The following is a 269,618-nucleotide window of genomic DNA, read 5'->3' on the forward strand; positions in this document are numbered from 1 at the left end:
GAAACCCCACAGCCCCAGCCCGCGCAGGGCCCTCGGGGGGCCTTCCTCGTCCCCTGCCTGCAAGTCCCAGAAGCGTGGGAGCCCAGACTCCTCCCCGGTGGGCAGCCTCCTCCGGGGGCGCGGCGCCCAGGGGAAGGGAGTTGACACACAGCTTCAACGGCCCCATTTTGAATTTAGAAACTGCGGGGACGTGTGAGCAAGTAGGCAGCTGGGGAGAAGAGAAGGCTCAGGCTCGGGCTTGCTCATCCAAACAAACCGACTCCGGGGCGCCGAGTGAGGCGCAGACAATAACTGGGACTCCCGATACTGAGGGCTCCCCGTCCTGTGTCGCCCCTGGAGCACGGGCTTCTCCAACTTGAGTGTGCTGAACCCACCTGGGGGGGCTTGCCACCACGCGGGGTCCCGGGCCCCCAACTCTCCCCAGACTCGAAAGCAATAGGGCTCGTGCAACCCCACCCCCAAGTGATTCTGCTGCCGGTGGTCTCTGAACCATAGTTTGGGACCACTTCCTTGGGTCTCCTCCCACCAGCGTGGATCTGGAAGTTCTAATTTCCCTGTCTTTCCCAAGGCCCCTCAGACCCAGGTCATCGGGCTCCAGAGGGTCTCTGAAGGCTGGTGCAGGCTGCTGGAATGTTCCCACCCAGAGCCCGGAGTGGGTCCCCCCGAGGGGTCACGAGATCTTCCCTGAGAAGCCCCAGACCCCAGGCTGGGCCTCGAACTCCTGGGAAGGGCTGGAAGTAAGGGCCCAGGACAGCCTGGGGAGGAGCTCTGCAGCAGATTCCAGACGCATGTGTCCCAGGAGAAGGGAGACGGCGCTGGAGACGAGGGGGTATTGGCTGTTCCCCGTCCCCAGGGCTGACTCCCCTGGGGCTGGGGTGACGGTCACAGCCAGCAGAGCCGGGAGGGCCTGGAGATCAGCCAGCACTTTCACAGACGGGACCTAGGAGTTTCCATCTCGCTGCAAAGCAGCGAGCTCTGGGCTCCCACTCAGGGACCCGTGAACCCCAGCTCTGCTAAGTCCCTGAGACCTTGAGAAGCACTTCCTGTCTCCTGCACTCACTTTCCCCATCTACAGCGAAGAGGGTGGGTGAAACCAGGTAAAGCAACAACCGATGGACAGTGGCTGCCTCAAGCACCATATGGAAAGACACTGGGGTGGGGGTGTAGGCTAGTGGGGGGCCGTGCCTGGTCCTAGCTCACTTAACCCCACAACAACACCAGGATAGGGATTCGTATTACCTCCACTGCGGAGAAAGGTGAGCGGCCTCGTGCCAGGATTCACAGCGTCTGCTCGGGGCCCAGCACGGCAGGGACAGAAGAGCCTCACACATCTCAGTCTTTGCTGCCACGTCTCCGGTCTGTGGTTCTGTCACTTGTAAAACAAGCTCACACGGAGGGGAAGGGAACAGAACAAGGGCACAGAACACGTCGGGGAAGTTTGGAGCCCAGGCCTGGCACCAGGTGTTCCCGCCCTGGTTCCCCGCACCACTTCGCGCCTCCCCGGACTGGCCTGTGTTTGGGTCCAAAGCTGCTTACCCTTCTTTGAAAAATCCTTCGCCTATTCCCACCTCCGGGCCTTGGCACATGCTGATCCCTTCCTCGGCAACGCCGTTCCTTCTGCAGAGTGCATCTCGGGTATCAGCTTCTCCGCGAAGCTTTTTCAGTTTCTCCTCCAAGCAGCCCGAGCCTGCCCTTCCTCTGCAGCCCCAAGCCGGGGCCTGAATCCCATCCTGACTCTGGTATCCCACCGCGGGCCCCAGTTTCCTGCCCCGGCCGGTGCCGCCCAGATCCTGGTACACAACAGGTGCTCGATAAGAGACAGAGGCACGAAGTGGCTCATTTGGCATCTCATTTATTCTATCGAGTTTTGTTTTTTTTTTTTTCCTGAAATCAAAAAAGCGAATTCTAGGCCTGTCTCTGAATACGGATTTAAAGTCATCTTAGGGGCGCCTGGGTGGCGCAGTCGGTTAAGCGTCCGACTTCAGCCAGGTCACGATCTCGCGGTCCCGGAGTTCGAGCCCCGCGTCGGGCTCTGGGCTGATGGCTCAGAACCTGGAGCCTGTTTCCGATTCTGTGTCTCCCTCTCTCTCTGCCCCTCCCCCGTTCATGCTCTGTCTCTCTCTGTCCCAAAAATAAATAAACGTTGAAAAAAAAATTTTTTTTTTAAATAAAATAAAAAAAAAATAATAAAGTCATATTAGTCGCAGGAGCCTGATCTTTTCTCTCCCAGAGCCTGGCCCGCTGACCGGCTGCCTTTGTCAACCACGTCGGGTTTTTGGTCCACGCTGGCTGAAGAATTTAAATTTCTTTTTTTTAATGTTTATTTATTACTGAGAGACAGAGAGAGACAGAGCATGAGCAGGGGAGGGGCATAGAGAGAGAGGGAGACACAGAATCAGAAACAGGCTCCAGGCTCCGAGCTGTCAGCAGAGAGCCCGACGCGGGGCTCGAACTCACAAACTGCAAGATGGCGACCTGAGCTGAAGTCGGACACTCAACCGACTGAGCCACCCAGGCGCCCCCACACTGGCTGAAGAATTTGCAAGTCAGTGCAGCCTGACTGACCTTCCTGAACCTTCTGCGACCCCACACCTGCTGGGGAGTAGAGGCAGGTGGCGATCACGACAAACGCTCCTTTGCCTTCCAGGAACTGCCAGGCTAACAACCAGGCTGGCCATGCACAAACAAGTCGACACCCGTGCGCCCACCGCTCCCGAGGCAGAGGGGACCCCGGGCTTAAGGGAGAAAGCTTCAGGAGCCTTCTCCACTTTCTTGTCCCTGGCGCCTTCTCACTTCTCCTTGGTTAGAACAGTCCTCTTCTCTGCAGGGCCCTGCTGGGGAGAGTGGACAGAGGGAATGAGGCGGGGGACAGCAAAGGTGGGGGTTTCAGCACAGGAAGGAGAGGCAGGGAGCCCTGTGTGGAGGCTCACGGCAGCCTCAGCCCGTCTGGCTGTGCAGGAAAGCCATCCCAGGCCAGATGATTGTCCTGGGGCTCGGCTGGGATGGCCCCGCCTCTGGGAAACTGCTCTGACCCCCAACCGCATGAGGGGTCCCTCCTTTGTGCTCCCGCACCCCCTGTCATAGAGCTGATTGCGCACTTCTGTGACTGTGGATCGCGTGTCTCCCCCCAGGAGAATGGGTGCTCCGGGAGGGAGGAGACTTGTCAGATGCTGAGCAACCTGCAAGGGCCCCGCGGAGTTAGCATGGGCACATCAGTGAGCGAGGAATGAATGAATGGAGTTGACCCTGGGGATGGGCTCTGGAGAGCGCGTGGGGCTCTGTTGGGAATACCTGGGCATCCTTGCTCTTTGCACGCGGCATTTGACAACCACAACTGCTGTGTTTTCTCCTCCCTCCTACTTCATCTTCTAAGCCCTGATGCAACACCACACCTACACACGCTCACACATCTAGGCACACACCTCCGCACAAACCACAGACACACAGACACACGCAGACTTACCCGCAGACTCTAGACAAACAACCCGCACAATAGTACAATGATCCCCATACACTACGCACCGTGATGTACCCATGCGCTCCCGAGCGGACCACACCAACGTTCGTACACGTCTGGACACACAGTCCCGCAAGTGACCCGCAGGTACACACATGCGGACGTAAGTTCACGGACAAGCAGACAGACCCACCCACCGCCTTAAGGACAAACTCTGAGTGATTTGTTCATCTTCTTTTCCATCTAGGGATTCGCTTCCTTGCCTTTCCTTTCCCTTAGATCTTGCTTTACAAACAGCAACGCACTCTCCTTTGTTCACCTACCTGCCAACCCCTGTTGAAGACTTCCTCTCTGCTAAGTCATCCGTATGAAGATGAACGGAACTCCGACCTGCCCTCGGGAGGCCCCCAGTCTAGTGGAGGAAACAGACGCAGAAAATGGCGACCGTAAGGCCGGTGTGACCATTGGATTCCAGAACTATTTCTTGAGTACTTCCTGGGGGTTGGACTGTGCCGGGCTTTGAGATTAGAGAGATAAGTAAGGTCTAGACTCCCCGGCCTCAAGAAGGCTCCAGACTGGAGGAGCGGGGGAGGGGGCGGGGGGGGCAATTTAATTTAATATCATTTAATATAATTTAATTTAATATAATTTAAAAACAATTATAACTGTTATAATATAATATAATGGAACTCCAGAAAAGGGAGTGAGTGATTAATTCTGTTGGGAGTTAATCATGGAGGGCTTCAGAGCCACTCTCTCTGAAGACTCGCGCCTGGAACAGGTTGGCATTTAATGCAGAACTTAGGCAGAGACCTGAGAGAGGTGGGCCACCAGTGCTGAGGGTCTGGATCGAGTATCTGCGGTGGGGGTGGGATGAGGGCAGGGGAGAGGTCCCCGATAGAAGGTGAGTCTTGAGCAGACACTCAGCGGGCAGAGAGCGATCTCTCCGTTTTACCGCTCAGGGAGGCGAACGTGGCTGGCTCCGACCTCTGTTGGGCTCTCCTGTTAGGGCCCGCCGCAAACCCCGTGGCCCATTCTCTCCAAATGAAACAGGGCTGCTTGCTCGGAGCTGAACACATGAAAAGCTCAGAGCGGGTGGGAGGCATTATTATTGGTCATGCTGATTATTCTCCAAAGTCCAGCTTGTCAGATGATCAGCATCTCAGTAGGCCCCAGTCTGGGGCGATCTGGGCCTTTGAGGCTGAGCGGCTCCCAGGCCCCCTGCCCAGCAGCTGGTTGGGGGCTATGGGTCAGCTGAATCCCTGAGCCTGAGCACGTCCCCCCCCCCCTCCCCGCCGGGGCCGCCTCATTGTCCCCCTGCTGGTTCTTAACAGGACGCGTCTATCCCACAATAGCGGCGCTCATCCAGCCCACCGACCGCCCACCACCAATTAGTTTTCATCAGGCAATTAGCGCTTCCCTGCTCCTCCTGGGTTTCTCCTTCCCTCAATCCGGGTGCTGGAAGGGCTGAGTCATTTTCTTGAAGGGAATGCCGCCTGAGGAAGCGGCCTGCTCCCCTCCCCCCCCCCCCCACCGCTGTGTGATCTCAGGCCAGCTGCCTCACCTCTCTGAGACTCAGTTTCCTCGCCTATGACAGAAACGAGGGTGTTAACCCAAATGGATTATAACCCCAAGGGGCTGGCTCACGTGTGGACAAGTCCTTGGGCCTCAGTTTCCCCCTTGTGAAATGTGGGGAACGGGTGAAGTCAGAGGTCAGAACCCAGCGGTGATGGAAGGACCAATTTGGCCAGCCATTGCTTTAGACCAACATCTTACTTTCAACATAATTGCAATTCGGCAGACAGTCTCTCCTTTGCTGTCCTGCCCTGTGGCTCCCTCACAGGGTATTCAGTAAACCAGAAAGAAAGAGAGAAAGAGAGAAAGAGAGAAAGAGAGAAAGAAAGAAAGAAAGAAAGAAAGAAAGAAAGAAAGAAAGAGAGAAAGAGAGAAAGAAAGAAAGAGAGAAAGAAAGAAAGAAAGAAAGAAAGAGGGAAAGAGAGAAAGAAGAAAGAAAGAAAGAAAGAAAGAAAGAAAGAAAGAGGGAGGGAGGAAGGAAGAAATTGCAACTTGAGGGTGCACCCCAGTTTGTCCGGGTCCTACTATTTCCTACTGTCTCACCCCAGCTACCTCCCATGGCTCCTGAGGGCCCCTGAGTTTGAGACCCCTGGATGAGCAAGTCTCAGAGTTTCCGCAGAGTTCTTCTCTAAGTTTCTGTGCTCATGGGTTACGGGACGGGCCAGCAACAGGCAGCTGGTCTGGCACAAGAGGCCACACGGCCCAGGATGCCAGCCCAGCACAGGACGGCTCACCCATAGGCCTCCCTTCCCTGATCCAGAGCCCCCTTCTCTCCCTCGGACCTTTGTCACAGCCTCCTCCTGCCCTCCAGCCCCGGCCGCCCCAGAAAGGAGGCTGGGCACGGTTAGCAAGTGGTCAGCAGAGGTTTGCTTCGGAAACCAACAACGAAGATGTGCGCGATGCATTGCCGGCTCCCACCGCGACTCATTTAAAGTGGAAGAGGGGAGACGTGGACGCCATGAAGTCCCCTGCCTCGGAATAATGATCCCTCCCTCCCCCTGCTTCGTAAGACTTTACCATTGACAAAGCACTCGGACATCCTTGTCACCAATCTCCTGCAGAGAGGAGGATCTGTGATGTGTCATCCCCGCCCTGCACTTCGGCCCAGAAAAGCACGATGCTCGCTAGCGACCTCGATGCCCGGAGCCCCCACCTCCCTGGAGACACTGCCCCTGTCGCCTGCCCCGCCCGCTGCCCCCCTCTGCTGGGGTGGCTGCCTGTCTCTTTCCCTTGTCGCTCAAATAGGAATATAAATCCATCTGTTTGCCTCTCTGCGTCTTTGTCTTTTTGTGCTTCCCTCACTCTTACCTCATTTATTTATTTCTGTCTTTCTTTCTGCAGGCCCCCACTCTTTTGTGTCGCTGATCCCTGCCTCTCTAGGTCTCTGGCCCTCTCTGCCTCTCTCTCTGTTTCCTTCCCCTTTTCCTTCTCCTGAGCTGTCTCTGTCCGCCTTTCTCTCCATAATTAGCCTCACTTCTAGCTTTTACTCTTAGGTCCCACGGGTGGTGGGGGTGGGCAGCAGGACACGGAGGGAAACATCTTTCCAGCATGCAGAAAATGGGCCAATTAAAGCCACAAGGCTGCTCAGGCAGCCGAACAAGGAGGAAGCAGAAATAGCCCCAGGCGGGTTTAGCTGGAAAGATAAATAGAGAAACAGGGAGAAAGGGCAAAATGAACGCACAGTCCAAAGTCACGGTCCTTCTTGGCCAATGACGTGAGGAGGTGGCTCCTTCCCGCCCAGGCCTGAGGGTTGGATTCTGGCTGCTGCTTGGAGGGGTGTCCTAGCCTCACCCTCTACCCCTGCTGGACCGGAGGCAGCCGCAAAGCCTGCCAGACCTCCCAGGGCCTCCGCCCAAGTGCACCTGCCCCTCCTCACACCTTCTGGCTGGACCCTGATGCTGGCTGTCCCTCCTCACCACATGGCCTCCCCCAGACTGTGGGGACACAGGGAGCTGGGAGTCGGAGGGGGAGGCACCCGCCCACCCCCATCTAAGGCCGTCTATCTCCTGCCCCTAGAGCCCCAGGAATCTGAGGACTGCTCCACATTGGGCACCCCGGGGCTAGGGATGGGATGGCCACAGAACAGCGAGCCCCGAAAACGGTCTCTCTTCCTGGGAGCTCACGGTCCAGGGGGGGAGTCAGCTAAATAACATGGGTGGTCATGTGGGAGGGGCCCTGAACACAGCCTGGGACGTGGGGAAAGGGTCCCTAAGGAATCGATATCTGTCCCTAACCTGCTGGGTCTGCAGAGGACCCGCACAGATTAGGACAGTGGGGGCTGAAGGCTGTTGCAAGCCGAGGAAAATGTAGGAGCCATTCAAGGAAATGAAAGCAGCCTCATGAAGCCTAGGAAGAGTGGAGGGAGTAAAGATGTGTGTGTGTGTGTGTGTGTGTGTGTGTGTGTGCGCGTGTGTGCGCGCGCGCGCACGCGCGGGGAGCTTGTAGTCCAAGACAAGGAGCTTGGAACTTAGGCTCAGGACCGAGGGAGCCATGGAGAGCTATAGGCAAGGGAGGGGGCCATGATATGCTCCTTTATGGAGATTCTGCTGCCTACGGGGGAGGGGCCAGACAAAGCTGCAGGTGAAGCGAGCCCCTCAGACCATCAGGAAAAAGGCAATAGGCCCTAAAGAGGCCGTGTAAGTGGTAAAAACAAAACAAAACAAAACAAAACAAAACAAAACAAAAAAATCTTGCAAGGCGAATCAGTTACCCAATCTGTTGTTTCTCAGCCGGCCTCCAAGGCAGGGGCTGTGATCTGTCCCAAGCCCCTTCCTTAACCTCCCCACTCACTCCCCCTCCTCTTCCCACTGCCTTCCCCCCAGACTGCTGGATTCCCTGGACCTGCCTGGGTTTATCCCACCCCTGGGCCCTTGCTCTGTTGATTTCTTCCTTCTAGAATACTCTCCCCTCTTACTCACGTATCGAAATCCCGCCCATCCATCAAATGTCCCCTCCTCCATGCAGCCTCTCTCTCTCCTCCCTCCAGGTGCTCAGGAAACGTTATCTGGGCCTCTTTTTGGCACGGGCCACTTAGTGCCTTCTGTATCTTTTTGGGGTGTGTGTGTGTGTGTGTGTGTGTGTGTGCCTGTCCTAGTACTCCCTATCAATTCAGAGCATCTTCAGGGCTAAAATCTGGGTCTGATTCAACAGTCCTCAGAATAGGGCATGACTCACAAAGAGGTCTCCACGAAGGTTTGGGGAAGGAAGGAAGAAAGGGAGGAAGGAAGGAGGGAGGGAAGGAAGGAAAGAAGGAAGGAAGGGTAGATAATTGAGTGGGCAGATGGAATGAATGACCAAATTAAAAACTAAGGAAGAGGAAGAGAGAGAGAGGGAGAGCGAGAGGGAGAGCGAGAATGATAAGTTGTAAGGGCCGTGATACCAGCATTTGGTGATATCACTCAAATTCTGCCCATGTATTCATTCACTGACTTGGCACTCACTGAGCACCTGCCATGTGCCAAACATCGCGGAAGGCCCTAGGGATCCAGCTGTGAGCAAAAGACACGGCACCTGTCCTCACAGAGCTTATAGTCTAGTGAAGGAGACAGACAAACTGAGCCATGCCAAGATACTATGGCAGGACAAGCATTATGATAGAGAACACGTGGGACCCTGTGGGAAGCTATCTGAGCAAAGAGGGGCAGCGTGCATCATTCACTCATTCGGGAGTGTCAGGGAGGGCTTCCTGGAAGAAGTGGCCTTTAAGCTACAAAAGGGAAAGACTGATGAGCCGCGGGTAGGGAGGGTGAGCAAGCCAGGCAGAGGGAACAGCATGTGCAAAGTGCTAGGCGGGAGAGGGCACAGGGCAGATTTTGTTTGGGTAACCAGAGCAGTTGAAACAATAGGAACACCGTGCTGGGGTCAGCATGTGAGCAAAGAAGGATGATGGAAACCAGGCCTGTCAGGGTTTGTGGGCTCGGGCTTTATTCTAAGAGCACGGGGTCGGGGTGGAATCCCTCGAAAGGTTCAAGCAGGGAGAAATCTGACCGGGAATACAAGACTATTCACTGCGTGACGTCTTTCAAAATTCCTTCTGCTAATGCGGAAAGATGATTTTCCTCTGATGTTTTCCCCTAAATAGTGTCGTTGCCAACTCTATAAATCATCTGGGAAATTAAAAAGCAAGAGACCTTGAACTGCTTCTCTTGACAATGAAAAACCGAGGAAATGAAAAGAGAACTAACCTCAGACTCCCAAATTTCAGTTTCTTACTGACCACGTTGACAGTGTTCTATTTGTTTTACTGCTTCAAGTGGGTAAAAAGGTTAAAAGTTTCAGGCTTAAAAGTCCCAAAGTGTAAAAGTTCAGACATCCAAACGCATGCCTGGTAAAAGAATTCTAAGCTTTACTGAAGAAGAAGAAGAGCCAGAAAGCCAAGGCTTAATTCTTTTTGGTTAACCGGTACGTCTTCTGGCTTGGTTACATCTCAGAAATCGTTCTCAAGTGTTCACGACGGCTAGGATTAAGCTATCTGAGTTCACACGCTCACCAAAGTGACTGCCTCAAACAGCTTGGGTAAATGCAATTTTAAAAGTACTATTGGATTTTCTGATGGGGCTGCAAAAGTAAACAGAAAACAGAAATTGCTACTTGAAGATCCTAAACGCCTGTCAGGATGAAAGCTGAGCTGATCCGTTCTGCAATGGGCATACCTCGTGGATTCGCCTGGACAGTGTGGTAAATAAGAACCAGGGGCGTGGAGAGGGGGTGCCTCCTTCCGGCGGCCGTGAGTAAGGAAGGCTGCGTTCAGAAGGTGGTTTTCAGACCTGAAGAATGAATGAGGTCCAACATTAGAAGAACCAAAAAACAAAAAGGGAGGCATCCTCCTATGCAGGAGGCGTATCAGAGGCAGGAAAATACTCAAGGGAGATAAAAACAGACAAGCAGGTTGGAATCCCCACAATGTCACGTGGATGCCCCTGGGGTGCTCCCCACTGCTCCCTGGGTGCTCTGTGCCTCCTGCCTGTGTCTCGCCTCTTCCTTCTTGAAGTCGGGGCAGAGGTGGTCCCAAGGCTGTTCCAGACCTGCCTCCTTGGTCTCCTGGCCCAGCTGTTCTCCCCCACCTCCTGTCCAGACTGCCCTCTGGCTGCTGATGCCCAGGCCTTTGGAGACATGAAGTCAGCTTCAGGATCATACATTTTTTAATAAATCCAGCCACGTAAGGACATGATGTCTCTAAATAAACACTCAAAGCCCCCCTTCTTCTCCCCAAAGGATATGGAGCCAGGGCCTGGGTCAAAGATTCTGGGTGAGTGGGGTGGGTCCTGAATTGGGGGGAAGGGCAGTCTGCCGGACTGGGTCCCCTCCCTCCAGAGTCACGCCCCCAGGCCCCAGGAACCTGCCCCCAGGCCCTGAGAACCAGCCGCAGCTATTCAGGACCTAGGTTGCTCTGCTGGTCTCAGCCCAATTGCTACCTCGAATAGGTCCAGGGTCAATCCCTGGGCATTAAGGAATTGGCTTCTGTTTTCTTTTTTATTTTGACTCTCCAATTTGTACTTTTTATTGTGAGACATATGATACGCATATAAAATAATGCATATAGCATATGCACAGTTTAAAGAATAAAATGTTTACTTATTTAAAAATAAACTGGGGCGCCTGGGTGGCTCAGTCAGTTAAGCGTTCGACTTCGGCTCCAGTCAGGTCGTGATCTCGTGGTTCGTGAGTTTGAGCCCCGCATCGGGCTCTGCGCTGACAGCTCGGAGCCTGGAGCCTGCTTCGGATTCTGTGTCTCCCTCTCTCTCTGCCCCTCCCCTGCTCATGCTCTGTCTCTCTGTCTCTCTCAAAAATAAACATTAAAAAGTAACAATAAATAAACATAAAAATAAGCAAGTTAAGTCCTGATATTCAGTTTCAGTCCCAAGAAGCCACCTTTTGCCAGAGGCTTCCAAGCCCCCTCCCCGTGTGCCCTGCCCCGTGCACCCAACGGTCCTCCCCACCCTCCCACCCAAGTTAACCACTGGGCTGAATGCTGTGCTGAAGCCGACCCACCCAAGACCAGGAAGATGCTCGCGGTAGGAAAACGTTAGGTTTCTTAAGCTTGTAGCCACACGGGAGCACACGGCTGGGGAAACTCAGGGGCGCCTCTGTAAGGGGGATCTGAAAAAGCCCCCCAGGGTCTGGGCTTGTGCTGGATGAACGCAAGGGGGATTAGAGAAGCGAGCCCAGGTCTGGACAGAGTGCTGCCCGAAGGCTGGGCACCTAATCGCTCCGACCTAGGCGACCAGAGGGTGACAGCAGGGATGGCATTGTCACCGCGAGGAGCCGCAGGCAGGCAGAAAGGCAGTGAGGAGGGAGTCGTATCGCACGAGGGTCCAGTGCAGCCTGGCGCCGGTCTCATCTGAGCACGTTTTAGAAACACCGTCTATTCGTCGGCAGCCCACTGTCATCGCTCAGTGCTGTCTCTCAGCCTCTATGACAACTGAGGGGCTGGGACCCACAGGGGCTCAACAGCGAGGCTCTGACCCACCTTGCTCTGGCTCTCAGCATTTACTGTGTGACTTCTAACAACCTGCTCCTGTGAGCCTCAGTTTCCCCACCTGTAAAGTGGGACTAATCGTCACCAGCCTCAGCGATCTGTGGTGACGTGAGCAGATTGAAGTGGTGAGCGGGGAGGTGGAGCTCAGTGAACAGAGGCCCTTGTTCCCGTCTGGGGGAGGGGGCTGGAGTCACAGGTCAGCCAGTGGCCACACAGTCCCTGGATGCAGGAGCCGGAGGGGGCCGGAGGCTTCTGGGAAGGCCCAGGGCCAATGTCATCTTCCATCCAGGCCGCTCCTGAATGCGCTAGGTCCCAGCCCCGCCCCAGCGGCAAGGGGGGCCCCCATAGAGTGGGGCACCCGGCAGGGGGTGGGCGGCCTAGAGGGAGGTAAAAGGCTGGAAGGAAGGAAATGCTGGAAGAAGAAAGTAATGAAGGGGAGGAGGGGGGAAGGGAGAGGACAGAAAGACTCTGGTGAAAAGGAGCAAATGACAGAGCAAGGGAGAGGGGAAGGGAGGCCTGGAGGAGAAGTAGAGGCAGGGAGGCCGAGAGGGAGGCCAACAGAGGAAAATGTTCAGTGTGGGACAGAGGAGGGAATCCCCCAGTGAGGACCACAGGCTACTCCTGCTCCTGTCCAGACCTGGGGCGGGGGAGGGGGGGCACTCCGTGGGGGTGAGGGTGGGGCAGGCTGCCCCTGTCCAGGACTGGCGCAGGGGTGGGGTGGGCAGGCTGGCCTTGCCAGCTGCTTTTAACCACCTCCCTCCACCCCCCACCTGCTGCCACAGTGGGATCCCACCAACCCGCCGCTCTGTCCACTGGGAACAATGGGGAGCTGTTGGGAGCTGTGTCACCAGCTGCCTCCCCAAAAGGAAGCGACAGCAATGTCTCCCTGCCCTGGGCCTCAGGGCCCACTTCCAGCCCGGTGGAAAGCAACGGGGGAGGGACCCATCCCTCTGTGATGGCTCCTCCCCTGTGTCTCTCCTCCTCCCTCTACTTCCTCCAGGCCACTCTTCACAGAGGTTCCCCTACATCTGGCTGTGATTTGCTCCTCATGGTCCGGGGCAGGCTGGGGGAAAGGGCAGGGTACGGAACACGAGGGCGTCAGGACATGTGGGTGTCAGTCTCCCCTGAGTCACTGTGACAGAGATGGCCAGCTGTCTGCTCTCCCCTTCTTCCTGATGAATGGCAGCCCAAACTCCGGGCTGCGTACATAGCTGCCCCGAGTAAAGACTACAGGTGCAGCCTTCTCTGCTGTACGAGGTGTGGCCACAAGACTAAGTTCTGGCAGATGCAATATACTTGCAACACCCGGGGCACGTCCTTTCTGGGAAGGGCAGGTTCTTGTTCAACCCTTCTATTTTTCTGCTCCGGAATGTAGATAGGATGGCTGCACCTGGGGCAGCCATCTGGGGTCACGAGGTGAAGTCACATGTTGGGGATGGGAGAGCAAATTAGGAGCAGCCTAGGTCCCTGGTGGTCATGGAGCTGCTGTGCCAGCCTAGAACGCTTCCCTCTCCTTGTTTACTGGAGAGAGAAATGAACTTTTTGAAGCTACTGATTGGGGGGTTTTCTTGTTGGTTATAGAGGTATATAATCATAATTGGTAGAGTCTGTAACTTACGGTAGGACCTCAAGCAAGCCATTTTCTGCCACTGGGCCTCAGTTGATCCACTGGGACAAAAAGTTTTGAACTTGTAGAGTATCTCCAAGGACGTTTCTTATTCTGTCGTTTTAAAAAAAATGTTTAAAAATGTTTAAAAAATGTTATTTGTGTTTGAGAGAAAGAGAGAGAGAGACAGAAGAGAACGTGAGCAGGGGAGGGGCAGAGAGAGAGGGAGACAAAGAACTTGAAGCAGGTTCCAGGTTCTGAGCCATCAGCACAGAACCCGATGCAGGGCTCGAACCCATGAACCGTGAGATCATGACCTGGGCAGAAGTCGGATGCCCAACCTACTGAGCCACCCAGGTGCCCCACTTGCTCTGTCTTTTAAGGTCAGAATCCAGGGCAGAGGTCCAATGCTAAGGTTAAAGTCCCTCTTAGTGAACTGACTTCATAGCCTAACAACAGACTGAAAAGCAGAAACGTTTCCAAGAGCTGAAGGGCCATCAAGACTGGGAGAAGCTTATAAGTAAGTGTCTCACGGGGGCCCACAAGGTCCTACCCGATCAGGACCCTGCCTGTCTTTCCTACCTCATTTTCTGAGACCCTCTGTCTTGCTGCCTACACTCCAGTCACACTGGCCTCCTTTTCAGGGTACCAAGCTTCTGCCCACCTCAGGACCTTTGCCCTGGCTGTTCTCTCTGCCTAGAATGCTCTCCCCTTCAGATCTTTATTCGGGCCTCGGCTCACTGCTATCTCCTCAGAAGGGCCCACCCCAACTCTCCTATCTAACATCACCACCTTCCACTCCCTATCAAAATAAAGCTCGATGTTCTTTACAGCACTTACCGAGAGCTAACGTTTCTTCCTTATCATTTGCTTCTTTTTTTTTTTCTGACTTCTCTAGTGAAACATAAATTCCATGAGAACAGGCGCCTAGCACGTTAACTGCCGGATCATCAGGATTCAGAATAGCACCTGGTGCATAGTAAGTGCTCAATAATAAACACTTGACGAATAAATACAGAATTGGCAAGGCCATTGACATTTATTGAGCACCTGCTCTGTGCCAGGCACTGTGCTGCATGCTTTATGTGGGTCATCTCATTCACTCGTTCTTAACACGCTCACGTGTTTCAGATCTGGAACTGAGATTCTAAGATCACAGGTGACTCAAACTCCGATCCCAGAGCTCTGAGTCGTGGGGGGGGGGGGGGGGGGCTGGGATTTGAGCCCAGGTGCGCTGGATCAAGTCCGGTGGGTTTTTGTTATTCTGGTCAGACCTGGCCGCAGGCTCTCAGGAGATAATAGGTATCCTCGGATGTCCTTAATGCCTCCCAGGCAGCCACTTCACCAGCTTTGATTTCCATCGACTTTCCCATTATCTTCCCAGGAGGATGTGCTTGGAGGCTGTGGAATCACAGAGGCGCTGGGTGGCGTGAACAGAGATGCTTCTTCCCACTCTGAAATGTGAGGACTGTTTCCTTCAGGGGAGGAAAGAAAATGGTATGATTTCCAAGTACATCCTCTGCCAGGCCTGCTCCAGGAACTCCGCTCCTGCCTGCACGCCTCACACGATCTTCACGCCAACCCTGGCGGGGAGGCAGCTCACAGTTGGTCTCCTCGCCCCCAGGCCTCTGTTTTCTCATCTGGAAAATGGGGATAATGACGATACCATCCTTGAACAGGGTGATTGAGAGGTCAGTGGGATGACCAGGGCATTTGCTTTTAAGGCTTAAATCAAGGACATTTCCTTCAGCTAAATAGAAACACTCTGGCCTCCATCCTGTGGGCGACCCCATACCTCTGACTACAGCCTCCTGGTGTCATAACATATCAATAGCTCATGAATTTGAACATCCCCTCCATCCTGAGTTCTCTCCCTTCCTGGCCATGTGATTTTAAACAAATCCCTTCACCGGGCTGAGCCTCGGTTTCCTTGTATGTCAGCCGAAATTCTAAAACTTCTTTAGCGAAGAAAAGTCATGTTCCAGTCCCTTTAAAACAGGTCTCCGGGTGATGCGCCCAAGTTTGGAGGTGCCTACAGCTGCGGGAGACGATGGTGGGGAATATGACGGTTCTCCAAGGAATTTGGAAGGCAGGGGAAAGAGCCGCACAGGAAACATCACGTCACTGGCAAAGGTGCCAAGGAAATGTCAGAACAAAATGTGCTGGCTGAGGTTTGGAGATGAAAAATCCATTCCTGGCTGCCCTGAAGCAAATCCCCTCCACTTCCCAGCATCCATCTCAGACAGAGGAATTAGTCACTTGTCAGTTCTCTTCAGCACCGTGGACAGCGCCCCCAGAGTTCCCCCTTCCAGGTTCCCACCCAGGCCCCCGTGTACCACGCACTGTGACTGGCACCACCGCGAAAGGAAGGGACGGCCTTGCTCCCCCTTATCCCTGAGAACTTACCGTCTGGTTCAAGGGAGAAGAGTTACACGCAAGGAAAACTCCCTCACATGGTGCTGGGTGTTCACTTGGGCTGCGGAAGGACCCTCCCAGCCAACGTTGGACTCGATTTCCATTCATGCGTTTGGCTGCTATGGAAGCAGCTGCTGTGTGCCTGGTTCTGCACCAGACATCGTGGAGGGAAAATACAGATGAATGAAGACCGTGCTGGCCTTGAAAAGCGTGGGGTTAGAAGACGAGAAACCAACAATGATAAGACAGATCAGCAAAATGGCTCCCACTAATCGGGTGCCTACTGTGTGCCAAGCACGGCCCCAGGGGCTTCACACATGATGATGTAAACAAGCTCGCTACTGAGTGTAGTCCCGCTTGACAGGTGGCAACCAGGTCAGGTGACTTGCCCAAGGTCACATGGTGATGAAGAGCAGAGCTAGGATTTGAGCAGGTGGTCAGGCTCCAGAGTCCATGATGTAAGCCGCTACCCCAGTCTATGATGTGGTATGTGGAGGCAAGCGGATAAACCCAGAGGGGGCAACGGAAGATTCCCAGAGGAGGTGAGACCTGGGCTGTATTTTCCCAGGTGAGGACGCGGGGAAAGAGAAGACAGAACAACTAGCGTGAAGCCAGAGAAACACAGCACATTGGTTCCTTGTGGCTACAGCAAAGGGGGCGGGGACAGGGGAGTGGTAGAAGGAGAGGCTACGGGGTCCCCAGAGGAGGGCTCTTGAGAAAGGTACTAAGCTAGGGCGTTGGGCTTTCTCCTGAAAAGAGAAAGCAAAGGGTTTCAAGCCTTGAGAGGTATTCACATTTGTCTTCTGGGAAGTGGCTGACAGTGCTTTGAGGGGTGGACTGGGCAGGACCGTTGGTAAGTGGGATGTCTAGCCAGGGGGCGGCTGAAGAATACCGGGCGAAGGAGGGCAAGGGGAGGCTGGGAGGAGGCAATGGAGTGGAGCGTGTGACCACAAGAGCCCTCGAGAAGGACATGACCTTGTGGGTAAGACCACAGGCCCTGGCTGCACGCCCCAGGGTGCATTCCAAGACCAGGAGCGAGGGAGCCACTGTCGACTTCAAAGCTCACACACTTTGCTCATAAGCCCCTCTTGCTCGAGACCTAGTTGCTTTTACTTCACATACAACTTTGACAGGGTGGAGGGTCTGATTCCCAAGCGCACAGCGGATTAGAGGTGGGAAGTTTTACAGGACGGGGAACTGTGAAGAGATGGGCACACTGATACCAATGAGGGATACTGGCTGACGTTAAGAGACCAAAACTTTTTTTTAAAGCATAACAAAGTGGTCTCAGTAAATTTTAAAAGCATCACTACAACGTATCTTAAAGGATACTCCAAGAAAGCAGGGAAATAGTTCATATTTTTTTAAAAAAATATCACCACCCAAAGGCTAAAATATAATTTGAAAGCTTGAGTAATTAAAAGAGCAAACCCTCAGGGGTGCCTGGGTGGCTCAGTCAGTTAAGCGATCGACTCTAGCTCAGGTCATGATCTCACGGTCTGTGAGTTTGAGCCCCGTGTCAGGCTCTATGCTGACTGCTCCGAGGCTGGAGCCTGCTTCGGATTCTGTGTCTCCCTCTCTCTCTGCCCCTCCCCCACTCACACTCTGTCTCTCAAAAATATGAATAAATGTTTTAAAAACATTTTTTTTTAAAGAGAGCAAACCCTCAGCTCTATGGGTTGACTAGTCGTCCCTAGGATCCAGGGGACCAAGACTTTTTGTGCCTTGCCTTTTCGGAGCACGTTTCAGAACCCTGTCCGACCCATCAGCTCGCCTGACCCTCACACCCACTCCAGGAGGAAAATAGGTAGAGGGGACACCCTTATATCACAGGTGAAGAAACTCATGCTCCTCTGTTCAGAACCTGTCCAACCAGTTCTTTATCCTCAGCTTCAGGCCCGGAGCCCAGGTCTGCTGATCGGCAGCTGAAACGGCCAGTCCTCCCAGTCCGCCTCCCGGTTCATCCCTCCCTTCCGGGACAGGCCACACCCACCCACAGGTGCTCAAAACCTGCTGCTGCTCATTGGCTGGTGAGATGGCACAGACGTCATTTGCATACCCATCAGCCAATCAACACCCAGTCCTCCTGCAGACACTCCAGGTTTCTAGTCTCCCTGGGACTGAGTTCTGACAACCTGGACAATTAACTAACTGCCTTCTAGGGGACATTTACCGAGGCCAGGTTGCTCCACGAGCTTTGCCTGAGTTCTCCCAAAATATGGGCACAATTGGCTGAGGTGGGAACTGTTTTTATTCCCATTCCTCCGATTAAAGGACTTCCGAAGTTTAACTTCCTCGCCTTCCGTGAGGGTGATCTGGCTACGGTATCTGTCACCCTACAGATCACCAGGGTTGACCCGGCCAATCTGGATGGCTAGGCAGTGTCCCCTTCCTCCCTCACTGCTCCACGTGCTTCCCTCCCCCCTCCCCCCACCCCAGGCTGCCCTCAGTTAAGACGACCTGACCAGAAAGAGGATCGTTTTTTTGGTCAAGGGTATACAACTAACTGCGCTCCCTTGCTGGAATATCCAGCTCTCAAGGTCCATTTGTAGAAGAACGTAGAGTAGTCATGTTTCCAAGACTTCAGACACGTCCAGATGATGCACTGCGTGTGGCAGTCTCTGGGAAGGGAAGAAGGAAGGGAGGAAGGAAGGGATGGCGGGAGGGAGGGAGGGAGGGAGGAAGGAAGGAAACTTCCAAAGTTTAAGGATTTGGCCAAGGTTACGCAGATAAGTGGTAGAGAAGAAATTTGAATCCAAGAGTGTCTGACTCCAAATACTGGGCTCTTAACAGCCCTGGTGTGTTCCAACAGGGGTACAAGGGGGCCCACAGGACTTTAGCCTGAGAAGGTAGTTTCTTCAGCCCCCTTTCCCCACTGCTCGCACATCCACTCGTACTTTCTGGCTAAGAGGAGCCCTGCTCTCCCCCCCCCCCCCCCCCCCCCCGCCTTGTGTCTGCTCCATCAGGGGAGGGGACTGGCAAGGAACTTCCAGCCAGGGAGGGCAGGTGGGCAGGCCCTTAGACTTGGGAGGTCACCTGTAGAGTTTTCTGGGGAGCCCTGAGCTGAGGACCCAAGGTAGGACTGGGCCAAGGTCTTGAGCACCAAGGTGCTGGGTGACCTGGGCCACTGTGTGATTAATGAGCTCCGAAGGCTCTTCCCGACCTGTTTTCTTCGAGGAGGCTGACCTTCCGGGGGCTGGAGATGCACATGCCAGCTGGACACAGATGAGGGAAGACACAAGACCGGCCTCTCAGAGCCCCCCTCGCCTGCATAAGGTGAAGCACCCCAGCTGGGGCCCAGGCATATCCACGGCCCCCTTTAATCCGGCCGCTCCCGGGAAGAGGGTTGGAAGACCACCAACAGCCTCAGGTTGAGTCCCCCTCTCGCTTAGTCATCGCACAGGGGACAGCTGAGGTCATCAATGCATCGACTACGGGTCAGAGAAGCCTTCCTGCGGGGGAGGGGGAGAGGGTGGGGGAGGGGTGGCAATGGGCTGCTTAGCTGGCTGGCTGAATGGGCAGACAGGCCTGGAGAGTATGCCAAGAGAAGGGAGAACAAATGCAGAGGCAGAGGTGGGACCGCGTTGACCTTACAGGTGGAGGAGACCACCCACTGAGATAGGGCACACAGGTGGCTCAGAGTCCGTGACAGAAATAGCACTAGAACCTGGGTTTCTTGGCTTCCAGCCCAGCGTTCACCTCAGTCTGAGCCCCAGCCTGCATTTCTATCCTTTTGTCTTGGGTGTCAGTGGACTGGGGCGGGGTTGGGGTCGCCTCGGCCATGTCCGCTGGCCAGGGCCAAGGACGACCGCCAGCAACTTCCCTCCTGCCTCCCAACAAAAGCCCAGAAACCCTGACCACTCAGCAGGCCCAACACCTCCAGGTCCTTAGAGACCAGCCTCAATTCTGCATCTAGTCCTTTGGCTCCATCTGGTGGTAAGTTTATGAAATGACCGTAGGTAGCCCTGAAGAGGAGGGAAAGTGGAAGAAAACGCGGAGGAGGACGGGGAGGACAGTGAGAGGGGGTGGAAGAGGAAGAAGAAATAACTGCCTTCTAGCTTATATGGGTCACCATATGCTTTGGTAAGAGACAGGCTAAATCTCAGTCCTACCCATTAGCAGCTGTGCGCAGCTCCTCCCTGTGCCCCCCGTTTACTCATCTGTGAAATGGGCATACGTAACCCTGACTTTATAGTTACTTTTTTTTTTAAGTACTTTTTTTAAGCAATCTCTACATCCAACATGGGGTTCGAACTCACGACCCCAAGATCAAGAGTCGCGTGTTCTGACTGAGCTGGCCAGGCGCCCCTATAGTGTTAACGTTTGGTGGGGTACTGACTGAGGGGCTTGAGGGGGCCTTCAACGGTGCTGGTTACACAGTTGTAAATAGACACTGAGCGGTACGCGTAAGGCTTGTGCACTTTGTATGTTTTATCGTATGTTCAGTAAAGAGGAAACAATAATAATACCGACCTTACAGGGCTTTTGTGTAAGGAAGGGACTTAGCTCAGAGCCTGGCACGCAGTAAGGATGCCATGAGGGCGACCATTGTCCCTGCCGCCACCAGTTTCTTTCACATATAGCTTCACTTCCAGCTTTACAATTCTGTGAGTTGACCTACATTTTCCAGCCGAGGAATTGAACTTGGTGAGGAGTGCTCCGGATTGTCTCCTTCTGCGCGCTAGCCTTTTTCTCCCTGGCCTTGCCCTCCAGCCAGCATGGGCTGAGCAGGCCCGGGCCATCAGAGCTGTCGGGGCCATTCCAGGAGCCACTGTGCCCAGCAAAGCCCCGGGTCATGGTGTTGGCCGCGGGTTCCCGGGAAACCCGGGTCTTTTGGACCACGAGGCACCAGAAGTTCCCCTGTCAGGCAGAGCGAGGGGGAAAGGGCCAGGCGGCCCACCGCAGGAGGGTGACGAGGGCCGCGTGGGAGTGTGGGGTAGGCGAGGGACCCAGGGCAGGTCTGGGTCTCCATCCAGGTTCTGCTGGGTGACCAGAGACAAATGGTTTCTCATCCATGGGCATCAGATTCCTCATCTGCAAAATGGGGGTGAGGGTATGTGTCCTTCCTGCTGCTCGGGGTTGCCATGACAACTGAGGGCCGTTGTGGGGGTGAAGATACTGAGGTCCTCCCGCTGACCTTGCTGGGCCAGAAGAGATGAGGAGACTGAGGCTTAAGTGTTGCAGACCCTACCCAGCTCCCACCGAGACCTCAGCCCCAAGGTGAGCCGTGGCTCAAACACAGCCCAGGAAAGAAACAGGAACGAAGGTCTGGAAGCCAGCCCAGAAAACTGCTACAGATTAAATGGGAAGATGGGTGTGGCCGAAGGGATGGGAGGGCAGGGCATCCTAGAACACAGGACAACCCTTTGGTTAACTCAGATCAGCTCACACAGCCCGGGCCTCCAAAGCTGTGGCTGACCCCGCGGCCCCTCCTCCCAGCCATAGTGACGCCAGAGCTCGCGGAGGAAAATGGGGTTCATGGTCTCGGGTGGGTCTGGGGTGGCCCGTCTGGGATCCCGGGTGGCCCCGGTCCGCCATCTAGCGGCCACAGTGAAAACTGCCAGGAGAAGGCACCCGCTGGGGTCCTGCCTTCCCCTTCACTGGGGTGTGGGTGAGTCCCTGCTTGAAGAGGGGCAAGGACCTCACGGCTGAACCCGGAAACCCTCTGGTCCGGAGGTGGGGGGCAGCATCTCTGAGCCCCCTGCAAAGTGCCTGTTGCTAGGCCCCAGTGCTACGGAGTGAACCCAACAGAGGTCTCCTGGGGTCAGGGTCCCGGCATCTCTGAGACCATGAGGTCACGCGGGCTTGGGACAAAACATTCTAACGAAATTTCCTCGGGGCAACATAGAGCCCATGGCACTGGCAGGATCGTCCCCCATAAACTCAGATGTGCAGGCAATGACCCATTTCAAGCTTCCTTCCAAGTTTTCTTCTGAGTTCCGCCTCCTCCTGGTCTTACCCCTCGCCTAGGATCCCACAGAACAGAGGTTTCTGCAGCCCCAAGGATGGGACAAGGGCCTCTGGGGTCATCAAGGCCCGAGACCACCTGGTCCGTGGAGGCAGGAGTCTCCGCCCAGTTTGGAAGCTCTAGCTTGGGGTGTCCCTTGGTATTTCATGACGTTATTCCCCCTCGGAGGCCTTGGCAATCCTTTGGGTGCCCCACAGTACAGGGACTGGCTTCCAGCTACCCTCTGGTCCCGCTGCCTCTGACCCCTTAGCAGTCTGGGGCAACTTCTTCTGTGTCGCTTTTGTCACTAGCTACCCGTTCCAGTTTGTATTCTTGTGTTGCTAACGAACCCCAGACTGTCTGCATGAGACGTTTCATTACGACCATGGTTCTCTGGGTTAGAAATCCGCACAAGGCACAGCCTGTCTTTGCTCCCTCGTGCCCAGGGCCTCGGCTGGGAGGCCTGGAGGCTGGGGGCGACCCACAGCAGAGGTGGGGGTCATCGGAGACAGCTCCTTCACTCACGGATCCGGTGGCCGACACTGGCTACGGGCTGTGGGTGCTGGAGGGTCCTCTCCACAAGGTGTCTCTGCGTGTGTTAGTTTGGGCTTCACCACAGCGTGGTGGCTGCATTCCAAGAGCGTCTGGAGAGAATGCGGCAGGGTCCCCCAAGTCACGCGGCCTCTTCTCCCACACTGCCCCGGGATGAGGCGGTCGCAAAGTTCCGCGCAGGTCACAGGGAGGGGCACGGGCGCCACCCCTCGACGGCGGCGGTGTCCGGGTCATGTTGCAAGAAGAACACGTGCACAGGAGGGACTGCAGCCGCCTTTGGGAAGTCTGTCTGCCCCACCCGAGCGGACGCTTGCAGAGAACAACAGGGAGGCTGCTTGCTGCAACCCTGAACTCCCAGGAGCGAGGCAGCCGGCGGGGGGGGGCTGGGCTGTCTGCTGGGCCTGTGGGAGGGGACACCCCACAGTCAGAGATGGAAGGTCGAGCTCCGAGTGGAAAGCTTTACCGCAAGCAGGGAAGCCCTTCCAGAGCAGAGTCCGGGGCCTGGGAATGAGCTTCCAGGGAGGGGACGTGGAGCAGGTTGGTTAAAAGCCGAAAGCCAGAACTGCTTCTGTCCCGGAGCAGGAGGGTACAGTCACTGAGTGGGGCTGGTTGGCCGGCCGTGCCTGGGCCGGTCACTCGTGCAAGTGCGAGGCTGGCTGAAGGCAGTTCTGTGTGGGTGCCCACCTGGGGTTAGGGGACCCAGGAGCCGCAGCGGGGCGTGTGACGTACAAACGTGAGCACCAAGTTGGAATTGTGGCCCTCGGTCAGCTCTGCCCCAGGGCCGCCAGGCCATCCGGGCTTTGTCGGGACGCAGATGACTATCCTGGTGAATGACAGCACTCAAAGTCCAGGCGCTGCTGGGGGGGGGGGGGGGGTCGGCACAAGGACACAGGGGCAGACACCCCTGGCCTGACCCGGGTCTGCACCATCTGTGTGACCTTGGATGACACCTCCAAGCCCCACTTTCTCACCTCCAAAATGGGGATAATTATAGCTCGTGGGGCATAGCCTACGTCCAGGCAAGGTCCCAGTCGGTCAGGCAAAACCTGAGTACAGACACGACGACCCTCGAAAGCCCCTTAATTGTCCCCACCCCCCCCAAAACATGTATGTATACACATGGCTTGGGATGTCCAACCATGAGGAGTGATTCTAATGCAAACCGAGCCTGGGGAACCGATGAGCTAGAACGGAGAAGGGCCTCTAACATGGGGACGTCGGGGTCTCGTGCTCTCGCGGACACTAAGCTAGATGGCATGCGTGAAGGCTCTCAGCACAGTTCCTGGCGCACACAGGTGCTCAGTAAACTTGACCTGGCTTGGAGGCTTCATCTCGCTCTCTCGGACCCACGTTACAGCTTCGTTTTCAGCCAGGACAGCTGGCCCGGTGGTTAAGATATCCAAACACGTCCACGCCAGTTGGTAAACAATTGCTGTCCTATTCCCCCCGCGTGCACCCCCACTCTCCTAGCTTCCCTGGGACCCCCCACATCTCCCCATGATCCGTAACCTTGAGGGGTGACCCTGGCCCCGTGGGTCCCTCAGGCACCAGGCTGAGGTCGGTTCCAAATAGTTGGTGCCGTGAGCTTCTAGGGTTAAATATTTCAGGGAACGCCCCGCCTCCGGGCCCGCTGCTCCTCGAAAAGTCGCGAGAAGGAGAAGGCACCTGCTTCCTGCTCTTCTCACGCATGTCCTGCGGGGTCCCGCAGATCCCTCACCTGCCTTGCCCTCGGGGCCGGGTTCGAGAACCAGTTATGTCCTCCTGGTGGAGGTGGGCAGGACGATGAGCTGACGCCAGCGGGAGCACAGAGCTGCGCATCGCCACGGCCCTTCAGGAGCAGCGGTCTCTGAAGCGACCCGCCTCCTCCCTCGCCTGCCCTGCAGCTACGTGGAGACCCAGGCCCAGTGCCCAGACCGCGGGTCCCAGGGCCTCTCTTCCAGCACTTTCTTAACTCCACCCCCCCCCCCCCCACCACCACCCTTGAAATGCCTGCTAGTGCAAGAATGAACAAGTTTACCTGGCAGGCCTGGCCACCAGCCCGGAGTAGCTGACACAAGTGTGACATTTCTTTGAAGTCCTGGGTTTTGACTCAAAATGATAGACAGATTCTGCACTCTGCTCCACGGTGCTTCCGGTTTTGTTTAATCTAAAAATAGTGCTTTAAATCACTTCCACTGAAGAAAATCAACTCTCCAGGAAGGTGCCAGGCTCATCCTGTGGCTTTGTAGACACCCCAGGCTCCTGGCCATGGACCTCAGGGCACCCGGGGCTAGAAATTTGAGAATGTTGGCCCCCAGCCCTCAGGTGGACTGGATCTCTGAGCCTTTCACCTCTGACCGGTGCCTGGGCATCCTGCTTGAGCCACCTCCAATTTCAGTCGCTCTGAAACTGTAGCTAACCCTGACCAGTGCCCCAGGGCCATCAGAAGAGGTGGCCTCTTTCTGCTGCGGGCAGGATGGAGTGAAGGCAGCTTGGCCGGGGCAAAGGGATGCCCAGACATCAACGGCACCCTGATGGTATCGTTCGCTCTCCAAGAGCCAGCGGCGCCCGGCCCTCCCCGGGGAGGTGCCCACAAATCCCTCTTGTTAGCACTTGCAACAGAAAGAGTCCTAATTAATCAAACTTCCATAGAAAGGGGACCACTCGGGGGACCTGCTCCTTCTCCTCAAACACTTGGAGGCCGTTCTGGGGAGGAGGAAGCCCTCACCAGATCCAAGACGCAGGTACAGGAGACGGAATGAGGCAGATTAAGGATGGGAGAAAGAAGCACTTTGAGTCGGAACCTTCTGGAAACAGCAGGGCCTGCTTCATCAGATAGTGAGCTCCCCGTCACTGTGGGCATGCAACCATGAGCCGAGGACCTCCTGGTAGGGAAAGGGTAGAGGGATGGGGAGGGACGAGCTCTTTGTCCGTAAAGCGGCTTCCCTTCCTGAATCTCGGATTCCACGACACTCTAAGCCCTGTCCGGGGACGTCCCCTTCTTGCTCCAGTGACGAGCCCCGCCCAAAGTCACCATTCCTCTCTTGGCTGGAAGCACGATGGGGTACGCAGGCAGGTGCGTGGACCCTGTGAGACCTCTTCTCAGCAGGAAGGGGGTGGTGGTGGCTACCGTAATGGGTCAGAATTCCAGAAAATAGGAAAGCTCAAAGACCCTTGTGGGCAGCTCTCCAACTGCTGCTGAGGTTCATGCCCCTTGCGTGCAGGCATCGCTGGAGGGGCAGTGCATACGACCTTGGCAATGCTGAGTTCAGCGTGAAGAATTTCTCCGTGGCTACCCCACCAGCCCACCACAGGGCTCACGGGCTGTAGCGGTGTTACTTCGGGTTGCCAGCAGAGGGCGGTAGAGCGCTCCCAGAAGAGGCGCCTGTTCCTGGTGAGCCCAGAGACCACCCAGCTCCTCAGGCTGCAGAAGTCTTGGAAATTGCAACTCTCCAGGCTGCAACTTAAGAGAAAGATTCCTTTCCGTATTTACATGGCTTTAACTTTAGTCAAAGCAATACATCACCTTTGTTTTCAATGTCCAGGGCTTCTTTCGGACTTGTAACAAAATCCAGCAGTCTCCCCTCCCGCTCGCCTCACCCGATGCCCCCTGCACGCAACCACGTGCAACCGCGCTCCGTGAGTTTGTTCCTTGTGTCGTTTAATCTCTGTATCTCTAAATAGCCTGCTTACAGTTCTAGTGCTTGATTTCTTCATTGCAGCCATCATCTTTGACTGCCACTGATGGAAGATGAAGATTTATCTTTGCATCATCTACCCCAAGCCGCCCTTTCATACACACACACGCATACTCTCCCTCTCTCTCCTCTCTCCCGGTGTAATTATCTCACTATTTTTTTTATTATTATTAAACCAAGATTCTTCATATTTATAGATTTCTGTCATCTCCGGACAGAGGGCGCGCCTTATTTGTCACCATGATTTTCTACCCAATGTTGCTCCTGACCGAGATATTCATCGGAGAGCAAAAGAGTGGCAATGGACTTCGATCCATGGAAATCAGTAGCCTTACCACATTCTCCATCATTCGGAGGCTGGGAGCCTAACTGGAAAGTGGCATGGCCTCGGAAGACTCAGTTGTACTCTAGAGACAACACCCTGGAAGGTTGAGGCTCCGTTTTAGGATTAAGAATATGTTCTCGCACAGCGTATGCTATTCCACCTGATAACACCCTGCAGGATTTCTGTTTCTGAACCCCACGACTTTGAACTCTGCTGATCTGGCGATCTCTGTTCCGGAGCACAGCAACGGGCCCCTTAGTTAGTTGATGAGACCGGAAACTCCGGGTTCCTCCTGCCATGGAACCGACTGGCCCAAGAGGAGGGTTACTCTACCGCCTGGTGTGGTTGATCCCGGTTATCACATCAGGCCTCTGTTCTACAATGGATGGACTGTGTCTGAAACCCAGAGGCCTTTCCGGGTCCACCTCATAGCCCTTCCACATCCAATAATAAAAGCTAGTGTAGAGCGATCGCAAGCAATCAAGGCAGGAGCACTGAAAACTCAGACTGTTGCAGGGGCGCCTGGGTGGCTCAGTCGGCTGAGCGTCCGACTTCAGCTCGGGTCATGATTTCACCGTGTGTGAATTTCAGCCCCGAGTCAGGCTCTGAGCTGTCAGCGCAGATTCTGTGTCTGCCTCTCCCTCTGCCCCTCCCCTGCTCACACTCTGTCTCTCTCTCTCTCAAAAATAAATAAACAGAAACTTTTTTTTTTTAAATCAGACTCTTACAGAATGAAGAGCTGGACCTCCACAACCATCTAAAGAATATGGAATGTGGCATGGGCGGTAGAAGGGATCTATAAAGATCAGCTCTGCCCCGGTGACCAGTAAGGGAAGCAAGGACTATTGCAATCACGTGTCTCTTCTCCTCGCTTATTACCTGCGTGTGTGTGTTTATATTTGCACATATTGCTAATTTCCTTTTCACCATCCCCTCCTTTCCCCTTAGGGTTTCATTACAGGATTGCTGATGAGGGTTGGTTTTACAATTCGGTCTCTAGGTCACAGGAGAGGCAGGAGAGAGTGTGATTCAGCTTGCGGAGTAATTAATATCACCCACAGATGAACACTAGGATTGCCACCCCGGGGGCTGGAAACAACGAATGTTAGGATGCCGTCTCCCCTTCTGAGACAGCTCCACGCGCACTCTTCTGTGCCCTGCTCTGTGAGGCTGGGCTCAATCTGAACATTTCTCTTCTCACTTGCCAGCTGGCTGGCTGCCATTTGAGGGCGACTAGCAGAAGAAGGGCAGAGGCAGGAGAAGGGGAGAAGGAACTCGCACCCCTTCCTTCTTGCTCGCATCCCTTCCCATCGGTGTAACCCCAGCAATGGCCGTTGACCCTCCAGCTGGCTCTGGAGGACATTGGTTCCTGTTTCCAGCCTCCTTCAGCAGTCCCAGCGCTAGCCTCCCTGCATCCCCTTGGAGGTGCCAGCAACAGCTGAGAAGTGCCCCTTGCTTAAGGATCGGAGTCTCACCTACATGAGACTCTCCTCTGAGATCTTGAGGTACAACTAGAAGCCCACAGCACCTTCACCCCAGAAGTCTAAGTGACAGCCGTGCGGAACCGCTCCTGGGAGACGCTGGGACGGGCCAGGCAGAGCCCTCCAGAGAGGTCAGGGTCCCAGCCCCACGAAACACCTCCTCCAAAAACACTCTTCCCCTCCTCCCCTAGCCCTGGGGCACTAGATGCTTCCCAAAGCTACTATCTCTGTTTCCTCTGCATCCCCTCCTTTTAGTGTTCCGGTACCTGATTAAACAATTCTCTCTGCATTCCTCTTTCTGCGGGGAAACCGGTGTGCTTTCCGCTTTCATAACTGGGTCCCCACTGATAACAGCCACAGCAAGGAAATACGGCCCATCCGATTTCTAGTACTTGGAAAGGAAGAAAGATTGTGCTCGAGTCCTTACAAAAAAATTTTTTTGATTACCAAATAGTTTGTGATACGTGCTCAAGTGGGTAGCATCTAGATGAAAAGAACGACAAAATGTTAGTGAGGAGCATAAAACCTGAACCAATGGAGACATATACTGTTATAGGAAGAAGGTACCAATATGATAAGAGTATCAAGCAATAACTGTCCATAGAAATCTACAAATGTAATCGAATTCCATTCAGTATCCCTCAAGGGTTTTTTTTTTGTTTTTTTTTTTTTTTTTTGGAAGCATAACCAAATATGTCTAAAGTTCATCTGGAGGGATGAATCATCAATGATCACTAAGGTTTTGAAAACAAGGGGAATCTGCGTGACAGTTATTAAGATATATTACGGGGCACCTGGGTGGCTCAGTCGGTTAAGTGTCCGACTTTAGCTCAGGTCATGATCTTGCCGTTTGTGAGTTCAAGCCCCGCAGCAGGCTCTGTGCTGACAGCTCAGAGCCTGGAGCCTGCTTCGGATTCTGTCTCTCTCTCTGCCCCTCCTCTGTTTGTGCTCAGTCTCTTTCTCTCTCTCTCTCTCTCTCAAAAATAAATAAATGTTAAAAAAAAATTTAAACACATTACAAAAATACAGCTATTAAAATAGTGTGAACTTGGGGCGCCTGGGTGGCGCCGTTGGTTAAGCGTCCGACTTCAGCCAGGTCACGATCTCGCGGTCCGTGAGTTCGAGCCCCGCGTGGGGCTCTGGGCTGATGGCTCGGAGCCTGGAGCCTGTTTCCGATTCTGTGTCTCCCTCTCTCTCTGCCCCTCCCCCGTTCATGCTCTGTCTCTCTCTGTCCCAAAAATAAATAAACGTTGAAAAAAAAAAATTTAAAATAGTGTGAACTGGACCCATGTCCAGTAATAGTGAAATAGCTTTAATTGAATTACACCTTCCTTCAGACAGTAATTATACATGCTGAACAAAATATAAAATCACAACTATGTTGAAGTACTGAAGAGTGAGCAAACGTCAGAAATTAGAGCTACTGAGCATCAAAAGAAGGGAAGCATGTTTAAAAATCATGTTTGTTTTGGGGCACCCGGGTGGCTCAGTCAGTTGAGTGTCTGACTCTTGATTTCGGCTCAGGTCATGACCTCAGGGTTGTCAGTTCGAGCCCCATGTCGAGTTCCACGCGAAGTATAGAGCCTGCTTAGGATTCTCTCTCCCTCTCTCTCTCTCCCCTCCTCTGCTCATTCACTCTCTTTCTATAAATAAATAAATAAATAAATAAATAAATAAATAAATATCGTGTTTGTTTTTCACCGGAGAGCACTCTACGGTCTATGCAGTCTGGGTTGGCTAAAACTGAAGCAGAAAAGTCGTCTCACTGGCTGAAGGAGTCATATGAGAGAATTCAGGGCAGCAAAGGCAAATAGAATATGATGGTGAATCCCAGAAAGGACGAAACCATAAAAGGAGGAACCAACAAACTGGGTATAAACTCTACAAAATCCTGGGCTGACCCCAAAGATTCCAGGGGTCCTGGTGAAAGGCAAGCGTGAGCAGGAAGTCTGACAGAAGTAATGGAAGATTTCAGCTGCTGCCCTTTGGCGAGGAAACAGTTTGAGTTTCAGTTCAGCCAAGTTAACCCATTGCTGGAGCAAATATCAACGCTCTTCATGGAAAGACAATAGCCTCGACACTCTCTCAACACCTCAATCACAATGTCTGGGACACAATAAAAACATTACAAGACATGTGTGAAGAAACAGGACAATACGACCCAGGGTTCCGGGAAAAATAATGAATAGAAACCAACATGTGTATGACCAAGATGTTAGCATCAGCACAAGGAATTTGAAGCAGATATAAAAAAAAAAATCCTGAACGACTTCAAGGAAAAATGCTCATAATGAATAAGCAGAAAACTACAGCAGAGAAATAGAGACTTCAGAGACGAATGAGTCAGAAGTCCTGAAATTGAAAAGTACAATATAGGAAATGAAAAATTCACACCACGACAGATTGGAGCTGGCAGATGGGTCAGCAAATGTGAGCCTGATAAACAGAAATTATTCCGTCCGAAGGGGAAAGAGTAGAAAATAAACAACGCGGGGCCTTAGAAATCTGTGGGACATTATCGAGTGGCCTAACATGTGAGTAATTAAAGTCTCAGAAAGAAAGGAAATGGATCCCGGAGAGCAGAAAAAGTATTTGGACCAACTACTGGCTAAAAATGCCCCCAAATGAGATGAAAAACATAATTTACATACCCAGTAAGCTCACTGAATCCCAAGGAAAGTAAAAACAGAAGGAAGTCATACTCAGGCCCATCGAAGAGCAAGAGGAAATCTTGAAAGCAGCTAGTGAAAACCAAGGAAGAAAAGACATATTACACACAGAGGTTTACATAGGAACAACGGATGACGTATCGTCAGAGACAATGGAAGCCAGAACACAATGGACTGACGTCTTTAACGCACCAAGAGGAAAAAAGGAATCCAGAAAAAAAATACCCTTCAAAAGAGACACTGCAAATAAGTGAAAGCCGAGAGGACGCATCGCCAGCAGACCTGCTCTATAAGAAATACTCAAAGAAGTTCTTCAGGCTTCAGGGAAATTATAGCTGAAGGAAAGTCAGATTTACAGGAAGGAAGTCTAAAAATGGTAAACATGGAAGTAGTTACTGAAAAAAATGTCATTCTCTTAATTTAATTTAAACATAATCGGGGGCGCCTGGGTGGCGCAGTCGGTTAAGCGTCCGACTTCAGCCAGGTCACGATCTCGCGGTCCGGGAGTTCGAGCCCCGCGTCGGGCTCTGGGCGGATGGCTCGGAGCCTGGAGCCTGTTTCCGATTCTGTGTCTCCCTCTCTCTCTGCCCCTCCCCCGTTCATGCTCTGTCTCTCTCTGTCCCAAAAATAAAAATAAATGTTGAAAAAAAAAATTTAAACATAATTGAATATATAATATGTATATTGAATATATATAATATAATTGAAGTAAAAACATCACAATACTGTATTACGGAGTTTATAACGTATGTAGTTGTAATGTATATGAAAAATGTAACACAAATAAACAAGAGATTGTTACAAAGGTCTTACCTTCGACATGAAGTGATAAAATATCTCTGCTAAATTCTGGATACATACTGAAATCCCTAGAACAAATACTACAAGATAACACAAAAAGGTTTAGCTGAAAGGCCAATAGAGAAAAGGTTGTTTTGTAAATGTTTGGTTAATTCAAAACAACACAGGAAAAAAGGGACAGAGGAACAAAAGATTCATGGGACATATGGAAAATAAATAGGAAAATTGATAGGCCTACATTCAACAATATCAGTAATTATGTTAAATGCAAATGAAGTAAACATTCCAGTTAAAAAGCAGAGCTCATCAGACTGGCTAAAAGAGCGAGAATCTTTATGATTTTCCTTTTTTAGTTTCAATGTTTATGTTTTAGACACAGAGATAGAGCACGAGCTGGGGAGGGGCAGAGACAGAGAGAGACACAGAATCCGAAGCAGGCTCCAGGCTCTGAGCTGTCAGCACAGAGCCTGATGCGGGGGCTCAAACTCATGAGCTGTGAGATCATGACCTGAGCTGAAGTCGGATGCTCAACTGACTGAGCCACCTAGGCACCCCTCTTTACCATTTTTCTCTTGATTTTCTTTTCCCTAGCTTACTTTATTGAAAGAAGACAGTATATAATACATATAACAAAAAATACGAGGTCATCAACTTTTCTTTATCAGGTTTCTGGTGAATGGTAGGCTATTAGTGGTTACATTTTGGGGGAATCAGAAGTTCGATGCAGACTTTCGCCTGCATGGGAGTTAGTGCCTCTAACCCTCCTCATTGTTCAAGGGTCAACTGTACTTTGATCTCATTTCTATTTATAGAGGACCACACCAAACAACTGCTATACATATTCTTTGCCAGTTCATATAGAGCACTCGCCAAGATACAGCATATGGTAGCCCATAAAATAAGCCTCAAAAATTTTCACTCTTATGAAGTCTGTTCTCTGTGGCCAACGGAATTAAGTTGGATGTTAACAATAAGGTAGCTAGAAAATCCTCAAATAATTAGAAGTTGAACAACCTGTCTTTAAGCGACTCATTGGTCAAAGAAGTAATCGGAGAAGCAATTAGAAAATATTTAGGGCTGAATAATAATGAAAATACTACATCTACAAATGTGTGGAACGCAGCTAAAGCAGTACTTAGAAATGTATGCCATTAACTGCTTATATTAGACAGTAACAATTCAAATTCAGTGGTGAAGAAACTAGGAAAAGATGACCGACTAAACTCTGTGTAAACTATAGCCTTCGGGTAATAATACATTATCGATATTGGCTCATTAACTGTAACTGATGTATCATAGTAATGGGACATGGGATAATAGGAGACTGAGTGAGAGGCATGGGATCTCTGTACTATCTTTCCAATTTTTCTATAAAGCTAAACCTTCAAAAGTAAAATCTATTAAAAGGAAAAAATTCGCAGCAGGTATAATGCAGCCACACATAAAGGTGATGATGCGTCATGACCAAGTAAGGTTCTTTCCGGGAATGTGAATTTATTTTAACGTTCCAAGATCAATCAGTATGATTCCCCTGCTTCCAGGTTATTGTGTTAACAGAACTTGACAGAATTCAATATCCATTCATGATTTGTAAACATTTCAACAAATTAGCAGTAGATGGGAACTTCTTCCACCTGATAAAGGAGAGAAAGATAGATAGATAGATAGATAGATAGATGATAGATAGATAGATAGCCTTTAGTTAATATTATACTGATGAATGACCAGATGTTTTTCCTCCAAAATCAGCAATCAGACAATATCTACTCTTGTTACTTCTACCCAACATTGTACAGAGAGATCGAGCTAGTACAATAAGGAAAGAAGAGAAGGAATACATAAAGATTGAAAGGGAGGAAGAAAAGTGTCAGAGTTTGTATGGGATTGAAATGATCAGTTTTGAGCGTGGGATGAGAATCTGGCTTGGCCCAAGGAGAGGGACTCTGGTGAGGGACAGAGATACTGTCACCCATTTTGGTGGTTGCCTGGGTCTGGTGTTCTATTTTATAAACTAAAGGAGTTGAAAACGCAAGGCCAGTGTTCCTCCACGGGAGATCTGCTGTGCTCCAAGGAGGCACAGGAAGCTAAGGTGATGAGCTGTAGGCAGAGCGAAAACTCTTGGCTTAGGTGGTTAAGAGACCAAATCATGCTAGAGGAGGGTCCTGTGAGAACCACAGACTAGTTTCTTTCTCAAGACACACGTTATATTTTGGACCTAGATGGAGTGGGGGAGGAAAGAGCTAAGCACAAAACACCCAAAGAACAGGGGAGACAGGTATCTTTCAGGTTCTTAACCAAAACCCGAGACGGTCCCAGCTGAAGAATAGGGATGAACCAGATATGGGCTGAATACTATTAAAATAGCAAAGCATCCAATGCATAGCTTTACACAGATTGAGATGATCGGCCTCTCCCCCTGTTTTCCAACAGAAAAAAAGAAATCTTTGCTACTGAAAGACATAATTTATATAGTCTCTACAGTCCTTTTATACCCAAATGTCTGGTGGTGACAATTTAAAAAGTGGTAGACACGCAAAGAGGAAGGAGAAGGTCACCAAAAAATAGGAGACGCATTGATGATCCAGATGCTGGAGGTAGCATCCAGTACATAAAAAGAATCATAATTAATACATGAAAATAAATGGAGAGATGGGGCACCTGGGTGGCTCAGTCAGTTAAGCACCCAACTCTTGATTTCGGCTCAGGTCACGATCTCACAGTATCGTGGGTTCGAGCCCCGTGTCAGGCTCCAAGCTGACAGTGCAGAGCCTGTTTGGGATTCTCTCTCTCCCTCTCTCTTTGCCCTTCCCTCAAAAATAAATAAATAGGCTTAAAAAAAAATAATTAGAGAGAAAGATGCACTAAACGAACCAAAGATAGTGAATTCTAGTAAAATATTAAATATTTTTAAAAATCTAATGACCACTGTAGAATTGAAAAAAAAAATCAGAATTGAAAACCCTGAATGGATATAATAGCAGACTGGACACAGTATGTGACTGGATCAGTGAATTCAAATGAACGCAATAGAAAATACCCACACCAAAGTATGCAGAAAAAAATATATAGGGCTAAAAGGTACAGAGCAGAGCAGAAAGAAGGATAAATGTGTGAAGCACATTCAAAAGTTCTAACACACATACAACTGGAGTGCTAGAAAGAAGACAGAAGAATAAGGCACAACCAGTATCGGAGAAATAATGCTTGAGAGTTTTCCAAACACTTCAGATTCAGTTATATTCAGTTATATAAAGCCCAGCAAACTCCAAGCAGGATAAATATAAAGTAAACCGCACGAAGGCTTATCATAAACAGCTGAAAACCAAAGACCAACCGTAAAAGCAGTCAGAGGTGAAAGGAAGCATTACCTTGAAAGAAGTAACAGAGAAACTGACGAACTGATTTTTACGAGAATCTACGGAAGCTGGAGGACAACAGAATAGCATCTGAACATTTAAGGAGCTGAGAGAAAAAGTTGCCAACTTAGAATTCTATACCTGCCAAAAATGTCCTTTAAAATTAGACGCGTGGGGTCGGGCTCTGGGCTGATGGCTCGGAGCCTGGAGCCTGTTTCCGAGTCTGTGTCTCCCTCTCTCTCTGCCCCTCCCCCGTTCATGCTCTGTCTCTCTCTGTCCCAAAAATAAATAAACGTTGAAAAAAAATTTTATAAAAAAAAAAAAAATTAGACGCGTGGGACTCCTGGCGGTTCAGTCGGTTGAGCCTCCGACTTCCGCTCAGGTCAAGATCTCACGGTTCCTGAGTTTGAGCCCAGCATCGGGCTGGCGAGCCCGCTTCAGAGCCTCTGTCCCCCTCTCTGCCTCACCCCCACCCTCTCTCTTTCTCAAAAATAAACAAACATTAAAATAAAATAAAATAAAATTAGAGGCGAAATAAACATTTTCATCCGAGCAAAACCAGAACGGTGACCAGCAAACCCGTATCAAAAGAAATCCTTCAGCGTGAAAGACAATAGTCCCAGAGGGAAGGACAGAACTACAGGAAGGAATGAATAGTACCAAAAAAAAAAAAAAAATGTAGGTAAGTATCAATATTCATTACTTAAACCAGCACTAATGATACCGTATAATGTATCCTGAGCTTAGAGCAGACGTATGAACACAAATACACGACTACACTGGCACAAAGGACCAGAAGAGGTGAAATTGGAAGTGTTGAAGGTCCTTGGTTGGAAGTTCTTGCCTTGTCCAAGAAGTAAAAGTATGATCTTAAGGTAGACTTAAGGGCTGTGACTGAGCTCCACTAAAAAGAAAAAAACTAGATCTCTCACCAACATGCAGGACAAGAAGGAAGTATGAAACCGAACCATGTTGGTAATTAGATTAATTATAAATGGATAAATAGTCCCCATTAAAATTTTAAATTGTCACTCCCAGTTTAAAAGCTTCAAATCTTTAAAACAAAAATAATAGGCTTTTTAGAAAGGAATGGAAAAATTCAAAATCAAAGTTATAGATTTTAACATACTTCTCAGTAAATGACAAGTAAGCAAACACTAAGTAGCAAAGTAGGGACTATTTATTTAATTTAAACAATATGATTAACCAGCTTGACCTAGCTAGCAAATGTATAGAACATCTATCCATTAACTTCAGAGTGAACATTCTTTTTAAATGCTTGTGGAAGGGGCGCCTGGGTGGCTCAGTCGGTTGAGCGTCTGACTTCAGCTGAAGTCATGATCTCACGGTCCGTGAGTTCGAGCCCCACGTCGGGCTCTGTGCTGACAGCTCGGAGCCTGGAGCCCGTTTCAGATTCTGTGTCTCCCTCTCTCTGCCCCTCCCCTGTTCATGCTCTGTCTCTCTCTGTCTCAAAAATAAATAAACGTTGAAAAAAAATTTAAATGCTTGTGGAACATTTACCAAAACTGACTATATGACGGGCCATAAGGCAAATAACCAAAATTTTTCAAAAGGCTAAAATTATACAGACTATGCTCTCTACTGGGGTGAAATTCGATTAAAAAATCTATACAAAAAGATAACTGGAAAATCTCCAAGTGTTTGGAAATTAAGCAACACATTGCTAAATAGTCCGTAGGTCAGAGAAGTAATCACAATAACAATTAGAAAATATTTTGAACTAAAGGCTAATGAAAGCCTCTGAGAAGCATCTAAAAGTAGTGATTACAGAGATTTATAGCTTTAAGTGCAATTATTAGAGAAAAAGACACATGGAAAATCAACTTTTCTGGTTTTTTTGTTTGTTTGTTTATTTAATTTTGAGAGACAGAGAGAACACAAGCAAGGGAGGGGCAAAGAGAGGGGGACAAAGGATCAGAAACGGGCTCCGTGTTGAGAGAAGAGAGTCCCACGCGGGGCTCGAACTCACAAACCGTGAGTTCATGACCTGAGCTGATTGGAGGCTTAACCGACTGCCCTGAAAATCAACTTTTCTAAAGTTCTATCTCAGCAAATGACACCTAAAGAGAGTAGAAGAAAAGAATAAAGATGAAAGAAGAAATCAAATGATAGAAAAAATAGACAATAAAGTCAACATAGATAAAACGTAGGCTTTTAAATAAGTAAATAAAAGCCAGCAACCCCTAGCGACACAGATCAGGAAAAATGAAAGAGAGAGGGAGAGGGAGAGAGGGAAGAGAGAAGAGAGAAAGAAAGCATAGATTATATCGCTGAGAAAAGAAATTATCACTACAGATTCTACAAATATTAAAAAAGATATGGTGACCTCAAGCACCATTTATGTATGCCGATAAATTTGACAATTTAGATCAAATGGGCAAATTCCTTGAAAACATAACTTAGCATGCAAGAAAAAGGAGAAATACTACAGTCTGATATTCATTTAAAAAATTGAATCTTTAATTTGAAATCCTCCCTCCAGGAAACCTCCAGGGCCAGATGGCTTCACTGATGAATTCCTTCAAATATTTAAGGAAGAAACAATGCCAACCATATACAATTTCTTTCAGAAACAGAGACAGAGAAAACACCTCCGAACCTGTTTCATAAAGCTAACATAACTCTGATAACCAATTATGACATTTTTATTATTATATATTGTAAGAAAGGAAAGGAAAACTATACGCCAATATCTCTCATACATATAAATGTAAAAATCTCAAGTAAAATAGTGAAGAAAATCTAGTGACGTATAAAAAGGGGAAATAAATCATGACCAAGCGGTTTAGTCCAAGACTGCAAGGTTACTGTAACATTCTTTCAATGCAATTCACCGTATTAATAAAGACGAAAACTTATATAATCGTCTCAATAGATATGGAATTATTCTTTGACAAAATTCAACATTTGTTCATAATAAACTACCAGAAAACCGAAAATAGAAAGGAACTCCCTTAATATAATAAATAGTACCCACGGGGCGCCTGGGTGGCTCAGTTGGTTAGGCGGCCGACTTCGGCTCGGGTCATGATCTCGTGGTCCGTGAGTTCGAGCCCCACGTCGGGCTCTGGGCTGACAGCTCAGAACCTGGAGCCTGTTTCGGATTCTGTGTCTCCCCCTCTCTCTGACCCTCCCCCGTTCATGCTCTGTCTCTCTCTGTCCCAAAAATAAATAAACGTTGAAAAAAAAAATTAAAAATCCTGTTACAGGGGCTCCTGGGTGGCTTGGTCAGTTGAGCCTTTGACTCTTGACTTCAGCTCAGGTCATGATCCCGGGGTCGTGGGATCGAGCCCCCCCCCCCCCCCCCCCCCCCGCGTGGGGCTCTGTGCTGAGCATGAAGCCTGCTTGAGATTCTCTCTCCCCCTCTGCCCCTCCCCCCTGCTCACGCTTTCTCTCTGTCTCTCTCCCCCCAAAACATAAACATAAAATATTGAAAAATCCTGCCACAGACCAGAAGTTACACGGACTTGTGAAGATGTTCCCGCTAAATGAAATGGTCGTTTGACTCTTGGCTTCTCAGGGAAGGTACCCTTTCTTCCAGAAGCCTTCCATCTGTTACATTGTGATCACAGATTTGAGACACTGTCTCCTTTCACCGGAGGCGGGTTTTGCGGGTTCTGTTTTTTCTACTTGTGTGAGGCTGATCCTCAAGGAAATCTCTTCAGCTCGCCTTAACGTGGCAGGCACCCATGAATCTTGGGAGGGACTGTCCCGTTATCACCCAGTTATTATTTCAGGTAATATTTAGAATAAAGTCAAAAGTTTCCCCTTCTGTCGTCTGCCTCTCTCAAAAATGTCCCATTGAGATTTTTTTTTAATGGGCTTTATTATTTTGAAAATCCTTTTATGTATTTATTTTTATTTTTTATTTTGGGGGGGAGGGGCAGAGAGAGAGGGCAAGAGAGAGACCATCTTAAGCAGGCTCCACACTGAGATCCTGACGGGGGGCTAGATCTCACAATCCCGAGATCACGAGCTGAAATCAAGAGTCAGACAGTCAAACCCCGCTGAGCCCCCCCCCCCCAGGCACCCCATACTTTTTAAAAAATACTTTTGGGGCACCTGGGTGGCTCACTGGGTTAAGCGGCCGACTTTGGCTCAGGTCATGATCTCACGGTCCGTGAGTTTGAGCCCCGCGTCGGGCTCTGTGCTGACTGCTCAGAGCCTGGAGCCTGATTCAGATTCTGTGTCTCCCTCTCTCTGACCCTCCCCCGTTCATGCTCTGTCTCTCTCTGTCTCAAAAATAAATAAACATTAAAAAAAATTAAAAATAAATAAAAATAAATAAAAATAAAAATACTTTTAAATTTGCAGAAAAATTGCAAAGGTATTACAGAGAGAGTTCCCCGTATACCCCTCACCAAGTTTCCCACATTATCAACATTAGTATGATACATTGGTTACAGTTAATGGACCAATGTTGATACACTGTTATTAACTGAAGTCAGTAGTTTATTCAGATTCCCTTAGTTTTCACCTAAAGATGTTTCCGCTGTGGGATCCCGTCCAGGATGTGACCGGAATGTTCAGTCATCATGCCTCCTTGGCTCCTTTTGGCTTTGCCAGTGTCTCTGACTTTCCTTCTTTTTGATGACCTCAACTTTGAGGTCAGGTATTTCGTACAATGCCCTTCTATGGTGGTTTACCTGATGTTTCTCTCGTGGCTGGATGGGGGTCATGGGTCTGGGGGAGAAAGCCATTGGGAGTTTGATGGGATGCCATTACATTTATAGGACGATTCGAGGAGAATTGACATTTCCACACACCGAGGGTTCCTTCAGGGATGGGATACATTTCTCCATCACGCTCAAGTTTTCTTTTATGATCCTCAGTGAAGTTTTATAGTTTGTTTCTTGTGGACCTAACATATTTCTTGTTAGGTTTATTTCAAGGTATTTTATAGCTTTTGTGGCTATTGTGAGTAGGAGCTTTTCAATTACATTTGTTTCTCAATTGTCCTTGCTGGTTTATTGGAAAGCCATTGGTTTTTGTAAATTTATATTCTGACTAGCTACCCTCTTAAATTCACACGTAGTTTATGATCGTTCCGATTGAGTCTCATCATTTTTTGATAGATAAGAATATCTTATGCAAATAATTATGTTGCCTCTTTCTTTTAAACACGTATGCCTCTTAGTTAATTTTCTTATCACATTCGTCAGAAGCTTCAAAGCAATGGCGACTAGGATTGGAGACAGCAGGCATCTTTGTGATTTTACTGACGCCAGCCTTTCACCTGGTTTTATGAGGTTTCCTGTGGGTTTCTGATAATCTCTTAACATTTCGGAAATGTTCTATTCCTATTTTAGTAGGAGTTAATATTAGGAATGAAAATTGAACTTTATCAATGCCTTTCTTTTGGTATGTGAGAATTAGCACCTTTTTTTTTTTAACATTATCTTCTTAGTACAATAATTAATAATTATTGCTCTGTTTTGTTTCCCTTCATGGCGCCAATTTGCAATTTGCTTCCTGGTCCGGGCACCCTCAAGGGAACTTCTCTGCCAGCCTCCGTCCTCTGCGGCTGGGATGAATCTCACCTAAGACTCCTAACCCCCCTGGCCACCTCAGAACAGTGGCAAACAGTGACCCACCTACACAATCGCTAACAAAGCCCACATCTACTGCTGATGGTGAGGGCCCAATGGGAGCGGGGGCGGGGGGATGCAGGAGAAAGAAGAAACCCAGTCTGCCCACCCAGAACCTCAGGAAAGGCACAGGGATAGCAGGGACCAGGTCTCTCAGAAGGTTGAGGTAAAGCCTGTGGCTGAAAATACAGGAATCTTTTTTTAAAACCCATGCGAGAAGCAGTGAGACTTCCAGATAGCCCATCCCAACCCCACCCCTGGCCATCAAGGAGTTGTCCCTATCTTGTACCTGCAGACCACTAGAGATATCTTTGCTAGAGAACACAGAGAATCTTCTGACCTGATTTCACCAGGTGTTGAAGAGGGTGAGAAAGGGTTGAATTAAAACTAGATGCTGGGGCACCTGGGTGGCTCCGTTGGTTAAGCATCCGACCCTTGATTTTGGCTCAGGTCACGATCTCACGAGCCCCAAGTTGGGCTCTGTGCTGACAGTCCAGAGGCTGCTTGGGAGTCTCTCCCTTTCTCTCTCTCTGCCCTCCCTTGTTTGTGAGTGCGTTCTCTCTCTCTCTCTCTCTCTCTCTCTCTCTCTCTCCCTCTCTCTCTCAATAAACAAGCAAAAAACAGATGCTTAAGCAGAAGTCAGAAATCTGCAGTTTCCTCCCCACTGAAGTCCAAAATTAGAGGTCCTTCTGACCTGGCATCAGTTTGAAGTCACTCAGGACTAGACTCAGTACCCCAACCCCCTCGCCACCCCCCACATACACAGAGGATAGAGTGGGGGATCACTGATTGTCAAAGAAGGAAAACCCTGCACCACACAGAGGAATCAGCCCACTGTAGCCTCCAGTGAGCCCTGTCTACAAATCCCACCCACTCGGGCACACAGAGCCCATTTAGTGCCCCACTCTCAAAAAGGAAAAGGCAGCCAAGGATCACTGGACATTGGAAGAAAACCCCAACGTGAGAAAGAACCCAATACATAGTGGGGGAAAGAACTTGAAGGGGGCAAATCAAACAGAGGATGGTGGGGGTGGGGAGCAATATTCCTAGAGAAGAGAAAACGTTGCATCTGTTAAAAATAAAGGAAGTTCTGGGGCGCCTGGGTGGCTCAGTCGGTTAAGCGGCCGACTTCGGCTCAGGTCATGATCTCGCGGTCCGTGAGTTTGAGCCCAGTGTCAGGCTCTGTGCTGACAGCTCAGAGACTGGAGCCTGTTCAGATTCTGTGTCTCCCTCTCTCTGACCCTCTCCCGTTCATGCTGTCTCTCTCTGTCTCAGAAATAAATAAATGTTAAAAAAAATTTTTAAAAAATAAAAAAATAAAGGAAGTTCTAAGAAACAGAGAGCAAGAAGCCTTGTTTCTTGATAAAGATTGAAAATATGGGAATTGAAAAAAAATTTTAAGCGTCTCTATGTTGAAAGATAAGGTCACGGAAATCTCCCAGAAAGTACAATAAAAAGGCAGAAATCTTGGGATATTGATGGAATGAAATGTTACTCAACACTAAAAACTAACAAACTTTTGCTGGTTCAAGCAACAACACGAATGAGTATTGTAAAAAAAAAAAAAAAAAATACAGCAAGGGGCGCCTGAGTGGCTCAGTCAGTGAAGCCTCTCACTTCAGCTCAGGTTATGATCTCAGGGTTCGTGAGTTCGAGCCCCACATCGTGCTCTTTGCTGACAGCTCAGAGCCTGGAGCCTGCTTCGGATTCTGTTTCCCTCTCTTTCTGCCCCTCCCCCACTTGTGCTCTGTCTTTCTCCCTCAAAAATAAAGAAACACTAAAAAAAAGTTTAATAAAAAAATACAACAAAATAGAAACCAAAAGCCAAAATCGCAAGAATATGTGACAGAAGCCATAGGCATCCCACGGAGCCTATAGTATTCACTGTCTGAGTTTTCAGAATGTTTGCTGAGCACTGCTATGGAAAAAAATGTCTCCAGGGAAAAAACAAACGCTCTCGTATATAATCTAACAGGTTTGAGGATATTGAAAATTATAATGAAAGCCATTCTACTATGTTGGAGGGTATATAAAATCTCAGCTATAAAAAAAATAAGTAAATGAAAAAAGATGAGTCTATTATGAACTCTAGGAAAAACAAAAAGCTGTAAAATAAAGGAAATTTAATTATAGTGTGTCTTTGGCTCAGCAGTTCACAATATCCGTGTGGTCATTATAATGAAAACACTGAGTAGGGACACAATCCAACATTGAGATCTGACCACATTGAGCCTATGGTGGTGGTAAATTGGGGCAGGGGATGGACATCAGGGAAAAGAAAGTGTAAATGAATTTAAGAGTCTCATCTACCATGTCAGAAAAATCAACAGATAACATCTAAAACTGATTAATCAAAAGCTAGCAATATAAGCATACAATTTAGGAATGCAGAGGCAAATACTAGCTGTACCAAAATAAATTCCAGATGGATCAAATATTTAAACAAAATATTAAAAGTAAATTAGAAGAAAATTGAGGACAATGTTTTTACAATTTCCTGAAGGAGGTCTTTCTAACCAGGCCCACAAAGCCATAAATAAAGGGAAAACAGAAAACATTTGAATTTCCATATAGGAAAAGACATCATAAATAAGCTTACCAAAACCTTCTGAAGTGAGGAAATAAATTGCATTGTATATTTCAAAGGCTTTCGCTATCCTTAATACGTAAACTACATTTATAAATCAATAAAAAGACGCAAGGTTCCCAATTTAAAAGGCACAAAGGATACGATCAAGCACTTCACAAACGAAGTACAAAAGATTCATAAGCACGGGAAAATATGCTCATCTTGCTAACAAAATCATGTCACTTACAACAGCAAAGAGCTATGTCACTTGCACATCAGACTATTGAAGATGAAGCACATTGGTGATGTTCAGTTTGCAAACACCTAGTCTAGTGATTCCCATGTTTCTTAACTTCATGGACTAGTAGACATTCCAGAAACCTGAGGCAACCAATTACTGTTTGATAACTTTTTGTTTTGCCAAGTAAGTTCACTGGGGGGGAAGAAACCCGCCCCCCTAAACTGCCTGCATTGTTTACACGTGCTGTTACCAACAGTTGGTAAGGGAAAGAACATTTAAACACCAGAATAATAGAGAACCCATAATCTCAAGTAGAAGATTCTTTAAGATGCACAGGTCTGGCTGTATGAAATAATCCTCACTGCTTCATGGTTTGTATCTTCTCCACAACCGGGGAGAAGTTCCTCTCTGACAGAGGTGTCTCCATGCATGGGCATGTGAAAACTGGTCCTTCATATTACAGATTGTGAGACTGAGGCTCTGAACAGATGTAGGACCCGACTCTAGTCCCCCCAGATGCCGAACCGCAGGAGGAGGACCAGAACCCACATCTCCTGGCTCCCGGCCCAGAGCTGTCTTCACGACGGGACCTGTGACCTGGCAACGTGGTTGCACTTTCCTAGAATCAAGCATATTTCCCTATGGTGGACACTTTGGAACTCATCAAACCTGAGCTCTGACCTGGGGATAAACCATCTTCGCAAGAGGCCCTAGCTCACCGGGAGCTCTCTATGTGCAATGGCAGCCCCTTTGTTGTGGGAGTGGCTCCATTTCTTCCCTCCCCACTTCCCCCCCCCCCCCCTCCCCACCAGCCGAAATCTGTCTCTATGTGGTTCCACCCAGCAGTCCTGAATCTGCTCCCGCATCTGCATGGGGTCTTGCTCGCTTAGGAATGTGTAGCATTCAGGAGCCTTATCCCAGAGTTTGCAGGGACTGGAAAACAGCCTCTGTGATACCTCAGTCTCCATCCCGCCCACCACCCCCTTCTTATCCCTAATGAACAAAAAGAAAAAGACAACACTAGGGACATATTTCAACATTTCAATGATGATTGCTGCCAACACTCCCAACCCAATTTAGAGATGAGGAGACGGAGACTCAGAGACTGAGAGAAAGACCTCTGTAGAAGCCACCTGTGCCAACACAGCACACAGTGAAGTCCCCCCGAGATGCAGGGGGTCACCCGGGTCCTCAGATCAATGTTTCCACCTTCTCTGCCTTCACCAGTCTGCCAAGGCCCTGCGCGTTATACACAACAGAAAACTGTTTCTTATAGCTCTTGAGGCTGGAAGTCCAAGATCAAGGTGCTGGCAGACTCAGGGTCTGGTGGGAACCCACTTCCTGGCTCAAAGAGGGCTGTCTTCTTTCTGTCTCCTCACAGGGCAGAAGGCACAAGGGATCTCTCTGGAACCTCGCGTGTAAGGGCGCCGATCCCGTTCATGGGGCCCCACCCTCAGGATCTAAGCTCCTCCCAAAGGCCCCACCTCCTGATGTCATCACATTGAGGATCAGGTTTCAACATATGAATTCGGGAGCCGGGCACAGACATCTGGTCTACTGCACTGGAGAGGGAGTTTTGGTGTTTTCAGCTTCTCCGGCGGCGGGCGCCGCGGGGGTCACACCCTGCCTCTCCCCAAGGTCAGAAGGTGGGAAGTTCCCCGGTCACCGGAAGGGAGGTCAGACGCTGGGCAGCCAGAAAAAAAAAGACAAGTGTGCACGTCAGTCTCATCTCTAATGTGGGGATAATTAAGCGAGATGGTTTCTGAACGTGCCGACCTACTCACCCGGCACTCGAGGTGATTGGGGAAACATGAATCAATTCCCCCATCCCCCAAGCTTGCAGCTTGCCGGTGATTTCTGCTACATTTCAAATAAGCCCAAACTGGGGGAAAGTGTGGCCCAGATCCCTGCACATCTGCCCCTCATCGCCTTCCCTTGCCCCCCCCCCCCGCCCCCGCCGAGGCCCACTCTGGGCACAGTGACCTTCTGCCACCTCAGCCGGGTCCTGTTTCGGGGCCCCTGCACCGGCAACTCTTGGTGGGTCTGTTTCCTGCCGTGCCTCGATGGGAGGAACTAACGGGGGCTACTCCGAGGGGGTTAGGTAGGGGCTGGTGGTCTGTGCTTCCTGGGGAGCTGGCAGGAGACAGGCAAGCTGTATGTCAGTTGAGCAAAAAATAGCAATGATGATCTGACCCAGGGCATCAGGCCTTAGCCACCATCGGCAGCTGGGCGAGGAATCCCTCGGTCTCAAGCCAGTCCCTCCTTCCTTCCAAGAGAGGGATCCCTCAGCTGTTGGGCAAGTGAACAAGACAAGACCAGAAGGGGACCGTGCCTGGCTTAACACAAGGCCCAGAGAATCCGGGTTCCTTCAGAAACTCTTCCAAATGTGGACTCATTTTAAATATTTATTTCTTGCCGTTAACAAGGGGGGACGGTCATCTTTAATAAAAGACAGATGAAACAAAGCTGAGTCCGCAGGATTAGAAGTGAGAAAGAGGGAATGGGGAGGAAGCAACTGCCAAAGCTGTTGGGAACGGGGGCGGGATTTGGCTCTGAGCTTCCTGGCAGCCTATGCAAAAAGGGAAACCTGATCAGTTATGGAGCTCTTCTTATTAGCAAGGGACATGCTTGCCAGTTCCCCGGGCGCAATGCTGTTGATTTTCTGTTCTTGTTTTTTCCAGGCACTAAATCTCGAATGAAATTTCTCACTTGAGGGTTTAGGAGGGATCATCGGTTGATGGCATGAACAACACCCTTGTTTTATAGCAAATGTGGAAGTGAATGACTAGTGAGCCAGGAGGCATTTAGCTTGTATCATCGGATGCATATTTTGCTGTATCATTATTATTAGTGGGTAAGAAAGGCCTCAGATTAGCTTTTCTTTCCAGAGAGCTGAGCTTGGGTCACTTAGAGCCCTTATTGTCCTCACAGGGACCTGGAGGGGGCTCAGATCGTTAGTACATTTTTTGCGGGGGGAGGTCTTAAAGTCCCCGACCTCACGTTACAAAATTCTAGTCTCCTCGTTTTCTGTGATATGCCCAAGAGAGAAACTTGGGAAATATTTTACCTTAGATTGAAAAGCTGCATTATGGGGGCGCCTGGGTGGCTCAGTCGGTTAAGCGGCCGACTTCGGCTCAGGTCACGATCTCGCGGTCCGTGAGTTCGAGCCCCGCGTCGGGCTCTGTGCTGACAGCTCAGAGCCTGGAGCCTGTTTCGGATTCTGTGTCTCCCTCTCTCTGACCCTCCCCCGTTCATGCTCTGTCTCTCTCTGTCTCAGAAAAATAAACGTTAAAAAAAAAAAAGAAAGAAAGAAAGATGCATGACGGAGAAGGACAGTGAACCAGAAGTGTCCAAGAGCGGAAGATATTGAGCAAGGGAGTCAGGCAGACCTGGGTTGGAATGTTGTGCCACCTCTAACTAGCTGTGTGGCCTCAGGTAAATTTCTTAACCTCTCTGAGCAGGGTTTCTTCTCTGTAAAAATGGTGATGATGATTTCTGCCTCGGATTGAGTCAAAATGGTAATGTCCCAGGGGCGCCTGGGTGGCGCAGTCGGTTAAGCGTCCGACTTCAGCCAGGTCACGATCTCGTGGTCCGTGAGTTCGAGCCCCACGTCGGGCTCTGGGCTGATGGCTCAGAGCCTGGAGCCTGGAGCCTGTTTCCGATTCTGTGTCTCCCTCTCTCTCTGCCTCTCCCCCGTTCATGCTCTGTCTCTCTCTGTCCCAAAAATAAATAAAAGTTAAAAAAAAATGGTAATGTCCCCCAAAAGTGTGTGCAGCCTGTTGCGTTCATTTCCATCCCCTTTCCCCCCTCCCCTGCTAGTTTCAGGGAATTCAAGCGGAGCGCCCCCCCCCCACCCCCCGCCCCTACCTCCACTCACAGAGCTGAAGTGAGCTTATCTTCCGTGGCGATTACCTTCAGGCCCTCAAGTCACTTGCTGCCCACACTAACCCGGACCACCTGTGCCGGCCCCTGGTGGCCACGGGCTCCCTTTGGACATGGTTCCAGCCACCCTCCCAGCTTGGTTTCAGATTCCTCCCTGTGCCTTGGTCTTGATTATCGGCTATGCGGCCGCTTCCCGAGGGCAGAACGTGAGACCCCCCCCCCCGAACTCTTCACATCACGCAGGAGGACACTGGAGCCCGCACAGTCCCCCGCTCCAAGTCACACAGCGTGAGCTATGCCTCAGACCCGGGTCTCTGTCCCGTGGAGCATCTCTCTGCTCTCCGAGGGTGACAGCTGAGGTGCCAGCTCCCCAGCCCGCGGTGCCTGAGGACCCGGCCCCGCTCCGCAGGTGCAGCCCCCAGGACCCCGGCGTTCCTCGCCAAGGGAAGCCGGACTGGGCCAAACGGGTGGGGAGATTCAAACAGAAAACCAGCACCGCAAGGAAAAATTCCCTCTTTGCCTCACTTACCAGTTCATTCATTCTCTTAAAAGACCGCTCTTTGGCTCTTCGGAGGCTGTGACCACAGTCTCTTTATCCGCTTGGCTTTCTGGCCTCATCCCTAGTTCCTCCGCCCACCCGCTCTCTCCTCCAGGCGCAGCTGACCACACGTCAGACACCCCGGGCACTGCAACACCTCTAGGTCTCTGCTCGAGCTCTTGGCCTTCCTGAAATGCCATCTTACCACTGCTGAAAATTCCAGCCTCCGCAAGGCCCCCCCTCTGACATCACTTCCTCGGTGTGCCATGATCCTTGAAGGCAGCGAATGTTCCTTCCTCAGCGCCCTTCTCCTGCCTAGCCGCTTGGCCCCCAGCATAAAGCTTAGGGAAGCTGGGCGTGCATTCATTACTGAATTATTTCGAGTTAGCTGTGAGTGCCTCCGTGGAGGCCAGATGGAGACGTCCTTGAAGGATCCCGTTTGACTCATCTTGGTACTTCCCTGTACCCCACGCTCTGCCTGGTGTGGACCAGATGGACACTCCAGGAACTTTTATCGTTGTATTGGATGCCATATAATTATGGCATTAGCTACTGTTACTGTGACCAGCCTGGCGATGGGCCCCTTTATTTTTTTATTTTTTAACGTTTATTTATTTTTGAGACAGAGAGAGACAGAGCATGAACGGGAGAGGGCCAGAGAGAGAGGGAGACACAGAATCGGAAGCAGGCTCCAGGCTCTGAGCTGTCAGCCCAGAGCCCGACGCGGGGCTCGAACTCACGGACCGCGAGATCGTGACCTGAGCCGAAGTCGGCCGCTTAACCGACTGAGCCACCCAGGCGCCCCGCGGCGATGGGCCCCTTTAAATACAACTCTCATGGCCCCTCACGCAGAGCTGGCAGGACACGTGGGTTATTTAGTGTGCCTCACTTCGCAGATGAGAAAACTGAGGCTCAGAGAAGGAAAGTCACTTACTCAAGATCACACAGCTAGAAACAGACACTGGCTCCGAAGAAGCTGCGTTTTTGATGTCAAAGTTAAGGGGAAAAGATGATGTGGTACATAAAGTTTTTCGCCCTTCACCCCCCCCCCCCCAACATCCAGACTCCAAGAGCCATCAGCACGTCCTGGGACCTGACCATGGACGCCCATCTCCCGGCCAGGCTCCCCACCAGCAGCGAGGTCGACAAGGAACTTCATTCCCTTGGGAGGACGAATCCCTAGGGTAGTACCCACCAGAGGCTGCCTGTGCCAGCTCTTGTCGGCTCAGATGGACTTTTGAGGGGGGAGGGATGAGGCGCCCCTCAGTGGGCAGCGCCCCACCTAGGCACCTTGGTGGGATCGAATCCCTCCAGGCAACTTCTGAGTGAGGGTTATGGCTCGCGTTTTAAAGCCAGCGCAGCACAGCCTCCCCTGGCAGGAGACCTTGCAGTTCAGCCTCAAGCCTCGCAGACAATGCCAAGAGAAAGGGGTTATTTTGGGAATGGTTGCCCTGGTTACGCCATCCCGCGGAGTCCTCTGCCCCATCACAACCCCTCCGGGTCTTCTGGGCGCTGAAGGAAGCCTTTCAGACTTTTAAACACTTTGCCTTTACGAAAATTCCGCCCCATTTTTTCTTGGCTACTTTGTGACACTGAATCCCATTCACAGACGGAGAAACTGAGGAACCGAGCAAGTGAGCGAGGCGTAAACGTCCTTTCCAGGTGGGCCAGGGACCAGCCTGTCCGATTCTCAGAATCTCCAACCCTGTGACAAATTTCGATTTGAACAACACGTGCGATTCCCGACCGAAAAACCGCAGCCCACCATAAACAGTTAACATTCCAAGCGAACCCCCAAATCCCTTACCCTCAGCTTGTAGCTGGTCTCCTGTGTTTTACGACTTTAGTTTGGATCTCCAAACTGCTGGGCATTCAAAGGGTTAAAAGGGACCAGGAGGGGGCCTGCTGCGCGCGGCGGGGCCTCGAATGGGTTAAAAATATAAACGCATTAATTCCCCCTGACTATTTGGATCAAAACGGGCAGCCAAGGGGCCAGGAGAGCTAGTGAGCACCCCCCCCCCCACCCCCGCCACTGAATGCCTTTTTAAAATTCTAGAACTTTTAATTCCGACCAAAAAAAAAAAAAAAGTGTCCCAGTTCGAAAGTTCTCTTCACCTTTTCTTTTTTCATTTCATTTCTTTTTTTTTTTTTTTTTTTTTCTCGATTTCTCCGCGGGCTGGGTTATAAAACTCGCCCTCTCCTTTTGGGTTCGAGGAGCTGGGTTCCCCCCTCCGAGCAGCCCGCGGGGCGGGGGCCGAAGGGGCCCCGGGAGTTTTTCTCCGGGGCCGGGTTGGGACGCGGCTGGTGAGTCCCGGCTCCGGCCCCTGAATTGGGGGGTCCGCGTCTGCCCCAAACGCCGCTTTCTTCCGTTTTCCATGTCATTTCCTGTACTAATAAGATGGTGGTCAAAGCAGGGGAGGAGAGCAGCAGCGAGTCGCCGCCGCCGCCGCGCCGAGGCTGGCGCTGAAACTTTGCCTCGCCGGGGACCAGCGCGCCCGCAGCGCGGCCGCTCCCGCCGCGGGGGCCGCCAGCCGGGGCCGCGCCGCCTCCGCCGAGCCGCCCGCCGGGCCGCCCGCGCCGCCCGGGCCCCGCGGCTGCCGCAGCATTCCCGGGAAGGTGAGTCAGCCCCGGTAGCCAATGTGGCCATTGAAAATGGCTTCGGAAAGCGCTCGGCAGTTTGCCAGCGAGCGCGGGGGCCGCCGGTGCAGGGGCTGCGAGCGGCTGCGGGGGGCGCGGGCGGCCGGGGGCCCGCGCGGGAGGAGCGGGGGGCCCGGGCGGCGCGGGCGCGGGCCGGAGGGGGGGGCGGCTCGTCCCGGCCCCGAGGTGGGTTAACCCTCGGCAGGTAGCTGCCGCCGCCGCCGCCGCCGCCGCCGCCGCTGCTGCGGGATTCGGGGGCCGCCCCTCCGCCTCCTTCCTCCCCGCTCGCTCCTCGCTCGCTCGCCTTGTTACAATGTAGCCTTTTCTCTGCGCCGACGTTCCGCCCGCTGACGGACGTGGCCGCCGACCAATGGGAGCGGCCGCCCGGGCCGAGCGTTCGGAATGAGAACGCGGTGACACGGGCGGGGCGGGGCGCGGAATGCTTGGAGGGCTCGGTGCGGCCGCTGGCCTAGTTCTCGGGGGCACTTTCGGCTCGGCGCCTGGGGCAGATGTGGGGGGCTCGGGCCCTTGGGGAGGCGGTGGGGCCTCTTCCAAAGCAGCCCGCGACTTCCCGCTAAATGTGGCCGAGCCGGAGGCCGTTTCTTTAATACGTTTGAAATCTTGGTTGCGGTGTAGACTCTTCGGGAAATCTCTCTGGAGTGTAGCCTCCTCCATCCCCCCCCCACTCGCAGTCCCCAAGGTGCTCGCACACGCGGAAACTGCAGAAACTTAGCGGCCGATGACCTTTCTCCGGTCAAGGCCAGCACGCCCTAGGCGAGTCGCTGCAAGGGGAATGCACATTTCTTGAACGCTGGGCGACGCCGGTTGAAAAGTTGCTTCTGTCTTGAACTGGGTTGGGCAATAGAGGCTTGACCCCCGGGATGGGCCGGGACTGAGGAGAGAAAAATGTTAAATCTCTCTTCTTAGACGTTTGCTTCATGTGGAGAAAGGCCGTGGTATATAATTTAGAGTGGCTGAAAGGAAGCACGCCCAGCCCTTTGTGCGCGGGGACAGGAGGCAATAATGAGAGATTGCTCTTGATGGCTGGAAACCCTATGAACTTAGGGGTTTTTGTCTGGGCTGGGGCGAACGAATTTTCCGTGGAGCTTGATGCCTGTGGCACTCAAGCTTCCTTTGTCCACAGTACCCCTTGAGAGGCACTGGGAGTGTGGGGTGCGTGGCCAGGAAGCTGGCCAAGCGGGGCATGGTCTTCACCCACCAGCTCTCCGGGAGGTGCCCGCAGGGTGCTGTGTGGGCACAAGTCTGAACACCTTCTGGGAAGAGCCCGAGGCGGCTGCTTGAGTTTAATGACAAGGGGTTTCTCTGTTGGAGTCCTTCCCCCTCCGCCGCGTAACTGCGTGACTTTGAATTTGGCACAGTTACCTTTGGCCTCTCTGAACCCTGCTTGTCCATCCCTAAAATGGGGCCAACAGAGCCTGTCGGGCAAGGCAGTTGTGAGATTAAAGCCGATAGGGATAAGATGCCTCGTCTACGCCCCGCTCCTGATTTCAGAAGCGTTGTTCTCTCTCGGGGATTACTGCTAAACCGTGCTATCCCGGGGAATATCGGCATGACCTGGCAGGCCCCACCCAGAACCACGCAGTTCCAAACTGACAGGGCCTCCAAGGAGCCGCTGGGGCAGGGTCTCGTTCTCTTCTCTAATGACATTCTCAAGGATGAGGGGCTCCCCTCTCTTGTCCCAGGAGCCCTTGATCCACCATCACAACCGTCCCTCATATACTCTACCGGCACGAGTTATGGTTCTGTCTTCTAGGTCCCTTGGATTGATGCGTTTCATGAATTTATTCTCCTTGGGGTCAAGTAAGACTTCTATCACCTGAATCTTTCCTCGCCCGGACGGGGATGGGGAGGCAAGGTTTTCCCGGTTCTAGGTCACTGGCGAAGACCCCTGGACTACGAGTCCGGAGTCGTACTTGTTTATTCAGCTGCCTCCTTGGCCTGTCTTCTTGGCTATGTCACAGTCATGACCAACACATGGTATGCAAGGCTGTCCCTTAATCTGCTCCCTAAGCCTCCCCGAGGGCTCTGATCTTGGCCAGAGCTGCCACCTTCTTGCCAGTCCTTAAGGCAGAAACGTTGGTGTCTCGGTTCCCTCATCCCAGTCCGCATCCTTCCCCAGGTCTAGAGAACTTGAGCCTGTAGAGTGTATCCATCCACCTCTCTCCATCTCTCCTCCTCTCCAGCATCCTAGTCTCTCCCCAGGACAACGTTCAGAGCCTCCTAAGTGCCCACCTGCAACCTTCCTCCCATGCCAGGCTCCACGGTGCAGTCTGTCAGATCTGTTCCAAAAAAGATCACGTCAGGCCTCCCATTTCTCGCTTAAAACAGTGAAAAGCCTTGTCGGTGCTTCTGGGATAAAGAACCAAATTGTCACCACCACCTGAAAGCCCTGGAATGATCTGGCCTCTGCCCTCTCCTTGGCCCCCATCTCCTACCCTCTCCTGGATCTCGCCGCGCTCCGTGTGTTGTTTTCTCCTGCGCGTGCTTGGCCCTCCTCCGGAATACGAACGGTTGAGATCTAAGGAATGAGTTAAGGCTGGCAAAGGGCAAGATGGGGTGGGAGGGTGTCTGGTGGTCCTCAAAACAGTCCCCTACAGTTCCCAGTTCACCCGGGCACATGGTAGGACAGAGTCTAGTCCCCCTAGACTGGCCAGTGAGTTGTGAACTTAAAGTGACGCAGGTCGCATTGGGCCAAAGCATTGAGTGCCTGGCACAGGCCCGTCCAGAGTGCCCTTTTCCTGTGGCAACTAGCAGTAGGTGGGATGGTGGCTGCTTTTGCTTTTGCTTGTGTCACTATGTGGGATGGAGCCCCAAGACCTTTGTTGTCTTAAACCACTGAGATTTGGGGGGGGGGATGTTTGTTCCTACAGCATAACCTGGCCTGACCTGACGGATACAGGGACTAGAGGAGCACTCCAGGCAGAGATGAGTAGACACACGCAGACTCGGGGAGGCTCATCCTTAGCAGCCAGGGCGACCCTGTTGACAAACAAATCTGAGGCCATCAATCCCTGTCTGAAAACCCCTTCAGGGACTCCCACTGCTGTTAGGAGAAAGATAGAAATCCTTTAGCTGCCCTCCAGACCCTATGGGGACACCATTTTGCATCCCTCCATTTGCTGTGTTCCACCTGACATGACGCTTGCCTCATATTGTCCCCTCTGCCCTGTCCCCTCCGTCCCCTCATATTGTGCATTGCACTCCCCCTGCTTAGGCTTCCTCATCCTTCAGCTTCCGCATCACCTCTTCAGGGAAGCCCTCCCTGATTAGGTCGAATCCCCCATTACAACCTCTCATGGCCCCGTGTACCTCCCCTTTGCTGCATTGCCGGGTAGCAATTTTTACATTTGTGGGTGTGGTTATTGATTGTGGTCTCCCCCTTTCGTCAGACCACCGGGAGCTCTGGGGGGGGCGGTGCCTGGGTTGGCTTGTGTGTGTGTGTGTGTGTGTGTGTGTGTGTGTGTGTGCACGCATGTGTGTGTGTGTGTGTGTGTGTGTGCACGCGCCTCTGTATTTCCAGTGTCTGCCCGCAAGAGCTGCTCGATAGATACCTTCTGAAGGATCCCCGAGCACTGACTGCAGGCTCACTATATGCTGGAGGTGAAGGACAGGATGAGTGAACGCTGTCTCCCGGGCGTAAGGGCAGGTGGGTGCAGCCGGAAGGAGGTGTCAGCCATGACCGGCCTGTAGAGTACAGAAACTAAGCTCCCCGTACTTACAGGCGTCCATGCCGCAGAAGGGCTGTTTCTGGGATGTTTGAGAGGCGATTCCAGGAGGGCAGGAGGGGGAGATGTTTGCAAACCCTTGCTGATCTGCTGAGCGAGAGAGTGTATGATTCAGCGAAGGGGCCACAGAGTAGGGAGAACCGGGGATGACGGAGATACTGACGATGAAGGCAGCAAATGTTTTTTGAGGGCTCATGGCGTGCCAGGTATGGTCCTAAGCACGTCGCTCTGCGGAAAACAACTCCACAGGGTGCGTGCTGTTATTTCCATTTCACAGATGGGTAAATTGAGGCCCCAAAAGGTGAAGTAAAGGATCCAGGGTGACACGGTAGCATGGCCTGGATTGGGACCCTGGCATTCTGATGCCGCCTCCCTAGGGATGCCCTCTTAGAATGAAGGCAGAGAACCCCAGACCCCCCCCCCCCCGAGGAGAAGCCCCTTTAGAAACGTCACACAGGGTTAGAAAACCCTCACTGGGGGGTAAGTTTCCAGGAGGAAACACCCACCTAATATTGGGGTTTGTGCAAGCGGGTTTCTGGCTCAGAGCTGCTTGGTGGCCTTGGTACCCAAGGCTGGTCTAGAACCATCTGGTGCATCTCCACCCCTGCTGGGGCCTAAGAGTCTTTGGAGGCCCCAGAGCCCCATGTTCTCAGAGTGGGGCCTGCAGCTGGCCCAGGGGCTGCGCCGGAAAAATAAGCCGTGCAGAAAGAAAAAAAACAATGAAGAAAAAAGAAAAATGTGCTGTTATTTTTAAAAAGCCTGTTTCCTATTGCAGATTTGTATCTGCGCTGCAAAGTCCAATGGTCACACAGCGCAGCCACCCTCGTGCTGATGTCTCTGGCTGAGGCTCTGGAAGAGGGAAGGCCCGGGGCATCCCTCAGTCCTTCCTTCATTCATCAGGTGGTCGGGACGCTTGTGCCGTCCCTGTGCCAGGCACCGTGCTGGGCTGGGGGGGTGAGGTGTGGGAGCCCAGTCTTGGCCCCTGCAGACCTTACAGGCCAGGGCGAGAGGTGAGCGATTCACCAGGCAGTTGCAGGGTCTAGCAGAAGGGTGCGAGGCACGGACTCTAAGTCAAGGAAAGCTTCCCTGAGGAGGAGGCAGGCTTCGAGCTGCGTTTTGAAGGACGAGGAGGATTTGGGCAGCAAAGAGGCGTTCTAGTATGGGGTGTGGCTTCTGCAAAGGCATGGGCCCACAGAAGGGCTCCGGTAGTTCGCTTGGCTGGAAACTATGTATAAGGGAGGAGGTGGAGGGAGATGAGGCTGGAAAGGGAAGAATAGTAATAATAATAGGAGTAACACACCAGCCCCGATCCTGCCTCAGGGCCTTTGCATTGGTTGTTCCTGCTCCCTAGAGCACTCCTATCTGTTATCTCCAGGGCAAGCCCCTTCACCTCCGGCAGGATTTGCTCAGATAGCACCTTCTCATGGGCACCCTCCTGTCTTAAATTCCCTACCCCCTGGTCCCTCCACGTCCCGGCCTTTTTTCTTAGTGTGGAACACATGGAACGGGCCCTGCGGGGGCCTCGCTTATCTTGGTTCTGGCCATCTTGTAACTCTAATGCCAGTTCCCAGAGAGCTGGGATTCTCGTCAGTTTTGCTCTTTGCTGTATGAACAGTGCATAGCACGTAGTAGGGCCTCAGATGTCTGTAAAGTGAGGGAACGAACTGAGCACTTACTCTGTGCCAGGTGCTTTACCTGCATTTTCTCACGTAATCTTCCCAGCGGCACCCTGATATTGGTACGATTATCTTCCCATTCTTTGGGGGAAATGGAAAACCCAGGCTCCGAGAGGTGGAGTCGCTCGCCCAAGGTCTCCTGGCGGGGATTCACATCGAGGCCATCAGGCTCCCGAGCCCTCCCGCCCTAACCCCCTCCCCCGATGCTTTGCCCCAGCCAGGCTGTAAAAGGTCGACGCTGCTGAGCTGAGGCGTTTTACCTTCTGTCTGTGGGGCCGCAGGGAGGAGGCAGCCGACCCGGAGATCAGATCCAGGTCCCAGATTGCTGCAGCAGGTTGGGCGTGAGGTTGGAGGCGGGGAGGCCAATTAGGAGGCTGTGGCAGTCATCGAGGCAAGCGGGGATAAGGACGAGGGCCTGGGGGTGGCCATCCCAAGGTGGAAGGTGGGCCGGCGGGGACACGACCCTCCACCCTGGGGCTCGGAGGGGGTGGGTTGGGGGACAGTTCTGTTTCTGGGTAGCTAGGACACCCCTAGTTAGGACCCAGCAAGTTGGGCTGGCCTCCTGGCAGGGAGGGGGGCACCGAGAGGGAGCCAGGGGAGCTGGTCGGGGGCACAGTGCTGGACCACGGGCAGGGACATGAGCCTCGGGTTCAGTCCTGCTTCTGCCCCAGGGAGACCTGGGTGAGGGGCTGCTGCTCTTGTGGTTGTGTTTCCTCATCAGCAAAGTGGGATGATGATAGTGCCGGCCTCATGGAGGCTCTAGAAAAAGAAGCACGGGGCACCTGTGCGTGGCATAAGGCCAGCTTGGGGGTCGCCACCTCGGGTGTGAGGTCATGACCGCAGGGAGGCATGCCTGGGGTGCAGAAATAATCGTGTGCCCCTTGCTGGGGACAGCAGGGCCTGGGTATGAGAGACAAAGCGTGGCATGGGGGCCTCCTGCTTAAAATTGACCTGACGACGTTTTCAGACACCCATCCCACCCCATCCCGCCCATGGGCTTGTGTTCAAGGCCTGCCGTGTCTTGGCCTCAGTTTCCCTTTCTGTTAATGGAGACATTAGTGGGGCGCCTGGGTGGCTCTGTCGGTTGAGCATCCCACTTCGGCTCAGGTCGTGATCTCCCAGTTCGTGAGTTCGAGCCCCACGTCGGGCTCTGTGCTGACGGCTCAGAGCCTGGAGCCTGCTTCGGATTCCGTGTCTCCCTCTCTCTCTGCCCCTCCCCCGCTCATGCTCTGTCTCTCTCTGTCTCAAAAATAAATAAACTTAAAAAAAAAAAATTAAATGGAGACATTGGTATCAGTCCCGTGCTACGTTCTCTGGAAGAAAACTTTTTCTTCCGTTTTCTCATGACCAAATTTAAGAGGAACACATACGATGCCCCACGAGGTTGCTTCTACATCCATTTATGGATGGGGGAAGCTCAGTCAAGTTCAGGGGGGTTAAGTGACTCGCCCCAGGTCACACAGCTATAATCTAATCTTTCCAATTACCTCAGGAAACCCACATTTATAAAGGAAGCCTCAGGGGTCACCTGCCTGTGTTACATAATAATTCCCTGCAGGTCTCCTGGGTGCTTTAAATGTGGGGTTTATTTATAAGCTCTTGGTTTACACAGCTGGTTTCAGGACCCTCTCCCCACCTGGGAACCTCATGAGTGAGAACTGGCAGGCATATCTGGACAGGCCAAGAACCTCCACGAAGAAATGACGCTGGGCGAGGGGAGAAGGGAGGAGGACAGGAGGGCTGCTGGCTGTCCTGCTCCCCGGTCTCGGCCTCAGATCCCGGGTGGGTGCCGAGGGGTGGGGACCCTGTGTGCAAAGGCACACCTGGGCCTCTGGAGCCTTCAGTGGCTCCCAGGGCTTTCTCCTCCACCCTTCTCTCTGACCTACCCAACCCGACCCGTAAGGCCAGCGGGGACGCTTCCCAACTTTGCCTTCCTCCAGATCCCTTGTGAATACCCCAGCTCTCGTGACCCCCATTTGGGAGCTGAGAAAATAGAGCCTCGTAGTGGGAGAGCGGTGCGCTGGGGCTCACACTGTTTAGGGAGCGACCAAGCTCAACCCCAAATCTGACACCCCTTCCTGGGCACCCACCATGCTGCCGTCATCAGAGCAGGGTGGGCCTTTGGCCCAGTCTCTGCGCCCTGCTCTCCCGAAGGAGAGGCTGTCGGGTCCTGCTTGACTACCTGCTGTGGCAGCGGCTCACCCCTTCCTGAGGGGACGGGGGGCAGCGGCCCCCGGGAATGTGCGTCCGTGAAGGAGCTGGGGTGGGGAGGGCCGACGGGGCTTCTCCTGGGCTAATGGCGGGGTTGGGGGCCCGAGTGGGACCAGGAGAGGAGACGAGCAGCTTGACCTGGGCACTGAGCTGGGCTGCTATGGACGTCACCAAGCAAGTAAATATGGAACCACCCCCACAGTGTCAGCTTTCCCAGAGTGGCTTCTCCCACTATCTGTCACTTTCCCCAAGGGAAAGGGGTGAAGACTGGGAAGGGCTCCTGCTGCCCGATGCTCGGGGGATAGAGATGGACGGCCTGGGAGGCTCTGGGGCGGCTGAGGGGCATGGGGAGTGGCCCACTGGACCCTCCCCCCCAGCAGGGAGTGAGCCTCTCGTGAGGGCAGCTGACTGGGACCCGGCCCAGGTGGACTCAGCATTGTCATGGCCCAAGGTACGGGGAAGTTGGGCTCTGGTGGGCGGAGGTAGGGGGAGGTGGGAGGAGGCAGGGGGAGGTGCGGGGAGGCATTTGCAAGCTGGGACCCCGTCCCTGACCTCTCCGAAGCCGGGCCATTCATTGCCCCAACCCAACAGGACAGCATTTTCCCAGGGTGGTGCAAGGCACCTCCCCAGACAGCTGCACCCTAGAGAAAAGGCCAGAGCACCCAGAGTGGCTCGTGTTTAGAGAGGAGGTGAAGAGGTCAGAGGCTCAAGGTGTCCCAGGGACGGGGGGGGGGGGGGGGGGGGGGGGGGGGGAGGGGGGGGGAGCAGGGTACTTAGACTGCGGGAGGGGAGGCCAGAGGGGTGAAATCTTCAAAGGAAATCCGCCAACTTAGCATCCAGGGGAAGAATTTACCCCCCAGAAAGGGCCTGGGGTCTTGGGTGGAGGAAACGCAGAAAGGGAGGAGCCAGGGCCAAGTTTCAGGGTGGGTGATCCCGGGGCCTCTGTAAACACCAGCAATAGCCAAACTTGAACGAAGCCTGTAAGTGTGGCCGGGCCCTTCCTGAAGCAGTGTGCCGCCTGATCATGCCGGTGTTATTCGCCGCCACTAACAGAGAAGAAAGTGAGGCCCCGAGACGTGAAGTGACTTACTCAAGGCCCCACAGCTGTGAAAGGCAGAGCTAGGACTTGAACCCAGGTCTGTCTGATTCCGGAGGCTGAGCTCTTCTCTACTGCGTGGGGCTGCGTCGCTGTTACTCCACGGGAGCTGCTCTTGGCGGCTGTGCTGGGAAGGAGGGTCGGCTGGAAAACTTGCTGGGCCCAAGCACCTGCCCCTGTGATGCTGGGTAGTCCTGAGAAAGTACAGCGTCGGCCAGGCCGCTCATCCTCTCTGTGCCTCTGTGTGCTCGTCTGAGAAATGGGGCCGCATAGCACGGGTGCTGCCCGTGTTACAGGGTTGTTGGGCCCTTCCCAGCCAATATTTGGGACAGCCGATCGGGGAGTGCCCCTTGGGCTCTGGAGGACCAAACACAAACACATGATTCGATGGGCCCCGAACCCAAAGAGAGGGTGGTCTGCTAGACCTCTCCCCATCTCTGGGCTGTGTGTTACTGGTGTGCAGCGAGGTAGGTACAACATTGAGAGTAAGTGATGAAAAACTCCTACTGCAACTTGACATTGCTGTGTCATTCTTTATTGTAACTTACAAAAGCATCAGTTGGCAACAGATTGGAAAACTTAAAAAAAAAAAAAAATCTCTTTCACAAATAGCGTGAGGAGCTCTGGCCCAGATCGTAACTGTGATTGAAGGTGGGAAGTGCCCTACTTGCTCAGGGATGTGGCGGGGAGGGGAGGGGTGGGAGAGGGAGAGCCCGTTAGGCTTCCTGGAAGAAGCGACATAGAGCTGGACCTCGAAGGGAGAGTAGAAGTTTGCCAGGTGGAGGAAGAAGGCAGGAAAGTTCGGGCCCTGGGAACAGTATGTGCAAAGGCAGACGACCGGATCAGGTGGTTCAGGGACGTGGTCTTGGGTGTTTGCGAAAAGGTAGAGGAGATAGTTCTGGGAGCCCGACCGGGAGGGCCCAGAATGCCAGGCTGAGTCAGGACTTGAAGACTATTCTGGAGGTGGAGGTCCTGAGGTGGGAGATAAAGTCCCAGCTTAGGAGGTGCTTTAAACAACCGAAGGGGCCATCCAAGTGGTGTTTCCTTTCGGTCTTCAGCCTCCAGGAAGGCAGTTGCTTGGTGCCCAGTGGGGTAAGTTGTTGGTGAGCCGGCCTATCCTTGTCCCAGTTGAGGCAGCCAGCCCCATGATTCTGCTGGTGCCTGGTGGCCCCTGGGTCCCTTGCCTGGCTGGACAGGCAGGCAATCAGTCCTCAGGTGTGAGCAGCAGGCCTTCCCAGGCTGTTCTGGTCAGTGGGTTGGCACCTGTTGTGGCTGGCTGGCCATGGTGGAGCCTTTGTGTCCCCGCGGCCTGATGCTACCCGTGCTATGAACTGTCAAAGGGGGTGTCCCGGCCGCCCCCAAGGAGTCCAGAGCCATGCCAGGGAATGTGGGCAGGAGGAGGGAAGGCCGAGGTCCGAGGCTGAGGCCTGAGGTTGACCAGGCACTGGGCACGATGGCGTGGGGTCCGAACAGGAGGTGAACAGTGGACAGCCGCCTGAAGTGGCTTCCCACACCCACCCTCTGCTGGGTCAGGGCTGAGGCCTGCGGGTGTGGCTTGAGGAGTGAACTCTTGGTTGAGGCGATGACGGACGGTGGGTGTCCCATCCGGGGCTAGCCAGGTGAGTGTCGCCGCGGTGGTCTCAGCCTGGGGAGGAGAGGAGCCAGCCCGCCCTGTCTAGGGGCTGCTGGGAACAGCCCGTGGTGTGCCCGGGCCTGCGTGTGGCCACAGGTCCAGGGAGAAGGCTGGCCTGCGGGGAGGAGAGAGAGCTGTGGGAGGCCCCTCTCCTGCCCGCCCCACCTACACCCTCTTCTGGGGCCCCCCGTTCAGAGAGGCCCAGCCTCCTGCTCCCTCCCTGCAGCTCCCTGTAGGCTGGGCCCCCAAGCCAGCGGCAGGCAGGACTGTCTGGCTGCCATTTAGCGGGGAGTCCAGCTGCCCCGGATCCTGCGGGATGGGGCCGGGGAAGGGGGGGGGGGGTGCGGGGATTTGCAGCCTGTCTAGGTGCTGGCTGTAGGACCAGGAGTCCCTGAGGGGCTCTGGTTTTGACAGTGGCCTTGGTTGTATCTGGAGGCTTAAGGCCTGAGTCCTTGGACCTCTGTGGCCCTCTCTGCCTTGGGCTGGTCCCACACTGGACTCAATACTTGCCACGGCCCTAGGGTCCCCCTGGGGTGGCCGAGGGAGGCTCTGGGGCAGCCCTCCCTCAGGCTTCATGCTGCTGCCAGCCTTGCCCAGAGCTGGCGCTTTTCACTGTGAGCACCAGGTGGGACCTCCTTGCTTCTCAGTGGCCCCTCTCCCGGATCGGATCCTCCAAGGCTATGCCCCGGGCCCAAGGGCAAGTCCGGCCCTCTGGCCCACTGCAGCCGGTCATGGCTGCTCTGTGACTGAGCTTTGCTCTTCCTCCTTTGGTTTCCTTTGGCGGATCTGTCACCTGCCTCTGCCCCCAGTTCCCTGGCTACCGGTGAGGCAAGGGCTCACTGGCCTGGCTCCTGGAGTCCCCTCCCCCAGTTTCAGGTAGAAACCGCACTCTTCCTTGGCACCTGCCAGTGGCTCCCTGCCCTCTCTGAGCACCCTGGCCCTCGGCCCAGGACAGTGGCCAAGAAAGGCTCCTCTGCTCTTTCCGACTTACTCCTGTCTCCTCGCGCGTCCTTGTCTCTGTCCGCCTGGAGAGAATCCTTCTGTGTGTTCCTTCCTGGTCCCTGCCTGGGGCCACGAACGGGCCCCTTTCTGGCTGCCTCTGGGCTTCAGATTTGCAGCACGTCTAGCTGCTTTTGGAGCTCCGTCGTGGCCACCTCCGTTCCTCAGTGCCCCGTATCCGTGGCCTGGATGGGGCCCTACGTTTTGTGGGAGCCCACAAAGAGACCATGTGGACGATGTCTCATTTCAGCTACGCAGCCGGCTTGGGAGTTAGCCACCCTCCGCCCATTGTGCAGAGGAGAGGGTTGAGGTGCCGTGGGGCTCAGTGACTTTGTCAGGGTCTCTTAGGAGAAGTCAAGGGCAGGTGCTGGGACTCAGACCCATGTCTCTTGGCTCTTGGCTCGATCTCATTGCTGTCTTGCCAGGTGAGGTAAGAGCTTCATTGACCTTTGCTTTTTATATTGCCGGGGGTCAGAGGCTGGCTGGGGCTGGGGCTCAGCCTGTTGTGGATTAGGGCTCACCACGCGGCGGCCGCGGCCACGGCCGTGGCTTGGGCTCGGTGTCACAGGGGCGGTCAGCTTTATGAGCATTTCTTCTCCTCCTTCTGTCCTGAATTCTTGTCCCCAGCGTGAGGTCCTCCCAGAGACACAGCCCCTACGCTGGGAGTCTGAGGCTAACGCCGGGCATGCTGGCCAGTGGCTGGGGGCTGCTGGGACTGAGAGCCTAGAGCTAGGAGTCCCTGGGGGGGAAGGGGGGTGGAGAGACTGGCCGGTGCGTCTCTGCCCAAGTCACAGTGAGGGTCCACGGCCTCTCCCTCCTCTAGCGTCCGATGCTCTGTGCTTCCTTAAAGCCACTCTTGGTGCAGGAAGAATAAGGGCTTTGCTCCTACTGCCCTGATAAGGCTCTGAGGTTCCGAAGGGCCAGCTAACCCACCTGTCCTTGTTTTCTTCACGGTTTTTCGAATCCCTCGACCCCAGGGTGGATGCTTCTCACACTTCCAGGGACAGGGAGTTCACTGGTTCCCAGGCAGCCCACCGTGTCTTTTCTTATATTGTTTTGCTAAGTTTTAATCGTGTATGGAATATACAAATGTACCTTTTCGTTGCAAAAACGTCAACTATTATTTAAACAGCTAAGTATTCTCTTCCTGGATAAGCACAACATTCCAGCCTCCTCCGCAGGGTTAATCATCACTGTTATTACTTTGCATATAGCCTTCTGGATATTTTTCTATGCATCGACACACAGAACCTGTAGGAATATGTGCCATTGTAGTGGGCACGTGTGTGTGTGTGTGTGTGTGTGTGTGTGTGTGTGTGTGTGTGTGTTCAAACAAATGGTTACGGATCATTCGGTCAATGCTTTTCTCACTTAACATTGGATCTAGGAAATCTAGTCATGGTTTTGCATAGTAAGCTACTGTAATTGTTTTTTCCTCCCTCCCTCCCTTTCTTCCTTCCTTCCTTCCTCTCTTCCTTCTCTCTTCCTACGTTCTCTTAACGAAAGGCATTTAGGTTAATTCTGATTTTATTCTTCTGCCTTCCTGGGCTTACCTAGAGTAGCTATACTGCTGGGTATGGGAGCCTGTTGCATTTTTAAATTTTTTTTTTAACGTTTGATTTATTTTTGAGACAGGGAGAGACAGAACATGAACAGGGGAGGGGCAGAGAGAGGGAGACACAGAATCGGAAGCAGGCTCCAGGCTCCGAGCTGTCAGCACAGAGCCCGGCGCGGGGCTCGAACTCACGGACGCGAGATCATGACCTGAGCCGAAGTCGGCCGCTTAACCGACTGAGCCACCCAGGCACCCCGCCTGTTGCATTTTTTAAATGCTTATTGCACAATATTTAAAGTCTGTCCACTGAGACTTTGCACAGAACCAAATGTCACCCTGTAGTTCCCAAACTATTCCCGTGTCTCTTCTTTAGAGCCGGGGAAAAGGGCTGCTCTCCTGTCCCCTGCCAAGTCCCCAGAGAGCTGCCGACAGTAGCCACGGGCCCTGGACACTTTTCTCCTTCACACTTGGGTTTTTCTACCCTTACTCAAAGGACGCGTTTTTGTGTGACCCGTCTGTTGGGTGGCTGTTGTGGCAAGTGGGCTCTTGGTGGCCTTCAAATCTTGGTGGTTCTGGGAAATCTCCTTCACCTCTCTGTGCCTCAGTTCCAGCCTCTGTAAAATAGAGGTGACAATTGCACCTGCGTCACGGGGCTTCTGTGAGGACAAAGAGGCGAACACAGGTAAAACGCAGTGTTGTGCCAGGCACCCAGCAGAATCCCAACAGTGCTCTATCCCGAGGCCTCACCTGTATAGCTGCACTCCTCACCCCTGCGGACAGGGGCCTGTGCTCCCGGTGGGCAGCCTGGGATGACTCCAGCCTTTGCAAAGGTCTCATCCCCCTGTCCACTCGCTGATTTCCCAGAGGAGGCTGCTGCCTGGGAATGCAGCGGGTAATTGGATTTCTTCCCGGCTTGGCCCTGCAGGTCCTGGACCGGGGCCTACGGGGAGGGAAGGAGGTCAGCCTGACCCTTCGCTCAGTGGTGGTGGCCGGGAGCCTGGTAACGTAACCCCACACCTCGGGCAGATTTACCGGCTCTCAATGGGGCCCGTTGTGGCCGGGGATTTGATCTCCCTTAGCCTGCAGGGTGGGCAGGAGAAGAAAGCAGCTTGGGGCCAGCCTCTCCCCGGAGAGCCCTGGGGCCCCTCTGGGCCACACTGGCTGGTCCAGGCATGGGCCTGCCTTTCAGCTCCCAGGGCAAATCTCTGCAGGTGATTGTATACTTAGCGCTGGAAATATGGCGCGTTTGCTTTTTCCTCACCTCCTCCCCAGCCTTCAAGGTCTAAACCACCTCCGATGCCATCATCTAATCAGCTCGTCACAGCCACCCGTGAAACGGGTGGCCCGGCCAAGGCCATTTCACGGATGCAGACCCCGAGGCTCAGAGAGGTTAAGTGACTTTCCCAAAGCCGCACAGGTAGCCGCCGCTGGAGTTGAGACTATACCCAGGCTGTCTGGCTTCTTGTTCAGTTCTTTTTCGTGAGGCCACCCAATGTGACAGTCTTGGCAGAAGGTGCCTAGCTGGGCAGGCCTGCTTGACCTCTTCCCCTTCGGTCAGTGGCATGTGCGGTCAGTGAGCACAGAGGGTTGGGATTATTTCCTAAGAAGCGAGAAGCACCGTAGCTGGCCCAGGGCCCGGCCCTTCCCCAGCACCAGGCACAAACCCTCTCCGTCGCTAGAGGTGCAGGGGGACAGAGTGTGGCTGCGTCAGCTGTGGCCATCTGTCCCGCTGGGGCGGGGGCTTGCTCTCTGAGCCTGTCCTGTGGGGTGTGGGCAGGGGGCCACAGCAACCCTCGGGACGTTGGGTGCTCCTGCCAGGGAGGCAGGAGAACAGCCATCATCGGGCCCATTTTAAGACCAGAGAAAGCAAGGCTCGGAGAGGCCCGGGGGCTGCTCTGAGCTGGCAGCTGGCAGAGGGGAAACTCGAACCCCACCTCCTGATTCTAGCTGTAGAACCCTTACCAGTCACGCTTTTGGGTCACACCAAAGGCACTGAGCTGGCCTAGCTCTGAATTACGAGCGTGGCTGATGTGGGCTTGGGTCCTGGGTCATGAATGACTTCGTATTTATTGAGCACTTACTATGTGCCTGGTGTTACTATTCCACGTGTGGACCTGTAACGTTTCACTCAATCTTCAGACCAACCCCATGGGGTTAGATACCATTATTATTGTCCACTGACAGCTGAGGAAACTGAGGCCCAGAGAGGCTACGTGACTCCCCAGAGTCATATGGGGGTGAACCTGGGATTTGAATCCCAGCGGTGTGGCTCCAGAGGTTGTATGCGAACCACCACAATGCTTCTTGTGGCCAGGAGGACCCCCAGGGCAAAATCCACCTGCCTGGCTCTTGGTGGTGCCAATGCACAGCACGGCAGGTGCTTGGTAAAAATGTGTCAAGTGAATGACTCCATGAATGACTGAGGCTTTAGACAAGCAACTCAGTCTTCCTGGATGTCAGTGAAGTGAATACCCAGCCGCCGTTCTTCCAGCATCGAGGGGAAGGGCCCACTTAGCATGTTGATATTTGAAAGTACTGACGAGCTCAGGGCTTGGGCCGTGGCAGCTCTGGTCCCTCTGAGGGGGGACAGTGCCGCTGAGCTGCTCTGAACCGTGTCCTGGGAGTGAGCGGTGCTGCCCTGAGCTGTCGCACTGGCCCTCAGCGGCCTGCCCCGGGGGGCTCAGCTGCATGGGTGGTGGTGGGGTGTCACCTGTGACGGGCCTTGGGCTTCCTCTGGGCCAAGCCAGGGGCCAGAGGGGCTGAGGGTGAGCACTGTGACTGCGTCCGTGCGGGACCCTTGCATTCCTAACGAACACTCACAGCCTGCTGGGTGATTCGTGCGCGTGCACACACACACACACACACACACACACACACACGTCTTCTTGTCAATTTCTTGCATTCCTAACGAACACTCACAGCCTGCTGGGTGATTCGTGCACACACACACACACACACACACACACACACACACACACACACACGTCTTCTTGTCAATTTCGCGGGCGCGGTTCTTCCCCAGGCTCCCGAGGCGAGGTGACCCCTCCCGGGTTCCCACAGGTCTGGAGCAGGATTCTGCCTTCTGAGGAGCCTCTCCAGGTGCTCACATGTTCCCTGTAGGTTCCAGAAGTGTGGGCAGATATCAAACATAACCAGATCGGGGGCCCCAGGAGGTCTCCGGGGTGACTTCCCCCTCGGCTGCCCCTGCGGGTAGGGAATCCCCCTCCCACTCAGATTTGCTGTCTTTGTAAACAGTTTTGACAGCAGGTTCCCTGCAGTGGGACTCGGGAGATGCAGTTTCATCCTAAGCTCTGCCACAGGTTTGCTGTGTGGCCTTGAGTAAGTCCCTTCCCCTCTCTGGGCCTTGGCGCACAGCCCTGTAAAGGGAGACCATGGGGCTCGCTTTTGTCTGCTGTTCTGTTTCTCCATTACGGGGTACGATTTTATGCCGCATTTTCTCAACCCCTTTTTAAGACACTAGGATATTGGGGACCCTCCACCTTGCCACGCGGGGACAGCGGGGCTTGGTTCTGGTATTGACTAGTCGTGAGACGGTGAAGAGCCTGTGGTAGGACTTGCCAGGGAATCCCCGCTGGGTCCACTGCCCTCGGGCCACCCTGAGAACTCCAAGTTGGGCGGGCAACACCCAGCTCGGGGGGGGGGGGGGGGGGGGGAAGTGCAGCTTTTGGAGTTCATGAGATCGGGGTTGGAATTCTGGCTTCGCCCTGGACCTTTGGCCACCTACCTGAGCTCTCAGCACATTCATTCCTCACCTGGGAAGGCTTGGGGTTGACAGGATGAAACGCTTGAACTTCTCCCCAGCAGGCCCCCGGCACTTAGCAGGTCCCCAGCGGCAGCCATGTGGGTCTGTGGAGTGTGGTGGGGCGGGGGTCAGCGATGGTTCCGGAAGGCCTGCCAACGGCCCTGGAGGCTGAGTCCAGAAATAGAAGACCCCAGAGACAGAGGCTCCTGATGGCCAGGCTGGCCTCTGCCAGCCCCTGGGAGGCCACACTGAGCTGGCAGCGTGGGCCTTCCCTCCCTCCTGGCCCTGTTGGCTGCATAAATTACTCGGCAGCCTTTGGGCTAATTTTACCTTCTTGGTTTTCATGAATCATTTCCCATCCGGGGGCGTGTGAGAGAAATGGAAACAGCTCTGCCAGCTGGATGCCCCAGCGCCAGCCGCAGTGCAGCGCCTGTGGTGAGAGCTCCGCTTGGGTGCTTGCAGGGGTGAGGACGGGACCCCCGGGGACCCCACCAAGGGCCCCCGAGGGCTCACTCCTTCCAGCCGTGTCCCTGTACCTTCGGGGTATCATGACTTGGAGTAAAGGAGCCCCAGCTGGTCCCGGAGCTGGAGCTGGGGCTGAATGGAAAGGAATTTGGCGTTGAGTGACCTTGCCGTGACGGCCATCGAAGGTCTGTTTGGACCTCAGCAGAGAAGTGGTTAACAGAGAGCCCCCGGTGGCCTGTTTGTGATGAGCTCCAGGAGTTTGCCCGAATGCTGACTTTTCCTAGTGACAGAATACCAGAGCTGACAGGTCCTGACAAAGTCAAACCTAACCACCTTGGATGAACTGGGGCCTGGACCGGGGGAAGGAATTTGTCTCAAGTCTGTCCACCGGTGGAAGAGGTCAGGCTAATGGTTATCTGCGGACAGCTTACCCCTTCGCTCACGCAACCCTGTTTGACTATTATTATTCCCTTCTTCCGGAGGGGTAGCTGAAGGCACAGAAGGGAACGTAACTCCCCACCCCCTACAATGATACACTTGTGAGCGGTGGGTAATAGTCCATGCCGAGCCGTCTCACCCCAGAGCTCACGTCCCGACTTCCAGACCACGCTGCCTCTTGGAGTGGAGTTTCAGGGTGGCTCACACGTGCTCGTTTGCTTCTTCCACTCGGCAAGTGTGTGTTGAGCCCCTGCCGGGTACCAGGAACGGGGGACTTGGGAGCAGCCCGAGTGGACAGAGCCTGGGCGGCTGGTGAGGACCCTTCCCCTGCGCCCCATCTCACCCGAGTCTGGGTTCTCAGAGGACAGCGTGCGCCCAGCACTGCGGTCCCAGCCACGCGGCCGTGAACTCGGATGCCGGGCTGGGCAGGGAACACGGCCGGCCGGGGCCGTGGAGAGTAGGCACTGGAGCCCATCGGAGCAGGGCCCCCACCACCCAGCTCCGGCAAATTCTCGCCATGTGGAGCCACCTGCCTGCTGTTGCCACTCCCAATTTTCCAGCGAAGCTGAACGTCGTGTTTTTGCAGGAGATCTTCCGTTTCTTCGGAGTTGGCAACTGGAACAAAAATACAAATTAAGAAAAAAAAAAAAAAAACCTCAGAAAACAAGAACGAGCCACCGGTTTGTAACCTGCGGGTCCTTTCTTCTGCTGCCTTTCTACAGGCCGGTTTCCGGTTGGATCAGGTTCCGATTATCCCGCCGGGGCCACCTCTCCCAGGAAGCCCCTTCACTACCTGCCATGGAAGACCATACCCCACCCCCTGACTGTAGGGTGTCACCCCCGTGCTGGACTGCCACCTGGGAGTAGTGGAAATCGCATGGGCTTTGACTTGGATAGATTCCAGACGGCTGCTGTGCGGCCTTGATCAAGGCGCTGGTCCCTCTCGGAGCCTCTGTTTCCCGTCTGGGAAACAAGTAAAGTAAAACTGTACTCACTAGGTTTTTGAAAGGACTAAACACAGTAAGACAGAAGCTCAAGTCAATCAGGACTAGGCCAAAATGGAATTTATGGGCCTAGCAAAGTGCAGAGTCCAGGACCGTGCGCGGCTTCAGGAACGGTTGGATCCAGGGCTCGCACGGTGTCGTCGGCGCTTGGTCTGTTCATCTTAACTCTGCACTCCTTTGCGCTGGCTCCTTCCAGAGGCAGCCTAGTGTTTGTGGTGCCACGGTGGCTGGCTGCCAGCAGATCCCCGCAGGTTCCTCCAATGCCCCAAAACCGCCACTCCTGACTGGCTGGTCCTTTACCCTTCCCTGCACCATTCACTATGACTGGCAGATACGCATTCTCCGAAATCGTCTCGTCCTTTGCTCCTTTGCCTGTGCCCGGATAATCGATGTCTGTCACTGTTTCGAGACTGAGCTACGTGCCTTAGTAAATGGCCACAGGGGACACACATGGAGACCCCCAAGACGTGCCCACGCATGCACACACATAGATCGGCAAGAACCCCACGCTTCTGGCCAAGACTCTACGAATCAGCAGGACACGTGACTGCAGCCCAGCGAACGGCAGGGTCATTACATGGTGGCGTTGGTCACTGCACCCCCCAGTCCCATGGGGTGACACAGTGGGCCCAGACGGTGACCGTGCAGGCAGTGGGGCAGTTCAGATGGGTGCTCTCCAAACTTACACGCGTGTGCCCGTCACCTGGGGCTGTCTCTGATGCAGGAGGTCTGGGGTGGAGCGTGGGACTCTGCCTTTCTCCTTCTTCTTCTTCTTCTTTTTTTAACGTTTACTTATTTATTTTGGGGAGTGGGACGGGCAGAGAGAGGGGAGGCAGAATCCCAGGCAGGCTCCGCGCTGTCAGAGGAGAGCCGGACTCAGGGCTCAAACTCACGAACCGCGAGATCACGACCTGAGCTGAAATCAAGAGTCGGACGCTGAACCGACTGAGCCGCCCCGGGCGCCCTGGGACTCTGCATTTGTAATAAGCGCCGGGTGATGCCCTTACGGTTGGTCGGCGGACCACACATTGAGAAGTAAGGATTTAGGTGACTTTTGAGGTTTAGTTTTGAGATTCGGGGCAAGACCGGGAGAAGAGAATAAAGAGCCAGTGAGAGGGGCAGGGGCAGGAAGGAGCAGCGAGGGGGGAGGAGGAGAAGACTGCTGAGGAAGTAAAGGCAGGGTGCCAGGCTTACAGGGCCCTCCCACCCACATTCCCCCAGCGACTCCCTCCACAGACCTTCCCCTCCGGTCTCACCGTGCACTGGGACCCCTTTCCTTGGATCCAAAACACCACGTGTTGTTTCCCCGGGGCCCTACCTCCCTAAATGGAGGCTCCAGCCCCGCAGGCGGGGGAAGTGTGGGTTTGAGAATACACAGGACACCCTGGACAGGGGCCGGAGAAGGGAGGGTGAGGGGGTGCCCGGCATAGACCCGTGGCAGTGGGCTCATCTCCCGCCACCGTCCTCCTGGAGGCTTTGAGCAGGTCAGTCCCACCTGGGCCTGACTTTTCGAGCCAGGAAAGGCGGGCCCTGGGCCCAGTGGTCTGGGTGCAGGCTTTCAGCTCCCATGGCCTGCTGGAGGCAGTGGGATGGGAGAGCTCACTTCCTCCAGCCCTCCTCCTTAAAAGCCACAGGGGACCTGGGTGCAGATGGCTTAGACTCCCCGCCTTCCTCATTAGCATCACGGGGGAGGGGGCGCAAGTCCCCTACCAGGGGACAGCAGGTGGTGGAGGGGAGCCCTCTCTGCCCACCCCCCCTCCATCAGCAGAGGCCTCCCCTTCTGCGCCGTCTTTGCTGGTTGCTCCCTGCCCGGGAGGTGGCAGGACAGCCTGTAGGTTATTTTTTAAACCATCAATACCAACACGCCTTTGAAAACTTTTTGTTAGATAGAAGAGTGTAAGAAACTTCCGTGTACCTGTCATGCAGCCTCAACGATCAGTAACTCATAGGCGTTACTAATCTGTTTTTTGTTTTAATGTTTAGTTTTTTATTTAGAGAGAGAGAGAGCAAGGAGGAGTACAGAGAGCGGGAGAGAGAGAATCCCAAGTAGGCTCCACGCTGTCAGCACAGGGCCCGACGCGGGGCTCAAACTCACGAACTGCGGGATTATGACCTGAGCCAAAATCAAGAGTTGGATGCTTAACAGACTGAGCCATCCAGGTGCCTCTACTAATCTGTTTTTTTAAATCCAAAATGCACGAGTCCGGTGTAAAACTCTGTTGGATGCAAGACCCTTTCCTCCTCTCGCCCTCTGGCCCGGGAGCAGAGGCAACCACAGGTTAAGAATATTCTCTGCATCCGTGGGCCCGTGTAAATGTGCGTGTCCTTTTTATTTGTTAAAACAGGGCCTGTTTGTTTTATAGAAAACTTACACAGCTTACTCGCTTCGTGTCAGTTGCCATTCTAAGTATATTTCAAACATGAACTCATTTAATCCTAACAGCCTTACCAGGTAGGTGCCCCCAAGCACAGAGAGGTTAAGGAACCGCCCCAACATCACACAGTGCTAAGTGAAGCAGCTAAGGGAGTCGAATCTAGGCAGCCGAGGACCAGAATCTGTTCTCTTAACCACCGTTTTCTGCGGCCTCTCAACTTAGGCTATCTTGCCCTGGGTTTTGTTTTCACCACCGATTCTGTAACCCATTCAACGAACGTTTATCGTGTGCTCACTTTGCAGCAGGCACGGTTCCCCTTGCGGGGGATCCAGCACTAAACGGAAGGTCAACATCTTTCTGCCCTCCTGGAGTTGACATTCTGGCCGGGGACACAGAGAGCAAATGATATAAATGGGCACCACGTCGATTTGGTGGTGAGTCGTGCTCAGGGCCAAAATCCAACAGGGGGGGGCGGGGTAGGACCGGTCAGGAGCCGGCAACTTTACGTAGGTGGCAGAGAATGGGACACTGAGCAGAGAAAGGCCCCGACGGGAGTGAGGGAGCCCCGCGGGTCTCTGGAGGAGGAGCATTCCAGGCGGCAAGACAGGAGCATGGGGTGCTGCAGGCCGAGCGAGGCAGCCCTCTGGCTGGGGTGGGAGGGAGGGGGCACCCCGTAGGCGCGGAGGGCGCAGAGGGCAACGGCGTCTTGTCTGGAGAGCTTTGCTGTTTGCCGCGTGTGACACGGGGCTCCGCGGAGGGTTTGATCTGACAGGTTGTAACAGGCTCACCCGGCTGGCCGCGGGCTGGAGGATGGACAGCAGGTCAGAGTGGAAGCCGGGAGACAGTCAGGCTGCCCTTACAGCCCTTCAGGCCGGAGGGAGACGTCGCCCCGACCAGGGTGGTGGCCACGGTGGGAGCCGGACGGTTGTCCCATCACCTCCTGCCCTGAGACAGCCGCCCGTGCACCCTGTCATTTATTCAACCAGCCTCCAGACAACTCGTAGGTTATTTCCAGTCTTTTGCTGTTCTAGACCGCGCTGCGGTGAATACTCTCGCACGTGTATCTCGGTGAAATTCCTAGAAGTGAAATCGCCGGACAGAAGGTCATGTGCATGTTTTTCAAAGGTTCCCGGCATATACTGCCCTTCACAGATACACCAGCAGTGCGTGGGAGAGAGTGCTCAGGTGATAGCTGCCGGCCGTGGGCTTGGGGGACCGGGGTGCCAGTGGGGAGATATCGTGGGCGCTCATTTGCCCCTTGGGAGGCCAAGGTGCCAAGGCAGAGTCTTTTTTTTTTTTTAAGCTTATTTATTTATTTTGAGAGAGAGAGAGAGCGAGCATGGGGGTGGGACAGAGAGAGAGGGAGACAGAGAATCCCAAGCAGGCTCTGGCTGTCAGTGCCGGGGGCTCCCAACTCAGATGGTGACCTGAGCCAAAATCAAGCGCTTACCTGAGCGAGCCACCCAGGCACCCCAAAGCAGCGTCTTTACAGAGGCACAGCCAGAATAGGTAGGCAGGTGCCTCGACCTGTGGTCGGGCAAGTACCAGGGGGGGATGGTGACAGCTGCACAGAATAGAGACCCGCCCTAGGGGGCTCGAGTAACAAAGAGGCATAACAGGGGGTGCACAAGTAGGCCGATTGCAGGAGCAGTTGATTCCCTTGTCCGCTGATGTCCCCGTCCCTGAGATGTTTTCCAACACCAGCCCGTTCTTTGGTTCTCTAACACCAGTTAGGTGTCCCAACGGCTCAAGCCACCCAGAGTTAGCCCTGGTCCCCACAGATTGAAGACTCGGTCCCACGAGACCGTCCCCACTTCAGGGGGGCTGGGGGGGTGCTCCGTCAGTGAAGCGTCTGATTCTTCATTTCAGCTCAGGTCCCTGAGTTCGAGCCCCGCATCTGGCTCCGTGCTGACAGCACGGAGCCTGCTTGGGATTCTCTGTCTCCCTCTCTCTCTGCTGGAGACCGGCTGCAGGTCCTGGGGCACCCGTATTCCTTCTCCTCAGCTTCTGTCGTTTGGTAGAATGACTCACAGGGTTGAGGAAAGTGCTTTACTTACAGTCACCGGTTTATTATAAAGGATACAACTCAGGAATAGCCAGAATGGAAGAGACCTCGCACAGGGTTAAGTCCGTGGGAAGGAGCATGGAGCCTCCGTGATGTCTCCGGGTGCGCTGGCCTCCCGGCATCTCACGTGCTCGCCGACCAGGAAGCCCTCTGAATCTCGTTCGAGAATTTGTTGAGGCCACTTCCTGAGTGAGAGAACATATTTGCAGATCGTGTATCTGATAAGGGATTAATATCCGAAAGATGCAAAGAACTCATGCCATTCGATAGCAAAAAACCCAAACAATCCTATTAAAAGGTGGGCAGAGGATGTGCCCGCAGAGCACACAGGTGAATGTGGATGCAAAAATTCTCAGCGAGATACTAGCCAACCGGATCCAACGAGACATTAAAAGGATTATTCACCACGATCGAGTGGGATTTATATCTGGGATGCAAGGCTGGTTCAATATCCACAAATCAATCAGTGTGATACATCACATTAATAGAACAGCTATTGTCAGAAGGGCAACAGGTAGCGAGTGATGGCCAGGATGCGGAGAAAAGGGAACCCGGGCACTGCTCTGGGGCTGTAAGTTGGTGCTGCCACTGTGGAAGACGATATGAAGGTTCCTCAAGAAACTAAAAGTAGAAACACCATATGATCCAACATTTCCACTTCTGGGCATTTATCCAAAGAACGAAAACGCAATTGTGAAAAGATCCCTGCACTCCCATGTTTATGACAGCCAGGGCATGGAAACCACGGAAGTGTCCACGGACAGGTGATTGGGGAAAGAAGATGTGATATAGATACACGACGGAATACCATTTACCCGTATAAAAGAATGAATTCTTGCCCTTTGTGACAGCATGGGTGGACCTCGAGGGCATTGTGCTAAGTCACGTAAGTCAGATGCAGACAAATACTGTACGGTCTCGGGGCGCCTGGGTGGCGCAGTCGGTTAAGCGTCCGACTTCAGCTCAGGTCACGATCTCGCGGTCTGTGAGTTCGAGCCCTGCATCGGGCTCTGTGCTGATGGCTCGGAGCCTGGAGCCTGCTTCCGATTCTGTGTCTCCCTCTCTCTCTGCCCCTCCCCGGTTCATGGTCTGTCTCTCTCTGTCTCAAAAATAAATAAACGTTAAAAAAAAAATTAAAAAAAAAATACTGTATGGTCTCCCTTCTCCATGGGATCGAAACCAAAGCAGACCAAGCTCAGAGACACGGAGAACAGATTGGTGGTTGCCAGAGGGGTGGGGGGAGGGGGGAGGCGAAAAGGATGAAGGGAGACAGAAGAGACAAACTCGTAGGTGTAAAAGAAACAAGTTCTGGGGTGAAATGCCCAGCGAGGTGACCACAGTTACCAATACTGTATTGCATATTTGAAAGGTGCCAAGGAAGTAGATGTTAAGTGTTTTCATCACAAGAAAAAGGCATTCTGTAACTACGATGAATGCTACCTGCACCTGCTGTGACAATCATTTCGCAGTGTAGATTAATACCAAGTCATTCCCGTATAGACCCAACACTAACGTAATGTTGTGAGTCAACTATGCCTCAATTTAAAAACCTAAGAATCTTTGTAGATCTCAATCTCCAGCCCTCCTGCCCTCCCAGGAGGTCAGTGGGTGGGGGGCTGGAAGTTCTGGCTTTCTAAACACTGGGTCTCTGGGACCCTCCCCATTTTGAGGCTATGTAGGGACCCCACCGGAAGTCACTCATTAGCAAAAACTCAGGTGTGCTAGAAAGGGGCTCCTCATGAACAACAAAAGATGCTTCTATTACTTGGGAAGTTCCAAGGGTTTCAGGTGTCCTTTGCCAGGAACTGGGGACAAAGAACAGATATATTACTTATTCTGCCACACCTTCCCTCTGCTCTGGCTACCAGCTTCGTTCTAAAGGGTGCTTCCCGAGGAACGTGGCTGCTTTCTGCAGCAACAGCTGCATCCTTTCTTATTCAAGTCCTGAGATCAAAGTCCTTTTCTTCCTTTGAGGGGCCTGAGTTGGTCAGGTGTCTGACCTTGACCTCCTCGGGAGGGGAATGTCAGGTGCTGATGAAAGGCCAGGTCCATGATCCAGTAATTGGGGAGGGGGGTGGTATTGCCATAATCGGTTTAGATTCATCTGAGCCCATACCTGGAGCTGATGGTAGGCTCAGCTTCTGAATCTTATAGGTCCTGGGAGGGAGGTGTCGCACCTGAACATTGTTCGGTTCTATTAGTGGGAGGAAAGGGGGAAGGGGATCCAGGTACCATCAGTGTTCCCTGTCAGAAGCAAACACATAAAAAAGGTGTGTCACTCTTGGGAACGCCTGGGTGGCCCCGTCGGTTTACTGTCTGACTTTGGCTCAAGTCATGATCTCACGGTTCGTGAGTTCAAGCCCCGCGTCGGGCTCTGTGCTGACAGCTCGGAGCCTGGAGCCTGCTTCGGATTCTGTGTCTCCCTCTCTGTCCCTGCCCCACTCATGCTCTGTCTCTCTCTCTGTCTCAAAAAATAAACATAACACATTTTTTTTCAAAAAAAGGTGCCACTCTTGACCGCCTTCCCCACTTGACTCAAGAAAGTTTACAGTGCTTCTCCCAACCTACTTCTTTTTACGTTTTATTTTGAGAGAGAGAGAGAGCACGCGCGTGCAAGCTAATGAGTGGGGGAGGGGCGGAGAGAGAGAGAGAGAGAGGGAGAGAGAGAATCCCAAGCAAGCTCTCGCCTCTTTGCTGTCTGTGCTGAGCCCAGCTGGGGGCTTGACCCCAGGATCCACGAGACCGTGACCTGAGCAGAAACCAAGAGTCAGATGCCTAACCAACTGAGCCACCCAGGCGCCCCTCTCCCAACCTCTTTTTATCAAAATCTTATCCATGGTGGAGTCAACCTGTTACCTTTAAAAGGTTCAGCAGGAGGGACCTCCTGGGGAGAATGTGCTCACCTGCCCCCCAGCCAGCTGTACCGCTGATGCTCCCCCACAAACCGCTCTGCAGACAAAGCCTAGAACCCAATCGGGAGCCTCACTGGCCGGACCCCAGTTCCTCCAGCTGCAAAATCACGGGCTGGACTGGGTTAGTTTCCCCCATGGAAGTTCTTTGCTCTTCCTCTTCAGTGCCGACTTAAAAAATAGAGCGTTACCAACATCGTCTAAGCCCCTTCCTTATCCCTTTCCAGTTATGCCCAAAGATTATCCCTGACGCGTCTTCTTCTTCTTTTTTTTTTTTTTTAATGTTTATTTTTGAGTGAGAGCAGGGGAGGGGCAGGGAGAGAGGGAGACACAGAATCCGCACCAGGCTCCAGGCTCGGAGCTGTCAGCACAGAGCCCCACACAGGGCTTGAATCACGAACTGCGAGATCATGACCTGAGCCGAAGTCGGACGCTTAACCGACTGAGCCACCCAGGCGCCCGTGCCACTAACGGGCTTCTAACACTGCAGTTTTGCCTGCTTTTTAAACTTCATAGAAATGAAATTATACAGTATGTACCCTTTGGGGCTCGTTTCTTTCCTCGGCCTCGTGACTACATACTATAGCGTGTAGTTGTGGTTTGTTTATTCTCATTTCTACATAGTAATCTACCCGCTGAGCTATTTTGTAAACATAAAAACTTTAATGAATGTTGTACGGTTCTCTGTAATCAGCAGGACAAATGAATGAGCACGCCAGAGTTCTCCGCTTTTGCCTGGGATGATAGCGGCTAACCGGTTTACCCTGGTTAATCCTGGTTATCGCACACCGGTGTATATGGGAAAAACTAGGAAAATGAACGAGTCATTACACAATGCGTGCAGGCTTTTCGGCAGATAAAATCTTTCGAAGTGGGAATCGTAGAGAAAAACACAAATAGAAGTCTTCATGATCGAAATATCAGGGCCCTTACTGGCCAGTCAGTCGATTTGCATTCATTCATGAAATATACAGCAAGTGCCACTTATGTGCCTGGTATTCAGTCTCTAATTTTTTTTTTTAATTTTTTTAATGCTTATTTATTTTTGAGACAGAGAGAGACAGAGCATGAACGGGGGAGGGTCAGAGAGAGGGAGACACAGAATCCGAAACAGGCTCCAGGCTCCGAGCTGTCAGCACAGAGCCCGACGCGGGGCTCGAACTCACGGACCGCGAGATCGTGACCTGAGCCGAAGTCGGCCGCTCAACCGTTCAGTCTCTAATTTTGAAGCCTCCTTCCTCCCGACCAATTGGTTGGGTCTCAGCATCCGGTGACGAAGTCGGTGAGGGTGGCAGAACCCGAGACATTATTATCTTCGCTAGCAGTTCTTAAATTTAATGAGTATAAAGAGTATAAATGAGCTTTAAAGAGTTAAGTGACTTTTTTTTTTAAGTTTTTAAATTTATTTGGAGAGAGGGAGATAGACAGTGCATACACCTGTGAGCAAGAGTGGGGGAGGGGCAGAGAGAGAAGGAGAGAGAGTCCCAGGCTGCTCAGTGTAGAGCCCGACTCCGGGCTTCATCTCATGAATCGTGAGACCGTGACCTGAGCTGAAATCCAGAGTTAGAAGCTTAACACACTGACCCACCCAGGTGCTCTGAGACTTTCTTTTTTCTCATAAGCGAAAGGAAGAAAAGAGAAACACTTTCCCTTTAACACTGCTTCAACTAACCACATGGAATCTGCCAGAATATATTCTCCTAGACCTGTGTGTGCAAATCCATGTTTCTTTTTTTATATATGTATTTTAATGTTTATTTATTTTTGAGAGAGAGAGAGAGAGAGAGAGAACGAGCCGGGGAGGGGCAGAGAGAGAGGGGACAGAGCATCCAAAGCAGGCTCAGGCTCTCTCAGCAGAGAGCCCGATGTGGGGCTCGAATTCACTAACTGTGAGATCATGACCTGAGCCAAAGTCGGACGCTTAACCGAGTCACCCAGGTGTCCCAATCCATATATATTTCTAAAATGGAATTATTTTATATCTATCTTTCCACAACTTTCTTTTTTTTTAATTTTTCACTGTTTATATATTTTTTTTAATTTTTTTTTTAACGTTTATTTACCCTTGAGATAGAGAGAGAGAGACAGAGCATGAACGGGGGAGGGCCAGAGAGAGGGAGACACAGAATCCGAAACAGGCTCCAGGCTCCAAGCTGTCAGCACAGAGCCCGACGCGGGGCTCGAACTACCGGACCGCGAGATCACGACCCGAGCCGAAGTCGGCTGCTCAACCGACCGAGCCACCCAGGCGCCCCCTGTTTATATATTTTTGAGAGACAGAGTGTGTGGGGGGGAGGGGCAGAGAGAGGGAGACAGAATCCAAAGCAGGCTTCCAGGCTCTGAGCTGTCAGCACAGAGCCCAATGCGGGACTCGAACCCATGAACTGGGAGATCACAACCTGAGTTGAAGTTGGACGCCTAACCGACTAAGCCACCCAGGCGTCCCAACAACCTTCATCTTTAAAAATAGATTTTATTTTCTGGAGAAATTCTAGATTCACAATAAAACTGAGGGGAATGTGTGGAGAGCTTTCATATTCTCCCTGTCTCCGCACACCCGCCATCTCCCGGACTCCGGGAGTGCTACATTTGTTGCAACCGATGAACTTGCCCTGACACGTCATCATCACCCGAAGTCCGTGGTTTACATTCAGGCTTCCTGTTGGTGTTGTACATTCTAGCGGTTTGGACAGAGGTACAATGACATGTATGCACCATTATAGTTGTCCCACAGCATAGTTTCACTGCCCTACAAACCCTCTGTGCTCTGCCTGTTCATCCGTCCCTCCTGCTAACTCCTGGAAACCACTGAACTTTTTACTGCCTACATAGTTTTGCCTTTTCCGGAATGTCATATAGTGGGAATCATACAGCAGGGGGCCTTGCCAATTATCTTCTTTCACTTAGTAGCTTTCATTTTTCACTAACAGTATGTTGAGCATGTGTTTCCATGTCAATAAATATTCTTCGGAAGCATTGTTAATTGCTGTCTAATATTTCACCGTACGCTACATATTAACTTCTCTCCCGTTTTCAAGGTTTACTTTTATTCTTCGGTGGTTTTTGTTTGTTTTGTTTTTGTGTGGTTCTTACCCCCCCCCCCCCCCCCCCCCCCCCCCGCTAAAAATAGTGTTGCAGAGGACAACCTTATGGGTAAATCACTGAACACAACTTAATGATGCCCTTAGGAGAAATTCCTAGGTTTGGGGTTGCTCCTACAAAGGTTTTCTCATTTCAAGTCTTTTGATATGTGTTGCCAAGTTGCCCTCCAAAAAGGTCACACCAATTTATATTCCAACCAGGAGGGTGTGTAGGGTATATCCCCCACGCTCTCGCCAACCTGGAATAGGATAGAGATTTTTAATGTTCGCCAACCTAACAGAGGAAAAATGGTGTTTGTTTTCATTTATATTTATTTGGGTATTAAAGTGTTGTGGCTTTTTCATAAAGCATATCGGCCATTTGTCTTTCTTCTTTTGCAAATTGCTTTTTTAATGCTATTTCCCATTTTTCTACTGGGATGAGCATCTTTATAGTATAGACTTATTAAACGTGTTTCTCTCTTAAGGGTCGTAACTGCTTGTAGAGCCCCTTTTTTTAACGTCAAAAATTTTTTTCATCGACGTGCCCCCCTGATGTCTGCTATACCTTTAAAATACTAAATAAATGAATGATAATAAGAACTAATTATTTATAGAGTGCTTATTGTATGCCAGATACTATGCTATGTAAAACGGCCCTAGGAGATGGGTCCTGACATCCGTCCCATTGGACAGGGAAAGGAAGGTAGGAGTGGTTAATTTCTCCAAGGTTACGTAGCTTGTAAGTGGCTGTGCTGGAATCAGTTGGTGAATAAAACACATGATGACATTCGGCTTCTCCGAATTCAGTAACGTTTTAATATAAACTTATCATTTGTTCATCGTAAAAGTATGTATATACATTTACAAATCTGTCTCACGTGCAAGTTCAAGGCGTATCATTTATTCTCTCTATAGGCAGTGCTTGCTGGGCATTTGATTCAACAACTCCCTTAATAATTCCATGCTCTCCCCCCATCGCCCCCGTGATTTACCGTTAAGAACCACGTTGGACCTTTTATTTCTCGAGAAAGGGAAACTGAGTCTCGGGGCAAGGCAGGAACTTGCTCAAGGTCTCCTAAAAAGTTTATGGCACAGCCAGGACTGAAGCTCAGAGCCGGGGAGGGGGGGGGGGGGGGCGGGGGACCCAGCCCAGGTCACCGCATGACTGGGGCCAGCCCTCTGATGGCCTGTCCCTTTGTTATGGGACGGAACAACACAGGATGCTGTCAGACCTGGCCAGCAGACCTGTCAGATTCTTGTGGTGCCAGCCTCTAGGGAAACCAAGTGGGCACCGATTCCCAGTCCTCAGGCCACGCTGGCTGCCGGGCATTCCAGGACCCTGGCACGCCGCCAAGGGTGAAAACGGAGCTGCTGCCTCCTGAGTTGCATTCTGCCCCCTCCTCTTGGGTTTGCATCTCATTGCTGGGTTTGCAACATGCCTAATCTCTGCGTGTGCAGACTCAGAGGAGCCAGCTGAGAGGGACCACTGCCAGCAGCGTGGAGTCCTCCGTGAGGCCTGCTGACCACCCCTCCCCCAAGCCCCTCACTGGGCAAACGGGTCCACCGCAGGCCGCGGAAACAGTGGCTGGACCTTCCCCTAGTTGCAGGCTTGACAGCGCCCGCCGAGATGGGCCCCGTGAAGGACACCAACCCGTGGTGTTCTCTCTCTCTTCCCAAACGGACGGCCTGCCGCACGCCATCCTCTCCCTCCCCCACCCCAACTCCCACGGCCTCTGCTCCAGACACAGAAGGGACTTGTAATGCACCTCAGTCACGCAAGCGAGGCTCGGTTCTGGTCCACCAGGCGGCTGGACTCCTCTAAGAATGGAAAGAACTGAATCGTGCACTGAATAAATCAGTGTCAAATAACGAGTGCTCTGTAACCCATCACGTTTCCCTTTTTGCCGTAGCTGCCAGGAGGCTCAGAACCGAATGCGCAGCTGGATCGCTGGCCATCTTATGATAGACTCTTGGTAGAACTGGCCTCAGTCGTTCTCCATGAAATCTCTGTCCTGTTTGAGTATGTGTTTGTGTTATAAATCATCATGATTCTTTTCCCTGATGAAGGTGGGATGTAAATGAAAAGTAAGACATCCCAGGAAATGGCTAGAAGACCTCTCTACTTGGAGAGACGAATGAATGTTTTCCTCGGAGGGGATAGTTTTCCATTCAAGATGCAGAAAAACGTCTACATGTCTCTTCCTCCCCACCCCCATGCCTGCTTTCCTCTCTTCTCTCCCTCCTCCCCTCCATCCTTGATTCTCTTACTATTGCCTTTTCCCTCCTTCCCCACCCCCTTTCTGGCCTGTCTTCCCCCCATCCCCCCTCTCTCTTCTTCCTGCTCACCCTTTGCCTCTGGGTGGCCAGTTAAATACTAATACCCTGGGGCGCCTGGGTGGCGCAGTCGGTTAAGCGTCCGACTTCAGCCAGGTCACGATCTCACGGTCCATGAGTTCGAGCCCCGCGTCAGGCTCTGGGCTGATGGCTCAGAGCCTGGAGCCTGTTTCCGATGCTGTGTCTCCCTCTCTCTCTGCCCCTCCCCCGTTCATGCTCTGTCTCTCTCTGTCCCCAAAATAAATAAACGTTAAATACTAATACCCTTTACAAACGCGTAGCACTTGGCCCTCCCAAGGTCTTGCCCCAGCCTTTCTCTCATTCATTCCTTATGGGGATAACCTGGCAATGATGATGATTTCCATTTTACCAAGGAAGACGCCAAGGCCTGGTGCGTTTAAGTGATGTTCCCATGCTCGCTGCATACACCTATGACTTCCTATCATAGGGGTCCAGGACTCAGGAGTCCAATTCCATTCCTACTCTCCACTGTACCTACCTCACTGCCTCTCAACGCCAGCCTCACCCATCGGACCACCCACCTTGCCTAGCAGAGATCACTGAGGGAGCACCCCAAAGAGACGAGGATTCAAGACAATAACCCACCCGCCCTGTCTTCGCTTCTCAGATCTCTTTCAGAGTTGAGATTCTCCAGGGGGCCTGCAGGACACATGAGAGGGGGCTGGTGAATCGCGACACGGGTCGCCGGTCGTTAATTCCTTTGGCAAATACTGAGAATACGCTATGTGCTGGGCAAGGCTGAGGCCAGGATAAGGCAAGCCAGGCACCCAGGGCGCCAGATGCAAGGACATGCTCATCTTCAGGTGCCGTTCCTGCAAGTGCATGATCCTGAGGGTGGGTGCCTGCTTAAAGTTTATGCCTTAGCACGTTGCTGGTCTTTCCCTAGCTCTTCCCTGGTGTCAGACACGGTGACGAGTGCTGGCAATTCACTGGAGAGCAAAAGTGCCTGCCCGTGTGGAACTTACCATCTGTTAGTGGGAATGAGGTATTAATTAAATAATGCTGCTGGCAAAAGACTGTTCTGAGGGTGACAAGCTGGAGAGGGTATTAAGTCGGTGAGGGGGCGACAGTGAGGGCTGAAGGATGGGTAGGAGTTTTCCAGGTGTCCGGCAAGCGGAGGACCCAAGTTCACAGGGTGGAGGTGGCATACAGGTGGGGCTGGCGGAGGACGGAAGGGCAGGAGCAGGAGAAATGCAAAACGGTCCCAAGCAGTCTGTTTCTAATAGAGGGCCAGACTCTGCAAATGATTGACTTAAACAACAACAACAACAACCCAACCCAATAGAGGGAATTCAAAGCCACCCCTTAATGAGGTCAGTCAATACCCCCCTTCCCCATCAGCTTTCTTCATGAGCAGATACGCACGCAGGGACTGCGCCTGGCCCCCTCCAAACTCATCTTTGTCCATTTCATACAGCAACGTCTGGGACGGAATCTAACACGGGCCACATTTTCCAGGGGAACAAATGGGCACACAGGGGAGTTGGATAACCTGCTGTCTCAGTCTATTCAGGCTGCCATAACACAATGCCATAGACGGGGTGGCCTAAAGCACCAGACATTTATTTCTCGGGTTTGGAGGCTGAGAAGTCCAAAACCAAGGTGCAAGCCAATCAGGTTCCTAGGGAGAATTCTCTTCCTGGTTTGCACACCTGGTGGAGAGAGAGAGAGAGAGAGAGCACTCTGGTGTCTCTCCCTCTTCTTATAAGGGTACCAGCCCTATTAGATTCGGGCTCCACCCTTAGGACCTCATTTAACCTTTATCATCTCGCAGGCCCAGTCTCCAAATATAGTCACGTGAAAGGCCATGGCATCAACCCATGAATTGGGGTAGGGGAGCATACAAACTTTCAGTCCCTTACACCTGCCCAGGGTCACGTAGCCAGTCAGCGGGGCTTGAACACAGGCAGTGCCCCTTTAGGGACCCAGGCGTCTGTCTAACCACCAGACTTCACTACCGCGCGGTGTGTTGTGTGTGAATATCGCCCATCCGAGTGAGAAGTGCTCCTCAGGGCAGAAGTGCTCAGTGAACCTTGACGAATCCATAGGACCTTGCCCCTACCTGGCAGCTGGACTTGTGGGCTGCCTTAACCCATCCCAGGGTGATCCCGGTGATCCTTCTGGAAGAGGCTGGGCAGAGGCCTGAAACATAACGCTTGGATCTGGGGGTTCTCCTGTTTCCCAGTTACTCAGCAGGTCCCAGGCTCCAGTCTAGATTCCATCAGGAATGGGCCGGGCGACCTTGGGCAAGTCCCTTGGCATCTTTCCCCCCAGGTTCCTGCCTCAGCGACCCTCAACCCCTGCCCCCTGACGGGTGGCTGAGGGCCCGCCACCAGGCATGGAGCCTCCCCCCGCCCCCCCCCTCCCCCGCAGGCGCCGGGTCCCCACCCTAGGCCGCGCAGGTGGGGAAGGGGCGGCGTGCAGGGATCTGTGTCGCTCGGTTGGCCGCAGGCCGCGCCGCAGCCGCGCGGAGTCCGCGGCGGCCGCAGGGAAGGCGCGCGGGGGGCCGCCCGCGCCGGTCGCCCACCCGCTTCGCTCGCCCGCCACCTCCGCTCCCGGCCACCCCGGACGCCCGCCCGGCGTCCCCCAGCCCGCCGGGCGCTGCACCCCCTGCCGGGCGGGCCCCCGGCCGCCGCCCCTCCCGGGCGCCCGCTGCCTCCCGCTCCCCGCGCGCCCCCCTCCCGGCCGCCAGCCAACTGCGTGCCCCCGGGGCCGGCAAGAAGCCACATGCCCCCGCAAGGAATGCCGGGCCTGGCGGGCGGGGGGCGGCGCTGGGCAGGGCCGGGCCGGGCAGGGCAGGGAGCTCCCCGCCGGGAAGGTTGGTGAGAGGGAGAGAGCGGCCCGCGCCCTCCCCGGCCCCCCGCGCCGCCCCTGCGCCCGGCCGCGGGACCTCACACTTTCCCCGCCGGACACGCGGGCGGGACGCCGCGCGGGGCCGCGGCGGCGGCGGGCGGGGGTGGGGGGGCGGCCTGGGGGCCGGGACGGGGCGGCTCGGCCCGCCCGGGCAGCTCCCGCCCCCTCGGCGCGCCCCCCCGGCCCCGCCGGCTCTGGAGGAGGGGGCAGGCCGTCGTGTTTCCCCGCACCCCTCCCAGCAGCCGCCGGCTTTGGGGCCCCGGTGGGGAGCAGGGGGCTGATTAGCGGAGGAGCAGGGGTGTGGCCAGCGGGGCCCCGGGTAGTGAGTCACACACGCCGCTTGCCCAGTCCCGGGCCGCGAGCGCGGTCCCAGCCTGAGCCGCGCACCGCCCTGGCCCGAAGAGTGTCCCCGGGCTTGGCATGAGGACCCAGGGGTGCCGAGGGAGGGGCTGAAGCCCGGCGCGGTGGTGGAGGAGGGCGGTAAGCGGCGGGCTGGGGCGACTTCCCTGGAGAGAGCGGGTGGGGCTCGGAGTCAGGGCTGGCTCGCCGGCCCACACCGGGACCCCCAGGCCCCGCCTGTACCTGCTCTGAGCTGGCAAAGCGGGCCCGGCTGCATTCCCTGGCAGCCTCTGGGTGAGGGGCTGCACAGCCAGGCGCTGGGGGCCCGGTTCATCCTCCAGCCCCGCTTGGCCCCAGCTGGACTTGAGTCGATCCCTCCCCTGCCCCCCAGTGCAGACTTTTGTGCGAGGCTCCTTCCTGTGGATTCCCCATACCCTCTGCCCCTTGGCCTTGGGGTCTGGGCTGCGCTCTCCAGTCCTGCCCCCTGGCCTGAGCTGCCCCTCGTCCTCTGACCCCATGGGGCTGGTGGCTCCAGTCTTCCCCAGGACCAGCCCGGGATAGAAATGGCATTTCCTCTTGGCCGAGCTACAGCTGTTTTTGTTGTCTGTGTTCTCCAGCGCTTCCTCTGGGGATGGCAGGGAGGGTAACCAGACTCCACGGGACCCCCCGCTTGCCCTCTGTGACACTCACCCTTCTTCCCCTGTCTCTTTGATCTTCTTCCTGTGCTGGTCCCGCCTTCGCGTCCCCAGGACAGAATGACTGAGAACATGAAGGAGTGCCTGGCGCAGACCAAGGCGGCCGTGGGGGATATGGTGACCGTGGTGAAGACAGAGGTCTGCTCCCCACTCCGCGACCAGGAGTATGGCCAGCCCTGGTGAGGCCCTGGTGTGGGGACAGGAGAGGGAGAAGTGGGGAGTCGTTGGGCCGGGTTGGTTGGAGGCCCTGGGGAAGAGTTCCCACTCCTGGCCCACCTTCCTGAGCCGGCTCTGGGCAGCTCCTTGGAGCAGAGGGGAGAGCGCAGGCTCTAGAAGGCACGCAAGCAGGGAGCCTAGAAGGCCTGGCTGGGTCCAGGTCTCAGATCCTACCTTTTCGCTGTCCCTGCACTGAGTGGGCAGCCTGGCTGGGGTTCCTCGGCCCATCCCGCATCCCCGTGGCCTCCTGGCCAGGTCCACGGCTTCTCTGCCCCCCAGCCTCCCGCTCTCTGATGGCTTCTTTGCTTTCTCCACTGGCCCCTGGTCTGGCCAGCTCTAGGAGACCAGACCCCTCGTCCATGGAAGTGGAGCCCAAGAAACTGAAGGGGAAGCGTGAGCTCATCATGCCCAAAAGCTTCCAGCAAGTGGACTTCTGGTGTAAGTGGAGCTCGAGGCTGTTCCTGGGTTGCTCCTCCCTCCCCACCCCCCCACCCCCCCCCCCCGACTCCCACCTCCACCCCAGCTCTGCTTAGGGAGTTTGCAGCCGTAACTGACCACAGGCGTTCGCCTGTCATGTATCAGACACGGGTCCCGGATTCAGTTTAGCCTCACCATTAACCACTGAGGTGGCTGTTATGGGTCCCATTTTCCAGGTGAGGACCCCAGGGCTTGGTGAGGGTTAAGCACCCTGCCTCGGGTCCCACAGGCCACAGAGGCATGGTTGCAGTTCAAACCCAGACCCATCTGACTCCAAAGCTGTGCTTGAAACTTGATACAAAGGGAGCTACTGGCTTCCTTAGCACTGGCAGGCGTGTCCTTTGAGCCCCCGGGGAGGGGAATGGGTTATTACCGCTGAAGACTCTGGGGCCTGTGGCTGGCTGGGGCGGAGCCAGGGCCGGGACTCCCGAGTCCCCTGCGGTGGGCTTTTCACGGCCCTGTGCCGTCCTCAGGGTGGGCTTCCCATCAGCCCCTCAGCCTCTGCCATGGAGGTCCTGCCTCCCTGCAGCAACTGAGGCTCTCTTCGCTCTTTCCGTCCCTTCAGTCTGCGAGTCCTGCCAGGAGTACTTTGTGGATGAGTGTCCGAACCACGGTCCCCCAGTGTTTGTGTCCGACACGCCGGTGCCCGTGGGCATCCCAGACAGGGCTGCCCTCACCATCCCACAGGGCATGGAGGTGGTCAAGGAAGCCAGTGGGGAGAATGACGTGCGATGCATAAATGAGGTCATCCCCAAGGGTCACATCTTCGGCCCCTATGAGGGGCAGATCTCCACCCAGGACAAATCGGCTGGCTTCTTCTCGTGGCTGGTGAGTGTCCCCTGGGCTGTGCAGTGGGAGAGGGTGCTAATGAACGTGGAAGGAAGCCAGCAGGGGGAGCCATACGCTGGCCCAGCCAGGCCCAAGAGCTTTTTTTCTGCCATCACTCCGGGATGCGTGCATGATGGATCTTGCTACCCCCTGGCCCTGGCTGAGTGGTTGTGCTCCTTGGTGGCCGAGGGCCATGCTAAGGAGCCCGTCAGGCGGTAGTCCGCAGAATCAGTGGTAGGGCTCTAGGGAGCCCGTGGGACCAGCCAGCCGGAGAGAATTCAGGGTGATTTTCTCATGATTCTTTATGTGTGGGTCTGGTAGACCGTTCTGTGAAATGGACCAAGGGTTCACCTCAAGCCCTCCTCCGGAGCGGGTGACTTGGGTCTGGGGGTTGTGGGAATGCAGAGCACGACATTCAGCTAAAAAAGCAGTGATGCCAGGGGCTGGACCGGGTGCCCGAGGCAACGTGGTCCCTGCCCTCGGGGAGTGGACGGTCTGGTGGGGGAGGGACAGGGATTGAACAGGTACGGGCACATGTGATCATCGCTACGGAAGGAGGGAAGATGAGACATTCTAGTTGCAGAGGGAGACGGTGGAGTTCACGGTGCTGATGGATTTGGGGCCTGGAGCCCAAGTTCATTACGCCAGCCAGCTTTGCTATTTCCTATCTGGTGTGACCTTGGATGAATCATTTCACTTCTCTGTGCCTGTCCTGTAACAGAATGATCACAGTTGACGGTGCGACACGATGGGTCAATGCTATAGAGTTCTTAGGACCGCGCCTGCCTTTAGGAAGCATGCGGTGAACATCAGCTATTATTATTGTTGTTGTTGGCCTACTCGAGGGGCTTGGGCGGGGTTTCCTCTAGCTTGAGACTTGAAGCATGAGTAGTAGTTAGTGGAAGGGGGGTGGGAGGATGCTGTATTCACACAGGTCGGCTGGCAGGTCCGTGTGGCGACAGCAATGAGTCTGACAGGCAGAGTGGCAGGAAGTCAAGAGGAGAGGGAGTCAGGGGCCAGATCACCCTACATTTCATAAGCCAGGGTAAGCGCATGCTCCTTCTGCGGGCCATGGGAACCTCTGAAGTTGTCGGGCGGAGGCGTTACGGAATGGTTAGGTCAGGTTGCAGAACGCAGAATCAGGATGGGTAGGGGCCTTGCCGGGGAGGGGGGGGGGGTTTCAGGTCAGAAAAGATGCTGGTTTCAACTTAGGTGCTACAGGCAGGCACATTTGAGAGAGACTTAGGAGGGAGAATCAAGATCTGAAGTGGAAGGGATTATTAGGGACGCCTCTCGAGCATCCGGCTTGAGCAGAGTTGGAGGAAGGTGGGACCGGTAGAGAAGAGCAGGCTAGGGAGTAGGAAGGTCGTTTATCAGTCATGAAATAAACCTTTCTCGTGGGTCTCGTTTGTGCTAAGCCCTGAACTGGCCTCAGGGATACAGTGATGGGCCAGATCAGACATCAGTTCTGCCCTCATAGAGCTTATTGTGGGGGCCAGATCAGACATCAGTTCTGCCCCCATAGAGCTTATTGTGGGGAAGCCGGAATGAATCAAATAATAAGGTAAATAAATGTAAAATTGTGGCTCAGGTGATGAAGAGGCAGTGAGGCTAGGAGGGAAGGGGACAACCAGAGGAAGTGATGTGGCCAGAGGTCAAGGAAGGCTTCCTGATAGTTGAGGTGTGATTGAAGAAAGAGAATGCCCACCAGATGAACAGGACAGCATGTGTCAAGGCCCTGTGGCGGGCGGGAGTATGGCATGTTTGCGCGACTGGGTCATTGTGCCCGGAGTGGAGCGAACACAGGGGCCTGGAGGGGGAGACAGTCTTGGATGTATAGGGAGAGCCGACGGACGAGAGGCGGAGAGGGCCTAGAATGAGCTTTGAGGAGCTTCGGTGGTTCAGCCGTCCAGAAGGGGAGCACAGTCCTTGCAAGGGAGACTGAGGACGTGCACCCTGAGAGGCGGGAAGGCCAGAACGGTCGACGGGGTCAAGTGTTTCTGAGAAGCCAGGCAAGAGAAGGACTTGAAACGGTCCACTGGGCTTAGTGCCAGGGAAGTCACCGGCCACTTTAGCAAGACCTGGTACTCCAAGACCGAGGTTCCCGACCCGGGGCGGTTTGCTCCCTTCCTCCCTGCCCTCCCCCCCGCCCCCCGCCCGGGGGACATTTGGTAATGTCTGGACACATTTTGGGCCGTCACAGCTTGGGATGGGGGCTATGCTCCTGGCATCTAGAAGGTAGGGGCCAGGGGTGCTGCTAAACCTTTCGTGATGCAGAAGACAGCCTCCTACAACAAAGAGCCATCTGGTCTCGGGGGTCCAGAGTGCTGTGGTGGAGAAGCCCCGTCAGAGCACCACCCGAAGGGAACCTTGTGAGAAGCCGGGTGACCAGCAGAGGCACTTCTTAGAAGCTTGATTAGAGATAAGACAAGTGGAAGAGAGACAGGAGATACGAGGGTTGGCTGCCGGCAGGCACGGGGGGCGGGGGACTTTGTTAAGAGAGAGACGTGAACGTCTTTGAAAACCCTGGTGGGAGGGTCCCCCTGAAGAGACGGTTGAATATCGAGCAGAGGTGAGGCGTGATGGACAAGCTCTCCTATCGCCCGAGAACGTTCAGATGGAGACGTTGCATATGGAGGGGCGATGGGTCAACATGTCTTCTGTCACTGGAGGGGTACCCTAGAGGCTCGGAGCAGACGGGGAGGGAAGTGAGTATGGTAGGCCAAATAATGGCCCCCTCAAGATGGCCGCATCCTCATCCCCGGATCCTGTACGGATGTCCTCTTAGAGGCCAAAAGGGACTTACTTTCCAGGCGTAATTCAATTAAGGCGCTTGAGGTGGGGAGATTATCTTGGTTTATCGGGGTGGGCCTCGTGGAATTACAAGCATTTTTATGGGAGGGAGGCAGGAGAGTCAGAGTCAGAAAGACAAGATTGGAAGATGTTATCCTGCTGGCCTTGAAGATAGAAGAAGGAGCCAGGAGCCAAGGGAGTGCATGCAGACAGCTTCTAGAAGCTACAAAAGGCAAGGAAGTAGATTCTTCCCTCAAGCCTCCAGAAGGAACTCAGCCCGCTGCCGACGCCTCGATCTTAGGACTTGTGACCTCTGGAACCGTGAGATAATAAACGTGTGGTGTTCGAGAACCACCGTGTCGTGGCAGTTTGTTAAGCAGCGCTAGGAACTGAGTGCGGTGCCTGGGGGACGTCTGCTAACACGTGCGGAGCTGTGGAGAGAGCTGGCCTGAGACGGGAGAGCGGCGAAGGTGAGTTCGGGGTCGGGGTGGGGGGGTGTGAGTCGAGCCGGAGATGCCCGTGAGGTGCTCAGGTGAGCCATCCTGGGGCGCACCGACGCACATGGGTCAGCCGAGGACAGAGGCCTGGGTGTAGGGGACACCAAGCGTGTAAACGGACGCGGCCGAGGCCCCGGGAAGGGACAGGCGGCGGGGGACAGGGCTGCAGGGAAGCGTGAGGCCTGAGAGCCGCTGTGTTCGGGCAGCACGGGGGTCTTCGTGTCCTGGGCACAGGCAGTTTCACGGCAGAAGCCACGCTGCTGGGGCCCGAGGCGTGAGTGGGAAGTGAGGAGACGGAGCCAGCAAGGGGGGCTGGCTTGTTTTCAGAAGTCTGGCCGCCTGTGAGCAACGATGGTGTGCCAGCTGTGTGCCACATTCGTCCTCACGGCAGGTTGCTGCCCTTCCGGCCCAGATGAGGGAACCCGGGACCCAAGAGGTCATTAAGGAGGCAACCCCAGCTCCCACAGCCCACGCATGGTACGCGGCGGGTTCCTTCAAAGGTAGCGCCTTTCCGCGATGCCAGGCTTGAAGTAGCTCCTCCGTGGGGACACGTGGCTGAGAAGGGAGCACTCAGGAGCTCTGGGGGCAACAGAAACACGTGAGGTTTGCCGCCTGTTCCCATGGAGCCTGGGGTCCGGCTACAAGAAGCAGGGACTGAGGTGGATGGGAGGGGAGGAGGCCTATGTCCAGCCGAGTAATACCGAGGCAGAGCATTGTTGGCGATGGTGCTACCAGAGAAAGCTACAGGGCCGGGGAGAAGGGGAGCTGGTTTTGACTGGGCAGATCGGAGAGGGGTCTTGAAGGATGGGTAGAAGTTCAGCAGGGGAGAAAATCTAGGGCCATGCCCAGGGAAGGGCTGTCAGGGCCCCCACCTCCCACCATGAGAAGCTGCACTTTGGGACAGCCCGGCTGGGCAAGCTTAGAGTCTCTAAAGGGGGCAGCTTCCCCGGGTTTGTGGCCTGGCCTGGGTCCAGGGTGTGGAGAAAAGGGGGAAGAGGAGGCAGCCCTGGAGTTTGCAGGCTTGTCTTAGACCAGCTCTAGCAGTCAGGAGTGGGCGTGGCCTGCAGCTCAGGGACCAGGGGCCGGCAGTGTTGCTCCCTTGGATGTTCCTAAGGCCTGGGAGCCGCGAGCTGTGGCATATGGATGGGTGCGGGGAGGGAGTGGTTGGAGGCCGCGGGGCCATGCGGAGGCTTTGTGATCCAGTGAGGTGAGAGGTGTCGAAGGCTTGGAGAGAACAGACGTGCAAAATGGCTCAAGAAAGCAGGACCTGTGTGTGTGTGTGTGTGTGTGTGTGTGTGTGTGTGTGTGCGCGCGTGTGTGTCCTCAGTCGGGGCCTCAGTCAGGGAAAAGCCGGAGTGAGGAACAACTGCCAGCTCAGATGATGGGTTGGTTGAACGGAGGGAGGGCGGAAAAGTGGGGTGAACCACAGCACTGATTTTGGACCAGGATCTGGAAGCCCCCACATCCTAAATAAACCGCATTCATTTGTCAAAGCCTGTCTCAAAGCCGTACTTGATGTCCTTTCTTGACCTCCTGCCCGCCTTCAGAAGCTCTGGCCCTCATCCAACACAACGCATTTCCGTCCACGACTCCTCAGTGTGTGCAGTGTATTCTGGTAGAAGTAACGATGGGGCTCGTGATGAGCGTGGCTGTTTGCGTTTCTTGAGCACCTGTGATGTTTCTGGGCCTGCGCTCAGCACTTTATAGCAGACCTCATTTGATGCTAACGTTACCCCTTGTGAAGTGGGTATTCTACCCATTGTACCAACTGAGGAAACTGAGGCCTGGAGAGGAGAAGTTCTCCTGCACAAAACTAAACAGCTGGTGAGCGGCTGAGCTGGGCTTCCAAGCCAGTAGTCTGGGCTCCGGAACCCACCCTCTTGTTCTTCCGCCCGGCCCTTCTCCGCCTTCCTTATCTCACCTGTTCCTACCTGCTGGCCTTGGTTGACTTTCTTCTTCTCATCCTTTCTGCCCAGCACTGGTTCCCTCTCCTTCTCCCCTCAACACAGAGGAAAGCTGGTGCCCCGTGTGGGGACAGGGCCTGCATTCAGACGGACCCAACGTTCATTTCCACTTTGCATCTCTCCATGGCCCGGCCTCCTCTGCAGGAGTCTTGCCATCACTTCTGGCCGTTTGGGAAAGAACTGCCCTCGTCCTCTGCTTTCTCATCTCACTGGAGACGAGAAACTCCATAAATCATTGCCAGGGTTTCCAGGCTGCCCTCAGACACCGAAGGCCGGAGACGATGCTGCACGCGTGAGGTGTTTGGGAGTGCCGTGCAGCCGTGTGGTTTGGTAAAAGGCCGAAGAAAGAGGAAGCCAGCACAGCGTTTTTATTTACATTTTTCACTTAGAGCCAGTCTTGTTCCAGAAGGGATTTAAGGTAGCCTAGCAGGACACATAAAATATACCATTATAGCATGTTAAAACTGGGAGAGACAGAAGAAAGAAAAACAAGGGTGGAGACCCTCGGCGGAGCCAGGAAGGAGGCTAAAAATGCATACCACAATGACCCGTATATGCACTTGTAGCTATATGGGGTCCGAATCTGGCAGCCGCTGGGAAAAGGCAAGCCTGGTCTGCCACCAGGGCATTCTTTCCATGTCGTGAACAGTCCCCAGATAGTTCCTGGGGAGGTCCCCCTTCTGGGTACTGATACCGGACGGAAGGTTTCCTGGCGGCCCTTAAAGAGAGGACACTGTTTGGTGACATTGCTCACCTGCTGTCATGCAACCTTTCCACCTGCCAGACCCCAACTGTACTGGCTGGGGGGGGGGGGGTGGGGAGCAGAGGTGAAAGGGTATTTGAAGTGTTTTCCGCTTCGAGTTCCATCATAAAATGGAGATTTGTTTTGAAACTTGAAATTGGATGTGCAAAAGCTCGTGACACAGCCTCCAAAACAGAATCCGAAAAGCCCTGAGTGATTGGGACAGATGGAGGCGGAAGCAGACGGTTGCAGTGCCTCGAGATGTCAGCGGGAGCAGGCAGGTGTTACCAAGTTTGGGGGAGCTCAGAGAAGGAAAGAATAATGGGCTTGTCCAGGAAGACAAGAAGGGACATTTGAGACAGGTTGCCTTGCGTGTGTGTGTGTGTGTGTGTGCGCGCGCGTGTGTGTATGAGCAGATGCTTTTCATGCTTGTTTGTTAATTTCTATTACCTCTTTATTTTGAAATGTTCAAGCTCTGTAGAAAAGCTGTAAGAATAGTGTAATAAACACCCACACACCCAGCATCTAATTCATCCATTGCTAACATTTAACAACAATTGCTTGAATCTCTCTCTCTGTATGCCTACAGGCACACGCACACACATACACACACATTCTGTGTCGTTTTGTTTTGTTTTTCTGACCTGTTTGAGATACGGTTATAGACCTCAGGCTTTGGGGCCATGCATTCCCCATCTCTGCCACTCAACTCCACCACTGCAGGGCGAAAGCTGCCATAGACGGTGCATAAATGAATGTGTCTGTGCACCAATAAAACTTTGTTGATGAACACTGAATGTGCATGGCGTACAATTTCCCTGAAATTGGAATTTCATATAAATTTCCTATAAATGAAATGACATGAAAGAACTTTTTTCAATCATTGAAAAATGCGAAAACCATGCTTAGCTCACAACTGTATAGAAATGGGGCCGGGGGGTGCCTGGGTGGCTCACTCGGTTAAGCACCTGATTCTTGATCCCAACTCAGATCTTGATCTCAGCTCAGGTCTTGATCTTGGGGTCGTGAGTTCAAGCGCAGCATGGAGCCTACTTAAACAAAACAAAACAAAACAAAACAAAACAAAACAAACAGGTAGGGGGCTGCATTTGAACTACAATCACTGGTTTGCCAACAGACCCCTGCCCTACATAACCACAATATAATTGTTACATTCAGGAAATTTAACCATGGATACGATACAACACTCTGTCAACTGCAATCCTTATTCAGATTTTCCCAATTGCCCTGGAGAAATGGCCTTTACAGTTTGTCCCCCATCTAGGACCCACTCATGCATTTAATTGTCATGTCTCATTAGTCTCCTTTATTCTATAACAGTTCCCCTGCGTTGTTTTTTTCTTTCAGGATATTGACACTTTTGAGAAGTTCTGGATAGTTGTCAGCAGAATGTTGCACAGTTTAGATGTGTCTGATTGTTTCCTCATGATAGATTCAGATTATAGATTTTTGGCATGAAGGATGTTGTGTCTGTCTCCCTGTAGATAGCAGGAAGCTTGTGAGGTCAGTTTGTCTTATCTTTTACCCGGTGGTTTTAGCGACTGTTGATGATTCTTGCCTTTATCAATTATTATTTTTTTTAATCTTTATTTATTTTGAGAGAGAGACAGAGTGTGAGCAGGGGAGGAGCTGAGGGGAGGGAGACACAGAATCCGAAGCAGGCTCCAGGCCCCGAGCCGTCAGCACAGAGCCCGATGCGGGGCTCGAACTCACGAACTGTGAGATCATGACCTGAGCCGAAGTCGGACGCTTAACCGACTGAGCCACCCAGGTGCCCCGCCTTTATCAATTATTCTCCATGGTTTAAAATGATTTGCATCCTACATTCTTTATTTACTATGTGACATCCTTCGGCAAAAAGAAAAAAAAAAAAGTATTCAACTTTCTCCTCCACCCCATCGCTTATTTTGGTTATTTTTAGTACTGGTATGGACTCATGAATCCTTTTTTTTTTTTTTTCCTTCAGTGTGTTCCAGTCCATTCCTGTCATTCATTTTGATGTTTCAATTGCCCTAGATTTGGCCAGCGGGAGCCCGTGCAGATGGGCTCCTTTTTCCTATTTTAGAACTTCCCTTACTTTCCGGTGCAAAAAGACGTTCTGGCCATCTCTCCTAAGAGCCCTAATTTGTTTTAGTGGCAATCGTGTTCAGAAATCAAGATCCCTGGGCACTAAGCGCGTGTGTGTTGCTACTGGGGTCTCCTTGCTTCTAGGCCTGAGCTAGGATTAGAGGAATGAGTTGCAGGGAGTCAGGGACTGAGGCAACACGGAATCGCCAGCCACGGGCACAACATGTACAGAGGTCCAGGGGCACGGGTCATGTGGAGGGGAAAAGGTAACAGGTTAGAGCCGAAGTACAGAGCGTGCTTAGAAGGAAAAGTGGAAGATGATGCCAGAGAGAAGTTGCTTTGCTCATGTTCTTAGATGCTACACATCTAAAACACTATCCATTCACTATCAGCTTTTCTAGGAATAAAAGTGTGCACCTCAGTCTTAAGATTCCTCTTACTATCAGAAGCATTAAATGGGCTTGCCTTGTATAACGTTTTATAGATGTTGGTCGTTTGGTTATCGAACCACAAAGCAAACCAAAGATTCCCGCCCCCCCCCCCAAATATGTGATCTGCCGGTGAACCCGCTTTGGCTGGAACTGTCTGTAATTCTCAAGATCTATTATTTTGGGATAAAAGTAGAACATGGAACACTGCTCTGAATAATGCACTGAAGGGCCGCCCTTGTTATTCCAAGTGGCAAGATCTCATTTCTTCTTATGGATGAGTAATATCCCGTCGTATATCCACACCACATCGTCTTGAGCCCCTTATCCGTCGATGGCCACTTGGGCTCCTTCCACGTCTTGGCTCTTGTAAATCATGCTGCAACTATCTCTTCACATCAGGTGTTTTCATTTCCTTCTGGTAAATGCCCAGGAGTGGGATTGCTGGACCACGGGGTAGTTCTCTTTTTAAGTTTTTGACGACCCTCCATGCTGTTTTTCCATGTTGGCTGCACCTGTGTCGATTCCCAAAGCAATGCACGGGCTCCCTTTTCTCGACTTCCTGGCCAGTCCTTGTCACCTCTCGTCTTTTTGAGCACAGTCCTTCCAACAGGCATGAGGGCATATCACATTGTGGTTTTGATTTGCATGTCCCCGATGGCTGGTGAAGTCGAGGACCTTTTCCTGTACCTGTCGGTCAGGTGACATTTAATGTTCGTGGGGTCCCAATGTGACCTTAATTTCACTCTGATGTTGTTTAAAAAGGTTTAAGCAGAGAGCTAGAGGAAACATTTCTTACAGCTTTGAAACAGCTGTAAATCCAACACAGACTTGCAAATATCAAATGAACAGACCTATGCAAACATGCGTAACTCAAATGAGTGAAATCATCGTTATATGTGCGATGATGTTGTTTGTTGAACCGAAATTGCTGTTGCCAGGGTGACCGTGGTAATGACTATAAACACCCAGGTTCTTTGGCGTTTGGTATGTCTGTGCTTTCGTGGGCTCTGTGACACCTTTATTGTCTTTCTTCGTCTCTGCTTGAAACACTGGGGAATCCTTCAGTGTAGTTTGATGCCTTGATATTTCTTACTCTTTTCTTTGCCAGAATGCATCCTGTGCTCATCAAGTTGGTGCCTGTCCTTTTCTCACTAGCTCATGGCCAATAGTAATGATCGATGTTACCTGCTCGCCTGTTACGGTGTAGCAGGCTACCTCCAAATTCGGTGGCAGAGAACTGGGGTTGCACCCTTTTTGTGTCAAGCGCCAGACCGTAAATATTTTAGGCTTTGTGGACCTCACGGTGTTTGCCACAGCCACTCGGTTCTGTCACCGTAGCCGGAGAGCAGTCAGAGGTGGGGGGTATGCTAGCAGAACTTGTCACGGACACCAAAATTTGAATTCCGGACAACTTTCGCGTGATGAAATCTTCTTCTGATGTATTTTCAACCACTGAGAAGTGGACCGTTCTTAGCTGGTGGGCCATCCAAAACAGGTGGCGGACTGGACTTAGCCTGCAGGGCCAAAGTCTGCCGACCTGTGGCGTAGAACAGCCATCATTTGTCCTTGCTCAGGTATCTGCTGGCTGAACTACGGGGTCTCATTTATTCTGGCGTGTCTGCCGGTGGACCGTGGGCGGGCTGATTTAGTTGGGCGCGGCTGGTCCTCTCTGCCGCAAGCCACTGGGCCAGATCGTCTCCTCAAGGGGAGCCAGGTCTGCTCCAGGCGTGTTCGTTCTGGGCCCAGACTGAAGGAGCAGGTGCTCTCTGGAGAAGCTGTCCTCCTGGTGAAGGCAGAGGTGGTCCCAGAGGCAAGCCCCCCCCCCACCCCCCCCCCCCACCTTTCTCAAGCACATTCCCAGTCTTTGCTTGGTGTGCGGTAACATCCCACCGGCCAAATAAGTCATACAGCTGAAGCCAAGGTCAAGGAGCGAAGAAGGACAGGCCACCTGTAAGAGAGAGCCTAGTGCGGAATCACATGGCCAAGGCCGATCGAGAAGGGCGGAACCGGGGCCAAGAATTCAGTCTACCACAGGTGCCCACCCAGTTACATGCACAGCAGTCTTTGGGCTGGAAATCTCATGGCGATTCCCGTATGTTGATTTTTTGAATGAAAACATGGAATTAAACATTCTTAGAACTTTTAGATCCTGAGAACGTATCCAAAGACCCTTGTCTGAGAGAGACGAATTTCTAGTAACCCCCCTGATTTTAATAATAGGGAACGTAGGGTTTTTTGGTGTTTGAAAATTCCTTTAGGAGCGGTCTTGTCGGAGCCTGATTCAGCACCCTTAAGCCCCAGTGGGTCCTCAGCAAAAGTTGTGAGGCAGGGTTGGGTGGATAGCAATACCTCTGACAACCCCCGCAACAGGTGCTGTTCTTCGGGCACTAAAGGATTTGTGTGACCTCATTCTGTGCCCTCACAACCTTGCTGTCAGATAAGTATGCTTCAGCCCCCTTTCTACAGATTGGGAAACTGGGGCTTCAAGGACTAAATTCCTGGTCCAAGGCCATACAGCTAATCATGGGGCCAGGACTTCAAAACTGGATCTTCTTCTTCTTTTTTTATTTTTATTTTTTACATTTTATTTATTTTTGAGAGAGAGAGAGAGAGAGAGAGAGAGAGAGAGAGACGGAGAGACTCGGAGCACTAGTGGCGGGGGGAGGGGGGGGCAGAGAGAGAGGGAGACACAGGATCTGAAGCAGGCTCCAGGCTCCGAGCCGTCGGCACAGAGCCCGGCGCGGGGCTCCAACCCACAAACCACGAGATCATGACCTGAGCCAGAGTAGGACGTTCGACCCACTGAGCCACCCAGGCGCCCCCCAGGGAGTACTTTTCAAGCAGATGGTATAAGGTGGTTTTCTTTGTCTTGTCTGATGGCTGCCCGTGAGCATTTGGCGGACTTCTTACACCCGCGTCATTGAGATACGAGCACATACCGTGCAGCTCGCCCACCCAAAGTGTGTCATTTAATGGTCTTTAGTCATTAACCACTGTTTGCCTCCACTACCGCCAAGAGTTGTGCAACACTCTCATCGCCTCATAGAAGAAACTCTATCTTTAACTGTTACCCCATCTCCTCCTCTCCCACCACCCCCCCCCTTCCAGCCCTCACTAGTTTACTCTGTCTCTACGGATGTCCCTCTGTCTCTACAGATGTCCCTATTCTGGACCTTCGCATGAACGTGGTCTTTTGTGACTGGCTTCTGGCGCATAGCGTCATGTTTTCAGGGTGCCTCCGGGTTGGGGCAGATTATCACTGCGTAGCATGAGCCTTCCTTTCACTGGCCTTTCCCCCCCCCCCCATTGCGCGGATAGGCCACATTTTGTTCATCCGCTCCCCTGTCGATGGACAGTTGGGTCGTTTTCATCGTTGGGCTGTTATGAATGATGCTACCCTAAACATGTGTGCGCAAGTCTCTGTGTAGACCTACGTTTTCATGTCCCTTGGGTAATACGTAGGAATGGGACTGCTGGGTCACACGGTAACCCTATGTTTAATCCTTTGAGGATCTGCCGGACCACTTTCCAGAGCAGCGGGACCATTTTACGTTCCCACCGGCAGGGTGCGAGGGCTGATTTCTCCACATCCTTGCCCACACTTGCTGTTAGCTGGCTTTTTGACTCCAGCCATCCTCATGGGGGTGAAGTGCTCTCTCATGGCAGAGCTTTGGTTTGTTCTCTGCTTTTTTTCTTCCTACCTCTCGTTCATGTCTCTGGTTATTGGGGGGCGAGCCGCCCATGACGGCCGTGCTGGGTGTGCTGTGGACGACCCGGTGGGTGCTTTTCACATCAGCTTCCCTCTGCCACGTTAACCTGGAAGATCCTTCACATCTGTAGCGTATTTAAAGTTTGTATCTATTGAATCTCTCCATCGCAGACCCATTCCAATGTGCATTTTTGCTGCCTCCAGGTTGAGCAGATTCTGGGTGGGGGGGGGGCTCTCTCCCACTCTTGCCCCAGAGCCCCTCAAGTTAAGGCATAACTAACAGGATTCAGGCCAGCCTCCGGAGGCTGTCAGTCCTTGCCCGAGGGCTCAACCCACTGGTTTTGCCGATAGCCAGATATATTACCAAGAAGAGTGAGGCCAAGTGCGTTCAGGGGGTAGTTGGTCCTGAGGCTGGTAACAGGGCCGGGGGGGGGGGGGGGGGGGGACTTTTACAGGCCGAGCAGAAGGACTTGGGTGGGGACGAGCTTTCTGGGTTGGTTACGGGGCTCCGGACTCAGACATTTTTCCTTGAGGGTCGTGCATCTTGGGGCTGGAGGCTTGTCTCCGAGCGCTGGTTTTCTTATGCATAAAATGGGGATGCACGGTCTATCGGAACATGACCTTGACCTTATGCGTTGTGAGCCTTGATGCCTGTTGCGTGCAGGTGCACAGCAGGCGAAGAGCAGTTCACAGCTCTCTTTATTATCTCCAGTAGCGCCTCGGGGTTCGTGGGGGCGGTGAGTGGAACGATAGTATGTAAAACCTGGATGTGGAATTCGAGATTGTATGTAAACATGCCCCATTTACCACATCTCGGGGGGCCTTTTCTGAAATTTGATAAAAGACAGTTTTCGAACAAGAAAAGGAAGCACTAATGCTACTATCAGTTAAAAGGGGATGGGGGCAGGTTAGATCCTGGTTCTTGACCAGCCTGACTTTGGGAGTTGTACTCATATGTACACCAATATTCACGGAATGCTGTGCACATTTTAAGGAATCTCCCCTTCCCCTTGCCAACGTCCATCCGTAGGCACCAGGTTTGGAAGCCGGGGCCTGAATAACCTCAGAGGCCTCCTTGCAGCCGAAGTATTCAGGTCAAGTTCGGGTTCAGTCTGGCCTCTTTTTCACTCTGCCATTTCAGTTTGCTAGACTGGGAAGTGGCTGGAGAAGACAGCCGACGCTGTCTGCCTCCTGGGGTTCGGGGAGGAGCGTCTGAGATGGGCAGAGTGCCCTGTCAACTGTGAATAGCTTCATAAATCATTTTTGGAACCACTTTGCTCTAAGGAGGTGCGGGGCTGGAAATCAGAATGTTTTATGGATTCCATGGGTTCCTGGAAAGTTGCAAGCAAATCAGGTTTTTGAAAATCTAATCTGGGCAGCAGCCGGTGATGGCACCACTCAGAGGAGCCCAGCAGTGAACCCTTGACCGCGGCAGACCTTCTGCCACCGAGCAGAATGCTCCCCTCTAGTAAAACGCAGATCTTCACTGGGCAAGTCTGCTCAAACCAGCAGCAACACTGGAAATTCAGAGGGAGCCCCCAGGACATTCCTGGCGGATTCTGATGAGGTCATTAGAGGGCATGAGGTCCATCTCGGTGCGTAAGAGGCGGGCTGTTGTTTGTTTGAACGAACTCCGGCTTCCCCACACATTTCCTTTGTGGCCACAGGCAAATTGCCTGTGAAACGGAACCTCGGTTCCCCGGTCTGCAAAATGGGGGTGATGATCGTAGTAGCGACTTCACAGAGTGGTGAGAACCCATGAAAAGGTGGGGCAAGGGTCCTTTGCACAGTGAAATTGCTTTCTGAATGACAGCCCCTGGCGTGGCGTTGCTGATGTCTTTGTTAATCGTTACCATAGTCAGAAATAGCACTCTGATCCATATAGACCATGCTTGCCCCAGGGGGCCCAAACCCTGGTTTTGTATTATTTTGTATTGTTTATCTATCTATCTATTTATTTATTTTTGAGAGAGAGAGAGACAGAGAGACAGAGAGTGTGAACGGGGTAGGGGCAGAGAGAGAGGGAGACACAGAATCCGAAGCAGGCTCCAGGCTCTGAGCTGTCAGCACAGAGCCCGACGCGGGGCTCGAACTCACGGACCGTAAGATCATGACCTGAGCTGAAGTTGGACGCTTAACCAAGACGCCCCTAGGCAGAATTTTAGAAGCCGTTTAGGCCAGACTTCCACTCTGGGGAAAACCCTTTCTTTAGTCTTTCTAGTGGTGGGACGTCCACCTTCTCAAATACTTCTGGTAACAAGAGGTTCACCACCTCACGAGGGCGCTTGTTCTGTTGCAGGACTGTCCTGCCTGCATATTCCTCGTGCCCCGTTCAGGCTTGTGCCCCTCTAAGTTGTCCTGGCCCTGCTCCCTCCAAGTGGTGGTCTTTCCCACGTTTGATGATCGCTCTTTCTCTGGCTTCTTCTTTTCCAGGCTAAGGAACCCTCTTACCATGCGGGTCACCCTTCTCTGGTCAGGTCTAGGCTACCAAGGTCCTTCTCATATCATCACAGTGTTCAGAGCCCGGGTGGTTCCAAGAAGTGCTGGGTTCAGAAGGGCCAAGGAGTTGACCTTGTGGGATAAGGCGAGGGAGGACATTGGGGGACCAGCCTCCTCGGGGATTGGTCCTGAGCATCTGGCCCTGGCTGGCCATTCCTGGACCATCTCAGTGTCGGCCTGCTCTCTACTGAGGGTGGCCTGGGCTGCTCAGTGACATGTGACACGGTCCACAAATGCTGTGTGATCCTGCCCGCTCCTGCTCCTTCTGCCTAGGACACCCTCACCTTCCTCTTCTCCAAGACCTCAGCTTAGATTCGCCATTTCCCAAGAAGGGCCTCCACTGACTCCCAGATCCCGACTCCAGCTCTGAGTTCTCTTTCCACAGATTTCCCTGCCACAGTGCCAACCACCGGGCATCACAGTGGCCTCCTTTCTGTATCTCCCTGGACTGTGAGTTTTGTGAGAGCAAAGACATCGTCTCCCGGGATCACCATTTTCTCCCCCAGAGCCTGACATTGTAGCTACTCACTCAGTGATATTTGTTAAATGAATGAATGAATGCTTGGTTGGAGAAAACCCTGACTGGTGGCAAAGAGAATGCCGGAAATATCCCTCAGCAAACCTCCAGATCTGAAGCCAGCCTGAGGGGGCCTCCGGCAGTCCCCTCATCCCTCATAGCTCCCTCCGGGGGCCTCTCTGCCCAGTTGAAGGCAGATCACAACAACTCCACGTTAACCCGAAGACCTCTGCCGGCCGAGAAGTAACGGTAACTAACAGTTGGGCTCTTCATTCGGAGGCCAGAGACTGTGATGACAGTCACGACCGAAATGCTAATAGCGACCCTTTACTGAGTACCTCCCACATCAGCTATTACAGCAGTGCTGCAGGGTTGGGTTGTACCCCATTTTACAGATGTGGAAACTGAGGCATAGCCAGTAGAGTTGCCTGCCCAAGACCACTCACTTGTAAATGATGAAGCTGAGATTCTAGCTGATCCCTCTGGCTCCAGGGCTCTCACGGCCCACTGGTGCCCCCGTTACTGGCTGCAAGGGCCTTGAGATGCTTTTCTTCTTCCCCCAGGAGGGAGAGGAGAGTCAGAAAATGATAATGTAGGGGGATGAGTACTCTGATCACGGGCAGGGTTCTAAGAAATTCCAGGGGGAGGTCCCTGAGGACCGGGGCACCATCTGGGGAGACTCTGGGGGGGCGGGGCAGGGAGGGGGAAGCCTGATCTGGGCCTTTTCTCTTTTCGTCTATCTGAGGATTTGAAACCACAAAGAGGGTCCAGTCTCATAGAGAAATAAAGCAAAAGCCTCATCCTGCTTTCCTCTTTCGTTTCCTCTAGAGGTAACCAGAGCTGAGAGCTTGAAATGTATTTCCCAGACTTTCTGTGCACACGCAAACACACGCACGTGGTGTGCGCTAGGTAACGTGGGGGCCGTTGTGGTCAGGTGGGGGGAGGGGGGACGTGTGCCGATCTCCGTGGTGCAAATGCTCCCACCGTGGCCGCTTTCGAGGTACCAACATGAAGTCGCTGAACCAGGAGGTGGAAAGAGACGCAGTAGATGTCCGTTTCCCTCAAGAACCCGGGTTATGGTGAAACACAAAAATGATGAGGAAGTGGCAAGCCTTGAATATTTATTACCTTCGAAATAATATTTATTGAAGTGTACATTTCTATCGCTTAATTTCTTTTTTTTTTTTTAATTTTTTTTCAACGTTTATTTATTTTTGGGACAGAGAGAGACAGAGCATGGACGGGGGAGAGGCAGAGAGAGAGGGAGACACAGCATCTGAAACAGGCTCCAGGCTCTGAGCCATCAGCCCAGAGCCCGACGCGGGGCTCGAACTCACGGACCGCGAGATCGTGACCTGGCTGAAGTCGGACGCTTAACCGACTGCGCCACCCAGGCGCCCCATTCTATCGCTTAATTTCTAATAATGGCTGTGGTTCACGACTGGTTCGTGAAATTCTGGAAGGTGTAACTGTCAGCTCTCGTCAGTCGGTACAAGCCAGCTCCGACACGGCACTCATTCCTTTTTACTAAAAGACTGACATTATATACTTTTTTCTTTCCTTTAATTCACTCTTTAGTTAAAAGGCCCTTCATCCAGGGGCGCCTGGGTAGCTCAGTCGGTGGAGCGTCCGACTTTGGCCCAGGTCATGATCTCACGGTTCGTGAGTTCGAGCCCCGCATCGGGCTCTGTGCTGACAGCTCAGAGCCTGGACCCTGCTTCGGATTCTGTGTCTCCCTCTCTCTCTCTGCCCCCGCCCCTGCTCGTGCTCTATCTCTCTCTCTCTCAAAAATAAATAAACATAAAAAAAATTTTTTTTTAAAAAGGCTCTTCATCCAATCATTCATTCAATTCAACGAATATTCTGCTACGTGCCATGTGCGGTGTTAGCATTGGGGCCAGGCCACCGTTAGGAACGAGATAGCCATGGGTTTTGTCTTCATTAGCTTGTGGTCTAGCGAGGGACAGGGTTCATAGCCATGCTGACAAATAAACGCCGTCGATAACAAAACCGCACCCTGCAATCAGGTCTTTAAAAGGAAGTGACAGGTGAGGTCATAGAATTAGTGCTGTGAGGGACAGGCCTGTGGAGGTCAGGAAGTGGCAGGGGAGAACCTACTTCGGGTTCAGGTCAGGAAAAGCTTCGGAGGAGGAGGTGACAGAAACTGAGACCCAAAGGATAAGAAGGGGCCAGTCGTGCAAACATCAGTGGGAAAAAGGTACAAAAGAGTATGTTCCTTGGGTGCCATATCTGTAAACTTCACAAACATGCAAAACGGCTCTGTGCGTTGTTTCTTTTTTTTTTTTTTAATTTTTTTTTTTTAACATTTATTTATTTTTGAGACAGAGAGAGACAGAGCATGAACAGGGGGAGGGCCAGAGAGAGAGGGAGACACAGAATCTGAAGCAGGCTCCAGGCTCTGAGCTGTCAGCGCAGAGCCCGATGCGGGGCTTGAACTCACGGACCGTGAGATCGTGACCTGAGCCGAAGCCGGACGCTCAACCGACTGAGCCACCCAGGCGCCCCTCTGTGTGTTGTTTCTAGAAAACTCCTTGTGTAGCGAAAATGGCAAGGCTCCCTACGCGCTTCGGGACGGCGGTGAACCTTGGAGGGTGAATGAGTTGGAGGCAGAGACGGTCTTCAGCTACATCAGGTGTTTTCTTGAAGTGAACCAAGTGGGGACGGATGCGGCCCGGGGTCACTTATGTTGTCTCCAGCCGACGGGCACGCGGTTTTCAGCTGCGTTCCTCATTATAATTTCCGAATGCTTGAAAAATTTCATGAGTATTAATTTTTTAAGAGTAGGCGGTGAACCCTACCAGTGTCAAGGCTCACTGTGGCTGCAGCTCTTGAAGGGAAGAGGGAGGCCCATGCTGGGGAGGTAGGCGGGGACCAGGTTAAACGGGTCTCAAAGACCGTGGCCACGAGTGCAAATCTTAATGTTAAGTGTTTACGTGTGATACCCGCTGAGTGACGTGATGAGATTTACATCCACAAAGATTGCAGTGGCTGCTCTGAGGAGAAGTAGTGGAGAGTCGAGTCAAGGACGGCATCAGGGAGGTTAGTTAGGATCTCCTGTAGCTGTCTGGAAGAGAGCTCATGTCTCCCACCAGCACGGCCATGGGACGCCATGGAGTCAGAGGGGCCGTCTTGACATCTGCTGCCAGGATTTGCTGAGGGATTGGATGGGGGGGGCATTGAGAGAGCAAGAGGTGAAAGGTGACTTTCTTTGTCCTTTTTTTTTTTTAAACACCCTTTTCAAGGTCTAATTCACACACCATACAGTGTACCATTCACTGCTTTTTGGTGGGTATCGCTTTCTTTTTGAAACCCGCGTGGATGGTGGTTTCAAACACAGCAAAACCTCGGGTGGCAAGTAACTTGTTCTGCGAGTATTCCTCAAGATGGGCAAATGTTCCTAACTCGTTTTAACTTGATAAACAGATGATGTCTGGCGATACGAGTCATATGTGACACGGAACGTCCCCTGATCACAACTGAGCCAGTGTTCCTGAAATTCGCTTTGATGTACGAGTGCTTTGGCTTACGAGCATGTTTCTGGAACGAATTATGCTTGTGAACCAAGATTTAGTTGCTGTGATGACGAAAATAGGGGAGGAACGGGTTTGGGGGTGGGGCCTGGGGGAAGGGTACCTTGGGGGAGGTAAATTTGAGGTGCCTAAGAGGTAGGAGATATCCAAGGAAGGGAAGTCACGTGGGAAGTCAGGTATTCACACCTGGGTCTTGAGATAAAAATTGTGTGTAGTGAACAAATGAGAGTCTAGAGATAGATGTGAGTATCCAGAGTGAGAGTGTAGGTGAAGAAGGTGTGTGCGGAAGGGGCCGGGGGACTTCTAGGCAGATGCACCGAGAATTCACACTTTGACCAGCCCGACCCTTTTTCCCCCAAACACTACAACGAGAGTCTAAGAAAAACAAAAAAAGAGGAACCCCTCCCCAAGACTGAAGCTCCAAAACGAATAACAAATGAAGTCACGCTAAAATAAAAAGTATAGGGTATTCTGGAAATGAATTTAAAATAACCGTTTAGGGACGCCTGGGTGGCTCAGTCGGTTAAGCGGCCAACTTCGGCTCAGGTCATGATCTCACGGTTCGTGAGTGTGAACCCCACATCGGGCTCTGTACTGACAGCTCAGAGCCCGGATCCAGCGTCAGATCCTGTGTCTCCCTCGCTCTCTGCCCCTCTCCCACTCACGCTCTCTCTCTCTCAATCTCTCAGAAATAAATAAACATTAAAAAAGATTAAAAAAGAAAGAAAGAAAGAATAAAATAACCATTTAGGATTTGTATCAGGAATAGGCTTGGCTCTGAGTAGCTGAGATTCAAAATAACAGCAGCTCAAGCAAAATACGAGTTACATTTTTCTACTATGAATACATTGAATACATTTTGGGGCCGATGCGGTGGCTCTGCCTCAGTAAGTCCCCAGGGAACCAAGCTTGATCCCAGCTCATCACTATCTCAGTGTTTGGATTATCCTCATAGTCTGGTGAGTTGGTAGCTAGAACTCCAGCCATTACGTCTGCATTCCAGGCAGTAGGATGGTGGAAAGGCACGTATCAGCTGTTTTTTGAAGAAGTTTTCAAGAAGCTGACACATGACACTTCCAACTACATCCTATTGGCCAGAACTTAATTAATGGAGAAGCCAAGAAACGTATTCTGTTATTACACGTAGCCAAGGGCCCCGTTAGAATCCAGGGGTTCTGTTGCTGCGGACGAAGGAGGCAACAGATAATGAGGGATAACGAGCAGTCTCAGCCTTCGGATCCCTGAGGAAATGAAGGATAACACCCGCTGAAAAGAACAAAACAGCGGATTTTTGTTCGTGTGTTTGAATTTCAAACCTCTGCTCTTCGAAAGATATCATTAAGAGGATGAATAAACAAGCCTGCGATTAGGAGAAAACATTTGTAGGTCGTATGTCTGATGGTGGACTTGATCCAAAGTATATTTTCAAAAAACCCTCAAAACTCAATAATAAGGAAAAAACAACCAATTTCAAAAATGGGCAAAGATTCAAATAGACCCTTCACCGGAGAAGATATGCAGCTGACCAGTAAGTGCACAAAAAGATGTTCAACATCATTAGTCATCAGAGAAATAAAATTAAAACGACAAGGAGATACTGCTTCGTACCTATTAGAATGGCTGAAATAAAAAAGACTGTTCATGCCAAGTATTGGCAAGCATTGGGCCAGCTGGTGGGTCCATAGGCTGGTGTATGGAAATATAAAATGTTGCAGCCACTTTGGAAAACAGGTCAGCAATTTCTTAAAAGTTAAACGTATACTTTCTTTTTTTTTTTTTTCAACGTTTATTTATTTTTGGGACAGAGAGAGACAGAGCGTGAACGGGCGAGGGGCAGAGAGAGAGGGAGACACAGAATCGGAAACAGGCTCCAGGCTCTGAGCCATCAGCCCAGAGCCCGACGCGGGGCTCGAACTCCTGGACCGCGAGATCGTGACCTGGCTGAAGTCGGACGCTTAACCGACTGCGCCACCCAGGCGCCCCGAAAGTTAAACATATACTTTCCACGTGACCCAGCCATTCCACTGCTAGGTATCTGCCCACAAGAAATGTGCGTGTCTACAGAGAGATTTGTAACTGGATTCTCATAGCAGATTTATTTGTAATAGCTGAAAACTAGACACAACCCAAATGTCCATCAGTAAGTAGATACAAAGGCAAATTGTGGCACATCCAAACAATGAAATACTACTTACCAGTACAAAGGCGTGAACTCGGATGCGCCCATCAATATGGACAAATCTCAGAATTGTGCTGAGCGAAAGAAGCTAGACATGGCTGCTATTTGATTTCATTTGTGTAAAATCCTAGAGAACACAGAGTAATTTTTAGCGACAAGAAGGAGCTTGCTGGTTGCCTGTGGACTGGGGATGGGAGGTATGGAAGGGGGCAGGAGGGGAGGTTCTGGAGCACAGAGACACTTAGGGGTGATGGATATGTTTGTTTTCTTGCTTGTGGCAGTGGGTGTATACATTTGTCCAAATGTATCAAATGGGTACATTATATGTCAATTATACTTCAATAACACTGTTAGGAAAGGAGAAAAGGAATGTGACATTATGAAACAGAGGTGGAATGACCAAAAGGTGGCTACGAAGATGCTGGGAATGAAAAATACTCATTGCATTAAAAGTTCTCATTTAGAAAGGAAGACAAAAAAGAAAGGAAGAAGCTTCATATGTGGATAAATTCTCAACTAGACACAGTCGAAGAGAGAATTAGTGAATTGGAAGAGAGTTCTAAGGAATAGTCCCAGAGCACTGCCAAAAAGAGAGAGAGAGAGAAACAGAGAAAGGTAGTTAAAAGACATGAGGAATACTCCTAAATATGTTTCCTAGAAATCCTACACGAAGAAACTGGAGACAGTGACTCAGAAGCTGTATTCGTGAACGTAAGAGTTTTTCAAAATTTTCGAGAATTGAAGAAGTAGGTTTTCATCAAGTAGCTCCTCAAGTAATGAGAATTCTAAGAAAATAAATCTCCACTTCAAAACCACAGAGGGAAACTGCAGAAAATCAAAAATGAAGGGCAAGTCTCACATTTTACCAGAGATGGCCGATCCACAAAGGAACAACAATACGTTGCTGAACAGCCTAGGGGCAGCCTTTTGGGCGATCTTCCAGGTGCCGAAAGAAAATAAAACAATCTGCTTAGAATTCCATACCCAGCTGAACTCTGATTCCAATGTGATGAGGAAATAGGACATTTTCCAGGAGAAAAGAGCCCGGCCCAACCCTGAGGCTGTTGAGGATTTAGAGGCTGGCAAGAGGAGGAGCCCTCTCACATCCCATGTGCTCAGTCATCCGGTGCTGGCCTCTGTGCCTCACAGAAGCTAGAAGAGAGAAGGGGGGGGTGGGGGGGTGGATCCAACTTTCATGGTGGCCGTGCGTGGCTACTGGAAATGCTGCTCATTGGCCCTGTTGCCGGGTCTGTTATCAGCACCGGAGAGGAAGATGGGATTCCTGGCCCTAGCTAGGGTTTCATCCTACAGCAGTGGGGGCATGGTAGCAGGAGGTCAAGAGGAGGGGAGGGGAGGTAGCAGATGGGCCAGGCCCCTGACCCTGGCGTGGGGAGGAGCCCAGGGACACGAGAGCCTCTGCAGGGTGGCCCCTTCTAGACTCTCTCTCTGTCTTCCAGATTGTGGACAAGAATAACCGCTACAAGTCCATAGATGGGTCAGACGAGACTAAAGCCAACTGGATGAGGTGAGTCCTGCTCTCTGCTGCTGATTTCCCGGGAGCCTTGCCCAAACTCTGGAGAGGAAGCCAAAGGAGTGTGCTGGGCCTCTGCGGTCCCCAGCGGTGGAGGCCCCTGAAGGCCCTGGGACTGCCGTTTGCAGGGTTTGGGATGTGTCTAGTTCTGGGGGACCCTCTTGCTTCCCCGGCCTTCCATCAGGGGGCTCTGGAAGAGGCCGGTGGGTTACAAGGACCCCTAGAGGCTTCACATTTGTCCCTGTGTCTGGAGTACCCAGGGCCCCCAGCTCCGGGCAGCATTCCCACCAAGGAGGGGCCCCCCCCTCCACCCAGGATCCCTCTCAGAGGGCAGACTCCTGACGTAGGGGTGCAGGGCTCATCCCACTACAGCTGCCAACAGTTGTTTAAATGGCCTCCGTGGGAAAGGAGGCTCCCAGCACAGTCTCAGCTCAGTTTTGGATGGCCCTTGCTGCCCAGGCGTGAGTACTTTCAAGAGTGGTTTTACAGCGGGCTGGTGTTGGGGACAGAAGTTTGTGCCAGAAGGATCCTTAATGGCCAGAGAGAGCAGGAGACTGGCCCAGGGTCACCCAGGGGTGGCTGCACTGAGCCTCTGGAACCGAGGACCCAGCTCACGGCTCTCCTTTTGGTTCTGTGCCGTTGGCCTGTGCGGTGTGCCGGGGCCCGGCCCAGAGGGGTCTGCGGGCCGGGTGAGGGGTCAGACTGGTGTTGGTGCCTTGCCCGGGAATGGTGGCAGGATCTGGGTTGGGAGGGAAGGGAGGTCTCGGATGGCCACACGTGGGGACACCGTGGATCGGGCCTCTGTCGGCGTTTGCGCAGTTGTGTGACCCGTGGCGGCTGGGGGGCGCAGGAGAGGTTGTGTTTGGAGGGAGGGCAGTCAGAGACCTCCTGAGAGGGAGTTTGCCATATTTAAACTCCGACACCTTCGAAGCAAACAGGGAGAGAAGGTGGTTCGCACTGGGGAGTCTATGGTGAGGTCTGCTGTCCCCTTCCCTGGAGCCTTACCGCCCCGCCCACCTGTGCTCCCCACCCGGGAGCCATCGATGGCAGATGCAGGGAGGATGGCGAGAGGGGCTGCGGTTTACCCTGTTCGGAGCACAGTAGGATCTGTTCTCTTATTGTCGGAGGAGCTATTCTCATTGCCACTTAACAGGTGCAGAAGCAGAGGTGCCCCGGGGACAGGTGACCCCTGTGTCACAGTATAGGGATGCACGCTCCCTCCCTCCAGCCCCCTTTCACGTAATCGGGTCAGCCACTGCCCTGAAAGTGCTCCAAGAAGGCCCTGGACACCCTCCTAACTCCTTCTCCCCGACCACTGGGCACCGGTCAGCTCGGCACTTGCATAGGAGACCCCGTAACTGGGCGCCCTCGATGGATTTGCCCTCCCAGTCCTCCCAGGACTCACACCTTCCACCGTGGAGATTGGTTTTTCCTAATAAAGTTGTTGAATGAAGAAGGCACAGACAATATGGTGCGAGGGCCCAGATCAAAGAGGAGGGGGCCTTGGAGATGGGCCTTCAAAGGGGCCACGTTTTCATTTGAGGGCACTGTGACCAGAGACACGGAAGTGGGGACCAGACCCCTGGCCTGGGCTCCTATTCCCTATTGCTGCGTCTGGCTCTAGACAAGCAAAGGAGAGGGTGTCTGGGCACAGTCTAGTGTCAGGCCTTTCTGCACCGCTGCTTTCGAGACTCTAGAAGCTTTGCCGACGAGCTGGTTCTGTTCCACGCTCCCCCCCCCCCCGCCCCCCGCCGATCTTTCAGCCTGGGGGCAAGGCTTTCCCACAAGCCCCAAAGAAAGACACCATCTGAACTAACTGAGCCATCATCTGATGCCCCTGAGATTCTGACTTAATTGGGCTGGGGAGGAGCCCACAGTTATCGGTCTTTTTTAAAGCTCTCCATGGGGATTCTGATGTGCCGCTAGGGTGGAGAACCACTACCCTGTACTGATCTTCATGCCACAGTGGTAAACTGAGGCCCGGGGCAGGGCGAGATCTTACTCAAGATCACGAGGACGCTGGCAGAACCAGGACTTGAATCCGCCCCTGGACTTCTGGGCCGGTGTTCTTTCTGCTCGCGCACAGGGTCCAGCCAAAGCATGGCCTCCTGGACTCCGTGTGGGGTGGCTTCGGCTACTGCTCCCTTGCCGGCATGGGGTCTGTCCGATTCCCGTTCTGTCCCAGCTGCCGGCCCTGTTGCAATGCACGATGGTGCCAGGGTAGCCACAGGTGGTGCCCCCGCCCATCTCATCTACGACTCAAGGTGTGGGTTGAGGTTGGGTACGCGGTTTGTTGCCGTGGAGATGTCCCTCTGGTGGTGGTTGGAGGGGAAAGCCGGTTCATCCTGGGAACCTGCCTTCCCCCTTAGGGTATAGCTTCCTTCCGCTGTATAGCTCATTCCACTTTGCAGACGCTTTCACTTGTACTGTTACAACCCAGGGGCTCGTGGATGATTGAATGGAGTTGGTTAGTGTTTTGAAACACTTAAGTGGTGGGCCGGGAAGAGAACGGGCGTCAACGTAATGAGGGTTGACTTGGTGGCCTCCCTACGCCAGGTGCTGTACATCCGTGTCATCGGTGGTCTGAAACCGGGGGCTGTTTTGCTTGGGGGCACTTTGGGGTTGTCACATCGAGCCAGGGAGGCTGATAAACATCCTAATGAGCCAGGATGTCCGTCCCACCCACCCACAAAGAATTTTCTAGCCCCAACTGCCAATAGTGGTGAGACTGAAAAACCCCCATGACTTCCTCCTGGCTGCCCTGGGAGGTGGCGCTAGAATCACGAGCCTCATTGTCTAGACGGGGAAGGGGGTGGGCACCAGAGGCTCAGCCCCTAGTTCCAGGTCTGTCTGAGTGCAAGGCCCGGACCACGGTCCCTGTCTTGGCCGGGTAACAAAGCCCCGACCTTCCTTTCGCCTGAGCTGTGGCGTTGTGGGTAGATGACGCGGAGAGGTAAAGGCTGAAGGATCTCTGTGCCCCTAGCCTCCCGCTGTGGTTTTGGGGGCAGCTGGAGGAGTGAACGGGGCTCCAGGTTCCCCTCCATGTGTTGGGTTCCTCTCTTGGGTTGCTCTTGCTCAAGCGGCCCCTGGCTCCTCTGTGCACGTGGAAGCCAAGGTCACTCCTGGTCTCCATCAAAGGGGAACTTGTCTCCCGGTGGCTGCTCACGGGCCGCTCGCGTCCTACCCACGAGCTGCCCAAAGGTCACCGCAGCTCACCCCGAAACGAGCTGACCCCAGCTGGAGGGGAGCCTACACCCACATCCGGCGGAAGGCGGGGACGGGGCCTGGGGAGGACTTGGAGGCCGGGGAAGGAGACAAAGAGAGCCGCAGGGCAGAAAACGCTTTCTGTGACCACACCCTAATCGCTGGCATCGCCCGGCGAGGAGATTGAAACATCCCCCTGTTTCAGTACTCTTCCTGTGAGCCATCTGTAGCGACCTTGGCCCGGTCCGAACCCCAGTAAGGACCCTTTCTCCCTCTTCGGGGCTTTAACGCTCTTCGTCACTCTGCTTTCCCCTGTCTGGTGACAGCCCCGAAGGTGGGGTGGTTGTCCCTCCTGACCCGGCTGGGGAGAGAGGCCGGGAGGGGCTGAGCCAAGCGCCCCGACTGCCGGGGCCAGCCAGGGCCACCCAGGGCCACGGCAGGGCCCGACACCGGGCCGTCCGGCGCGGGCCGCGTTTCCACCCACTCCGCCGCACCTCTGCTGCCCGCCTGCCCTCTGAGGAGTAGTGGAAGGGGCCTCTCGCTAGGAGGAGGGTGTGGTGGTGGTGAGCAGGCCAGGGTGCCCGGGTGCCTCCTGGCTCCCCAGCTGGGGGCCGGCGATTAGGAAGGAGGAGGACCGCCCGCGCTGACGGTCATTTACCCAATTGTGCTTTGTGGGATATTCAACCCAAGGAATGTGGCGCCCCTGGCTGAGCGCAAGAGGAAGCCCAAGTTCTCCAAGGAGGAGCTGGACATTCTGGTCACGGAGGTGACCCACCACGAAGCGGTTCTCTTTGGGAGGGAGACCATGCGGCTGTCCCATGCCGACAGGGACAAGATTTGGGAAGGCATAGCTCGGAAAATCACCTCCGTCAGCCAGGTGCCCCGCTCCGTCAAGGACATTAAGCACAGATGGGATGACATGAAACGGAGGACCAAGGACAAGCTGGCCTTCATGCAGCAGTCTCTGTCGGGCCCCGGGGCCGGGGGCCGGGCCCCCGCCATCGTGCTCACTGCCCACGAGAGGGCCATCGAGTCAGCGCTGCTCACGGCCCGTTCTGGGCACAGCTTCCCCAGGGCGGAACTGGACGGCACCGACAGCCCCTCGACCAGCTGTGAGTACCACCTGCCTCCCTCCCCGGGCTCCCGCTGCCCAGCCTCCTCCGCCCCTGCCGTCCCCCCCTTCCCTGGCCTTCTCCTGTCTCTGTCCCTCTCCGTCTCGTCCAGTCTTCCCATGCACCCGTCCCTCCTTCCCCCGCTCTGTCTTCTCCACCCCTTTCCGTTCATTCATTCTAGAATATTTCCTGAACTCTGTGCCAGGAGCTGTGCTAGGAGCTGGGAAGACAGCGTTGTATATAAATCCTTCACGGGCCCCGCTCTGGGGTTGTCCCTAGACTCGTGGGAATAAACAAGCTTTAAGTCATTGTACAAGGACAGTTGTAATGAAGGGATGAAGGGCGAACGCCGGAAGTCCTTAGAGCGGGGCTGACGACCCGGGCCACCTGCGCAGTGTCCCTGGGGCCCTGCACGTGCAAGGGCACCGTGCGGGGGGTTCATGCTCTGCTGTTGGCCTCCTGAAATTCACACTGGGTTTTGAACACGGTGCCCTGTATTCAAGTGTTGCATTTGGCCGTGCCAGTTATGTAGCAGCCCCGCCTGAGAGCAAGGGGGCCGGGGAGCTGGCTGTCCTCGGGGGCCGAGGAGGGCCTCCCAGGAGTGACAGTTGCACTGACTTGCGAAGGGTGAGTAAGAGTTAACCAGGCCTCGGCATGGGGCGCCGGGAGGGGAGCGGGGAGCCTCCAGGCTGAGAACTGCATGTACGAGGCCCCCGCATCAGGAAGGCGCTTGGCACGTTCCAGGACAGAGAGGAACCAGGGAAGCCCAGTGTAGCAGGCGTGGGGGAGGGGGTGCGGGGGGAAGCCAGCCAAGTCTTCAGGGCCCAGGCCACGGAGGGGGTGGGGGGGGAGATGAGTTCCTGCTCTCTCTCTCCCTAACCTCTTCATTCTGTGTTCTTTTCTGTGCGTCTGCGCCCACTCCTCTCTGCCCTCTGCCTCTTTCTCCCCCCTCTAAGGCTCTCTCTCAGATCTCTCCGGCTCACCAGGTTCCCTCCCTGTCCTTACCGCCCCCGTGCCCTTCTCCACCCCTCTTCTGCTTTATTCACCTCTGCTTCCCGTGACCCAGGATGGACTTGGATGCAGGGGCCTGACTGTGGAATCTCCTGGCCCAGCAGGCTGTAGTTGGGGCTGTGGTTCCATCTGGGACTCCCCTGAATGGGGAGCGGTCGAGACCCTTCTGTGGTGGGACTGCACCCCCTTCTCCCCACACATCCCCCCACCTTCGGCCCACGGTCCCAACGGGAGTCTGGCCTACGATAGACGGAGCAGGGCAGGAAGACTGCAAGTCGGCGGCTGGGCAGCCCGGGGAAGGTGGTTCACAAGGACCCCGTCTTCCCTCCCGCGGCCCTCTGCTGTTGGGATGGGGATCGCACTAATTTCCTGTTTGGCTGGGGCTCCTGACAGGTGGCCCCTCAGAGTCCGTTCTTCAGGACTGGGAAAGGAACGGAGGCCGTCTACTCTGACTCCCTTGCTATGTAGATGAGGCAGATAAGTTCCAGAAACAGAGGTGGCCCCCCCCAGCTAGATTCAGAACCAGGACTCGAGCCCAGGTCTGCCAGCTCCCTACGAATTGGCGTTGTGCTAAGCTTCAGGGTGATTCCACCCACTTAGGAGAAAAAAGACGGGGGCCTGGCAGCCAGGGCCGTCCGTTCCCTAAATCCTGCCCTGCTCCTTCTTCCATCTCCCCGAGAAGGTAATGAGGTTACCAAATGTGACCTGGGCTGGGCAGGGGGCCCGGGACCCCTCCACCGCAGACTTGGCCAGGCCCCCGTTTCCCGGCCGGTCGACCAGCTGTTACAGCAACGAGGCCAGGGGCTCTGTGGAAGGAGGCCCTGGAAGGGGGGTGGGGGGGAAGCACCATCGCCTCGGCCCCGCTCACTCCTTCCAGCCCTGCCACGCCAGAACGGGTGTCCTGGGATCCCCGGGGGGCTGGCAGCTATCCCACCAAGTGCGGTTATGAATCACTGGGCTCTTCTCCCAAAGGGAGGCCCTGGGACCCTGGGGAGGCACGCATGTGTGCGGCTGGGGACGAGATGAGTCAGTCTTCTCGGTCACCTCCCCTGGGGGGTGGTTCTGAATTTAGCCCCTCTGGTGCAGGGAACCTGCATACTTGTTATTCCTGCCGTGGGAATCAGCTCATAACCTTGCTCACAAGAGAGCCAAGGCCTGGGTGTTGCAGGGGCCCCGGTCCCTCCCTGTGACTGGCCGTCTGTGTGGAGGTGCCTTGCAAGCCTTCAGGGTGAGAGCCTTGCTTCTTCCCTGGGCGGCCCGCCTCGGGGGTCTCGGGGGACATCAGGACCCGCTGCAGAGGTGGCTCTCCTGCTCTGCGCCCTCCAGCCGCGTCACTCCTTTCCTATCCCTTGCCTCCCGACTCCAGACTGCCCGGGGCCTGTCCCCCTCCCCGTGACTTTAAAACTGCAGATTCTAGCAAGGCCACGAGGTGGCCCAAGCGAGTCAAGACAGAACTCCGAGTGCCTTTTGGCGGGTGTCACTCTTCCGGCTTTGCCAAGCTCCTTCGTGTCCGTTCTCTTGTTTAATTTTCTTGACAACCCTGTTAGGCGGGCAAGCGGCTGGGTAGATCAAGACAGAGCGGTTGTGATCTTTGCTCTGCAGAAACTGAGTCGCAGAGGGACGAAGTGAGCGAGCGGGTTGACTTGCTGTCACTGGGACTGGTGTCTCCAAGTCCCCCGACCTGGGCCCTCCCGCAAGCGTGTTGCTGTTCCCGTGAAAGGAAGGGGGCCTGGGCAGCGCTCACCCTTGTCCCCCGGGGTGCCGGGCCCGCACACCTTCAGGGATTTGGGGAGCAGGTGTTTGTGGGTCGGTGCAGGGGAGCAGGCAGGTGCTGAATTAGGCTCGGGGGTGGCCGGGCAGGGGGATTATAGGGCGACTTGGCGGGGGGGGGGGCCAAAGCCCAGAGCCGCCCCCTTTCTCTCTGTTGTAATCATTTGCCCTTCTTTGTTTCTATCCCGCAAGATGATGAAGATGAGGAGGCCCCGGGGCCCTCGAGGCAGCCTCTGCGGGTGCCCCGGCAGCGGTCACCAGAGGAAGAGGCCCACCTGGCCAGGCCTACCCTGCTCCGCTCATCGTCCTCCTCAGACCAGTCCGAGATGGTGGGCCCCAAGCCAGAGGCCCTATCCCGGCCCTCACCGCAGGCCCAGGCTGCCTGCAGGACCCCTCGGCCGCACCCCAGCCCGCCCGGCACGGGCCTTGACTGGCAGCTCCTCCATGCCTACGTCCGGCAGACCGAGGTCCTCCAGCAGTTCTGCCAGGAGCTGGTGACCGTGCACCGGGACATGGCGAACAGCATGCGTTCCATCGGCCAGACCGTGGCGGAGCTGACCGGCCGCGTCGGTCAGGTGTGCCAGACGCTGACGGAGATCCGAGACGGGGTCCAGGCATCTCAGCGGGGGCCAGACGGGGTAGCCCCCGCGGGCTCTACCCCTCAGGTCGAGGCCCCCCCGGCAGAGCCCCCGCAGGCTCCCCCGGCGCCAGCCCCCGCACGGACTACCAGGTCTCGGAAGAGAAAGCACAACTTCTGACCCGGCCGGTCTCCAGTAGGAGGAAGAGAGACGGGGGTGGGGGGACGGGTGCCTGGCCTTGCGACGGGAGCCAGTCTCCCGTGTCCGGGACCGATGACCCTTGTAGGATGCTGGGGAGGCGGCCACCTCCTCCCCGAGTGCAGGCCAGCTGCCCTGGGCTCCAACGGAGTGTGTACTGAGCCTCGCTCCCTCGTCTTCGGCAGATGCTGAAGATGCAGGGAAAGCGACCTGCCCGACGCTTGCTTGCCCCAGGGCGTCAGCCTCCTCTTGGTCCGCACCCACGGACCCCGCGGCGAGCCTTGCGGGGAAGAGGGGAGCAAGAGGGGGGAGCGCCTGAATGGACTCCTGCTTGCCGACCGCAGGGCTGCCACGGCTGCCTCCCACGCCCTGATTCCGCTGCTTCCGAAGGGGGCGAAGCTTGAGGACGGGCAGGGGGAGCTCAGCCCTTCCGGGAGGGGTGCGTCCTCCCCTTCCCCAGGGCTCTGAGTGCGGCGGGTGGTGCCCCTGCCTTGGCCTTCCGCTTGCCCTTGCGGTGCGTGTGCTCAGCTGCTGTGCTTGCCTTTTGTGGAAGGGGATGGCGTCGGAGGAAGGCGAAGACTCCCCGGAGTTCTTAGAGGAGCACCTTATGCTTTCCCTGCGTTTGCAGGTGTGTGGTCTCAGTGGGTTCTCAGGACAGCCGGAGAGGCAGCCAAGCCGGGTATCGTTGTCACCGTTATTACTGCCATCACCTGCATTTCCTAGACGATCAGTGACACGACAGTTAGTGGGCGGGGCGGGGTGGGGGGGGGGGGCGCCAGGACTGGAAGCCAGGTCTGCGGATGGGTCCAGCTCCCCTGTCAGAGGCCAGATCGGGAGTCGGGAGGGGTGCCGCGCCTCGCCTGCCCACGCCTCGGCTCTCCTGGGTGCCGGTGGGAGGCTACGGCAGCCTCCGGGCGGTGAATCCACCCACCCGGCTCTGGCACTAAAGCTAACGGCCGGGGGGGCGGGGGGGCTGGGGAGAGGCAGGGCCCAAGCCTCAGCACCCACAAGGTGACTCCTCTTCTGGCGTCTGTAAGAACCCAGCAAGGCTCCCGTGCCCCCCAAGTTCCAGCATGCCTTGCCTCCGCTTGCTTGGGCTGCAAATGCATTAGCTACACATATCTCTAGCTTCACGTTTCATTTCGGAGTGTGGGGGGAGAGCCGGGTTCCTCGAGTCCCGGAGGGAGGTGGGGGAGGCAGTCACAAGCTTAGCTCTGACCCAGGTTGTAGCTCGGCTCTGTGTCCTCTTTGCTCCCTGGCCTGAGGCTGACCCTAGCAGAAGCTCCCCTCCCCCGGCCGGCCCTCCATCTATCTCCCCCACGCCTGCCCCCTAGAGCCCGAGTGGGGGCCGGGAGGACTGCCGTACCCAGTGCCTGCTGTGGCTGTTCCTGGAGTGCTGCTTCTGAACCCAGACCGAGCTTGGTCCCAGGGAGAGAGCTCGGAGGGCAAACCGCTAGGTCCCCGTGTCCTCAGCCTCCATCGCCCCACTCTGTGGTCCTCTGGGGGTTCCTGCCACCCCAAAGCGAACAGTCCCCAGTCCGACAGCCCAGTGGCTTGATTATTGCCTGGCATTCCCCTGCCCTCCCAATGCTGGAATCAAAGATTGCCTTCCCAAGTATTTTTGTTAAGACGGCAATAAAAAGAAATTGATCTCACACTTGGAACACACCCAGTCTCCAGGATCTTTCTTTGGTGTGTATTCTCTTTCTTCGCTTCCTGTGAAAACCTCAAGGCCCCCAGAGCAGGGGTTAGATGATGGAGGGAGAGCATGCTGGCCACAGGGGCTCGAGTGCCCCTGCCATTTCCGGGATTCCGGAAGCACTCAGATGCCCCGTATTCGGCACCAGGCTAGCCCTGTAAGGAAAAGAAAGGAACCCGTGAGCTGAGCGAGACGAACAGCCACGTCTGAAACCACTGAGCTGTATTTTATTAAAGTCTTTGCACAGTGAGAGTGAGATGTTGCTAAGTGAATTTTTGCCTTTTGTTCCCTGGAAGAAGTTAGGGGTCCTGCGGGGGGAAAAAAATCACTATTTCCGGCAGGAGGCTCCAGATGGTCAGGGGCTATCCATTCGCCAGTGAACTTCAGGGACCACTCTGAGGCGTGACCTTTTTTTTTTTGGACACCTCCCCACAGATCCTAGTATCCGTCTGTCACAGGCAAGACCCTGCCCACAGAGATCTGAGGCTTTCGAAGTAACCAGAGTGGCTCCCCTCTGGGTCCCTTTGGGAGTCTCCTTAGAAGACAAGGGCCTCCTAACCTGGGAGTTGCCCTGGCTACTGCCAGTCACACAGAGAGCTTCTCCCAAGCAGGAAACCCCCACGCCCTGACCAGGGATCTGTCCCCTCTCTGGAAAGTTCCAGCCTGCCTTTGACCTCTTGGAATCCAGGTCCTCCTCTTCTGTTCTCGGCCGAAAAGGATGACCATGGAAATCAAAATTACTCGATTTCCACAAGAGGCAAAGATCCTGTGAAACCAGGCCCAGGATCTTCTCCAGCAAGGTGTAGGTACTGACTGGCCTTTCCCTCTGGTCCTGGGGAGGGAAGAGATCAAGTTGGAAGCAAAGGGGACAGAGAGACGAAGAGCCTATGAACTTCAGATGGAATTTCATTAGAGTCTTTTTCTAGGCTTCAGTGGGGCACTGTGGGTCTAGCACATCAAAACAGGAAGGGGAAACTGAGGCCAGTGGACGGAAGGCAACGGGCAGCCAATTTCAGCTTGAGATGGGGAAGTCCCGCCTAAGAATCCGAGGCCTCCAGCCGCACTCAAGGCCGGCTGCGTGACGTTCTGTCAGCGTTTGGGTGACCATCTGGTGGGTGGGTGCATGACCCAAAGACCCGCCCAGCTCAGAGACCTAAATGCACGGGAGAAAACAGAGCCCCGCCCCTTCTCGGTCAGTCTTTCCCATTCCTGCCTCCGTGAGTGGCACATCTTCCTCTCCGTCAGAGACCTACCCCCTGAGCAGGAATGTCTGAGCCTGGCCTTTGTCTGCCCCCACTCCAACAAAATGGATGCCCCGTGGGTTATTTTCTCTCTTTCGGTGAAACCCGTAGTCATTTCCTGTCCCAGCTAGGAAATCTGGTGCATTTGATAAGGCACAGTGGGTGAGGTCTAAGAAGTGGTGTCTTAGTGCCTGTCTATCCAATTCCCAAAGCCAGCAAGGAGCTCAGAATAAAAATAATCCATTATCATCATGAAAACTTCAGTCCAGAGAGCAGCTCCCGCTCCCACCCACCCCCTCGATCGCTTCAAAGGTTGTCACCTCTGTGGGTCTGGTTTGAAAAGCTATCAGATGAGCTCTTGCGTTCGTAGAGTGCCCTGTGCTAGCCATTTTCCACCCTCCTTCCGACATACTCTGTGCCTTCTCTCCAACGAGGTAGTGACCTGGAGACTCAACAGATACAGGGACCTTCACTCCCTAGAAGCTTTGTCTTCCAGGGAGGGCTCTTGCTTGTCTGCAGCCATGAGATGGGACAGGCGTGGTTCTTCATGAAGGGACTGTTGTACGGGAACGGGATTCTGGGAGTGGATTAAACCCCTGGGTGTCACTGCAAAGTACTTAAAAGAGGGAGAGCGAATTCCAGGTAATTGGTGTTGAGACTTAGCTGCCTCCATTGAACACCTCGGGGGAGTGGGTTGTTACCATTCGCTGAGAGGTGCCATAGATGTTATATCTCAAAACGACCAAATACAACCAGGTGCTGAACAAATTTTGATCTGTTTGGGGAGACTGTGATTGATGCCAGAGAAAGTAATTCTAGCTTTTAGAGCTGGATGATTGTTTGCACAGCCAAACCAGAGAAGAGCGTATCTTTCCTTGTGCTCTGTGATCCAGGTGATTCTTGTGAGGAGACAGGCGAATGAGCAGTTTGCCTTCTGAACCCAGGAGTAGGAAAGTTTGGGTCTACCCCAGTTCTGTTCGATGCTAGCCACAAGTCTGATTAATTTTGGATGTCGAACCCCAGGCTCTCACTAAACTGGGGACTGGAAAATATTTTGCACATTCAGAAGGAATATCAGATCCAGAGAAGAGCAGACCCCTGCAGCTGGAGGGAGAGCTGCAACTCAGAAGGGTCCGTGTGGAAAGACCGCCCTGGGCCAGGGGTCCTCTTCTCCTTCCCCCCCAAGTTCTTGGTTTGCGGCACGCCTGGGCGTCGCGGATATCACGGTATTGTCTTCACGGCTCAGGGAGACCGATGCTCATGTCCGATGCCGACAAGCACACAGATGCGTTGATTTAGTCTCTGGACACAAGCAGGTTCTGGGGATGTAAGCGCCATGCATCCTGCCCGTGTGACCCTGGCAGGGTGGAGCTCACGACTGCTTCTCTCGGAGCGGGTGAGGCAGCCGGCGCTCATGTTTGCACTGCTGCCTCCCTTGGCCTTAGCCCCGCAACCCCGGGGTCTGTGCTGCAGCCTGTTGTCAGGTGGATTGGTCCCTGGACTCTAGTGGTTCCCCTTATAAGGTCACGGCCTCCTCCAGGGCCGAGTAGAACGGAGGCTACAGGGGATTATCCTTGCGAGTAGAAAGAACGGACGCTACAGGGGACTATGGTGACAACGGGCCCGACATGCTCCAGGGTGCTCTGCCCGAGGGGCCAGGAATGTAGACTCACAATGCAGGCGGCCACCGTGACCGCCACCAGTACTGAAAGTGGAGTTCGTGTGTCTTTTCTTGGGGGGGGGGGGGGAGAGGTAACTGTAATAATTGCTTAATAAGGAAAACTTGGAAATTACAGAAAAACTTACAAAGTAGATCCACCTGTAATGGCCAATCACTGTTAAAGCATTGGTATATTTCCTTCAAGTAGTTTACCAAGGCTTGTTTTTAGAGCATGGTTGGAACTATAGAATAGATAGCTTTCAGCCCTCCTGTTCTCGCGTTGCATCCTATCAGGGCCCTTTTTCCGAGTCACGAAAGATCCCTTGAAAACACTTTTCTATAGATGAGCCATTCCATCCTACGAATATGCCGCGGTTCGCTAAGCTGTTGCCCCAGTATCGGACGTTTCGGTGTTTTTTGCTTTCGCGTTATTGTAAACGATGCTACAGCCAGGGCGGTGGTATGCCGAGTCGTCCACTCGGTCTGCATCTTATGGTCCTTTTTAAAATTTTTCAAAAATTGCAACAGAATGCGCATACCATAAAATTTACCATTGTAACCATTTTTTGAAGTATGCAACTCAGCAGCATCAATTTCACTCGCGTTGCGGGGTCGTGACCACCATCCATCTCAAGACTCTTTTCGCCTTCCCCCACTGAAACTATATACCCATTACACGCGAACTCCCCGTCCCCCCACTCCCCACCCTGGCCCCTGGCAACCCCCGTTCTCCTTTCTGTCTCTGGATTTGACTGTTCCTGCCAGGACCTCCTATAAATGGGATCCTCCCGTATGTGTCCTTTTGTGATCGGCTCACTTCGCTTGGTATGTGTCTTCAGGGCTCATTCGCGGTACAGCGTATATCAGAATTTCCTTCCTTTTCAAAGCCAAGTAATAGCCATCGTATATGTGTTCCACATTCCTTTTATCCACGTATCCATCAGCGGGCATGGGTCGCTCCCACCTGCAGACGGTTGTGAATAATGCTGCTGTGAACACGGGTGTACGAGGCCATATTGCCAATTTGTTTCCCCAAGGCTTGTGCCCGTTTATTCTCCACCCGTAGTCTGGGATACACTTTTCTAGCCAATGTGGATGTTATCATTAAAAAGAGAGAGAGGGAGAGAGGGGGAGAAATCTGTGCCAAAGACACAACGTGCTACTTGCCGTTTCTTTCCTTTGGAGTGATGCTGAGTGCTTTTCATTTGCTCGTGACCCATTGGGATGTTTCCCCGTGAATGGTTGCGTACCCTGGCCTGCTCCAAACACCGTTCTCTGGGCGATGCCGGTCAGTCCGACTTTGATTCCTATCCTGGCTTTTGAGACAAACCATAGCATGAGGAAAAGAAGTTTATTTTTTTATGACGAATTTCCTGGATGCTCGCGTGGTGTGGATCCTTAAGACTCCAGTTTCCTCTTGTCCTTTTGATCTCTCCGCCTCTGCTTCTCTGTAGGTGTTACATCATCTCAGCTTTGGAAGGGGGCAGGTTGGATGTTGGAAATGTCATTTCAGGGAGCGGGGGTAAGGGAGAGATTCTGAGGGTTTGGCAGAACTTTAAAGGTTATCTGGGCATGGCTGGTGCTTTACATGCCCACAGAGGAGCCGTGAGATCTAGTGGGAAAGACACAGACCTCAAAGCTCCATCTCCCATTTATTCGCTGTGTGACCTCAGGCGAGTCACTTAGCGTCTCTGAGTCTCAGTTTCCAGTCGTTGCTAACCTTCTCTCGGGTCTTATTTCCCTTCGTCTCCTGTCAGCATCGGGCACCCACTTTTTAAAGACATTGATCTTCAGCATTTGTTAATTGGCCTTCGGGGCGCCGTTGTCACATGGGTTGTTTCTTCTAGGCTTCGTGAAATCCTGGAAACAGTCCAGGAATCCCACACTTAGCGCCATCGGAGGCCTGCAGGTGTCTGGGGGTGTCCCTGCGGTTAAAATTTAGCCAAGAGCGAACGACATGGCCTTTCGGTTTGGTAATCGTTTTTATATCTGGTGTTGAATTTCTGTGCTCACCAGTACGTGGGAGGTAGGCAGGGCGGCTGTTATCCCTAGTCTCAGAAAACAGAGACCCTCAGAGGGTCGGAGGCTTGCTCGAGGTCGCACAGAACTGTGACGTTGGGGCGAGGGACCGGCTCTAGCTGGGGTCCCGATCCCGGACAGGCAGCCGTCCTTCGACTTTTGCGCACGCCCCTTGCCTGTGGACCTCTGACCTCCACCGAGTGGCCCGTGCGTTCTCACCTGTCCCCCTCGCCCCCAGGTACGTGGTCATCTCCCGGGAAGAGAGGGAGCAGAACCTGCTGGCGTTCCAGCACAGCGAGCACATCTACTTCCGAGCCTGCCGGGACATCCGGCCCGGGGAGCGGCTCCGGGTCTGGTACAGCAAGGAATACATGAAGCGCCTGCACAGCATGTCCCAGGAGACCATCCACCGCAATCTGGCCAGAGGTGAGTCCCCACCCGAGGTGAGGGCCACGCCCGCCACCCAACACAGGGGAGGCCAGGAGTGCTTCTCTGGGAGCTTCCTGAGAAGACCGTTGGGGAATGCAGTCCAGCGGCGACGGGGAGACCCAGAGGGACGCGGGGCGGGGGACGGACGGTCTGCGTGTGAGCGGCGGCTCTGGGCGGGGCCGCAGACCCTCCAGGGTGCTGTCCTCCCTCAGAAACCCTGGCGCAGGCATCGGAGAGTACCCGGGAGAGAGACAGGGCCCCAAAGCCAAGCGCATAAGTGTAATCAAAGTTGGTCCTCTTTCTCCGACTCAAACCGATGGGAAGGTGCTACAACCCGTCCCTGTCGCAGTGATACTAACATTTGCTAAGTGCTTACCACGTGCCCAGCGGCGGTTCTGCGGTGTTCACCTACCTCGTAAGGGTGCGGTGGGAATTAGCTGGGTAATGCGCCCATTTAGAGCAATGCCCACCTTGACCACTGTAAGCCCTCAGTTGGAAACTTTTAAGGCTGACCGTCCCGTGTGGCTGATCATCCCCCAGCTCACCAGTGTAGAAACTGAGCATCGGATGAATACAGCGACTCACCCGGGGTCACGGGGCTAGGAAGGGCACTGCTGGGTTTCTCATCCACATCTGTCCAGGGTCCTAGTCCAGGGTCTCAGCTCTAACCTACGATGGTATACGGCCTCCCAGACCAAACTCGGTTCTTCCCAGCTTCCTCCTGGCCTCATTCCTGAAAGTCCTGATCACACGCTGTGATTGTACCGTCTCTATTAGAAGAAGGCAGTTCTTCTCAGGGAGGGAGGTGGGAAGGTGACCTTAGGTGTGGGTGGTGGCCTGGTGGGGGAGATGTCCATCCAGCTCCATTTAAATGCGTCATTTGAAAGTGGCTTAAAATGCTCCCCAGCCCCTAGCCCTTTGCCTCCCTATTCCAGCCTCAGCCTGGCCCAGGCAAACTGGTGAATCCAGCTCCACTCAGGGGGATATTTCTTGCATTAAGGAAAAGCATTCAAAGACCCAGAGTCCATCTGGTCTCAGGAACCAGGACTATACCCAAGCCCTACCATGTCACGCTCCTGACCGACCTACTTATTGGAAATAAATCTTCACATGGCGTATGAGTGGAGAAGAGGGAAAGGGGGCAGGGTGGCCCATTGCAATTAAGCTATGTTCATTGTTTTTAAGTTTATTTATTTTGAGGGAAAGCGAGAGAGAGAGAGCGAGCACTAGCAGAGAGGGGCAGAGAGAGGGAGAGAATCCCAAGCAGGCTCCGTGCTGAGCCCAGCACGGGGCTCAATCTCCCGACCACGAGACATGACCGAGCCGAAATCAAGAGTCAGACGCTCCACCAGCTGAGCCACCCAGGCGCCCCAAGGCTGTTTTTAAAAAACAAAACCGAACAAAGCGGGTTGTGGACCTTGAATGCACAGCTGCTGCCTGACTTGGTAAAAGGTATCTGTGATTGGGGGGGCGGTGGGGAGACCCAGCCGACACACTCACCTCTTGTCTTCTTCGGAACCGGGGGTTGGCCACGTGCCGATCTCACTCGGGAAGGCAGGTTTCTATGACGAGATTCCCATGGTTTCCGTTTGACCTCTGAAGAGACCTTGTGTAACCGTGCCTGATGCGCAATACATCTTTGTTGAATGGATAAGGGAAGACACGAATGAAGACGGCCAAGAAGTCTCCAAAAGAATCGTCCTATCACCAGAAGAAAACAAAACCAAGAGAAGTCCTATCTGAGGACACAGGTTCCATCCCTTGGCCATGATCTTCTGAAATTCTCCTGGATTTGTGATATCCTCCCCCACCCCCACCCCCACCCCCACCCCCACCCCAGTGTCTTCTCCAAAGCACATCAAGCTGCGGTCATCCTCAGAGAGCCCCGAGATCCGAGGGGAACGCTCGGAGGAGGGAGTGACCTTTCGGGAGTGGTTCAAAGGAGGCGTAGCAGAGAGGCTTGAGATGAGATACGTGAAGATTTGTGAAGATACGGGAGGAAGGAGTGGCTGTTCCTGGCCAGGCTGAGCAGTAGGAAACAGGAAGGAGACTGAAAGGCACCGTGGGGCCGGGCCAGAGCAGCGGGTGGGCTTGATCCTAAAGCCCTCGGGAGCAGTCATGAGCTCAGTGGCCTTTAGCTGTGTAGACGTCTCTGTAGCCTGTAGCTTTGGCAGGCTCTGAATACAGTTTAGTGGCATCTTAGATCGGTGGGCCAGCTCCGCTCCGGGAAGGGGATCCCGACACTCAGTCACCGAGGGTCTTGCGGGGAAGGAAGTTTCTTTGTAATTGGGGGCTGGAGCCCTGAGAAAGGCCAGAGCATGAATTACTGGTCCTTCTTAAGTAGGGACGTTACCTGAAGCCCAGAAACTTCTTCCTGCAGACCGCGTAAAGTATGCCTTTGTGGCGATCTTTTAAGAACCGGATGCATCGGATAGGTGTATTAAAAAAAAAAACCTTGTGTCATTTCATCCACTTTGAGCCACCGATTCACTCTGTGGTGTTTCCCCCCGTATTTAATGGAGGCTTTGAAATCAATTCCACGATGCTGAAAGGTCCTTCTCGGCCTTTAGATTTTTCTGAGCGCCTTGAGTCCGAAGAAGTCCCCCACGCATCCTAGGAGATTTGAATGACCTTGTCTTTAAGCAGAGACGCATGAGGACTCCCTGCTGATGTATAGCCTTGAGCTCCCGACATAAGCTGTTTGCTGCCTGACTGGTCTGTGAGAAGTGAAAGCGTGGCCCTTGACGTTTGGAGATTCTAAATGGGCAAGTGTCATAGCTCATCTGTACCGCGAACGTATTAGTGTTCACGTCCACCCTTTCTGCTCCTCGGTCGTTATAAAAATATAGGCTGTGAGAGCCACCTGACTTTCAGGGGCCCTGAACATAACGTTCAGGCATTCGTGCGAGGACAGAAGAGGGGTGTCCTGATTAGGTTACCCCCTTTTGTGCTGTAACCCGTCGGAAGCCTGGATTCATACACGGGCCGGGGCACGGCACCCCTTGCCGGCTGCGGGGAGCCAGGGCTCGGGCATAGCATGGATCTTCTGGATTGTTCCCAGAGATCCTTTGGCCTCCGCTCCACTCAGAGGTTTTTAGCAAACACGGCTTTTGGAAATCCATCCGCAACATACATTCAGGTCAAGCCACTGCTCGGAGTCAGCTCCCAGGGCCCCGCCTCTATCTAGGAAGCCCTTTGAGATTCCCCGGCCCCACAGGCCGCCGTCAGGACCTTCTGAGGGTCCCCTGTAGCGTCTGCACCCCCGGGGAGCATACGCCCTTCTATAGCAATTTATGAGACCGTGGCGGCCGTTTCAAAGGATCAGGCTAAAATTCTTGTTGGGAGCTCAGCAACGTCTTTGAAGCCAGTCACGTGATGGAAAGAGCTAGAAAAGGGAGCGTTCTTTGTATCATCAGGTAAGGAGACACGGCTATATTTCAAGAATGCTTTGGGTCAGTGGGGTCACGCCCCTCTGTGTCATGCTGGAGGCTGCCCGCCCGGGAGCCGTCAGCCACTGCGGGGGGGCCCCGTCTTCCCGTTCCCCCCCCCGCCCCGTTCCCCCCTGCCTCGGTTGTGGGAGAACCACAGACGTTCAGGTCACGCTCTCTCCCGTGCACCTCATCCTCTGATCACTGGGAGAGTTAGAAAGGATGGTTGGCTGTGGGTCGGTCCTTGCCCCGAGGGGCCGTCTCGGGGCCGCCAGGGAGCCGGAAGGAGAGGACTCCGTGTTCCGTGTGTACCTTTTACCAAGTCGAAGCAGCCGTCTTCCAATTGCCAGGACTGGACGAGAAGCCTGGAGGGCGGGGAGCCACACGCACTGAGCTCTGAGGTGCGCGCCCACCCGCCCGGTTTGATCGGTGGGGGTGTCATCTTCTAGGGCTACCGAACTTCCCGCTGCCCTCCCCTATAGCATTCTCTCCACTTGTAAACGTGCCGCGTGTATACATAAGGCTCCCGCGCGACGCGTGGTCTTTTTAGAGAGGTCTGCCCACGTTTCGGGATCCCGCTCTAGACCCCGTGCTCCGCTGAGTGACCCGCCTCTCTCTCCCTGTCGTGTCACACCTGCCCCACAAGGCCAGATCCAGAGGGATGTGTCAAGTGACTTTCCTGATAGGAGGCGTGCCTTGTTTTCTGTTGGTTTTCTCCACGTCGGGGCTTTTCCCCCCTTCCTCACGCCCTGGTTTTCCTTCCTAGGAGAGAAGAGGTTGCAGAGGGAGAAGTCTGAACAGGCTCTGGATAACCCAGAAGACCTGAGGGGTCCCCTTCCGCTCCCCGTGTTGAGACAGGGCAAAAGTCCCTACAAGCGTGGCTTTGACGAGGGGGATGTGCACCCCCAGGCCAAGAAGAAGAAGATTGACCTCATTTTCAAGGACGTGCTGGAGGCTTCCCTGGAATCCGCGAAGGCGGAAGCGCACCAGCTGGCACTGAGCACCTCGCTGGTCATCAGGAAAGTCCCCAAGTACCAGGACGAGGCCTACAGTCGGTGCGCCATGACCGTGTCACATGGCGTGCAGAATGTCGGCCGGACCCAGGGGGAAGGGGACTGGAAGATCCCCCAGGGGGTTTCCAAGGAACCAGGCCCGTTGGAGGATGAAGAAGAAGAACCTTCGTCCTTCAAGGCCGACAGCCCCGCCGAGGCCTCCCTTGCGTCCGACCCTCACGAGCTCCCCACCACCTCCTTTTGCCCTAACTGTATTCGCCTAAAGAAGAAAGTCCGGGAGCTCCAGGCCGAACTAGATATGCTTAAGTCTGGGAAGCTTCCTGAACCCCCCGTGCTGCCCGCACAGGCCCTGGAGCTCCCGGAGCTCTCGGACCCCGCAGGTAAGTTGGCGTGGATGAGACTGTGGCCGGAGGGACGGGCGCCCGGTGGGCAGGGTGAGGGTGGCCTGGCGCTCTCTGCTGGAGCCACCTTCCCCGGGGGGACCTGAGGCGTGTCACGAGGGGGGGGGCGGACTCCGGTCGCGGCCCTTGCCCGCAGGTGCCTGCCCCCGACAGGCTGCTTCTCAGCTCCAGCGGGACGCCTCGCGTCATGCCCTTGTATCCTCCCCGTCAATAAAGGAAGTTCCACTGCTGGAGGGGTGTGTGCTGTGTTCTTGACCCGCTGCCTCTCTCTAGTGGGCCTACCGGTGTCTCAGCCCCACGCTCAACTTCTAAACCCAACCTCTCTCTCTCCCCAGTCCCAAGCAGGGCGTCCCGTGGGGGAGAGCTCCCGGCCTTGTTGACCTCAGTCCCGGAACACAGCCTCATTCTTCTCTTCCCGAATCGCGCTTCTGCCGCACGCGGTCCTATCTCCCCTGCCCGGAGTGTTCTAGAAGGACTGGGATGCGGGGGCGTGTGGCTGCACGCCTCGGTGCTTTTCTGTCGGCCGCTGGGATCTTTAGACTCGGTCGACAACCGGCAAGGTTTTTTCGGAACACAGCTGCAGCTGAGGCCAGCATTTACGTAGCGTTTCCTATTTTAACCTCATCCCGTAGCGCAGAGTGAGGCGTTTCGGATACTCGAAGCATGCGTCCTGACCAAGCTGCATTCTGATCCTGAAATAGCCCGGGGCCGTGGCAAGGTGCCTTCCCTCGAGGGCGGCACGCCGGCCCCGACCACGCTGGCCGCTGGGATAAGCGAGCCCCCGCGTCCTCGCCCCCGGGGGGCTCGGGGACGCTCGACGTGCTTCGTTCTCTCCGCCAGGTCGGCTCTCGTGGTCGTGCCGCTCAGTCGATGGGGAAGATGAGGTTCCGTGAGCGCCCGCTGGTGGAGGGTGAGGGCCGGCGGCCCGGCGCGGGGCGGCCACCGGGGGGCGACGCCCCCCACGGGAGAGGAGAAGCCACACGCGGATAGCCAGAGTGCCTGTAAAACAAATCGTAGGCTGGGGTTCGGTCCGTCGTCGCAGGTGGCTCGCGGGTCACGCGGCGCGGCGCCTTTGTTTGGGGCAGCGTGCCCGGTCGCTTTGGAGAGGTCGCTGTGTTCGCCCCCGGGGCCTTCAAACGTCTCCTTCCCGTTTGTCTTGCAGCCTCCGAGAGCATGGTGTCCGGCCCCGCCATCCTGGAGGACGACGACCAGGAGGTCGACTCGGCCGACGAGTCCGTCTCCAACGACGTGATGACCGCCGCCGACGAGCCCTCCAAGATGTCGTCCGCCACCGGGCGCCGGATCCGGCGCTTTAAGCAGGAGTGGCTCAAGAAGTTCTGGTTCCTGCGGTACTCCCCCACGCTCAACGAGATGTGGTGCCACGTCTGCCGCCAGTACACGGTGCAGTCGTCGCGCACGTCGGCCTTCATCATCGGCTCCAAGCAGTTCAAGATCCACACCATCAAGCTGCACAGCCAGAGCAACCTGCACAAGAAGTGCCTGCAGCTGTACAAACTGCGCATGCACCCCGAGAAGACGGAGGAGATGTGCCGCAACATGACCCTGCTCTTCAACACCGCCTACCACCTGGCCCTCGAGGGCAGGCCCTACCTGGACTTCCGGCCCCTGGCCGAGCTCCTGCGGAAGTGCGAGCTCAAGGTGGTGGACCAGTACATGAACGAGGGCGACTGCCAGATCCTCATCCACCACATCGCCCGCGCGCTGCGCGAGGATCTGGTGGAGCGCGTCCGCCAGTCGCCCTGCCTCAGCATCATCCTGGACGGGCAGAGCGACGACCTGCTGGCCGACACGGTGGCCGTCTACGTCCAGTACACCAGCAGCGACGGGCCCCCGGCCACGGAGTTCCTGTCCCTGCAGGAGCTGGGCTTCTCCGGCACGGAGAGCTACCTGCAGGCCCTCGACCGGGCCTTTTCTGCCCTGGGCATCCGGCTGCAGGACGAGAAGCCCACCGTCGGCCTGGGCCTAGACGGGGCCAACGTCACGGCCAGCCTGCGCGCCAGCATGTTCATGACCATCCGCAAGACGCTGCCCTGGCTGCTGTGCCTGCCCTTCATGGTGCACCGGCCCCACCTGGAGATCCTGGACGCCATCAGCGGGAAGGAGCTCCCCTGCCTCGAGGAGCTCGAGAACAACTTGAAACAGCTGCTCAGCTTCTACCGCTACTCGCCGCGCCTCATGTGCGAGCTGCGGTCCACGGCGGCCACCCTGTGCGAGGAGACGGAGTTCCTGGGGGACATCCGCGCCGTGAGGTGGATCATCGGGGAGCAGAACGTCCTCAACGCCCTCATCAAAGACTACCTGGAGGTGGTGGCCCACCTCAAGGACGTCAGCAGCCAGACCCAGCGGGCGGACGCGTCCGCCATCGCCCTGGCCCTGCTGCAGTTCCTCATGGACTACCAGTCGGTCAAGCTCATCTACTTCCTCCTGGACGTGATCGCCGTGCTCTCGCGCCTGGCCTACGTCTTCCAGGGCGAGTACCTGCTGGTGTCCCAGGTGGACGACAAGATCGAGGAGGCCATCCAGGAGATCAGCCGGCTGGCCGACTCCCCGGGGGAGTACCTGCAGGAGTTCGAGGAGAACTTCCGGGAGAGCTTCAACGGGATCGCGATGAAGAACCTCAGGGTGGCCGAGGCCAAGTTCCAGTCCGTCCGGGAGAAGATCTGTCAGAAGACCCAGGTGATCCTGGCCCAGAGGTTTGATTCCCGCAGCCGGATCTTCGTGAAAGCCTGCCAGGTGTTCGACCTGGCCGCCTGGCCCAGGAACAGCGAGGAGCTCGTGAGCTACGGCAAGGAGGATGTGGTGCAGATATTCGAGCACCTGGAGGCCATCCCCACCTTTTCCCGGGACGTCTGCAGGGAGGGGCTGGACCCCCGGGGCAGCCTGTTGATGGAGTGGCGGGAGCTCAAGGCCGACTACTACACCAAAAACGGCTTCAAAGACCTCATCGGCCACATCTGCAAGTACAAACAGAGGTTCCCGCTCCTGAACAAGGTCATCCAGGTCCTCAAGGTCCTCCCCACTTCCACCGCCTGCTGCGAGAAAGGCCGCAACGCCCTGCAGCGAGTTCGCAAAAACCACCGCTCCCGCCTGACCCTGGAGCAGCTCAGCGACCTCTTGACGATCGCCGTGAACGGCCCGCCCATCGCCAGCTTCGATGCCAAGCGAGCCCTGGACAGCTGGTTTGAGGAGAAGTCTGGCAACAGTTACGCGCTGTCGGCCGAGGTCCTCAGCAGGATGTCCGCGCTGGAACAGAAGCCGGTGCTGCAGACCGTGGACCACGGGTCAGAGTTTTACCCGGACATCTAGGGGGCCGGCGTCAGTCACAGAGTTCACTAAGCTGTTGAATATTTTTTTAATCTATACTCATAAGCTTTGATATATTATATAAATATATATTATATTATATATATATATATACATATACATATATATATATATATATATATATATATATATATATAAACCCACACTGAAAATTTTTAAGAACCGAGGTGACACATCCACCAGAAGCCACTGGGAGCTTTCACAAAGGAACGATGTTGGAAACCGACTCTTGTCTACAAGATCCCGCAGCCGTTTTCACTCACGGAAGCACGTGCTGGGGCCACACGCGTTCCCGCCTAACAGCCAACCAACAGCCTAAGCTAAAACGACGGGTCTCTGTCATCACCTTTAGGTGGTTTGTTTCGTTTTATGTTTTCGTTTGGGGGGGGTGGAGGGGCTGGGGTTTGGGTTTCTGTCTTGCCTTTTCTTTTCCCGTTTGGTTTACGACGGGGGTTCTTGGCCTCTTCGCTGCCATGCTGGTGTAGCTGAGTCCCATCTCTGATTTTGGAGGGGGGCAGGTGGTGTATCCGGATTGGGGTGTGTGTGTGTGACTTTCTCCCTTGTCCCACCTGATTTCAGCTTGAGAGGTTTGTACTTGTTTCCTGTTGAGCGTTCCTTCACTGTCTTAGAAACAAACGTGTCGGTCAAACTGTGACACCCACCACTCCCCACCTCTGTCACCTCTCCCGTCTCTGGGTTCTGGATTCCCTCCTTCCAGCCCCCTGGATCCTGAAGATATTACCTGTCGTACTGAAGGCAGAACTGCCTTACAACCGAGCTTGAAATCGTGGGGAAGGGACAAGGTGTGTGTTGGGGGGTGGGGGGGGTGGGAATTTTTTTTTGCATTCCTGTTCTCCCGTGGTGTGGGGTAAAATAATATAATTCCGTTCAGATCCAGGACTTTGGGGGAAATGAAGATCCAGGAAGTCCAGACCCTCACAGGGCAGCGATTTTTGGCTAAAAGCAAGTCCGATGGAGAGTGTGGATTCAATTTACGTGAATTATTTATGCTGTGTCTTTATAATCATATGATGTGTTGGGGGTATTTTTTTGTGCATTTAATAATCAAATGCCTGCTATAGTTCAGTGGCAGGAGATGTCAATGCAAGTTGTGCCCTGGGTTGTGCGTGACTCCAAGGACGGTCTCTAGAAACGGAGGCCTTCTTTGGTGACAAGGCTGATAATAAACCCTTCAGCCTGGCAGGAGGCAGTGGGGAGCCAGGCCTTGCATCCATGCCTGTGAATGCCTCCTTTTTTGAACAGGGTAGAGATGTCCTAAAGAAAAGGAATAAACAAGAGGTCAGACGGGACTCTCAAGGCAGCAGCCTACACACACACACACACACACACACACACACACAGACGCGCACACACGCACGTACACACACACACACACACACACACAACCACAATATAAGCTTTAGAAATAGCCACTTGCCTATTCCCTGGGGCAAGTAATGGTTTTAAGCTAGAGGAGTCTGATCGATGCTCTTTTGTTCATTTAACTACCAGTATACCTCGCAAGGGAGTTTTTTTAAACAAAATGTGCGTGAGCTGTTACAAACTTCTGTTCATGTTTCCACATCTGATTTATGCATATCTGATATGCAGAGATCCTACATTGTGGGTGCAGGTCGTGTTTGGGGGAGGAAGGAAGATCCGCGTTGTCCGTGGTCAGGTCCTCTCACTCGGCAGAGGGTGGGCAGAGGACGGTGTGATCGGGCCACAGGCCAGGCCCCCGTGTCTCCAACCTGCTCGGCTCAGACGTAGAACTGTGGTGGCTTCCTTCCTTCTTGGTTTAGCTTGTCTCCGAGGCCTCGTGCCACTGTCGAGAACCGTAGTGGAAATGTCATCAACACTGAACATGTCATTCCCCTTTCCTTGTCCTTGCCCGTACCTTCACTCCCCACACGTCCCCTCCCCCCACCCCTATGGTCTTGGTGCTAAGATAACTTTAGAATCATTGCTGCTAGTTGATAGCTTTTCATTATATAAATATATTATATATATATATATTATATATTATTTTTGAAACTTTTTCGTTTGTTTTCAACAGTGATGTAGCATGTTAAAAAAAAAAAAAAAAAACAAGAAACAAACAAAAAAAAAAAACCACCCGGTTTTCTCCAACTGTCCCACTGCCAGGCCTCATATGCTGCCTTGTTCAACAAATCAATGCACCCCTGCCTGGTGACATTCACCACCCACCCCCCCCCCTCCTGGCCCCCTTCCCAGTCCCTCGTACTTCCCCACCCTCCTCTGAACAAGGAGAGAGCAGAAACTAGCAAGGAAACACCCAAAGCTCTTTCTGAGGCTTCGGAATTCCCAGCCTCAAACCATGTCCGTACTTCAAGCTGATGTGTTCCCTACCCCCCCCCGCCCCCCGCCCGCCCTCCGCCGCTCCTCCCATCCGGGTCAGTATTTGTGGTCAAGTGGGATGCCCTTGCAAAGCACAAGGTTCCACCCTACCCTCCCGGACATTCTGTCCGCCGCGCACAAAAACTATCATGCCTGTGGGAGCTTTCTTGGAACATCACACGGACCGAGGTGGGTTGGGGGCAGAGAAGGCTGGCAAGGGGAACCTTGGTGGGGGCCGGCAAAAGTAGGTTGGGATCCTTTCTTTGAGCCACCAGTTGCCTTAGACCTTCTCCTTTCCCCTTCTGCTCCTCTCCTCCCACTACACTGGGAGCCATCCCCTGGACCACTCATTTGAAAACCGGGAAGAGAGAATCACTGATGTCTGCCTGAGGACTGGTCAGGGCCGTGACTGTTTCAAGAGGCCATGGCCCGAATTAGCTCCGATTTATATCCAGACGGGGAAAAAGATCCTTCGGGCCTACGCCAGCATCTGCCGTGAGCCGGTGACATACCTCTGGGCTAGGAGCATGAGCGCGTGCTAGCAGCACGGGGACTGCGGGTGGTCTCCTGCCGGGCCAGGCTCCACGCCCGGGGCAGGTTGAGCTCTCTCGGGGGCCGGGGGTGCTCGAAGTTTGGCAAGGCGCTCTAAAACTCCGGGTGCTCATGGCTTCTGTTGAATCCAGCCAGGCCTGGGTGGTGTGAGGCACTCTGAAGGCCACTTTACCTTGGGACCGGAAGTAACCAGGGCACAATTTGGGTGACACGCCCACTGCAATTTACACAGGGTCTTTTTTTCAACCCGGATGCTCCCGGGAGGCTCAGCGCTCCCAGCCTGTGAATGTCGCGCGTGATTTCTAACATGGGAGTTGCCACTCTCCCGCCTCCTCGTGAAAGACTTTCGGGAGAACGGGCCCCCCCAGGGTCTCGCCCAGGGAACCACAGGCTTAGCTAGCCTGATCTCCCTTTGATGGGTATAAAAAGCTGTGGCCGGGCAGTCCTTGTATCCTAAATATGGTCACTTCAGATGAGACAGAGCCCTTGAGCTCAGCCACTGGCTTAGAATGACAGGTTTGTCTCCGGGGTTGAGACGTGTCCTAATTGGGCTGACCGATGAGTGATTTTCTTTGGCTCATAGAGGAGGGTGGGAAGTGAGTTCAGGTTCATGGCCGTGTGTGCCCAGGAGATACACTGCACAGCCTGGGCGCCACAAGCCCTTGTGATTAACATGGTTCGCTTCCTCTATTGGAGGACAAAGACACCCCCTGCCATCCAGTATCTGTGGAAGCTGAGGGTAGCCCAGCCCCGTCTACAGCTCTTGCCACATCAGAATCCCCACGTTTTGCCCACCCGGTCGGACAGGAGAGTCCAGGCATCCAAAACACCAGGTTTTTATTTTTATTTTTACTTTGTCCACGACCGCCTACGACATTCCTGTCTCCTCATCCTCACTGGAGAATGAGGGCGGGCTTGGGCTGCAGGGCGTCTGCTTGGCCGGCCGCGGTGCTGGGCCCTGAACCCAGGGCAGGTGGGGGTCTCGCCCCAGCCCCGCTACCTGTTTCCATGTTGAGTTGTCTTGCTCAGCCCCCCTGTCCTTGACTTGCTTATGTCAACCCTCTCATTTGGAGGAAGGGCCTTGTAATTATTTAAGGTAACGTTTAAATAGCTGCCATTTGTTTGGACGTGATACCGAGAAGGAGGAAACAGGGAAGGACGCGTAGAATGCCGAACGTGGTCGCAGCGAGGCAGAAATGGCTTATGGGATGGGCCCAGCTGGGCTGTGGGGCCGCTGTTCTCCTGAGCCCCGTGGGGTCCAGGAGGCGGCCTGGGGTTGAAGTAGAACTTCTTTTCTAGATTCCTCCCCGTGTGTTTTCCCTCCCATCCCCTCTAGGGATAGGAATATCTGGATCTGGATCTGGTGGTGGCATATGGTCTGGGTTGAATTCGTGTTTTTCTAGGTCCTACGCCCAGTTTGTGCAGAGGGTTCCGGGGACACTGGACCTCACGCCCCCCCCCTCACCCCTTCAAGTGGCCACCCTAGCCAGGTCAGCCTGGGACAGCCAAAGCAGGGAGGCCAGGCCTCCTTAGGTGAGAAAGGCCGTGTTTGGACAGCAGGGGACCCTGGGACGGTCCCATTGCAGACACCAGCCTCCTGGGAGTGGTCATGGGTTCTGTGCTGGGTCGTGGGTTCTGGCCTTGTTTCCTCCTCATATCTTGAGGAAGGAAGATTTCTTCCAGAGACACGTGGGGCCCTTCTGCTTGGAGGGAGACCTCTCTCCTGGTCTCTGCTCACAGGGTCCTTTCGCTGAGTGGATGGAGCTGTGATATTTTAAGAAGCCTTGGAGGTGATCCTTGTGTGTTAGCCAGAGGGAGAAAAAAAAAGTGCCCTTTTGGGAGGAAAATGGTACAGCCCTCCTCTTCCATCTGGCTTTCCCCCCTCCGCCCTGTCCCCACCACCCCCCCCCCATCCCTTCAAGTGGTGTTGCCCTGGAAATACCTATGCAATCCAGTCTCCCTAGGAGAGCGCATGGAAGCAGGGGGTATGTGCAGTGTATCATACAAATGCTACAGCATATATATTGTATATATGGACATATGCCGTACGTATACACACAGAGTAAGAGATTAAATCACGTCTATATATCTATAAATAATATCCTATATATTTATACATTTCTATGTTTTAAATAGATATAAAAATAGAGTCTATAGAGAGCTGGGAGAGCAACGGGAAAGCCTGTCGCTATGTTGTGCAAAGAGGGAGGAGGCAGGGCCTCTGCAGGGGGAGATGTGGAAGCCAGGAGGGCACTGTCTGCCGGGAATGGGGTCTCCTGCCCACAGTGCAGGACAGGAGAGTCCCCGGGCCTCTGCCCTCTCCGCGCACTTTCTCTCCTCTACCGCAGGCTTGGGCTGAGGTGGAAGGAGATACTCGCCCTCTGAGCTCCAGCCGAAGTGCCCCCCACGTCCCCCCTCACCCCCTGCAGTCCGACGCTTAGGTGGTCACTGCTGCTTGGCCCTGGGACGTGGTCTCTGGGCCCTGGTGGAGGGACCACTGCACAGTTTCCCCTAATGCCCTCCCCCTACAGGAATGAGCAGCGCTGGTGGCAACCGGAAAGGTGCACATTGGACCCAGAGGGGCCCGGGGAGGATGCCCTCCTTGCCCCCTTAGGTGCTTCTGCTGACCCCTAGAGGCCAAGCCTCTGAAGTGCGGCTGCCCTCCCGCCTCCTTCACCCCCTCCACCGCTGTCTGCCAGGGCGCTGCAGGGGTGAAGCAGGCGGCGTGAACATCACCAGCCAGTGCTGCCCGCCACGTGGAGGCTTTCTGGCCGGGGCGGGGGGCGCCGGAGAAGGGCGGGAGCGGCAGACCCCCCCGCACCCAGGGCTTCAGTGAAAACTCAAGTTCACAAGCAGGGCTTCGGCTCAGCCCGGTTTGCACAGCTGCTGTTGCTGGCTGTACTCAGGACAACGCTCTCCCCTCCCCCGCGTGGAGGCCCGTGACCCCTCCGCCCACCGCCACCTAACAGGCAGGTTTAGTTCACGTACACTGTTCCGATTCTGTGACTCGAGGCAGCGGCTGAGCCGGATGCCCCAAGCTTATCCGCTTCCACCGGGGAGGACGCCTTCCCTGGCTTTTATCCCTGCTCCCGCCCCAGGCTGGGAAGGTGTGTCTGGGGCGTCTGGGGAGGCCGCTGGTGCAGCCGGCAGTGCCACCGAGGGCTTGCGTGGCCCCGACCAAATCAGGAGCCCGTTAGCTTCCGGGTTTCTCTCCACCGTTTCGTTTCCCTGGAGGTAGGAGAGGAGGGGCCGACAGGGCTGCAAGGTGATAGGAGACAGCCAGCGGCTGCCCCCTCTCCTCCAGACCAGCCTAGGCCTTTCGGCTCTCCAAAGGCACTTACCTCTGTCCCCGAGCCTCCTCTGACCCCACGTCCTCCTCTTCCCTGCCATCTACCAACGTACCTCAGTCTCCAGCAGACCCGACCTCTACACCTATGGTCTGGGGCAGGTCTGTTTCGCCAATGCCCACCTCTTCGCCCCTCCACGTCTGCCTGGGTCTCCTTGAGCCACAGCTGGCTGCCCACTGGGTCTCGGAATCCCTTCCAGTGCCTCCAGAAAGACCAGGGCGGCCTGAGCCTTCCTGCCACGGTGGTGGGTCAGACCCGTGGCCAGGGGTGGGCATCCCCGGGTAGCAATCCACGATGCACTGTACCTCAGAGAGAGAGCATACCATGGGCCTCACGGGCACCGTGCCTCCGTCCAGGCGAGGACAGCCGGTTACAGTAAATACTGCTTGCAAGGAGACAAGGGCCAGGCTGCCCTCGGGCGCCCCTGCGTCTTCACTTTGGTCTCTCGGGAAGAGCCAGCAGGTCTGATTTGCTCTTTTTCAGCCCTGTCTCTCTCCTTCTCTCCACCCCCACGCTGCTGAACCGATTCATTTCAATCACAAAGGAAAACTAAGGTGGGGGGGGGGATACTTAGGAGTCTATTATCACACACATATTAATATGTTAATACTTTCTTTCTTAAAAAAAAAAAAAAAACCTCTTGACATTATTTTGCAGACTACGCTTTATAGTACCTGTGTGACGGGACCTAGAACACTGGATACAAATAGAGCTATGTTGGTTTATCATAATATGTACGCAGAAACTTTCCTTTTGTCATATTATCCTTGTAATGTAAGAAGATTGTTAATAAAAGCATTTAAATTTACTCACCAAGGTCGAATCTCTGCCTCCTTGCCTCCATCCCAGGCCTGGGCCCTGGGCAATCCAGAATGGGTCCTATTTCAAAGGCTCCAGGGTCAGGATAGGAGCCTGCCTGCCGCTGCCAGGTTGGAAGGTACTAGAAGAGACCTCTAAGCCCCTTCCTGCCTCTCTCGCTTTTCCCCCAGTCAAGTCCATTTCCAGCAGGTAACCTACATGCCTCACCCACCTATCTGGCCAAAAGGAGGTGTAAAACCGAAACCATTTAAAATAAACCTACCTGCCCCCGCATGCATTTATCTATCCCACAGAGACTCTCGGAGGAAGCACACCCAGAGCGGTTGCAGACAGACTGTTGTTCTGATGCTCTCTCCAACTGCCTTGCACAGTTCTCCACCTGCACACCTGGTCCCTGGGGAGGGGCTTCCCCCACTGGTTCACTAACGGCACTGGCATGGGGACGGGTGTGAGCGATGCTTTGCCCAAATTGTTCTAGAGAAAAGATGGGCATAAATTCAGTAAAGACATAGATAAAGTGTTTGTATTTCTTCTAAAGAGGATCTAAGCTCTCCTACTCTCAGCTTCGGCTCCCCGCTAATCTGGCTTCCTTTCAGGGGCCGTCCTTCTCCCCTTTCCTTAATCTCTGCCATCTTCCTCCCAGGCTGTGACCCTCAGGTCACTCAGGTCCCCTCAGTTGGTCACTCAGAGGCTTCCTGTTGTGAAAGCCACCCCACAGTGCCCATGGAATGTTCTGGTTCTCTTCTTCTCCCAGAAGATGGGGGATAGGAGAGGAAGGAGCAAAGGGCCATAGCTGTCCATGCCTATCCAGCCCAGGGGAACCAGCATCAGCCCACACTCCATTGCTGGCCATCTGGATTTGACTTTCATTGGCGGTCTCATCTGGAACCTATTAATGATTTCATCACTGGAGAGCAAGGAATGGAAAGATCCTCCACCTGCACTTGGCCGTGAGATCGGTCTCCCCCGAGCCGGGCTTGGAGGATGTGGTAAGACAATGAAGTCTAGCCCACTCCCTTCCTTCCCCCTTCTCTCCAGTTGCTCCCTAGCTTCCCTCTCCAAGAATCAAAGGACAAGTTGCATTCACCTCAGAGAGATGACGCAGGACACTGACTAGTGGCCCAAAGACCCGAGGGGATGCTATGTGACAATGTCTACAGTGATCTTTTGAAAACACAAGTCTAGTCATGGCGTCTTCTCCGCTTAAAACTCTCCGGTGGTTTCCCATTGCCCTTGAAATTCAATCCAAGGGCCTGAGCATGACCATCGCCCTGCACAATCTAGCCCCTGCCTACCTCCTGGCCTCAGCCTGTGACCTCGTCTGCCCGGGGCTCCAGGCACACCTCCCTTCTCTGTTCCTCAGGCTCACCAAGTTTTTTTCTGCCTCAGGACCTCCCATTACCCCGGGGCCCTCTGCCTGGGATGGTTTCCCCCAGGATGGTTGAATGGCTGAGCTCTTCTCCTCTTTAGAATCAGCTAAAATGCCACCTGCTCAGAGAGGTCTTCTGTCTCTAAATAGCCACCCTCGAGGCACCGCCCATTGTCCCTCCCGTAATTATTTTCTCTCAAGACCCTTATCTCTGTTTGCCACTGTGTCTGGGGGTGGGGGTGGCTGTGTGTGTGTGTGTGATTTTTCTATGTCTCGTTTTCCCCCTCTAGGTTGTAAAGCCCACAAGAAAAAGTGGAGACTTTCTAATATCACATAGTAGGCATTTAATCAATGTTTATTGAAATGACTTCACGCAGCACCTGATAAAAGTATAATCCCATTAATGCTGTATTGGTTACAGAGGAAGTCCTGGAAGCTTCCACTTCATCTGTCCCTGTATGAGTTTCTCCATTTAATCAGGATGACTCTGCACCTGACCCCCGGCTATCACCGGCCTTGACTCAGCCTCTTCTTTATACAAAGCTGGACGTGGGCCCTGAGGTGCCTACTTGAAGTACCCTCCACTCCCACCGGCTCTTGTCCCTTGAATAACGGTCTCTTCCAATCCAGGCAGGTGTCCCCTCTTTCCCCGAGCAAAGAGAACTTCCCAGCGCCTTTCAGCTTCGTAATTCTCAGGCCGTGGTTCCAGGTAGCATTTTAAAGCCACTGTGTGCGTATCTAAGTTACCTTTCCAATAAAGACGCTTGGCCACTGGCTGTATGTGAGAGCCTGGACTTTAGGGTTAGAGGACACCACATTGGATCCCCGCGCCCCACACCCCCCCCCCCCCACCTCTTATAAGCTGTGAGACTTTAGGTAGGTCACTTATCTGAGTCTGTGCCTTCAGCGCTTAGCACAGAGCAATGGTCCACGGCATGCTGTTTATCGTCATTATCGTCAGATCAGGATGACATGGGTGCTAGAAGGTGTGTGCTTCCCCACTGCCATCACCTTTCACCCGGAATTACTGGGGCCACCTTGGATGAGGACAGCTGGCACGGACTCCTCTGCCTGAATGGGGGTCACCTCTTCCTTCTCAGTCTAGAGAGCCTCAGGGAAGATTCTCCTGTTTCAAGAGCTCACCCTACCTGGCTTTCAAGGGAAAAAAGGCTGCAGAGAGATTTGTTTGTTTGTTTGGGGCTGGAAAAATGAGTTTCTCTTTGCTTGTCCCTGGCTTGAGCGCCTGGGTTTCTGAAGCAGGATTTCTGCCATCCCCCGGTTGCCACTGAGCTGTCCTGAAACACCAAGAAGGAGCTCCGGTCTGGGCTGCTTGAGGGGAGACCACACCCGACCGAAGAAGAACCATCTCAGGGCCCTGAGCACACGGTGGCCACCACTGGACCGTGGCAACGCCTGGCTTCCGGCCCCAAGACTGCCTTCCTCCCACCTCCTCCCAGGCAGGTGTCTGCCTCCATTTCTAGCTTGAGGATGCTTCTGAGGTTCCTGCCAAGGAACTCAGGTGCTGGCTCACCTGCAGGAGGGAAAGGAGGGGAGGATGGGGGCAGTTCTTCAATACCGGCAACAAGAAAATGCCCAACCCCCTAAATCTATCCATAGCACATCCTGTGGCTCTAGCCTTGCCAGGTGTCTGCCCTGGAAGGGAGACAGAACAGATGCTAGGGTTCTGAGCTTCTGGAATGGTGGTGCTTCCGACTGGCTCCAAAAAAAAATAGAAAGTCTTGGGTGGAAAATTACCACCAGCACATGAGAAGAGGCTGACTCGGGAGCCTCAGGTGACATCGTATATCGTCTCGAGGAGTGGGTGGATGTCAGGAGGGACCGTTAGACGATGCTAGGCATGGGGCAGGGAGGGCAGGTACACAGGTACACGGGTTTAGCCTGTTTTATGTATGATATGGAAGACCAAAGATGTGTGTGAAAGGGACGTTGTCGCCAGTTTCGATCACAGGATCATAAAACCTTAAAGTTAGTGATCGTTTGGTCCAAATTCATTTTACAGATGGGGACACTGAGGCCCGAAGGCAAGTGACTTACCCAAGGCTACAAAGTGACATAGCTATGTTCTTAGCTCCTAAATGCAGGGCTCTAGACTTGAGTCCCTCTGCAGGGACAGAGCTTATACTTAAGGCGGTTCAGTGGAAAGCCCCGTATAAGGCTTGTTTAACTCTATAGAACTCTATAAGCCCTGTATAACTCCTCTTCCCTCTTCCAGACTCTCAAAGATTCGTTTGGGGCTCTAGTGGGCCATATTCATAGTTACCTGGGAAACAGTCTATCTTTGGCTCTGTGGGGTAGGACCTACTTCTCCTACTCTATTACGAAAACAAACACCAGGTTGTCATTAAAATATAATAAATATGTGTATGATATAAAATAAGGAATGTTACGCACAGCCTTAGAAAGCAAAGACATCTCATGGTTTTCTTCATGGGTCGTTTATCCTTTATAAGACCTTTGCTTTTAATCAGCCCTGGCTGATTCCCTACTGACTGTGAAATTCAGGCCCCAGCCTTTGCCTGATGCCAGGGGCTCTTCCTCCAGAGGCCAGGGCCGCAGTGGCCACCAGGAGGCCCTATGGTGACGGGCCTCCGGGAGTCCTCTTGTCCCTGCCCACCTTCTGGAGCACAAGAGAACTATTGGCTGCTGCACTGATCTTCCAATGATGGAAGTGTTTCTTTTGGGGAGGTTAGGGAAAGAATTCTCTAGTTCCTACTTCATTTTTTTTTCTTCTCAAGAATGAAGTCAGAGCCCCGAGAGGCCAGTACCCCTGCTTGTGTGTAGCCCCTTTGATTCAATGCTCAAGCAAAGCCATCAAGGCACACACACACACACACACACGCGCACATGCACACACAGAGAGCACTTTATGATTCAGCAATTCTACTCACTCCTAGGTACATATCTTAGAGAAACGTGTGCATGTGAACAAGGGGATATGCACAGGCGTGTCCACAGCAATCTTGTAATAGGAAAAAAAAAGGAAACATCTAAACGTACGTCAGTAAGAGAATGGGATTCTGGCATCTCCATACGATGGAATGTTATACAGCAGCAAATGCGTGAATGAATGAGCGAGTGAACGAGTGAATGAATGAACTACAGCCACATGGGTCTGCATGGATCAAGCTCAAAATTTTAACATGGGCAGGAGGCAGTGCCTGGGTGGCTCAGTCGGTTAAGCATCTGACTCCTGATTTTGGCCCAGGTTATGATCTTGTGGCTCATGAGATGAAACCCCACGTCGGGCTCTGCGTTAACAGTGCGAAGCCCGCCTGGGAGTCTCTCTCTCCCTCTCTCTCTCTCTGCTCCTCCCTTGCTCACTCTCTTTCTCTCTCTCAAAGTAAGTAAATAAAAACCAAAACAAAACTTAAAAGGATTTGGATGGGGGGCAATAGCGGGATGCGATTTAAACAAAGTTTAAGACACGCAAACACACTCTGACGCTGCTCAGGGTTTACACACGCGCGTAGCGAAAGGATGAAGAAATGCTTGGGGGGAGAAACATGGCGGTCTCCTGAGTGAAGGACTTGAGAGGACTTTGACTACCTTGGTCGAGTTTTATAAAACTCGGCAGCGGCTTATGAGTGTTTACCAGATTGTTTTTTGTGCATATAGGTCTAAAATGTTAAGTGAAAAGAAAGAAACAAGACACCAGGCACCTGACCTGGTTGGAAATTATTTATTTACCATTGAAAGGTCGGTGTTCCCCAATGTGACACCAGACGTATGACTACAATGTCTCATGCGTCTTTTTGTACTTCAGTTCATGACTGCGAAACAGACACACGCTTAGCACTGACAACAGCAAACACAGGCGGCAGAAACAAATCACGAAGACTAGGTCTGTCTTTGGGGGGTCCTCGCCTCGATCTGGCTCGGGCTGGGACTACCTCCCTCCAGGACTCCTTTACACCCCAAAGGAACTGCCCCCGGGGAGCCTCTTTCCAACCCTACCCTCTCTACCCAGCCTCATCTGGAGCGCTATGTCACTTAAGCTGCACCCAGAGTCATATCTCAAATTGAAATGGACGGACACACACAAGGACTCGAGCAATAGACACTCAGCAAATACACACTGATTTGATGTAAGAGGCAGAGTCACGGATGAACGCGGGCGGACTCCCATCGCCATCCAGGTCACCTTGGGGGCCACAGGCCGGTCCGCGATGGGTTCTCGCCTTATTTCCATCTCGCTCCATGCCCTTCTTCGAAAATGCTCCCTGGCCAAGCACAAGGTGTTCCTTTCAGAAATGATCGGCCGAAGTCACACGGGCCCAATTACTCTAATGGTGGGGGGGGGGGGGGTAGTGGTGAGTTGCACGCGTGTCTGCTACAAGGTACTCGGAGGCGAAGATCACCAAAGTCTGTCGACGTGGCGGTCTGGGACCTCTGGGCGATTGAAAATGCACCAAGACGGAATTTTGTTGGAAAAGCACAGCCGTTACAGTCTCTTCTGTCACTGGGTACATGTACAGGTGGCTGGGATTTGTCATTAGGTGATGGTAGCACTTACATGTGAATGTTCAGGCCGGCGGCTGAGGTGTCTGCTGCTTTTGCCATTGAGGACTCAGGACAGACGGACTTTTGTGCCACTCGCGGTGTCTCTTCCTGCCAACCCCCTATCCATCCTTCATTCATTAATTCACGCAACAGATACTCATCGGGGGCCCGTGAGCTAGCTTCACTCTGGGTCCTCGGAACACACAGGTGAAAAACCTCCCGCAAAAACCCATCTCGTTCTGCGCAGGCCTGCTCCGTGAGGTGGTGGGTGACACTACGATGTGCTACGGTGGCGTTTGACTCTTACTGGGGCAGCCTTTGGATTGGATTCTGGAAAGCGCAACGCTTGAGGTACAAAGAACGGATGCCTCGCGATGGAATGACCAGAGGCAGAGTTGACCTTTCTGGCGTCCGAGGCCCTCTCCGGCCCACCTCAAACATCCTTCAGCGCGACTGTGAGGCAGGTGCATAGATTTATAAGGAAGTAGAACCCGTGTTTCCTGATTTTAAGTCTAGAATCCAGAGTGTTGTCCGTTGGAGTAGCGGACGTGGCCAAGAAGAGAATACTGGTCAGCTCGCGTAGGAAATGTTTTGTTTCCTTGTGGCTATGCCAACCCCAACAGGCAGACCAGGGCGCGAGGGGAGCCTCAACAACGTGTTATAGGAAATCGCTAGCAAATGCTTTGCCTAAAAAGCACTTGGCAGGGGGGTGGTCCACCTTAATGAGCAACACCTCCAATTCTGAAGGCCTTTCCAATTAAACAGGGATTCGATATTTTTTTCGTTTCTTCTTCTACTTCTGCTTTTCTACTTCTGCACGGGACGGGCAGATCGTGACAGAAGGTGATAAGGCCCCTGCTCAGATTCTCAGGGAGAGGCCAAGCATGGCCTGGCTTGCTGCAGGAAAGCAGCACAGCCCTTACCCATCTCGCCTCGGGGTCCCTTGTGGGTCATAGGACCGGGTGACATTTGAAAGCCCAGAGTTTGGATGTCCCGTAGCAGAGTTCAGATGCAGAATCCATGGTTCTGGAAGTGCCTGGGATGGTTCTGGCGCTTTCCAGTCACGGTCAGCTGCCATCTTGAAGCGTCAAGATGCTCCGTGGGTGGCCTGAGCGTTTGTTTTTTTGGCCAGAGAATGCCGACGGCTTCGGAGCACGATTTCATCTACCACCTCATTCACAGATACAGAACTGCCATGTTGCTGGTCCTGTTTTACAGATGGCCAACCACGGAACCCAGGGATCCTGGTTCACGGGCAAATATCCCACCCCCTCGGCAAGACGCATCCTTTAACTGACGATGTGGACAGCTATTTGGAATAAGAAGGTAGGGAGTTGAAACCCAGGCTGCTGGTTACTTACTGATTCAAGCGACAGGCCCTGAAAATTCAGGAAGGGAGGCACACTCTCAAAAGACTCTCTCTCCTCTTTCAAGTTACCTTCCTTCTCCACATCTACGGAGCCAGACATAATAGACTAATATGTGCCCCCACCCCACCCCACCCCCCCAAATTCCTCCTGGAAGGGCTGGCATGCTGAGAGATGCATCTGTCTCAGAGGGTCACTTGGGTGATGTCGGTGGATGTGACAACTAGTGCCTCGTGACCAACAGGCTCGTCACGGAAGATCTCCCCAAGTATAACGTGAACCGAGTTTGAGATAAAACGATGGGGAGTTATTGAACAAAAAGCACAGAATTCAGCCCCAGAACAGGATCTGAAGGGCACAGATGAAAATATTAAGCATTAAAATAGTCAAATGAAAGAAACGGACAGGCCTCCCACATTTCACACTGCCCGTTGAGACGTCCTGCACTGGAACTGGCTGCCCCTGGGGACCGCAGCCCCGACAAGGACTGCAAAAAACCTGTCCGGAATGCCGTAGAAGGGATTTCTCCAAATGCGGTGCTCCAACCTCGGCATCAAAACCCCTCGGTGCTGGTTAAAAATGCAGGTGCCTGGGTCTCGGCCGGGAAGATCGACTTGGAATGTCGACGGGTGGGCCCGGGGAATGTGCTGGTGATTCTTTACACGCTAAGGTTTGAGAACTGCTGGGTTCCTGCCGCGACCGGGTCGGGGGCGTGATTTAATGCCGATTCCATCCCACCCCGACAATCCCTGATTCTCCGAGTTGATCCAGGATACTTTATTTCCTCCATCATTTTTGAAACCCCTCTTTTTAAAGAGCCACCTTCTGCACGCACGCACCTTAAGCTCTCTCTGCATCCGGCCGGACCCCACCGGCCAAACCTGCCCGTGGGCTGTATTTGACAGGCGTCTCTTCAACAGCACAGAGGAGCCAAACGCATTCCTCAGTGGGACCCGAATGTCCCGTGTCCACCCCCGGCCCTGCCTCGCTCGTGTTTTAGAAATGAGAGTGTAAGAAGAGGGGGGGGGCGGGTCCTGGCCTTTGCAAACACATCTGTCCCCCGGGTGTCGGGATGAGGATGGGGCACAAAGACGACGTCGCGGAGGACAGCGGGGCTGGAGGGGCGGGGCTGTGCCCGACAAGGGAGGAGCCCAGGCAGCTGGCTACAGACGCAGCTGGTGCCACATGGCGATCTGCCTCCGGGGGTTTTTGAGCATTTCCTCCCAGTGGCTGCGCTCGGAGCCCGAGGCGTGCAGGCCCAGGCTGCAGCGGCCAAGCGCACAGCTCTGCCCCTCCTCGTCCTGGCCCAGCACCTCCAGCTCCACGCTGGAGGCCTGCAACAGGCCATCCGGCAGCTCGAACATGATCATCTCGTTCCACACGGGGTTGATCTTGTGCTTGGCCCGTTTGGTCTGCTTCTTCTTCAGCTTCTGAGCCTGGTGCTTTAAGGTGACCTTGACAGAGACATCTGGGGGAAAGAGAGAGACAGAAGGGTAAGCTGGTGGTGGGGGGGGGCGGGTAGCGGGCCCAGGATGAGGCTCCCCGTCGGGGCTGGAGAGACGGGGTCTCCGGCTCAAGATGTGCATCGAGGCTCCCTCTGGGCACGCCCCGCTCTCACCGGGCCCTGCGCTCATTCAATTGTTAAATGGCCCCCGTGTGGCACTAGACCGGGGGATACGGCAGAAGTTCCTGCCTCCACAGAACTTAGGCTGTGGTGTGGAAAGCACCCAATAGCATAGTACATCCAGGGTGGTCGTCTGGTGGCCCAGGCTTGGGTCAAGCTAGACCCACCACCTGCCCTGAGCCTTTCCACGCGTCTTCAGGTCCCACGTCAAACCAGGCCCAGGATAATGGCTCAGCTTGATTTTTTTTTTTTTAATTTTTTTTTTTTTATTTTTTTAATTTTTTTTTTTTTAATTTTTTTTTTTAACGTTTATTTATTTTTGGGACAGAGAGAGACAGAGCATGAACGGGGGCGGGGCAGAGAGAGAGGGAGACACAGAATCAGAAACAGGCTCCAGGCTCCGAGCCATCAGCCCAGAGCCTGACGCGGGGCTCGAACTCACGGACCACGAGATCGTGACCTGGCTGAAGTCGGACGCTTAACCAACTGCGCCACCCAGGCGCCCCTCAGCTTGATTTTTAAACTCGGACCAGAAAAACTAAGCCACCCCCATGGCTTCACCCCATTGGTCTGTCCACGCGAGCGTTCTGGCTGATTATGAAGATAGAAGGTCTTCGCCTCGGTTGTTTTATAAATTTCACTTGAGGGCCCCGGCTTCACGTGGAGGACGAGGGCACACTGCCTTGGCCCCCCAGGGGCACTGCACCGATGGAACTGTCCCCCAAGACAGCGGCACAGGTCACTGGACAAGCTCTCACGGAACATCACAAGGCTCAGGACCCGGACGACGTTTTCATTTGTCAAGGTTCCCGAAGCTAATGTGAGAATAATCGTTACTCGGTATTGGTTGCTATAATTATCATCCCCGGGGGGCTAGTTTGTTATTTCAGCCGATAGATTTGAGAGACAAAGTGTTGTGCCGTGATTGTCCTGACAGGAGCTGTAAAACTAAGTAAATAAATAAATACAAATTAAAAAAGAGTAGGGGGCAAAGAACTGTCTGGAGGGGAGGAGAGGAAGCACTGAACTCTGGCCTTTGGCTCAGGAATCTGTCGGCGAAACCAGTTCTGATTTCTTTTGCCCCAAATCGTTTGCTCAAAGGTAATGAATGCGGTGGCAATTCTCAGTTTGTGTCCTGCTGTAAATATCTATTTATTTATCCCCTGCTATGAGCGCTTGGCTCTGGGTCCAAGCCGCATACTGCTACGTTTCCGGCCCTGACAAGAGAGCCCGTTTCGGTCCCCAGACTCGGGGTCTGTGCTGGGGTACCCAGAAGCAAAACCTGAGGCTTCCAGAACGTTGAAGAGATGCTTATTTGGGTATATGGGGCACAGATGCCCGAAGCTTCAGGCCGCCTCAGCCCAGGCACCCACACACCTTCTGCCAGCATCCGCACTCCGCTGGTGTGGGGGTGGCAGGTTGACAAAGACTGAGAAGAGAGAAGAGGCTGGGGGGGGGGGCGTGGGGCACACGGTGACGGCCAGCTGAGACAGGGGGACCTAGCCTTCCAGACAGCAGTTGGTGAGATGAGTCTAGCTGGGTGTGGGTGATGGGCTAAGCTAAGCATCTTCTTAGCCCAGATGCTCCAGTCTGTGGCTCCGGTCCTATCCTTGGCTTCCTCTGACCCGTGGGTAAGACGGGTTCCTCTCATGGATGGATCTGGAAGGTAGGAAGCTCCAGGCAGCTCACACCTGGGCCCGATGGAGGGATCGGCCCAGGAGTAAACGGATTATGAGTTTAAAGAAGGGAGTGTGTTCTCACTCACCCTTCCCCAGGAGCGCCTTGGGCTGGTTGGAGTGGAGGTTCTTGGCCTTAATGAGCACGACCAGGAGGCGGTTGGCAGCTGGGAGATAGCTGATGGATAGAAGGACCTCTCCAGTCCCTGCAGATGGTTCCTGAAACAGAAGAGAGGATACAGGAGGGGAACCCATCAACTAAATGCTCAGCCTGGGGTCACACTGGACCTGTATCCAACAGGCATCCTAGAAACCAAGAAATCAAGGCTGCTTCCTTACAGAGGGAGGAGGGCACCGAGGAATTCTAAGTCGCGTGGGCCTCCGTAAGAATTTTTCAGTTGCCGCAAATTGTGATTTTCCAAATTATCATATGTTCAAACCCAACTTCCAAAACACATCAAAGAGATGCCACTTAGGATGTGGCAGGAGCAGAGGGTCAGGACCCCTTCTCAGCCTTCGCCATCCCCCACAAGCTCTTGGGGTATCTTTGTAGAACACTAGGGTTCTCGGGGACACAGTCTGAGAACCGCTGCATCGGCCCGTCAGGTTCCTGCGGCCGTGGGGAGTTGCGATTCCTTACTCTGTTTGAAAAGATAATTCCTTCCAGCCCCTGGAGGGCTGAGAGTCAATAATATGATGTACGAATGCGGAGCAGGGCCTTGCCTGGTCAACAGAACGGCCAACTGTGTCAACAAAAAAAAGCCGGGCATGCGACGTTAGGAGGGGCACCAGAGACCTCCGGCACTAACCTCGCTTTGCAGGAGGTGCTGACGCCCCCTGTCAAACAGCCAGCACACCTTTCCTCCGTCTGTGGCTCTACAGAGTGTCTCCGCTGAAATTCCTACAAGAATCTGTTTGGAATTTCAACAAATCGACTGAGGGACAAAAATGACCCAAAAAAGGCCCCCACAGGAGGCAGACAGACGCGTGCCACGGTCGAAAGGTGGCGTGACAGATTTCAGCACCAGACCATCCGGGGCTGAGCACCATTTACTAGCTGGGTGCCCTCCGGTCCATCATTTCACTCCCCACCCCTCCGTTTCCTCATCTGTGGAATGGGAACCGCTGGCTGGGGTTATCGCCACCGGTCATCCAGGAAGGACAGCCACCTCTTTTTGAGATTGTGAAGCAGGCATATTGTTTCTGGACGAAGAAGAGACAGTTTGGGCTTTGGGAGTGAGGCTGGAGGAGGCTGGCTGGGCCCTCTGCCCCTGTCACCCCTTTCCTCCGGGAAAAATGTCTTTGACATGACTGCATCGATTCCACCAGCCCTAAGTAACCAGTCACACGACAGAATGATTTGGGAGCTGCCAGGAGCATTGGCAAAGACATGAGTAACCGCAGCGAAGACTAATTAAACACTTACTATGGGCGAGGCGCGATTACGTTATCTATCCCACTAGGATGCGAGGTCCGCAAAGCGGCTCCCGGGACCCGGCCTACGGTTGACACACTGTCAACTATTTGTGAGGGCAAGAAGTAAGAGACAGGGTTCATTTTCAGAAATGCCAGATGAAAGCTGTGCCGTCTCGTTAGCAGTAGGTCTACAACCTATTGGAAATATGTATGAACCCCAGCCCCCCACAGTGGAGCCCCCAACGCTTAGACACTTCACTTCCTGGTTCTTCTTCCCCCTCTCCGTGTCTCGGGCTTATCTTCGCGGGCTTTGCGATGAGCGTGTGCCAAAGAACAAAGGGAGGAGGGACTGAGAGTCTCTGCGTCACCTCAGGGAATGTACATCTGCTCCAATGAGGCTGATTTTTGCCTTACATGGGCATAGACATCGTCTGAGTGAGGCTGTAACCTCTGTAGTCCTCAGCCAATGAGGAACCAGGGGCGGGACTTCACGCTAGGAGATAAATCGTCTGCTGTAACTGCCCCGGGTGTGCCTGTCCCTCAGACACCCGCTCTTGCAAGAACGTTGATTAAAGCCTCACTCCACTGTACTCTGAGTTTCAGTGTCCCCCTTCTGATGGGGCCGGTGGACTTATTTCTCACAGTGAGATAGAAGGGTGAGACGTCTTACTGAATCTTGACAACAGTCCTAGAGATACCAATCTTGTCTCCATTTAAAAAAAATTTTTTTTAACATTTATTCATTTTGGAGAGACAGAGAGAGACAGAGCATGAGCGGGGGAGGGGCAGAGAGAGAGGGAGACAAAGAATCCCAAGCAGGCTCCAGGCTCCGAGCCGTCGGCGCAGAGCCCGACGCGGGGCTCGAACCCACGAACCGCGAGATCGTGACCTGAGCCGAAGTCGGACGCTCAACCGACTGAGCCACCCAGGCGAATCTTGTCCCCATTTTAAGCATAAGACCTTGATGCTTCAGAGAGCACGTCCCCACCTGAGGTCATGTAGCCAAAGTAAGAGAAGTAGCAAAACGGAGGTCTGGTCTGATACCGAAGACCAGGTCCTAAGCCAGGGCTCTTCAGACCTCTCGTTCCACGGTGAAGGAGCCGGGCCCAGGGACTTGTCCAGGCACCCAGAGGGGCAGCAACAGACTAGGGTGGACCCCAGCCTCCCGATTCAAGGCTGCTTCTTGGAGGCCCATGGGTGACCTGTGCTGTAGCCACAGGATGATCCGGCTTAAACATCCTGCTCCCCTTGGACCAGGCAAGAGGAGCTTGGTCCCATCAGCTCATGAAGGGCTCGTCACCTTTGTATAGGGTGCCAAGGCCCTGGATGAGCCCAGCCGGCTGCACCCCAGCCAGACAATTTTAGCAGCACCTGCCAGCTCCACTCTGCTGCTCCAAGTACCTGCTGACAAAAATAACCTTCTTCACCCACACCCTGCCCCCCATCTTTCTCTTGGGCTCCCAGCGAATCACTCGAGGTGCCCTCGGAGTGGGTTGCTCTATGATCCCTGATGACGCACGCGCCACATTCGGGCTGAATGTCTTCCGGCAAGAACTGGCTGGCCCCTCCGTTAACCCGTTCTAGCCCACAGAGGAGCGAAGCAGCCACCGAAGGCTCTGCCCGCCTTGTTCACGTCAGCCCACACCCTCGAGCTGGGGCCAGGGCCACCCTCACCTGCCGCGGGGCGCCAGCTCCTAGGTCGGACGGCATACTGCAGTCATTGCTCACGTGTGTGGAGGCAGGCCAGGGGGCCACGAGGATGTGAGAGTGTCCCTGAGGCACAGTGGCCCCTCTGAGCACGATGAGGATTAGAATGCGTGCACTGTGAGGGCAGGGCCCGGTGCTAATTTCTGCTGTGTCCCCAGCTCCTGGCGCTGTGCCTGGCACAGGCTGGAAACCGGGCAAGGTGTTTGTGGGATGAACGAACGTGTCTTGCTCTGCTAGGGGGAAGGAGAGAAGGTCTGAGACTTCCAGAGAGATAGGCTCCCTCGGCCCTGGCGGCACCAAAGTCTCCAAAGCCCTAGGGGAGCCCCTACACCTCCAGAGAAAGCTGCTCTACCAGCCGAATAAACCAAAGTGTGCGATCTTCTTCCCAGGCCCCCCGGGCTGTGATTCCGCACAAATCCCAAACCACGCGCTAATTAGGGACTGTGCTTCAGAACAGCCTGGTTCCAGCTGAGAGTGGCTGCAAATTTTTGTCCATTTTCTGAGGCTGGGAAAGAAAGAAAAATAAGGCAAGGAAGAGATTATAGCAAAAAGGGAGGCAGGTGGGGACTGAAGGCGTCCGTCAGGGAAGGCTCTAGCTGATGGAGCCTCATACACCATCGGGCACTCAGACGGCACTTACATGGCACGGTGGTGAGGGGACAGCACAGGACTCACAGGCCAGACCAACCCGGTCCCGAGGTCCCGCTTGCAATGTCCCAGCTGGGTGACCCTGCAAGGGTCACCCAGCTACTCTAAGCCCCAGGCTCCATGTCTGTAAATGAGTCACAGTGTCACCTTTACCAGGCTGCTCCGGGAAAGAACTGGGGGAGAGTTCCAAGCACAGCAGCTGATAGATAAGTACCCCCAAATGAATGCGCTTTGTTAGTATTTTATCACTCTAGCATGGGAGTCAGCAAACTTCTTCTGTAAAGTCAGGTAGTAAATACTTAGGACTCTGTAGGCCACCCAGTCTCCCCGAGAAGGCGCCGGCCAGCAGGTTGAGACTGGTCTTCTAGAAGGTTCTCTCTAGGCTCCACTGTGGCAGCCCTTGGATAAGGCCTTGACCCCAGAGCCTAAATAATCACACACCGTCCTACAGCCCTGATGTCTCCGACCCCTCGCTGCCCTGACCTGGGAGGATCGATGGTTTGCTCTCCAAGAGACCCCTCTTTGAGCAGTGCAGCCTTTCAGCAGACCTTCCTGTCACACCCTCGGCTCCCCTGACAGCAGAGGGCTGGGGAGAACCATGCCAGGGCTGGTGACAACAGAGAGCACCGGGCTCTGGGGCTGTCCCTAGCCCAGTCCATCCTCCAAATCCCAGTACAAATGCCATTTCGCACCAGGCCTTCTAGAACTCTCCATCAGAGTTAGGTTAGGCCTTTCTTCCATGTCTTAGGATTCAATGCATATCCAATATCATCATTGTCCTTGTCAATGTCACTCGTCTGCTCCAATTTATGCCTCTGGCCTGTAAGTTCTGGGTAGAGGGATTCCACACGGTGCTCAGGGAATATACGTGAATATAAATGGGGCCATTACTGGGGCGCCTGGAGGGCTCAGTTGGTTGAGCATCTGCCTCCTGATTTCGGCTCAGGTCACGATCTCACGGTCATGAGATCGAGTCCCATGTCGGGCTCCATGCTGGGTGTGGAGCCTGCTTAGGATTCTCTCTCTCTCTCCCCTCTGCTCCTCCCCCACTTACTCTCCCCCCTCCCCCCGAGCATCAGAGCCAAATCACACATAATGTGTTTTCCATGATGGCAGGGGGACCTTACATGGGAAGCTAGAAGCAAAACCAGACTCCAGAAATTCCATAGCCTGGGCTGAGTCCGCTCCAGCCCCCCACCCTGTTCACGACACCGAGCGTCCTCGCACACACGCACACGCACACCGGGGGAAGGTCCGTGACGCTTGTTTCGCGAGCCCTGGCCCAGTCCCGCCGCCGCATGCTCCCCTAACAGGCTTCAACTTTCCTGGTGCGAGGTCACCCTACCTTAACTGAAGTCTTCAGCTCACCCCACTGGGCGGCCCCCAGAGGCACAGACACCCCGTCCAGGCCCAGGCGGAGCTCCCCGACCACGCTGTGGCGGGAGAAGCGGTCGCAGGTCCGCAGGGTCAGCAGCAGGGTGGCTGTGGGGAGCTCCTCCTCCGCCAGGGGGAGCGCCAGGCCTTCCTCCCACATGGTGTGCAGCTGCCGCTTCTTCAGGGCCGTCTGGGCCTCGGCGGTGCCCGTCCTGTTGGCCACGCTGCCTTGGACATAGCAGTCACAGCCTCCATCGTGGCCACTGGTCACAGCTGCAGCCAAGGAGATAGCAACACGGACGTGGGACTTTCTCAAGGACAAGGGTAGAGGAGAAACACAGGCCTGCTTTGAGCTGCCGCATCCAGCTGAATGGCCATGACCTCAGGGGTACGAAAGCCCCAGGGCTGACCACCTTGGCTTTGCGGAATCGCCTTTCAGTAAGACCACTGAGCAATGGGAGACCCTCCGAGGTGGCCAATGTCAGCACACGCTGGTCTTCCCTGGAGAACAGGGACGTGACTGGCTGCTTCCCGGAGCCCTTCCCACCTCATGACTCTGAGGTTTCCCCAAGAGGCCGGGGCCCGCAAACTGCTGAGGGCTTTTATGCTCTGATACTGTAATTTTTAAATTTTTTTTTTTAATGTTTATCTTAGTTTTGAGGCAGAGTGCAAGTGGGGGAGGGGCAGAGAGAGAGGGAGCCACAGAATGGCCCACTGTCAGCCCCAACTCCTTTGCAAAGTCTTAGCTCTGTTTGCTGATGGCAAAATTGTTGGGGCAGAGAGACCAGGGGCATCCTGACCCCTTGGACCAGTTCTTGGATTACAGAAATTTTGCTGACCATTCAGAACACCCTCTTTATCCCCCACAAAGCCCCGTTCAATGTCAAAGGCACCTGTGGCAGAGACAGCTAGCTGTTCACCAAAAACCCGTTTCCTCTTTTTGCTGAGCACCTGCTAAGCCACATTTCCCATGCTCCTTTGCATTCAGTGGCCATGTGACTGGGTTACAGCCAATGGGGTCTGAGCAGGAGTGATGCATGTTCTGTGTGGTCATGGCTTTCAAGGGGTGGTGGTGCTCCCTCCCTCTTCTCCCTCTCTCTCCACTTGCTAGATACAGATGACAAGGGGGCCTGAGAGGATAACGGGGAGCCTGATGGAAGGAACCTGGTCCCTGAATCACCGTTTGGAGGAAAGAGGTTTGAATCACCATTTGGAAGAGAAAGAGGCCAACCAGGATTCTCCACTTTGAATGTTATATGAGAGGGAAGTGGATTCCGCCCCCCCACCACCACCACCACACACACACTTCAGGGTCCGTTCTTTACCGAGTGCTAATCCAGCACTGAGTGCTCCCTCCAGCCTCAGGTGCTCCCATTCCTCCTGTACAGCTCCTCCAGGGGAGACGGACCCACAGAAGCCCATGAAAGTCAAATACAAGTAATACCTTCCAGGCGAGTCACAAAGAGTTCCGCCTTCTGCTGGTCATAGTCCAAGCGGTAGTGGAGTTTGGGAGCTTGGTTCCAACTGGCGGCCTTCTCTGGGTTCCAGGCCTCTATGACACACACATCCTCTACCACACCTGTCCAAGAGAGGTAAGGCCGTCACTGCCACCCGCACTATGGTCCTTGTTTTCCTAGATCCTCTCTTTCCCATGTGCTACCCAGGCCACGAATGGAAACCAAAAGCGCTCTAGCCGGGGGCCAAGTCATGGTGGCCACCCCAGGGTGACACCTGCGGTCCTGGGATTACATGTTAAGGGACCGTCACAGCCCAGTGCGCAAGACATGGCCTTTGGTGTCACACACGAGCTGCCACTTAAGAGTTATGTGACCTTGGACAAGCTACTTGACTTCTTCGAACCTCAGTTTCCTCATCTTTGTAATGGGAATGATAACAGTGTCTCCTTCCGAGAGTTACTTGCATTAAATGATTCAGAAGTTCCCCCCAAACCACAAATATCGCTCACTGTGCCCCTCACTGGAACAGGAGTCAAACATCTGGAAGATTCTCGTTAGTCAAACATAATACGAGAATTAAAGGATCCAGCAGCTGTAGCCGACTCCACTTCGAGCAAATTGGAACTGAAAAAGTTTTGATTCTCAGAACAACTTTAGAGGGTAGAAATTTAAAGGCCTATTTAATTTCCAAAATGGCTTGTTGTGGGGTTCCTGCACGTGGGGAAAAATTCCTCTGGTGCGTGTAAGTAAGGAACAGACTGACCAGGATGTGAGCAATGCGTAAAGCGAGACCGTCCTGAACACAGGACTCAGCTGGCTCCCAGGGGCGCCACAGGGATGATCACAGCTCTCCCCTCTCAGGCTACCTCAGCCTTCAAATTCAAAACCAAATCAAAGCCAGACCAAAGCTGGCACGGCTTGGCAATGCAAGAATAGATTCTGCTTCCAGAAACAGAATTCTGAGCTCCCCGGGGGGCTGAGGATCATCACCGGTGGGAGCAGGACACGTTGGCCATCACGGGAACAGTGTCCGATGAATTTGGCATCCTCGTCGCCTGCACTCCCTTGCCTCTGGTCAATATTTGCTGAAGAATCAACTCCTGATAGATGTCTATGGAACCAGCGTTCTGGGGTGGGGAACAATGACGAACGATGGCAAAGAGAAGACAAACTAATGTGTTCCGAATTCTTTAAAGTTCCAGGCTCTGACACGCTGCCCTGTTCTTCCTGGTGGGCAGCATCCAATCCTGGCTCCCCCCCGAGCTTTGGGAAACCTGGGGTTCCCGAGAAAGGGGAGCCCTCTTGTGATTATGATTACTACCCCCAACGCTCCGCGTGCAAGCTTTTCCTCATTCTCGGATCTTAAGCTGTCGGGTCCTCAGTGGGTCTATTTGACATCTTTTTAAAATGCGGGGCTGAGAGCTGGGCAGACGCGTTCCTGCCACGGGCACCTTGCAAATTGTTCTTGAAGAAACGCCAGGCTAATCGCTGTGGTTCTGGGTGGGGGGCGGGGGCACCGGCTCACCGGCCAGCATGCGCTCCAGTTGGACCCAGGCCAGGAGATGCGTAAAAATTGGGGTCAACGTCAGAGCCACTTACGCTGCCTCCCCTTGTCCCGTCTGCCTCTCCGACCACACAAATAAAACCCCAGACCACACAAGAATCCGTTCTCCTGGATGTGTTTCTTGCCTCCTTAGGACAGCCTGCATGCTCTTTGGGGTAGGGGCTGTGCCTGCTTCGCGTATCTGCCCCCGCGCCCAGCACAGCCCTGTACCCCGAAAGGTTGCTGCATCTCGAAGTGGACGCTGATGAGAAGCAGAATAGAAACAACAATAATAACAACACGCTTTGGTTACACCTTTGCTGCCACGCCCTGGGCTAAGCACTTTATATGCCTTATTTTATTTACACTTTGCAACAGCCCTCCCGGGAAGACAACAGTAGAATCCTATTTCAGTTACGAGGAAACTGAGGTCCAGAGAGGTTAGCCACATGACCAAGGCCCCACGAGGAGTACGTAAAAGGGCAGAGAATTGGCCCCGGGACTCTGGAAGCCCACACTTCAGTCATGGCCCCTCCACGTGAGTTGAAAAGGACTCTCCACTCCCCAGTCGGAAGCTGGAGGCCTCAGAGAGAAGCCGGGGAGCAATAGGTCCGCAGGAATAAAGGACTGTAATTCCCAGGCCCTGTGCCCCCGTGCTTGCCCAGTGTCAAATGCTGGGGCTGGCCATGAGACGCCGTGAGCCCCCCCGAGTACTGCCCATGGAAGAACGAGGGGAAGGAGACCCCTACCATTCTGAGGAAGGATGAACAGTTCCTCTGTGACCTGCCTCTTGAGGCGGCTGTCATTCGGGGCCTGGGGGCTGGCAGGTGCAACAGGTTCCTCCGTGGTCCTCAGGGTATAGTCCGCATAGTTGATGACCTCCGGGGCTGTCACAGCCGGCCTGGGTCCGTAGATGTCTGGCAACTTGAGGAGGGCTCGGGGCTGGACGGGCTCCGTGGACTTTTTAACATTGAACTGCAAACACACGTCACTCTGATTAGTCCACGAGAAGACCTCCCGCCTGTTTTCTACCCACAGAAGGGAGAAGCCATGACCCGCCCTTTCACGGGAGGCAGAGGGAGGGCTGGGGTCCCTTTATGCTCCGAGAGGCACCACCCAAGCAGCCAGAATGTCACTTTCAAACACACCAGAATCCACAACACCGTGGTTGCGATGACATCTGGGCCCTGTTCATCCACCCCCTTCCTCCCCCTGTCCAGTGGTCTTCTGCTGTGTCCCCTGGGGTTATCCGGGCCCATCACCTGTGCCACCTGCTTCTTGCTCTCTCACCGCCCCTCCCCCCCCTTCAAGAGACCTACACGCACTGGCCCAACCCGGCCCTACTCACCTTTGTGACATTGTCCCAGAATCTTCCCTTTGCACGGCTCCCGTCACTGGGCTCCCTGCTTCTCAAACAGGGCTGAACTCTTTCTGAGTCTGATTTCTGGACCCCAACCCCTCCCCCCAAACCAACCCCCCCCACCTCCACCTGCTGTAAATTAAGTCCCTCCCCCAAGCCTGTCCCTCCCTTTCACCACATCCTGCTCTTTGCTTTATAGCTTTGAGCTCGCCCCTATATTGTTATTTTTTTTCCATAGGTTGGCCTGTTTGTGTCCAGTCCTGTGTGAGCTCCATAAGCACAGGGATTATGTCTTATCTTGCTCCTTCTGTATCCCTGGTGCCTGCACAGCGTCCGCTCACAGGGAGGATGCAATATAAACCCGTGGCTAGGGCTGCCATGTTCAGTTGTATGGTTTGCGCACTGCACAAAGGAGCCCCGATGAGGGGCAAGTGAGGGTTGAAATGCAGTGTGTGCACCACATGCCCAGCTGTGTGCCCTGAGGTAGGGTCTTAGTCCACCTGGAGGAAAGGGCATCTTCTTCTCTACACAAAGGCCTGCTTGCTTGTGAAGCTTTAAGTATGCAAGGGTGCGTCACACAGACCAGTGGAATCTTCTGTCTTTCCCTCCACTAGGGACTGAGATCTCTTCTACCTAAGGGATTCCAACTCATATACCAGGCAGCAATATCAGGGGTCTACCTAGTCCCCGGGAAGTCAGGGACTGATGGCCAGACCTAGAACTCAAAATGCTCGGTGGGTAGCCCATAAAATAACCCTCAAATTGGGGCAGGTGCAGACCCACAATAGAGTCCCCCAAGCAGCCTCCTGCCCTCCTCGCTGGCCCTGCTGTCTCTCCCTTCTCTGTGGCTGCTGGAGGGGCTGGCCAGGGGTCAAGGCTGCTCTGTGACCCAGGGACTGGGGAGTGTCGGGCAGGGGTGGCAGTGGGGGTGATGCAGTCCTGGAGGAGGGACAGCACTCAGAAGTTCACGTGGTTTCCAAGTGCATGTTTAGAGTGTTTCCACAGTCTATGTTTCACTCTCCCGGGATAAATCCCGGACATTCTGCTCTCCTTGACCCTCTGTCTCCGACCGTCCCCGAGGGAGGCTGGACCTCGGTGACCTTAATTATCCAGGAATGCACCGGGGTTCAAAGGGGCCACAGGCGGCCGCCGTGCAGGTGGCCTGCTGATGCTTTACCTCTTCTTCTTCCCAAGTCCCTAAAGGGCTTAGAGGGGATAAAACACTTCCTTCCTCTCTCGGAAACACCGCCCAGCAGACTGCAGCACAACCGAGACTGTCCCGGTCTCTGCTGAGTGTGCCCGGCTCGCACAGGCTGGAAAAGCACTTCTGACTTAAATGGAACACAGCCGCCCAGGAGCAGACAGCGGGGTGGCCGCACACTTACATCTAGATCGGCCTGACCCCAAAGCCCGCTGCCACCGCGGCTCCCGACGCCCTTCCCGCCTTCAAGCCTTTGCCTGGCACAACACCCACTCATCAGAAACGTTTGTCACCGCTACGCACAGCAACCACCCGCAGAGGGACCTGTGCGATTTGCACGCTCAGGTCCCCTCTGCGCCCTCACTCCACTGACGGTGTCCCCGGGCATCGAGGGACCTGGCCTCTAATACTGACCGTGCCACCGGAGCTGAGCAACTTTTGGCAGAGGTCATCGCACCTCTCTGAGTGTGTCACCTCAAGTGACACGTGATTTTCAAGGCTTGCTCCACTCCTGCATTCTGAGCTACAGAGAGGTGAGAGACACAGCCCTTTATCTGCAGGTACAGGGGAGCTGGGGAGTCAATCACACGCCGGAGAGTAAACAGCAGGCATATTTGGCAGTTTGGGGCCGCAGTACAGAAGCAGGCATCGGGCAGTCTGTATAAACAGCCCTGGGGGGAGAGCGGATGGTGCGTGCAGGGGGCAAGCAGGAGTCTGGGAGGGCCTCGGGGAGGGGCCAGGGCGTGAGCCAGACCTTGAAGGAGGGGTGGATGAGAAAGTAGGGCAGCGAGCTGGGGGAGGAAGGCTGTGCCCCTGACTGGAGCCCGGGGCCCCCAACGGACACACACATAGACAGCAGTGACAGGTCTCCACGTCTTTTCATCCTCCACAAAGTGGTGCCCCCCTCCGATATTTCACCCAAGCCCGAGTTACAATTATTACACTATCGGGGCGCCTGGGTGGCTCAGGGCGTTAAAGTGTCTGACCCTTGATTTCGGCTCAGGTCTTGATCTCATGGTTCATGAGATCGAGCCCCACGTCGGGCTCTGCACTGACCGCGTGGAGCCCGCTTGGGGTTCTCTCTCTCCCTCGATCTCTGCCCCTCCCCTGCTCGCCCGCACACACACACACACACACACACACCTTCTCTCTCTGTCAAAATAAATAAATTAAAAAAGACATTACATTTATTATATTATCACACGAGGAATCAGAAGCTCGAGCAAGTTGAAGGTCATACAACTGACAAGTGATATAGAACTGAGCCTTCAGACACTTTGACTCCAAATTTGTGTCATTTCCATTGCCCTGCACCTGCTTCTCAAAAACACTGTCCCTGTTTGTCTGGGATGCTGGACGCAAAGAGAGAACGACGGGGCTCAGTTCTGAGTGAGGTTCACTCCGTGTTGCTTCAAGCCTCCGCAGAGCCTGGGTCGGCGCTCCTTCCTACTCGCTGGCTCTGAATTTGTGAGCCCCTTGATAAGCTCAAGAGCCTGTGACAAGAGCTTAAAATGCATCGCCAGAGCACAAAGTTGGGGTGTTCCTGGCTGTCCTCCAACATCCGTTCCCTCTCTATTCTGCCTTTCCTCCAGATCCCCTGGCTTTCGGGATCCCTCCCCGGCCCCAGCTCTGGGTTGGGGCAGGGGCACCTGCTTAACGTGATCCCATGGGCTCCTGGGTACTGTTTTTAGCACAGGGGTGGGCACCTGTCCCGGAAAGCGAACCCAGACAGGCAGAATGGAAGGACTTGCATGGCACGGAAGTAGAAGAGATCCTCTCCCCTGCTGGACAGGTAGCCTGTGGCCCCATCTGGTGACTGCAAGACGAGCCAGTCTTGGGACAAAGTTGACATGGCGGACAGGAGGGTGGGGACAACAAAGGAAGCTGTGTTCTCTGGTCACAGTGTTCTGGAGCCTCCGAATCAACCAAGCCCGGTATCCCGGCTCGGCACTTCTGAGTTGCACGAGCCATGTGGTCCTTCCTGTGCGAGCCGGTTTGGGTTGGGGTCCTTGTGGTTGGCAGCGGGAGCATCCTGAACTGAGACACTGCCTTTGTCATGAGCACCCAGGATGCCATGACTGGTGGAGAGAAACCGCCTGGGGTGAGACGCCTCTCCCACCTCCTGAACGTCTCTGCATCCAGCCGAAGGCATCCTCATTTGCGGTCTATCCTTGCCCTGCCCTGGTAAGGTCCTGTGTGGCAATGGTTCCCTGAGGTGGAGAGCGATTCGTCGCCCTTCACTGGGGGCAGGGTCTGATGCCTGCTACACTACTCCCTTCAAGTAGCAAAAACAGCTGCTGGTTCCCTGTCTCGTTCTCTTGAACAACCGTATTCATTGCATTTCAAAACCCTGGTTCCACCGCATCTTTCTTTTTTTTTTCAATTTTTTTTAAACGTTTATTTATTTTTGAGACAGAGAGAGACAGAGCACGAACGGGGGAGGGGCAGAGAGAGAGGGAGACACAGAATCAGAAACAGGCTCCAGGCTCTGAGCAGTCAGCCCAGAGCCCGACGCGGGGCTCGAACTCACGGACCGCGAGATCGTGACCTGAGCCGAAGTCGGACGCTTAACCGACGGAGCCACCCAGGCGCCCCACCACTGCATCTTTCAAATGCATCTATGTTTCCACTTAAACAGCTGGAACTTCAGTGCCCCAGGAGCAGAAAAGAGGTTTGGGAGTGGGGTGGGGTGGGGGGGCGCTGGGAAAGAATTATGAGTGGGGCACAAGCAAGAGGGCCTGGGAGGAGGGAGGCACCAGGGGAGCGGACCCCTGGAGAAGGACCTGAGCTCCAGCCTAGCACCGCAGTGTGCGAGGGGCGGGATTTGGAAGTGGGGACTGTCTCTCCAAATGTCCCTTGAACCCAGGGGAAGGGCCTGGCAATGTCGATGCAGAAGGAGTCAGGGAAGGTTCCCAGTGGGGCGGACATTCAACGATTAAGGCACCCCCAATTGTGCTGGCATGGCAGGTACAGAGAGGGGAGACCCCTCTGTTGAGTCTCTGCAGATTGTCCCTGCCTCTCACCTGTCCCCTTGGGCCCCTGGCTCCTGCCGAGAGTGTGGACCCCGAGCAGCTTCATGAGGCACAGCCCCACGGAGCCTTGGGTCACGCCCCGCCCCTCTTGCCACCTGCCCGGGGGCTTCTCAGTGGCTGCTGAGGCGCGTGGGACATCCAGGGACACTGTGGGTCGGCCCAACGGCAACCCAGATGTGCCAAGACTTAACGCTCCAAGGGATGGGGGGGACGGGGAGGGACTTGACCACTGTCAGCTGGAAGCCAGACCTGAATTCTTCTCCTTTCCTCCTTCCTACCTGTCCCCAAAGTATCTTCAGTCACCCCTTGGAAGATGACACCTCCAGCAACTGTCCTTGGTGCCAGGTGGTGGCCGGCTCAGTAACACCTCTGTGTGTCCCCTCCCCCCCCCCCTTCCCCGCTGCATCCCCTCCCAAGATGGCACTTCCTGCCTAAAAGCGGCTCAGTGGCCTCAGGGTGGGCTCAGCCTTCCCCAACCCAGGCTGAGACAGATGGCATGGGGGGAAGGGACAACCCTTCAGCTAACGAACAAATATTTATTGAGCCCTACTAGAGGCCAGGTCCTATGCTAAGTGTTAGGAACACAGAAGTGAACAAGACAGATGCTGCCCTTCCCTTAGGGGGCTGGTGTCGGAAAAAGAGAAATTAATTATGCAGCTAATGATCTGTAAACAAACGCTTAACCTTACCAGAGGCGTCAGGTGACCCCTAACGTCACAAAAGTGATTAAGTTTTTGACCTAAAGACTGTTTATTAAATTGGGCTCTCGTGCTAGGGCATCCATATTAAAGCATCACGTCACCCTGGGAGGTGCGGAGGAGCCAAGCAGACTCGGCTGGAAAGGGGGACAGATGGCTTCATCCCTTATACTTGACCTTTAGAAAGCAGAGGGCAGAGGAGAGAGATTCAAACACAGAGTGTTTGGATGATGTCAAGCACAGGCCACTGCAGCTAAGCTCAGCAAAGCCCCTGCCTCGGCGGGGAGCTGGGCTGGAGCAAGGGACCTGCCAGCTTCTGTCACTCTGGACTCCAGTACCCGTAACCACGCACACCAACTCATGTACAAGAGTTTGAAATGTAGCCCGGTGGTCAGGCGTTCAAAGTCCGGAGCAAGACAGCGTGGTTGGAGTCCAGGTTCCGCCAATTACTTGCTGTGTGATCTTGGGACCGGGTAATTAACCTCTCTGTGTCCCCAGTTTCTCCATTTGTAAATGTTAACAACACCTCTTTCCTGGGCTTGGATTGAAGATGAGCTAAGCAAACCAGCGTCAAGCCCTTGGTACCAAGGCTAGCATGACAAACCCTCAACAGATGTTGAAAATACTTGTTTGAACCTGAGGTCTAGAGCAGTGCTGTGCAAAGTGGGGTTCGTGCATTGAGTTCCTGTCCGTGAATTTGCGTGTGAGAAGGTACATAGATGCTAAAGCCAAACCGAACAGGTTTTTTTCTCCCACGGATGGTGTGAGAAGCTCTGGTGTAGACCGCACTTCTCCCACAAGAGCTGCTGGGGCAGGTGGTTCTTCAATGGCTCCCAGGGCCCCTCACCTCCTGGCGTGCACCCCTTTGTGTAATTCTCTTCCCCTGAGTGTGGGCTGGACCTCGTGACTTGCTCCCGATGAAAAGAATACGCGATGAGCTGTCACTTGTGCGATTAGGTTACACAAGAATTAGATTTCATCTTGTCCGCTCCCTCTGGCAAGCAGCCTGTGATGTTGAGGGTGCCCTACGGGGGGACCCGTGTGACAAGGGAGGGAGGGCAGCCCATAGGGAACCGAATCCTGCCCATAACTTGGCAGTAAGCCCTTCCCCAGTCACGCCTCAAGATGACCACAGCCCTGGACAGCACGACCCTGAGCCGGAGGACCCAGCTATGCTAGGACCAGCTTCCTGACCCCCAGAAACGGTGAGCTCGTGTTATTTTAAGCCACCAATTTTGGGGAGAATTTGTTACGCGGCACTATATAACTAATACATCTGTTCAGGAGAATTAAAGTATGAAAAACATAGAAACTACCACACATGCACCGGAATGGCTAAAACTAAAAAGAATGACAACATTGGGGCAGCTGGGTGGCTCAGACGGGTAAGCGTCTGCCTCTTGATGTTGGCTCAGGTCATGAAGTCGTGGTTTGCGAAATGGAGCCCCGAGTCGGGCTCTGCGCTGATAGCGTGAAGCCTGCTTGGAATTCTCTCTCTTCCTCTCTCTCTCTCTCTCTGCCCCTCCCCGACTCGCTCACGCACACCCTCCCTTTCTCTCTCTCTCTCTGTCAAAATAAACAAACATTTTTAAAATAAAGAATGACAACCATAAGTGTCGGCAAGGATGGGAAACAATGGGAAGGTTCATACGTTGCTTGGAAGGAAAAATAGTAAACCACTTTGGACAACTGGTAGTTTCTTACAAGTTAAACTTCTGTCTACCCTATGGCCCAGCAGTTGCACTCCTGGGCATCCAGCCAAGGAAAATGAAAATACACGTTTACACAAAGACTCACCCATGAATACTGATAGTGACTTTACTCATAGTAGCTCCCCACTGGGAGCCACCCAGATGTCCATCAACAGGAAAATGAATAAATAAATGGTGGCTTCTTTTCATGATGGAATACTCCTCAAAAGTGAAAAGAAATGAATGATGGGTACACCGACAGCACAGAAAAAAAATCACAAAAACGTGCTGAGCAAGAGAAGGCACGATGCAGAAGAACATATCCTGCAGCATTCAACGGATATCTTAACTCAGGGGACATTTGCAAGGTCGGGAGACATTTTGCTGGTGGGCGGAGGCTGTTCCTGGGTAGAGGCCGGGGATGCCGCTAACCATCCTCCAGTGCACAGGCCAGCTCCCTGCAACAAAGAATTATCCAACCCAGAATGGTAGCTGTGCAGAGGTTGAGAAACATCGATTTGCATGTGGTTTTAGAACACGGAAAATGCATCGATGGGGATGGAAATCAAAACAGTGGTTGCCTCTGGGGGAACGGCACGGTCAGAGGCATGTCAGAGGGTGCGGTTACAGCCTATGGTATAAATATTTGCCAAAATTAATTAAGCTCTACGCTTAGAATATGTGCATTTCACTGTATGCAAACTGTACCCCACTAATAATTTAGATAGAAAGACCGAGATGGATATAGATACACACACACACACACACACACACACACACACACACACGCTCTCCCCTAGTAGACATTAGAGTCCCTAATGTCTGGACAACGGGCAGTAAGTCCATTAGGTCAAGCTAGAAGTTAATGGGCAGCAATAGTCTTTTTGTCTCCAGGAAAGGACTACTCCTAGAGGCTGAGTCGGTGAGTGGGAATGGCCCTCTGTCTGGGCTTTCCTTCCAATCATATAGAGAACTCTCCCAGAGAGAATTTGGGGTGCAGCCACAGAGGCTCTTCACCAACCCAAAGGCTTGATCCCCACGGTCCATTCCCTGCAGAGGGCATCCTTGCACACACGCACAACTGGTTGAAGCTTCACGGCTGACGGGCTACTTGTTACCAGCCCTGTATTAGTCAGGCAAGGACAACTGCCGTGTAACAAACAGGCCCCACACATAAATGGCTGAACATAACAAAAGCTGATTTCTTACAGTCTTAAAGGGTCTACTAGCTCTTCTCCAAACCTGGAGTCCCAGCCTCTTCCACCTTGTGGTTGTGCCCACCTGCGCCGGGCACTGTTCAGATATGAGCTCACTGAGTCCCCATATAACCTTATTAGGAAGTGCTACTAGGATCAATCCCATTTTCCAGATGAGGTTGCACTGCCAACTAGTGAGCCCTGGGGGCTCGATTCAAACCCAGGGTGACTCACTCCAGAGCCCGGCGCTAAGCCGCTCTGCCCCGCTTCCAGCCCCTTTCTCCATCTCCTCGCATCTCCAGCCATTCTTTACTGCTCACTGGTGTCTTCCTGCCACATAGACTCATGCCCAGGCCACTGGATGGCCCCACTACCCAGCCCCTGCCCCCGCCCCTGCCCCTGCGTACCCTTCAGTCAGAGGAACGGGGTTGTTACGACTGCTTCCCACACTTGGGTGCGTCTAATTCCCACTTGCGGAAGTGAAAAATTCAGGTTTTTCTGAAACCCCAAGGCCCAGAGGTTTGGCTGAGAGGTCTTAGGTAGAGCCTGGGGAACATGCATGTCTAACAAGCTTCCCAGCCTGACTGCGATGTGTGTGTGGGGGGGTCCCTGTGGCCCCTGGGGGGACACCCCGGTTTTGGAAACGCCCCAGAGATCCAGGTAGGATAGGTGTAGAAATGTCCCCCTGTGCGGTGAGCTGCTCCCTGGGCACAAACTCCCCGTTTCTCAGCGAGGTCCCTCGGCGCCCACAGTTACTTGTGATAGATCTCCCACTCCACGAAAACCGCTGATACCAAATCTCTACGTCTTAGAGGCTTACGGGCAAGTCCACAGGGTCGGGCCCCGGGGGAGCGTGTACTTCCAAGCTGCAAAGTTGAAATTCACTTTGAAGCAGTAGCTTGTCTTCCGGTCCAGGCGCCACACAGCGTTTCCATGGTGACCCAGCCACTGCTGGTCTCTCATTATCCCTTCCAATACATCCTCTTCGGTGCCCCAATCCCTTTTCAAATCCCCTTCCCTTGGGACTGGGCCCCGCTACCTTTCTTTCCCCTCCTTTGTTATTTTAAAATCAAGAAAGCTTAGTTTGTGGTTAACCGGGACACTCCCTGTCTCCTCCCTGGTATCTAAGGCAACAGACCAGGAGGTTTGTCCCGGAACCAGCCTTGCCGTCAGTTGGGTAAATGTGCCTCTCAACCGGGGAAGAATGAGACACAACTGAAAATAGCAGCCAGCCCTGGGCAAACCCTTTCTCTGCTGGTGGTCACTCATTCAGTCATTTGTTAAATCTCTAGATGCCGGTCAACTGCAGGAACAACACCATCCAGTCATTTCCCTTGTGGAGTGAACGTCGCCAGCGAGGCAGAAAGCAAGAAACCATTAGATGCGGAAACAAGCAATCTCAGGGACAGATGGTGAGGGGGGGTGGGTGGGAGGGGAAGTGGTGTCCACTAAAAATGTGAGGGTCAGGAAAGGTTTTCTGAGCTAAAATTTGGGGGCAAAAATCGTATCGAAGGTTAGTCATGTGCTGGATAGAGGTGTAAGCATTTTACCTCCATTTAAACCCCACAACCTCATGAAGGAGGGGCTGTTATTACACCCACTTTACAGAGGAGGACACTGAGGCACAGAGGACTTACGGCTGAAGTCACACAGTTAACTGGATACAGAGCTGGGATTCGAACCCAAGCGCATGCCCACCTCTGCCCTCTGACGCCAGCTATCCATTCATTCATTCGACCAATCACTATCTCGGGGTGGGTTGTGTGCATTGAAGGGAGATTTTCAGGAAGATGCAGAGGCTCTGACTTTGAGTTGGGCGCTCCCTGAAGTAGGGACAGCAGTTTGATGGAGGAGAGATGGGACAAGGGCATTCCGGACCAAGGCTGTGGCTTGAAAGTCTGAGTGTGGTCAGAGACCAGTGGATACAGCTAAGGCTTAAAACCCCGCGAGAAGAGGAGGGACAATGACTTCTGCCAATCTCCCAACATTTCCAGAGTAAACAGAATTCACAAAACAAAACCAGTCGGTGGGACTGGAAGCCGCCACATGGCAAGCTCCTGCCTAGAGATGTACTTCTCACGGGTGGTCCCTGCATTGACTTCATTAGTCACATCACGATGCCCGAAAGGGCAATATGGCTGCCGCCTCTTGACCATTGCCTATGTACCAGATGCTTCTCGAAGCACTACAGACTTCACTGTATTTGAGCCTCACACAACCCTATAGGGAAGTGCCCAATATTTTCTCTATTCTACATCCGAATTTTATTTTATTTTATTTTTATTTTTTTTATTTTTTTATTTTTTTATTTTTTTATTTATTTTTATTTTTTTTATTTTTTTATTTTTTTATTTTTTTATTTATTTTTATTTTTTTTATTTTTTTATTTTTTTTATTTTTTTATTTTTTTAAAATTTTTTTTTCAATGTTTTTTATTTATTTTTGGGACAGAGAGAGACAGAGCATGAACGGGGGAGGGTCAGAGAGAGAGGGAGACACAGAATCGGAAACAGGCTCCAGGCTCCGAGCCATCAGCCCAGAGCCCGACGCGGGGCTCGAACTCACGGACCGCGAGATCGTGACCTGGCTGAAGTCGGACGCTTAACCGACTGCGCCACCCAGGCGCCCCACACCCGAATTTTAATAAATAAAAACAGCCCAAGTTTTTACAAAGGAGGAAACTGGGGCTCAGAGAATTCGCAACTTGTCCAGGATCCTACAGCCAGTATACGACCGCCCTGGACTTGGAAGCCAAGTGCACCCAAAGCCAGTGCTGCTATCACGACACTACATGACATGGTTCCCTGGGTCTCTGGATGCCACTCATCAACAGGTGGAAGTGGAAATGCCCAGCTAGTTGTTTTTGATTTGCCAGCAGATTCCCTATCGTTAGACTGATAATAACCCCACTCCCCATCCCCACGCGGTTGTCTGGGTTTTTTTTAATGAACCGTCCGGACGTTTGGGCATCCGCTTTGTTACTGCTCTCAGTTTTGAGTCTGGGCTTGACATTCTTTGTGCAGAAAATGTGTTTCATTTGTGCCATGAGCCAAGACAACGGCAAGACTATGTTGTAACCTCACGTAATCGACATCGGTCTTAAGTGTTATTTCAAAGCCAGGATGTTTTAAAGGTCAGAGAAAAGCCCTCTAGTCTGGGGCTCAAACTCAGTCTTGCCACCCCATCCACTCCACCCTATCCTCTATTTTGCAGCCGCCATAGCAGGGCTGTTGGCAATGGGTTTGACTCAGAGCACAATCTCAGCCGGCCTTTATCTTTCAGAATTTCCACCTGCTCCCCCACCACTGTATTGGTTTCCCAGGGGCTTCAGCGGCCAACTTTGGCTCAGGTCATGATCTCATGGTTTGTGAGTTTGGGCCCCGCCTCGGGCTCTGTGCTGACAGCTCAGAGCCTGGAGCCTGCTTCAGATTCTGTCTCCCTCTCTCTGTGCCCCTCCCATGCTCATGCTCTCTCTCTCTCTCTCTCTCTCTCTCTTTCTCTCTCTCAAAAATAAATAAACATTAAAAAAAATTTTTTTAAGTCTGAGAAATCTGGTTATATGCAATTTCTTGACATTGAATCCAAAATCTTCTTTGTGAACAGCTATAGGATGTTTTGATTCGATAATGCTTGACGATGAAACTATGGACAAAGGCAACAATTTTTAACCTTGTCGTTAAGCCAATATATTACAAACAAAAGCTAAGGTACTAAAATTTGATGCTTGTTTTTTTTTTTTTTTTACCCATTTAAAAAAATCAGAGCACATTCAAGGTTATTCTTATAATAATACCTCCTTCACGCATCTGCATTCTGATAAGCTTTTCTTAGTGGGAGAGAAAGGAGGTAAATTCGGTAGAACCCCTGAGCATGTGAATATCATCCATCAAACATGATACAGCGTGGAATAGAAGTAGAGAGAGCCACTAACTGAAGACATCCACCCACTTCTGTGCAGACACTTGGAAAGTTTAAACGACAGCCAAGTTTTAAAGTGTGCCTTCAAAACAGGACAGGGACCGTTTTTACTAGATTAGCCTTATATTTTGGTTTTAAGCCCAAACCCTCCAATTTCTACCCAATAAAGCAGAAATCAGCACACACCTGTCACCCACTATGTATTTACCCACCCTTAAAACCATGGAAGATCCACGAATAAGTCCCTGCCCTCAGGAAGTTTACCATGCCATGGTGGAGATGAGATATTCCATAAACAGGAATATGAATTGCTTATCCTAGAAGAACTCTCCTGTCCCCACGGCAGACATGACTAATCAGTTAAAGCATTATTTCCTGCTCTGCTCAGGGCTCTAGGAAGCGACTACAAATTAGTAGAAATTGGTATACGAGGGGAAAGCTATACGCTTTCCCTGACGCACAGTTATACAAAGATAACTAAGTATAAAAGGTAATCTTAAAGGGCCATACATATGTCTAGACTATGTGCTATATAAAAGACTATGGAAGAGGTCCTTATCATTAGTGAGGCCAGAGAAGGCTTCCTGAAGGAGGGACAGTCAAGGATAGGAGAGGCAGGGGGAGTTCAAACAGACAGAGCGGAGCAGCGGGCACAGAGGGGTGCACACTCGAGGCATGGGGTATCTGGCAAACCAGCCAAAGAGAAACACTGGGATTGGAGAAATGGATTTGCAAAGGAATGGTGAGGCCAGGTCATGAAGGGTCTCGAATACCCGGCAAAAGATTCCGAATCCTAGTTTATAAACAGTGGAGAGACTCGGGCAGCTTGTGAACAGGACAAGGACAGAAGCGTTATTTTCAGTAAATCAGAGGAGCGGGGGCATGCGGGAGGGTCCGGACCGGAGGCGAGAAGGCCAGCTCGGAGCCACGTGAGAGGAAGCGAGGGGCCGGGCCAGGGTATACCTGTCTCAAGGGAAAAGTGAAGGCAGCATGCGGGACAAGTCCCCACGGAAGATTCCACAGCCCTCCCGGGTGGAGCCACGTGTAGGGACGAGGAGTCTAAGAGAGCCGCGGCAAGGGGAAGGTACGTCCATCACTGCCTCTCGGGTCTCCTTTCTTAAAAGGGCATCGTTCCCGAGCGTCACCGAATATCCACAGCCGTGGAAGTGTTGAGGCAACAGGTTGACTCTCCTGTGCGACTTTTGTGAGAGATGGCAAAGGACAGGGCGAGAGGGCTGCTTCTGACATTGCTCTCCCCGCGGTCATCCGGGAAGACTCCAAGCCGGGGAGTATCAGCCGCAGCCGTTAACTTTCAAATGGGACGCTAACCTATTGGCCCTCCGTCCGGTGTCACATGGGCCCACATTCCAGCGGTCTACCGCTGGTCTATGATTGGACCGCGGAAGGTCAGCGATATCAGATATTTGGCTCTAAGTTACTACACACGTCAAACTCGTTGCAAGCTTTTGGAAATGAGAAAAACAGCTGAACTTTCCTACCCACGGATGTGTCTGTTTGACCAAGCACGTCTCAGACGCCTCAAGATGTGCAGAGCACCCTGCTGTCCGGGCACTGCCCTACCTGGATTATGTGATTTAATCCCCACAATTCAGTGACAATGACACAGTTAACAGATGGCCACACTGGGGCACAGACAGGCGAGGTCACGAGCGTGCCATCCCACAGCAGGCCAGGGGCGGACTGGATCTGGAAGCCCAGCACTTCCTGTCCTCACTCATCTAGCAAGTGACATCAAATATTTTACTAGAGTCATTTCAATGACAACTGAATTATTAATACCCCTTGTTCATCCAAGAGTCATTTCGTGCACTGTTGCAACTCGTGCAGCCCCCCCAAAGGCCGCCTGGGGGAGTTATAGGCGCTTGGTTTCCAGTGGTGGCCACAGAGTCACCATCCTCCTCTGTTCCCGAGGAGGCGGGGGGCCCCGATGTGACTCCGCCGGGGACGACCTGTGCGCCTGTGTTCATTGCCCGGAGCTCACGCAGTGGCCCAGGGAACTACAAACACAGCAGCGGCCTCAACCCTGCCTTCCGGACACCAAGCCACAGGTTCAGCTCACCGCGGCAAGTGCCCTGCCCGGTCCCTCCGGTGGCCCTTCGAGGTAATGGATTCGAGGTGCTCCTTTCTTAGAATCTCACGTTTCCCCGAAGTGAAGAATTCCAGAAACACCACAGGGCAGGCAACTGCTGACTTCACCAGTTGCCGACTCGACCGGTCTTCTTAACAATTGAAGGCCATCAATGACTCACTCTACCACTTGGCCCTCATCGGCCCCCTGCTGGCCTCGTGAGGGCACTAAGGATCTCTCTGGCACCTTTGACCCTGTTGGGCACATGGCCCTCGCTCTCCAACCTTCCCAATTTGATTCTGTGGCCCATCATTTTTTTTTTTTTTTTTTCAACGTTTATTTTTGGGACAGAGAGAGACAGAGCATGAACGGGGGAGGGGCAGAGAGAGAGGGAGACACAGAATCGGAAACAGGCTCCAGGCTCCGAGCCATCAGCCCAGAGCCCGACGCGGGGCTCGAACTCATGGACCGCGAGATCGTGACCTGAGCTGAAGTCGGACGCTTAACCGACTGCGCCACCCAGGCGCCCCTCCCCGCCTGTTTTTAAACGCGCTCAACACTGCACTGACTTCTTGTCCCCTGATCGGCCACTGTCCTCACCCTCTCTGCCCGGCCAGGCGTCTCAAAAGAATCGCCTGTGCTTGGTACCCTCCTCATTTCCTCACTCTCCATCCGCGCAGCAAGCCACTCCCAAAGGGTCCCATCAGCCACTGAAGGTCACTGTTAGTCTCCGAGGTCACTGATGACCTTCACCCTCTGATTCCTATGGATTTTTTCAGTCTTATCTGACTTGACTTGCCGGTGGCAGGTTCTCAGTGGATGATTCCCTTCCTCTTAAAAAGCTTTTTCTCTTGTTCTTCTTCTGACATTCGATTCTCCAGGCTCTCCTCCTTCCTCTCTGGCCACTCCTCTGGCAAATGAAACGCTGATGTCCGTCAGGACTTCCCAGGCGCTTTTCCCCCTCATTCTGCTCTCTTCCTGGGTGGTCTCAACCATGCTCCTGGCTGTGACTGCTGCTTACGACAGACGACCCCCCAGCACACATCTTCGGCTCCCCGGTATACGTCACAGCCGTACTGTGAGCTCCGGACGTGCCCAGCCACTGGCACCGTGGACATCTCCGTGCAGAAAGCACAAAGACTCCTCGTGCTCTCCCTGCACACAAGTGAGCTCGTGACTTCAAGGCCATGACCTCATTTTTGTTGAGGGTTCCCTGTTTCGCTAATTGCGACCACCACCCAGTGGGGTAAGTGAAAACCTCAGGTGTCACCACGAACTCCTCCCTCTTCCTGAAACCCACACCCAACCTATAGGCAAAGCCTGTCGATCTATTTCCTAAACATCTGCCACCATCATAGCGGCCCAAACCAACGTAGTTTTTCTCCAAGGCTTCCCTTGGTCTCTGTTTCCACTCTTCCCCATCTGGAAGGATGGTTTCACAGCCCTAATATGGCCATTAGGCCATATTCACCTTACTGAAGATCTTTCCATAGCTTCCACTGCTCTTGGTATAAACATCCAAACAGTCCTGGTGGCCCAGAAGACCCTGGGTAGCCCTGCCCTAGTCTGACTGCCTCCTTCACTCTACTCCCTCCCGTGACCTTTACACTCTACCCACTTCGACCTTCATCCAGTCCCTCCTGAGTGGTATTTCTTCTTTCCACAGGGCCTTTGCACGTGCCCCATGCCTAGAAGACTTCAAATGTCATCCCCAACACCTTCACCTAGTAAAAATACCACTACCTGTCATAGAGATGTGCAAGACCGTTCATTTGGGGTATGCGAAGAAAATAACAGAATTTCATTTCATAATTTATTTTTATTTCATTGTTTTGAAAGCTCCATCTTGTGCATGTTTTATTAGGCACATGATATGTTGGTAGAGTAACATATGTTTAAGTATATATATGCTTATAAAGAATTAGATATGCACGTATAATGTACACGCTCAAAATTTTTTTTTTACTGAAAGGAGTCCAAAAATCTTGACGATCAGAGCAGTAATCAGCTCTCACTTCTTGGGAAGACTCCTGCCACCCTTGGCACGCCTAACACAGCTGTAGACAACTGGTGTGATGAACGTCTCTACTGCTAGAATCTGAGCTACAGGTCACGGACGTTGTCTGTCTGGTTCTTGCAGTGTCGTCCCCAGGGCTCAGTGCCTTATGTATAGTGAGTGATCCAGAGGTATATTAAGAATGAATGAGTATCCTATGGGGCGCCTGGGTGGCGCAGTCGGTTAAGCGTCCGACTTCAGCCAGGTCACGATCTCGCGGTCGGTGAGTTCGAGCCCCGCGTCGGGCTCTGGGCTGATGGCTCAGAGCCTGGAGCCTGCTTCCGATTCTGTGTCTCCCTCTCTCTCTGCCCCTCCCCCGTTCATGCTCTGTCTCTCTCTGTCCCAAAAATAAATAAACGTTGAAAAAAAAATTTTAGAATGAATGAGTATCCTAGAAGTGGAATGTTCGTGCTCTCCTTCCCATCCTCACAGAAGCCTTTTCATGTCTCACATCTGGAATGTTTTTAACGGACTCTCTGTTTCCTGCATGGTAAGCCTGCACTCCAGTCACTGCTTTCGCAAAAGATAAATAAGAAAATGACTTGGAGATACTTAAAATATACCCTGAGTAGCTCCAGGTGCTGAGTCTGTCGGGTGCTTTCAAAAGTCATCTCATTTTAGTCTTGAATATGACCTGAGAGAACCTTATCACCATCCCTGCTTGTTGAGGAGAAAAGCGGGAATCGGGACGGTCAAGGTCATTGAGCCCAAAAAATGGTGGAGGAGGAATTCAAATTCAGGTTTGGGGTCTCTGCCTAATCAGCTGCCTATTCTATCTCAGCAGCTTGCTCATAAAGTGAACATTTTGATCCGAAGAGGCAATCTCCTCTTTCAAGTGATCTCAAAACCCTGGATCGTTACGAAGCCCGCTGATTCCGGTGGCCATCCAGAATCAAATGCAAGTCTACCGTGGAGCGGTGCTGCGGGTGTTCATTCCTTTCTGTTCTCTGTTTCCGCGTGTTTGGCGATGAGGCTGTCGAACCAAGGGCAGCTCAAGTCACGGTGCTACTTAAAGGGTCCGTCCACTTGTTCTCTTCATAATTTTTTTAGCAGCACGTCCAAAACTGTGGTATATGATGCTTTTTCAAGTAAAACGCTGTCTTCGTGGGCATTAGCCCATTGGCTTCGCAGCTGGAGGTTTTTAAACTGTCTCCGATATTAGCCAAGAGAATGGAGACCATCCATCCATCCATCCATCCATCCATCCATCCATCCATCCTCTGACTCAGGCAGCCATTCAACATTTCTCCTCACATCTCTGGCCATCTGCCAGTCCTGCTCAGTTTTCTCTACAAAGAAACAGTCCATCTTGGACTTAATGAATGGGGGGCAGGGAGCGGGGCGCCCATGAAATACATCAAAGTACCCTGACGTCTACGCCAGACGGAGGGAGATTCAACTTCGCAAAATTCCCATAGGCTGCTCCTCCCCTTTGTATCCATTCGTATTCGTATTCATGTATGCAACGACTAGCTATTTGACTCTAATCTGTTCATGAAAACACGCTGGCCAGCCATTTTCAGAGAGCAGTCACTCATACTCTGTTAAATGAGACAAGTTTTAATGCATTCCAAATCCACCCAAAAACCTCAATCCACGTCCCAAAACACCACTGTAACACCCTTAAACATCATGTAAAAAAAAAAAAAAAACTCTCAGGAATTTTCTATACTATAAATCAATTAAAACACCCTTCACTTAATTAGCACTCAGGAAACTCCTCGGTGGGCAAGTTTGCAGGTGTGTGTGGCCAATTAATACCGTAGGGGACCAAGGCCCCTCCTCCTGGAATCGCACTAACTTTGATAACGTGAATACATAAGGAGATGATATGGAAAGATAGTAAATACCACCTCGATTGGACCTGGGTTTGTAGGACCCCCCAGGTACGTGAGTGAAGCCGACTGGGACCCATGAAGGGCTAAAGTTCTGGGGGGGAAAGGGTGGGGAGCATGACAGTGATCACACGCAATGTATTTATTTATTTATTATTATTTTTTTCAACGTTTATTTATTTTTGGGACAGAGAGAGACAGAGCATGAACGGGGGAGGGGCAGAGAGAGAGGGAGACACAGAATCGGAAACAGGCTCCAGGCTCTGAGCCATCAGCCCAGAGCCCGACGCGGGGCTCGAACTCCCGGACCGTGAGATCGTGACCTGGCTGAAGTCGGACGCTTAACCGACTGCGCCACCCAGGCACCCCCACACGCAATGTATTTAAAGGGTGGGGCAGCAGGTGCAAACAGGCTAGTACAAGAAGGGAGCCAAGGGCTGCCACACCCAGCACTCCTCGCAGAAGACTCATGAGCAACAAAACGTTTTTATAGGTGTGCCCTTGTAGGTTCACTGTAATGGCCGTTCCACACAGAGAGGGCCAGGCGTCCACCAGCTGGGGATATCCATATCACGGGACATTATTCAGCCACAAAAAATAAGGTTCTGATACAGGTCACAACATGGACGAACCTTGAGCACGTTATACCAAGTGAAAAAAGCCAGACACAAAAGGTCGCATGTTTGAGCAATTCTAAATATGTCGGACGTCCCAAATAGGCGAATGCATGAAGACAGAAAGCAGATTGGTGGTTGCCAGGGACTGGAGAAGAGAGAGAAATAGAGAGTGTGTCTGCTTAATGGGTGCAGAGTTTTCTTCAGGGGCGAGGAAGATGCTTTAGAGCTGGATGAAGGTGAGAACAACGTTGATAGTGTGATTTGTACTCTTTAAACTAGTTCGTGAATTTCACCTCTATTTTAAAAAAAAAAGCTTTGAAAACGACTGTAACTTTCCTATCACCAGCGCCCCTCACATGGGCATTGATCACTGTTTGATACACGAATGAATAAATGAAAGAGTGAACCCTGGTCTCTAGTGCCCTGCTTGCCTCGGGCCACTCTCCAGCCTCATTGTACATCAGGCCCCACCTTGCTCTCGCTTTTCGGGCACCCTGACCTTTTGCTAGGTCCTCCTAAGCACTAAGTAAGGTTTCTGTCACAGGACCTTTGCACGGCTGCATTCTTCCGGAGCCCCTCACCTCCCTCCCCATTGCCCTGATTAACTTCCTTTCTAGTCCAGCTCTCAGCTTGGCCATTACTCTCTCCAGAAAAGCCTTCCCTGACCTTCCTGAGTGGGTCAGTTCCACCTTACCCTCTCCTAGCACTAGAACTTTCTCTTCAGGTCACTTGCCACAACCAGATCTTCATTTATCTGGGCTCTTCTTCTAACTCTGGTCTCCTTTACCACAACATAAATTTCATGAGGAATAAGAATGGGTCACTGTGTTGTTGAGGAGGGAGCAGCTACCACTGTATCCCCATCTCCAAGCATGGTACCTGGCACATAGTACGTGCTCAATAAACATAATCAAGGGAGGAGAGAAGGACGGAGGCAAGAGGGAGGAATATATCCACCCTTTTCATCTGTTTTCCTTTAGAAACCTACAAACACCGGACAGCCTGGGTGGCTCAGTCAGTTGAGTGTCAGTTGATTTCATCTTAGGTCACGATCTCACGGTTTGTGAGATCGAGCCCCACATCCGTGTCTGTGCTGACACCACATTTCCTGCTTGGGATTCTCTCTCTCCCTCTCCCTCTCTTTTTCCCTCTCTCAAAATAAAGACAGAAACTTAAAAAGAAAAGAAATTTACTAAGACTTGATTTCTTAACAGATCGGCTACAAAGAGCCCTTTGTATGCAAGTGTATGTTGATTCTGACATGTCCCTATAGAATCCCTTAGTCCTTAAAACCTATCCCTGTGAAGCTATTCTCCTCCACCTCAAAGCAACGTTTCCCAGTGTTTGTTAGCAAGAAATCAGCTGTGGACATAGTGAATGCAGTAACACTGGGGAAGAAGTGAGAGACGAACTGTTAGCGGTCACTGGGAGACTGGAAGGTCAAATAGCGTGGATCGTCTATGGGATTCGGATTTCTCCTGCCGGTCTCCGACTCTGGGACGGCCAGTCACCCTTTATCCTGCCTCCTCTTTGTCTTCTGGCTCTGCTGCTATCCCATCTGACCGGTCCCTCCCCTTCCTTCTGACTTTGCCTTACACCCCTCCGATTTCTCATTTGGGTGTTTCTTCCATGGGGTTCTGATGGCCTGTCTATTCCCCCTTCTTACGATCCAGGTACTCGATGGTAACCGGGGCCAGTGTCTGAAAACCTGAAAATGTCTAAAGATACAGCAATTGTCACTCCTAGAGTTAACCGCTTAGAGAAGAGCCGGGCACCTGAATTATTTATACGCTCCGGCAGAGGAGAAATGAGGAAGGGAGGGGGATGGGATGGTCTGGGACCTGACCCCAGGGAAGGGATTGGGGACAGAGACCTAGGGTCCACATCGTATCAGGAAGGGCCTGGTGTCTCCTGTGGCTGTGTGCTCATCTCTCTCAAACAATCTATGCTAATTTCTTGATGAAAGATTCATCCTGTCTTCCATGTTGCTAAGCAACCAGCCCAAACATGTTTACTGTGTAAATCTCTCTGGAGGGCCCTGGGCTGCACCCAGTGCCTGAAGCGTGATGGACGTAAGAGGAGACAAAGCCGCCCAAGGCTCGGGGAAAGGTTTCTCAAGCTGACCTGCAACAATGCGTATTTTTGACACTTTTATGCCATATCTGGGGAAACACAGTGGCCCAAGTATAACTAGCCCTTTTCTGCTAATCTCCAGCCTCCTGCTCAAAAGTGTGGGCTCAGGAGCCGGGCTTCCTAAATTTGATTCCCAACTCTGCCAGCAAGTGTGACTTCAGAGTGCTGTGTTCTGTTTTTCCCATCTGTAAAATGGAAATAATAATGACGCATATTTCACAGGGCTACGGTGAGGACAAAATTAACATGGCTCAAGACGGCCCGGCACGCACCCAAAGAGCCCGCAAAACGTTGGTTATGCCATCGTTAGTGCTTATTCCTCTAGGGAGATGCTTCTAAGTTTTTTGTCTGTGTATTGACACGAATTGGAGAGTCTGCCAGACAGGAGATCAGCTGAGAAACGAATCCTTTAAAAGGGTGAGAATGCATGGGGGGCAGACCGTGGAGCGGCCCGGAATCACACCAGTTCATGGGGCCTCTTCTGACCACCGAGGCACAGGGGAGACCTTGGCAAGGCAGCGAGCCGGAACAGGAGAAGGCTCTTTGGGCTGAAGGTGGGGGTGCCCCTCCCCCAGGGCTTCTCAAGCCCCTGCACCTGCCTATCCCGACAGAAGCGTAACACGATTCATGGCGATTTGCTGGCTGGCTTCGTTGTCTGTCTCCTCACTTATCAGGAAGAGCACACACCCGTCTCCTCCTTGCTGTATCCCAGGGCCTAGCGTGTGCTCATTAACTTTTAATGAATGAACTTATTAGCTAATGAATGCAGCATATGGGTTCTGGTTCATCCTCGCTCTCAATAATTATGAATTTAGATTCGGGATCTGAGAGGACTTGCTCCGGTGGTCTAAGGAAGAGGAGGGCAAGACAGGAGGGTTGACACGGCCACACCGATGGTCTCGAGGCCCCAGTCCCAAGGAGGAGGCGGCCACAGGAGTAACAGCAGAAAACAGACGGGGCCAGGGAGGTAGTATCTGATGGATCACAAGCAAAGGACGGCCATGCCTCTTGTTCACAGCCTGGAAGTCCTCCTGGTGATGACAATTGTGACTTGATACTAAATTGATGTTTACAAACTGTGTATGACAACGTGAAAACTTTTAACGACAACTTTACCGGAATATAACCATACAAAGAAAAGTGCATAAATCAGAAAAGGAGTGGGGCGCCTGGGTGGCTCAGTCAGTTAAGCATCCTACTTCAGCTCACGTCATGACCTTGCGTTCACGAGTTCGATCCCCGCGTCGGGCTCTGCGCTGACAGCTCAGAGCCTGGAGCCTGCTTCGGACTCTGTGTCTCCCTCTCTCTCTCTCTGCCCCTCCCCCACACATGCTCTCTCTCTCTCTCTCTCTCTCTCTCTCTCTCTCTCTCTCTCAAAAATAAATAAACATTTAAAAAAATTGTTTTAAAGAATGCAACAAGGCAAGCACCATGTGGGGAGCAAAATCAGACACTGAAACCAAAGTTTTCTAAAAACAGGACCCCAACTCCTGCTAAGTGACAGGTGTCCGGGGTTCTGAGCCATGGTAGAAGGCGCTTCTCCCTGCTCACTCTTTATTACTTAGGTTAGCCAAAAACAGGGTTTCTTCTGAAGGGACCCAGAAGTAAGGGGGAGCAAAAGCCTGTGCAGACCAGCGTGAGGAGGAAACTCAGGGGGAGGGAACCAAGGGGTCTGGCCACCTTTCACTGAGTAGATTCTGAAGCAGCGGTGAAGGGAAGATACGCACACGCACACACACGCACACACACGCACACACACGCACACACACGCACACACACGCACACACACGCACACACCTGTTCTGCTCGCCGCTCTGTCTCCTCACGCAAGCTGCCGGGTCACTGCATAATCACCAACCTTCGGAAGCTGGGCTGACAACAGTGAGGGAGGTCCCCGGGTGACCCTGCCAGACCACGAGCGGACAATGTAGTGAGACTGAACCTCCCGCGTCCTCCAAAGGACTGCACCCGGGGGGGAAGGGGAGGGATTGTCTCAGGAGGCAGGACAAAGGGTCCAGAGTGTGTATTTTGGAAAAGCGAAGAAAAACCATGAATTGAAGCCAGCTGGAGGCATGAAAGGTGATGACTGAGGGTTTCTGCCCTCCCTCTCCTCCCACTTAGCAGAGATTCGGGGCCTTTTTTGTTCCATGGATTCCTTCAGCGATCCAGAGAGGCCCCGTGGACACTTCCTCAGAATGTGTGCAAATAAAAGACATCGGACCACAGAGGAACGTCTAACCACATCGGCTCGTGAAACGGCTGTACGGGTGCCTCTTCGTCCACTCGTTCCCTAACAGAATCTGGCAGGGGGTTTAATAAGCACCATGATTTAGACCTGGCGATAAACGTACATGATGCTACAGCTGTAGTTGCCTTGAAACTACCTGTGATTTCCCTCGGGGACCAAGTCACAGATATCGTAATACTCCTGTAGAGTGTTGCCAATATTCCTACTAAGGGGAGATGCCACGTGTCTGTCACCGAGGTTAGTTAGAAAATGAAGATGTACTTTTTTCCTGTCCGAGACCATGAACCTCTGAATGTCTCTCCACAGACCCCGTGGGGAGGTCTGGGGAGCCTCAGGTTAAGAACCCCCAGGGGAAACATCCAAGTTCTTCTCAAAATCACTACAAACTTCAACTTCATCCAACCATTCGGGGCCCGACCGTCCAAGAGACTTCTCCGGCAACCACAACCAGTGACTTACATACAGAGTCACGGGCAGTCCCTCCGCATCCTACAGACATCCGGTTCAGCGTATGCGCGTCTGGAGCCCGGTTCCCCAGCCCTGCGCCCTCCTTTCAGAGAACGCCTTCCGAGAGCCTTCCCCAACTCCGCCCCTCCTTGTCAACGTGTGCCACTTTGATCACCCCGCTGTCACCTGTCACCCCTCACACCACCTCCTCCACTTATTTGGAAATGTCAATTGTGTCGTGCTTTCTCTGTTGACTCCATCCGGGTCAGTGCTGAATCTGAGCACAACAGCAGCCAAACCAACGTCGTGAGATGCCTCCTGCGCCACATCCGGCTTGCCCAAATCCTTGCCACCGAGGGAACCAGATGAGGGAATGTGGAGGAAGGGGTCTCGTGTGTCAGTAAATGTTTACTGTGCCCCTACAGAGCGAGCGCAGGGTTACAAAGGCACGGTGCATATGCACTCACATGTGCAGAAATGACTCAAGCGAGAGTCCCAAGTCGCTGGACACGGCGATACCTTTGTTTGTCCACCGTTTCTTACTGGACACCTAGTCGGTTCTAGCCACTGAGCAGGTGCTGGGACTAAATAACATACAAGTAAGCGGGTATTGGGGCGCCTGGGTGGCTCGGTCAGTTAAGCGTCCGACTTCGGCTCAGGTCATGATCTCGCGGTCCGTGGGTTCGAGCCCCGCGTCGGGCTCTGTGCTGACGGCTCAGAGCCTGGAGCCTGTTTCCGATTCTGTGTCTCCCTCTCTCTCAGCCCCTCCCCTGTTCATGCTCTGTGTCTCTCTGTCTCAAAAATAAATAAACGTTAAAAAAAAATTTAAAAAATAGTAAGCGGGTATGAAAGATCACACCCAGTTATAACAAGAGCTATGAAAGAATTGGAAGGAACAACAGGGAAGAAGGTAATGGGGGGGGGAGGTACTCCGTTACATGTGGCAGGAGATAAAATCCTCCCGAGAAGGTGAAATTTAAACAGAAAGAAGCCTGGGGGTGCCTGGGTGGCTCAGTCGGTTGAGTGTCTGATTTCGGCTCAGGTCATGATCTCACGGGCTGTGAGTTCGAGCCCCGCATTGGGCTCTGTGCTGACAGCTCAGAACCTGGAGCCTGCTTCCGATTGTGTGTCTGCCTCTCTCTCTGCCCCTTCCCTGCTTGCTTTCTCTCTCTCTCTCTCTCAAAAATAATAAACAATAAAAAAAAATTTTTTTAACAGAAAGAAGCCTGAGGGATGGGGAGGAGCTCTGTGTGAAAAGCCAGAGGAAAATGGCCATGAGGGCTGGGGGGGAGGGGGGTCTTTAAGAAGGATCGGAAATCCAGGGAGGGTGAGATTTCAGATGATTGGGAGAAGGGCATGAACCTTGGCCTGGAGAGGGAGACATCTGCCAGGTCAAGCACATGAGGGAGTGGAGTGGCTAAAAGCACAGATTCCAGAAGCAGACCAGCTTGGCTAGAATCCATCCAGCTCTAAAACTTCTCTAGCTGTGCGGCCACGGGCAAGTCACTTAGCCTCTCTGAGCCTTAGCTTCCTCATCTTTAAGTAGGGCTCATCAAATACGTCCTTCATTGAGTTGTTCAATGCATTAAGAATAGAGCACTTAGGGGGCGCCTGGGTGGCGCAGTCGGTTAAGCGTCCGACTTCAGCCAGGTCACGATCTCGCGGTCCGTGAGTTCGAGCCCCGCGTCGGGCTCTGGGCTAATGGCTCAGAGCCTGGAGCCTGTTTCCGATTCTGTGTCTCCCTCTCTCTCTGCCCCTCCCCCATTCATGCTCTGTCTCTCTCTGTCCCAAAAATAAATAAACTTTAAAAAAAAAATGTTTAAAAAAAAGAATAGAGCACTTAGCACGGTGCCTGACACAGAGCACATGTCGTGTAATGGTTTGCTATGACTTGTTCCATGCTCATTGAGAAGTTGTGGGGGGGTTTGAGCCAAGGAGACGGTTGTCTTTAACAGGTTCTTGGCCATTGTATGGGCTACTGGTCATGACTAAAACAGAGTTGGAAGGGATCCCAAAGGTCATTTACACCCGGTCCTTCTCCAGTGCTTTTTTCTCTGGGGAGGGGAGGGGACAGCGCCTGAAGAGCCACCTCTGTGACAGGCAGAATGGTCTTCCCCTAACGCTGGCTGGGAGAGAAGGTTGAGAGGCAGCCGGCTACAACTTCTGAAGGGTTCCCCCACCCCCTCAACTCCCGGTGGGTGGAGAGCCCGCTACTCCCACCTCAGATGGTTCTGGGTCTCAGGTCTCGATGCCCAGCTGGCTCCCATTCCTGCCAGTGTCAATGTCACTTTTCTTGGATTGTAAGTGTCTCAAGGACAGCAGCCATTTCCTTCCATTCTCACTAGCCGGTGACTGACACAAGGCCCCGGAGCAAGAGCTGAGTCTCAGAGCTTTTGAATAATTGATTGGAAAAAGGAAGGTGGAATCATAGCATTCTTGTGCCTCTCCCAGACCTACAAGCTCTAGGAAGAATCTAGAGGGCCTTGGGAAGTCATCGAGACAAGCCCCTGACCCAGGGCCAGCCTCCCTCAAACACCCAGCAGGACTTTCTCTGGTTCTCTCCAGAGGGCATTTTGCACTCCCCACCACGGCGAATGCTTCCTGGAGTGCACAGCCCATCTGGGGCTCCTTCCAGACCTCTTCCCTAGACCCTCTGGGTCACACTGTACAATGGGGACACCACCCATTTCCTGCCCAAAGGGCTCTGGGTACAAGCCAATGCATGGGATAAAGCCCTCCTGGGTCCAGGGCCATCTTCGGAGCTATCCTAGGGGAGGGCACAGCAAAGCCCCCCTGGCTGGCTGGAGCTGAGGGCTGCTGCTGCAAGGGGGCCCCTCCAGATTCACCAGCCTCTCCCCAGACCCCAGGCACCCCCGCCGACTCCCACGGGTCCAGCAACCACCTCCCCTCTCGTTTTCCCGTGGCTTTCCCCCTTCTCAGCTAAGCCGGTGCTTTTCCAGACACCCCCCCCCACCCACACACACACACACTTCTCTCTCTGGTCCCCATTTCTCCCCCCCCCCCCAATTCTGCACGCTTCTAACCCTCCAGCCCCCTCCCGCGGTTTCCTCCCAGCCGCTCCGCTCTCCTCCCGGCCCCTATTCCAACCCAAGTCCCCTTCCCATTCCGTCCCCACCCCTCCCCTTTAGCGCTAGGCTCCCCATTCCTCTCGAACCCCCACCCAGCCTGCCTCCCCTAACTATTCTCCCCACCCCTCCCCCCGCGCCCAAGCCTTCCGGACCCCTAGCCGGGTGCTCCAGCACGTCCTCCGCCCTCCTCCCCGCCACGCTCGGTGGCGCAAAGAAGGCGACCGCTCCCCCCCTCCTCCCCAACCCGTTCCCCCGCGGCTGCGGCCGCCGAGACCCCGCCGCGCCCGGGAGAGGCCGAGGCGCCGCCCCCGCTCACCTGTTGTGCGGACCGGAGCACGCCGGGTCTCGCCTTCTCCGGATCCGGGTCCCGCTCCCGCTGCACCCCCTTCTTGGGATGCATGTGCCGGCACAGGCAGGTGACCCCGCACAGCGCGAGGATGCTGGTGGCCGTGCCCAGCGTGGCGCCCAGCGCGATCACGGGCACCGACAGCACCATGGTGCCCGCGTCCCCGCCGCCGCCGCCGCCACCGCGGCCGCCGCGCACCTACCCCGGCCGGGCCCGCCGCCCGCCGCCGCCCGGGCCGCTCCTGGGATCCGGGCGCGCCGGCTGCTCTCCCGCCGCCGGAGGTGGGGGGGGGGCGGGGAGGGGGGACGGCTGCGAGGACGTCAGAGGAGGAGGCCGGCCCGGAGCAGGCTGGTGCGCCCGCACTCAGCTCCACCTCAACCCGCACCCCCTCCCGCCGGCACGTGACCGGACCCCCACCCCAACCGCAGCCCAGCGTCCAGAGGGATGCGAGCTTAGGGTTGTGCCAGGCCAGTCTTCACGCTTTCTGTTGGCGGGCACTTGCCCCGATAAGGGCGGGAGCTCGCGGAGGCCACACCGTGTGAGCTGGCCAACCAGGGCTCCATCTGGGTACAGATTTTGCCAGACTACCAGCCCTTCCTTCCCCACCTTCTCTGGCCCAGCAGGCTGTGAACTTGGGTCCTCCAGGAGGTTTTTCAAACACACAAAAGCTGGAGATTTCCGGTCTGCCGAATTTGCCAGGTGTTGGCTATGCCCTGAGGGTGAGGGGCAGGCGACGGGGAGAAGGGAATTGGTCTCTGTCTGGCGTGGAGACTGCGCCCGTGTCCTGGCGAAGGGGACCGCCACAATTCTGCTGCTTTCCGCATCTCCTTTAGGGTTCTCTATGACCTCATCTGATCTGCGGATCTCTGCTTACAGACGAGGAGGCTGTGGCTGGCAGGGGATGGGGGGCAGCTAGAAAAATCCGGTCATCCCGAGCCCAGACTCAGGCTGGCAGATTCCAAGTCCATGTGTCACACTCAGAGAAAGAACTTATCTTGGATGAACAAAGACTGTCACCTGCAGTAGCCAGGAGCCCACAGCTGGTCCGGAGAGGGGGGGAATAAAAGCACTGTGCTTGGAGTGAAGGGAAATTAGAATTCCAGGCATGAGGAAGACCGTCTTAGAGCAGAAAACAACGGTTTTCAGTGCGTTGCATTGTGTGGAGTGTTTCGTTGAATTCAGCAAGCGTTTGCCGTGTCTGCAGTTCTCTACGCGTGCTGGGCACGTGTGACAAGGAGTGGGGACGATTTCGTCCACAACCGGGCTTTCAAATTCCCGTGGCGCCGATGACTCCTAAATCTATGATGGCTCTGGCCAGGCCTTCTGTGCTGACCTGCAGAAGTGACCACCGCCTGGTGCGTGGCTTATCTCCCCCATGTAACAAACCGCCCGTGACTCCGTGGTTGCTTCTCACGATCTTGCAGGTTGACTGGGCTCAGCTGGGTGTACTTCCTGCTCCAAGGGATGTCTCCCGCGACTGCACTCGGCTGGGCCGGGCCGTGCAAGATGACATACCACATGGCACTGGCTGCCGCGGGGGGCACAGCTGGCTGTCCCCCAGGGGGGTGCCCTTTGGTTCTCCCCCACGTGGCTGGAGCTGCACGGCAGCCAGGTTCCAAGAGGAAGGAAGTGGGCGCGGCCACTTCTCTTTAGGCCTGGCTTCAGAAGTTCTAGAACGTTGCTTCTTTGGTCAAGCAATAGTCTCCCTCTAGTTCTTTCCCTACAAGGCATTAGAAAGGATGTTTCTGAAATGCAGCGCTGATCCTGTCGCTCACATGCATAAAAGCCTTCAGAGTTTCTCCAGTGATGAACCCAAAGACTCCAGTTAGATCCAAAGCCCTAGTGGCGCCTGGGTGGCTCAGTTGGTTAAGTGCCTGACTCTTGTTTTCAGCTCAGGGCACGATCTCGAGGTTGGCGAATTCTAGCCCCGAGCCTGCTCTGCCCATCCTGTCTCTGCCCGTCCCCCGCTTGCTCTCTCTCTCTTTAAAAAAAAAAAGAAAGAAAAAGAATCCAAAGCCCTTTGTGATGTGGTTCCTGCCAATCCCTTCAGACTCACCTCTGTACACTTCCCAACATGCCTTTGAGCCCCCAATACTCTCAGGAACTTGGGATTCATTCAAGAAGCTAATCTCTTTGGAGCCTTCATACCATCACCCATGGGTGCAAACAGCAGGTGCTCAGTAACTGTTGAAAGAGGGAACGGTACACCTGATCATCTCATGTAGGACTTCCAGTGGCTTGGAGGGAATCCCATTTGCTAAATGAGCTCCATGTGATTAAACTGACTCTTCCACAAATATTTATTTTGTGCCTGCTGTATGCCAGGCACATTTTCCTACTGAGCTCCATTTGCTGCCAATCGCGGAGCTCAAGTCCCTCCGGGAGACTCGGTATTCTCTCTCATAAGAGCTTCCCTGGGAGGTTTTCTTGGCTCCTGGACCTGGCAACGCAAAATGTTCTGGGGAAATCAAAGGTTTAATTAATGATGTCAGCCCAGATCTCCCATGCCTGAGCCGCTCCCCTGGGAGACCCTTAACACCATCTAGCAGGATCTGGGGTGGGGGGAGAGGGGAAGGATGAGCACTTAATTTTAGACATTGTCTGATGGAGATCGTACACCTGTCATGTGGTTCATTGTTACTATGGTTACCGGGATGACAGCAGCTGCAGTGACCTTCATTTTCAATGGGAAGAGGGACCCCAGCCTGAGAACTGCTTGTCTTTGGCTTCTTTCGCACACAGGGAACCCGTGGCAGGGCTAGGGTAGACCTCAGGGAATTTGAAACCCAGCGATCAGAACTCCGTGTCACCTTTGCTACATCCTGCCCAGGATGCAATTTTGGCTTCTCGGTTCCTGATACCCAGGCAGTAGCCTTTAGCGACAACTTTCTTTTTCTTTTTTTTTTTTTTTAACGTTTATTTATTTTTGAAACAGAGAGAGACAGAGCATGAACGGGGAGGGGCAGAGAGAGAGGGAGACACAGAATCGGAAGCAGGCTCCAGGCTCTGAGCCATCAGCCCAGAGCCCGACGCGGGGCTCGAACTCGCGGACCGCGAGATCGTGACCTGAGCTGAAGTCAGACGCTTAACCGACTGAGCCACCCAGGCACCCCAGCGACAACTTTCTTTTTTTTTTTTTTTAATTTTTTTTTTCGACGTTTATTTATTATTTTTGGGACAGAGAGAGACAGAGCATGAACGGGGGAGGGGCAGAGAGAGAGGGAGACACAGAATCGGAAACAGGCTCCAGGCTCTGAGCCATCAGCCCAGAGCCTGATGCGGGGCTCGAACTCCCGGACCGCGAGATCGTGACCTGGCTGAAGTCGGACGCTTAACCGACTGAGCCACCCAGGCGCCCCCCCAGCGACAACTTTCTAAGAAAAGGCATTAGTGGATTCCTTTGAAAAATGGGGCCATGTCTGTTGAGAAAGGCGGTTGAGATGGTCAGCCAGGTGGGGCAGTTGAGATGGTCTAAGGAGGAGATCCACAAATAATTGGAGATTCTGGGGCCGCCAGACTGCCAAGAACAGGGCAAGATGCTCGGGGGTTGGAGGGAGCTTCTGGAAGGCCGAGGCGTAGATCTCAGGAGGTTCCCTAACCTCTTGATGAAATGTCACCATTGTTATTTTGATCGATATTTTACTCATTGGATGATTAAATATTCTGAGCATCCACTCTGAATCTCTAAGGTATTAAAATGCTTTTATCTGGGAAGAAAGGCTTTCAAATATAGAAGGTTCTCTTCCTTGCAAGCATTTGTTTTGTCTGCATATAGTGCTGAGCAGGAGGGAGGAAAATAAACAGGCAGAACAACTGAATTTTAACACTGGAAGGATAGCAGGGATCCCCTTGTGGAATCCTTCCATTGGACCAGTAAGGAAACCGAGGCCCAGAGAGATTGTGGCTTGCCATAGGGGAGTTACTGACAGAGCTGAGGTCTTTTAGATCAGGGTAGGTTAGGTCCTGCTGTAGCAACGAATGACCTCAAAACCTCAGGGATTAACACAACAAAGTTACCCCTTGCTCCTATCATAGTTCAAGGTGGGTCAGGCGCCTCAAGCAGGAAATACATCTCCAGGCAGTGACTCAGGAGTCTGGGCTCTTGCTTCCCACCATGCAGGTGGAGGAAAGAGACCACTGGGGACCGCGTGTGCCATTTGCAGAGGCCACGGCTGGAAACGGAGTCCATAGCTCTCACCGCATTGCATTGGCCAGGATCTGGTAACGCGACAAAGCTAACAACAGAAGAGACTGGGAAATATAGATGCGGCAGCGACAGTAAGGAAAATCAGGCATGGTCCTTCTCACCGTGGCGTTTACATTCACGTGGAGAAGATGAACATTATGATTCATCGCACGAATACCTGTGAAATTACAACTATACTACGAGCTCAGAAGGACAGGTTCGAGGTTGGGACTTGACTTGTTCTGAGACACTTGTGGAAGCCTTCCCAGAGGAAGTGACAGTTGGACCGAGGCCTGAAAGAGTAAAGTTAACTCAGCAAAGAAGGAAGAGGGGGTGTTCCGGGCAGAGACGCGAATGGGGCAAGGACCCCGTGGTGGAACCTCACAGTGGGCACAGGCAGTGTGCCCGTCAGCCAGAGCTCTGGGGCAGAATCGATGCTCAGCGTTTGTTGATTTCTCTGGTGTAAAAGAAACCAACTATCATGAGGTTCTGGCTACCAACGAAGTCCTGAATATTTCCCAGCTGGCTCTGTGAACTGTGGCAGCCAGCTCCAGGGCAGACCCGGGGAAAATCCTGAAAGGAGATGGGGCGCCTGGGTGGCTCAGGTCGTGATCTCACGGTTTGTGGGTTCGAGCCCTGTGTCCGGTCCTGTGCTGGCAGCTTGGAGCCTGGAACCTGTTTCGGATTCTGTGTCTCCCTCTCTCTCTCTCTCTCTCCCTCTCTGCCCCTCCCCTATTCACGCTCTGTCTCTTTCTCTCAAAAATAAAATAAACATTAAAAAAAAAAAAAAAAAAGAAATCCTGAAAGGAGAGGCAGGGGCCAGACATCAGGGCTGGTAGGCCACCCTGGAAGGCCATTGGGTATTTTTAGGCAGAGGAGCGTGATATGAGCAGATCCGTGTTTTGAAAAGATCCTTCTGGCTGCAGTATTGAGAACAGAGCAGAGAGGGACAAAGTGAATGCTGGTGGGCAGACACGTTGCCATAGCGGGCATCCAGGAGAGGGATGCTAAGCTTCCCTAGGACGTGTGTAGTCATTTGGTGGGCTGAGGTTGTTGATGGTGTGAGGAGAGGGCAGTATGGTGGGCAAGTCCCTTTTCTACTGGTCCCACTTCTTCATGCTGGATGGCAGCTACTTCGAGGCTCCCCGGCCCTGGGCCCTGATGAAGGTGGGATGTGCAGGAGGAAACTGCCTGGGATAAGGGCGTGGAGATCCTGGGCCCCACCGCAGGGTAATGCAAAATCTGCAGAGCTGACCGGCAGCCGGGCGAGAAGGTAAGGCGCTCCGTCGAGGCTCAGGAGTGGGTCCACTCCCAGGACTCCTGCTCCAGCCCCGAGCAATTCTGGGACCACATCTTAAGGCAGAAGGGAAAAAAGGGGTTGGGCCTGGGATCCCCTGATACAGAAATCCAAGTCCGTAAAAGGTAGAAGAATATTCTAGAGTTGGAGCAAATCGCAGCACGCTAGTGACCACGGCTAGTGACCGCCAGCCTGGCAGATCATCTCCAACAACCCGGCGTGCGTTCACACGGCTGATGCCATCTCAACACCAGTGGAGGCGACACATTCCGATTCTCAGAGCTCCTCAGTTCCATCTGATTTTTCTTGGGCGTCGCCTAAAGGCTCCCTTTCTCTCTCTGTTTCTAGAATATGCAAAGATTATGGGACTTTGTCCGAAGGGTTTCGCCTGCCTCGTTGGGAGGAAGTATAGCACCCATGCAGAGATGCGGTGCTTAACTTCGCGGGGGGACACAGAGCCCTCTGAAAAGCTAACGATAGCTATTTCCTTTTTTTTTTTCCAGAAAAATGCTTGAGTGCCATATTTTTGGAATTTTGCATATAAGTCTAGATGGTTCACAGGCCACGTGACACCTTCTAGAAGTTCGTGGGCCCCAGAGGGGTAGTCTTTTATGTGACGGAAAGAAGAGTGGGCCTGAAGTCAGAAGAAATAGGTTCGAATCCCTGTCTTTAGGTGCACTAGGGTTGCGTGATGCCTCGGCGAGTGACCTTTCTTGAGCCTTAATTTCCTTATCTGTAAAATGGGCATGATCGTCTCTACTTTGCGGAGGTGCCGTGAGGATGACCCGAAGCCTAATGCTGTATAAATAAGAGAGGATGCTCGACTCATTGTAATCTGAGAATTAAAATGATCATTTGCGCCAGACCCTTTAATTTCTTAATTAAGCCACTTCGCCCAGGGAAAGAGTGCATATTGAAGTCCCACGGGTGTGTGTTATTCTAGCTCTGTTGCTTATTAGCTGAGAGACCCTGGGTAGATTAGTCAGCCTAACCCGCTTGAACCTTAGTGTCTTCGTGTATAAAGCCTCAGGTATATTGTTTGCAAAGGTGGCTACAATTATTCCCCCGCCCGTGCCCTTACCCCTTTGCAATACAACTTTGCAAAGGGGCTTCGCTCCTTAATCTGGGCTAGCTTCGTGAGTTGACCTGGCTGATAGATTATGCTGGAAATGACATCGTGCCAGTTCTAAGCCTCGGCTTCAAGAGACCTCGGAAGCTTCCTCTCTCTGTCGTGGGCCCCTGCCCAGTCCCTAGGTGGAGAAGCCCGGGCTAGTCTGCAGGAAGGTGAGACACCAAGTGGCCCAGGGGTCTCTGTCACCCCAGCCTGCAGCTAGCCGGTTCCCAGGAGCAGAGCTCCCCACAAACACGTGACTGAGACCGGCTGAAATTCGAAGAGCGACCCAGCCGAGCCCCCACAAAGTGCCAGTCACGGAATTACAAACTAAATTCAGATTGGGTTATGTTAAGCTGCTGCTAAGTTTTTCAGTGTTTCTTACACATCAAGATCGACAGATCCAGCCTGGGTGGCTCAGTCGATAAAGCGTCTGACTCTTGATTTCGGCTCAGGTCATGATCTCCCAGTCGTGGGATCGAGCCCCGCGTTGGGCACTGCCCTGGGCACGGAGCCTGCTTGAAATTCTCTCTCTCCCTCTCCCTCTGCTCCTCCCTGCCTGCACTTTCTCTCTCTCTCAAGAAAAATAAATAAATAAATAAATAAATAAATAGGTAAACAGATTCAAGTGTTAAATGATATCTAACCCTCGTAAGATTACTGTCAGGGTAGGTAAGGCACGAAGCACAGGGCTTGCGACACAGTACATGGCTGTGATTATTACTCCAGCTTCCCCAAGGCAGCCTGACCGAATACTTCCGTTAACGCTCAGTGGGTGCACCAGCCTAATAGTGATTGTGTAAGAATGGATCTCGGGGACCCCGACACTTAAGAAGGGGGGCAACAGCAGCCCTCCGCCTCAACCTCCCCTGGACCAACTTTCCAGATTGGCCCAGGCCGTCCACTCCTTCTGGAGTTCTTGCTGTCTGATGCCCGCTGATACAAGTCTCACGGCCGGCAGTCCCCTCTCTACTTGACCTCAGCCTTCTCTCCCCTTCCACCTGGGTTGTATACTCACTCGGGGTTAGTTGTGCTTGTCTCCAAATCCTTTAACGCCAGCTGACCTCATTTTTGAATTATATACTTTAACTAATATGTCAACGACTGAAATAGAAGTATGAAGGAGAGTTAGTTCCACGAAAACCAAGGTGAGTCCTTTGGAAAGACCCATGAGGCTAAGTGCCGTTTAGAAGTTCTCTTGAAATAGGTATGGGCGAGTTACCTGGGAAAGGTGGGGAAACATCATAAAACTCTGGGATTCTGCCATTAGACTTCTAGGCAAGTTTTTCTAAGTTCTTTCTCCACCACAAAGAGAGCAAGAGTAGACTCACAGAGGATGCATCGTGACATGTACGAAAGGAAATGGTGTTAAATACGAAAAGCTTCCTGCATGTCAGGCATGGGTCTGAACATCTTATCTGTTCTAATGTATTTGCTAAACTGTTGGGGGCGCGTGGGTGGCTCAGTCAGTTGAGCATCCGACTCTTGGTTTTGGCTCAGGTCATGATCCTAAGGTCGTGGGATCGAGCCGCCTGTCAGGCTCTGCACTGAGCGTGGGGCCTGCCTGAGATTCTCTCTTCTCTCTCCCTCTCCCTCTTCCCCCTGCTTGTGCTCTCTCTCTCTCTCTCTAAAATAAAAAAATAAAAATGAAGAAATAAATAATAAACTTTAAAAATGATGGCATAGAGCTCTAATCAGCAAGGGATGCACAAAATAATTAAAACTATGATTTGGTTGAGAAGCAAATGCTTGAGCTGTGTGTGTGTCATGTTTAACTTTGTTGAAGTGTAACCCTAGGCAGTTAGTACACAGATCACAACCTAGTGGATTTTTGCAACGTGAACACATCTGTCTATCCGGCACCCAGATCAAGGAACAGAACATACTCACACCCCAGGGATTGTTCATGCATTGTTTTCCAGGATTCGTCATTTTAACCAGAATTTGTAGATGGCGGGCCCAGCAGCCCTGGCTCCCACAGAGTCAGACTCAAGCAGGTTTCAGAGAGGATACTCTCCGGGGCTGGGAAGGCTCCGGCTATGCTGCCCCATGGATGGGGGGATGCTGCCCCCTAGAGGATGTAGGGGGAAGTGGACCCTCCCCTCCAGGTTTTTACTTCCTGCTTCCTTCCCAGCATCACCTTCCCTAAGAGGCCTTCTCTGCCCACCTTATGTGAAATGACCAGCATTCTGTCCTTCACCTCATCACTCCCCGTTCCCCCTTTCTGCCTTACTTTTAACATTATTTAAGAGTCCATATAATCTAATCTTCCTTGCCTGTCATGTTTGCCTTGCTGATGGCCTGAGTCTCCCTTTTAGAATATAGGCTCCAGGAAGGCAGGGATGTGGATCTGTGTGACCCCCCAGCCCTAGAATAGTGCCTGACACATAATAGCACCTCAGTAAGTGTGTTGAGTGGACAGAGAGGAGCCCTGTCCCTGCCCACCACCCACCCCTAGTCCCACCCAACAGGGGGGCCTGGAAACACCAGAGCTGGGGAGAATGGGAGCAGCTGTGACCGGGACGCCCGGTCATAGCCTGGGCCAGTGAGTGGCCAGATGAGCTGGACAGTTGTACTATGTGGTGGTCCAGCCGGAGGGCCGTGGCACCAGTCTGCCCCGAGTGAATCCAGGTTCTAGCCGGGGAACCGAACGGGTGGCCTCCGGCAAAGCACTTCATCTTAGTGAGGTTCCCTGACCGTGACTTCTATAAATGGAGAGAATAAAGTAATACTAATGGGTGTGAACGGCTTGGCCCAACGCCTGACACGTGGGTAATGCTGGGCTGTGGGAAATGATTAGCATCACATCGAAATGTGAGGACGGACAGGAAAACTAGAGGTCATACGGTCCAGGAGAAACATTGTTTATTGCTGTTATTGAAGACACCCCCCCCCCTTCCCTATCGTTTTTTGTGGACATTCAACTTGTAAACAGAAGACAAGCCGTTCTGGTGGAGGGATGAGGAGAATCACCTGCGACCCCTCATCACCAGGCCTCCCTCTCCCCACCTGACACACCCACAAGGCGTTTCAAAGCCACTCCTGTGAGGTCTCTGACGGTAGTTGACACCCTCCTTTTACAGCCAGGGACACGAGGTCCAGAGAGAAGGAGGCCTTGCCCAGGCCACCCCTGTTTTAGCTAAGCTGGGCCGAGCTCCCAGACTTTCTGACTCCACGACCAGGGTCCACTCCAGGCTCTCTGCGACCCCCTAAACCTCTCAACGTTTTTTCTAGGCTGGCCAGTAAAGCTCCCCAGGGGCTCTCAGGAGGGGTGATCTCCCTTCCCCTCATTTACATCACAGCTTCCAGTGGAATCGGAGGAATTAGGGAGGTTTTTGAAGAAGATTTGATGGCGTGCGAGGGAGGAAGTCTCGGAAGCAAAAGCAAGTCGGTGGATTTGAGAGGCTCCGTAGGCGAAGCCAGGGTCAATCTGGTGTCAGGGAGCAAAGACACCAGAGGAGGCTGGGGGATGATTATGAAAACAGAATCGGAGCATCAGCGACAAGTACTTTGTAGATTGCTAAGTGCTAAGTAAATGACAAGGTGTTTATTGTCATCAATATCATCATTACCCTTCACGTTAATCAACAGGCCTGCAAGTGATTCTAATCAGCAGGAGAATTAACGCCTGGATGAAAGTTACAAAATGCCAATTTCTGGGCCCCACCTGGAGAGAGGCTGATTCGGGGTCACTGGTAGGCGCGGTGTTGGAGAGCAATGAGATCTGTGCCCCACATCCCTGCTCCTAAGTAAAATCCCTTTCTTCCTTTGCCCCATTTCTTAGGGTTCAGAGTCACTCGTTGATTTCTTAGAACACTAATTACATCCCAGGTCTCACTCTCAAAACGGGAAGGGTTCATAATTAACAAAAGTATCTCAGAAACCAATGAAAGTGATGACCCCTCTTCTATACCTATTATTAGGGCAAGGTCTTTTTTTTTAATTATTATTCCAAATAATCTGATTTGAGGCTCTGTGAAATTGAGATCATCCGTGAGAATATCAGTCTTGGTGGGATGTGGTTGATAATCTCCAAAGATGCCCATCGATTCCTTTCCTCCCCATAAATGTGCAAATGCGTGCATTTCCCACACCGTAGAAGCAGGCTGGTCTTGGTCGTTTGCTGCACAACAGAATGCACGGAAGTGACGCCCAGCGCTAAACCTCCCAGCTTCTGCCTGGGCCTCTTGGAACACTCACAGGTGATGGGCTTCCAAATTCTGGGAGGACCAAGGACATGGGCCACCAGACTTCAACGTGATTGCTGCCGCGTCCTGCGGAAATAACCTTTAAGAGAGAAACCTGCCTTTTGGACCAGCCGTTTCTCTGGTGGTAAGGCTGTGATGGGCGTCTCTGTATTTGCAAAGAGCATGAATATTTGTCAGATGCTCTTGCTATTGGGCGTTCTTCTTCTCCCCCATATACAATGGGGACAAAATAAAAGCCCATGATTCCATTAGATTTCTTATTTTAATAAGTGAAGAGTCCTTTGTCATTTAAATTCACATGGGAAGTACTGTACATATCTCTCAAGTCCTCATATATGGCACTGGGGTGGGTGGTCCGCGGACAATAATTTGGGAGACATCATGACCTTGGCTGTGCCTCAGGGGCAGAGCAGGGCCTTGGGTCCTTTTTTGTTGTCTCCCTACATGCCACCAACTTTCTAGTTACATCTTCGCACACCACGCTGGGGAGCTGCCTGCATCTTTCTCCAGCCTTTTACAACCCGCCCCTAAGGAAACTCACCTGGGTTCAGGAGAGAATCAAGGACCAGATTCACCTCTCCCCACCCCCCCAACTGCCTGCTGCTACCACTGCCCTTGGCTCAATTCCAGGCATCTTACCACGCTGTCTATCCATAGCCACCTGCTGAACTCGGAGCCTGAACTAGCCCTGTCTCTGTGGGTCAGTCTCACTGTGGGACCTCAGGCAAAGTCATTTCTCCTCTCCAAGCCCTTTCCTTAGTCAACCCCACAGCGCTTTTTAAAAAGAAACATAGTATTTTATTCATAGTTAAATAACTACAATCACACAGTCATGAGACATGTGTATCTGTTGGACACTGCACAACTGCTTAACCCTCATTTCTTTTTTACAGCATAATTGAGGTATAATTGATATACAAAAAAACTTGCACGAATTTAATGGGCTCTGTTAAGGATTAAATGAATTAACACAAGTAAAGGCCAGGCGCTGCTACGAAGAGGCTCATGAATACTAGCTGTTACGACTATTGTTGTTATGATTATGAATCAGCGTTTCTCCAGCTTTCCCCCCATCCCTAGTATCGGCCTGAAGGACGGAAGTAATAGCAGCAAACATGCATTTTCTTGGAAGCCTTTACAGTTTTACCATAAAAAAGTTATGTGCTTTTGCATTCTTGTCCACCGTAGATTTTTATTGGCTCCGAAATAAAGTGTTTTACATTGCACCAGAAGGAGAAACAAAAGTTGGCCCCAGGTTCCTTCTGTCATGGCTAGCCCGGCCCCCTAATTTGAAAAGCTCAGCTTTGCCTTGCACCTCGCTCCCTAACATTTTCCCTATGCGTTCTTACCCGTGATGTCCTTGCGGCTTCTCGGTGTCCTGGGGCCGCCGCTCAGGCGAACACGCCGCTATTTACAGTGTCTGGAGCTTAACGAGGTCAGTGTGGAGTCAGACTGCCAGGGTCAAATCTCAGCGGCGCCGCTTAAGAGCCATGACTAGGTGCTTAGCTACCTTTAAGCCTCAGTTTCCTCATGTGTAGTATGGGGGGAGGATGGTTAATATGGGGGTTGTCATGTCGTAAGGAACCGATTAGGTAATCCTCTGTATGGTGAGCCTCATGCTAGATGTATTGTTAGGTGTGTGTGTGTGTGTGTGTGTGTGTGTGTGTGTGTGTGTGTGTTTCTAACTCAGTGCTTCTCAGCTGGAACGATTTTGCCCTCCAGGGGACATTTGGCAGAGTCTGGGGACATTTTTGGTGGTTGCAGTTGGGAGGGGCAGGGAGAGTGGCTACTGTCATCTAATTGGTGGCAACGGGGCTGAACAGCCTACAATGCACAGGACAGCCCCCACCCTCCAACAAACTTCCTGTGCCCAAAATGTCGAAAGTGCCTAAGTTGAGGAACCCCGTCCCAGTTAGAATCTAAGCTCCATGTGGGCACGGACTGCTGCTTGTGCTCAACTGCTGCATCCCCACACCACAGCAGACAACTTGGTCCTCAATAAATACTCGTTGAATGAATGGGTGACAGTCAAGTTTCTCAGGGGGCGGAGTGTCTGTGGAGTTGGATGGACCGGTGTTTGGGTGCAGACCTGTTTCCCCGCCTGAGGAGTCTCCAAACTCCCGAGAAAGGATCCCAAGGCTGGGCGGGGGTGGAGGAGAGGGTGGAGGGGCCGGTAGATGGAAGGTTCTTTAGTCCACCTCAGGCATCCCATCCCAGAAAAGCAGTCAGAAGACACACACACACAGTGGCCATCCTGAACAGCGATTTCCCTCAGGGCTCATGGAAGCCTTCTGGGCTGCAGACCCCTAGGAGCCCTCAGCAGTTTTGGGTTGTCCTAGTGGGGGCTGGAGATGGTGCGAGGGTAGCTTTGCAAAACACTCAGGGCAAATCCTCTGGAGTCTGCTGATTCCAGCAGTTCCCTGGTTCTTTTTCTTTTCTTCTTCTTCTTCTTTTTTTTTTTTAATGTAGTGATTACTTCCTGCCCTGGAAAGTGCTACCTCCCTAGCATTTCTGCAATTTTAAGAAGAAAAGAATCCACATCCGCAAATTCCAGCAATCCCCTAACTCTGGCCTAGCATCCCTTTCGTGGATCCAAGCCGGCAGAGAGCCTGGGGTGCTCCCCCTCTCAACTTCTCCCTTTGACGCTGGCTGTTCCTTCTCACAGGGCAGTGAAACCCAGAACGCGGGGAGGGTGCAGGGCAGAGGCCCGGGGTGCTGTCCTTGGAAAGCACCTCCATGAACCTCCTCGTGAGCCCACAGTGCAGCGACTGATGGAGAGGCCTTGGAAGTGGAGCCCAGAGCATGGTCCAGCCAAGCCATGGCTGACGGATTTCCATGTTGCTAATGGGGTCCCACTCGGGCTTTCCCAGGGTGCAGGTCTGCGCTGGTCCTTACTTCCAGGCTCTGGGGAAGGCAAAGTAAGCTTTGCCATCAAGCTGTGCACTCATTTAAAGAACTGTCAAGTGCTACATTTCATTTTACTCGAATTTAACAAAAGAAAAGGAAATGTATCTCTAGTATCTCTAGAAGATACTAATTTAAACTATTCTTTTATGGTGAAAAAACAGAGTGTGGAAAATTTAGGAGACTAGAGTCATTATAGTTGTTGTGGGTTTAACATAAATTTTTGTTTTAATGTTTATTTATTTTTGATAAAGAGAGAGGCAGGGTGTGAGCCAGGGAGGGGCAGAGAGAGAAGAGAGGGAGACACTGAATCTGAAGCAGGCTCCAGGCTCTAAGCTGTCAGCACAGAGCCCGACGTGGGGCTCGAACTCACGAACCGTGAGATTATGACCTGAGCCGAAGTCGGACGCTCAACCGACGGAGCCACCCAGGCGCCCCTATAGTTGTTTTTTAACACCATGTTTTTATTTGGAGCAGCAGACTGGTGCCCTGCTAAGAAAGAGGAAGAAATTAATAACCCTTGATAATGTTCCCACCTTCTTTCCTCATCGCTGAATACTGTTATTATTTACTTTGTCCAAGTTTATAGCACTGACGTTGTGTTCTGGCACCGCAAAGCCTTTTGTAACACAAGCCATTGCTCTGCCTTTGTTCCCGCACACGGACGGACTACAGTCCCCAGCCTCCTCTGCGACCAGACGCGCCTGCGCTCTAGAGGATGGTCCGGGAGCCGCAGAGCGGAGTGCCGCTCGCTGGCTGGCGTGGCCAGTGAAAACCTCCGTGGGCCATCCTGTGTGCTCCTCCCCGTCCCGCTGGCTGGATGCGCGGGAACCCGGTACACGTGAGTACTGACCGGCCACAGGATGACAGACCCGTGGAACCCTGACTCCCCGCTGAGAGGAGAGCTGCCTGCCAATCAGAAAACAACCATGTTGGCGTTAAATGACCCAGAAATAATGTTGCATCATGTTTGAGCCCTTATATATTTGGGGTGTGCTTGTTAAGGTAGTTAGCGTGACCTCAGTCAGTATCTGTTTTTTCCCCTACAATTAAATGGACGCCATAATCACTACAGTTTTTCCACTTCTGTGGGTTGTGTTTTTTTTTTTTTAACAGTTAGTTTTATCCACAAGTAGACTGTTTCAGAAAAGCCCACAATAATAACGGCTAAGATCTACTGAGCTCTTGCTATGTGACAGACACGTCGCTAATTGCTCTGCGTGTATTAATCCATGTAATTTTTGCAACAATCCAAAATGCATTAATGTCATCCCCATTATACAGATGAGTAAGCTGAGGCACAGAGAGGTTATGTAAGATCACACAACTGAGAAGTTCCAAACTGGATTTTACAAGTTCAGACAGTCTGGCTCTGAGCTCGTTTGCCTCTGGTCTATATTAAACATCTCAGGGTTTTATATTCCTAAAGTGTTTAATTTTTTTCATGTTTAGTTATTTATTTTGAGAGAGAGAGAGGCAGAGAAAGAATGTGAAGCAGGCTCCATACCGTCGGTGCAGAGCCAGACTTGGGGCTTGATCTCATCAACCCTGAGTTCATGACCTGAGCCAAATAAAGACTCGGACGCTTAACCGACTCAGCCACCCAGGTGCCCCTATTCCTAAAGTTCATTGCCTTACTTCTTACTGTATACTGATTACTTGTCATTTTCTCTTTGATGTGGCACCAAATTCTCGGGATATATACAATCTCTCCAATCCCTGCCTTTTGAGGTACCTGAGCTTCCTCTCATCCCTCTTGTAGTTCATGCACCACATTTTCTCCTTTCTTTGTTTAGTCCGAGAAAGAGGACGCAATTTGCTGGAGCCCCTCCTCTAAGTAACTTCCTCAGAAAAATGTGTGTGGGAGCCTCCAGGTCAGAGTCCTGGTAAATCTGAAAATGTCTTTTTTATTTTGTTTTTTAAACTTCCGACTCTATTAAACTCTGCTGATAACTTGGACTTGGAATTCCAGATCGAAAGTCATTTTCTCTCCCATTTTCTCTCCCATTTTATTCGTAGCGTTCAGGTTTTTGATGCTAGTCTGAGTTTCATTCCTTTTTGTTTGTTTCTCTCTAGACGTTTTCCAGGGTGTACTCTTTTTACCTGGTGTTTGGAAATTTCACCACAACATGTGTGGGTCTCTTTCCGCTCACTCTGCTGGCCATTCTGTGGGCACTTACAATCTAAATACTTGTGTCCTTAGGGGCGCCTGGGTGGCTCAGTCATTTGAGCTTCCTACTTTGGCTCAGGTCATGATCTCACGGTTCATGGGTTCGAGCCCCACATCGGGCTCTGTGCCGACAGCTCAGAGCCTGGAACCTGCTTCAGAGTCTGTGTCTCCCTCTCTCTCTGCCCCTCCCCTGCTCACGCTCTGTCTCTCAAAAGTAAATAAACATTCAAAAAAAAAAAGTACATACTTGTGTCCTTAGCCCTGGGGAATGCTTTTATTCTCTTCACTTGTCCAACTCTCCTTCTGGAACTCTTATCGGTCAGATGTTATACTTCTTCCATCAGTCTTTCATGTCTGTTATTTTTCTCGTATTTTCCATCTCTGTTTTTTGGTGCTATCTTCTGGGAGATTTTCTTGATCCAATGTACAAAATTTTCTCTCTTTTCTCCCTGAGGGCTTACTCATTTTTTTTTTTAATTACAAAAAATTTTTTTTAATGTTTACTTAGTTTTGAGAGAGAGGGAGAGGAAGAGAGAGTGTGAGCAGGGGCAGAGAGAGAGGGAGACACAGACTCCGAAGCGGGCTCCAGGCTCCGAGCTGTCAGCACAGAGCCCAGTGCGGGGCTCGAACCCACGAACCTCGAGATTATGACCCGAGCCAAAGTCGGACGCTTAACCGACTGAACCACCCAGGTGCCCCAGGGCTTACTCGTTTTTTAGGATGAAGCAACTCTTGAGGAGCTATATACATAACTTATTGATGGGTGAACCTGGTCTCACTGTCCTAGATCGAGGACCTTTGGCAAGTCCCTCCACCGTTTACAACCCAGTCTCCCCATCTGTAGAATGAGGGTGATGAGTTCCTCAAGGGTACCGATGAGGGGCGGAGGGTGATGACCCCATGAAACACTGTAAAATCCTATAAAATGTCAGCGATCGTAAGGATTCATCCTTTTATTTGAACCGTGTGGTGGGGTAGGGGTTTCTTTTTCTTTTCGAAGCAAAAGCATCACGTAATCTTCGTTTCTTTGGGAAACAAAAACGAACCGAACCTAACTAAACCGACTCGAGCCTTCCGGCTCCCACGGGAAGGAGGAAGGCTTAGCTGCAGAGAACTTGGCAGAGGTGTTTTTTCTAGGTGGGAGGTAGAACACATGACTTTCTTGCTTAGCGTTTGTCTAGTGCTTCAGACCCGTGAAGGGCCGTGGAGTTTGTGAGATTAATCGCTATTGATGCTTAGTGAACCATAAAACCCCAATTTCCTGCCTGCACCCCCAGCCATAAAATGACTTTTACCGCAACCTGTAAACACCCCTTGGTCACCAGACACCCTCCCCCCCATGCCTGTGGGCGGGTTAATGAGCATAAAGCTGGGGCCTCCAGGAGGGCATTTCCCTCCCCTCCATCCTCCCTCACGGCTCCTCTGACTTGCTCCCGGGTTGTGGAGTAGGAGGGGAGCTCCAACTGGATGCAGGCCGCCATGCTGACCAGAAGTCTCTCTAGTCACTTCCCCATGGGCAGGCCAGAGTGGGGTTTTTTCTTGCTTGGCTTGGCTTGGCTTGGCTTGGATTTCTTTCTTCCTTCCTTTCTTTCTCTTCCTTCCTTCCTTCCTTCCTTCCTTCCTTCCTTCCTTCCTTCCTTCCTTCCCCTCTCTTTTCCTTCCATCCTTTCTTCCTTCCTTCCTTTCTTTCTTTCTTTCTTTCTTTTTCTTTCTTTCTTTCTCTCTCCCTTTCTTTCTCTTTCTCTTTCTTTCTTTCTTTCTTTTTCTTTTTCTTTCTCTTTCTTTCTTTCTTCCTTCCTTTCTTCTTTCTTTCTTTCTCCCTTTCTTTCTTTCTTTTTCTTTTTCTCTTTCTTTCTTTCTTTCTTTCTTTCTTTTTTCTCTTTCTTTCTTTCTTTCTTTCTCTCTCCCTTTCTTTCTTTCTCTTTCTTTTTTTCTTTTTCTTTCTTTCTTTCTTTCTTTCTTTCTTTCTTTTTTCTCTTTCTTTCTTTCTTTCTTTCTCTCTCCCTTTCTTTCTTTCTCTTTCTTTTTCTTTCTTTCTTTTTCTCTTTCTTTCTTTCTTTCTTTCTTTCTTTCTTTCTTTCTTTCTTTCTTTCTTTCTCTTTCTTTCCCCTTCCCTCCCTTCTTTCCTTCCTCCCTCCCCTTCCTCCCTTCCTTCTTACATTCTTACTTATTTACAAAATCCCCCCCTTTTAGCATCCAGTTCTACCTATGGGTTTTGATAGAGGCATGCATTTGTATAGCCACTCTCACAATCGAGATAAAGAAAATCCCCATCACGCCAACCCCTGGAGATCCCCAGTCTACTTTCCGTCCCTATAGTTTTGCCTTCCCCGGGATGTTAAATGAGTGGAATCGTCCAGAATGAAGTCCTTTGCATCTGGCTTCTTTCACTCAGCAAAGTACGATTGCCATGTATCTGTACAGTCACATAGACCAGCAGTCTATTCCTTTAATTTTGCTAATTGTGTTCTACGTATGTCCCACAGATTGTTTGTCCAGTCATCCTCTGAGGGACATTTGAGTTGTTAGCCATTACGACTAACACATTCGTGTACGGGATTTTGTGTGAGCATAAGCTTTCATTTCTCTTGGGTGATACGTGGCAAGTGTATACTGAACTTGACAGGACCCCGCCAAGCTGTCTTCCAGAGTGGCTGTGCCATTTAGCCTTCCCAACACCGATGCAGGAGGGTTCTAGGTGCCCTGGATCCTGGCCAGCATGAACCTGTAAAGGTGCCAATCTGGTGATTGCAGCATGATTTAATTTTTTTTATTATTATTATTGCTTTTAGGCTAAAGATCTTTACACGTCCCAGGAGACCTCGCATGGTCTTGCTCTAGCCCTTCCTTCTCTTCCTCTCGCCCCTGCCCTCTTCTGGGCAAAACCTCCGCCTCTCCCTTCCCCCACCATCTCCAGGTGCTTCCTCCTGCCTGGAGCCTTCTGCCTAGGATCCTCGACGCTGCTCTTTACTGGGCTAACTCCTTCTCAAGTCTCACATCTCAGCTCTAATGTCCCTCCCTCAGCAAATTTTCCTGACTCCCAACCCGGATCTGCATCCCTTCTCAGGCCTTCTCCGAGCACTCCAGGGTTTTCCCTGCTCACTAGCTGAAGGCTCATCGCCTCCCCTCCAGCCTGTCACCTTGATGGCAAAAACTGTGCTCCTTTCTCTTGCTATTTGTTTCTCCGCCTCCTTGGTCACAAAGTGAACGGTGAGTGACCTTGTCTCCAATGTTTGCTATAATAAATGATGTTGAATTGAGCGTTCTTGTGTGTTTTCCTTCTACACGAGTTTCTCTAGAATGTGCCCAAGAGTGGATGGCACTCTGCTGTGAGACACGCACACCTTACGTTGTTGTGCAATGCGGTCTGACGGGCTTGTCCCCACCAGCAGTGAATGGGCTTCTGCAGCTCTAAATGCTCGCCATCACTTGGTGTTAGCGGAGTCTTTATTTATTTATGAGAGAGAGAGGGAGAGAGAGACAGAGCATGAGTAAGGGAGGGGCAGGGAGAGAGGGAGACACAGAATCCGAAGCAGGCTCCAGGCTCTGAGCCGTCAGCACGGCCCGACGCGGGGCTCGAACTCACAGACCGCGAGATCATGACCTGAGCCGAAGTCGGACGCTTAACTGACTGCGCCACCCTGGGCGCCCGGCTGTTACCCGAGTCTTAATTTTCACTAATAAGGGGAGTAAAATGGGAACTCATAGTTAGACTTAGTTTGTATTTCCTTAATTGTCAAAGAGACTGATCGCCTTTTCGTAGGTGACTCTTATGATTCATTTGAGAAATGTCTTGTTTTGGATTTTTGCCCATTTTATTGTTGGATTTGCCTTTTTTTTCCTTACTATTTCATAGTTGTTTTATATGTCCCCGATCCCAATTCTGTGTCTGTTATGTATATGGCACTTTTCCTCTCCCAATTAGTGACCATCTTTTCATTTTATCTATGGTGGCTTTTGGTACACAAACATTTTTAATGTGAAGATGGTCAAATTTATCCATTTTTTCTTTCGTGGCTTGTACCTTTGGTGTTTTGTCGAAGGAAACCTTTCCTACTCTGAAATAATAAAGACCTTTTTCTATATTTTACTCTAGACGTTTTAAACTATTTCCCCCACACACATTTAAGTCATGAATCCACCTGGGATTTATTATGTGTTTGGTGGGAGGTGAGGATCTAATTTGATTTTTTCCTCTAAGGTCGTTGATTAATTGGCTAGTCCGTCCTTTTCATATTGATTTGCAATGCCCCCTCTGGCAAGTATAAAGTTTCCATATTCAGGCAGGAATAGAAAGTTCTGGATACCTTTCTGAGTTTGTCATTCTGTCCCACTGATCCATGCTTCTATCCATTTCTATTCATGCTCCCATACCACACTATCTTAATGACACTGGTTTTACATTAAGTCTTAAATTTTTTTTTAATGTTTATTTATTTTTGAGAGAGAAAGCAAGAGAGAGAAAGAGAGATCATGGGAGCTGCAGAGAAAGAGGGAGACACAGAATCTGAAGCAGGCTCCAGGCTCCGAGCTGTCAACACAGAGCCCGATGCGGGTCTCAAACCCACAAACTGGGAGATCATGACCTCAGCCCAAGTTGAATGCTCAACCGACTGAGCCACCCAGGCGCCCCTACATTAAATCTTAATACCTGCCAGGACAAACTCCACTAACTTTGAAATTATCTTGGCTTCCTCCTCCATATATAAATATATGTATATATATATATATACATATATATATATATTTAGAATCTATTTGTCAAGTACAATGAAAAATCTTTTGGAGATTCTGTTTGGAATTGAATTTAGACACTAATTGGAGAAAACTGACATCTTTATACTGTTGAATCTTACCATCCATGAACACAGCTTACCTCTCCATTACTGTGGCCCTCTCCAATGCTTTCTAATCAAGTCTTACCGGTTGCTACATAAAGATCTCATAAAGCTTTTGTTAGATTTATTTTGTGTTTACTTATTTTTGTAGCTATTATAAATGGAATCTTAAAATTACTTTTTCTAGCTCAGTGGTGCTAGGACATAGAAATGAATTTTATTTTTGCTTATTGATCTTATACGCAACAATCTTTGCCAAACGCTTAGTTCTAATAATTTGTCTATGGATTCTCTTGGGGTTTTCTATGTAAATGATTTTGTTTCTTCCTGTTCAATCTTTATTTCGTTTCTCCTTCTTTTATTACTGCACGACTAGAACCTCCAACTGAGTATTGAATAAAGACACTCTTCTCTACGGATGCAATTTCTTTTTAGGTTATAACCATAAAAAGTCTATTTGGATTCTCTATTTCCTTTTTCTTTCTTTATGTTTTATCTTACACATTTTCTGTAACTGGCATGTGTCGCATTCACTTTTCCTTTTATTTTCTTTAGAAAAAACGCAAGCTTCTAGAAAAGTTAAAAGAACAGTACAATCAGTACCCACGCACCTTTTACCTAGCTTCATCAACTATTAACATGTTGCCACACTGGTTCCACCTGTATGTATATAAATATACACACACACACACACACACACACACACACACACACACTTTCCTTTTACCAAACTATTCAAAAGTAAGCCGCAAACATCGAGGTATTCACCTCTCAAACTGCAGCGTGCATATCCCAAGAATAAGAGTTTTTCAATACAACCTCACCTAAAAACATTGATATTGGGGCGCCTGAGTGGCTCAGTCGGTTGGGCGTGGGTTTGTGAGTTCGAGCCCCCCGTCGGGCTCTGTGCTGCCAGCTCGGAGCCTGGAGCCTGCTTCGGATTCTGTGTCTTCTGTGTCTCTCTCTCTGCCCCTCCCCTACTCATGCTCTGTCTGTCTCTATCAAAAATAAATAAATGTAAAGAAAAAATTTTAAAAAGAACATTGATATTAATTCAGTAACTTCATCCAACATACAGTCCCTACTCCAAAGTCTCCAATATCCTCAAAACATACTATATATATTATATATATATAATTTTATATAATATATATAATTTTACATAATATATGTACATATTATATATACGTATATAATAATTTTTTTTAATCTGGAATTCAATCAGATTCCACCCACTGGATTTGGCTATTATGTCTCTTTTGCCTCCCCTAGTCTACAATAGTCTTCCTTATCTTCCTCGGTTCTTGACTTGGCTTCTCTCCTTGATCAGCGTGTTGTGAACTTCAACTATCCCATTTCATGTAGCAAGAGTTCGTTTACCCTTATTGCCTTGTCGTGTTCTATAGCACATGGATCTTTCACAATCTGTTCACCCATTTTAATGGTGGGCCCTTCGGTGATTTCCCGTATTTTGCTATTATTAACAGTATTGCTAATAATATCCCAGTATGTGTCTCTTGGTGGACAGATACATATACCTAGGAAGGGAATTTCTTATTTATAATCTAGATATTTTTTAATAGTTATTTTTTTTTTTGATGGAGAGAGAGAGAGACAGACAGACAGACAGACAGAGAGGCAGAGAGAGGGGAGGGCCAAAGGATCCCCGGAGGATGCGGGGCTCAAACTCACGAACCTAAACGTTCTGACTTCTATATTGAAGGTATGCTCTAGCCCATACCTTCCTTTCTGGAATTTTGGCTTCATGTGGGGTCTCTAACATGCCATCTCTCCTGCTTGGGTTCCAGGTCCTGTGTATTGTTTTTGTTATTTCCTGGTCTCTTAAAACCCAGTCTCTAGCCACCAAGGATGAAAAGATATCTTTTCAAAAAGGTTTTTAATGTGGGGCACCTGGGTGGCTTAGTTGGTTGAGCGTCTGACTCTTGGTTTCGGCTCAGGTCATGATCTCACAGTTCCACGGGTTGAAGCCCTGCATCGGGCCCTGCGCTGACCGTGTGGAGCCTGCTTGGAACTTTCTCTCCCTCTCTCTCTCTCTCTGCCCCTCCCCTGCTCGCGCTGCCTCTGTCTCTTTCAAATAAATAAGACTTAAAAATTTTTTTAATTTGGTATAAGAAATGTTTTTTACATTTTTATTTATTTTCGAGAGACAGAGCACAAGTGGTGGAGGGGCAGAGAGGGAGGGAGACACAGAATCTGAAGCAGGCTCCAGGCTCTGAGCTGTCAGCACAGAGCCCGATGTGGGGCTCGAACTCACAAACTGAGAGATCATGACCTGAGCCGAAGTCAGACACTTAACCGACTGAGCCACCCAGGCACCCCTTTAATTTGATTTTTAAAGCCATGTTATTGAGGTGTAATTGACACACAAAAGTTGTACGTAATTAATCTATACAACTTGATGAGTTTGGACATAAATATATACCCATGAAAACATCACCACCACCATCTATGCCATAAATACTCCAACACCTGCAAAAGTTTCCTCCCACCCTCTTTATTTATTATTATTAATTACTATTTTTTGTGATAAGAACATGACAAAAGGTCTACTCTCTTAGTTAACATTTTATTTTATTTTATTTTATTTTATTTTATTTTATTATTTTTTTTTTTGAAAGAGAGAAAGAGAGTGCTTGCACACAAGCAGGGGAGGACCAGAGGGAGAGGGAGAGAGAGAATGCTAAGGACGCTCCATGCCTAGTGTGGAACCCGACGCGGGGCTGGATCCCACGACCCTGGGATCATGACCTGAGCCAAAACCCAGAGTTGGGTGCTCAACCGGCTGAGCCACCCAGGCGCCCCTCTTAGCAGCTTTCTAAACAAACAAAAAAAAAACATTGTTAAACTATAGAAACTCCGCTGTGCAGGAGATCTCTAGAACTTACTCATCTCGTATAACTGAAACTTTGTACCCTTTGACTAACACCACCCCATTTCCCCTTCCCCAGGGCCTGGCAACCATTATTCTACTGCCTGCTTCTTGGAGTTTGACGATTTAAGACTCCTCACATGAGTGGTATTGTGTAGCTTTTGTCCTAACGTGCCTTTTTTCACTCAGCATAATGTCCTCTAGACTCACCCATGTTGTCATAAATGGCAGAACTTCCCTCTTTTTGCGGGCTGAATAATATTCCATTGCATGTAGATACCATAGTTCCTTTACTTAGTCATCTGTCTACTGACACCTAGGTCAATTCCACGCCTCGGGTTGTTGGGAATAATGCTGCAGAGAACACGGGGTGCCGAGATCTCTTGGAGACCCTGATGCCGGTCCTTGGGAGCATATATCCAGAGGAGGACTGCTGAATCGAATGGAAGTTCTAGTTTCCAGTTTTCGGGGAACATTTTTTGAGGACTCCAGCATTTGTTTACCTTCTGGTTAGCATTTTCTTGTCGTTCCTGCCCTCTGGTGGTTTCCCTGACTTTTCCTGCCAGCTAAATCATGCTTTCAAAAATATTTTACGTACGCTGTCTCAAGCACTTTTAGGTCTTTGTGTCCCGAGAAGTGGTGTTTTTGTTTTTGTTTTTGTTTTGATACTTGTTCCAGCACATTTATGAAAATGGAAGTTTCTTCTTCCTCTTGTCCCCAACTGGGCTATTGGTCATTTTCCTATCATTTTGCAGGAAATCTCTACAAGTCACTCTTTTAACTAGCATACATATTATCGACTTACCCTCCCAAGCACCGTCTTTGTCTTTCAACTCTGTGCTGTTATTATTTACAGCGAAAAATTGAGTACTTCCAAAACTATATCGGTCTGCCTTATCTTTGCGGCTCCCGGGTGTCCATACCTTACCTAATTAGGTACTATCCACACCTACTTTTAATTTAATTTTTAAAAGTTTTAGATGGTTACATTAAGTTTTTAACCCGCGTGGAATTTATTATTGCAGACAGTAGACAGAAAGGATCTAACTTTATTCAATGCAGGTGTAGAACCATTTATGCTGGCACCACTTGGTAAATAAACTACTCGGCCCAGTGAGCTGAAATGTCACCTTTATTATGCCTTATGTGCTCACGTACCCTTGGGCCTATTTTTGGACTCTAGATTTTGAGCCAATGATATATTTGTGTATTTTGCTGCCAAAATCAGACTTACTTTTTCGTGATACCTTAAGGCCTAAGTTTTATTATTTCCTAGGGTGAGGTCCTCCTTACTGTTACCTTTCAAAATGTTTCTTGGCATTCTTGAATATTTATTCTTCCATCTGAGTTTTTAAATTACTTCTCCTGTTCCAAAGAATGATTATATTATATTGTTATATTTTTGAATTATATTTTATCCTAAATTGGGACGGATTTTTCCTTCCATGACCTCCTTTAGACTTTTTTGACCTGCTCATATAGTTCAGTTGCAGAATTAATATGCTCTGTACATGTAATATGCTGATTCTTCTGTACACAGTCTTATGTAATCTCACTACAATCCCCAGGGAAGGGAGTATCGGTATCCACATTTTAGGTTAAGAAAGAGAAGGACAGACAAATGAAGCGATGTGCCCAAGCTCACTAGTTAAGAAGGCGCAGGGTATTCAGCCCTGGGATTCTGTGTAACGTGCTCCCAAGGCGATGTGGGCATCTGAGAATTCATTCCCGATGGTTCCGAATTTATTCTCAGGCTCACATCTTCTTGTTCCAATGCTTGTGTTTTTAAACGAGTAAGAGTCAAAAATCCACTTTGTATACAATGAAAGATCTGCTTGGCCACACCTCTTGGGACATAGATTTCATCGTATTCTGCAAAGCCATCATGATTCTCTGTGTATTTCACATCTAACCAGATAGTAACTGCGAATGAACGAATGAGCGAAATCAGCCACACAGCGGGCTAAGGAACAAGAACGATGAAAGCCGTCTAGTTCACACGTCAGCGTAAAACAATTCTCTCAGTTGGAAAAAGAAACCCAAATAGGAACACGCCCAACTGAGATCAGTTCTGTAAAATCATCGTTTAAATAAGGAAGGGCCTTTTACAACAATGTTCTTACGAAAATGAAAGCAGGTGACCTTCTGGGACACTAGGCAGAAACAAACGTGGCTCTTTCTCTCCTTCTCTTGTCCAGACTCCTGACCGAGAAGGGGACATGGTGTGGCAGGGAGCCAGGAAAGGACCTGGGACGTGTGAGCTGGGCTTTGCTCTCCCCGAGCTGGGCTGGGCTTCTCCTTCCACCTGCTGGCGGGCTCTGCACTGATGTTTATCCTGGTTTCAACTGGCCATTGATCTTAAAACAAGTTCTTTTGAACCGAGATGTTATCCCCTCATGTTGGACTCTCGATTTCCAAAACTATGATGTTTAAAGCTTAATAGGCATTTAGGGGCGCCTGGGTGGCGCAGTCGGTTAAGCGTCCGACTTCAGCCAGGTCACGATCTCGTGGTCCGTGGGTTCGAACCCCGCGTCAGGCTCTGGGCTGATGGCTCAGAGCCTGGAGCCTGTTTCCGATTCTGTGTCTCCCTCTCTCTCTGCCCCTCCCCCGTTCATGCTCTGTCTCTCTCTGTCCCAAAAATAAATAAACGTTGAAAAAAAATTTTAAAGTTTAATAGGCATTTAGCGATCACCTCATTCATAACTTCCCAGAGTAATCTGTCAAAGATTATATTCCTCAAGATCTTAATTGATTTCCCACAAAATAGGGAGGGTACTGTTCTGAGGTCAAAATAGCTTGGAGATACCAGATGAAAGAAACTAAAGAGGTTTCTTTACTGTGGGCTTTTTAGAGTTCCTAATACCCTAATGTGCACTTGAATTGCAAAGACAGGCCACTGTCAGAATTTCCACAACTGACCCTGGACCTTTTCCCCTAAATTGCCCCATCTTGTTGGGACATAGCGTCCCACAGAGCCCAGTGCAGCAAACTCCGATCTAATCCAATCCTCCCGTTTTACAGCGGAAAGATCTGAGCCTTCGAGCAGGAGACGGCTTGCTCAACATTCCCTGTTAACTGGTAGCCAATTCTGGAATCCTGACCCTGATTCTGGAGTTCTTCCAATTAGATCGACCCTTTCCTCCGTGGCTCGCCGCGGACAGAACCGTGGCGCTGGGAGTGGGTCTCGCCGCTGGGCGGCGCTGTGAGCCATAGAGGAAGGCGGACACAGCGGCACCGGGCGCTTGTGAGGCTCCCCCGGGGATACCGCTCGTGCAAGCACGTAGGAAATGGCACAGCACTGTATACGACAGTCTCACTCTTACCTGCAATGACCTTTTTACCCTGCATGCTAATTCCTGGGGCTCTCGGTCCCACGCGAAAGGACGAGTCTTCCCGGGCCTCCTGTAAGACCCCTTTGCTCCTGCCTTCATGGGGTCACGTGGACTCCCGCCTGCAGAGCTTGTCCAGAAGAAGCCGGGGTGGCACTCGGCCTGCTTTCTGTTAGGGAGAGATGGGTCCCCTCCCCTCCCTTTCTCCTGATCCTTTTCCTAGCTTGACCTACAGAATCCCGGTGCCCAAGGGGGTGGGGGGTGGGGTCTCTGGAGGGAAGCCACAGGGAAGGGGGCGAGACAGAAAACTCTAGGCTGAGGTGTGAAAAGTGTACTGAGAGCTCCGGGCGGGGGGGCGATGTGACCCCTGCCAGGCCCTCCTGTCCCGTTCTGATCCCGGCCACAGCCGGTGTCTCCTGCAGCCACCAGGTCAAGCCCAGGCTGAGCGCAGCTCTCTGCACCAGCTGCCCCGAGATTGCCCGAGATCTTGGCTGCCAGGCATGCGACAGTGAGCCATCTGCTGTTCGGGAGCCTGTAATGAGGCTGCCCCTGCGGTGACCCGGGGTGGGGGGGCACCCGCAGCTCCTCAGCCCCAGCCTCCTCACTTCTGGCCTCCCCCTTCCCCCCCTTCCAGCTTCCCTTTGCCACTTTTCTTGCTCATTTACCACGTGGAAGGCCTCCTCCTCCGAAGCCCTTCCGGCTCAGGCCCCGTACCCCTCACCCCCCAAGCCCTGACTCCCCCCAGCCCCCAACGCTACACTCAGATCCTAGAGCCTGTGTCCCAACCTGAACCCACCATCACCTCATTTGCCGATCACTGCCCCCCACCAACCCTCTCTACTCCCCACCGCCAGACCCCGCTCACCGAGGCTGCCCCCCTGCCCCCCCTCCGGCCCGCACACTGGCCCCCAAGAGCACAGCCCCAGACAGCTCCTGCAGGCGGGCCTCCCTGGCTGGAAAATCCCAGGCAGGGACCACTCACATCTGCTGTTATTAATTCTATTTTCTTATTCTCTGTATCCTTGATGCTCTGGCATCTGGGGCCTCACTGACGGGGAGAGAGGCCCCTCTCAGGCTAGCCAGGTCTTTGAGATAGCGAATCTGTTGCCTAGGAGGGCGCCTTTCATACGCACACTAACCAAGGAACTAACAAAGAGCCCTTACCCGCCAATACCTCCCTCACGGAGCTGTCACAGGGTGAACCACCGATGTTCTCCTGTCCTACTCACTCCAGGGCCGGGTACCAGACCACTCAGGACAGCCCCTACACCGCGGAGCGCACTGGAATTACTCAAACTACTCGGTCCTAAACCTGTTGAGCTTGGCTACCTGGCTTCAGCCCCCTCTTCCAGCAAAAACCACGGCGAAGGCTCTTGCCCAACTTCCCTCTCCCACCTTCTGTCTCCTGACCAGCCCTGGTTCCTCCCCATGCAATCCACGTGGTATGCCACGGCCCCTGTTTCTAGGGGCCTGTGACAGTCATTTCTGTGCCTGTGTGTCTTAACGTACCCGAGTAAAATAAATCCCAGGTATGTTTTATTTATTTATTTTATTTTACTTAAAAAAAAAAGATTTTTTTCTTAATGTGTATTTTTGAGGGAGAGACAGAGACAGAGCACAAGCAGGAAAGGGGCAGAAGAGGGAGGGAGACACAGAATCGGAAGCAGGCTCCAGGTTCTGAGCTGTCAGCACGGAGCCTGACACGGGGCTCGAACCCACAAACCGTGAGATCATGACTTGAGCTGAAGTCGGTCGTTTGACCGACTGAGCCACCCAAGTGCCCCTTTATTTTACTTTTTGTTTAAGTTTTGTTTATTTGGAGAGAGAGAGAGCAGGGGAGGGACAGAAAGAGAGAATCCCAAGCACGTTCCACACGGTCAGCACAGCCCCCCGACCTGGGGCTTGAACTCACAAACCGTGAGATCGTAACCTGAGCTGAAATCGAGAGTCAGTCACTTAACTGACGGCCACCCAGGTACCCCCACCCTCATCCCCATCCCCAGGTTCTTTTTTTTTTTAAACGTTTATTTATTTTTGAGACAGAGAGAGACAGAGCATGAACGGGGGAGGGGCAGAGAGAGAGGGAGACACAGAATCGGAAACAGGCTCCACGCTCTGAGCTGTCAGCACCGGGCCCGACGCGGGGCTCAAACTCACGGACCTCAGGATCATGATCTGAGCCGAGGTCAGCCACTTAACTGACTGAGCCATCCAGGCGCCACCCCCCCGCCCCCCGCCCTCCGCCCTCCGCCCAGGTACATTTTAAAAGGTCTGTCCTTGTTGGCCTTCTCCTGGTGTGGGCACCTGCCAAGGACACATCCCTTGTGATCTTCCTGTGTTCTGCTTCCTCTCTGTCCATGAGAGGCCTCTCTCTGGGGACAGGGTGTGGCCAGGCAGCTCAGGCCTGGTGTCCAGGAGCTCCTGGAAATACGAGTCACAAAGAGAGTGGGTTTTCACATTCGGGGGAAAGAAAGAAAAAAGAGCAGGACCACTTCCAAAAACCAGAAACTGAAACCAGATTACAGACAGGACCCCGGGACTACCTCAGAGTCACTTGCTGATGAGTACGACAACGGAATCCCTCAGTGCTCCTGGAGCAAACCCAAGAAGCTGCCCCAAATCCCAAGACCTCGGGGAGCCATTTGCCACAGATACGGACTTACTCCTCTGGGGATTCCTCTCTGTGCAGCAGGCCCCCGGTGGCTGCTGTCATGGTTTCTGGTAGCAATTCCCCACCAGACTATTCGTGGATTCTCCCCAGTCCAATTTCAGGCTAATGAATCCTTGGCCCCAGCCTCTGCACCACCCCAGGGCCCATTCCCAGCCCTTGCCCGGAGCCTTGTGCCAATCACAGCCCTGTTCCAGGCCCGTGTCCAGTCCAGGGCCACCTTCAGTCCCTTCTCTCACTCCTACCATCCTCTCCTTCACCCCAGATCAGGGCCGGTGGAATGGCCTTCCTTGCGGGTCCAGAAGGAATTAGTGTCTCTCACCGGGACCGAAATTCGGTGCCTGTAATGGCTGGCAGGTTTGGGGGTTTCGCCCTCTGTGGCCTCAAGGGTTCAGCAAAGCCACTGTGCTCTACTCCCAACCTTCCCCAGAGCAGCCTGGCCTCTGCCTTTGGAGGGTCGTTTCTTCTGCTCCACCAGAAAGTTCTCCTCCATTCCTTCCCAGGGCAAAAGTTTCCAAGAAAAGGTGTCCATCTACTTAGAGGAAAATCTATTGGTCTCCTACATCTCTGAAAAGGGGGGGGGGCTCTTTCTTTCTCTTTCTCTTACGTGGTTATCTTCTTCTCACAGGAGAATGGTGTCTTCTAAATGTGCCTGGGTGGTATATAGGTTTGTAGTAATCCCAGAAGCTTGGGCTTAGAGAAATTGAGAGCCTAGCTTTGGCTCTTGTTCGGTGCCTGCTTTGGCTTCGAAAAACCGGCCAAGGTCACGAGGGAGTCTGCACTGGGTTTCTTCATTTGCACCTGCTCTATCTTTGCGTTCTATTTAAATGGCTATTTTTAAATGTCCTGTTTTAAAAATACTCAATTTTTACACAATATAGGCATTGAAAAAGAGACAAAAGAGAAAAATAATGTACACGCGCCCGTGGGCTTGTCAAAGTGAGAGAGCCCAGTGGACCCAACCCCAAGACTGTCTTACCCAGGGATTCCTTCGCAAACCGGAGAGCTGTAAGGGCAGGTAGGTTTGTGTAAGAAAAATAGGAAGAACATTTGGTTGATGGTCATAAACTTAGGGTATGCAATACTTCTTGGAATTCGCTGCTAATAATACCTAGTTTGCAAATTTAATTCACTTGGCCATAGTTTTGAAACTGGTATGCTTTTGTTTCAGAGTCGTATCTTTCCTCTAAAAGACACTAGCCAGTAATGTCAACATAGATGCATATAATAAAGCAAAATTCCTTTATTGGAAAACATTTTTGGTGGTAAAATAAATATACCAAAATGCATCATTTTACCCCTTTTTTTTTTTGTTAACTTTTATTCACTTATTTGAGAGACAGCGACAGAGTGTGAGCAGGGCAGGGGGCAGAGAGAGAGGGAGACACAGAATCGGAAGCAGGCTCTGGGCTCTGAGCGGTCAGCACAGAGCCGGACGCGGGGCTTGAACTCACGAACTGCGAGATGATGACCTGAGCTGAAGTCGGACGCTTAACCGACGGAGCCACCCAGGCGCCCCCATCATTTTAACCATTTTAAAAGGGTACAGTTGGGTGGCATTAAGCATATTCACAATGTTGCGCAGCCTTCACAACTACCTAGTTCCAGAACTTCTTCTTTTCCCTAAAAAGAAATTCCACGCCCATGAAACAGTCTCTTCTAATGCCTCCCACCCTCCTGACCCAGCGCCTGATATCCACTCATCTGCTTTCTGTCTCTATCGAGTTTTCTACTCTGGCTATTTCACATGAATGGAATTATCAAATATATATGGCCTTTTGCGTTTGGCTTCTTTCATTTAGCATAACGGTTTCAGGGCTCGTGTTGTAGCATGTATCAGTACGTCATTGCTTTTTATGGATGAGTGATTTTCCATTGTTTGGATGCCCTCCATTTTTAGTCACTCATCCGTTGAAGGATATTTGGGTTGCTTCTACCTTTTTGCTATCCTGAAAAGTCCTGCTATGAAATCTGTGCACAGGTTTCGTTTGAACACCTGCTATCCACTCTTCTGGGTCTATTCCTAGGAGCGGGATCGCCGAACCATATGGTAATTCTGCGTTCAACTTTTTGTGGAGCCGCTAAACTCTTTCCCACAGGCCACACCATTTTGCAGTCCAGCCAGCCAGGTGTGAGGGCTCCAACCTCTCCACATCCTCTCCGTTGCTTGTTATTTTCTGTTTTGTTGATTTTAGCCATCCCAGTGGGTACAAAGTGATATCTCACGGCAGTTTTGATGTGCATTTCCCAAATGACTAAGGACTGCATCTTTTCACGTGCCCGTTGGCCTTTTGCAGATCTTCTTTGGTGAAATGCCTATTCAAGTCCTTTGCTCATTTTTAAATTGGGTTGTCTTTTTTTTTTTTTTTTGAGTTGTAAGCGTTCTTAACATATTTTGGGCGCTAGACTCTCTTGTCGGGATTTGTCACAAGTTTCCCATTCTGTAACAAGTTGCACTCCCTTGACAGCGTCCTTTGATGCACAAAAGGTTTCAATTTTGACAAGGTCCAGCTAATGTCTTTCTTGCGCTCTTTTTTGCTTATGCTCTTGCTATCATGTCTAAGAAACCATTGCAAAGTCAAAAGTCATAAAGACTTACTCCTGTGTTTTCTTCCAAGAGTTTTTACAGTGTCAGTTGTCGCTGTTGGGTTTGATCTATTTTGAGCCCATTTCTGTATGTGGTGGGAAATGAGAGTGCAGCTCCACTGTCTCACACATGGGTATCAGTTGTCCTAACACCATTTGTTGAAGAGATTATTCTTCCCCCGTTGAATCATCTCGGCATTTTCCTTGCATAAGTCAGTTTACCTTATGGGGTTAGTTTGTTTCTAGTTCTCACTTCTATTCCATTGATCTCTGTGCCCATCCTAATGGCAGTGCCACACCGCTTGTGTTATTGTAGCTTTGTAGTAAGTTTTGCAATCAAGAGGTAAGCGTCCTCTGACTCTGTGCTTTTCCAAAATTGACTATTTGGGGGCCTTTGCAATTCCGTACGAATTTCCAGATAAGTTCTTGCATTTCTGCCAGAAAGGCAGCTGGGATGTTGATAGAGATCCTATAGGATCTGTAGGTCCCTTGGGATCATTGCCATTGTGTAATACCAAGTCTTCCGATCTATTTTCTTCCCATGTATTTAAATCTCCTTTAATATAGTTCAGCAATTTTTTCTTCAGTGTGAAAAATAGAAGATAAAGAAATCTTTTTAACTCGGGACATGAGACCAATATTATCCTGACATCAAAGCCAGACAGAGACATCAAAAGACAAGGAACTACAGATCAATATCCCTTATGAGTATAGATGCAGAAATAGCAAGCCAAATCCAATAGCATATTAAAAGGAATATACAGCCGGGGCACCGGGGTGGCTCAGTCGATTAAGCATCTGATTTCGGCTCAGGTCATGATCTCTCAGTTTGCGAGCTCAGGCCCTGCATCGGGCTCTGTGTTGACAGCTCAGAGCCTGGAGCCTGCTTTGGATTCTGTGTCTCCCCCTCTCTCTGCCTCTCTCCCACTCGCACTCTGTGTCTCTTTCTCTCTCAAAAATAAATAAACATAAAAAAAGGAATATACACCCGTGACCGAATGAGATTTATCCCATCAATTCAAGGATGGTTCAACATACACAAAGCAATGTAATACACCCCATTAACAGACTGAAGGGAAAAAAAATACCTGGATTAATGCCAAAAGTGTTTAATAAAATATAACACAACTTTCATCATAAAAACGCTCAACAACTAGGAATGGAATTGCTCAACCTGAGAAGGGCACTAATGGAAAGCCCACAACTAACATCATACTCAATGGTGAAAAACTGGGAGTTCTTCCCTGACGATCAGGTATAAGACAAGGATGCCTGCTCTCACCACTGCTATTCAATAATGTACTAAAAATACTAGCTAGAGCAATTAGGCAAGAAAACATAATAAAGGCATCCAAATCAGCCAGGAAGAAGTGAAAGTATCTATATTCTTTTGACAGGGGGGTCTGTTAATATCCAGTGTTGTCTTGTGATTTTCTGCTTTTGAACTTGACAAATCATTTCACTGCTTGTGAAACTCTAGGTTGACAGTCTCTCTCGGCACTTTTAAGACCCTGCCTTATCATCTTCTGACTTCCATTAAGGTTGTAGAGAAGTTGGATGTCAATTTAATTGTCTTTCTTGTGTAACAGTCTTGTCTCCCCTATTGCTTCAAGATATTATCTTTGTGTTTAGTGTTCTGCAGGTTCACTACCACAGATCTAAAGGGTGGCTGGGAGGGTCACCTGTATTTCTCAACTTTAAGAGACAATAATGACATTGGGGCCAAGTCGCTGTTTTCCAGGAAAGGGAACTACCATAGTCCTTCTGAACCCACGGCACCAAAGAAAGGCTTGCTAAAATCGTACTTCCTTCTCAAGATTCTCCCATCAGCCATGTGAGCAGCTTTCTCTGCAATAAAGGCCACATCTGTCAAGGCAGGCCTCAGGAGGAAGAGGGTCCCAGAAGCTGGTGTGGTAAGGAGAAGGGGGTGTGAACGTTCCTCTCTGTAGTTCAGTTCTGTGAAGGGCTAAGGAATAGTGAGTCAATGTGCTCCAACATTGGGTGACTGCCTGGCTCCACCGGCCCGGGGATGATGACACCATATTGACATCACTGTGCGCATGGCTGCTCTGGCAACGACCTTGGCCACTAGTTACTCTGGGGGGCGGGGGGGGGGGGTGTGGTGGGCTCTCTAGGGGAAAAGATTGGGTCACACAACAGTCATGAAATACGACTCTTTTGGTGTTACCTCCAGTCCTCAAACTGGCTCTGGGAAAGAAGGTGCTTTACGGGTTCAAGAACTGGCCCTCCCAGCTAGCACAGAGGCCTCCCCTTATGCTTTCCGTGCTATGGAAGCAGCCTTTCTGCTCCTTTTCCATCCCAGACCACAGGCAGGCGTAGCTCGGAGCTCAGGTCTTTCTACTGTCCTAGAATGAACCAGTCACCCCCACAGCGCCTCCACCATCCACTATTTTTTGTCCTGGTCGTAGTAGGCGTAACGACAGGAACCAGTTAGCAACACCTGTGTATCCACAGAGGCGTCCCTATGGGGTATTCCCTGCTATGATACCCATTGGACAGCTGGGAACACTGAGGCTCTGACCAGTCACGTGGCCCTTCAGGTTTGGAAGCAGCGTAGCCGTCCTTTCTCTTTGTACTTTACCACAGTAGAGTCAGGACCCCAGACTCACCTCCACTGGCCTTTCTTGGCCTCCCTCATCAGGCCCAGGCCATTCTTTTTTTTCCTGTTCTTCCTGCGACCAGATGTACCCCTGATGCTCATACACACCCCACCCGGTTCAGCCACGGAACTGACTCCTCGGGTGAAACCAGTCTCCTTTTTTTTTTTTTTTTTTTTTCGGTGAAAAACTACCTTGACCTTTAAACCCCGATGTCCATTATTACCTGATGAGGCCAAGCTGGCTCTGGCCTGAGACCAAACAAGATGGTGACCCATCAAGTGGGTCGCTTCTTTGCTGGCCATTTCTCCTGCCCGGTGGTCTCTTTCGTAACTTGCTCTCCTCCGGCCCACGGTCACCTCAAGACTGATTTTAGTGAATAAAACTACAGACTTGGCGACAGTTGGTGGTTTCTGCAAAAAGCTTGTTTAGAACAGAGAGAATCCGGGGAATCCAAGGCCCAGACGAGTTTGGTCAGGTTAGAAAATGCAGTGTGGCAAGTCGGGCCGCCAGCCCCAGAGGCCTGCAGGGAAAGGGTGACCCGTCTTTCTGCATCTGACTTGCTTTCTTGTGTTGGACAAGTCTCCACAGTTCAACCCCAGACACAACCTCTGGGTGCATAACAGTAATCGTCCCTGTCAACTGAGCGCTTACGGGGCTCCTGGTGCCATGCTGAGCACTTTACACACATCCGTTCTGGGCTATAGCGGGGTAAGCCGTGGCCCCCAAAAGACGTGTCCACACCCCAGTCCCTGGAACCCGTGAATACGACCGAGTTTGGAAAACACGACTTTGCAGATGCCAATTAAGGATCTCCAGATCTTGCTGGATTATCCAGGTGGGCCCTACGTGCAATGCCGAGAGTCTTTGGGACTGATGCAACCACGAGCCAGGGCACGCCTGCAGCCACCAGGGGCTGGAAGAGGCGAAGAAGGCTTCTCTTCTAGAGCCTTCGAAAGGAGCACGACCCTGCCGATTTTGGTCTTGGATTTCTGGCCTCCAGAATGGTGAAAAAATTTCTTGTAAGCCATCCAGTTTAAGGCAAATCGTTGCAGCAGCCCCAGGTACCTAATGAGTTCTGCAATGGCCCTAGGAAATAGGGACTGTCATCATCTTCCATTTCATAGATGAGGAAACTGAGGCACAGGGCTCAGGCTACTCGTCCAGGGTCCCAAAGGCAGGAGAAAGGCAGCGGCAAGATGAAACACCGGGCAGAACGACCGCACGCAGAGACCAAGCTGCTAGCAGCTGTCCGCACCTCTTCTGCTGGAATGTACCTGAAATAAATCGGCATTCTACCTGTAATTTGCAGAAGGGAGAAATGAGACAACCATGGGGGAATTATTGGGGGAACAAAGCGCGCACGGCACATTCAAATTTACAAGCAGCTCCTGTATGCGTTACTCTGCTCCTGTTCGCAGCCGGCTGGAGCCATGGCTGTGTGATGCCCATTCTCCCGACGCAGGCATTGATACGGGGCGGGGGGGGGGGGGGAGACATTGCTCCTCTGAGCTAGCCCCCAGCCTGGCTGAGAGCAGCTCTGGGGGTGTGGTGACATGGCCAAGGCCACGCAGCCTGCCCGAGTGAGGCTGGGACTCAAGCCTTGGTTTTCTTTTCTTTATATTTACTTATTTATTTTGAGAGGGCGCGCACGCACCCGCGTGTGAGCGCGGAGAGGGGCAGAGACAGGGAGGGAGAGAATCCCAAACAGGCTCCGTGCGGCCAGTGCAGAGCCGGGTGCAGGGATGGATCTCACGGTTCATGAGATCATGACCTGAGTCGAAATCAAGAGCCAGACGCTTAACCCAGCTGAGCCACCCAGGCGCCGCAGGCCTTGGTTTTCTAACTCCAAGGGCTGTGTTTCTGTCCTGCAGAACAAGAATTAAGCTCTGTTGTGCAGATCATAAAAGAGGATGGGCAGAGGGCAGGAGACACCGCGAGCCCTGGAGAAAGTGTTGGCGGCAGCTTTGGGACAATGGGGGCTGGAAGAGTTTCGACAGGTGGAGCTGGGGCAGAAGAGACAGACTGGCTCCCCGTGTGGTGTAGCAAGGGCCGGGGAACAGGAAGGAGGCCGGGAGCCAGGCTGGGGAAGGAGACCCAGCTCTGTTCGGCAGCATCCCTTCTCTCGAAGCCCTCTCCCCATTGACAACACCACAGACCTGAGCCATCAAAGACACGCCGGGCAGTTCCAGGGCTTTCTTCATTCATCAAAAGTCAGACGGGAACTCTGCAAGGCAGATCTGTAATTGGGGTGGGTCACGCCAGCGCCCACAATTTTATACATTTGTGGGCTCAGGGTCAAAGGCTGGCTGACTTTCTAGGCTTCGAGGCAGCGTTCATGGACACGAGGCATCCTTCTGTTGGTTCTCAGGAGTCTGTTTCTGCGTTCCGAGAGCTGTGTGTTCTTGTAAGCACTGTTTTTGAAAGGGAACGATTGCTGGTGTGAGTTTTGAGAATTCTCTTCTGGACCTTTAATAATCTCTTTCTAGAAAAGCTTTTCCTTTCTATTGTTTAAGGTCTGCCTTCGCCCCTGCCTCCCTGCCCAGGGTTGACAGTAAAGGGAGGCTTTCCTGAGATGCAAGGGGGAAACACTGTGGGGACGGTCCCGGCCGGGGGACAAGATCTCGGGGTTCTAGTCTTTGTTCTGTCTTTGTTTGGGATAGTGAGGATGAACTTGGGTGCTGGAGTCGAACAGACCTTGGTGCAGATCCCAGCAAGGCTCCTGCTGGTCTGTGTGGCCTTGGCCAAGTGGCTTAACCTCTCTGAGGCTATATATATATTTTTTTTTAACGTTTATTTATTTTTGAGACAGAGAGAGACAGAGCATGAACAGGGAGGGGCAGAGAGAGAGGGAGACACAGAATCTGAAGCAGGCTCCAGGCTCTGAGCCATCAGCCCAGAGCCCGACGCGGGGCTCGAACTCACGGACCATGAGATCACGACCTGAGCCGAAGTCGGCTGCTTAGCCGACTGACCCACCCAGGCGCCCCTCTCTGAGGCTATAAAAATAGGAATAATAATAGTATGTAAGCCATGGACTTGTGGTGGTTATGCAGTGAGACAATGGACCCAACACAGTGCCTGGCACCTAGTGAATGTTCAGTACACGGTCATTACCATAGCACTGAACCCTTACCTCTCCTTCCTTCTCCAGCTCCACTCAGCCACACCGCCCGGCTAGCACAAGTGCAACCCTCTTCTCTTGTGGGTCCTTATTCCCAGAATTCTTGTCCCTTGGTTCCTTCAAAGCCTGGCTGCTTTTCATCCGCAGATTGGGGGAAATGTCACTTCTACACAGCGCCGGTTCCTGACCCTTCCTCTCTACGCCCCTCCCCCACAGTCGCTGACAATGTAGGTGGTTCAGTCACCTCTTACTGTCCATGTGCTCCTCCGGGCAGGCAGGCACGCCGCTTTTCCACCCCTGCAGAGGCAGGCACCTCCGCCGCCCACGCAGGAATTGTGGCGTTATAACAGTTGTGGCAATGAATATTCAATTATTTGCTGGTTTAACGTTACCGATGTCTGATGCTCGTAAAAGAAGCAGGCCCCTATGAGGTTGATTTTTTCCATCAGAAAAATAAGGATGTTGGAATAAAAGACTGAAAGATATTCTTCCTCAAGTTTCCCATAAACTTGGGAATGAACTCCGTGGAACGAGGGAGAAAAGGCAAGGAGCTGTTTCAGAAACATGGCCCGTTGCTGCCCTCTAGTGGCCAAGATGAGTGTAACCGCATTATTTCCTCCTTCCCTCCCCCCGCCCCCCACCGGCCCTCCCCCCTCGGTTTTCTAGTTCCACCCAGAACTGGGAAAAGCAGCCCACTCTCAGAATGAAGTTTCAGAAAGGGGGAAAAAAGTATCTTTGAATGCTCTGCTAGGGCTCTCTTGGGCAAAGAGAAGGGGCCACCGTTTCTTCATTAGGGTACACGCAGTGCTCAGCCCCGGAGCCTGAGAGGAAGTGAGATATGGCAGGGAGGGCGGGGTCGCACTGGAGCCCCCATCTGCTCTTGGGTGAACCAGGGCGTGGTTGGCTCTCTTAGGCTTAATTATCTCTACCCCACACTTGCACGATTAAATAACGTAAAGTGCCTGGCATGTGGTAGGTCCTCAGTAGAAGTGCCCGCTTGGCCCCTGATTTATTTTGTGTGAATGAAATGCAATTACATACATAAAGGAAAATGTCACAGCCCAGAAAAAAGCCAGCCATAAACGGTGTCTAAATGCACAGGAAGCAGTGTTGTATCTTGGGGACCATCCTGGACTTGCCAAGAATTTTAGGATCTAGATTTATTAGCCTTGACACAGACTAGCTGGGCATCCCCACTCTCGACCTCAGCTTTGTTACCTGTGAAATGGAAAGTCGGATGCTAGAATCCTCTAGAAGGCATTCAGCTTCCAGTAACTGAAAACCCACTGATTAATGCCTCAACCCAGGGATTAAATCCGGCTTGCGACCTGCTTTGGTGCAGCCCATGACCTGAGAATATCTTTACAGTTTAAACAGTTTTAAAAAACCCAAAAAGGAAATATTTCAGGACATTTGAAAACTATATGAAATTCAAAGTCCAGTTTCATCAAGTTCTGTCGAAAGCCAGTCACACTCCCTCGTTTACATATTGCTTATATCTGCTTTCCCACTACAACGGCAAGGTTGAGCCGTTGACTTGAAAAGCTGAAAGTATTTACTGGCTGGCCATTTACAGAAAAAAAATTTCCCACTCCCGTCATAACCAGTAAAGATATTTAATGATCTCACATAAGAAGAAACTCAAAAGGACACGACTCTCGGTCTCCATCCCTGAAGTTCTCTTGGCCTTTTCCTCCTGGTCACTAGATGGCAGCTTCAGTTCAATGAGTTACAATCTACATCGAATACAGTAAAGAACATGGAGAAAAGACTTGCTATGGCTTTTTTTGGCCAGGAAAAAAAACAAAAAAAAAGCCCCCTATGGCAGCTTCCCTTATCCCATTGGCCAGAGCTAGGTCACATGACAAACCCTGGGTCCCTCACTGGGAGGGGCCAAACTGCGGTAGCCCAATGGGCTGCAAAGGACTCACTTTTCTCGAGAAGTGGGGACAAGGGCCATTTACACGAAGCCAGCGTCCTGGTCGCACAGAAGAAAGAGGGCAAAGGGCACGGTGTCAGCCCGAGTCACAAAGACGCCTTGCACCTCTGGGTAGACGCAGGATCCTTTTTAGAACTCAAATCTGAACGCTCTTTGTCGACTTGAAGCCACCCCGGGAACGCAGGGTGTGTCTGTGAGTGACTTCCTACATTTAGGATTGTTTGACCTTCCCTTCCTCCTTTAAGTTTTGCTTGGTTGGTTTGGGGCATTGCTATGAATGATGTTTCCCGATGAAAGTCCTTCCCTGAGGCCCCACCTGTGCCTCCAGGTAGGAGAAGGTCGAGGAGTAGGCTGGCGGCAGGAGAATTTCCCAGGGCACCGTCACCGTCCAGCCAGCTCACAGCTGAACCCAAACAGAGGGGGCGCTCCCCAGGACGGTTAGACTCAAGTCCTGCCCAGCCTCGGAGAGAAGGGGCGAACGCCTGAACTGTTTTGTAGAAATGCATCCTGCAATGCGGCTACTGTTGTACAGAGCCAGGGGGGAGAGGAAGCAGAGCTTCAAGTATCAAATGGGAACAATTTTGAAGGTGAGTCGAGAGGCACTTTCATAAGGACTTCAATCTGAAAGCAGAGCCTCCTTGTTGTTAGATAAGGAACTGCAGTTACAGACACAAAGGGAAACATCAAAGAAATGGAAGGGAAACTGAAAGAACTCGGGCAGCAAATAAAAAGTGGGCCAGAGGTCCCAAGAGAGGGGCCGGCAGGAGAAGGCAGATGGTGGCTTGGAGAGAAAATTCAGGAGAGATGGGATATGACAGTGGTCCCGAGAGGGAGCAATGTCCTTGAGCTCTGACCTCTTCTTGATTTGGGGGTGGGTTTTCTGAGGGAGGATGCTTTTGAACATGCTGCACCTGGGGGCTTTTATGTGCTAAGGGAAAACAGTGAAACAATTCAAGTTCTTCTAAACCAGGAAGAGTGGGGCTCCCTCCTGACCATCAAGACTCAAGGAGAATCAAAAGACTCACTCAGAAGACTCAGTTTCTTCATCTGGAAAATGGAAGTGTTATCACGCGCACAGCTGACTCAGCACCTATCCCGATTCCTTTCCAGGCTTCCTGCCTGCACTGTGGCATCTGGAAAGCTGGAAACCCAGTTCCCTGGACTCCTCTGCATCGGGGACCCACGAATCCATTGTGTTCACTCGGGACTCAGAGGTGGAAATGAGTTGTGGAAGAAGGTGGCCGCAGGCTGGGAGAGTGGCCTTTTTGAAAAGCACAATGTATCTGGTCTTGGGTCTTCCGGGGAAATACAGGATTTTTGCACATTCAGTCTCAAACCCCATGGGTGGCAATTTGCAGCTGTGAGCAACAGAGGGCTCTCTGCAAACACAGTGGGCTGGAGCATTTGGGGGCTCTGTTGACCCGAGGGTTGTCCAGTACTGTCCTGGGTCTGAGTAGCATTCAAGCTTGGTTCTTTGGTCATGTCCAAAAGTCCGTAAGGAACCCAGTAAATAAACTTGAATAGATGCCTTTCGGTGTGAGTTTGCTAATGTGGATTCTGTTGCCTGCAACGAAGGACCTGGACCTAAATCCCAAGCAAAATGTTAGATCGGTGCCGGGCCCCTGGCAAATTCTCACCACACGTTAGCGAACATTCTGTATTACTTGAATGTCATGTGAAGAGAATGACCCATCTGCTCTGGCTCAGCAGCGCATGTTGTGAGAGGCCAACGACTTCTCTCCAACGGAACTGAACTCTCCAAACCCCTCTGTCCTGGGGGTGAAACTGAATCTTGCCAGTCTGAGATGAACCGTCAAGGTCACGTTTTCTCAAGCTCAGTCAGCTAAGGCTTCTTCTCCTCTCCCCTCTGACATGCTCTCCCAGCATCCATGGCCGGGGGGCACCCATTTCTCCTCCTCCTCCGGTTCCATCCGATGGGGCGTGCAAGGCTGGAATAAGGTGCCTGGTCTGTGTGCTAACCCCTGCCACGTAATTCTGCACTCACTGCTGTGACACCTGCCCCACTCTGCTTCCTTAGGTCCCCAGACATCACTCTGTATTCCCCTCCTCCTATTGCCAGGCCTCTCCGGGTTCCCCAACCAGCCTGATTTGTGTCCCCACCCCCACTGGGATCCCAGAAAGCTCTTTCTTGCCACTCCAGAGCAGGCGTTCGGGAAGGGAAGCATCTTTGCCATTGAGGCACTTTGCCGGGCGCAGAGACCCCAGGAAGGGGTTGCACGTTCTCTATGCTCTAGGGTCTCCAGCCCTCCGCCACCAGGCCTCGCTGCGGGTCCTCTGGTGTCATCCACAACTCTCCCTCCCACCTCCTCAGCTTGAACTTTTATCTTCTTTTGAGCAAGAGCACAGCTCTTTGACCATGGAACATTCTTTCCCACCTACAGTGTATCATATAAAACCTCTGTTCTGAGTTCTCCAGACTCTTAACTTGATGGATCTTTGAGAACAATGTTTTCTTTCCGTGAAAAAGGCCTGTTTTTTTTTTTTTCCTAAACGTATTCAAGAGTTTCTTCACCAAATATTTGCGGAACACTCACTGGGGTCAGGACTTTGGGGGGTGGGGCGGGGTGGGGATGGGAAGGCAGAGTGGACAGACAGACAGCTTGCGTTCTAGCTGAGGGAGATGAGCAGCAGACACATGCATAGGTCAATTGCGTGTTTATTTCCAGCAGTGACCATGCTCTGCAGAAAGCAAAAAGCGGTGATGAGACAGGGTGGCTGGGCAGTGGGGACAGAGTGGTACCACGCAGGCACTTGCACTGGGACCTGAAAGCCAAGAGGAATCCCTCCAGGAGAGAGGGTCGAGTCGAGGCCCCTGAATGGAGGGACAGCATGTGCAAAAGCCCTGAGGCCAAGGGATGAACTTGGCCGTGGTTAAGGATAAGAAAGAAGGCCAGTGGGTCTCTGGAATGGTGGGAAGACTGAACGGGCCACTGGGCCAGATCCTTGGGCCTTGTGGAAGCTGTGCGGTTTTCCCTTAAACCTTGGAGGGTCTAAGTAGAAAAGTGATTTGCATGTTAAGAAGACCGTTCTAATTGCTATAGGAAAATAGTCAGTTGCAAGAGGCTGAGGGAGGTCGGGGGAGCAGGGAGAAAGTGGCTGCAAGAACCCGAGTCCTGGCTGGGACTCAGATGAAGATTGGCAAGATGTGGACGGATTCTGGAGGAATTCCAGAGGGAGGCTGTGGGGCTGATTGTATGGGGCTGGGATGCAGAGGCAGGGGGACCGAGGATGAGGCCCGCATACGAGACCTAAACCCTGGAGAGCCCCTGGGATGACTGGAAGTTTTACAGAAAAGGCAACACTTAGGAACTAACCCAATGTACTTCTTACAGAAGAGCTGTGTGTGTGTGTGTGTGTGTGTGTGTGTGTGTGTGTGTTGGCTGTACAAGGCAGACCTCCTCTGTCTCACTAGCTCGCCCTATTGCCCAGCGGGTTGAGCAGGGAGCAGAGGGTAGCACTCAACACCAGCCTGATTCCCCGGGCTTGGCCACTGCAGCCACTTCCTGCCCTCACCACGCGCTCACCACGCATCAATTCAAAGCTGCACCAATCTTAAAACAGCATAATTCTCAGAACAACCCAATGAGATAAACACTATTAAGAATCCTCATTTTAGGAGCGCTGGGTGGCTCCTAAAAGTCAGTCGGTTGAGCGTCTGACTTCAGCTCAGGTCACGATCTCACAGTTCGCGGGTTCGAGCCCCGGGTCGGGCTCTGTGCTGACAGCTCAGAGCCTGGAGCCTGCTTCCCATTCTGTGTCTCCCTCTCTCTCTGCTCCTGGACCCCCCCCCGCCTCAAAAATAAATAAACATTAAAAAAAAAAGAATCCTCATTTTATACAGGGGGAAACCGAGGTTCAAAAAGCTGAGGTGGGGGAGGGGGCGCCCGGGTGGGTCAGTTGGTTAAGCATCGACCCTCAATTTCAACTCAGGTCATGATCTCAGGGTTGCGAGAACAAGGGCCACGTCGGGCTCTGTGCTGGGCGTCAGGCCTGCTTAAGATTCTCTCTCCCACTCCCTCTGCCCCTCGGCCCCACTCACGCACATGCTCGCACTCCCTGTCTCTCATAAATAAATAAATAAATAAAGCCCAAGATCACACAGCTGATGGGTGGCAAAGCCAGGACTCGAACTCAGGCCATCTGATGTCAGAGTCTAGGCTTATTACCCACCTGTTCTACCTACGGTAAGAGAAAGCACGGGCAGAGAGTCACCTAGCTTGTGTTCTTTTCAGTGCCTCGAAACATAAGGGCCCTTAGCAAAGTGCTGGCGCGTAGTAAGTGCTCAATAAATTATGATAAATTATTTTTATGAGCAGCCAGGAACCAGCTAGGCTATGGCCTGCCTGAGCCCCCAGCAAAGGCTCTGCGGGAGGCAGAAGATGCATGTTCGGGAAGAAAATTGATTTTCGTCAGATGCCAAGCAGTCGGAAATAACTGGCAGCAGAGGAAAGACCAGACAGAATGTGTAAGTCTCTCTGTTTCTCTTTACTTGTCACACTATTATAGTTAAAGAGAGAAAACTTAGCAGGAAAAAGAGCATACATCTGCCTACATTTTTCTAGATTTACATTTTTTTCACTTATTGGAAAAGGAAAAAAAAAAAAAGACCAAATGTTAAAGACACGAAAAAAAATCAAAGGCAAGAAATATAGAGGAGGGGGGCGGGAATCAGGCTGGCTGTTGGGAGGAGAAACTGGGATGAAAGAAATCTTCAGAGTGTCATCCTCAAAAGTTTAGGGGGCGGGAATTCAACACAAAGTGAGCCCGTGGGGTGGGCGGGGAGGCGGACAGCGTGGGAACCCCCTGGAGAAGACAGGCTGCCAAGCAAGTATTCCTGCCTGCAGGGGTGATGTCCCTGCAGTAACACAGATTCACCTTCAGGGGGCGATCGACTCCCCACACGGGGAAACCCGGGCTGCTGGGCGGTGTGGGAGATGGGGTGATGCTAGGCTGGCCTCACAGGGAGGAGGCAGAACAGATACGCAACCCCAAAGGCAGGAGAGTTCAGGCTGCCCCAGCAGCGCTCTCTCGGGTGAGGGGGACCTTGAGCGAGGCCGGCTGGAGTCAAAACCAGGCCGTGAAAGAGTGACGCACCAAAAGCCAAGTGGCCACTTGGGCCAGAATTTGGCACACTTCAACCCAGCGACCCCAGAAGGGACTATTTGATCGTGATCGTTGCCCATGAAAATTGCTTTTCGGGGAAAATGGCAGGCCCAGTAAGGAGGGAATGGCGATGATGCCCTAAATCAGAGGTCGGTAAACTTCTCTGGAAAGGGACCATTGGTAAATATTTTCGGCTTTGCAGGTTCTTGGGCTCTGTCGCAACTGTGTTGATACAGTGTGAAACTAGCCACAGACAATGGGTGAGCCAATGGGCATGCCTGTGTTCCACTAAAATTTTATTTATGGACATTCAAATGTGAATTTCATTGTTAAAAGAATGGAAAGAAAAGCCACAGACTGGGAGATTGCAAAATACGTCCGATGAAGGAACTGGTACCCAAAAAATATATAAAGAACTCTCAAAACTCAACGGTAAGAAAAACAGACAGCCCTGTTAAAAAATGAGGATAAGATCCGTGCAAACACCTCACCAAAGAAGATGTACAGAGAGCGGGCAAGCATACAGAAAAATAGTCAACATCCTAAGCCGTTGGGGAATTGCAAATTAAAACAACAAGAAGATACCACTGCACACCTGTTAGAATGGCTAACATCCAAACCGCTGACAACACCGAATGCTGGTGAGGACAGGGAGCCACAGGGATTCCCATTCTTGGCTCGTGGGGTTGCAAAATGGTACAGCCACTTTGGAAGACGTTTTGGCGGTCTCCAACAAAACTAATCATACTTTTATCATCCACTCCAGCAGTTGTGTTCCTTGGTGTTTGCCCCATGAGTTGAAAATTTATGTCCACATAAAACCTGCGCGCGGATGTTGATAGCAGCCTTCTTCATAATCGCCAAAATTTGGAAACAACCACGATGTCCTTCAGTAGGTGAACAGATAAATCAGCCGTGGGACATCCAGACAATAGAATCTCATTCCGCTCTAAAGAGAAACGGGCTCACAAGCCATGAAAAGAGTGGAGGAAAGTTACATGTCTGTTACTAAGTGAAAGAAGGCGTTCTGAAAGGGTTACATGCTACACAATTCCAGCTACATGACGTTCTAGGAAAGGCAAGACTATGGAGACAGTAAAAAGGTCTGCGGATGCCAGGGATTTGGGGGGAAGGAGAGAGGGATGAATAAGTGAAGGCTATGTCCACATGCAAAGGATTTGTAAGGCAGTGAAACTACTCTGTGTGATACTGTAACGGTGGATACATGCCGTTAATTTGCCCACCCCCCTGGAACCTACACCATCGAGTGAACCCTCGTGATTAACTTTAGTTAATGATAATGTGTCTATATTGGCTCATCTGTTGTAACAAATGTACCCCACTAGCGCAAGGTGATAGTCATGGGAGAACCTGGAGTGGTGGTAATTCTGTGCTTCCTGGGCAGTTTTTCTTCAAACTTAACGCGGATCCGAAGAACACAGGCTATTTAGAAACAAAGAAAAGTTGGGTGTCATGTCATTTTCACGTGTCGAAAAACATTCTTCTTCTTTGGATTGCGTCCCAACCACTTGGAAATGTTAAGACTCGCTTATAGCTTGTGGACCACATGAAGATAGGGGCAGGGGATTTGGCCCACGGAAGGTATTTTGCCAACCTCTGCCCTCCGTGGTCATATTGGTGCAGATAAAACGCCTCTGAGAACTCGGGGAGAGTTGGAGGGCAGCGGACGGAGCTGCCCCTTGACAGCCCATTTTATGCATGTTCTCCCTCCACCGTCACAGCCAACCCACAGGCTGGGAGTCGGTCCCCCACGTGAGGGGGTTGCGGACTCAGTGTGACCCTGGAGGCCAGAGGTAGAACAGGTGTGAGCAGGGATTCCGGAACGAGCGTGCCTGGGTTTCACCTCCAGCTCTGCCATTGGCTGGCTCTGTGACCTCCCGCTGATGAGTGGATGTCCCCATCTGGAGAACGGAGAGGACAGTGGTGAATGTCTCACACGGCGCATGTGTGAAGATCACACGTGGACTGTATAAGATCTCCAGCCCCGGGCACGGTTCCTGGCACATGGCCGCTGCCCAGATGGTTTTGGAAGGGAAGGAGAAAGGAAGAGGAGAAGAGACCGTGTAAGTCAGCTGTTTCTACAATGCGGCGTAACAAAACTCCGTGGCTTAAAGTCATAATCCTTTATTCTCATGCTCAAGGTCAGTGGGTCAGTTGCAGCCTAGCTGGGTTGGGCTGAACCCCGGGCTCCAGGCACCACCTTGTCCAGGCTGCAGGTTGGATTCCGATCCGCTTGATATATCCTTCATGTTCCTTGGGCCAGTGGCTACTTGATGCGGGCAGTCTACTCTATGTGTCTCCCCCGCCGGAGCCCAAGTTGAAGAGTGGCGTCTACTTGGGGCACGACTTCTCATAGCATAAGAAGACGGGCCCAATGCCCGAGCACAGTTCAAGGGTGTGATCGTGTCATGTCCACGAATTACCGTCATGTCCTGTCCGTTGACCGCAGCGAGTCGTGAGGCCAGGCCCATATTCATTGTCCCCGGTAGGTACTACAGAGCCAGGATCTCGTATCCCAGAGCCGATCTTGTCTCTGTCCCCTGTGGGCTCAGCATTCCTAAGGTTCAGGGACTGTCTTTTATCTTGGACCCTGCCTAGCAGACCGGGTCCGGGAGGCCAGAGTCACCCACCAAGGTGCTAGACCTCTTGTTGTGGAAGGGAAAACAGACTCAGATTTGGCCAAGCCAGCGTCCAGCTGACTGTTCTGCACCGAGGACGAAGGAGGACACGGCTCTCTGAAGCCAGGACAGAAAGCCACGGGCGGGGCAGAAAGGGTCAGAGGAGGGAGGACAAGAGGGTCACAGCAAAGCACAGACAGGGCACCTGGAGTGGCTCCTTGCACACTGAATGTCCACCACAATGTGTCCCTCTGGGCAGCCTGCTGTCCTGCACGGCTCACGGACAGACTTTCTAATTTATTGTTCATCTAAAATAACTTACGTAGAATGTTCAGATTTCGAAAGCAACACCTAGTCTCTGGAGGAAAGTTAGAAAGTGCGAGTAAGCAAAGCAGAGAGAAGAGAAGAAAAATTCACTTGTGATCCTACCGCTCAAGGACTCTTTATACTTGCTCAATTTCCCTCTGTCCTTTTCCCGAAGAGTGGGACTCCATCACGTTCCCGTTTACAAAAATGGAATCGTCCACTACATCCCGACTATAGCCTTTTCTTTCCTTCTGTGGCAACATATAGTTGATTCCTTCCCTGTCACTAATCTACAATCTCCTTCTTTTTTTTTTTTAAGTTTATTTATTTATTTTGAGAGAGAGTGTGTGTGTAAGCAGGGGAGGGACAGAGAGAGAGGGAGAGAGAGAGAATCCCAAGGCTAGTGCACAGCCTAGTGCAGAGCCTGACGTGGGGCCTGAACCCACGAACCGCCAGATCACGACCTGAGCTGAAACCAAGAGTTGGACGCTTAACCAACTGAGCCACCCAGGCATGCCTACAATCTCACTCTAAATGGCTGTATAATATTCCATTGCGTGACCATACAGGAGCCTTAATTTAGCAATCCTTTACTATTGAACCTTTAGGCTGTTTCCCAACTTTCATTATTCTAAACAACTCTGATTTTTGACTAAATATTTACCCACGTCTTCGGTCACTTACCTACATTATAGTTTTAAAGATAGGGTTACCTAATTAAAGGATGTGCCCCTTTTTAAGGCTTTGATGTACATTGCTTAACTAACCCCAAGAAAAGTAGTAGTAAATTATGCCTCAGGGATAGATATTTAAGGGTACCGCGGTTATCTTTATACACAGAGTCTAGAACAAAGCTTTGCACATAGCAGGAGCTTAATTAATATGCATGGATTGTCATTTGAGCCCAATAAATCCAGACCCTCCCAAGCACACGATCAGCACTTCTGCTGCTACCTTGTGAGCTCTCAGACACAAAGCAAACGTTTACTCGTAAAAAAAAATGAGAGAAAGGTCAGAGATCACGAGGAGGAAGGGGGACCACGCGTCAGGGGAGTCGCTAGTTAATAACATCCTCAGTCTTTGCAGAGCACTTTCACGGAAACAGAAGTGTTAATGGTCCAGTTGCGAACCTATTTATTCCAATATAAATCAGAGTCTAAATTATTTAAAACGGCCCAATGTCACTATGCCGGGCAAAACTCATGGACCTAGAAGTACCAGGGCTCAGAGGGTAAAGACCATGCGGTAAGGAATTGTTGCAATATCCAACCTCAGAAGAAACCTGATGGAATTAGCACTCAGGAATACATACTCCCTCTTCGAGATCCAGCGTAACCAGCCTGTGGAAAGCATTTCACAGAAGTGTGGGTGCAAAGATATGATCTCAGCTCACCCTCTAAGCTTTGATTTCTTCTTCTTTTTTTTTCCCCCTTATTTATTTATTTATTTATTTATTTATTTATTTATTTATTTATTTTTTTACAAATCCTGAGACTAGAGGGTTTGGTTCATTTTGACAGAAAAAGATAATCATTGAAAAACAGAAGGAGGTTTGGTTCAGCCTTATAATGGTGTCTGTGTTAAGCCTCACAAATGAGAGTCATATTAAACTGGATTTATACAGCCCTGACATCAAAGAAAGGAGAATGAAAGAGAAAAATGTATTAAAGCATGCAAAAATAATCTTTCTATACAGCATGACATTATGAACATAACTCCAAAAAATACCTTAAAATTAATCTGTGGATTAAAGCAATCTGAAATGCACGGGAAGAATACACGGACGAAGGGGGTGGGGAACAAACAAAATGAAACGTACTGACATTCTAAAGTCTCTTTTCATTTGACAAGTATTTTCAAAGAACACAAGGCTTTGTCAGTTATTAACAATTCATTTTTTACAAGCTACGTTCAATTTTGATCGTACACAATAATATGAAGAATCCTCTTTAGGATTACCTGCACAAAATTGCACAGAAAAAAACCCTAAGATCCTATGACAGTTTCAAAGCCGAATTACAAATGTGTGCACCCAAGAGCAGATAAAAATGAGGGAGAAGGGAATGATTAAGTTTTCAATTTCCCCACAAGGACTTGATGTTAATTTCAACTCACTTATGTGCTGCTTTGTAGAGGATTATTAAAGACAACAAATAACCTGATGGTTTGATGATACGAAGGCTGTGGGAAATTATTTCCCCGGAAGATTGTCGCTTAGAAGCGGGGTCAGTTCCCAGTCACTCAGAGCCTCAGTTTCTCATCTGAAAACTGACAAATGACCATGACACCCTCCCCCGTGGGATTAATGTGAGGATTTCAGTACATGATGAAATTTGAGTGCTGAGCACGCGGTAGGGATTCCCCTCCCCCGCCCAAAAAAAGAGTGATTTTTATTGACACAAGCATGGGAAAACGTTACTCATGAAGTGCCTGTAATAAAGTTCATCAACAAGCCTAATATAATATACTTTTCTAGACTTTGTCTTTCCTTTTAATCTTTTCATGTCTACAATGCAACCAGTAATAAATTCTGTTCGATGTGTTCTAAGATGGGAGGCATCAACAAATAATAATTTTTATTGAGCATTTACTATGTGCAAGGTACACTATATTATCTTAAGCAGTCTCCACAACAATCCTACGGAGGAAGCACTATTATTATGAGTTTGACAGTGAAAAAAAAAAAATGGAAACCTAGAGAAGTTAAGCAATTTTCCAAATTACCGGAAGTGGCGAAAGGGTTAAGATTATGGGATCTGGAGCCAGGTTGCCTCAACTTCCCCATTGAGGGAAATTAAGATAGGTGGTGGGCTGTAGCCTATATGTGTATATATGGGGTGTGTGTGTGTGTGTGTGTGTGTGTGTGTGTGTGTGTGACAGACAGAGATTGATTTTATTTTAAAGACGTGGCTCATGTGATTGTGGGGGGCTGGAAAATGCAAAATTTGCGGGACTGGCTGGCAAGCTGAAAATGCTAGAAGTAGTCAGTGCTTCAGTGTTGAGTCCAAAAGCAATCTGGAGACAGAATTCCTTCCTCTCTGGAGGACCTCAGTCTTTTCTCCTAAGGCCTTCGTTTGATCAGGTAAGACGACCCACCTTTTGGAGGGTGATCAGCTTACTCGGTCTATTCAATGGTTATCATATCTAAAAAAAAAAAAAAAAAGGCCTTCACAGCAACATTTAGACTGGTGTTTAACCAAGCACCTGGGCACCACAGCCAAGCCAACTTCATCTTTAAATTAAAAACCACAGTGAGAATATTACCTTCTTCATAAGGCTTTGGGAGGACTGAATGAGATGGTGCAGGCATCGAACTTGGACATGTCCTCGTGGACAGAGCCTGGCGTGGAAGCAGAGTCCATGGATGTTCACTAGGGTCCTTAAGCGCCAGAGTCATATTGGAACCGCGGTCACCTGCCTCAGAGCTCAGTGTCAACGTCTCCACCTGTGTTTTGTCCAATATGATAGCTACCAGACAGATGTGGCTACTAAGCGCTTGTAATGCAGCGAGTGTGACTAAAATTCAAATTTAAAAACCAAGGCAGGGAAAATGTTTAAATATTGGAACGATCCAGATTCCAGGATACAGCGAGTGAAGCACAACATGCCACCGAAGTTAACTTCACCGGTTACTTTTTTTCTTTAATGTGGCTTCTAGAAAAATGTAAATGACACGAGTGGCTTGCATTATATTTTTAATGGACATGTGCCTTCCTAGCCCCTACCCGGGACAGGCGGAGCAGAACTAACACCACGCCGATGCATCTTAATTTCAGTGAGGCTGTCCAAATTCTTTCTTAAAAAATCTTAACGGTAGCACTAACCACGAAGGAAAAAAAAAAACAAAAAACTGGACTTTATTTCAGTTAAGACCTTTTGCTCATTAAGAGACACAGTTAACAGAGTAAAAACGCGAAGCACAGGTTTGGAAAAGAGATTTGCAACTCATACACCTGACAAAAGAAGGTTATCATATTGTTATATATAACGGTTTATATGTATATAAATTTATAACGAATTCCTGCAAGTCAATAAGGAAAAGGCATGCAACCCAAGAGAAAAACGTGTGGAAGCTTGAACAGGCATTTTAAAAAGAGGATGTCCAGATGACCAATTAACACATGGAATGCAAATGCGAACATAATGGCTAAAATAAAAGTGACAGGAAACACCAAATGGCAAGAAAGACGCGGCACTGAAACCCTCACATGCCGCTGCTGGGATATAAATTAGTACAACCGTGTTGGAGGATTTTTTTTTTTCTTATCTCTGTTTTCTAATTTTCCCACTGAGAGCAAGCATGCGTCCCTCTCTGCCACCCAAAAAAAAAAAAAAAAAAAGGCAGTAAAATTGATCTTTAACTTAAAAAGTCAGCATTTCAAAATATATAAAATAATGAGGCAGAGAGAAGAGGGCCCTGGGCCCTGCCACGCTGGAAGGAATTGTCAGCAGTTAATTGAGCCGCAGGGAGACTTTTGAGAGCGGGATTGCAAACACGGTGAGCTTCACAAATGACAAAACGCAGTGCCTGATCTGTTTAAAGCAGACCCCGTGGGCTCCCTGCAAACTGCAGGGCGTTCTTTGAGGCCAGGAACTGGAGGGGCCCTGCCAGGGGCTTTGGTGAAAGTAGGGGTTTCCTGGGGGGCTACTTTTGCATGAAGTCATCGAGTGATTCTCTTTGGAGAAAAACGTGTCTGTAACAAATGCCCCACAAATTGAGATCACTGAAAGCTGACATTTGCAAAGCTTTGCTCAGGCCTTTGATATCATGCTGTACCTTAAATCTAAGAGTTAAGAGTATTCTTGCCGGGCATCTGTGTTTGAAGTTCCTTGGCATGTTAAGCAGGGCATGAGGCCCCTCTGTAGCTCTTGATCGGGGGAAAAGGAGAAATGATTGTCGTTAACATAAAACTCGGGGCACCGGGCTCAGCTCTCTGTCTGCCTTCAAAGCCTGCCGCTTCCAAGCTCCTCCAGTCTGTGGTTCTGCTCTCTGGTGATGTGCGAGCCTAGGGAGTTTTATCCTGGGTTCCACAGACCCCTACCATGTTTGTGGAGGGAGTTCAGGGGGTTCTTTGAACTCAGATGGGGGAAAAAAACCCCAAAAAACATATTTATGGTCACTGACCTCCAACCAAAATGTTAGCACTTCAGTTTGAAAAGCAGCAACAAATTACGGTGATATTACCAGTCCCTATTGTCATCCATAGAAATCAGGTATTTTCATATCACAGTTCCTGCATTTATTTTGAAATAAGGTCTGTACTCTCGCTCATTCAAAATCAGCTATTAAACCTGCTGCTAGAATTTGCTTTGTAAGGCATTAGCCAAGAAGCATACATATTACTCTATCACAATTTTTTAAATATTTTGATAATGGTATCTCAATATAACTGTAATCTTATGTATCACCAGCATTTCTAAGTATTATTCGGAGATGCCCGCAGGCTTCACTAGACTGCCAAAGGGATTTGCAGTGTGACAGCAAACCCCTACCAGGGTTCGGAACCCCTACCAGGACCAGAAGAGGTGGGATTGCTTAGGGCAGGGACAACCATGTCAAAGGAGCTACACAGGGCAAAGGGGCTGGGCTTTGATTCTGGCACAGGTATGGTTAGATATGGCAAGGAGAGGCTCAACCCAACCTGAGTGCCAGGCAAGCGAGAGAGTCCAGAATAGCCCAGGGGGGCGTCCCTTCCTGCAGTAGCACAAGGCACGGTCAAGGCAGCCCCAGAGGGAAAGCGCCCTGCCCTTTAGGGAACCTGTGGTCATTTTTTTGAAGAGCCGACTTTGATTTTGGTCAGACCCGGCTTAATCCTGCCTCCATCACTCACTCTGGGTAACTTGCCTAATCTATCATGAACCTCAGGGTCTCCAACTGTAAAATAGTAATAATAATACTTGCCCAAACATTCTGTTAGATAATTTATTTGTAAACGTTATGTTGAACAAAGAAAGCAAGTTACGGAATGACGGGTGTTTCATTTGTGAAAAATGTTAAGTGATGCCAAACAATGTTATATTATGTTTACAGGTAAAGACTTTAGGTAGTAGAACAGAAAACCATGCAGGAGAATGCTGCATCTCAAATTCAAGTTGCTAGTGCTTAGTTTGGGGAGTGGAGGGAAATAGGTTTGGGAGGCATACAGGTGAGGGGGGAAAGAATCAGAAACGAATCCATATGGCACAGGTTAAGACTTGCTGAAGTCCAGCAGTGGGTTCTTTTTAGAGCTTTATTTAAGTGATCTATAATAACCTGAACGTACAAAAATGTCCAACTTGGTTTTGATGTGCACGTTCCCTCATGAAACCATCACCACCACCATCAAGATCATGAACGTATCCGCCATCTTGAAAGTTTCCTCGTGCCCCTGTGGAATCTCTCCATCCTGCCTCTTCCCCATTTTCCACTCCCAGGTGATCGATGGTCTGGTTTCCATCTCTACTGATTAGCTGGAGTCTTCTAGACTTGTTATATCATTGGAATCAACCGGTATGTACTTTTCTCCCCCTCATTTGGATTCTTTCTCTCAGAATAATTATTTTGAGACCCACTTATGTTGCGGTTGTGTCCATACTGGATTCCTTTTTATTACTGAATAGAAGCCCATTATATGGGTAGTCTGTAATTGGTAGATCTCTTCCCCCAATTTACGGTCATTTGCTTGGGGCTCTTAAACGGGCTGCGAACATTTGTGTGCAAGTCTTTTATTTTTCTTGGGTAAACCTCTAGGAATGGAATGGCTAGGTTACGTGGTAGCTGTGTGTTTGGCTTTTCCAGAAACTGCCAAAATGTTTTCCATTTTGCGCCACTGGAAATGTACCATTTACCATTCCCACCAGAAACGAGAGTTCTAATTATTCCACGTGCTTTCCAGAACTTGGTATGATCGGCCTCTTTAATTTTAGTCAGTCCAGGATGTGTGTGGTCCTAGCTCATTGTGGGTCCTAATTTGCATTTCCCTAATGAATAAAGATATGATGCGTCTGTTCACACACTCGTCTGTCGTCCATGTGTCTTCTTTGGTGAAGTTTGCCCATTTTTAATTCAGTTACTTGTCTTGTGGAGTTGTAAGGGGTTTTGTTGTTGTTTTTGTTATGGTTGTTTTTTGTTTTAGTTTATTTTGAGAGAGAGAGAGAGAGAGAGAGAGAGAGAGAGAGAGAGAGCATGTGTGCGCACGAGCGAGAGATGGGCAGAGAGGGAGAGACAATCTCAAGCAGGTTCCGAGCTGTCAGAGCGGAGTCTGATGGGGACTCCATCCCACAAGCCACGAGCTCATGACCTGAGCCGAAGTCAAGAGTCGGATGCTCAACCGACTGAGCCGCCCAGGCGCCCCGAGTTGTAAACTTTTAAAAATGTATTTTAGGTAGAAGTCTTTTGTCAGACACATGTTCTGCAACCATTGGCTCCCAGTCTGTGGCTTGCCTTTTCATTTTCTGTGTGGTGCTTTCTGAAGAGCAAAAGACACAAATGAATCCCAATTTATTGATTTTTTCCCAGCGTTTCATAGTTTTTGTGTTGCACTCAGGAAATACTTACCAAACTCAAACACGCTAAAAATGTCTCCTGTGGTTTTCTTAAGTTTTATAGCTTTAGCCCTTATATTTAAAAATTTTTTTAAGTTTATTCATTTTTGAGAGAGAGCGTGAGCGGGGGAGGGGCAGAGAGAGAGGGAGACACAGAATCCAAAGCAGGCTCCAGGCTCTGAGCTGTCGGCACAGAGCGTGATCCGGGGCTCGAACCCACGAACCGCGAGATCATGACCTGAGCCAAAGTCGGGACACCTCACTGACTGAGCCCCCCAGGCGCCTTAGCCCTTATATTTTGATCTATGATTAATTTTGAATTGTTTTATGGTTGAGATAAGGGCCAATGTTCTTTTCTCTCTTTCTTCTTCTTTTTGCATATGGCTGTCTAATTGTCCCAACATCTTCTGTTAAACATTTACCCTCTCCCTTTGAAATGCGTTGTAATATTCATCAATTTACTAAGTCTATGTGAGTCTATTTCTAGGTACACTATTCTTCCCACTCATATATTTGCATATATTTATGAAAACACCACACTGTCTTGTTTAGCACAGCACTGTAACGTAGTCTATAATGTCACAGTCTTATGCTTGTTTTATATATGATGTTCAGGGTTTTTAGTTGTACTTTGAGGGAGAATGAGGGGAAGGTATATCTACTCCATCTTCTTGGAAGTCTTGATGCATTTTTAAAAGCTGGCCTCTGGGGCGCCTGGGTGGCGCAGTCGGTTAAGCGTCTGACTTCAGCCAGGTCACGATCTCGCGGTCCGTGAGTTCAAGCCCCGCGTCGGGCTCTGGGCTGATGGCTCGGAGCCTGGAGCCGGTTTCCGATTCTGTGTCTCCCTCTCTCTCTGCCCCTCCCCCGTTCATGCTTTGTCTCTCTCTGTCCCAAAAATAAATAAAAAACGTTGAATAAAAGCTGGCCTCTGGTTCCACTTTCTCACACACACACACACACACACACACACACACACACACCCCAAAAAAAATCAAAAACAAAAACAAAAACCCAAAACATAATAAACAAAAACAAAACAAAACAACAACACATTTCCCTCTGGAACAAGGGCAGCATCCCCCAGGGTCCGTCAAAAGAAATGGAAAACACGTTTGCAGCAGGAGACAGGAGGATCAGCAAGGTTTAGACTATCCCAAATCTGCCTGCTGAGACGTTATACCAGGGGCCAAAAGCTACCTCTGTTTGCTAGAAGTGCAAGATAGCTACAAAACAAGAACACTGGTGCTACAGACATATTTGGGATCTAAATGTCTAAAGTCTGCCTGTTCTTCTCTGCCTTCCCCCCAACTCCAACAACCACGCAGGTCTCCACTGCTCACAAACCTTGCGGAGACTTGATCCCCTTCCTTCAATGATTTCACCTCCTCTTCCCAGGCAGAATACACCCAGTGGAAGGAAGTACCTCAACTCCCAGAACCGAATTTCCACTACCAATGGTTGTTGTGGCCACTGGGTGAATTGAAAAGAATCACCCTTTCCTCGGAGCTCCTCACTGTCAACTGCCCCAAAACAGTCCTGGTTGGGAAGACACTACAGTCAATACTGCCCCGTGGATCTGTGACATGAACAACCTGCTCAACAGCACAGATCCAGTGACTCTACCTGTGCTCACCCCCTCCCCACCCTCACCCCCCACCTTCTTTCCCAGGGTTACTACCCGAGATCGGTCCCTCCACCTGCGTTCTGCACACCCCTCTCCTCCCATCCTGTCGTCTTTGCCCTCATAAACTATTCTTGGGTGTGTGTCCATTTGGTCATGGGCTGACCAACGTTAAAAATCCCTGGCTCCTCTTCATCAATGTTTGAACAAACAGGTTTCTCCAATCTTTTAAAATAAAATTAGCATCCTCTTTCCAGCATCCTTCTCATTTCCAACTTCTTGGAAGACTCGTCTATGCTTATTTGTCTCCATTTCCTCATCATCACCCTCACCTGCTCAACTCACTCCTACCATTTAAGAAACCTGCTTTCGCTAAGAGCGATACCAGTTTAGGGATGGCATTCCTTAGTCTTTGCCTCACTAATTTCTCAAGAAAACTGACCCAGTTCACAACCCTCCCCACAAGTGCTCTTCCCTTGCCTTCCGCAAGGCCACAGTCTCCTGGGTTTTCTCCTAAGGCTACCTGCTCCTCTTCTGCCTCTCCAAGTAGAGGAGCTTTGGGGGGCTGTCCTGAGTCTTTCCCAAATGGTATTCTCTCCACCAGGCAACCCCCTCCATGTTCCATTCTCACCCCCCCCCCCATCCCCCCCAATGCATGAACCTAGGACACAGACTTTCAGCTCAGGCTTTCATTTGGAGATCCAAACAGGCACCTCCCATGATCTGCTAAGCTTCTCCTTGAGACGGTCCCACAGGCTCAACAGGTCTAAAACCACACTATTTCCCCAAATCTCCTTTTCCCGTGTTCCCTTCCATTATGTGGTTCCCTACCATTCACCTAGCTGTCGGCCCAGAAGCCCGGGAATCACCCAACTCCGCATATTCCACACACCCAACCCACCACCTTCCAAGTGTCTCTCTCTCTCCCTCCCTCCTCTGGGCACCATGCCCAGGCCCTAACCCAAGTAACCAACGTCGAGCAAGCCTCCGAAGATGCCGAAGACCAGCTGCGCCCAGGTACTAAGTGCTTCGTACTCCAGAGGCCTCCGCTTCGGTGTCCATCCCTAGCTTTGGAGGGAAAAGCGCCAGGTCGGTCCTGTTCACTGGCCCCTGGCGCATCCACAGTGCCTGGCACCAGTGAGGTCGGTAAATACGCGTTAGAACAAGAGAAAGACAACCAGAGAGAGGGTTCACCCACTCTGCGGGGCCGCGGGAGCGCGTCGCCTGAGAGGTGGGAGCCCCATCCGCCACACACAACATGGCGGCGACATACACCTGCGTCCCACTTCCGCTTCCGCTGCCGAGACACGTCACTTCCTCGCCGGTTGCCCTGGAGCCCTGTGGAGGCTAAGAATGCGAGGAGTCTCTGCTCCTTTCCCCTTCCAGATTTTTGCTTCAGCTGCGGCGCAGTCTGACCGAGCAGCTTCGAGGGTCTTCCGCCAGCGGCTTGTTGGTGAGAGGGGGACCGCAGGGACGGCCTTGTGGGTGCGGGAGGGTTGTCGGGGGGGGGGGGGGGCGAGGAGGGACGGAGCCGGGGAGGTGGCTGGGAGGCAGGTCAAGAAAGTGTATGTGGCAAACCTATCCCCGAACTCTTTATTATTGGAAGTGGCAGATGCAATACAGGGGCAGAGACGATGCTTAGCAGCTAGGACTTGATCGCGTTAAAATGTGTGTGTGGGGGGGGGGGGAGGGCCTCAACGGCCTGGAAACCGTTTTCTTCTCCTTTAAGGTTTATTTATTAAATGGGCCCAGCCACCAGCTACACCTGCTGTCTGGTAACCTGTCCTCCTGTTTCCGAGGTCATGTCCAGCATGGGAAGGATACTTAATTGGTCTTCATCGGTGGCAGGCACCATTCTTCACACTTCTCACCCTTTATTGAAATGGCAGTGAAAACCCACCTGCGGAAAGCACTGTTAAGGGACCGAAAAGGTTACAGGAGACCAGAGCTATTGACTTTTATTATTATTTTTAAAAAATTTTTTAACATTTATTTATTTTTGAGACAGAGAGCCAGAGCATGAGCGGGGGAGGAGCAGAGAGAGAGGGAGACATAGAATTTGAGGCAGGCTCCAGGCTCCGAGCTGTCAGCGCAGAGCCCGATGCGCAGCTCGAACTGACGAACGGGGAGATCGTGACCTGAGCCAAAGTCCGACGCTCAACCGACTGAGCCACCCAGGCGCCCCTGACTTTGGTTTTTAAAATGAAGATCTCTTTGGGGCGCCTAGGTGGCTCAGTCGGTTAAGCGCCCGACTTCGGCTCAGGTCGTGATCTCACGGTTCCTGAGTTCCAGCCCAGGGTCGGACTCTGTGCTGACAGCTCAGAGCCTGGGGCCTGCTTCGGATTCTGTGCCTCCCTCTCTTTCTGCCCCTTGTCCGCTCACACTCTATCTCTCTCTGTTTCTCAAAAATAAATAAACGTTGAAAAAAAATTAAAATAAAATAAAATGAAGATCTCTTTTACTTGAAGAAACTGAAGGATCTTGGCGTCCTAGGATGTGCTGTGAGCTGGAAAACAGTGGAATTTTTGCCAGGGACTGGAAGAAAGATGGTCACCAAATAAGTATTCCCTGACTTGCAGACCGAGTGAGCACAGCCAGGATCTTCTTCAGCAGCCGCCTTGGCATTGGGACAGGCTGCAGTTCGCCACTCTTCAACCCAGTCCTCACCTCTCCGCATTCAGTTTTGCTTCGTTGCTTAGGCGGTTTCTGGCCTGATGGGTTTTGGGTTTTGTTTTTGGCAGGTGCAGTGGAATCCCCCAGGGAGCTGAGCAGTTCGTGGACTCTCCTCACCGGTACAGCTTTCACTGTTGCTTGTGTTACAGTGTGAGGTAAAGGCGAGAAGACATTTCTCGAGCGCGCTGCTAACCTGCAACTTGACTCCTGAAGGTCAAGAGAGGCAGGTTTGCCCAGTTGTTGTGCGCAGCATAGGGAGGACGTTTCATCTGACAACAGGAATGTAGCTTTTATGCTAAGAAAATGCTTTTAAAATTAGGGCGTGGTTTTTAGTAATTAGCATAGAATTTTAGCGATCCGTTGGTTCATAACCAACAGGCTACCGAGGTACCCCCCTGAGTCATTTATCTAAATGGACGTTCTGCTAAATTATATTTGTGGGCATTGATCAGAGCTAATGGGAGAAAGAGATTAAGATGAAAATCATGGGATTAAATTTTTAATTAGTTGGCCCCCCGAACAGTTGTTCGGGGCGACACAGTGGCCGATTGGCGACGTGTGCCCGCCCAGGCAGGATGTGGCCCTACACCCAGCCTTCTGAACATAAGAGTGTTTTACAAAAGACTGAATATTTTGTTCAGTTATCTTCCTCTTTATTCCTGCTTAGCAAGGAATTGAAAAGGAAGGCCATGTGTGGGATCTCACAGTCCTTTGTCCGGTGATATAAATATATATATAAAGTATGGGATGAGGGCTTCAGTCAGCTCATTAATAAATATCTCAAACTTCTGCCAAGTTTGGGCCAGCCTTCGGGCCTTTGCACTAGTCATTCTCTTCGCCTGGAACCCTCAGGTGTTTGCAGGGCCGGATCGCCCTTGTCTAGATCCAAGCTTAAAAGTTACCTCCTCAGGAAGGTCCTGCCTTCACCACCCGAACAAAGGTAACCTCCCATCACTCCCGTTCACACCATCCAGATTTGCTTTCATCACAACACTCCTCATTATTGCTGTTTTCTTGTATCTTTGTTCGCTGATTGTCTCCCTCTACTAATATGTGAATTCCGTGAAAGCAAAGCTCTTGTCTTTGTTGTGTGTAACTGTATCCCCAGAGCCGCCTTCGTCTCCAATGCCTGAATGAATGAATGAATGCGTGAATGAATGGATTCTGTCCATTACCCTCTCATCTCAGGTGCACGGAGGCAGGAAGACTGGGAAGGGTCAGGGGACTAAACAGCACATAAAAGAGACCCTACGACATGCGACACGGGCAGGGACACAGGACGGAGAGAGGCCAGAGAAAATGGGTGGGGTGGGAAGCAAGGGGACCGGAAACGATGTCGCGCAAATCTACAGACACATTCTAGAAATCCCAACACTTGCACAAGCGCGCACACACACTCACACACACAGTCCGGCCTGAAAGAATAGTGGCTCTCAATGTTTGCTCTGTACCTGACTCTCACAGAACACTCTTCCGGGTAGAGGTGCTCAGGCTTCCGCGTCAGCAGCGTGTGATTCGGAACTCTCGGTGGAGCCCCCGTGTCTGCTGCTGCGTAATCCTCATAAACCGGTCTCAGTATTGGTCAGGACAGCAAGGGTGCGGCAAATGCTAGCAGCTTGGAGGAGGCAGCATGGCCTCCTGTGGCGGTTCTGTGAACCTCACTCCACGGGCTGAGCCTGAGCCTGAGCCCCGGCATCCTACCACTATAAGGTGGAAGCCTTCCTCGGACTCCAGTATAACTTGGAAAGTCCCACTTACCTGAAGTTGGGCACGTGGGGTCCCCTCCTCCCTGAGGAGCGAGGGGCCCCTTTTGTACCTCGAAACCTTGCACCCGAGGCCTACATCCCGGTATGACAGCTCTACTGACATGCCATATTTTGTCTGAAAAAGCGCTTTGCCGTATCATGCCGCCGAATGTTTATCTTGCTAACCAGCGAAACTGCCAGGAGCAAATTCCGCTGCTGTGAGACTGCGCCGAGGTGGCTCAGACCCTATTCCCTTACTGTAGGTTGAATTTGAGGGGATGGAGGGGAGCAGGAGAGAAAGCGGCTGTACCCTGGGTGCTCAGGTTTAAAAAAGATGGGCAGAAACGGGGCCCAGACTTTAATCCTTCCATAAATCTTTCTCACCCCCAGGTGGTCGGTAGAATTCTTGGGACTGGCCTTCTCTCTTCGTGCACCCCTCGAGGGGTCAGACCTTTTGTGAATCCTTTTCCCCTTTGACTTTTTTTTTTTTTGGCTGAAACGCAAGCTTAATGAGATGCATCCAGGGTCCCGCGCCGCATGTAGATTTCGTGTCTCCTTAGCCTCCTCTAGTCTGTGACCGCTCCTCGTTATTTCCTCGTCTTGCACGACCTTGACACTTCTGAAGAGTTCCCGCCAGTTGTTTTGTAGACTGCCCTTTGATTTGGATTTGTCTGATGTTTCCTCACGATTAGCCTAAGGTTTTGAAGTTTCTTCTAGAAAACCACCGAAGTGATATGTCCTCCTCAGGGTACCACGTCAGGTGCCGTGTGTAATGCGGATGCGTTTTATTTCTGGTGAGGTTACTCTTGATCACTTGCTTAGAGGTGGTGTCTCTCAGGCTCCTCACTCTGGAGAATTCCAGTTGTAGTTCGTATACTTTGGCGGGGGGCGGGGGGGCGGGGGGAGATGCTGTGAGATTCCCTTGGCGTTGTTCGTAACCAGATTTTCCTTCTGTGTGTATGTCGGCACGGAGGTGGGGCCAGGCAGTGTGTTTTGCTCGGTGTATGTCCCAAGAACAGATCGGAGCTTGCCACGATTATGCGGCACGAAATCGGAGCTGAAGAAATCGTTGCCCCTGTAAGAAAGCGGTGTGGCTACGTCCTGATATATATGAAGGAAGATGTGATACGGCGTATTTCTGCTGTGTATGGGGATGTGCGTGTGGTGTTGATTAAATGGAGTCCTTTTCACCCCCGAGTTCATTCAGCAAATGTGCATTAATAAAGGCTCACATTTGTCAAGTGTCTCCTGTTCGCCAGGCGCTGTACTAGGCTGAGCGTCCGTTCCCTCGGTTCATACTCACAACATTTTAATAGATGTTATTACCGAGCTTACAGGAAAGGAGACAGAGGCTTAAGGAAATGACTTGCTCAAAGGCAAGTGGCAGAACTGGGACTTGAGCCCAGGCCTGTCTAACTCAGAAGCGTGTGCCATTTCCATAGCGCCAAACTTGCCCTCCCTACAATGCGCCGGGCACCGCGATCGGTGCCGAGGGTACAGAGTGTCAGATACAAGTTTGAGAAGAGCTCCTCCTGTCGCACGGGGGGCCTTTGGGAGAGGCGCGAAGGCCTGGGGACGAACCTTTGCTCACGGAGGTCGTCCGTTCGTGCTGAGCGGCAGCGCCTCTGCCTTGAGAGTCGCTGAGCCTTTTCCCCGGGTCTTTACTGAGACCTTCGGCTACAAGTAGTTAACCAGAGAAGGGAACTGAGGCTGGTGGCCGGCTTGCTCTGCGTGTTGCCGGCCATTGTGTCACCTCAGCCACCCTGGGAAGTGGGTGTATTATCTCCACTGAGCTCATGAGAAAACCAAGGCTCAAAGGGGCTACACAGGATGCCAGTGTTTCCAGCTAGTAAGTAGCTAGCCTGGAGTTCGATCCCGGATCCGACTGATTCTAAAGCATATGCTTGGTCTCCAGTACCCTTTGATGTTCCAGGAAGTGCACATTCTGGCATCCTCACCGATGATGGGACTTTGCGCCTGCTGTCTTCTCATCTGTAGAAAGGATGATCATGTTTTTTTTTTGTTTTTGTTTTTTTTTTTTTAACGTTTATTTATTTTTGGGACAGAGAGAGACAGAGCATGAACGGGGGAGGGGCAGAGAGAGAGGGAGACACAGAATCGGAAACAGGCTCCGAGCCATCAGCCCAGAGCCCGACGCGGGGCTCGAACTCACGGACCGCGAGATCGTGACCTGGCTGAAGTCGGACGCTTAACCGACTGCGCCACCCAGGCGCCCCAAGGATGATCATGTTTATGTCATGCCTGATGGATGCTCACAGCAGTTCATTTGTAGCAAGTGTCAGGGTTTTGTTTTTTGGGGTTTTTTTGTTTTTTGGGTTTTTTTTTGGTTTTGGGTTTTTTTTTTTGTTTTTTTTTGTTTTTTGTTTTGCCTCAAACCAAAAGATCTTTGCACAGCTTTTGCTTTTTTTTAACCGCCTCCTCCCACCGTCAATCCATGTCAACATAAGGAAATTGAAAAGTGATGATTCTGAATCATTTGCGACATCTAAAAACGCTACCGTAGAAACAAGCGTGCTTCCCTAAGAGATACGGCATATGGCAAGTCAAGTCTCCTGTTCCCTGGCTTTTGATGAGAGAGTTCGGTTCCTTCTGGAGTCAATGCTTAATAAATGGCATTTGATGCTGCTGCTAATAGTCCGTGGCCTTCATGTCATAGGGCATTTGCCGAACTGCCCGGTGAAGGAGGCGACGGACAAGGTCTGTCATTCTCCGGCCTCTTCCATGTTGCCACCTCCCTGGCTCTGGACCAGTGTTCTCTCTGTTCCTTGTTGTTGGTTTTGAAAATATAAAAGCAAAGCAAAGCTGCCCTCAGTGCCTAAAAAGAAAAGGAAGACTGATTATTAGCAGGCCCGGGGAGTAGGATGGGGGACCAGCCGGCACTCTGGTTTATTACAATTACTCCATTTTGTCCCCACTCTATGTGACTGAGGCTCATTGATCGTCCTGACTCTGCTACTGTTGTTTTAGAGGTAGTGAGAAGGACCAGAAAAGGAGACTAGCAGTGGCTGTGAAGAAGAGTGGGTAGAAGGAACTGGAAGATGTTCTCGTTTATCCCATCTTAGTTTGGACGGCCCCAGAAACCTGAGGCAAGGTTTCGAGTGTAAGTAATGCTCTTGGGAGGTACTGGAACCAGCAGTAGGGAATTAGGGAGAATGAGCTGGGATGGGGAAAAGGCCAACAAAGGGTGCTATCAAGCTGGCGGGTACTATGGGAGACCGGAGCTTAAAAATCCCACTGGTGAAGCCTGGCAAACCGTGGTGTAAAAGCACACGTCAGAATTATCCAGTGTTTCCCCCGTTCCACTCAGAGGAGGGAGCTGGGGCGTTTATTCACCAACTTCGCTTTGTCAGGGATCGAGGGCGGCTCCCATGAGCTGTGCTGGGCACACCGAGTGGTTTCTGCAGCTTGGGAGGAAGCTCTCAGGCAAAGAGAGCTGCAGACGATGACCGCTGGAGGTCAGCCCGTGTGCCCTGATGTGGTAAGACCGAGTGGGAAGGCTGGGTCAACGGCATCTCTAACATCCCCCTACAACAAAACAGAACAAAATACCCACTGCTCCCCGAGTGTCCCCCATATCATTAAGTAGCACCACCATTTACCCAGTTTCCCATGCCCAAGACCTTGGATTTTTCCTTGACTTACTTACTTTCTTTCTTTCTTTCTTTCTTTCTTTCTTTCTTTCTTTCTTTCTTTCTTTCTTTCTTTCTTTCTTTCTTTCTTTCTTTCTTTCCTTCCTTCCTTCCTTCCTTCCTTCCTTCCTTCCTTCCTTCCTTCCTTCCTTCCTTCCTTTCTCCCTTCCTCCCTCTCTCTCTCCCTTTCTCTCTCTCTTTTCTCCCTTCCTTCCTTTTTCCATTTCTCTCTCTCTCTCTCTCTCTCTCTCTCTCTCTCTCCCTCACTTCACATTCAGTCTATCTCCAAATCTTCCAAACCCCTTTTTCAAAATGTCTTGAATCTTATTACTTCTCATCTTCGCCATCCCCTCTCAATGGATTCCTGCAGTAACGTCCTGGCCCAAATTCTTGTTTATGTTCTTACCCCCCACGTGGTAGCCAGAATACTCTTTTTAGACCTAAATCACATCATGTTACTCCCCATTTCAAGACATCCAGTGATCTCTTATTCCTAGAATAAACTCTGAAGTCCTCACCATATCCTAAAAGGCCCTGGGCGATCTGGCTCCTGGTTACATCCCTGACTTCAGTTTCTACCCACTCTCTTCCTTGTTCACAGTGCTCCCGCTGGATTGGTGTTCTTGCTGCACTCCTGCCTCAGGGCCTTTGCACTTGTTCTTTCAACATAGAACACTACTGTAGATATTCATGGCACTCGATCCGTTTATTCAGGGTTTCGCTCAAATATCACTTCTTTAGGGAGGACTTCTTGGAATCCTCAGCCTAGAAAAGAGCCTTTGTCACCCTCTTCCCTGAGTCTGTTCTACTTATTTTTTCCACAGCAGTGATTGATTGTAGTTTATGTTTTTATTTGTTGCACTAGAATGTACGTGCCCTCGGGGGGAGGACTTTGATTCACTGTGTTACCCCTAGCTTCTAGAATAGCACTGACACATAGTCGGTATCCAATAACTATCTGTTGAATGAATGGATTAATAACTGTTTAACAGTCCTGCTGCGAGCAGCCATCAGTCAAGAACTGTCAGGACAGACGGCAGGAATTGCAAACTTCAGCTCAATACCTGCATCTTTTCCCAGAGCTGCCTCTCAGGAGGAAGGCATGCTCTTAGCAGAATCTGTTGGGGGTCCTGGGCTACTTCCCGTATGTCCTTTCTTGACATCCGTTGCAAATTTCAACTTATTCATTTTTCTTTTTGTTTGCCTTTCTGAGAAGAGGGGGGAAATCCAGGTAATCGATGTGCTCCAAGTCACGTGTAATGAGGGGGACAAAATGTCGTCTTATTTTTTAATAAGCTGGAATGTGAGGTTGGTCGCTTCCCCTACTGCCAGGCACACAGTAGGTGCATACTGCATGCTGAGCGAACCGACAGTGGCATCTTTTGGACGTTACTGAGTTTTCTTCGCGTGTCAGTTGTTCTGCTAAAGGCATTGCACCCCGTGGCCCACACTGCGAAAGACAACAGACAACGAGGGGGTTTTCTCCATTACTCTCCCTTCCCAACCCAGACGACCCTTAGCGTCATGCACTCCCGTCCCTTCTCATACACGCCATCGCGTGATCCTAAAAATAGCCAGGCGCGTCAGCTCTGTCTTCTGTGTGGTTTAAGACTCTTTAATTTATTCCACTACGAAAGTAACGCAGGCTGATTTTAGCAAATGTATAAACTACAGAAAAGTAAAAGAGAAGAAGAAGAAGAAAGCCACATGGCTCCACCACCTGGAGAGAACGCTGTTGATATATTGGTGTATTTATTTCCAGTGTTCTCTGGGTACATTTTTACATAATTTTAATATACAATTTTAAATCTCTTTTTACGTAGCATCGTAAGTAAATGTTCCTGATATAAAGTTAGTATTCTTAATATCCAACACTCCGTGTCTTTTTTAATAGTTGTGTCGTAGTACCTGCATCTCCCTGTTGTAGATCTCTTCGCTTGTTTTCCTTTTTCCAAAATTTCACGTGATGCCGGGATAAACATCGTTTTACCTGTATCTTTACGGGCCCTGCTGGGTATTTCTTTAGAGTAGAGTCCCGGAAATGGAATAACTAGTTCTAAAAGATACACTTCGTGAGATGTCATTTTGATTTCTAAAACTGTTCAGATGTGACTTCCATAAAAGCGCTCTAGGAAGGCAGACTGCCTCGAAGAATTTACTTCCAGTCTCGAGACGTTTCAGACCCGGAGTGTTTTAGCATTCAGTTTAAATGAGCACAGAAATCTGCTGTAGCCTGTCTCCACTTCAGGCCTCTCTCCTCCCTAATAAAATGCAGCAATGGCATTATAAAAAATCCTTCCTTGGCAAACAACGCCTTTTTGTGTTCTTGAGGATTAAATCTTCCTGGCAGGCGTCGGGTTTGTGCCTACAATTACGTGTAGTAGTTTTGCTGTGCATGCCTATTTACGACGTCTTAAGGCTTTAGTTACGCTTTCTGGTTTCTTCGTCGCCAAAAGGAAGTCCAGCTTTCACGGCAGTGAAACCTGCATTTACACATCCAAGACCTGCCCGGATGCCCAGAACCGGACGTCCGCAGGCACCGCCCTTAGAAACATTGTATGGCTAAGGAGTTCTGTTTCGGAGGCTGGGCCAGCCTGGCAAGGGCCTTGCCAAATTTGGACAATGTATAAATGGAGGGAGACCATGGCATTCATAGGTGCGAGCGGTCGGGCACGATATAATATCAAGATATCCGGGAGAGTCAAGGTTGTTGGACGGTTGGGAAAGTTACGGCGCGCTCATCCTGCATAGTGTCATGTACGCAACATTATTAAAAAGAATGAGCCCGACATCTCTCTGTCGTCATGAAGAGTTGTCCATGCTATTTTGTTAATTCTGAATAGCAAGCTGTACAGAAACACGTATGGGTTGATGCCATATTTGTGAAAAAGGCAAAAATTGTCTTTAATATCTACACGAACCAAAAAAAAATATGTGTAAGGACACACGCTCGACCGTCGACAACTCTGGCTCAGTCGGGAACACGGAACTGAGTTGGGGAAGAATGAAGAAAACTTCCCTTCTACAACTCTGTCGGGCAACATGTTACAATGAGCATGTGTTACTTTTATAACTTTAAAAAAGGGAGGAAAGCCAATAAATGAGAGTACTGGAGACGGGACTAGAATGAGGAATGAGGCGGAGGAACTAGTCTATGGGGGGGAGGGGAGGGACCCTGTGCAGGGCTGGGGTCTCTCTCTGGGCAAGGCTGGCGCCTGCCCCTCAGGAAAGCCCAACTTTCTAGAAGAGTAGGGCCGGGCGGGCACGTCCCTCCCCTGGCAGCTGTTAGGAAAACCTCATGTGTTGGTTCCCCTGCGGTATCACACGCTAGGAAAGGCTTCTGGAAAAAAAAAAAAAAAAAACAATTAGAATGCTCCTAATGGAGTCAGGAGTTGCTATCCTTCCTCTGAGGGCTTGAGAGAGGCCCATCAAGAGGGGAGAGAAGAACCTCCTTTAAAAGCCCCAGAATGGACAAGCTGGATTGGCACTTCCTGGCCATCTGCGAGGCCGGCCCCGGGCCCGTTGCCCTTCTCCCCCGGGGAGCGAGGGCTGAGGTGTGTGTGTCATTGCAGAGCGATGGCGCAGAAGCTCCCTGGCTTTCAAATGTGATTTGTTTTATATCCTATTTGTGAATTAGGGTGTGTTTACAGTGAAGGGATGATTTAGACGGTGACAGGTCTGCTGGAAATATAAAGGGATAATTGAATCTCAGAGTCTATTAAAGGCTGTTGTCTTACATCTTGTGGGATGACATTTTATTACAGGGGCCCACTTGGCTCTTGTATTCAGTTTCCTCTCTTCCCTTCCTCCCTTTCTTCATTATCTTTCAAAAATTAGATTTTCTCTTGCCCCATCAGAAGTCGCAAAAAAAAACCCCGCCTCCACGGAGAGTCAGGATGTCTGAGAGGAGTCCCCGGGGGAGGTGGCATTGCGCTGGCCTCTCACCGCGAAGCCAAGCCTCAGTTTCCTCATCTGTCAGGTGTGACAGCGTTTGCTTCTTAGTTGTTAGGACGCACGGGGCCCCTTCGCATAGTGCCTGGCATTTGAGGTGAGTGCCCGCCAACTGTATTTTTTTTGAAACTCTATTTTTTTTAAGTTTATTTATTTTGAGAGAGAGAGAGAGAGGGAGGGAGCGGAAGGGGGCAGAAAGGGAGAGAGAGAATCCCAAGCTGTCAGGGCAGAACCCGTTTCGGGACTTGAACTCTCGAACCGTGAGACCACGACCTGAGCCGATCTCGAGTCCGGCGCTGAACGGACGGAGCCGCCCAGGCGCCCCCTTCAGAGGGTCCCAGCGGCTCTCGCCAGAGCTTCCGTCACTCCCTGTTCTGCCAAGGACCTGCTCTGTTTCCTCAGGCAAATCAGTTCGTTTCCTGGGGCCCCCTTGTTTCTCATCCGCCAGTGGAACGCTTGACAGTTAATAGCTCCAGTGACGCCCACAAAAAGCAACAGAAGCATCTGAACGGCAGCGAAAATAGTCAGCGTAACCCACCCCAATCCCTCTGGAGAAGGACAGTGTCGTTTCACGGGGGACCGCTTTCCCCAGGAAGTGCGGCTTTTCTCCTCCCAAGAGCTTGGAATCTGCTCCTCAGGGCCGCTAAGACTAGCCTCGTTCGGCGGTCTGATCTGCTGGTGACCTGTGTCCACGCACTTCTGAAACCGGCCAGGGGCCCTGGCGCACAGTCCCGCCGCACAGCCCGCCAAGTCGCAAGGCCCTTTCTTTTGAGCAAATATCATTGCACACGTGGCCATCAAAAAATGAAAGCATTCACAGTGGCCTGGCATCCGGCTTCTCTCCGTGGCCTTTTGAGACGATTCTGTGACCAGAGAATGGCAGGAGACAAAGGTCTTTCTATCGGCTCCGCTCGCCGGGCCGACGTCGGATTGTGGGGGGCCTGTTTTCGTCTTTCCCCGGTACCACACGGATGGTTATCACCGTGTCGTCTCTCTCTTTGAGCGGGACAAGGCAGGCAGGCAGGCAGGCAGAGGGATATATTTCAACTGCCCTTGACTCTGTTTATAATCACAAACATGAAAGGAAGGGAAAGAGATTGAGTTTATAGGACTGGTTCTTTGTGTAGCCTAATTTATCTCTCTCAGGCAGCAGTGGGCTGAGCGAGTTTCCTTTTTGTTTCCGATGCGGGAAACTGAAATATGAATCTATGTTGATGGGAGAATAAAGGAATTGAAAGAGGCATAAATCTTATCTTCTCGCAACCCTAGAAGATCAGCTTCTTGTGAAGAAGGGGATTATACTTCTGTAATTAACTGCTTTGCAGCTCCTGGCGATGGCTCAGAGCTGAATAATAGCACCCAGCAAAGTTGGATGAAAGGCAGGCGGGCGGGTGCAGTGACTGATTATGAACCACGGTCTCAGGGCTTGACATCCCTTCCCAGCGCCCGGCGTGCAGAGAGTCGAGCCAGGAGTCATTTGTCCCAGTCTGTCAACATTCACAGCAGAGACAATAGAATTCCAGAAGAAACAGCTCACACAGACCTGTTCCTCCGTGGGCCGGTAGCTGCCAGGAGGTGCCTTGGAAGCCCAAGCCAGGTTTTCCACCCCCTTTGTGTTCTAGCCAGTGCTTGGTACCCGTCAGGCGCTTGTGAAATGCTTGTTGGCAGCGACAGCCCCTTACCAGCTGTGAGATCTTGGGAAAGTTGTCTAATTTCTCTGATCTTCAGTGTTACCGTCCACACAATGTGGGGGGGGGGGAGGGACGGAAGGGGGGTCTTGTAGAATTCTCACGAGGAAGAAATTAGATCGTGAGTGTAAACAAATTACTTACGACAGTGGCCGGCACATGGCAGGTGATCGATAAATGATAGCTATTATCATTACCTTGTGGAATTAGAATCGATTGTAAACTCATCGTCACGATAAAAGTCAGGTCTGTGAGGCTTACCATGCACGCGTACCGTGCACGCGAGTGCGCGAAAGCCCCCATTTCGTGGGTAACAAAACAGGCTCAGGGTAGTAAGGGGCAGCGGTGGCGACCAGAAGCCAGGTCTTCGTTCCTCTGTCCCCGTCCCTGTCCCTCGCCTCTCAGAGCCGGGCTCCCCTCTGCTCATCCTGCTTCTCTACGTGGGTCCCTCACCTCCCCGGGGTCAAACCGCCAGGCCATCTCTGCTTCCCCTTTTCCTCTCTGCCACTTGCTGGCAGCACTGAGTCCCAGAGATTCTTCCCAGATGTTTCTAGAATTTCTCCCTTCTCAATCCCGCTGCCACTCATGCTGGCCCAGACCCTCATCTCCTGACATGCAGGGCCAGGTTCTCTTTCCGTCACCCCACACCAGTGCCAGGTGCACCGGCCCGGTGCCCTTCTGCCTCTCCTTCCCCATCGGGGAGCATGACCCTTCCCCTCTGTGTCAGATCAGTCCCGTGTTCCTTCCCTGGCGTTTCTTCAGCTGATCCACCCAAACTTGTCTTCTTCTAACCCCCTGCTTCAGCTGAGCCTGCCTCAGTGTCCCCCACCCACTTGAGGGCTCAGTGGATTCAATCCTTCATAAAGACACAAGTGCCTGACATAGGCTGCCCCATTCAATGCACAGGAAATGCTTGGCTGAGCCGCGGGACGTTGAGATCATCTACAGGAAATGCTTGACTGAGCCACGGGACATAGAGATCATCTGTTCCCTCTGCGCACCCATTCTTCAGATGGAACCTGCAGCCCAGAGAAATTTCAGAACCAAGTCTCACTCCTAAGTCTTCCAGTTTAGGATCAATCCTCTTCTGTCTGACCCAGAGACCATACCACCCTCTCTGATGACTAGCGGCCCTGGCTGGGGGCGGGGCACAGGCAGCTGTGTATTAAGTACTCAGTCTACACGTGGGCCTTGAACTTGTGTCATTCACCAAAGGGACAGCCTAAAAGCCTGTTCAGGGAAAAAGACTGTTAGACACTGGGAGCAGGGGTGTGGTGTGTGGTGGGCAGGGGCTGGGTTTTGGAGATTGAGATGTAGGGGGATCATCATGGAACTCAGCACCTGGAAGGCAGGTGGAAAACGGGGCTGAGTACCAGTCCCAGCGACTAACTGACAGGAGACGGGATCCGGGAGGGCTCTAGGGAAGAAGTGGCCAGCGACCCGGGCCTGAAGAACCACAAGATGGCATCCAGGGGCAAGGCATTCTCGATCGGGGGCACAGCACGGACAGGAGCAGGGGGGGCCAGACGGCCTGGGGTGCACATGGAGAACAGCACAGCTAGCAGCGAAGGCACATGGAGCAAGCAGAGAAATGTGGATTCAAGTCCTGACTTTCTGCGTCCGGTCTGACCAACTCAGGATTCGGGCAACTCGCTTTATCTTCCTGGATCTTGGTCTTCTTTTAAGTGAAATGGGGACAACCATATCACTTGTTTCCTAGGGTTGTTGTAAGGCTAAATCAAAAGGGCGAGGCACCAACTATAGGGCCTGGCGCATCGTAGGCGCTCAGCAAAAGGTCCAGCATGGCTGGAGCTTAGGTACTGTTGGACCACAGGGGCAAGCAGAGGTTTGGGGTGAGGCTCTGTGCTTTCTTTCGCCTTCCCGTGGGCTCTTTCTCCGTCTTCCAGGACCTCACCAGCTGGCCTGGGAGGGCCGCCTGCCCACTCATGGTCTCGCGGTTGCCAGGATGCTGGCCATTCCCCGGTCCAGAACGATCCTCCGGTGTTGTCATAATCCTTGAGCCCTTTCCAGCCCGAACACAACCGGTGCTAGTGTTCCAGGTCTGGTAACATTTGCTGGCAGAGCCCGTGTTTGGGAGCCAGAGCTGTATTTAGGTAGAAACAGACGCTGAAAACAGCTGCTGGCTTCTCTGGCTTGGTAAACACAGAGCAAGCCCTGCCCCTGTGGGCTTTGCAAGGGAGCAGGGAACACAAGGCGGGTGCTCCTCACCGCGGCTTGTGGGGTAAGGAAGGCTGTTTGGGGAATGTGCCAGCCTCCTCAGGCTGGGCATGGGGTTGGGGGTTGAGGGATGGGGGGAGTTAGGGACCCTCCCTTCCCTCTGGCCCTTTAGGTGTTTGAAGAGTCTATAGGCACTTTCTGCCATGTAGTACCTGTGGGACTTTGGTCAATTTTTCAAGCTCTCTGGATGGGCCGGTCAGTGAAGGCAGTTCACTGGCATGCCCCCGTATGCCATTCCTCTTTAGTGAATTCTTGCCAAAGGTACCCAGGCATCAGGGTCACTTGGGTGGGGCTAGTTAAAAATTTAAGATTCCCAGCCCCTACCCCAAACTCACTGAGTCAGAATCTCTGCAGCAGGGCCCAGGAATCTGCCTTTTAACAAACTCCCTAGAGGATTTTGGTACCGGTATCCCAGGAACTATATCTTGAGAACCACTGTCTCATTTCCAACAGGTTTCCTGGGAAACCAGGAGAAGGAGGTAGGCAAAAGGAGGGGGTGGATGATGATGCCAGCCTGTTCTTCCCTTCACATGCACATCTGCATTTATGCTTTTTGACTTTGGCTTGGAAACAGATGCTCTTAGATGTATGTCTCCTTAGAACAGATGCCATCCCTGTTCAATGACATGAAGAGTGGGTACCCTGTCCCCTAGATTTACCTCATTTGCCATCTATCCACCCATCATCCATCCATCCATCCATCCATCCATCCATCCCATCCATCCATCCATCCATCCATCCATCCATCCATCAGTCCTCATTTTCGACATACCTACTTCTCTGTGCCTGCTGTGGCTAGTCTTTGGAGACACAGGGAAGAATAAGGTCTAGTTTTCCTGGCCGGAATTCCCCATCTGGACAAGTAGACATATAAGTCATCATAACAGAGGGGGATCCATCCAATGATGTCTCAAGTAGATACGGTGATGGCACAAGGTACCGTGGGCTCCACTGGCATGGAGAAAAGGTCAAAGAAGTCCTCACAAGACAACAGTTCATGAGTGGGTCATGAAGGGGGATGTTTCGTCTGATGGAGAGGGTGAGTGTGAGGATGTGCAGGGAGGTCGGTGATCCTGTAAATGAAGTCCCATCACATCCATTGTGAGAAGCCTCTCCTCAGGTCCCGTGGAGCCCAAGTTGTGCTGCACGTCTGCAACTGTAACCTCTAAACTTAGCCCCATATCCTGGCGTTTCTGAGTGAGAAGGAACCACTCCTTACTGTGTGTGTTGCAGGTTCATGGTGGTTGTCTCTTGCACCGTAAACTTATTATGGCATTGACAGGTGAACAGCCATCCAAATCAAGAGCTATCCCAGTCTCATCCGATACTTCAGGAGCTCGGGTTCAGGTACTAGCTCTGCCTGCACCTCGCTATGTAACTGGAGTTACTGGCCCTGTGGTCTCTGGCCCTCAGTTTTCCCATCCCCAAGACTGCCGATTGGCTTCCTGCTCTGCCAGTTTCCCGCCTGGGACACCGCCCTCCCACCCTGGCTGCAGTATGCTTGTTATCAACGACCTTTTTCTCCCCCCGAAGCTCATCTGCTGGAGCACGTCAGCAATACAACACCTCACGGGTTTGATGGGTTTGCTTTGAACCCCCAGCAACACCGCCTGTAGCCCGAAGAGACACTTTTGTAGGGAAAACGCACGGTGGGCGTGAGCCTGAAGGTGGCGCTGTGGCTCCAGTTGTGGAGCTGCTCTCTGGAGCAGGCCGGTGTTTTCAGAGTATCTGTGGAAACTGGGCAGGGCTGATGGCAGGTTTTGTTCCATCCTGGAGCCCTCACAGTGCAGCAAGCCCTGCTTATTTGCAAGAAGCAGCCAGGCCAACCCACTCGGGCCTCCCCACCTCCTGGGCCCCTTCACACATCTTCAGAGCTCTCGGGTTCCCTTTGGGCCTTCCCTTCCAGAGAGGAGGAGGAAGAAAGCCCGTTGCCAATGGCACGTAGGTGGAGCAGGGATCCGCACCCGGGGTTCCGGGGAGCCGCGTTTTCTGGTGCTCGTCGCAGGCAGGGGGCCCTTGGCACGGAGCTGCCGTCGAGCCCGTGCCGTGATGCGACATGATGACGTGTTTGGGTCACAGGACTGCTTGACCCCCCCACTGTGGACCCCGTACTTGGTGACTCGTTTGATGTTTTCAGAATACTCCCTGCCCTTCCTGCTGCCTTCTCTCCATTCATTTGGGTTCCGTTCTTAGTTCAGCCACCTAATAAAGAACCCGGGGGTGGGGCACCTGGGTGGTGCAGTCGGTTAAGCGTCCGACTTCAGCCAGGTCACGATCTCGCGGTCCGTGAGCTCGAGCCCGGCGTCGGGCTCTGGGCTGATGGCTCGGAGCCTGGAGCCTGTTTCCGATTCTGGGTCTCCCTCTCTCTCTGCCCCTCCCCCGTTCATGCTCTCTCTCTGTCCCAAAAATAAATAAAAACGTTGGGAAAAAAAAAAAAAAAAGAACCCGGGGGAAAGAAGGAGGGGGGGCCAAGAAGAAGGAAAGAGGAAAGTACTAACATTTATTAAGTGCCCACTGCATACCAAGCACTTCCACAAGAGCTAGAATAGCTATTTTTATACTTTCTTTCAGCTGCGTATCCCTTTCCTTCCCCCAGAATCACCGGTGAACCCAGCCACGTAAACCAAACATCAGGGCAGCTGCCCTGGGGGGTTGGGGTGGGTCCTGGGCCCCTGGCCCTTCCTGCTGCCCCCCTTTCCAGCAGCCCCTTTGACGCTATCACAAAACCTGGATCTGAAGCACTATGTTCGTGAATCTGTATATACCTCTTCGAGGAAATGTTATTTCCACTTTCCAGATGTAAAAACTGAAGCCCAGTGAGGTGAGGCGACTTGCCACGATCACGTGATTAACACAGGGCAGAGAACCAGGCAGCAGACCCAGGCTTGTCCCACTCCAAAGCCCCCAACTCTGGGAGGCAGTGGGTTCTCTGCTTCCTAAGGAGGGGCAGGAAGAGGCCGTGGCTCCTCGAGGACCAGGCCGGTTACACGTGAGCACGGTTGGTACTTGGACGTCTGGTAAACTGCCTGCAAGGAGGCAGCCCAGATAGGACAGGAGAAGCGTGGAAGATGGGAAACACATGGGGAGTGGATCCTGTGCCATCAGGGCAATGATCACTCAGCCCCCAGGCAGGCTCCAGCCTGGCCGACTTCAGAAGACACCGGCCAGCCATGTGCTGGAGATTCGGCGAACTTTCCAGGCCCCGATTAGACTTCTTTTTGTTCCAGAACAGCCAGGGTCTGGGACTGTAATATATGAACCGGCTCTTGGTTCCTGCTTTGCAGGTGGAGGAAACACTGTGTGAAGAGCAGCTCCTGAAAGGCAGGCGGGATGCTTTAAAAAGAACAGAAAGGCGAAGCCGTTTGTTTGCCTGGAATTGTTTGCTTGCTCAGGATCTTGTAACAAGCATCGATTGGGAGTCAGAAATACCTGGCTCCGAAGGTCTTGTCTACCGGCTCAACCTGTCTTCTTCGAGTCTCAGTTGCCTCCTTTGTGAAATGGCATCGCAAGCAGGCCCCGTGTCACCGGGCTGCTGTCAGGATTAAACGAGCTCTTGTGCGTAGGAGCACCAAGCCCGGAGCGTGCAAAGTAAACAGTGACGCTCTCCCTGCTCTCTTTGAATTTATGGTATGTGCTAAATGGATGTGCTTCCAAGGGGCACTTAACGGATGGGTTATCACTTCTCATTGCAGTCAACTGGCTGAAACACTCACTTTTTCATCTTAATATGTGAGATGTGACACTCTGATCCTCGGAATTGTAAACCGAGAGCCTCAGAGAACTCAGGATGGTTAAATCCAACTCTCCCATTTTAGAGATGGGAGCAGTGACTTGCCCAAGGTCACCCACTGGGCTGGTGGCAGAGCCGGGGCGGGGACCCAGGCCGCCTCCCAGCCCACTGCTTTTGTCATGCCCGGTGAGAAGGAGCCGCAGAAGGGAAGGCCACAAGGATACTTCCTTGATCCAACCTGGCCCTTGATTCCCACGTCTGAGAGGGGAGGATAGAGAGAGGGTCTCGCCAAGGGAGGCCCACTCTGCTACATGAAGCCCATCCTGGGAGGGTCACGTGTTGGGGGTGGATGGGGCTCCCTTTCAGGACCGAGATCTCAGGAGCCAGGACCAGAGGTGGAGCTGGCTCCTACCGCAGGCGTCAAGGCGTAAGGAGATAGTCCAACCTGGCGTTGATCCCTGCTTCTTACCCGAGAAGGGGATTGCTGTCCCTGAACCTGTTTCCTTATCTGAGGACCAAGAAGAAGAAAAGTGTATGTACCTTGTAGGTTACCGCAAAGATGAAGTAAGTCAAGAAAATAATCATGACCAACATTAACGAACATATACTGCATGCCAGGTTGGGTTCTCAACTCTTTATATCCATTTACTCACTAATCTTCATACAACTTGTATTTTGTTGCTGAGGAAACAGAGGCTCGGGATGGTTAAGCAGAGCCCAAGGACCCAAAATTAGAGAGGACAACGCCAGGCTTTGAACCCAGTAGACCGGCTTTGGCGTCCTGTGCTTACCCACTCTGCTCTAGTTTAGGCTAAACCCAGGTGCTCCCAAAATGTCCATCCCTCCCCTTCGCTCGCTTTCCCGTACCTTCCTCGCCTACGTCCTTTTGTCCTAAAGCGTGGATTCCACAAACCGTGTGCTGTACGTAGTTTCTCAGATGCCGGAAGTCCGTGCGACTTGACCGATTCACCTTGAATTATTTTTCTTCTCTGTTTTGTTGTTGGCTTCGTTTTTTTTTACTCTTTGTTCCTTAATCAAAAGCACGACTGAATTGCCAGCATGGCAGTTCTCTTGCTCCCGTGCTCATGGGCACAGGCGAGCCTCCACGCACGGCTAAGCTCCCGATGCCAGTCGACGAAGGGGCACAATTGCCTGGCTTCTCATTGCCCGTGGGCATGTGAAAGCCCCAGCCCACGGGCCAGCTTCCTGAATACGACTGACCAGTTTGGGAGAAAATACGCCTTCTTGTTTGTGGGTTTCTGGCAACACTCCTTCAAGTTCCTGGTTACTATAGAGACCTTGTCAACACGTCCAAATACGCTTCTTAGTACAGAAACTGGTCTTCCACCGGCTTTCACGTGGTCCCCAAGAACAGAGGGGCTCAGGAAGCAGCAGGAAAGGCTCAACCGCTGGGTCTCCCTGAGCCCCGACTGCCCCCCCCACCCCCCACCGAGGCTCTGGTTCCCTTCCAGCCACGTGGAGGCCTTGGGCCCACAGAGGACCAAGCTGCACAACAAACGAAGGTGCATCAGAACAATGGAGAATCTGGCCAGTGGATCCAAACATTTCTGTTTCCAGTGGCCTAAAGGAAAGGCCGTCTGCCCTTGGGATCTGGATCGTCTGGTGTCACGGTTGGAAGGGACCGGATGCTACGGCCGGCTCTCAGGCCTGCTTCGGAGTCTTCAATGCCGGTGTCTGCGTCGCATTCGCACAGACAGAGCCCCCAAGCTGCCTCTTGGCCTCCCCATCTCAGCCCGTTGACACCCTACTCATGCTTTAGGACCCCTCTCCAAGGCCACCACTTCCAGAGAGACTTAGAGCCAGCTCCCTCTCTCCGCCTGGTGCCTCCCATCACAGTCTCATTTCTTACCCCCTTCTACCTGGCATGATGGCTGCTCACACACCCGCCTTCATTCCAGAGACACGCATCGAGCTCTAATTATGTAGCAGGCCCACGGCTAGTCACCAGCAAGGAGAAAGACACGATCCGTGTTCTCACATAAAGAGCTCGCACGCTCACGGTCCCAGCAGAGACAGACGAGTCGACACATGATTAAAACACAGCGTGGAGAAAGGGGCAGGCCGCCTCGGATGCTGGGGACGGGGGGATCCGGGAAGACTTGTCAGAGGCACTAAGGCTGGCTTCTGTCTTAAAGGGTGAATCCCCCAGACGTGCAAGCGGACGGGGAGAGGGGGCGGTGTAGGGTGCAGCACGTGCACCTCCAGCTGGGGGTGGAAGAGGAGGCTTCGGGGAAGGAGCCCCGGGGAGCTGGGATGGCTGGAGGCGAGAACGTCCAGGAGGACAGTGGCAGGAGATGGGATCTAGCAAGCGGGGAACTGGCAGATCACCGAGGGCCTAATAAGCACTGGTTAGCAATCTGGGCTTTCTCCTGCAGGCAAATGGAGAGCCACGGAAAGGTTTTCAGGAGGCAAGGGCCGTGACCAGATCTGTATTTTAAAAAGCTGACACGGGCAGCTGAGTGAGAAATGGATGGTTGGGAGGCAAGAGGTGAAGCAGGGAGACCATTAGTCCAGGCGAGAGGTGATGGTCTGGACCCGGCGGTGGCAGCAGAGGGATGAGAAGTGGAGCGATCTGGGGTCCTTCCAGCAGCTGGAATTGGGAGCACAGAGTTGTTGACGAGAAAAGTGGCGGGGGGAGTTCGGAGGTGACTTCCAGAACTGCAACGCCATCGGCCAAGGTGGAGGGTCAGGTCTGCGGAGGCAAGGTTTGCTGATCTGAGGAGTCTGGCTGCTTTTCCGGGGACATCTGGCAGCTCTTCCCCCCCCCCCCCACACACACACTTTTCCCTGCACCCCAGGCCTGCCCTCCCTGTGGACCTTCCTCAGACCCACAGCCTAAACCTAGCTTGAAGTTAGGCCATTTTTTTTTTTCACTCCCACACGCCGGAGACATCTGAAAAAAAGTCACCAGGTAGATGCACCCCTACTGAAGGCGTCTGAACTGGATCCCCGGGTGCTCTGTCTCCCTGGGGAGTTCGTGCTTCAAAGAGAAAGCCGGGAGAAGGACACAAAAGGTGGTGTCCAGGGTCGTCAGAGAGAGTTGGCAAGAATCTGTCTCCAGGCCCCGAGAACACACTGGCTGGGGTTGGTGGGCCAGCCAGCTGGGGCTTCTCCTCTGCTGTCCTCTCCTGTTTGCCCCCTGGGCCAGCTCTGCGGCCCTCAGTGGCGGACCCTGCACCCAATCCCCACCCGTCCCCCCAACAAACACTTCCACGTTGAGTCCAAACGGCCAGCCGCCAGACCCCGGGAAGTTCTTTGTCCTTCCCGGGCCTGCTTCCTTAGCCATGAAATGGGAGGATTACATTCTTTCCTTTCCCCTCCGCCCACTTTTCTTCTTCTTTCCTTGGCGGTTAAGATCAAGGACTTTGGAATCAGGCTGGTCTGGGTACGATGTTCAGTTTTGCTACTTTCTACCTGCACAAAGTACTCCATCAAGTACCTTAGCTTCCTCCTGGGTAAACTGGGCCTAGTAGTTGTACCCAGTGGACGTTGTCATCGTCCATATTCTGTGGGATGATGCCCAGCAAACTCCTAGCTCGGCGCCTGGCACCCAGTAGGTGCTCTGAACCTGCTCAGGTCGAGGGCATTATGGTCATCAGGACTCTCCCCTCCCCGCTCCCTCCTCCCCTCCCTGATAGTCTTTGCAAATACTCCCAGTATGAGGACCACTTTTGCCTGGGCTTGTAGCCTCTTCAGTCTGGAGGCAGAGGACTGGACTGGATGACCCTTAGGTGTCTTTGACTCAGGAGTCTGGGATCTCAAAGGCTTGGGAACGTTCCCCGTGAACTTTCCTCACTTTGGTTCACCTGGTGATTTGGGAGCTGTCCCTCCGTGGGTCTCTGCGTCTATTTAGTTTTTCCGAGTTCTCCGGAGGCTCCCTCCCTCCACCCCTAACTTTTCGCATCCCCTCTGTGTCCAGACGGGTCATGGTGTGCGCTCTCAATCAGCCGTCGTGGCCCACCCGCTGGCTCCCCAATTACTGAGTTTCTGGCTTGGCCTGTCTCTGCATTTCCCGACAGTGTTCTGAGGAACTCCGTGTACATCTCCCCTCCTGCCCGCGCTCTGCGTTTCTGAAGCCGACTTCAGAGCAGAGGGAAACGGCTTTGGCAGAATGAGCTTTCATATTGTCTGTGCCTCCTTTATTATGCCTGGCACTTCCTGGTGCCCACAGAGCTGGGCTTCATGCAATCCCTCTATTGATCGCCTTGGTCCATTTCCCTGTGTATTAATACTGGTTCTCCAGACAAACAGGACCGAAAGGGTATGTGCGTATGTGTGTCGTGCGTGCATAGAGAGGTTTATTTTGAGGACTTGACTCACACCGTTATAGGGGCTGGTAAGCCCAGGTTCTAGAGGGTCGGCCAGCTATAGCTAAAGTCCAAAGGCTTCTGCTGCAGAATGGCCTCTTGCCCCGGGAAGGTTAGTAGTTTGTTCTATTTAGACCATCAACCATTTGGACTAAACCCACCCACGTTATGGAGGGCATTCTGCTTTATCCAGAGTCTACAGATTTAAGTGTTAATATCATCCAAAATACCTGCACGGAAGCATCCAGAATGATGTCTGACCACATATCTGGGCACTACGGCCCAGCCAAGTTGACACATAAATGAACTGTGACTCCCCGTTATTAGCCAGGCCTTAGGGATGCCTCTCCCCGACCCTGTCATCCAGGCCAGATAATATCAAGACTTGGTTCCCGCTTCCCCAGAGGAGCATGCTGGAAAGGGACCAGCCACAAAGCATTTGTGTCATTGGTGTCATTGGTGTCATTGGTGTATTGCCATAGGAAAGTCTTAGCCAACCCAGGCCTCCGGGTCTGCAGCAGTTGAGGCCTGGGCCTGCCCCTGGACATGAGGGGCTGAGTGGGAGGTACCCAGCATCTCGGCAGCGGGGGGTGGGAGGCCTGGTTGTGGGATGTCACCGCCCCCATGACCTCACAGACGGTGAGTTTCAAACCTGGTTGTGTATCGGAATCATCTTTATTTTTTTTATTTATTTATTTTTTTAAATTCTTTTTTTTTTTTTTCAACGTTTATTTATTTTGGGGACAGAGAGAGACAGAGCATGAACGGGGGAGGGGCAGAGAGAGAGGGAGACACAGAATCGGAAACAGGCTCCAGGCTCTGAGCCATCAGCCCAGAGCCTGACGCGGGGCTCGAACTCACGGACCGCGAGATCGTGACCTGGCTGAAGTCGGACACTTAACCGACTGCGCCACCCAGGCGCCCCCGGAATCATCTTTAATGCAGATTCCCAGACCCCACTGTCGTGGGGCGGAAATGCCCCATTCAGAAGACGGGGCGTCTGAGCTCTCAGCACATAACTGACACGCTGCCACGGGGGGTTTCAGGACAACAGGGAAGCTGGGAGTGTCTCTGGGGCCGGAAGTTCTTGCTCTTGTCAGTTTTACATGCGAGGCACCTGGCCCAGCCCGGCGCTTCCTGCTGGATCTCCCTTGTACCATCTCCTTCCACTGACTCCTTGATGGAGGCCTTACTCCCTTTGAGGGAGCCCCTTATGTCCTAAGAAGAGAGACGTGAAGTCTGTCTTCCCACACTTTCCAGCTGCTGGTCCTTGCTCCGGCTCTTAGAACCAGAAGGAATCTAATCGCTCATCCACCGGAGAGCCCTGGAGGTCTTGATGACAGTTTTCATTTGCTGCTGCGTCTTCTCTGGGCTCAGAATCCCCAGCCCCCCTCACCAGGAAACGTCTCTCTCAGTGGGAGGTCCCAGGAGTGGCCCCTCCCCCCTCTCAGACTGTTGTTTGGCCCATGCAAGGCCTAGCTGAGTAAGCACCTCCCTCCCCCTGGACGGGCCAGCCCCATTGATGTGGCCTTTGGCCTCGTGGGTTAGCCCCATCGCCCTGTGGATGGAACCTCCCAGGTCTGACCCCGCAGCCCGGATCCTTATTCTCCTCCCTCTTGACTTAACTCTTCCACGGCGGGGAAGAGGTGCTCCTTCCAGGACCTGGGGACATCCCCCGGCCGCCACCGCCCAGAGCTTTCTCCACCAGTTTGAAAAACACAGGCTCCAGGATGTTTCTGCAGGCACCTGAGCAAACATAGGGTTTGCTGCCCTTTCGGACCGGCCACCTCTGTGGCCACCAGCTGCCGCAGACCCCGGTGCCTGTCCTGGAGGAGTCACCACGGTGTGGAGGAAAGCTCATCGCCTTTGGGCCTGGCAGGGGCTTGGGTTCAAATGCCAGCTCTACCAGTTACGGGGCCGGGGGCAACTGAGCCTCAGCTCCCGCACCTGTAAGTAGTGCCTCCCTCCTAGGGCTGTGCTTGGAAGCAGCAAAGCAGCTGGCCCGGGGCCTGGCACATAGTAGGTACGCCTGGCACGTAGTAGGTACACACCGCAAGTCTAAATTCTTTCTCGTCTTGAGGATCTTAGCTGCCTTCTCCCTCCTTCTCTCCCCACCAAACCCCCCAATTCCAGCTCCCGATGCTGAAGAGGCTTATTAGGTAAACATCCCAGAGGCTCTCGTCACCTCTCGGGGCCTGGGGAGGAACGTGCCCGCGAGGGACTCGTGCCGCCTCTGGTCTTGGGTCCCTCATCTCACACCTGAGAAGGGCAGAGCAGGAAGCCACTCGAAAACCCCTTGTAGCCCTGCCCATCAGGCCTCCCCGAAAACTTGTGAGTCCTCTGGGCCACTGGGTCCTGGAAGGGAGGCAGGCAGATGTGAAAAGCTCTGATAAGCTCTGTAAGGCAAGGGTGAGCCACTCAGCCTGGGCTCATCCCTCAAGTGTCCCTCAGACACCCACCGGCCCTTCCTCTGCTGGAAGGCACTGGGGATGTGGAGATGAAAAATAAGGCGCCTCAAGATGCCGACAGGCCAGCAGGGAGGACAGACAACTAAGCCAGGCTGCTAGGAGCTGTCCCCGAGACGGAATACTGGC

The 269,618-nt window shown here is 52.2% G+C and overlaps 2 protein-coding genes and 5 long non-coding RNA genes across 15 annotated transcripts; 3 read left to right on the forward strand and 4 right to left on the reverse strand.

Moving 5' to 3' along the window:
• Positions 1-3,779: 3,779 nt before the first annotated feature.
• Positions 3,780-13,276, reverse strand: LOC123380282. Its single transcript, XR_006585809.1, has 3 exons — positions 13,129-13,276; positions 9,685-9,798; positions 3,780-3,869 (listed from the first exon to the last, which is right to left on the reverse strand). It is a non-coding gene; the product is annotated as an uncharacterized LOC123380282 (long non-coding RNA).
• Positions 13,277-24,151: 10,875 nt separating this feature from the next.
• On the reverse strand, positions 24,152-47,867 carry LOC123380589. Its single transcript, XR_006586570.1, has 2 exons — positions 47,170-47,867; positions 24,152-25,472 (listed from the first exon to the last, which is right to left on the reverse strand). It is a non-coding gene; the product is annotated as an uncharacterized LOC123380589 (long non-coding RNA).
• Positions 47,868-49,669: 1,802 nt separating this feature from the next.
• On the forward strand, positions 49,670-139,270 carry PRDM11 (PR/SET domain 11). 9 transcript variants are annotated; one of them, XM_045039168.1, is made up of 9 exons: positions 70,500-70,561; positions 71,079-71,210; positions 85,130-85,254; positions 85,626-85,729; positions 86,334-86,596; positions 109,024-109,091; positions 123,828-124,015; positions 128,213-128,839; positions 130,023-139,270. In XM_045039168.1, the coding sequence occupies exons 3-9, from the start codon at positions 85,136-85,138 to the stop codon at positions 132,185-132,187; spliced, it is 3,534 nt and encodes a 1,177-aa protein (XP_044895103.1). In that variant the 5' UTR covers positions 70,500-70,561; positions 71,079-71,210; positions 85,130-85,135; the 3' UTR covers positions 132,188-139,270. The 9 variants fall into 9 exon arrangements, with proteins under 9 accessions (XP_023095553.2, XP_044895102.1, XP_044895103.1 ...); XM_023239785.2 differs by lacking the exons at positions 70,500-70,561; positions 71,079-71,210 and adding an exon at positions 49,670-49,794; XM_045039167.1 differs by having other exon boundaries at positions 70,490-71,210.
• Positions 82,731-83,534, reverse strand: LOC111556673. Its single transcript, XR_002736340.2, has 2 exons — positions 83,251-83,534; positions 82,731-82,840 (listed from the first exon to the last, which is right to left on the reverse strand). It is a non-coding gene; the product is annotated as an uncharacterized LOC111556673 (long non-coding RNA).
• A 5,064-nt stretch (positions 139,271-144,334) lies between the features above and the next one.
• SYT13 (synaptotagmin 13) lies at positions 144,335-186,166 on the reverse strand. The gene is made up of 6 exons (XM_023239791.2): positions 185,910-186,166; positions 158,733-158,958; positions 156,428-156,562; positions 154,955-155,256; positions 149,928-150,057; positions 144,335-148,006 (listed from the first exon to the last, which is right to left on the reverse strand). The coding sequence occupies exons 1-6, from the start codon at positions 186,087-186,089 to the stop codon at positions 147,702-147,704; spliced, it is 1,278 nt and encodes a 425-aa protein (XP_023095559.1). The 5' UTR covers positions 186,090-186,166; the 3' UTR covers positions 144,335-147,701.
• Positions 186,167-224,569: 38,403 nt separating this feature from the next.
• Positions 224,570-227,336, forward strand: LOC109492122. Its single transcript, XR_002145876.3, has 2 exons — positions 224,570-226,394; positions 226,918-227,336. It is a non-coding gene; the product is annotated as an uncharacterized LOC109492122 (long non-coding RNA).
• Positions 227,337-239,062: 11,726 nt separating this feature from the next.
• Positions 239,063-243,280, forward strand: LOC109492123. Its single transcript, XR_002145877.3, has 2 exons — positions 239,063-240,366; positions 242,796-243,280. It is a non-coding gene; the product is annotated as an uncharacterized LOC109492123 (long non-coding RNA).
• The last annotated feature ends 26,338 nt before the right edge of the window (positions 243,281-269,618 follow it).

This window comes from Felis catus, chromosome D1 (assembly GCF_018350175.1).
Source record: "Felis catus isolate Fca126 chromosome D1, F.catus_Fca126_mat1.0, whole genome shotgun sequence".
Classification (NCBI taxonomy): Eukaryota; Metazoa; Chordata; class Mammalia; order Carnivora; family Felidae; genus Felis; species Felis catus.

Excerpts from the sequence above, each read along its gene's own strand:
- SYT13 (XM_023239791.2), bottom strand. The coding sequence starts at position 186,089 with ATGGTGCTGTCGGTGCCCGTGATCGCGCTGGGCGCCACGCTGGGCACG. Across the intron at positions 156,563-158,732 it reads GTTCATCCTTCCTCAGAATG|GTGTGGTAGAGGATGTGTGT; the intron begins GTAGGGGTCTCC and ends TCTCTTGGACAG. Across the intron at positions 155,257-156,427 it reads CTTTGTGACTCGCCTGGAAG|CTGTGACCAGTGGCCACGAT; the intron begins GTATTACTTGTA and ends CCTTGGCTGCAG.
- PRDM11 (XM_023239785.2), top strand. The coding sequence starts at position 85,136 with ATGACTGAGAACATGAAGGAGTGCCTGGCGCAGACCAAGGCGGCCGTG. Across the intron at positions 124,016-128,212 it reads CCACCGCAATCTGGCCAGAG|GAGAGAAGAGGTTGCAGAGG; the intron begins GTGAGTCCCCAC and ends TTTCCTTCCTAG. Across the intron at positions 128,840-130,022 it reads GGAGCTCTCGGACCCCGCAG|CCTCCGAGAGCATGGTGTCC; the intron begins GTAAGTTGGCGT and ends TTTGTCTTGCAG.